Source organism: Pholcus phalangioides, unplaced genomic scaffold (genome assembly GCF_987345545.1).
Source record: "Pholcus phalangioides strain wild (caught in Gottingen) unplaced genomic scaffold, Ppha-v1.0 ptg000004l_1, whole genome shotgun sequence".
NCBI classification, from domain to species: Eukaryota; Metazoa; Arthropoda; class Arachnida; order Araneae; family Pholcidae; genus Pholcus; species Pholcus phalangioides.
Genome location: NW_028301597.1, coordinates 29,827,326 through 30,115,683, shown reverse-complemented (window position 1 = coordinate 30,115,683; position 288,358 = coordinate 29,827,326). Strand labels below are relative to the sequence as shown.

General features: G+C 36.8%; 4 protein-coding genes and 1 non-coding gene across 8 annotated transcripts; 2 read left to right on the top strand and 3 right to left on the bottom strand.

The window, feature by feature from the left end:
* The first annotated feature begins 175,592 nt into the window (after positions 1 to 175,592).
* Positions 175,593 to 210,275, top strand: LOC149087070 (alanine--tRNA ligase, cytoplasmic-like). Of its 3 annotated transcripts, none has more exons than XM_089231297.1 (30): positions 175,593 to 175,740; positions 178,794 to 179,083; positions 185,821 to 186,009; positions 189,233 to 189,378; positions 189,554 to 189,730; positions 191,753 to 191,897; positions 192,612 to 192,757; positions 193,400 to 193,544; positions 193,753 to 193,861; positions 194,028 to 194,149; positions 194,417 to 194,558; positions 195,711 to 195,871; positions 196,498 to 196,614; positions 197,318 to 197,455; positions 197,694 to 197,834; positions 198,383 to 198,468; positions 199,063 to 199,246; positions 200,184 to 200,237; positions 200,469 to 200,591; positions 200,833 to 200,983; positions 201,323 to 201,486; positions 202,269 to 202,385; positions 204,218 to 204,355; positions 204,651 to 204,779; positions 205,184 to 205,269; positions 206,492 to 206,681; positions 207,631 to 207,681; positions 207,922 to 208,041; positions 209,076 to 209,264; positions 210,054 to 210,275. In XM_089231297.1, exons 2-30 carry the CDS (start codon positions 178,820 to 178,822, stop codon positions 210,234 to 210,236), a joined length of 4,107 nt encoding a protein of 1,368 aa, XP_089087423.1. In that variant the 5' UTR covers positions 175,593 to 175,740; positions 178,794 to 178,819; the 3' UTR covers positions 210,237 to 210,275. The 3 variants fall into 3 exon arrangements, with proteins under 3 accessions (XP_089087423.1, XP_089087422.1, XP_089087424.1); XM_089231296.1 differs by having other exon boundaries at positions 175,593 to 176,049; XM_089231298.1 differs by having other exon boundaries at positions 175,599 to 175,669.
* Positions 210,276 to 211,452: 1,177 nt separating this feature from the next.
* Positions 211,453 to 235,238, bottom strand: LOC149087069 (neuronal acetylcholine receptor subunit alpha-10-like). Its single transcript, XM_089231836.1, has 8 exons — positions 235,186 to 235,238; positions 225,371 to 225,431; positions 225,073 to 225,224; positions 221,637 to 221,681; positions 218,306 to 218,415; positions 214,700 to 215,235; positions 214,415 to 214,605; positions 211,453 to 211,815 (listed from the first exon to the last, which is right to left on the bottom strand). The coding sequence occupies exons 1-8, from the start codon at positions 235,192 to 235,194 to the stop codon at positions 211,453 to 211,455; spliced, it is 1,467 nt and encodes a 488-aa protein (XP_089087962.1). The 5' UTR covers positions 235,195 to 235,238.
* Positions 235,239 to 236,960: 1,722 nt separating this feature from the next.
* LOC149087068 (neuronal acetylcholine receptor subunit alpha-3-like) lies at positions 236,961 to 256,799 on the bottom strand. Its single transcript, XM_089231901.1, has 7 exons — positions 255,926 to 256,799; positions 249,996 to 250,147; positions 247,054 to 247,098; positions 242,967 to 243,076; positions 239,849 to 240,384; positions 239,516 to 239,706; positions 236,961 to 237,323 (listed from the first exon to the last, which is right to left on the bottom strand). The coding sequence occupies exons 1-7, from the start codon at positions 256,797 to 256,799 to the stop codon at positions 236,961 to 236,963; spliced, it is 2,271 nt and encodes a 756-aa protein (XP_089088027.1).
* A 6,749-nt stretch (positions 256,800 to 263,548) lies between these two features.
* On the top strand, positions 263,549 to 287,242 carry LOC149087066 (sulfhydryl oxidase 2-like). 2 transcript variants are annotated; one of them, XM_089231295.1, is made up of 11 exons: positions 263,549 to 264,067; positions 266,365 to 266,465; positions 270,027 to 270,178; positions 273,448 to 273,544; positions 273,710 to 273,864; positions 276,157 to 276,273; positions 276,621 to 276,759; positions 279,545 to 279,661; positions 279,843 to 279,990; positions 283,980 to 284,365; positions 286,814 to 287,242. In XM_089231295.1, the coding sequence occupies exons 1-11, from the start codon at positions 263,788 to 263,790 to the stop codon at positions 286,865 to 286,867; spliced, it is 1,746 nt and encodes a 581-aa protein (XP_089087421.1). In that variant the 5' UTR covers positions 263,549 to 263,787; the 3' UTR covers positions 286,868 to 287,242. The 2 variants fall into 2 exon arrangements, with proteins under 2 accessions (XP_089087421.1, XP_089087420.1); XM_089231294.1 differs by having other exon boundaries at positions 263,740 to 264,067; positions 273,451 to 273,544.
* TRNAA-AGC (transfer RNA alanine (anticodon AGC)) lies at positions 275,514 to 275,585 on the bottom strand. Its single transcript has one exon. It is a non-coding gene; the product is annotated as a tRNA-Ala (tRNA).
* Positions 287,243 to 288,358: the final 1,116 nt, after the last annotated feature.

Here is a 288,358-nt window from a genome sequence, read left to right as displayed (position 1 = left end):
ATGAAATAACGTTGTAAGCAGGAAAACGGTTTAAACGGGAAATCCTAATGAGAATTTGTTAGAGTTGGAACAACGAAAATAATGAGCATTTTTCAAATTGGAACCATACCTCTACGACGTACGGTTGATGAGACAAAGGCCAAATAAGGGCTTACAAGATATAACCCTGTAATAAATAGCATACCTTAGATCAGTGTTTCTCAACCGCCGGGCAGCGCCCCGGTACCGGACCCTGACATCATTCATACCGGACCGCGAGTGATGAGCGGTTTCATTTCTCCTCATTCATTTTCCGTTGGTCTTGTGTTTGACCAGGCCTTCCACTCACAAAAATGAATGAAACCGGGCCGCGGGCTTGCCAAGGTTGAGAACCACTGCCTTAAAGATCTTCAACCCGTTGTTCACGAGCACCCAGAGTGCTCGATGCTCGCATCCAATTTCGTGCTCGCGAGCTATATATATATTTTTTTTTTGGATCAACTTTTTACAATTGAATATCCTTTACAAATTGCGTTCAGGGATTGAAAGCATTGTGATTTCATGCATTCGTATGTCAAACTTGTCGTAAGGGTGCTCTTCTTTTGAGGTTGAGAACAGTGCTCGCGACAAGAAAAAAAGTTGAAGAACTCTGTCTTAGATCTATCTGCACGTTGTTTTAGATAGCGTTTCCTAATTATAGAGTGACGAAGACTCCCTTGCACCTGTGGAGCAATACCGCGAAATTTACGGAACGATGCCAGATACAGTATTAATATGCACAGAATAGCCGAATATCGATTATAAATGCTGGATGAACATGACAAAGGCTGAATTTATCCAGGATTTTATAGTAACCAGCTGTTGTGATAAATATTTGATGAACTGCTGTACTATATCGATTAATACCGAGCGTCGCTTGCTTTGAGGGTTTCGATCGGTTCCTCTTTCGGCATAATATTTGTATTAGGGGTTCGATGTGATACCATCGTGTAGTAATTGGATTTGAACGATTGTTTGTTTTCGTGATGCACTTCCTTGGATATCGATTAAACATCGATACAGTAATTGAAGACTCGTTTCAAGGGGTCAAACGACATGCAATTCGAATATTTCAGATCAAATTCAGAGTTGGATGGAGATTGTAAGAGCAACAGAGGGTAAGAGGGCAGAAACTTATAAAAGGGTAAACAGAAAGTAGAAATTCTCTGCATGAGGGCAGGAATTTAAAGATGGATAAGAGGGCAGAAACCCTAGGCAGGCCACTAATAAGAAATTTAAAAACGGATAAGGGGCCGAAACTTAGAAAGTGAGAAGAAATTCTAAAAAAAAAGAAAAAAACAAGGAAATTTAGTAGAAACACTCGGTAAAAGTATAAAGGAGGGAAAAGCAGAAATTCAGGAAAGGCATTTATTGGACATCCAAATTTCCAAATCTTTCAAAAACTTGGACATGGTATATGAAATATATCTGAAGATGGCGTGGATTCATTTGGTAGGTCAGTGTTTCTTGGCCCTATTCTTCGTCCGTGGTGTTCTTTTGACCATATTCCCTTCTGATAGACCTCCTTCCTCCGCGTCTTGACTTTGGACCACTCCAGATCCAGGAGTGGGACCTTTCTAATTATTAAATTGATTTCTGAGTGAATTTATAGTGCGCAAAAAAATTTTCCCACACAAAATTGAGTATGCATACCTCCCCGCCCCACCGTACCTTGTGTGTTCTGAAATCCCCCTCCCTCCTGGTTGGGATTATTCTTGTATTTCTATGCTAAATTCTAAAAAAGTAGTCACTTTTGTCCATTTTACTTCCATTTGAATGCTTCATTCCTTTAGCTTCTCACACGTATTTTTTTTTTTCACAATTCTCTGTGCACGTTCCCCATTATTACCTGTCATGGCCCCCTTTAACTAGATTTTCACCCATGCCCCCCCCCCCCCCACCCTCCTTTGAATATCCCAAAGGAGCAAGGGAGGGAACATACGAGTTAATGAGAACAACTCGGGTGGTTGACAGATCGAAGTTACAAGATCAAATGCCCTCTTTACCCCATTTTAGAAAGAAAAAAAAAACAAGGGGCCAATCACGAACTTTGCTCCCCCGTTAGGATCCCCAGCCCCCGGGGATCCAGCATTCCTAGGGGTGCTGTTCCCTAATGCTAAAGGCCGAAATACACACACTACAATGTGCCAAGACACATCAAATCACATAAGTGTGGATCCTTATGTGATCTTGGAGGGTACCGGTGGCACTTAGCTGATCTGGAACTGTAGTGTACTGGTGGCACTTAACTGATCTGGAACTGTAGTGTGGGTCACTTGAGTGATCTGTAAATGTGCGTTGTGAATTCTGATTCGTGGAAATTCACAACGCACATTTACAGATCACTCAAGTGACCCTACAGTTCCAGATCAGTTAAGTATCACCCGGTACACTCCAAGATCACATAAGGATCCCGCGGCACACTTGAAGATCACAGCGGCGCAGTTCCAGAGTACTTGCAACTTTATTGATCTCTTAAGCAACCCGCGGCACATTTTCAGATCACTTTAAGCAGGGACGTAATTAGGATTTTTGCCACTCCGGCAAACATGATTTTGCCGTCCTCTTTAAAATTCAATCATTTTATAACGGTGTTCTTTGTTCACACCTAAAACTGCTGCCCAGGGCAGTCTCTCGTCCCTTCCCTGCCTCCCTCTCTCTAGTTCCGGTCCTGTCTCAAGTGTCCCGCGACACATTTTCATTTCATTTCATACCGTGCACCGACCAGGTTCTATCGACCATTGTCAATTTTAGCCATTGCCCCGGATGAGAGGGGGGGGGGGGGCTGAGCGATGTCGGGTGCTATCCCGCGACACAGTCCCAGATGACTTGAGCCACTCGCAGCACAGTTCGAGATCACTTAAGTAACCTGCGGCGTGGTTCTAGAGATCACTCAATCAAGTGGCCAGCGACGTGTGTTTTCAAATCAACGAAATATAGTCCACACTCTCTTAAAGGTTGAACACCCTAGGCGTGTGAAAGTACATTCATATATATCAGTGATTCCCAACGTGGGCGTTAACGTCCCCTTGGGGGTGATGGAAAGTTCTAGGGGGGGCGGTAGAAGCTACGGGTATAACATAGGGTCCTATGGGTTAGATTGCGTTGGGGGGCGATGGGAGAGAAAAACATTTCTGAAGAAGGGGGCGATGGGACAAAAAAGGTTGGGAAACTATGATACATATGAATATCGAACTGTGTAATAAGAACACACAATTAATCCATATAATGAAATTTCTTTAATTAATAATCATAGTTTAATATATACCAATGTGTTTTCTGTTATATATTTTTTCAGAATTTCAGGACGATTTGATGGAGGCCATAAGATGAGAATGATATATATATAGCCATTGGCTTGAAATTTCAATGTGCCTCGACGCTTTTGACTTTGGTTGCCCTCCTGGTGGATGTTTTGAATGGTCTCCTCGGTGGTAAATCGTTGTGAGATTCGCCGATCGACAAGAGGGAGGCGTCCATCTCGTTGATTCCCTGATAAGGATCGGTTTCGCCAACCGGACGCGACTTGAAGGAACCCCGATACCAAGAGCGGTCGTATCCGACGAGCGTTCCTTTCTTGGCCGTCGATGTCGGTAGCCAAAGCGTTTCCGTCTCGATACCCCTCTGGTGAGGTGTCGTCATTGTGTGTATACCACCGCAAGAACGCAACTTACCGACCTTCATGAGTTTTTCGAAGTCGTGGTCGATCTCGATCTTCGGTTTCCTGTGAGCCAACCCGACTGGTATCTTCTGGACGACCGCAGTCGCTTCTGGTGTCAGGTCGATTTCGGACACCACGGCCTTTGAACCGGACGAGACGCCGCTCGATGTCTCTTCGCTGTCGTATTTAGCGCGCCTCGATCGGACCTTGTCGTCGTCGGTTGACGAATGCTGATTTTGCGGGTCCGTGTCGTATTGTACGTAATTTCCATCAGTGTCTCCGCATGGTTTATCGGCGAGATCGGCCGATCTTCCGCAAGACAAGCATTTGGTGATGCCCGCTGCATCGGGACAGAGAGTGCTTCGAATTATTTCCTTCATCTTCTTGAACGCGTACATCAGAGCTCGTATCCGGTTCTGTAGAGGAATCTGCAGAGTTTGGTAATCGACGATACTCAGCTTGAGCTTGAGGTCCCTCTCTGTCTTCTCCTCGAATAAGCGTCTCTCTTCGTCCATGAGCTTGATCTTGTCGTTGATGTCGTCTATGGAATCACCCATATCTTCCATGATGTTCTCGAAGTCCTCTTTGCTGACTTTGTGGTCGAGATCTATTTTATCGGCTTTCGTCGCGAGACTCTCTTGGAAAGTCTCGTTGTCGACTTTTTCGAACTGTAAGTCGTTGACATAGTTGCGTAATGATTCCAGTGCATCCGACATCATCAACTTCTCGTTCTCCAACGATTCCAACCTGGAGTCCACTATGTCCGCTCTGGCCGCCACAGAACGGAGGAGCCTCTCCTGTTCCTTCGGCAAATCTGCTCTGGCCGCGGCTGGTGTCTCTTCTTTGATACTTTCTGGATAGGCGGGGGCTTTCGCAAATGCCGGCTCGATGTCATCGATATTCATCGACAACAGATCATTCAGGTCGACGCCCATGAGTTTGGCTAGTCGCTCGATGATATTATTGATGTCCTCCATTTTCTGATTGAGTAGATTTATCTGTTCCTCATGCTTCTCTTGCGATTCGAGCTTGGCTTGCATCATCTCCATTATTTCATCTTTGTCTGCTTTGCTGCTTTCAACTTCGGACAGGCGAGCCCTGATTTCGTCCATCGCGTCCTCCTTGGCAGCGAATTCATCTTTCAGCGCGTTCAGTTCGTCTTCGAAATCCTCCAAGTCGGAATGCAACTGTCCTGCGGACGACATTTGCGCCACTACGTCTTTCATTTCTATATTCAACTTGTCTAAGAAGATGGCGATTTTATCAATGGATTCTTCGGCGGCTTTCACTCGACTGGTGACATTTGAGGCTTGCCATATTTGAGTCATGTTGGGCCCCTCCTTCAAGAACTCTTGCTGGTGGAATGGTTGAGATGTTCCTACGTCTGGTGATCCTGACGGTTTCTCTGTGGGTTCTTCTGGCACTTCCTTTCCGTATTGTCTTGGCAGTTCGTTCACGCGGTCTCTGTGGGGTTCATACCGGTGCTCTCTTCGTGGTTCGTACCTATGCTCTCTCGGTTCGTACCTGCGTTCTTTCGGTGGCTCAACTTGTTGTTGTTTCGGTGGCTCAACTTGGCGTTCTTTCGGTGCCTCAACTTGGCGTTCTTTCGGTGGCTCAATTTGGCGTTCTTTTGGTGGTTCAACTTGGCGTTCTTCTGGTGGCTCAACTTGGTGTTCTTTTGGTGGCTCAACTTGGCGTTCTTTCGGTGGCTCAACTTGGGGTTCCTTCGATGGCTCACCTTTGCGTTCTTCCGGTGGCTCAACTTTGCGTTCTTTCGGTGGCTCAATTTGGGGTTCCTTCGATGGCTCACCTTTGCGTTCTTCCGGTGGCTCAACTTTGCTTTCTTGCGGTGGCTCAACTTTGCTTTCTTTCGGTGGCTCAACTTTGCGTTCTTTCGGTGGCTCAACGATACGTTCTTCCGGTGTTTCTTCAGGGAGTTTTTCCAGCGTCTTTTCAACAGGTTTCTCAGAAGGCCGAACTTCAACCGCTACCTCATGCCTAGCTTCTACTACTGCTTCTTGTTTCGTGTCTTCGGTGAGGTCAACTTCGGTTACCGGTTTCCCATCCACACTAACGGTATCCTCGGATACCTCTTCGCTACTGCTGACGTGGTCATCCTTCACGATAAAGTAATCCTCACCAGGTGTTCTGGTGCTACCGGCTTTGATGAGGGCGTTTCTACAGGCTTCTGGATATTTGATCTCGCACCACGGACGTAAAGACTGCAGACCAGTTGCTTCGATGATCGCCTGCAGGACAGTGTGCAGGATGTTGAAGTTAACCGCTCCGATCTCGGGAACCCGCAACGCCAAGTCTACCAACTCGGGCAAGGTGTAATCGTTAACAAGCATCGTCCCGGAAAATAAAATCTTATATTAACACGACTTTCTCTTAGATATAATATATTACGAGGACGTCTCCACTAAACAAATTTGCATTTAATATTAATCAGTCCCCCTAACATCTATATTATCCGAATTCTGAGACGGGAGGCTCGCAAAAGACGCAAGTCGCGAGTTACTTGCCGTTTAAAAACTTACGAAACAGACTGTATATCGCACGTAAATTTGGCTTGTTATCAGAATATACTTTACCAAGAGTGGTATTCAAAATCTGAATCCTTTGCTGATGCCTAGTATCTTATCACCAGCTGCATCAAAGGCTTTCTTTTCTTTAGCAATGATCTAAGTTATAGTTTCCCAATCTTTTTATCCCATTGGTCCCTTCTTCAGAAATTTTTTTCTCTCATCGCCCCCCAACGTAATCTAATCTATAGGATCCTATGTTATACCCGTAGCTCTACCACCCCCCTGGAACATTCTATCGCCCACAGGGGGCGTTAACACCCACGTTGGGGGATCTAAGCCAAACACAATCCACTCCACATACCGTATTTTATGGGACCTAACCACTTTTTCTTGGTGTACGGAAATTTCGCCCCAATAATTCACCCGGACATTTCGCTCCAGATATTTCATCCTTGACGCCTGCCTTGACTGAGTGAGTGGGTGAGTGAGACCACGTATGTGACTGTATGAGTGAGTGGGTGAGTGAGACTACGTATGTGACTGTATGAGTGAGTGGGTGAGTGAGACTACGTATGTGACTGTATGAATGAGTGGAAGACCGTAAGACTGATCAAGTGGATGACCGTAAGACTGATCAAGTGGATGACCGTAAGACTGATCAAGTGGATGACCGTAAGACTGATCAAGTGGATGACCGTAAGACTGATCAAGTGGATGACCGTAAGACTGATCAAGTGGATGAGTGAGTGGCTGTATGAGTGGACAAGTGACTGGGTGAATGACCGTATGAGTGAGTGAATGACCGTAAGACTGAAACAAGTGGATGAGGGAGTGACCGTATGAGTGGGTGAATGACTGTATCAGTGCGTAACAATATGTGATCGTATGAGAGACCAAGAGAGTGTAGTCAGTCATACGATCACCAACTTAATCTCTCATATCATCACTCCCCTTTGTCATTCATACGGTCACTAACACACTCACTTGGTCACTCACTTGATCACTCACCCTCTTATAGTCACTCATATGGTTACCTACTCACCCACTCATACGGTCACTCCGCCAATCACTTGATCACTCATACGGTCACTCCCCCAATCACTTGATCACTCATATGGTCACTCCCCCAATCACTTGATCACTCACACAGTAAGTCACTATACTTGGCCACTCATACGGCCAGGGCAGGTGAAATGTAATGTCAGAGATGAAATTACCGGGAGCGAAATATACCGGGGGCGAAATTTCCGGATCTTCATTTTCTCTTACTATTTTTGCTCCCAGGCATTCGGAGGGGAGAGTGATTCCTACTGTCGCTTTCTATATGTATATATAGATCACACAAACTGATATAAACACACTCGAAACAGGGGAAATCAAATCCGGGATAGGCCGAGAGCTTTAAAGGGCCTCAAGTTGAGCTAATTAGCAATTATTGGCAGAGGGATTTGTGGTTTTGTCACCTGGGGGGCTCTACACAAACTATGCCACCTTTCTCCCATACTAGTTCAATTTTCTTAATCATACATTCTTCAAATTTGCCGCCCTTGGCTATAGTAAGCTTATCACTCCCTTTCTAACCACTCCCTGTAAAAACACCTTTAAAAAGTCACACTTTTGTTCACTCACAGGCTTGCAAACCTTCTTTGTCAGGCTCCTAACATCATGCAGCCAGGTCCTTAGGCTTGGATCTTCGATGGGCTGCCTCTAAAGGCAATTTACAGTGTGAAAAACTAAAAAAAAAAGAAAAAAGATAAGAATCGTTCCGGGCCCCAGGACAAGAGCTCTGACAAACCTGCCCTTGTAGGGGGGGGGGGCTATGCATTTGGTCACTCACTGACCTGGTTCTTCGCTCTCTTAGTCACACTTTTGATCATTCACATGCTTGCACACCCCTAAATCGTTCTTTTGGTCGCTCACTGACATGGTCCTTCGCTTTCTAAGTTACTCTTTACAACATTCATGCTTGCATACTTTGTTAGTCATTCTTTTGGCCACTAATGGAGCTGGTATGTCATTCTCTAGATCAGCGGTTCTCAACCTTTTTGACACGCGGAGCCCTTTGTAGTAAAAAAATTATATGGCGGAGCTCCGTAGGCCCATTTCTTAATTATTTATCAAAGTTACTGATTTATTTTTACTGCTTAAAAATATTTATAATTATTATTTTTTAATTTTACCGTTTTTTTAATTTTCCTCAAGCGGCCGCGGAGCCCCTGGAGAGTGCACAAGGAGCCCCAAGGGCTCCGCGGAGCACCTGTTGAGAACCGCTGCTCTAAATCATTCTTTTGGTACTCACTGGCCTGGTCCACTACCATGCTCATACACTCTCTAGATTTTTCTTTTGGTCATTGAAATGCCTGCACACTTCCTTGATCCTTGTTTTGGTTGGTAACTGAATCAGTCCTTCAGTCCCTAGGCCACTCCTTTGGTCACTCATCATGTTAGCAAAATCTATAGATCATTCGTTTTGTTACTTGCTGACCTAGTCCCTTTGTAGAGGCATATTTATGGTTTTACCGCCTATGTGGGCTACAGAAATGTTTGCCACCATTCTTCCATTCTACTATTTTTCTTGACTAGCTTACTCATTCCTTGAATTTTCACCCGAGACTTTAACCCGTTAGCTTCAAGTTATCTTGAAATTGGATTAATCAGCCTCGAGGCCTCAGGTGCGGATCCAGGACGATGTGTCGGGAGGGGCGAATTGTGTAAGTTCGTTGGAGACGGACAAATTTTCCCATATCACATATCATTCGGCTTTTGGAAGGGTGATCGTTCCTATTACTCCACCCCGAACCTGAATTTATGCCTAAGAGAAGGAAGACATCTTCACAGTTGCGGATGAACACAAGGCAGATATCTTCAGCTGGGTATAGAGAAGAGACAGACATATTTTGATTCTCCGAATGGAGTGGAGGGCATCTTCAGCTGTGAGTGAAGCGGAGGCAGGTATCTTCGGCGATGAATGAAGCGGAGGCAGGAATTTTCGGTAGCTAATGAAGCCGAGACAGATGCCTTCAGCTTCGAATGAAGCCGAAGCAAACATCTTTAGATCCAAATAGAACAAAGGTAGGCAGATCCAGGACAATGGGTCGGAAAATCGACTTATTGTGTAGGTGCATTGGGTCAGCCCGTATTTTACGGACAGACAAATTTCTTCTATATAATTCGGCTCTTGGGAGGGGTGATCACCACCCCAGCCCCCCCCCCCCTTCAATCCGCGCTTGCAAAGTCTCCCCTCCTCCTGCAGCCGACATTAGGTTTTACGGCAGTGTTTCTTAACCTTTCTGAAAACAAGGACAAGTAAAATGAAACAATTTGACGGACCACTTGCGTCACGAATGAATAATTTTATCAGGTCTGCCTGCGGACCACCAATACCATCGTTGCGGACCATAGGTTGAGAAACGCCTTGCTACGGCATTGACGAATACGCGAAATACATTATGCAGACGATCCCACTTATAACGTTTTCCCGCTTAGTGCGACTTATTTTAGTGTGTGTGATCCCTAAATAATTCTCACTAAGATTTCCGTTTTCCCACATTTTCTCACGACGGTCTTTTGAAAAACGTTATAAGCGGGATCCACTGTATATGGAGGCCAGCGACAACACACACACACACACACACACACACAAGCCTTTTGTAATTTCGTGAATAATAAGTAAATGGCAAAGTGCTACGCGTCGGCCGTAAACACGTGACGTCAATCGATACAGAGAGAATTTCGTGAAAACTATTATTTTTGCTATACCGTGTATAAATTATTGCCTATTCCGAAATCGCAATGTCCTATATCTCGCACGGATGTTCCTCGAGAACCGCAGACCGGTTTATTGGAAAATTGCGTATTAAACGAGTTCTTACCTACGAAAACATACTGCGGAGCTTCAAAAATTATTATTATTTTTGAAGTAATTTTTTTAAGGGAAAATATTACATTATTATCATTATTATGAGGGATGGATGTCCTTGAAATAATTCTCTGAATAGTGCACATGGGTCTTGTGATGAGCGGTTTGGAGAAGTGTCTCATTGTGTGCTCGTCAATTTTTAAGGACATGGATCTTTTTTTATCATGAAACTATAACGTCGAAAAGTCCGAACAGCTTCCGATAGAAATTAACGTTACAATGAATCATGTTTTTTAAAACGTCTGCAAGAAGAAATGAAATCGGATATTACGATAATTTTTTCGCCACTTTTTCTTTGAATTTTGTAGTGTTTTTTAAAGAAATTCTCGGAATTTTTTCAAGCCAGTAATTGATGAAATTTTTATAACCACGTTTTCTATTGATAACATCGACATGATTTTTGCATGATTGTGAATCACTGCTGTTGTGTTTTTTTTGTTTTTGCAATCGAAACGTTATAAAGAAACAAGAATACAGTCAGAGAGCCGTGTTCTCTATCAATTTTCTCTCTTCACCATATACCAGCGTTTCTCAACCTTTCTGAACCTAAGGACTAGTAAAATGTCTGAAACAATTCGACGGACCACTTTTGTCCCGTGTTACGGGACATTCTTGTATTTTTAGTGGTTGCAAATTGTTTTATTCATTTGTCTCGTTTTTTTTCAATGATGCTTTCTTATACAGTCAAACCCCGTTATAGTGAACCATCCGCGAACCCAAAAAAAAGTTCACTATAACCCAAGGTTCACTATATCCAAATTCGTAGAAAGATCGGTATTTCTTAGCATTTGATTACGGTGGTTTTGTTGGGAACATTCACTGCGATAACACACAATTACTAATAAATTATTTATCACTTAAATAGACAATGAATCAAATATTAGAAAGGAAAAAATTTGAAGAGAAAGTAGCACTTCTTACTTTTATTTTTACATCCTATGGAAAAAATTTATTGTTTTTGATTGAATGCATTTCGATTTTAAGTAAAGTTCATCAATTTTCTTATCGACGATTTAAGAAATAAAAAGAGTCCAGTTTTTTGTTTTGTTCACATTTTCCGTAGAAAAAAAAGTATTCAGAATGTGTTTTGCAGAGCCGCTTTCACTTCAGATCGACTGAACTTCTTTGATCCACATCCAGATTTTTTTTTCATGAGCATCGATGATCACGCTAAGATTTTTTAAAAGGTTAGAAACTAGATTTCACTAAAGAGAATTCCTAGCAATTGCCGATTGCTGGCTCCAGGTCCGTAACTAGACTGGGGAAACCGGGGCACTGATCCGATTGGACGGGCGGGGGGGGGGGGGGGGTCACAACAAAAAATGTACTCTTATTTTGCATTACTTTTTCCTTTTTAAAGCCCCCCCCCCCCCGCTAAGAGAATGTGTGCCCCCGAGCCCCGAGAAGCAACGCTACAGCCCTGATTGAGGGCCTCCATCAGGGCAATATAATATCTAATCAACGTATCTTCAATACGTTTGATTAGTTTTATTTTATCATCAACAGAAAATGCTTCCCTCTTCACACCATTTTTTACCGATTTTTTTTAAAGATATTTTTGAGATGGCAAAATGTCTGTTTATTCTGAAGCGGTCATATGGATATTAGACAGCGGCAGGAGATAGAAAGTGGGGGGGGGGGGGGGACACATCATATGCCTCTAGGCCTGTTCCAGTATTGTTCCGATTTTTCAAGGGTTTAAAATAACATTAGTTAAATAGGTATTCAGTTCACACACCACTGAAAAAGTTCATTATAACAGAGAGTTCACTATATCCAGGGTTCACTACAGCGAGGATCGACTGCATTTGTAATGCTTATTTAATCCTTAATTGGTCCGTGGGAGGGAGGTACGTGCAGAAACAAGTAACATGGGGTTTATCAGACATCACTAGACCAGTTAAAGATTAAAAATAGCGAGTAAACGGCATTTTCATAACTTATTATGACAATTACGGCTGTAAATACAAATATTCATTCAAATATACATATTTGTCAGATTTTACGTTTTTTCCCCAATTTTTCAGCGATTTCAACTACAATAGGGGATTTTGTCGAGTTAGGGCAACGGTTTTGATGGCAATTAGCAAAAGTATTTTAACGTGTTTAAAAAAGATCCCAGTTTCCCCTTATTTTTCTTCAACGAAATACGGCCATCTAGTAGTCATTTGGATGGTTTTTTCGTCACATAATTTTTTATTTACTGCGATTTTGGCAGTAATTAGCCAACTTGCCGTAAATTGCATCTTTTGACTACAATTAGTGATATCCTGTATTTAGGATCACAATTTCCAGCATTTTCCTTATGGTTGTATGGTGACCCCTAAGTACGAAGGTACAATTTTTATTTGAACCTTATGGATATCATTAATATCAATTACAACAAATTAATAATTTTTCTTTCAGTTGGAATCGAATTATCAAGTCTGCCTGCGGACCACCTATGCCAGGCATCTTCAACCTGTTACTCGCGAGCACCGCGGTGTTCTCTGAAGCACACATAGTGCTCGATACCCGTATATTCGATTTCCTGCTCGCGAGCACTTAATCACATCCCGAATAAACAACTTGTACAAATTGCATTCAAGGATTAAAACTATCCTAATTTCATACATTTGTACGTCAAACTTGCCGAAAAGGTGCTCTTCTTTTGATGAAGCATACAGGCAGTGCTCGCGACTGGAAAAAGGTTGAAGACCTCTGACCTATGCTATCGTCGCGGACCACCTCTGGATCATAGGTTGAGACACGCTGCATCTCTCCAGTAATCCTCAAGACAGTGTACTGTATAAGAGTCTTTAACCTTTCATACAGTGTGGGTCGTCTAAGTAGGTGCAGGTGATAGTGTGTCAGACTGTGAACCTATAGACCAAGGTTCGAATGAATGGTCGTGGTCAGGGGCGTACCCAGAAATTTCGTTCCGTGGGGGGAACCAAAGTGACAGAACAATGGATTTGGCCATCTTTTTCCCTTTTTTCGGTCATTTTCTCACATTTCGGGGGGGGGGGGGACCAGACCCCCAAGTCGTCGTCCCCCCCCCCGCTACGCCCTTGGTCGTGGTGGTAAGATACTCGTCTACCATTGTGAAGGTTTCCGTCACGGTCCCAGGTACCAGTTTTCGCGCTTGCTATACCCGAATGTTTTCTCCATTGCTTTGCATCAGTGCGGGGCTGTGAGCGGTTCTATCTATCTATCTATCCATTGTCCCAACAACGGGTGGGCTGGCAAGGCTCCATCCCTGGGGCCCGGGATGATTTTCATAATTTTTTTGTTTTTTCACGCTATAAATTTATCATATTAATGTGATCATAAAGGGGCCCATGAAAGTCAGGTGTGGGGGCTCGCAAAAGATTCCAGCCTAGGGCCCTACTCGAGGATGTGGGGGCCATGGTTTTCTGATCTTGGTTTTTAGAAAAAGTATTTTAGAACACTTTGTGTGGTTGTCTATACCTGGGTAATATTTTCCTCCCGTGATCCTGGGGTGTTTATTCTAAATGGGGACCGCGAGTGTGTGAAAATAAGGTGAACGTGATCCACGAAAATGATTAAGGGGCGACAGATAGCTGTAAAAAAAAAATTAGTCTTTGAAGAAGTAGCCTAAAGTTTTCGAATGAAATGTGGTGAGAAAAAACTAATGTGTTCAGAACCCGGCAGATCTACCCATAGAACCTTGTCCATCTTTTAACGAATGAGCTCATCTGGGCATGGCACGTGGGCCTCGCGCCAATACAAGGCGTATATGATGAGATCTGGTTTGATGCTCTTAGATGAAAGAAGCAGTTTACACATATTGGATTATTCACTCACAAAGTATGGGCCTCAGAAAATCACCTTGCACGGGGGACATAGGATTTTGGGTCCCTACATAGACGGCTCTGCATAGGAACCCTACAAAAATGAAGCTCATCGAGCTCTGGCCCAGGGTAGACACGAATCCAGAGTGGTATTGCAGGTGGGACGTAAATTTGTGCAGTTTTCGTTGATGCGCTTCGTATTTCGGGAAAAAGACCAATTTTTCTCCCATATGATTTGACTTTCTAGAGGAATGAGCTCCCCCCGCCCCTATTAGGATCCATTCTTGGGTTATGTATAAAAAAGTTTTGTTCATTAAAAATTCAATTCAATAAATAGGACGGGTTTCGCTTCTGCATGAAGTTAAGGTGAGGGCGGATGAGACAACCGGGGCCAAGGGAAGGAAATAGTACCCAAAGGGGGCCACGGACTAAAACAACGTTAAGAAACACTGCTTTAAAACATACTCGATATTTCAGAAGATTACGCGATAACGATCGAATTACGGCATCGGATGAAAACAAAAATTACAAAAGCAATAAATAAACCACAATAATCAAAATCCTTAAAAAGAAAAAAAAAGGACTTTTCACGAACCCCCCCTAAAACGATTGAATTGATGGCCTTGAAGACAAAAGTCTCGAAAGAAACGAAATCCGCCCAAATAATTTCTCGGCTATCTCGTTACATCCGCTGTACCTAATTATGCGACTGCACGCAATCGCGTTACGGCGCATGCGTCGCTACTTCATTAAGTATTTTTTTTTTGTATATATAATTTTTTTTCTTCCATTATTATTATTCTTATTCTTCTGGGGGGAGGTGAGGGGGTACCTGTTCGCGTGCTTGTGCACTCTTGAACAGTTTTTTTTTTCCATCCATTTCCAGTGCATGTGTGTGCGTACCTTCATCCCCACTAGCTACCACACACACACACAGAACCTTCCAGTCTTCCCCTTTCATGCAAAAGAATGACATTATTTCATACCCCCCCCCCCATGGTACGTACTTTACCCATCCCCCTCGTGTCCCTTTTCACCTTCCAGCACTGACACCAGTACGTGCGTGCGAGAGAGAGAGAGAGAGAGAGAGAGAGAGAGAGAAGAGTGTGTGTGTGTACCTCTCTCCGGCAGCTGTTACCGAATTCATTTATGACTGGGATGGCAGGCAGGGCCCCACGTCTCCACTGAACCTCTGCTTCTCGCGTGTGTCCCCCTCTGTACCCACCTCCGTGATACTCATGTGTACTTGCTTGACCCTCCCAGCTCAAGAATACAAAACATATTTTTTTACTTTTTTTTTTTTGATAGGCCCTGTATGTTTTTTTTTCCGCTGAGTTGTGTGTGTGTGTGTGTGTGAGATGCAGATTTCTCTATTCGTTCATACATTTGCTGACGAGAACATAGTACTGAGTACGTCTTTGAAAATAATACTGAATGGGACATCCATACAAAATATGTACGTACAGGCGGGGTGGCAACTGTCCCGGGCAGAAAAATTTAAAGGGGGCAGTTTTGAGTGGGAACAAAGAACGCCGTTACACGGGACGCAACTGGGGGGGGGGGGATCAGGCAGGTCTCGTGCTCCGGGCGCTAGACCCGAGGGGAAAGGGCGCAAATTTCATTCTGAAACCTCTCCTTCAACATTACAAGGGGCGTCAAAATGCGCGCTTGCTCCGGGTAACCAAGTATCTAGTTGCGGCCCTGCCGTTATAGAGTAATTGAATTTTAAGGTTGGGGGGGGGGGCGGCGGCAAAGTAATGTTTGTCCCGGGTGGTAAAAATCCTAGTTACGGCCCTGCATACAGGGTGGCCTGTAAGTGCTAATGCTGTCTTTATTTCATCAACCGTCCATCGTAGAGGTATGATTTCTAATTTAAAAAAATGCTAAAAATGCATTGAAAAATCACCCTGCACCAGTTTTGAGAGTGGCAACACAGTGTGTAACCAAATAAAAAAAACTAAATTTATGACGGTCCCCTCGTCCTCAAACTTCATCAGAAAGTTGTTGCCCTGTATCTCCTGAGGCCAACAGAAAAAAGTTCCATGTTTTTAAGTGAAATATTCGCTAAGACATCTGAATTCAAAAATCAGAGCAAAGTTATGAAGGAACTGCAAAAACTAACGGACACACAACACTCCTTTCCTAATTTTTATGCGATTTTTGAATTCGAATGCCTCAGCGAATACTGTATTTAGAAACACGTATTTTTTTCTGTTGGCCTCAGGAGATAGAGCAATAACTTTCTGATTAGAAGTTGAAGGACAAGGGGACCGTGTAAAAATATAGATTTGTTTATTTTCTTACACACCGTGTATTATCATTCTGAAAACTGGTACAGGTTAATTTGTGAACGCCTTTTGAGCACCTTTTAAATTGAAATTTTACTTCTACGACGCATAGGTGATGAGATAAAGGCCGTACTAGCACTTACAGGACGCTGTACAGTGGCGGATAAAATTTTTTCGAGGGCCCCGAGCGCAAATGAAAATATTGGACCCCCTTAAATTAGAAAAAAGTGTGAAGTTTCAGTTTTTTGGGGCCCTTAGAAGTCGGGGACGCACAGTGCGACCACCGTTAAATCCGCCTCTCAGGGCTGGTGCCAGGCAGGAGACGACGAGGCCGCATTGATTACTGGGGAGCCATTTTTTATGACAGATTTACTATGACGGTGTTTTCACTTTCGAAAACTTTTGCACATCGAAATAATTTTGAAGGGAAAATGTGAGTGGATAAAAAAGCGCAAGTAAATTGCAATACTTTTCCGTATTGAAACGCTCTATTCAAAGTAGAAGAATCTCTAGTGTGCGGTGGTGCTGTTTGGTCCGGAATGTTCTGACTGCCCACTTCGCCATACCTATATCTGTTCTCAGTAACAGTTTCTCGAGGAACCCTTGGCTGGTCCGTAGAACCTTTGATGATAATGAGTCTGTTCTACAAAACTCAGACAGATTTTTGTATATTTAATCCAAAAAAAGTGTGTTGTCTTCTACTGCCGTCCCAACAACATCATATCCACAGAGCAAAATGAAAGAGAGCCTAGCAGCACCTCTTAATTTACATATTTATCGTCATAAATCAGCGTTTCTCAACCTATGGTCCTCGACGATGGCGTAGATGGTACGCAGGCAGACTTAATAATAAAATTCTAACTGAATGAAAAATGATTCGATTGTAATTTATATTATTAATATCTACATATATGAGTTCAAATCCATATCGTCAAATTGTACCTTCATACTTAGGTTCATCATACCTCATCAAGGAAAATGCGAGAAATTGCGATCCTAAATAGGAGATATCACTGATTATAGCCAAACGATGTATTTTAGCTTTAATATTTTTCGCATATTTCATTAAGGAAAAACAAGGGGAATTTGGAATTCAAATAAGATAAAATACGGGACGTCGCCAATTGTCATCAGAAACGAATTCAGTACATTCGTCAAAATCTCTTATTGTATATTAAAATCACTGAAAAACAGAGGAAAAAACGTTGATCCCGACAAATACGTAAGATGAATATTTGTATTTATAGCCGTAATTATCATGAAAGATGTGAGAGAAAACGCTGTTTATTCACTATTTCAGTAAACATTACAAATTTAAATAAGCATCGTTGAAAGAACTGGACAAATGTATGAAACAATTCGGAACAACTGGAAATACAGGAATATCCCGTAATACAGGACACAAGCGGTCCGTCGAATTGTTTCAGTTATTTTACTGGTCCTTCGGCTAGGTTGAGAAACGCTGTCATAAATCACTGCGTCATGGAAGCTCCTATTCAACTGAGTTCTTTGCATGTCCCCCACAAAGGGAGAGGGTCCCGGGGAGCCCGAGATAATTTTCATCAGATGTGATTCTATTTTTTGTTTTTCTTACTACAAATTCATATTAGAGGGGGGGGGGGCCCTACCAAAGATCTCAGCCTAGAGCCGTACTGTGGAATGTGGGGAATGAATTTCCGTGCCGTGTGCGGTTGAATTCATAGTTGGAATTCATAAGGTTGGAGCCCTGTCAGTCAATTGGGAGGCCTTGAGCTTTGACTATAACCATCACCAGAAAAAAGCACCCGTACGAGAACTCTGACGTATGACTTTAACTGAAATAATCAAGATGCTAATCATTGAATCATCGGGTGAGATATCTCCTGAGTATCAAATCAAGCATCTATCCTCAATGATTTTAGTAAGCACTATGACCCCTACAAGGATACGGCTGGCAGGGCTCTTTCGCGGGGCCTGGGACAAACCTCTTTTTTTTTACTCTATAAATTCACTATAGAGGAGGCCCTACCAAAGATGTGGGGGGAGGGGGGGGATAGCTCCAGGATGATTGGGGGAATGATGAGCACCGAGATGTGTTCGCAGTAAAAAGGAAAAATATTATTCTATTATGTGCCCTTTAATTATTATTAATTTTTTTTTTTCAGCTATGGGGCATGTTGTCTTTTATTTCACCCGCACAGACCTGTTTCTTTGCTCACAGAATTTTGATATCTGTTTGGAATCATGATATAACACGCTGCCTTATAGACTGTAGGGAAAGTTTTTCCTGAGCAGCATTCATATTTTGTAAGCTTGTTCACTAAGAAAAAATTGTGCCTTTCTTTGGCACTTTTGCCCATAACCCATAAACGGGTAAAAATAAAATTTCATCAGCAAAAAATATGCCTTCTAGAAAATATTAAAAACTTGACGCAGAGTGTACGCTATTACATGTGAGAAAAAACATCAATGAAGTAGACCCCCCTATCGCCACCTATAAAAAGAAACTGTTAAAATTTTTTAATTGTAATTAGCAATTCGGATTTTAATTAATGCACACACACATTGCACGAATAAATCAGCACAATATGATATGACTTAATATTTTATAAGTATTAATGTTATTTAAATTAGATTCTTAAAATAACTTTAAAGCAAAAATGTTCTTGGCTTTCGTATTGATTCAGATTCGAATCACAGAAAGCCAACGGTGACTGTATTTTGCGAGTTATGCTAACGTTGATTAACCAAATTTCGAAGGAAAGTTTAATAGTTTAATTTTATTATTGCTTATATAAGTAGAGATACGTAAATAAAAAAATTCGAAGTTCCGCAAAAAAAGTTTTAAAATCAGAAATATCGCATTTATTCGCAAAAAACATTCAGATCAGAAATTTCGCATTTATTCGCAGTAACGAATTCCAAATGACAAATTTCACATTCGTTCAAAAAAAAAAACTCTCGAATACATGAAACATAGCCGAAATAAAAAATTTCGCATTTAAAAACAAAACCCGGCCATATTACTGGAAAGTGTTAATATATCTCTACTTTTCTCCTAATTTAACCTTATTTTTCAAATGCCTTTATAGCATCCTTTCCCGAAATTCCAAAAAGTTACATTTACAGTCGAGTACACTTATAACATAACCCGGATATAACATTAACAGACGGATATGAAATCCTTAAAATTTGGCCCATTCACGTCTATATATTTTTAATTCTGTTATAACATACACTGCTTGAAGATATAAACAAACGAAATATGGATATAACAAATACTTAGATTTGTTATATATATATATATATATTAAATTTTGATTAGCACATTATTATTATACAGTTGGATATAACAAACCAAAAAAAGAATGGTTTTAACTGAGAAAATAATCCGGATATAACATACTGCAAAAAACCCGCGAAAAATAGTCAAAAACAGATTTTTTTGTACAACATTGTATGCGAGTGATTAGCTGACGTTTTCACGCAAAAAAGATTTAAATTTTTTCAATAATTTTTTCATTGCCGGAATGGTTATACTGTATTTATTTCTCATTAACAGATGGCACGGAATATGGAACTTTAGCTTTACCTGTCGATGATAAATGTAACAATTTTGGCGATGAAATTTTTGGCATTTAATAAAATCCTGTCTTTCTGTGAAGACTGTATCGTCTTCGGTTTTCGGAATTATTGAATTTTTACTTTTTTTATTACTTTGTGATTTTTTTATTGGTGGCGGTGGTTAAAAAACAAATTGTAAATCAACTCAGCCACTGTTGAAAAGTTCTGCTAATTCAAGTGTATTATTGATTGGTGATAAAATGTATAAAATTCATAAACATCAGAGGGGTTATTTTTTCTGAATTTTTAAATTGTACAATACTGTAAACTTCAAAGGGAAAAACCGTTAGTATAAGGTAAAAAAAATCATTAACGTTTCCGAAAATGTCTGCATATTATTGCATATCTTGCGTTTTCTACTAAATTTGCAAAATTTTTCAGATATCAGTCAAAAAACTATATTCATTCTATATTATCTATTACAATATTACAATTAATCTATTTTAATGTTATGTTTTAACCAATAACAGTTTTTATAGTGTAGAAATAGTAGGCACTAGCCTCTCTATCTCTATACTAAAAGTTGACTACGGTGAAACTTGATACAGCAAAAATATTGTCGCAAGGAATTAATCGTTATATCGAGTATCGTTGTAGCGAGGATTCACTGTACAATAATCTTATATAATGATCTCCTCTACATCGATATTACTTACTCTCTGGTTCTGATTTATAGTGTTAATATTGTCTATATAGATATATAATGCTAAATCCCTTGTAAAAAACGATATGTTCCACTGGTTCCTTTGATTATCATTATATAGGCTTTTCAGTTGGTATGTTTAAGTTATAAAATGTATAAAATGCAAGTTATTAGAATTTATACATACAAAGAAGGGGCAAAGGAAAAAAATGGTTTTTACATCAACCCAATTCAAAGTGTGCTGCGGACGAAGGCACAAACATTGGTCGTGCTACCACAGTTTCTGTTTCCATGGCTCATGTTTATTTGAATTCTTTTATAATTATTACTTAAACAACTATTAGTCAGTAGTTAACATGTTACTCTGCATATTAATTATCAATACTAAGAGGCTAATTGTATGTACCAGGTTTTTACCATTTTTACCACGGTATTTACCGGTAAATGCTTAGTTTTACTATGTGCTGGTAAAAATGAGGTTCTGGTGAACCAGTTTTTACCGGTGAAAATCAAACCCTGGAGAGAGAGTGCGCACAACAGCACTTCACCGAAAACAAGTATCATAACGCTGCTTTTAAAGCTGGTTTGTTAAATTCTAAAAAAACACCTTGGAATGTTCAAAAAATTGAAAAATAATCTAGGGTAGTTTACTGTATAGCTCAAAAGTCAGTGCTGTCTTAACGCATGGGGGTTGCCCGGGCACTGCCCGGTGGTCTCAAGAGAAGAAAACTCCTCACAAAAATAAGATCTATTTGAAATTTTTGAGAATTGACCAAGTGTGCCTAAGAAAAATTACTTGGCCTGGGGGCCCCCCATGATATTCTTGAGACGGCCTTGTCAAAAGCTAAAATGATGTCTGAAAAGTCCACATTTCGGTCGTATTAAATTAGAAACTATCACGATAATTCAAGCAATGGGGTTACAAGAGCCATTTGCTTATTTAATTTTATTAGATATCTTTTGCTGGAATTTTTAATTAAAAAAGTATTATATATATGGAAAGTTTTTGTGGGGGAAAACTACAGAAATCGTAAAAATAACTCAGAGGATTTTTAATGGCTACCCAGGCAGAATCTTTCAGTAGATCATCAAACTGATTTCCATAGTCAATTAGTTAAAAAAAAAGTTAGCCTAGAGGCTTGACATGTCAGCATGAAAACAATCGATAGGCTTTATATATGTAGGAAAGTAACAAAAATAATACAAATACACACATGTATTTGTATTTCCATCCTACACGTGGAATTTCTCACGTTGCAGCGAAATGGCAACGCAAACCCGGGAAAGAATGAGACACGAGTATTGAATACCATTCTCATCATTACGAAATAGGAAATGTTCAAACATGTCTTCAAACTTGGCACCAAAATCATGCGAACAGTATTGAGAAATACGTGACAGAGAGACACAAACTTTTTATGTACATGAAACAATAAGGAAAATAAAAATAAATGAAAAGAAGAAGAAAAAACGCAAGAAAGGAAATGGCATTTACTGTTTTTTGGACCTGAGCCAAGTAAAAAATGCGGCCGCTATTTATTTTATTTGTTATAGGAAATGATGCGCTGCAATTTCAATTCTATTCCATCGGATTTTCTCTATTTTTTATGTTAGTTTCGGAAGAAATTGTTAAAACATTTAAATATTAATTGTAATTCATTTATACCACGAATGGTATAAATACGACTTGGAGGACTTTTAAAGGACCTTTAAAACTTACATGGATACTAGTCGTGGGGAATCATTCCAATACCTTGCTACTCTCTCTCTCTCCCAGGGAACAAAAATACAGTAAAATCTCGTTAAATCATCGTCACCCTAATAAGTCGTCACTCCGATTAAGTCGTCGTTTTCTGTGGTCCAGTCCAGCTTTCATAGACAGCAATGTCATAAAACACTCGTTTACTCGACGCTAATTTCGGTTTATTCGTCACCACGGAAAAGTTTGAGAGAGAGGAACAGATAATTTCTATGGCTTCCTTTAAAAAAATTGCTTATTAAAAGCATTGTCATATATATGCTTGCTTAAAAGTCACCATAAAAGCCTTATGTACCAAAACGGAACAGTTCAAGTAACGAAAATTATGCTGCGGAAGTTCATTTTTTCCGACTAACGTTTTTGAAACAATAGGGACTGTTCAAGCTAGACCTGATTTCTGCATGGGCTTCCACTAATTTAGGGCTTCCAATTTAAACAAATTATCTTTGTTGAAAACCAGACATTTTTTCCATAGTGGAGGTCTTCTAATGTGTACTTTTCCCTACCCCGTACCATGGCCGACTAGACATTCAATTGTTTACTGAACTATGCCCGGACCCTCCACAAGTCCCTCAAAGTGGACCCTGTGTTCGAGATTACCTTGTAGCTAGTATGTGAAAGAGTACCTTGATAAATTTTACGCAGATTACCTTGTCATTGTTTCATGAACTACTGATAAAGAATTAAAATTCTAAAATTAAATTTCATGTATATATAAAATTAATGTGCAATAGTTTTAATGTGAAGAAAAGCTAACTAGTCTAACAGTCTAACAGTCTCTAAATTAAAAATTACTAGTATAAATCAAAGTGTACCAGTATATATTTTAACACAATAATTTACGTAATAAGAGCTCTAAAAAAGTTTAAAATTTCAAGATTTTTTCTTTTGAAAAAAAATCTATAAATTTTCTTAATATATTGTAATTTTAATAAATGTTATATTATTTCAAATTCATACGATTTTCACAATATTGCACATTGAAACTAACGGCACTTCGCTTAAGCCGTCATAATTTTTCGATAACATGAGGCGACGACTTATCGAGGTTTTACTGTATTCGACTCCTGGTTTGGCTCTGGATCCCGGGATCGGACTCTTTTGATCCGCCTGTTTAGACACCATTGCATTTACTGCAACTTGGTCTACGGAATAAAGCTTTCGCTTTAAATGAAGTAGCCAGTGTGTTAAACTATAATGCAGTATATAGGGTGTCCCGGAGTGCTAATTCGCTTTTATTTCATTAACGTTCCGTCGTAGAGAGGTATAGTTTAAATTTAAAAACTGCTCAAAAGGCTTTCAGAAATCACCCTGTACCAGTTCTGAGAGTGAAAATACAATGTCGCAAAATAAAAAATAATCTAAATTTTTATACGGCCCCCCGTAGTCTAGCTTCCAATTAGATAGTTGTTTGCCCTGTCCCTCCTGACGCCAACAGAAAAAATTTCGAAGTTTCAAGTCTAATATTCGCTGATATATTTGAATTCAAAAATCTGAGAAAAATTGGGAAAGGACAACGCAAATGAGGGAAAGGAGCGTTGAAATTTTTGAAGTGCTTTCATAACTTTTCTGCCTCCGATTTCTGAATTCAGATACTTTAGCGCAGGGGCGTAGCCAGAAATTTCGTTCGTGGGGGGGGGGGGGACCACTTTCATTTCGGGGGGGACGGACCAAAGTGACAGAACAATGGATTTAGCCATCTTTTTCCCTTTTTTCGGTCATTTTCTCACATTTCGGGATGGGGGCAGACCCCCGAGTCCCCCCCCCCCTCCACCTCGCTAAGTCCTTGCTTTAGCGAGTACGCTTAAAAACATGCAATTTTTTCTGTTGGCCTTAGGAGAGACAGGGCGACAACTTTCTAATTGGAAGTTAAAGGACAAGGGGATAGTATAAAAATTTAATTTTTTTTTATTTTGTTACACACTGTATGTATTTTCACTATCAAACCTGGCACAGGGTAATTTTTGAACGTCCTTTGAGAATTTTTTAAATTGGAACCATACCTCTACGACTGACAGTTGATGAGATATAGACCGTATTAGCTCTTACAGGACACCCTGTATATGTGGAAATATGAACTTTTATGCCTTAATTAATGACGTATAAAAATTATTATAATAGGAAAGGGGCCTAGAAAGTCAAATTATAGTAGGCCTATGTTGCTTATTATTCACCGTATTTCAAACTATAGATGTTGAGTATGTAACCGTCTTATTTGGTCACTGCAGCAGTCTGAATTGATTTGAGGGAACCCTTGAAAAAGTAAGAATCAGGGAACCCTCAGCAGCACTATGGTTAGAAACAAACACCCCAAAAAAACTTATGTAAGTATACAGAAAATTTTCTTTAAATTTAGGGTCTCCAAATTATGATGGAGTTGCGGAAGAAATATCTAACTTGTATGTACATGGCAGGAACCAGTTTCAGATCACAGAAAAAATTTTCATCCAGAAAGATGTAAATTATTCAGTTGATTATTAATTAATCTTTTTACAGAAAGTATAGAGTTTTTAACTATATTCGGTTGGTTCCCAACCAGTCATGCTTCTAGTATTCCTTGGAATACGTAGGAGACTTAGGGTAGTGTTCACCGACGGGGTTTTTAAGGGGGTTTGGTGCACGCAAATTTTCCAAAAAACTCATTTTGAATTTTTCAATTTTCAACTATTATGAAATTTTTTGCGTCTAAACGTGTTCACGTTTTTGTTCTACGCTGTACTAGAAATATTTTTAAAATATTTTAATATAAACTGCTGGCAGGCATTATATAAACTGAAGAGCCCAAAAAACTGGTACAGGCATGCGTATGCAAATAAAGAGATATGGAACCAATCAGAGTACGGCGCTGCGGTCTGCAACGCCTATATAACACAACAAGTGTCTGGTATAGTTGTTAGATCGGTTACTGCTGCTACAATATGGCAGGTTATCGAGATTTAAGTGAGTTTGAACGTGGTGTTATAGTCGGCACACGAGAGATGGGACATAGCATCTCCGAGGTAGCGATGAAATTTGGATTTTCACGTACGACCATTTCACGAGTGTACCGTGAATATCGGGAATCCGGTAAAAAATTAAATCTACGACATCACTGCGGCCGGAAAAAGATCATGCAAGAACGGGACTGACGAGAATCATTAAACGTGACAGACGTGCAACCCTTCCGCAAATTGCTGCAGATTTCAATGCTGGGCCATCAACAAGTGTCAGCGTGCGAACCATTCAACGAAAAATCATCGATATGGGCTTTCGGAGCCGTAGGCCCATTCGTGTACCCTTGATGACTGCACGACACAAAGCTTTACGCCTCGCCTGGGCCCAACAACACCGACATTGGACTGTTGAGGACTGGAAACACGTTGCCAGGTCTGACGAGTCTCGGTTCCAATTGCTTCCAGCTGATGGACGTGTACGGGTATGGAGACAACCTCATGAATCCATGGACCCTACATGTCAACAGGGGACTGTTCAAGCTGGTGGAGGCTCTGTGATGGTATGAGGCGTGTGCAGTTGGCGTGATATGGGACCCCTGATACGTCTAGATACGACTCTGACAGGTGACAGGTACGTAAGCATCCTGTCTGATCACCTGCACCCATTCATGTTCATTGTGCATTCCGACGGACTTGGACAATTTCAGCAGGACAATGCGACACCCCACACGTCCAGAATTGCTACAAAGTGGCTCCAGGAACACTCTTCTGACTTTAGACACTTCCGTTGGCCACCTAAATCCCCAGACATGAACATTATTGAACATATCAGAGATGCCTTGCAACGTGCTGTTCAGAAGAGATCTCCACCCCTCTTACTCCTACGGATTTATGGACAGCCCCGCAGGATTCATGGCGTCAATTACCTCCAGCACTACTTCAGACATTAGTCGAGTCCATGCCATGTCGTGTTGCGGCACTTCTGCGTGCTCGCGGGGGCCCTACACGATATTAGGCAGGTGAACCAGTTTTTTTAGCTCTTCAGTGTATAGGCTAATATGTTTTTGTTAGATAAGGAATATATTTTTTTGAAAACCACTCATTCAAGTGTCTTGAAACTTTGTGCGTCTCTCAACACACTATGGTTGTTACATACTTACATACTTTACCACGAGGATTTTTTTATGAAAATTATTTTAAAACTTTTTATGGCACAAAATGTGGGTGAATTTTGGGAATTTTTGAAAAAGTTTTGCATGTTGTTGAAGTTAAAATTCGAGAAAAAAATAACCAACAATTAAAATTATCAATATTAAAAAATATCCAAATATCCAGTGCCTGAAGTGAATAGAAAATTTTTTAAATGTTCCTTAAAGGACAGAAATTTTTCCCATAGGAAAACATGGGAAGCCAAGATCGTGCACCAACCGCCACCCCCCCTAACACTATAGTCAAAATTTTTTTGGATAGAGATCGACACGGATTGGTTGAAAACCTGAATTTAACCAATTGGGTAACTCTGGAAATCGAGCAAGTTTTAAACAATGATAATTTTTGATTATACGTAAGAAAAAAATCTTTTTTTCTTACGTATTATTTAATACGTAGAGTATTTTTCTCGTGAATGTTGGTTCCAATTAATCACTATTTAGTGCATTTTTGTATGCAAAATTGCATGCCGACTTGAGAGGATTCGACTTACGCGCTTATTGTCGGACTCACCCATCACGTAACATCGAGCCATCACTGTGTTTAATGTGATTTTACAAGAATTTAAATTTTCGTAGCTCACAATATCTAAAAAATTTCTGCAAAGAAATTTTTTGAAGCTCTGTCGGCATTGAGAATTCAGTCCCAAGTTGTTGTTTTTTTGTCATATCCTATAACATTGAAAAAAATTAAAAATAATTGATGCCAGTAAAAATTTTCGAAAATTTCCCCGAATCTATCGGCGTCGGACGATTTCATTGCATTTTACGAGCCATTTTTGGGATATTCAATCGTTGCCTAGCGTATTGTTGAGAATGTAATTGTTGCCTAGAGCATTGTTCAGATTTTTAAACGATTATTGTGTTGAAGATTAGACTAGAAAGGGAGGAGGGCGTCAAACTTCGTGAAACCATGACCCGCGAAACCATTTACGACTACTATAGGTCCACTGTATCCACATCTGCTTCGGAACTTAATACAAATCACGAAATGTTAGTAGAAAAAAAAAATGCCGATTTCCGCATGAGCAACATGGGCATTTGCCCAGGGCCCCCATTTTTTTTTGGGTGTGTGGGGGCAAATTTATAATAATAAATATTTTACTCTAATTTTTATAAATTTTATTTGGTATAATTTAAGTAAATCAAAGAATTTTCCCCTAAATCACATCGTACTATTTCCTAAGTACCCATATTAGCAAACCCTATTAAATATCAACTTTAATTATTATACAATCAGTATTTACAATACTTTACAATTACTTCACACAACATGTGCAATACATCTACTACAATATTAACTCCACAACAAAATTACGTTTCAAAGTGTCACAATCTTTCACAATCACATCTTTTTTGACCGTAAAATGATTTATGAAACGATGACAAGAAAGTTTACATGTTGGATCAACATGGAAATCCTCAAATCTCCATGGAGATTCTGTATATTTGCAATGAAAACATTATGCATTTGGTCTTGCAAACACTTGGCATCCTTAGCTCAGGTTAGTGACACAATACCACAAGTGTTAAATAACGATACAGGTTCAGAACAGACGTTTCCAGATATCAAGACAGCATTGAATTTGGTGACATCGTCAATATCAAACTGTTCTAGAGAAAGATTATTCTTCTTATTCAAAAGGATGAAATCATCAGTTCGCGCAACTCTTTTTACAAGAAAAACTATCATCTCTTTAGTTTTATTGTGTATTGAAGCTGCGATAACTCAAAAATTAGATTTTGATGACATTATCAATGATTTTGCTCATATGAGAGTGCGATAAAAAACTTTATTGTAAGATATTTCATGAGGAAAATTTTGCATTACATTTCTCATTTAAAGTAGTGAATATCCTAATATGCACTAGTGTCTAACAAATAAGTGCATATAAGTAGTGCATATGTGTCTAACAAACAACATTTACTGTATTTGCTGACGTACCAAAACTCTTCGATCACAGTCGAGGCTGCCCCCCCCCCCCCCAATACTTCTTTTGCCCAGGACCCCTTGATGGGGTTAAAGTCGGGCCCTGTGTCCAGTTAATGAAACAAAGTTACAGAAAATCAATCATTCCCTATTTTTCAATTCTCTTATAAAGTTCTTTAACGTCAATTTACAGCAGAAAGCAATTTTCAATAAGAAAACGCAAATATCTCATATCATTAAAAAAATAATAATAAAGGTAACTTATACAATTTTTTAATTTTGATTGATATTTTTTCAAAGTTAAGTTAATTCTAAATCAAATGCAAACGCGTTAATTTTCGCGTAAATTAAGGCGATTTTTTACACGGAAAAGTCAAAACAAGATGTTTCATTCGAGTTGATTCTCGCATACAACACTTCACATCTACAATTTCAGAGTTCTCTAATAATCTTTTCCTACGTGATGATGGAAAAACAGAAGTAAAGTTTATAGTAGAAATTTATTTATAACAGAATTTATATATTATAAATCCAATTTCGTACGGACCGGTTCTCGCAAAATGGACGCCGAAGACGAAATTGCATTGCCAAGTCTTTTCTTAGCAATGCAATTTACAGAAACGAAGAAAATAAAAATCTCATATTGAGTTTGAGGTGAGGTAAATGGAAACTTTTATTTAGTTCTTATTTTGTTATAGTGTAAGAATTTTCTGTAGAGCGAAAAGGAAAAAAAAAAACAACAACGCACAACGAAAGCTGTTGTTCCGATGGCGCCTCTCATGAGAGCGAGCCACATGATGAGGGCGTCTTTTTTTGCTATTTTTTTTGGCTTTGGATGGTGAAACTGTCTGTTTCTTGTGAAATAGTCGTAGAAAATAGCACTTTCTCCTTCCAACTTTTAAAAGACAGACTGTGTCTCTCTGTTGAGGAATCTCTCTCTTAAAAGTCTTCTCCTTTCGCATTTCAACAGCTTTGAATACATACGCAACGGCTTCTATCTATGTCACAATATCGATATTATTCCCAGGATCTTTTAAGATGCCTGACTCTTAACGGAATTTCAACATGTGCGCAACTTTTCCCTAAATAGATGCGTCGTAGCCTTAGAATTGAAAAATCTGGCTTTTATTAGCCTGATCATTTTGCAATGCGTCAGGAGAGTCTTTTTTCAAATGCTTTTCGTTGTGGAACAATTCGAAAATCACAAACATAGAGACCAATAAAAAATATACTGATCTGACAAAATACACACAATAAATCTGTATCTCAGAACCGTATTATTGTATGTACATTTGAGTGATTTTATAGTATGAAGAGAAAATAATAATAATAATGTTTTCCCTCTATATATGCTGTAAAATCACTCAAATGGACATACGATAATACGGTTCTGAGGTACAGAAATAGAGACGACATACACTTTGAGACCTGTAGGGATTAGTAATCCGCCCAACCGGTCCAAAATGTTTTTCTATAATATATACAGATAGTCCGGGCTGAATGGTACCTAAAAGTATCGGTTTATAGTGATGGAACCGCACGCAATTACAATACTTATAAATTTTATTTGAATTGAAGAGGGAAACTCCCGAAGTTCATTTGCAGGTTAACAAAGTTCAATACGAGCACCTTTGAGGGTTCTACGGATGTACATCTCACTCTCATATGAGCAAAATCATTGATAATGTCATCAAAATCTAATTTTTGAGTTATCGCAGCTTCAATACACAATAAAACTAAAGAGATGATAGTTTTTCTTGTAAAAATAGTTGCGCGAACTGATGATTTCATCCTTTTGAATAAGAAGAATAATCTTTCTCTAGAACAGTTTGATATTGGCGATGTCACCAAATTCAATGCTGTCTTGATATCTGGAAACGTCTGTTCTGAACCTGTATCGTTATTTAACACTTATGGCATTGTGTCACTAACCTGAGCCAAGGATGCCAAGTGTTTGCAAGACCAAATGCATAATGTTTTCATTGCAAATATACATCTATTCGAAATCTCTTGTCAATTGTTTAAAAGCATTCGAGATGTTATTAAATTACCTGCTGCAGAGATACGCTGTTCGAAATCCTACGGGAGGCTTCATATTCCACTCAGTTCGCACGCGGCGTTTTTGACGCGTCGCTAATTTTAAATTCAGCTAGCCTAAGCATGCACTGAACCTTATGCTGTGGCGTCCACATGCTGCTTTGCTATCACTGCTAAACCACGCATTCAGTCCGTGAGCATTCTAACGAATCGGTACATGTCGGAATGCATCGTGTTATGTGTTGCTACATGCCATCGTCAAGTTTGTTTTGAGGAATGCTTGTTATATGTGCTACAGAAGAACTGCCGCCTGTCTTCCGACTTTGGAAGCAAACAACTCGGCAGTTTATTTTGCCTGTGTCACGTACTATGTGCGGACTTTTAATGCTGTAAGCCTAATTGTTCACTGCAAGGGGACTATTTCAGATCATCTCATATTTGCATCTTGAACTTGGGAAACCACAGAAACCCACCTGATCTCAGAGCAGCTGTCAACAGTGCGCATGCGCGACCTTGGTAAAAAATGTGCATAAAAAACTTGTCCTGTCCGTTTTCGACAGTGCAGAACTTTCATAACTGAGCACGCGTGGTTCTCTCAGTATAAGGCATTATTTTTGTATGCCTCTAGCTCGGACATCCTGTACATATATTTTTTGGCAAACATTAAATAGAGAGGTTTGCATCTAAAATTCCGAAATGTTATAATTTTTAAAAATTGAGATATTTTCGTTTACTGTAATCTGTAAATAAAGAATTTTCCTTCCCGAAATGAATATTTACCTACTGTCTGATGTTGATCCGGTTTGTATTAACCCTCAGAATATTTCAAATATTTAAAAAAAAACACCGAGGGATTTTAAATCGGATCTCTGTCTTCCGGGACAGTTGGTCAATCTCATTACGATTATCTCGTATGCAAACAGCAAACATGGCCCCCGCTCTGTCCCAAAGACAGCATTATCTCGTATAATATATTGTCTCATATAAGAGGGAGTAATCCGTGGCTCCAACAGGAAAGTAATAAAGAACTACTTCGAAGCACAAAACAGTAAAAGCTACCGCCAAACAAATTGTGAATATTTGTCCAATATACGCCTACAGGATGTCCCTTAAAGTTCACACTAGTTCTGTAGTTCAAGAAATCTCACTCCTAGCGCATACTGTGTATGTATTAGAGAGATAATGGAATAAAATCCAAACTTTTTTCAAACTTCAATCATAAATCATGAAAAGTAGAACTTTTTATCTCGGACACTTTAATGGTAGCCAAAAGGAGGGTTAAGAGTACGCAAGCTATATTTTTATGTTGGCAGCGGGTGAATAAAAACGAATATGGACAAACACGTGTGTTTTAAAGTGTTCCAAGACCCCGCCATTATTGATAACATCCTTGATGTCTTTAATTTATTAGATAAAATGTGTTTTTATCATGTTACTGCGTAATTTTTCAGCAAAGGAATCTTAATCGCTCTGCAGATGGCAGATAGATGAAAGCTTTCTCAGGGTTTCAGTTTATAATTATAACTGAAAACTCAATAATGGCGGTGTCTTGGAACACTTTAAATTAAGAACACTTCCTGCCGAACAATATGGTGATGTAGAATCCAAGTCTATCTTAGGGCGGTATTCACCGACATCGTTTAAGCCATAGTCACAATTTTTTGATAAGAGATCGACACGGATTGGTTAAATTCAGGTTTTTAACCAATCTATGTTGATCTCTTATCCAAAAATTGTGATTACGGTTTAAACCATGTCCGTGAATAAGGCCCTTAGGGTGATGAGCAATGTAGAAAAACAGCACACCGGTCGCTAAGATTACGCACATAACTGTGAGTAATGCGAGTTTTCTCTGTTAAAATGAAAAGAAATCTGCAAGTGGGGCGCGCGGTAGCCCAGGTCGATAAGATACTCGCCTAAAGTACCAAAGGATGTTTGGAGGTGTCGCGAGTTCGAAACCCGGTTCGTCCTTGTCAGAAAACTTTCCTGACACAGGGGTACAAAAAAAAACCGGCTACTTGACCGCAGCGAAACAATTGCTGCCGCAGGGAGTCCCCCATCGAGGGGTTAGCGCACCAACCTCTCGACGAGTAAAAAGAAACAAGCCTGCCGTTCGGAATCGGCAATAAATTGTAGGTTCGGGGTCTAATTAGCCCTCGTGTGCAGAAAATGACCGTGGTGCGACTCAAATGATCAAAATCTGCAAGTGAAGAGACGGTCGAGACCATGAAGGAGAGAGAAACGGTCATTGCATTGGAAACGCCTGAAACTACAGAAAATTTTTTTCCGAAACACTACATCGAAAAAGCGATTCTCTCAACATGTTTGAACCATGCAATATGATGTTCATGTGACTAGCCTGTGAATAATCCTAGAATTAAATTGGAATATATAAGGAGTAACGCTCTATTCAAGAAGTTTCGAAGACATTCATTTGTAGTTATTGTTAAATCTTTGTGGGTGCATAGGCCTACTCCTGGCCGCCTGCCCTGCGTACTCTTACCCGACAAGATGGGAAAGAGTAGGTACTCATTAGAATTTTGTTTAGAAAACTCATTTGTTTAAAGTCACAGCTTTTATTTCTCTTACTTTAATTTTTGATTTGATGAACTGCGTTTCGTGAAATTTTAACACTTTATCTCTCCAAGTTCAATTTTTAGAATCAAAAATTTACTAGGCCTACTCTTACCCACCTTTTCTCCAATGACTTTCCATGTTTTTTGTTCTTTTTTCCGCACAAGGAATTTCACTCTTACAAACCGGATATTCTAATAACATTGATTCCCGAAGGGGGTTAATGTTAAAAGGTTGTGAAATCATGGTTTTATAAAGAATTCAAAACGAATTATATATAATTACAGTTTGGAATTTTCGCCGACGGGACGTCATTCCAGTACAACTGAATTCGATCGCAGCACTGGCAGAAGAATGAATGAAGCATGGCCTTTAGCGTTGATATTTACATGCTTGTCCATTTTTGTTTTTAAAAACCCACGATCTACTTATGAATTTCATGGTGAAATTAGTCCCCACCCCCCCCTTTTTTTTAACTAGGCTAAAGGCCTAGGCTAAAAGGATTTAGAAATTATTGATGAATTCCTCCGTTTTCCAAAGAATTTGTTTTGCGTTAGTGATAAAAGCTAATCAAATATTGGGTTTATTATTTTATAAAGGATTTTTTGCGTTTTCTCGAGCAAAGATGTCTCCAACGTTCCAGTCCACACGTAATTCTGTGGTGGTCACGTGACTTTTCTACGGAACTAATACAGCCGATCCCGCTTATATCGTTTCTCAGGTCATTTAGAAGATCTGTAAATGTGCCGATGGCCATTTAAGTGATCTGGGAATATGCTGCTTAGTTCAGTTTTACAAAATTAAGTTTCAGATCAGGGCCACATTAGATGACTCTGAGGGCCATATTTGGCCACGGGCCATGGGCTAGGCATGTATTGTTTAACTCAATGCTCACGGACACATCTTCAAACGCGACATGGCTCCTATTTTGTGTACCTTCGATATTCTTAGGCAACGTAGAAGTGATGTGACTCGACTCTGACCTGAATCGAGATTACACTGTAAAAGTTTGATAAAATCCCTTTTATAAAATTTGAAAAATCCAAGCACTAAAGCTTATAGGTTACATTTGAGCAAATGTAACCGATAAGCATATTGGTTGAATTTTTCATGTTTTATAAAATGACTTTTATAAAACTTTTATAGCGTAATCTCGGCTTAACCTCAGAATGTCTTTCTGTAGACTACGATAGGCGTACTCATCAAACTTGGATCAACGCTATCCATTTAGGCCGGGATTAAACTATGAAAGTTTTAGAAAAGTTCTTTTATAAAACTTGAAAAATGCAACCAATAAGTTTATTCGTTACATTTGGTACTCTCGGGGCGCGGTAGCTCAGGTCGATAAGATACTCACCTCAAGTATCAAAGGATGTTTAGAGGTGTCGCGAGTTCGATACCCGCTTCGTCCTTGCCAGAAAACTTTCCTGACAAGGGGTACAATAGAAACGGCGACAAGACCGCAGGAAAAAATTGCTACCGCAAGGATTCTCCCATCTAGGGGTTAGCGCACCAACCCCCTCGAAGAGTATAAGAAACAAGCCTGCCGTTCGGAATCGACAGTAAATTGTAGGTCCCGGTCTAATTAGCCCTCGTGTGAGGAAATGACCGTGGTGAGACAAAAATGATCAACGATTGGTTACATTCGCTCGAACATAACCGAAGCGCTCATCGATTGCGTTTTTGAAGTTTTATAAAAGAATTTTTAAAAACGTTCTACAGTGTAATACCGGCCTAATATCCGTCGATATTCATAAAACTAGCTGAAAACACTGCCATAAAACGCAAAAACAAAAAACACACACAATCATTTACATATTTATCTTCCAGAAAAGAACCTGTCGGTGGAAATGACCAATCACTAACCGCAACGCTCTATACAAGCATAAAGAGATCGATTCATTTCAGGAGGCATCGGAAATATCAATTCTGCCAACGCAGATTCGTATCACGAAATGATACATAGTCAAAAAACAACAACCGACATTCACACTATTTCTCGAATGACTAGTCAACGATCTACTCAACACACAGTATCACATTTTTGATAACCCCCCCCCCCCCCTTTCGATGTAATGGCCGATAAATCGTCGAAAATCGATTCATCTGCTCGTGAGGACTTCATCGAAAGTTCAAGATGGCGAGTTGTCACGAATCGAGAAACATCAGTTTTCCCCGGAATCAATTGCGTACGAAACTGATTGATATTATCGATGATTTTCTCACGGACATGACTGACTTAACGGAGTCTGTACGTATCTGTGATCGGCAATTCGTGTGGATCGAACAGCATCTATCTGATGGATGGGCAGTCATGTCTTTATTTGCAGTTAAATAGTACAGTGGAGCCTCGTTTATACGTCGCTCAGTTATACGACTTTTATGTTTATACGACGTTGTGTCGCAATTAGTTCCTATAGAGCAGCGGTTCTCAACCTTTTTTTGACTCGCGGATCACTTTTCAGTACCTAATTTTTATATCGGAGCCCTGTTTGACTCGAGGAGCCCTTTTTGTACATAATTTTTATGGCGGAACCGTGTAGGTCTTTTTTTCATTTATCTATCTAATTAATTTATTTTAATTTCCTTAAGTCGCCGCGGAGCCCCTGGGAAGTGCACACGGTGCCCCAAGGCTCCGCTGAGCACCAGTTGAGAACTACTGCTATAGAGTTTAATGTTAAAATAATGCATTTATTCGACGCAAAGCCTCAAATTATTCAAAGTTTTCTGTCTCACACGCACGCGCGCGCACACACACACACCACATTACGACTAGAATCATTTGCGTCCATCGAATGCGCGCAATATTCTATTGACCAAAAGTGCTCACTCACACTTTAAGAGAGTGTGGGACATTTTCATTGGTTTGAAAACGTGTCGCGGACCACTCAAGTGATCTGGAACAGCACACAGCAGGTCACTTAAGTGATCTGTATGATGCCACGGGCCACTTCAGTAATCTGTATGCGAGTGGCTGGAGCGATCTGTAAATGTCCCGCGAGGAACTTTAGGGCGGTATTCACCGACATGGTTAAAACCATAGTTTCCCAGCCTTTTTTTGTCCCATCGTCCCCTATGCAATCCAACCCATAGGATCCTATGTTATACCCGTAGCTTATACCTCCCCTCTGGAACATTCCATCGCCCACGTTGGGAATCACTGGTTTAATCCATAGTCACAATTTTTTCAAAAGAGATCGACACGGATTGGTTAAATTCATGTTTTCAACCAATCTATGCTGATGTCTTATCCAAAAATTGTGACTACAGTTTAAACCATGTCGGTGAATACGGCCCTAAGTGATTTGAAACTACGCGGTGCATCACGTAAGTGATGTGGAACTGAGCCGCAGGGCCCCTTCGGTGATAAGAATCTGCACTGCTGATCACTCAAGTGCTGACTGTGCTCAGGGTCATTCAAGCTATCTGGAAATGTGCTGCGGGCACTTAAGTGACGTGTAACTGCACTGCGGGCCGCTTGAGTGATCTGTAAAAATTTCCCGCTTGGTCCATTTTTACCAAATTAGGTTTCAGGTCACGGGAATCGAGGGCCACATTAGGCCCGGGGGCTATGGGTTAACCATGTATGCTGCAGCCAGTGAAAACGCGTTGCTGAAACGGTTCTTCTTGCATGTTGTCGCAGCAAAAGATATTGATTTGTGCGTCTATTTATGCTCTGAAGTGGTTCTTTTTTTATGAGGAACCATATTTTGGAGAGCCTTTCTCCCTTTCTTTCAAACCGAGCACAACTCCGTTCCATGGCCGTGGGCAATTTACAATCGATTGTGTTGTCTCAGATGAACCACAAATTGACCAAGGGAGCCTGGATGGCGAAAATTTGAGAACAATTGGTTCAAGTCCCACATGCTGAACCCATGGCTCTCGAAGTCATCTGATATACCCCGCGACCTAAAAGCCTAATTTTTGTATATATAAGGGAACTCAGTGAAACATTTCCAGACCACCCAAGTAACCCATAGAATACTTACAGATCACCGCAACACAGTTCCGGATCACTTAAGCGACCCATTTTACATTGAAAGATCATTCGAGTGACCCGCCGCACATGCTTAGATTACTTTAGTGACCCACAGCATATTTACACATAACCGCGGCACAGTTCTAGAGCACTTAAGCTACTCGTGGCACAAATACCGGTTACCTGTGGACAGGGCCACAACTAGAAGCTTGGTCACCCAGGGCAAGCGCGCATTTTGAGGCCCCCTTGTAATGTTGGAGAGGTTTCAGAATGAAATTTGCACCCCCGTTGGGTCCAGTGCCCGGGTCACGAGACCCACCTGCTCCCCCTAGTTGCGGCCCTGCCCGCGGAACAACTCCAAATCCCTTAAATGGTCCACGGTATATTTACAAATCCATTGAGTGACTCACAGCATATTTACAGATCACTTAATGAAGTGGCTCACATTGGCCTCTATATAAAGGTTAAACACCGTTGGTTTAAGCCAATTATTTTTTTCTTTCATCTTCAATGGAGTAGCCTACTGTATGAATGACCGATATACATATAAGCAAAGGTAATGTTGTCAGCCAAATTTATTTCTTTTATTCAAAAAAATTGACAAAATTTGATTGGTCGACCATTCGACCAATTAAATTTTATTCGTCTTAAAAACGTGCCCATTTTTTTGTATAAATTAAAACCACGCACACAGGCTAAAGTTCTAATTTTTGTGATAAAATTTATTTCCTTTAGCGATTTGAAATGCGATTTTAAAACTCAATTTTTCTGGTTTTTTTTCCATTGAATGCGATTGAAATGATTGTTTTAAATAACATAATTTGAGATGAAATTGAGACACGCTGTATTTCCAGTGGGTTATTTACAGGAGAGCCTAGCGGACGAGTGACCGGAACAATGTGCAAGCATGTGAATGACCAAAAGAGTGACTTAAGAGAGTGTATGAGCGTGGTAATGACCAAAAAGAGTGTCTTAAGAGAGTGTGAGGAGCATGGGAATCTCCAAAAGAGTGACTTAAGAGAGTGTATGAGCGTGGTAATGACTAAAAAGAGTGTCTTAAGAGAGTGTGAGGAGCATGGGAATGACCAAAAGAGTGACTTAAGAGAGTGTATGAGCGTGGTAATGACCAAAAAGAGTGTCTTGAGAGAGTGTGAGGAGCATGGGAATGACCAAAAGAGTGAGTTAAGAGAGTGTATGAGCGTGGTAATGACCAAAAAGAGTGTCTTAAGAGAGTGTGAGGAGCATGGGAATGACCAAAAGAGTGACTTAAGAGAGTGTGTGAGTATGGGGATGATCAAGAGTGACTTAAGAGAGTGTATGAGCATGGGAATGACCAAAAGAGTGGACTTAGAGACACAGGTGTACTTGCAGGAGTGGGGGAGGAAAAGCGGGTTAAACGGGCCGCGATCCACGGAAATAGTGATCAATCGAATTAGACTAGAATGGGCGAAGGGCAGCAAAACCGCTTGAAATCGGCCTCTATGTAATTTATGATATAGTGCATGTCTGTCGTGGATGTGTGTGTGTGGGGGGGGGGGGGGCGTTTTCATAACGAGGTTTTCATTTATACGGCATTTTCGTCCAAATCTTGAACGTCGTACAAACGAGGTTCCACGGCATAAAACATTTTTAACCCGACGCCTTATTTTTTTGCTTTCTTTAGAATTTTCTTACAAAAAAAAAAAAAGCATTGGGTTTTCCAAGAAAATTGACTCTTGTCATGGACGTGACATTAAAGAAAAAACTTGCTGACAACATGGTGTGGGTTGGGGGGAAAAAAAAGCATAATGGTATATATAGGGAAAAAATAAAAATGGGTGTCTTCATTTGTTCTGGATGCGATGGAGGGTAAAGATGGGAATCGAACATTTTCTTTTTTGTTGTTGCTGCCCGTGTGGTATATAGGCTTCATTTCCTCCTACCCTTTCCATGCTGGAAGTTGTTGGCTGCCTGCCGTTGCGGAGGGTAACGCGAAGAGAGTTCGGTTGAGGCTGATGGCAAGGCGGAGTGGATCGAAAAACCCAGAGAGTTCCTGACACACACACACACACAAAAAAAAAATCGATAGCTGAGACGTCGGGGCTTTTACTCTCCAACTCTCTCTCACACTGACTACTTATTGGAGAGCTCTTCGACGATACCACAATCCCGAGCGGGGGGGAACAGAAATGTAATACACTGTTATATACGGTACTGTACTGTACATGCACGGTGGGATTCACTTAAACTCCTCCCTGTGAGGAACTTACTTTCCGTGGACTTCTGTTCCTCTGTTGTAATAACGACTTCTATTCCTCGAAAATTCGGAGATTTCAGGATTATTCGAGGTGCTGAATATTTTCCCGATTTTCCTTTTTTTAGAACCCTTTTTTTCCCTCGAGAATTTTAGTTTTGACAAACGTGGTCTTTTTTTTCACGTGTAAACGTCTTTGGGATCGGTTACCATAATCCGGTCCCTTTTTGAAAACGGGCATTCGGAGAGGAGCGGTTTGCAGCCATTGTCAAATTTATGAGGTTAGGGCAGGGATTACAGTATAAAAGTTTGATAAAAGTTATTTTGCAAAACTTGAAAATGCGATTCGTAAGCGAATTGGTTGTTTGTTGATTGTTTTTTTTTCTTCTCCAAGTTTTGTAAAAGATCTCGTATAAAACTGTAATCCCAGTCTTTGGCCGGTATGCTGTAAAAGTACCGGCCTTTGTAAAAGTTATATAAAAATTACTTTATAAAACTTGAAAATGTAACCAATAATCACATTTATTGCATTCGTGCAAACTTAACTGATCCACCCATTGGTTGCATTTTTCAAGTTATATAAATGAACTTTTATCAAACTTTTATAGTGTAATCCCGGTCTTAGAATAACTTTGGTTAAACAAATTTTGCCGTCCTTTACCCTTTTAAGTCTAATTTTCCATGACCACTTATTCCTCAAATTTTCCACCCTGGAAGTCTGTCCTTTGGTTGCTCACAAGCTTTCACACTCTCTAAGTCACTCTTTTCTTCCCCCCCCCCCCCCACTGACACGGTTAATTGCTCCCGAAGTCACTTTAATGCGTATGCAGTCTCTACTTCAGTGACTTGCTCACGCCCTATCTAGGCCACTCTTTTAGTCAGTCATTGTCCTGATCCCCCCCCACTCTTTAGATCACACTTTCAATCCCTTCCTGACTTGGCACCTAGTTCTTTAGATCACTCTTTTGGACACTCTATATGCTTTCACACTCTCCGAGTCACTCTTTTAGTCACGCACTGACCACTCTCTAGGTGAAGGCTCTCTATGTCACTTTAATGTATATACAGTCTCTAGTTCAGCCGCTTGCTCACACCCTCTCCAGGTCACTCTTTTAGTTCCTCACTGTCCTGACCCCCCTTATTCTTTAGATCACACTTTCAATCACTCACTGACTTCACACCTCGTTCTTTGGGTCACTCGATTGGATACTCCACATGTTTTCACACTGTCTGAGTCACTCTTTTAGCCGCTCACTGACCACTCTTTGGGTGGAGGCGGATTTATGGTTTTCTGCTTATTTTATATTTTACTCTGATTTTCTTAATCACTCATTCTTCAAATCGGTTACCCTCGCCCCACCTTCGAATTTTCCGCCCTGAACTATAGTCCGCTTAGCCTCCTATAAATACGCCTTTGGTAATTGTACATATCTCGCGACACCTATGCTATAGCTCGAGTTTTTTAGGCATCAAACTTAAAAGACCGTAACGTGCAGGTTGCGAACCATAAAATTAAAGATACTGCATGTTCAAAATTCGGTCTTTTTTCCCCAAAAGATTACGCGACTCTTTGTTGCCGCGAGACCAATGACCACTCTCATGGCATCACTTGGGTGTCATGGCTCTAGGAAATTATTTCGGACATGAAAAATAGTTTGCATTGATATTTAACACATACATCCAAGGACTTTGTCAAATACCAAAAGAACCACGACTCCCCTGCTCTATGCCGCGGCCATTGGCTGGAGCCCCCATTTATGTCTCAAGGCAGTGGTTCCCAAACTTTTGCCATCTGCAGCTTTTAATCTGTGGCTCCCCACAGAATAGTTTAGCAGATATTTTTACGCACTTATAAAGAAAAGCCACTTGAAATCATAAATAGGCACACACCAATGAATGTTTTTAGTTCACACCGCGACGGTCCTGACAAAGGTTTGCGACGCACACTTTGAGAAATACTTTCTGAAGGGGTTGAGATGCGAACAAAGTGATTTCAAAAAACATGTGTTGTGCTGCGTGTGAGCCGTAATGAAAGATACCCCACCAGTGACCGTTTCTATGTTTTACTGGTGGGACAAATAGAATGTCTGGTGGGCTTTTTGGCCCATCTGTTTGAATATTGAACAAAGACGTGGATATACCGGGTGTCCTGCAAGTCTTAATTCGGGCCTTTATCTCATCAGCCGTTCATCATGGAGAGGTATGATTTCAATTCAAGAAATGCTCAAAATGTGTTCAGAAATCACCTTGTATCAGTTTTGGGAGTGAAAATACAGTGTGTCACAAAATAAAATAAAAAAAATCTGAATTTTTATACGGACAACCTATCTTCAAAACCCCAATTGTTGCCCTGTCTCTTCCGAGGTGAACAAAAAAAATTAATGTTTCTAAGTATAATATTCGCAGAGAAATTTGAATTCAAATATTGGAGAAAAAAGATGGGAAAGAGCAGCATAAACTAACGGACAAGCTCGTTCTTTCCCAACTTTTCCACAGATTTTGGAATTCAGTGAATATTGCACTTGAAAACGTGGATTTTTATCCCTCACAGAAGAGACAGAGCAACAACTTTTTAATTAGAAGTTAGAGGAATGAGGTCGTATAAAGATGTCGATTTTTTTTTCATTTCGTGACACACTGTATTTTTACTCCCGAAACTAATACAGGGTGATTTCTGGTCTGAAAAACCCCTTCAGACAGGGTCCAGATTTCTGGACACATTTTGAGCATTTTTAAAATTGAAACCATACCTTTACGATGAACTGTTGCTGATATAAAAGCAGAGTCGGGATTTGCAGGACATCCTGTATACTTATAGGTCTTGCTCAGGTAACTCCAATGGTAAAATTGTCTATGAGAAATGCGCAAAATAGGTGGAGTATGTAAAGAATGTACGTACAATGTAAAGCAGGCATCTTCTATCCGTTACTCGCGAGAACCATGGTGCTCCCTGAAGCACCCATAGTGCTCGAAGCTCATGCCCGACTTCGTTCTCGCAAGCACTTCATTAACGTCCCAATTAAACACCTCGTACAAATTGCATTAAAATATTAAAATCATTGATTGCAGGCATACGTATGTCTAACTTGCCATAAGAGTGCTCTTCTTTTGATGGTGGATACTGGCAGCGTGTGCTCGCGACTAGAAAAAAGACCTCTGATGTAAAGCATGTACAATATTTTTGTAATGTTGTATAGATAAGCCGCTTTTCTGGTGAGATTTTTTTCCTTCGATAAGAAAAATAGATTGGGAGCCTTTTTTCCTCGAAATTGAAACAAAGCATCGAAAACTAACCCTAGAACTACTGCACGGTTGCGAAAAATCGAAGTCACTACGCCCTCTTAGCTGCTGAATAATGTACTGCATCATAAAATTTGGAAAATATCCGATTCCTTTTACATGCATTTTAATAGGCTTCCCATACAGGGTGATTATTATATTAACCACTCCACTTAATTCCACTCCAGGGACCACTCCAGGGTCCACTTAATTATATTGACCCATAGCTAATGTTATAAGTAGAGCCCGGAACTTCAGGCAAAATGCCTTTTTTTCCCCCTATTTTAGGACTTTTTTTTGTAAAAATGCCCTTTTTTTCCTACCATAAATGCCTATTTCAACATAGTTTCAAGTTTATTAGTGAATTTATGAGACCATAATCTGCAAAACATTGATATTATGAGCATTGAGAACAAAAGAGAGAGAGAATAATTGCTCTTTTTAAAAATTTTCAACTCCGAGTGCTGCCATGCATTAATTTTGCTTTGACCGGATGGTGTATTAGAAGTGAATGATTTTGATTCAGATAATATGCAGCCTATGTTAGAAAAGCAGAAGAAAATTAGAAGTTTGTTTCCCCACATGCTTCACATAACATGTCTCGCTCAGATATTGGACTGCATTGTATATGTGTATAGCTGACCTATGACTGTTCCAAGTGGTCATCAGTTGACGTCACGCCTCACGCAAGGCGGGGTAGGAGCAGACATTGCCCTGAAGGCTCATGTTCTTTTGATTTTATTTTTTACACCATAAATGCATTGCAAACAACCATGGTTGTTTATTTTGCGTACATATTCAGCATTCGATTAAATTGACCAGAAGTGACAGATGTGGCAACACAGGGTCCCGGGCTTGAAGGAATCCCGCATAGGTGGTAATATAGAGAAAAGTCAAATTTGTTTAGCAACAAAGTAGCTGTTTCAACATTTTAAATGATAATGATTATTCCAAATAATAAAACAAGTAAATGAACTATTCGCAACTCGAAGGAGCCCCACAGATTGTTTTCTCTACGGGCTCTGAGTTTAGTAATGGTGGCCCTGGAATTAACTTAATCTTGAGGGTGCACTAACATTTTATTTTGGGCTTCAATATAACTTGGGAAATCAATATAACTTGGATAATAATGCAGTTATTATAAACTGCCGCTGTGCGGTCGTGTGGGCATCGTGCTGGACTCTCGTCCCGAGGATCCAGGTTCGAACCCCGTTGACGGCACAGTGGTTGTCGGCTGAAGTTGGTTTTCTGCGGTTTTCCAGCTTCAAGGCGCGAATGTGAGCCGATATCCCATTTGAAAAAGTCTCTCCGCAGAGAGGGCGCAGTAGGCAGGCCTACAACACGATACTCACAAAACATGAAAATTCAAGCATTTCCATCCTTACTTCAGAAAATGGAAGCCAGATGGCAGCATGAACACGAAACAAGCGCAACTCAACAACATAAATACGTTAGGGCCAAGCGTACACTCAGAACACGCATTCCGGCATGTGCCGATTCGTTAGAAATTCCGAAAAGGAATGTGTACGAGGTACATGTTCGGTTAAGAAGTAGTAGTAGTAGTAGTTATTATAAACTACAATTAAAACAGTAGACGTATTAACCGCAACTAATTTTTCAGCTAGTTTTTTTTACCCTTAATATCTAGCTTTTATTTACATCTTTTTCCTATAGAAAAAAAAAGGTAATAAATAACTACAAAAGACCATTAATATATATATATAGCCGGCATTACATAAATGCTTTTTAGTGCCTATTTTACGCATTTTTAGTGCCTTTTTGCCTGCCTATTTCAACCATTCTTAATGCCTAAACTTCCGGGCTCTAGTTATAAGCTTCTTTTTTTTTTCTTATTGCTAATTATTTTTGGTGTACCCTGGAATGACCCGTGGTATCACAAGGAGTGTACTTAGCAGATTATGGGAAACACTCACAGATAAACCAAATAAATAAATGAAATCTTAATCTTACGTTAATGGAAACTGCTCAATTCAATACCATCTACTCTCTTGAAATTTACTGTTTTTTCGCTGAACGAGATATTCCTTCTTAAACGTGGTTGTTTCAATTCTGAATATGATAATAGATGAATGAATGCTAAGTTCATTAGTGTCAAAACCTTGTGCATGTCCGGTTTAGTAGTAGTATTAGTGTCAAAACCTTAGAGGAGGAATGAAGCTATGTAATTACGAAAACGGTAGCGTAAGAAAATATTATATACCACCTGAACAAACATTAGAGTTGATTTAAGTTTAATAATTATCCGTTTAATAGAGAGAGAGTGTTTTCATACCATGAGAGCATTCGTTTCGGAGGAAATATGCAGGGCGATTCCCCTTGCCTCATTTTACTGGTGAACGGTTGATCTTAGAGACATAATTCTAATTAGAAAAATTGTCCAAATAACGTGAGGACCTCAGATCCTTCATTCGTGTTTTTTTTTAAAAGAAGATATTTTCCTGATATTGTGCTGGTGATAGTGCTCCCTTCGCCTCCTTCCCTTCCTACGCAACTCCGAGAAAAATAAAACTGAGGAAGAGAAATTCTCTCTGTTTTACCTTGTTCTATTATTTTTATATCTTTTTTCTACTTGAAAACCGGTGAAATTGGGTGAAAAAACTTCTCAGACTGGCATAAACAACGAGAGAAATAATTTGCGAGCCGGCGAAAGAAAATAATAATAATACTAAGTAAATTTTCTGATCCGCAAACTTGTTATATTTTATCGTGTAAGAAACATCGTTGAGCTAAAATCCCCCTACCGCCACCTATCAAATAAAAACGCAACTATTTGTTATAATTCATCAAGTAAAATTAATTGTTGGTCATAAAACAGTGTGCAGCATGGAAATGTATTATTACATGATATGATACACCATATACTTTTCATTTCCATGCTACATATTGGTGTTAATTTTATGCGCCATAATACCAGTTATTATGTTTTTATGCTTACCACAAAATAATTTGTGGATAAACTGAACTGTACGTCCACACCAGCTAAATTCTAGAAGAATGGAATTTCGAAAATTCCCGAAAAATGGAACTTGTGATTCAAAATAAATTAATAAGGAAGTATATTGTACAAAAATGCTCAGAAATTTCGGAACAAACCAATGGAATGAATTTCGATGCATATCATGTTTAAATTTTGTTTCAACATTCCCAATATTTAATATCGAATTCCCTCAGTTGCCGTAAAGGGTAAGTGTAAAAAGGAGTTTCTGTGATTTATTACTCGGAAAAGAAGAACCAGAGTGTGCTGCAACTCTTGTGCCCATCGGTTGTAAATTTATCGATAGATTGTGTGTACGTTAGGGCAGCGGTTCTCAACCGCTGCTCAGTGTGCAACTTCCCAGGGGCCTCTGCGGCCGCTTGAGAAAAATAGAATGAATCCGTAAATGTGATTGAAAAAAAGGCCTACGCCATAGAAGTTATATACTAAAAAGGGTTTCGCGAGTCAACAAAGGTGCGGTTACCGCTGCTGTTTTGGTTATTCACACGATTGCCCAGTTTCTTGGTCACTCTTTTAGTCGGTCTTTCGTCCAGCCCTTCTTTTTTTAGGTCACTCCCATGCTCACACATTTCATAGATCACTCTTTTGGTCAGTCACATTTTTTCACACTTTCTTGGTCGCTCTTTTGGCCACTTGCCCACCGAGTCCTTCGTTCTTTAGGTCATCCTCATGCTTACACACTCTCTTTTAGTCAGTCACATGCTTGCTAACTCTCTGGGTCACTATTTTGGTCAGTCACACGTTTGCACACTTTCTTGGTCCCTCACCGAACTAGTCCCCTTACTCTCTGGGTCACTCTTTCAATCACCCACATGCTCGCACATTGTTTTCGTCATTCACACGTTTGCAAACTCTCTATGCCTGGGTCTTCTCAACCCGTTCCAAGAGACTCCGCGGGCAGCTCCAGAGCAATAAAATAAATCAGTAGATATGATAAATAAATTTGAAAATAAAAGTCCTCTACGGCTCTCTACCATAGAAATTATAGAGTAAAAGGGGGCTCCCCCCGCGAGTATAAAAAAAGGTTGAGAACCACTGCGTTTGGGAACTAACTCTGTGGGATCTCATTGGCTATATGTCCAGTGAGGGCAAAATTGCGCAGAGAATGTACAACGGAAGCGGAAGGTGAAGAGCAGAGTCGTCATCCATCAACATTCATCAATGGCATTGATGGAGTAGTGCTGGAAAATAGATTTGCGATGCTGAATTAGTTGAAGTCGTAATTTGTTCTATCACATGGCACGTCGCATGATAGTCGTTTGTGCCACGGTAGGGTGAGATATTTGCTTTATCCAGCTGGAGACCGGGATTAGTGGGTTATCATTTTGTTTTTTCGTTAGGGTAAGAAAATACAAATATTTGAATTCCTTTCGAGATTTTACATTAAAAAAATATAGGAATAGCGCAGCAATAAAACATGGTTTTTATTTGCATTTATCTTCACGGCTACAACTAGATACTTTGTCAGCCGGGACAAGCCCGCATTCTGGCGATCCCTTGTAATGTAGAAGGAGCAGTTGAATGAATTCGATGCCCCCCTCTAGCCCAGTGCCTGGGGCACCAGACTTCCCTAGTTGTTGCCCTGCCTTCACCCGTTCACTCATAAAAAAAATTTGTAAAATTTCTGACTTTCCCTCGTAAATATACAGGGTGCACGAGAAGTCCAAAACACATGCTGAAATTTAATAACAAAACAACCAATTGACATAAGAAGGTGCAGTTTGCTCTAAAATAGTTATCATGGCATATATATATATAATCATGATAACTATTTTAGAGCAAACTGTGCATAATTAATATTTATGACTGCGTTTCATAAAACTATCACATTTCATAGTCTTATGTAACGCATACTGCTGTCATAAGCATTAATTATTCACTCTGTTTGTGTTGCATTCACATTTCAATATCAGTGCTTTTTTTAGCTTCGGTTACATCTAAACTGGTGAAAGAGTGCTTGCTCATGTTGAAATATGGTCGTTTTTTAGGCCGTAAATTGTCGTAAACATTAATTATGCGCTGTTTGCGTTGCATTTTATGCTTTTATCGAGTTTTTCGTTTTACAGCTCCACCTGTGAGTGGAATTTGAACTCTTTTTTTTTAATTTATCGGGGGGGGGGGGGGGGACTCTAGGCCATGATAAGTATTTCAGTGCGAACCGTACTCTTTTATGTCGATCAGTTGATTTGTTATTAATTTTTAAAATGTGTTCAGGACTTCTCACCCACCCTTTTAATATATGTATACAGGGAAAACTAAATTATTCATTGATATTATGCAAAACTGGCGCAAAGTTCATATTCAAAATGCTCTTCATTAATATTTTCTTCATCGGTCAATGAATGTGTGTTATACAAACGTTATAATAGCTCGATATCGGTATCATTATTAATGATTTCATTGTCTTAGAACAAGTGAAATCCTAGTTAAAAAGTAACAATAAATGCGTGGGATGTATAATAATAATAATAATTGTTCGTATAACAGAGAACCTTATACGTGTCTAAGTATAAAAACCGAAAGAAAGAGATACAAGTAGAACGAGATCGTTATCGCGTGGATACAATTTATTGCGAGCGTTTTTTTTTTCTCAATGTTTTTATTTATTTATTTTTTCCTTTACGTGCGTGTTGCCAACCCCGCGGTGACAAAAGTCTTTAAATTTTCCACGAGGTCAGAAAAAATTAAATAAAAAAAATAAACAAAAATGGCATAAAAGAAGAAGCAGCTTGAAATTCTGGAAGAAGAGGATTCCTATAATTTATGGTGTCGGCTGTAATGGTGACATTAGGGTTACATTGTATACATTCGACCTACTTTTTTTTTGCTTTTTTTTTATATTTAAGGCCGAGCAACACCTACGGATAATCAACATGACTTCGAGATGGCAGAAAAGTTTCTGGAATTGATTATAAAACAATTAAAACAGTTAGTTTTTGTTTTCAATGAGATTTACGTTATTGTTGAGCATAGTAAAAATATGATACGTATATATTACATCTGTATGGATCGATTGCTAGCATTTATGGCCTTGTAAATTTTTGCACATTGAATACTCCAAAAATAATCGTTTTTACTATTACTAATTCTCGCAACTCGGTGCTCGATGTTTTTGGTTATTTTTTACGCTTGCGATATCTTTCAAAATTCATTTATAAAATCGCATTTTAGTTAGTTTTGGTTTTAACATAATCCCATATTTGGGTTTACCCTTTTAGTACAGATGGTACTTTACACAAATACAAGTACAAACACAAAGGCCATAACAGGAAAAATGTCCATATAAAGATATGGATGTCAAATATAACTAAAATGCGTTAACCCAATACAAGAGCATATACGTATTACACACGAAGGAAAAAACTAATAATTAATACTATGTAACACACACTGCCGATAAAAAGATTATGGTGGTCTTATCTCTTTATAATACAGACAGCTTCTCGATTTACCCCCTCCATGTTTATCACACTTCTTTTTAAACGTGTGAATTGTGTTAGAATTCACGCCATCCTCCCGGAGGTAAGACATTCTATTTACTAACAGTCCTGTTAGAGAAAAATATCGCTGCGACACCACAACCTGGCAGTGTCTCTTTCTAAACGATACTACTATTACTAAACCACACATGCACCTCGTCCATATTCCTCTGCGGAACCTCTAACGAATCGGTACATGCGGGAATGTGCGTGTACGTAGTGAAACCTAATGTGAAGTTCCTTTCTGTGTATTCTAAACGATAAAATGGTGTCTCCTTGTCGAAACAGTTGATTGACGGCGTATTAAAAACTCATGGTCCATCCCATCCATACCGTTGAAAATTTTGAACGCTTAGATCTTATCTCCCTGACACCTGCGTTTCTCCTATATAAACATATTTAAGACATCGAGTCTTCATAGTTTAATCCTTTCGTGCCAACAAGAGCGCATAGTTAGTGCCGTCTTAACGCGTGGGTCCACCCGGGCACGACCCGGGGGCCTCAATAGAAGAGGGGCATCAGAAAAACGAGAAGTAGTTGGTTTTACGAGAATTTTCCGGGTAGGATCTCAGAAAAATCACTTGGCCCGGGGGACCACGATGCACTTAAGAGTGCCCTGCGCATAGTAATGCCACTCAACTCATAAGTGAAACGTGGGTTGTTGGAACCAAAATGAGCGATCACGCAGTTGTCAACGTTAAACGTCATTCTCCAAATCGTTACCATCCTGCAATTATATTCAAGTTGGTCTGGAGCAACTCCCTATCGCTTTTGATTCCCGAAACCCGCCCTTCCATTAACTTCACGTAATCACTTTGCTTACAATCCCATCGATATCCTGATCAAGTTTATCGATAAAAATAAAACCACCTTTTTTTTTAACCTCAGTAACATCATAAAAAAACTTTATAAGAATCATTGTTGTATTGGATGGCGTACGGTCATCTTAATGCACCACCAGACACTTATCCTGTTCTTGATATACCTGTATTTCCCAAATCCAAGTTGTTAGTACATATCACCGTTTGTATTTCTGTGCTTCCAAAAAATTGCAATTAATAGATTAATTAATGAAATTCAGTTAGAGATGTTTCGCATTTTTTAGAAAAAAAATTACAATAATCGTGCCGACCCCCGGACTTACCCCCCCCCCTCTGGAATGGAGTCCTCTCTCTCTCAGCCTCACCTTTGTGGGGGGGGGGGGGTGGTTTGTCAATAAATGTAGGTGTGGACGCGTGATAGACCGTCTAATAAAGACCAGTCTATAACCACTGTTTAGGGGCCATTCAAGTATTACGTAAGCAGATTTTCAGCCATTTTTGACCCCCCATCCCCCCCAAAATTTTGTCAGCAGCTTAGAATATTTCATATCTTCAAAAAGGGGTGGTTGATGACGTAAGCAACCTTCACCCCCCCCCCTCTGTCATCAAAAGCCAGCAAATCCGAAACCCCTTCCCCCCCCCCCTCGATGCTGACGTAATACTTGAATGACCCCTTATTGGCAAAACTCGTGATTTGTCTATAGAAGTAGCGCGATTTTGTTTATGAGTGGCTTAACATTTGAGCATCAAATTACGAGCACTCGCCCGGACAGTGAGAGGTTGGTGACATCGCCCGAGTGACGCCGTGGTAAGATGCTCGTCTTCCTTTATGAAAGTTACCATCAAGATTTCTAGAAAACCAGGAGACCATTTTAATGCATTTATACTATTCCATATTACATTCGTACAAAATTTTAAAAGCCTTTGACAATAAGTACTAGAATGCACAATTGCTATTCAAAAACACGATAATGCGAGACTCCAAACGGTGCTCGAATCTGTGGCGTTTATCGACCAATGTTGGTACTGCCACACCCAACCTACAGTTACCTTCTAAACTCTTTCACTACCTCCTATATATGTTCTTGCATAGAATATAGGAGGTAGTTACTTGTCTCCCCCACACACAAGTGATTTTCACTTTTTCTTTACTCCTCCGAACAGAGGACAATGGCTTTGCAAGGACAATGAAATGATTTTGGCGGGTCCTCAATGTGGTTCAGGTACCAGACAGACAACAAAAATCTACGTGAGAGGAAAGACCTAAGCTCGCAGCTGGACGGGGGAAAAATGTGCCTTGCTATGTCAGAGAAAACCTAGTACAGAAAAGTATCACGGTTGATCTGGAAACAAATCCTCCCAGACATCTCTAATGGTCATCCCTCGTGTTATTAAGAAAACAGAATACAATAGGATGGGTTCCTTTTTTTTTTTTTTTTTTTGCGTTCGTGGCATCCTTGGGAATTTTAAACATCTCGTGCCACCCTTGTTTGCTCTTGAAGCATTTAAACAGCACCCTAAATCACTGTGACACACTACTCGAAAAAAGTTACAGCCTTAAAATACCTGGCGTCTCCTGAATGATCTAATAGCACACCGTTCGAGGGAATCATCGAATCATCTATAAGCTTATATTATCCACGGCATTATAATTTTCTAATATTAGGCAATATAGCCTACTGTAGACCTACAAATAAAAAAATCTAAACGGGAGATTTTTTTGTAGTGTTAGACCATTGTTTCTCAAAGCTCTCTCCTAGGGGTGTCGCCAACCTTTGTCAAGGCCGTCGTGGCCAGCTGTTGGCACTAATGATTGCTTACTCTGTTCTTTGAAGCGGTTCTTTTTTAGAATATTCTGGGTGTAGAGAGAGAGAGAGAGAGTGACAGGAGTTAGAACCACTCTGTTAGACTATTCTTTCCTAAGATCAGTGATTGAGTGGTATCACCTTTGTTGGACGGTGTAGCACAGTGGCCTGGCTCATTTTTCTTCTGTGAGTGGAAGGCCCGGTCACAGGGCCGCGAATAGGCTGAAGCAGGCGGGTCTAGTGCCCCCGACGCTGGACCAGAGGGGGCGTCGAATTCACCCTTTAACTCAGGGAAATCTTAACCTTTTCAGCCGCAATCCAAAATCAGAAAAAAAATTAGCATCGCAACACATGAAACTGTTTGTTTTTCAAAATTAGTGAAATTAGTCACACAATAAGTGCATTTATAACAGGACAGTAAGTAGATTTGTACGACCCATTTCGGAGTGCGTACCATGCGAATAAAGCTGCGGTCGTGATCATAGCTCAAAAATCCCTGGCTGTAAGAGGTTTTGTACGACCCATCTCTGAAGCCCCTGTGACCCATACATTAAGAATCCCTGCTTTAACTGATCCTACTGCATTACACGGGGTGCCAAAATGAGTGCTTGCCCCAGCTGACGTAGTATCTAGTTGCAACTCTGCTCTGTCATATACTCGACTGATAGGAAATAAATATGAAAAATGAAACGGCGAATCACCCATAGCCCAGTTTGACTGATGTCAGGGCCCGGTACCGGGCGGTGGCCAGGCGATTGAGAAACACCGCTGTAGCAGACCGAAAAGGAGGAAGGATTATGAGATAAGAAAAGGTTTTATTTGATTATATGGGTAGGCCTGTAATATAGAATTATCTCGAGGTGAAGGACGTTTAGTAAAAAATTCTTACCTAGAACCAACCAATTCCTTCCCGTTCAAGCTTTTGGCAACAAATTTGGGCGATCTGTATTTGAAAAATCGGCGATAAATCTGGTAACCTTGTCCTAACCTATCCGCGCGTTAGAAAAAGGAAGAAGGGGAAAGAAAAAAATAGAAGGAAAAAGAAGAAAAAAAATCGAAAAGGGAAAAAAAACTAAATAGAAAAAGAAAATAGATGGCATATATATATATATATACGCACACACAATAGATTTATATTTTCATTTTCATCCTGCGTGTTTCCGCTCTTACATGTTTATAGTAGAAATATACATAAAATGGGGGGAAGGGGGAATCATTAACAGGAATATATAAAAAACGGGGGAAAAAAAACAACTTCGCTTCATAGGGTTACAATGAAGTGATGGTGAGGAGAGAAGAAAGAGACACACTGAACTGGATTAAATTTATTCGACTGGTGTTTGGACGAAATATTTCGTCCGCGATTGGACCGCCAGTTAAGGCGTAAAAATATATAGCAGTAATATATATAATAGGTAGGAATCTCTGCCATAAATAAAGGGGGCCTTTATACAGCACCGAAAACGAGTTTTAACGGCATTCAAGAGCATTTTATACACTTAAAGCACTTCCATGTTCGGATATGTTTAAAAAAAAATAGAGCACCTCAGAATTTAGCGAGTGCAGTTCATGGAATGTTTAAATTAGAATGATAAATTTCATGTGTCGATTACACTGTGCATTTCCGTCTTCACCCGAGGTTTCTCTTAAGCATATTTTGTGGATGGCTTTTATATAAAAGGAACCAAGTGCCATTTTTAATATTTTTAAAATATGCCGAGACATCTGAACTATTAAAAAGATGGGACTTTTTATTTAAATATTTGTATTTTTCCCATATTAATATATTAACATATGACATGTTAATATCCAATTACATATTGTCAAACTTTACTTGGTTCCTTTTAGATAAATATTAATTTGAAATTATTTAAAGAGAACCAATGATGAAGCTGTGAGGGAAGGGGAATATTAATGGTATTGTGTAACAGTAAACAGTTTAATATGCACCTAAAGTCATCGCGTAATGCTTTTTTCACAAAAAGGGTTATTATTTTTAAAATTTAAGAGATAACTTTAAATAGTTTTTCTCAGTTTTGAGTTAATGGCGCTTGGTTCCTTTCATATAAAAGCCGTCCAATTTATGCTCTTCCCGAAAAGTTGAAATGGGTTTCTGCGTTTGATATAAACGATTTTATACATCGGAACAAAAATGCGTTGTTGCATAAAAAAAAAGATATTTATGCAAATAGACAGTAATCAGTGAGAGTTATTTCTTCTCTACTGATTGTATATTTAAAGCTGGAACTCGTCCATGTGTTCAGTAACTAGAGCCTGGAAGTTCAGGGAAAATGTCATAAAAAAAATGTCGGGTTTTTTTTGCCTATTTTCATTTTTTTTTCTTCGTTGTGAAAATGCTGTTTTTGAATTTTTCCTGTTTAAATGCCTATTTCGACATTGTTTTATGTTTTTCTTTGAATTTCAGAAGCGATGTTCCATAAAACTGAGATATGTTAGGCTTCGAGAACTTCGAGAACAACAGAGGAATTGCTCTCTATAAAAATTTCGTTTCATAGCATTAGTTCCTATCACAAGACCCCCCCCCCCCACCCACTCTATTTATACTCAAATAGGAGTTAAATACTTCAGAGATAGACCATCAGACAAAGCTTGATATTGCCAGGCATAGAAGCGACAGACTTTACATCTGTTTTATACATAGTTTTCGGATATCAATCAATTTACTACCAAACTCATATCGAGATTATTAGAGCAGATTCTTTTGAAACATAATGATAATTATTCTAAAAAATTATTGTCCTTTAATTTTAATTAACATTGTTTTTCATGTTGGCTAATTACACATCTATTGTTGAATAAAATCGCCGACATAGGCTTGAAGGATCACAAGAACTTATTTTTGGTCCGATAGTATCAACTCAGCTTGGCTAATACGGTCGGCCCCGCTCAATCGGATAATGATTTTTACGAATAAAAATGATTTTGGCAAATAACCCGCTTAAACGGATAAAATCCTCCGGCACAAAAATTTCTCTCATAGTTTCTTTCTCTCTTTCTTTCATCTTTTTGATAAGATTTCTCTCATCTTTCTGCTTATTATGATGATTTCAACCGATTGATGGAAAATAATATATTACCAAGTTGAGATAAATACATTTGAGAGTGGGTACTATAGCCTCCACGTATTCAAGTTGTCTTCATTCGAACATTAAGTTTTATTTTTATTTAATGCTGTGCCAATAGAGGGCGCGAAATTTTCCTAATGAAAAATAAAAATTTTGGGTATTGTGATCATTGTAATTAAACATAATTTTCATTCCATTTTTTATGTCTAATTTATTCGAGAAGCTTTATTATATTGATCCTTCATCAGTTTTCAATGTAGTACAAACTATACTAATGTTGCAAAACGTTAATTGTTCCCCGCATAATCGAGTACTCCTTTTAATCGGATATTGTGTGCGCTGTTATCGGATATCCGTTTAAGCGAAAGCCGACTGAAGACAACATTTGGGAGTCTGAAAGTTGCTGGTCGTCCCGTGTAAGCCGGACCTAAATGCGTAAGCAGAAGAGGGAATGTGCATTGCGCATGTTTTCATTAAATGAAACATTTGGAACTGAGATAGAAGATATGTTACTAAGTTAAGATTTAAAAAAAAAAACTGACTGAGAATAGGGTACTGGCCTTTAAAAATATTTAAGTTGCCCTCAAAAAGCGTACATTTATATTTTGTTCTCTGTTTAGCTAATAGAGAGGACGCCAACCTTCCTAATGAAAAGTAAAAATCTTAGATATTGTGATCATTGTAATGAATATAATTTTCGTTTCATTTTTGATGTCTGATTTACTCGAAAAGCTTTATTATATTGATCCTTCATCAGTTTTCAATATAGTACAAACTATACTAACGTTGCAAAATGCCAATTGAATTGTTCCCGCATAATCGGTTATCCCTCTTGGCCATATGCTTGAATCGTTGATATACGAATCGACTGCAATGCAATTATTATAAACTAATATAAAAACACAGACGGAGCGAGTTTTTTTTAGCCATTTCAGTCATTTTTTGGACCTCTTTAATATCTTATTTTTCCCTTTTTTTACGCCTTATTCTAGTGCTTATTTTAAGCAGTTTTAGTGCCTTTTTGACTGGGTATTTTCAAAATATTTCGCGCCTAAACTTCCGATCTCTATAAATAACACAGGTCTACTGTATTCAAATTAGTAGATGAATTTTAAAGTGCTAAGAAATCCTAGTAGAAAGAAGTCCATTAAACTTTTGACCCTAACAATGTCTTTTTGCCATGAACACCGATCTTTGGCAGATCCCGATAAACTGAAAACTCTCATTCCGGGGCTCAAATCAGGGCACAACTCGGAAAGATTGCTTGTTCACCAGCCCTAAAAAAATATACGACTCATACATTTAAAAACTTCAGAAATATTGAAGAAAATGTTTGTCGGATCCATGTTTTCATGGGTGTGTAACATGAAAATGTTTTCCAAATACTGTATACAGTTGTCCCTAAGTATTCGTATAGGCTACGTTCCGGGGGTCACTGAGAAAACGGAATATTCGCGAATAATGCAAACTATAAATTTCGGCTTTTTACGCTTCTCGATCTCGTATATATCTGCTTCGTGTGGCAGTACTAGAAAGGGTTAAAAGGCTTCCCCTTTTAACCCTTAGAAAAAGGTGTCCAGTGATTCTCGGGCAATGTTTCCAGAATGAACTTTATGATGTCTGTCAGCAGTTTCTTCTTTATGTCAGTAAATTTGGTAGAGTTTGGTAATAAGGCCTCTCCTCGATAATTTTTCTACGTGTGAACAGCATGCCATAGACGGGTCTATGTCACGGTAAAAAGTCATTGCACATTTAAACTAACGAAGCCCTTTCACTATGTAGTTCGTCGTAATGAACTTGTTTCCCACTTCTTAACCTTTAGAGCGGCAATCCCGAGTTACCTCGTCAAACTCGATCTGCTTTATTTCGGTCACACCGAAATATCTCGGATTCTTAACACGCTTTTATTTCCTATGTGGCAGTTATAATGCGGATCAGGAAAATTTTAAAAACCACTTAAAGGGTTAATCTTGATCCCCATGTGGTATCGCTTCAGTTTTAGGAGCAGTCAGCTCGATAAATTTTTCCTCCGTCAATTTCTGAATCACTGTTAATTAATTCTCTGATTTCTCCTATGTCCACATTAATCCACCTTCCGCTAACGTGGAAATGTCTCTTATAATCTCTTCGGCTGCCTCCGTAGAAATGGATGCGTTCTCGGGCGTACGTTGTGGTCAAACGTTCTTCAACAGAAGTGCCTGTTCCCATCTTTATAGCTCCTATGGCTCCAGAAATGACACTAATGGCATCGGTGAAATTAATCCATGACTTTCAGATGTTTTAAGCCTGTTTCGTTCAGATGTTTCATGCATTGCATTTACATCTTCTTGGATAGTTCGTCATGAACGTTTATATAACTCTTGATCAAGCAGCTGAATGCTAAGTGTTGAGTTAGGAGGCATATAAAGGACTTCAACACCATGGTGTTCAGGGATATTATCCGGTGTCCAAAGAACTTTGAATAGGATATCTTTATTGGTAAGGTGCCTTCTGACTTCCAGAACACAACACCACTTAAACCAATCCAGGAAAAGTGTTTTCTTAGTCCAAGCTTTTCTATTGTTCATACAAAATATTGGGAGATGAGATTTACCCTTTCTCTTCAATTTTTGCAGATTTAATAATGACCGTTATAGTATGCAAGAAGGCAAGTTATGTAGGCTATTGTATAACTTGAAAATTGTATATAATATACAAGTAATGTAAAATGCATAACTTGCATACCCTTTTTATTACACCCACAGAAACACAGCCCTTTTCTCGTGGGAGACGTGTAGATTTAGGTTATATTAAAAACTACTGTCAATACTTAGAATTTTTATTTAAAATTTGCACTTCTAGTAACATTTAAACAGTGGCAAAACAATGTTTTTACAAACATTTCCAGAAGCACTAGAGAAATCTTTAGGAGGGTTTTCTTTAAAACGTTCATTTATCTCGTACATTGTATATTTTGTTCCGATACGAGAATTAGCACTGCAAAAAATGTTTCCCAGAAAACTAGGAAAAAGACCGCAAAAAATCCAGGACCGACTGTAATCTTTAAGATTTTAAGGTCGCTAAAGTTTCATTTGAATCCGAAATTGGCTCTGAATCTAGAGTATTTACAAAGAACAATCAAATAAATAGTTCTGGAATCTATGGGTAATAGAGACATTTCTGATATGGCTATTGTGTAATACATACAGAGAAGAATCGGAAAACGAAGCACTTGACCAACAAACGACACACAAAAAACACGATTTCAAGATAAAACGAGATGGAAAAAAAAAATGTACAGGTTGTGGAATAGGTTCGTGGCTACTACACAGTTTACTGACTCGGGTCAACAGCAAAGTGAAAATATTGAAAAAAGAAACGTTCAAACGGGTGCCCGAAGCAAATATGAACTCATACATATATAAGAAGGTTCCGGTCGGAGAACTAGTGGCCACCACGCCATCATACGCCACCGCTTGCTATTATTACTGGTTGCAGAGTCAATTTTTCGTCTTTTTTTTCATGTTTTTTATTTTTCGTTGTTGTTGTTGTTATTATTATTATTTGTGGCCAAGGAAGGTGGCTCGCTACGACGACGGCCACCGAATAAGTGGTTTGTCTGGTGTCTAAGGAAGTAGGTTAAGCGCGAAACACGGTCAAGTACCTTCACATGTAAGGAATGAGAGAGAGAGATAAAAAAAAAACCTACTTGACCCAAGCTGTCATGCAATGCAAGCTGAATACATATGCAACATGAATAAAAATAAAAATTTATAAATACAACGGTATTTATGAATTTACATACTGTGAATAGACAAATACGTTATACTAGGGTTTCTCGACCTATAGTCTGCGGACCAGAGGCTTTACAAGTGGACATCGATTCTCATAGAATGAGAATTTGTTCAATTGAGGGGCTTATTTTCAAAAGGGAGCATTTCCACTTTTTTCTGGAATGTACTTTTTAAGGGTTTATGGATCCTTTTGGGATAAACTGTGTCAGTTTATGCAACCGGGATTATTCAAACAGGAATGTTGCAATGTAAAGTTAGCCGTTTCTATCAGAACGGAACACACATATATTCACCTTTTTCATGTACTTCGGTAATTTTTCATCTCTCGATAACGGACACCCATGAGACCGAACAATTTGTCCGCTAACGAGTAGTGTCCGTTAATACAAGGTACTTATAGGTAGTAAGATACATTGAGTAGCAAAAGATGTAATTCAGAATCGCGTTCGTCAGTCGAGGTGTCCGTTATGGGAAGGTCCCATTGTAAAATGATCGTATTTCTTATGTTAATGATGATAGGGCAGTAAGCTTAAGCGCGAAACACACCCCTTCAGCCAGTTGAAACCTTTTGAAACCAAGAAGGGACGTAGAAATTTTCAATTCTTTTGGCTTGACCAGCTCGAATTTTAACCGAAAGGTAACATTTCCATCTCCTTTCAAAACGGAATATTTCCAAAAATTAAAATGTGGATAAATCTCTTGAATGTTGATAAAGAAATATCGTATAGTATTTAAATATTCTTATACCACTGCCGTATGCCACCTTGCTGAGCTATTTTCTACTTTTGTAAAGGGAGGAATACGGTTTTTACTTGTACTGTAAATTTAGCAGAAGTGGAAATATGTTCCCTTTTGAAAAAAAGCTTCTTAATTGTGAAACTGATATTGGTAATATCCTCTTGGGTTCGATTAAAAGACTACACCCTCATACTCATAGTTACCACATAGTTACCCTAAAAATTGCCATCTTATACATGGAATATCGCTAATTGCCGCCAAAACACGCAATTCTCAATAAAATTGTCAATTATTGCTGAAATTAAGGGCTATTGCAAATCAAAGTAAGAGAGAGAGAGAGAGAGAGAGAGAGAGAAATGTATCTCACGAAAAAAACTTCAAAAACCTTGTGATCACATTTCATTGAGGAAAACATACGAAAAATCAGGGTCTTAAATACGGAAATAAGGCTTACGGACAAGGCCAATTGTCACCAAAAATATTGCTATAAGTCGGTAAAATCACAAATTACTGTTGAAAAATTACCAATGTGAGGTAAGTGGAGGGGTAATCACTGGAAATCGTAGTAAATTGTTGCGGTTCCCGGAAAAAAAAAGGTTGAACATGACAAATAAAGTATATGAATATACAGGTGCATATAAAACGGGGCATATGGCATTTTACTGGTGAACCGTTGGTCCTATAGGCATATTTCCCATTAGAAAAAATATCCAAATAACGTGCAGTACTCAGATATGTCGCTCGTGGTTTCAAGCGGTTGTATAGTTATTAAAAAAAAATTTTTATACCGTCCCCGTCAGGATCGTAACTAGGATTTTGGCCGCCCGAGGCAAGCATGATTCAGTCGCCCCTACAACTTCAAAATTAGATAACCCTGTAACGGTGTTCTTCGTTCCCACCTAAAATTGCCACCCCCCTAAATTTTGGCACCCGGAGCAGTTGCCCTCCCTTGCTCCCTCCGGCCCTGCTCCCGTGTACCCAAAACCCGAATTAGAAAGTGGTTGCCCTGTCTTCCCTGATGCCAACTAAAAATCAACGGTTCACCAGTGAAATGGCCTACCCCCTGTTTGCTATGCACCCTGTATATGCGCTTAATGAAGAAATATTCTTTCTGTCAATATATCTTAATTGGTAGAGCACTCGACCGGCATTCGAGGAATTCGGGTTCCGGTAGCGGCAGAGAGATGAAATTTTTAAAAAAAAATTAATATCTCCACACATAAAATAGCCTTTTTCAGTATATCTTGTATAAAGATATGAATATATGAGATTAATATTTATAGTCATAATTATCAAAGTTTATATTTTATAGAAATTATCTGCGTTTACAGTATAAGTAAAGGTAACATTAAAAAGAACTTCGTTAAAACTCGAGCCAATTGCATGAAAAAGTCGGTCCACCCCAAAAATACAGGAATGTTCTGTAAAATACGTGTATTATATACAAACTGCTCGTAGGGACCCGTCGACATGTTTCAGACCTTTTACTGGTCCTTGGGTAAAAAAAAAGGTTGAGAAACGCTGCGTTATACGACAAATACGGTGCATCGGTACAATTGCTTTAATGGTGAGGAGACGTACTAATCCTGTTTGTGAATCTATGTACAGTCGATCACGCTTATAGCGTTCCTGCTTAGAATGTTTTCCCGCTTAGTACGACTAATTTTCATGAATTTTACTTTTTTCCTATATTGATAATGTTAACTTCTCCTGGAACGTCTTCCACCGTTTAAATTTTTTGCTATTCCCGCTTACAACGTTCGGAAAATTCACATTGGAATTTTTCTTCCCTGGAGAAATCAGCGTACTTTTTTTCACTTTTTTTTTTTTCATGTAAAGAAGCGAAAAATGGTGATTATGTGTGTGCCTAGCGTTATCTTTTTTTCTTGTTCTCTCGCTTTGTCCAACAATAGGTTGCAGAGCATAATTACCCTTACCACTGTTCAAATACACAAGGTTGATCGAAGTTGTGTCTCTGAATAGGGAGACCAACAGATAAGATCTAGAAAAAGTTCTCAGAAGAGGTTACTTTTTCGTCCTTTGCGTTCTTATTCAAATTTGCCATATTAGATCGATTCCAAAAAAATTAATCTTCTCACAGAGGTGTTATAGACGATTGCATATAACAAAGGAATGAACGGCGGCCTTTCGCATTTACTTCTGAATTTATTGATACAAAATCAAGCATGGACACAAAATATAAACAACTTGACAGATTTTTCAGACGCCAGCATCAAGTAGCATTTAAAAGCGGCTTCTTCAGATAAGAGGAAAAACCGGATTTCCCTACTTTACTTCGAATTTAATTCTTCACAGAACTGCCAATACGATACTTTCATGCCCCTTGGAATTTCGGAAAATGAAGCAAGTGAAAGCGTTAGATGATTTTTTGCGAACTCATAGAAAGTTAATAAAGAAAAGCTCTAAGTTTAGAGAAAAAAATTAAAATTCTTAAATTTGTAGACGATAACCATACAGTCATCTCCAGTTGAAACGTTTGCAGAATCAATTAAAGGACCGGAAACTTTTCGGCATTTTGTGGGAAAGCAAGAAAATGTGCTACATGTGATGATATCCAGATTTTACAGAAACTTGACTGCTATAGTTTGTTGTAACAAATAATTACTTCTTATGAAATCTGTATGTATGTGTACCGTAATGTTTGTTAATAAATTAAATGGGACACAAAAAAGCTACGGTCGGTGTAAAACTATAGCTTATAGACATTTCCCGCTTGAAACGTTTTCCCGCTTACTCACGGTTTCTTGAAAAATGTTATGAGCGGGATCGATTGTATATATATATTCTGTTTGAAATGGACAAGAAAAGTAACTTATGCAGGTTTAGCAATTATTAGCAGAGGTTTAGTTTTTGCAACTTAGCAAGTTTAGCGGGAGGATAGGGACGCTTGAAATCCCATTTGAAAGAATACACAAATAAATATGAACCACTCCATATTATACCAGACCAGACATGAACGTTTCCGTCGCTGATCAGCCTTTGCAGGCTGTCTGGCGACTCACAGATCATCATGTGATGGAAAAAGGCAAGTTTGTGCATAAGTCGTGTAGTGTATGTATGTGTAGAGAGTGAAAGAGCCAGGAGAGTGTATTATTTACAAATCTTCGCGTTAAAACACAACACAGTAAAAAGGGGGGAAAGTTGTCATAAAGGAAGTAGCTGATGAAATGCTCCCCAAACATTATAAAATTTTACATAATCGAGAGACACCAATCCGGGAAGACTAAATTTTTGTGCAAACAAGTCTACTACGGTTCTTGCAGACCCATTTATTACTTTGAAAAATACATATACAATTTACCCCTTTTGATCAGGTAACGGATAAACGCATAACTCGTTTATGCAGATAAAATCTTTTGAAATTAAATTTTTTTTCTATTGGGACAATATTGAAGATTTTATTGACCAGGATAACTTCAATTTATTAAATTATTTTATTTAAATTTTTGTTCTCTGTTAAGTCAATAGAGAGCGCTGACACTTTTTGATTAAAGTAAAAATTTCAAAAAACCTGCACAAAAGCCAAGTTATTGCAATTGGAACAAATCAACGTGTAAAAATAGGATTTGAGTTTGTGCCACAAATTACAAGTATTGGATGCAATAAAAAAAAACTCGAATATTGAAATTGCAAATACAAAGGCCACAACAGGCAAAACACCCACCGAGGTGACTGAAAAAGACGCCCATAAAAAATATGAATGGGAAATACAGGGGGGTCGAATGTGCAGCGGCAAACAAAAAACTTCGAGTTGTCGTTAGTTCGACTTACGAAAATTCTGATTTCAGAGTAGGGAAAAGAAAGATGCATTATATAAAATAACCGTATGCTGAATTCTATTGCTAAATGCTGAATTCTGTTGCTAAATGCCGAATTCTATTGCTAAATGCCGAATTCTGTTGCTAAATGCTAATATTAATTTACCTCTCAAATGCTGAATTCTATTACTATGCTGAATTCTATTACTATGCTGAATTCTATTACTATGCTGAATTCTATTACTATGCTGAATTCTATTACTAAATGCTCAATTCTATTGATAAATGCTATTGCTTAACGCAGAATTCCATTTATAAATTTTAAATTCTCTTGTTAAATGATAAATTATATCTGTAACTGCTATTTAGCTCACTTAAGGAAGTTAATTTAATTTTTTCATTAAAGGAGGAAAACTTCGAGTTAAGGGAAATTTTAACACTGAAATACAGAAAAAAGAGGGCCAGAAGAAAAAATGTATGGTTCAAAGGGGGGCTACGGGCGAAAAGGGTTAAGAAACGCTGTTCTGATGCATTTTTAGTTGAGGTGGAGTCACAATAGGAGAAATGCGATTTTGTTTGTACGCTTTGCACGTGCTATCATTTTTTATATATACGGGTGTTTTCTTTAAATAGACCAACAGACTCTGAGGATTGTTAGTACGCATCAAGAGGAACAAAACTTGCAATGGAACAGGGTGTCGCAAACCCCGTTGAGAAGGTGAAAATCGCGTCCAGAGGAGACGGAAGGTGGACGTCAGTTGATCGCTGAATGCGTTCGTGGGTTCGCTCACCATATTTGATGTAAGCAGCTTCGCGAAACGCATGCGCTGGCGGTAGGACGACGTAAATTAGCGCTATTGCGGTAGTAAGTGCGTGTAGCAGTTAGTTGCCTGTTTCAATGAATATCGTGATGGCTGACTACACGAACGAGGAATACGCTGATATGCGTCTGATTTACGGTCGAGCAGATGGCAATGGGCACTTAACACAGCGGATGTACCAACAGCAATATCCGTTAAGGCGTTGTCCGCACCATACTATATACCTTCGCCACGATCGATCAACTACTACGGGAGATGGCTACCTTCCACTCAGCAAGGGTCGTTGTGGACTGTGCAATGACGCCAGGCCGCCGCTTCCAACAACTCTTGTAATAATTGATCAAATAAATATTTTTTGTAGTTATTATTGCACTTTTTTGTCGTTCCAGCGTGAATCGAAACCTGCGTGCGTTTTCTGCGATTTTCACCCGCTTCGGGATTCGAACCCTGACCTGCACAGATAAGCCTCGTTCACATGTGCAAATATTGTGGTAGCATTGGAATCTATAGAACCTGCTTTACGACTTTTTTCCTTCATAAGGAAAGAAATGGAGAGCAGTCATTGGTGAAAATTCTTGAAGCGGGTTTTTTAAACCTGCTTTTTCTATTTCCCATGTGAACGGGGCTTCAGAGACTAGCTCCCCTAACCACTGGACTGCTGCCGTCTAGCAGTCTATTGATAGTACAATAGACCTCGCTTGAACGGATATCAGCGATTGCGGTACGTAATAGCCGATTAAGTGGAGAAAAATGTGTTCCGACGCTTTGTTAAAGATTAGGAATAATCTTCGGTTTTTATCGTGGATATTATCCATCGAATGGATAGGTTTCGGATTTATATATCGCGTTGTGAACCCTGACCATGGCCCCATATAATTACATTCTTTAGTCATCGACAGATGCTAACTTGCATTCGCCTATCTTCTTTACGTTATCTTCTTGTCATGAATGCAGAACATACGAGATTACCATCGACATTTCATTATTATAATTCACCGAACAGCAAAAACTAACGGACAACGCTTATTTTCTTTATTTATGTTGTTCTTTCCCAATTTTTGAATTCAAATATCTCAGTGAATATTGCACTTGGTAACGTGGATTTTTTTGGCCTCAGGAAAGACAGGGCACCAACTTCCCAATTAGGTTTTTGAGGAAAGGGTGTCCGTATAAAAAGTTAATTTTTTTTAAATTTTAATAATTATTCAACTCTTTGCAACATAAATGGCGTGCTGATGCCTGCACATTATTTGGGTATTTTTTCCGATTGGATGTAGGCCTATGCCTCTAGGATGAACGGTTCGCCAATAAAATGCGGCATGGGATATTGAGTAATCGCCCTGTATATGAGTTACAGATCTGCCCTAAATGACTCTGATATGACGTAGATGAAAATTTTTTTCATGAAACTACACGTTTTCAAATTTTTCAGTAAATAGAACTGAAGAGTTGTAGGCTTATATTTCCGAGCGGTCAACCACAAGCAGTTTTACAAGGTATTAGCATATATTGTGGAGTAATGAATTTACGCACAATAGCTCTTTATACTACTTTTTCCTATTTATGATAATTATCCTGAACGATGATCACGAGATACCAAAAAAGAGGGAGGAGACCATGACGGATGAAACGTGGGGGATGGTTCTGCGGTCAGAGTTGCGGTCGTCACATCCAATGCAAATGCATCGTGTCTTCAATCATCATCAACTGACGATGCGAAAGATGATGACTTCGGTGAAAGGTTATCTGACTCGTCAGTCACGTTCTTGATCTATTTTTTGACGTGAATACGTCATTGAAATCATCTGACGATACTGGGTGCACTCGCAAAAGTTCTAAATAATTCAAACGCTCACATCTCAAGAAGTATTCAGTCCTATGAGTAGTAGTGAAACCATGGTCCCCACATGGGGGTGGGCTGTCAAGGCTCCAGCCCCGGGGCCCGGGATGATTTTCATTATTTTTTTTTCACGCTATAAATCCACCATAAAAGGGCCCGTGAAAGTCTGGTCCGGGGCCCCCCCCCCCCACAAAAGATCCCAGCCTAGGGGCCCTAGTCCAGGATGTGGGGGCCATTAGTGAAACGTGCGTTTCTGGGCGTAGAAGCTTCTATGGGAGACGCCGCATTTCTCTACTACTCCGTATCAGTGCTTTTTTGATGGCTGCGGGGAGATCTCGTTAAGGCAAACCCGATGATACCATTCTGGTTTCAATACCTCTTCCGGACTTTCTTTCTTTCTTTCGAAACGAGAACAACTCAACTCTATCGCCATGGGCAATTTGCTACCTAATGAGTTGTGCCGGAAGTGTACTTAACAATCTGAGTGCGTATCTAGTATTGTGTCTGATTTGTCATTGCTGCCATCTATGTTTCAGAAGTGAGTGAAGTGTAATGGTTGAATATTTGTAGCGCTTGTAGGCCGGTTGCTCTCTGTGGCGACACTTTTTGACGGGGAGATCGGCTCGCATTCGCGCCTCGAAGTTGGGAACCACAGAAAACCAACTTCAGCCGATCACCGCTGTAAGGACGGTGGGGTTCGAACACGGGCTACGCTCTTCCGGTCTAGGCACCAAGTTCGCGTCCCGCTTTCGTAACGAAATTGTTTTACGCTATATCTCCACAGGTTCGCAACGCAAATAAATACTAATGGCGTCTCTTTCGGTGTATGGGTATCAGGCTCGCAGCTCGATTTCTTAAAATATTGCTTTACGTCTTATCTTGAGAGGTTCGCAACGCAAATAGAAACCAAAGACGTCGTCTGATGGGCATTTTTAAGACAAATCTAATGATACCACTCCGGTTTTAATACCTTTTCTGGTCTGGGCACCAGTCCTGCAAACCCACTTCCGTAACCAAATTGTTTTACGCTGTATCTCGAAAGGTTTGCAACGAATATGGACGACATTGGTATCGTCCGGTAGCTATTCCAAAGACAAATCTGATGGTGCCAAAACCATTATGTCAGTACCTACCACGCAAACGTAGGCACAAAGAACGTATTAACGTCAAAACTTGCACCCGTGTCTATGACACAGCCTACCCCAAGTTTTTTTTGCTTAAGGAAAAATCTAACAAAAAGGATTTCAAGTCTTTGAAAGGACATTAGCAATAGTAAATTTTATTTTTAAAAAAAGTTTTATCTTCCCGAAATTTCGAAATGCTTCCAATACTGATAAATTTAAAAGAAATTAATATATCTAATGATTATACATACTTAAGTGAACGTCAAAAGAAAATTACGGCACATATAGAGAGACACTTGCATTTCCATTAATAAACGCCTGTTGTCTGTAGAAATGAACACAATAAACTTGACAGCACTAATGACCGGTACATCATCGGTCATTAGTGACCAACCGATTCTGTGGTCCGTACGTACTACCAGTAGCTAACGAGAATATGGTTTCCTTTTGCAGTTTTAAGCTAGGGATAATCACTGTGGAATCAAGGACTGCATCGTTCGTTGTTAATGACTAGGAGGCGTTTCAGCTTCTTGTTTTCTGGTAAATTGACCAACGTAAAAAGGAGGAAGATAATTTATCTGAGATAAGTAGTATTTAAGGAATACATGTTATCGTTGCGTAAAAGTTATTTCCATTATGGGGATTCGTTAATAGTTCTCTAAAATATGCAAATATGCGAATACGGGTGTGTTTCGTTTCGGCTATAATCGGTGTTTTTGAGCAGCGTGTAATTAATCACTGTCTTTAGCGATTGGTTGGATATTTTTCTATTATATTTTGTACCGAAATAAAAACAGTCATCATTGTTTCATATAGCCTAATAGAAGTTGTCTGAACTGACGGATGCCCTTCGGCCATGAATGCATTATGCACAAAATGGAAAGAAGTTATTCTAATTATGGGCAATCTTTCCGAGAAGATTTTCTACAAGTTAACGATGCAGCGCAGGGGCCTGTATAAAGAGCACGTTTGTTAACATATTTACGGCCAGAGCCGTAAGAACAAAATGCCCCCCCCCCCCCAGGCCAAGTGAATTTTTTGAGGCTCCACAGGCAAACTTACATATTTACTGTGAAAAATTTAGCCAAATCTTAATTTTATGAAACCTCTCTTCTCTTGAGACCCCCGGGCCATTCTCGGGTGGTCCCCATCCATTAAGAAGGCACTGCTTAAGACAACTATAGCTTAGACCAATTCTTTAATCCGAATCAGGGTAATTTAATTAATCCTTGGATGCATGCGTGATTTGCATTATGTTTGCTTTTTGAATAAGCGGACAAGTGACAGTTTAAACCAGACGAAATTTTCAACTAATGTATGAAATTAAAAAGAGCAAAAAAAACTTTAAAACTTGAAAATAATTATCATTATTTTTAGTTTCATGTGAAAAAAAAGATGCAACGTTATTTATTTCTCAAAATTTCAAGTAGAATCAATTACAAAAAGAATTTTAGTTGGAAAATTATAAATGATTCAATCGATAGCTTATGGTCGTTTCAAAACTATTCGATGTGATTAAAAAATTAATTAATAGAATTTCGATTCAGCAAATGGAATCAATCCATGTATATCAAAAAGGATTGTGGTTATTTCAAACGCTAGTGAAAATATCACCTTTCGAGACGTTGGCTTTATCCGATATAGTGTTCATTTCATTTATCAATCAATTTTCAAGTACGTGTTCAGCGGTGAAAACCACTGAATTCCCATCGAGACCTGACCGTGGGTATCATTATGAGAAGTGCTGAGAATGGGTAGTAGCCATTATTATATACGTGAGGCCCAGAGAGAGAGAGTAAATCGATTTGTTTGGCACGCGAATCGACGGTCGCAACAGCCGCTGGTATCACGTTTCCCGTCGGCAAAAGCAGCAGCCACTGCCGCATTTTCGAAGCCGTAGTTTTTTGCTCGCGTCGGGTTTACGCGAGACGGGCGGCGAAACGCAGCACATGCATCGGCAGCCGGCCGGTCCTTCTCAAGTTGCGGCTCATACATTTACGTCGCTCGGCTCATACATTCATTGATTCTGTGTTCGCTTCTCTCACACTGGGGTACTCGAAAAGAGCGCCGACCACTTTAATGGTTTCGTAATAGATCACGATTCACAATAATATGAAAAATGGTTCATAATTTTTTTTTTCATTTTATTTAAATACCATTCGCATGAGCACTTTAAATATTTAAAACCAAAACCAGAATAATCATTTTTCTATGGTTTTCCATGACAAAATTTCATTCATTCCCATAGACTTTGATTGCGGCAGATTGGCATCTCAGTGGAAATTTCAATGGAAAATCCGAATTCAAATTTTTCATTCAACTGAAACACCGGGAATAGCCGTCACACTTTTGACATTTCAATTAATTTAATATAATTGTAATGTCGACTTATACATTTATTCAGTATTTCAATTATCACAATTATAAATTTGAATAACTGGTTTGTACTAGAAATACTACAAATGCAGAAATATTGCTTTTTTTTTCCTGTAAAGTATTAATTTTTGAATATATCTTGTCGAGTGTGACAACCAACTCCCATATACGTGGCAAGTTATCACAGACCATGGGGTATGTTGTCACACAACATTAATTAGGTATTCGCTCATTATAAAACATTGAAAATGGTGGAACTGAATAAACTTTATAAAATTTACAATGAATTCTCTTCTTCAATCTGCCCATCAAAATGGGGGGAAAAAAGCTGAAATAATTGATTACTTAGGTTTATATATATATTTTTTATGTACCCCATTTCTCTTGCTTGTTACATTCAAAAAGTATGAATATTGACAACGTAATTATATTGCAAGTTGTTTTAATTTCACTTATGGCCACTTTTGAACAGTGATTTTGGCTATTGTGCTAAGTGTTGCCACTTGTGCTCAGTGGTATCTTAAAAAAAGGGGGGGGGGCTGTTGTTGCAACGGGTCCCATACCACACAGAGTGAAATAAAAGCCTCCAAATTATTGAGAATTTTTATCCTGACGCCCCGTGGTCCCATGCTCAATCCTAAAATCAACGCTGAGGCCATACATCAGAATATTCTCTGAAATTGTAATTTCTCATCCCATTGAAATAAAGTTGATGAATTCACTATAATATAGTATTATACTTTCATTTTTCATACATAGTGAAATAAATCAACGAAGCGAAGCCAAATTAACACACCGTAATTCCCTTAGGGCAGTGGTTCTCAACCTTTTCGATCCCGCGGCCCGGTTCCATTCGTTTTTGTGAATCGAAGCCCCTGTTAAATACGTGACCAACGGAAAATGAAACACTAATCACTCGCGGTCCGGTATGAACAAGATCAGGACACGGTACCAGGCCGCGGCCCAGAGGTTGAGAAACACTGTCTTAGTGGGTAAGATATCACATGAGACAACTAACCCTGTTTCGTTTCGTCTGGGACAACCAGCCCCAGATCTACATATCTAAAAAATTTAATCCAACAACAATTTTTTTGTTAACAAGGAAGTTTGCAACTATGCATAATAATAGCATATACATTACTTCATAATAGACATACTCGATAAAATCGATTAATAAAGGCATGCCATAATAACAAAACATAAACCAAGACAACGGAAAAGTACTAATAAAATTAAAATTTAGAAAAATCTTTCTAAAAAATTACGAAAGTGTCCGACGTGCAGATGAATACTAGGAAGAAGAATCCCCATTGAAAAGATGCACAAACTATACCATTATGGACAGTGGGCACCATCAGAGAAATTAGGGAAGAATTAAGGGCTGAGAGAAATTGGGGGTGTGACAACCTACCCGTGTAACAAAAAGCCCTAGTCTCCCCTAATTTTCTTCAGCACTCTAAGCAAATAGAAATAACATGTTGCGTAAAAAAAATATTTTCTACAAAAATTGATGCAGTTTTTCCTATTCTTATACTATTATTAATTTCCGTAGTTTGAACGTGTCAGTAAATTATTCGTGTTATGAAATTTTAACCAGGGAAAAATTTTCACAATTTTTGACGTGAATGCGTCTTTTAAATCATCTGACGATACCGGGTACATTGTCAAAAAGTTGAACAACGGAATAATTTAAACGCTCATTTTTCAGGAAGTGTTCAGAAAATATCAGTGTTACGTATGTATGTCTGCTGGTAGATCTCAATAAGAAAAACCAATGATACCACTCTGGTTTTATTATCTTTTTCGGTGTGGGCACCAGACTCGCGGCCCGCTTTAGTAACGAAATTGTTTTACTCCAGAGATTTTCGCAACGCAAATTAAATACGGTGGGATCATCCATTAGATATTTCAAAAGAAGGAATTCGATGATACCCTACCGATTTCAATACTTCTCGCGCTGTGGACACCAGGCACGCAGCCCGCATTCGTCACGAATTTTACGAGTTTTATGCTGTATTTCGAGAAGATCGTAACGCAAATCGACAACATTGGTTGGTTGCGTCTGTTAGCTATTCAAAGGGCAAATCCGATAATACCAATTTCAGTATGTCGTTACCTGCCACGCAAAGCTAAGCCCAAAGAAAGTATTTACGTCAAAACTTGCGGCCTGTCTATGACACACCTATCCAATTTTTAGTCTTTGAAACATTCATTCATCGTTTCAATCACGAACTTAAAAATTGAACACTAACACAGAAATAAAATAACATTTTGTGTGTTTAACTTTATCGTTCAATTTTTATTTTTTTAATTTTATAATCCCTTGAAGTCAAGAATCCTAGAAAAAACGTTATTAGATATGCCGTGGCTTTGAAAACGCATTTAAAAATGAGCTTTTTAAAGGCTCTATAAGAGCCATGTTTTTTCATCACGGAAATTCGAATCTTTGAAAATTGAGTAGTCTACTTATCAGAAACCGGGATTGTATGTGATAAATCCAAAAGCGACTTCATAATTTACAGTGTGAGCAATACACTAAACAGTGAGGTATAGGTCAGGTCAAGATCTGTTTCTCGCATGGGCAAACGGGGCACGTATCGAGAGCCCACGAATTTTCAGATCCCCGGCATTGACAGTCTTTTTTAGTATAATCACGGGCCTCCTCTCTTCCCCCGCCCCATGCTTCTGCCTGAAAGAACACTACATAGAAGGGAGGGGTTCAAAAATTCATATTTTCCCAGGGCTTGAATTTACGAGAAACAGTTTGGTTGATCGCCCTCACGATGAATCGTTTGAGTTAAAAATTGAGTCGATTGCCTTAATTTTATTTATTTATTTATTCAATATTGTTTGGCCGAGGTCTATACAAGACGATGCGGAAGTTATGTATGACGAAAATGATTGATGGTAGAGGAAAATTCGGAAATCTTAGTACAATCTACATAAGCGGTTCTCAACTGGTGCTTGTGCACTTTCCAGGGGCTCCGCGAAAAGGGGGCTCACTTTCCAGGGGCTCGGGAGAAATAAAAAAAACAGTACAATTTAAAAAAAAATAATTACAAACATTTTTAAATAGTAAAAATAAATCAGTAACTTTGATGAATAATTAAAAAATTGGTCTACGGGGCTCGCCATAGAATTTTTTTACTTAAAAGGGCTCCGCGAGTCAAAAAAGATTGAGAACCGCTGATCTACAATATTTGGTGGTAGGTTGTTCCAGTCGATAATAGTTCTTGAAAAAAGAAGCTAAATTTGTAACTCAAAACTAAATTTGAGTCTCACAAAGAATTGTGAGGGTTTTTAATTAGAATGTTGGAAGTGTCGATATTAAAACGCCCATGGGAAGAAGAATTTTTTATCGAGTAAGTTATTGAATTGAATTATTGAGTAAGGAAAGTCGTGGGGAATTCTTTCACGGGTAACTTTAAAAAAGCTGTTTTTGAAGAGTCGAGGGGCAATTCCCAGGTTGAACACCTTCCGGAAATAATGTTAAGGTTGTGTTGGAGAGAGATTCTTGGTCGGATGTATTAGACACTGTTTTGTCAATGACACAATCATCTGCGAAGAGTCTGATACGGCAGTTTATGGAGTCGGGTAGATCATTTATATAAATTAGAAATAGTAATGGATGGTGAGAGGACCGAACCCTGGGGTGTGCCAGACTTGGCATGAAGGAATGGGGAGTTCTGGCCCTTGTATGAGACAAACTGGCTACGGTTAATGAGAAAAGCCTCTACCCATTTAAGCAGTTGAACATTTAGACCAAGGTTTGAAAGGTTTAGTCGAAGTTTATTATGGGGCACCCTGTCAAATGCTTTAGAAAAATCTAGGAAAATGATATCGGGTTGAAGGGTTTTGTCAATGGTGTCTGTTAAGTCATGTATGAAAAGTGTTAACTGCGTAGATACAGATAACGGTGATCTAAATCCGTGTTGGTTAGGAAAGAAAAAGTTATTCGAGTCGAGGTGAATACGGATTTCCTTGGCAACTGTGTGTTCAAAGAGCTTGCAGCAAGAGGAGGTGATTGGTCTAAATAGGTCTAAAATTAAGGGGGTGGACAGTGAATCTGTTTTATGGATGGGAATTATCTTATTAATTTTCCAGTCAGAGGGTAGGTTAGATGTGTTTAGTGAGACGTTGAAAATAATAAGGAGATAGAAATTTCATCTGCGCAGAATTTCAGGATATGATTTGGGATCCCATCGGGGCCAGTAGAGTGGGGTTTTAATGTTTTTAGAAGATTCGGGAGACTAATAGAAGGAGACTTCGAAAACTAGACAGGACTACAGTTGAGAAGTGAATCAGAAAAAATGTATTGGGGGAGGGGGATCGAAGGAGAAAACAGAAGAGAAGGCCCGATTAATTCGGAGGCCGAATTAAATTATTAATTATTATTAATTCGGGCAATAATTATTAAAAATTATTGCCCGATTAAATTCAAGGGGGAGAAGTTAGGTCCGAGTTGGAAGTTTTAAGTGAGGAGGTGCCGACTGATTTGGGGCGGAGGATAGATAGATAGATAGAACTGCTCATAACCCCGGACTGATGTGGGGCGGAGGAAATTCTAGAATTTTGAGGGATTTGCTTTAAGATAGCTAGGCAACGAGTTGGACAGGTAATTAGATTTATGGTGAAAAATGAGTTCTTTCAGGTTACGACTGGAGACCGATTTTGTTTCTAAGAGTAGGAGAGTCATTGAATTTGAGTTTAGAGACATCGCGCCGAATTCTTCTTTTCAGATGGATAATGTCGCGGTTGATCCAAGGGTTTAAAAGACATTTAGATGTCATCATTAGATGCATTTGGTAGGAACAGTGGCTTTGCATTTTTAGATAACAGCTTTGAATTTACTCCAGGTACGTTGAATATCGTTGGAAGAGGAGATGAAGTCAGGAAAGTGAGTACGAAGGATATTTTGCATGACAGGGTAGTTGGTCCATGGCCCCTAGGCTGGGATTTTTTATGGGCCCCCCGACCAGACTTTTACGGGGCCCCTTTATGATGAATTTATAGCGTAAAAAATCAAAAAAGTGATTAAAATCACACCGGGCCCCAGGGCTGGAGCCTTGTCAGCCTACCCCTTGTGGGGGCCATGAGTTGGTCTTATTAAAGTTGAGTTTTTAGGCAAGTTTTTGAAGAATGGTATGATGGAGAAAGAAATCTAAAAAGGGAATTTTGTCGTCGGAACAGCCATCAAAAACAGAAAAATGAGAAACCGGGATTTTATTGGAAACCGCTATTTGGTCTAAAGTAGAGATTGAGTGATTGGATATTCTAGTAGGTTTTTCCAAGAGAGTTTGGACGAGATTAAATTTGAAGAAAATGTCAAGAACTCTAGTGTTAATACCATGGTTTCCAGAGAGGGACTGCATATTATACCTGTCTATGCCGGATAAATTCCAATCGCCAGCTATAATTAAAAGGTGTGAATTATGAAATCGATCCAGAATGGTTTCAAGTTCGATGAAGTAGAGAGGGTCCGAGGCAGGGGGTATGTGAAGGGAAAAAATTGCAATGGGAGTGCAGCTGGGATGATGCCATTCGGCACCGACAATTTCCATATTTGATTCGAGAGGAATTTCAATAAGGGGGGGGGGATAGAACTGTTAAAAACAAGGGCAACGCCCCCCTCTATATATTTCTCTGCCTTTCGGGTATTTCTATATTTACGAAAGGTAGAGAAATTTGGTGGCAGGAATTCGGAGTTGCTGATATTACTATGCAACCATGTTTCTGTAACCGCTAGGAAATTGGGATTATGAGCCAGAAGGATGGATTCGAAGGAAGAAATTTGATTGATTATGCTTCTTGTATTAACAGTTCCAATTCCGAAAGGATTATTTTGAAGTGGTAAACGGAAATTTAAGGAGGGTCGATTCGTGAGGTGAGGACTCAAGGGGAGCGGGTGAAGATAGAAGTCTCGCCCGCTCTAATCCCAATGTAAAAATGGCAGGTCATTTGCCCTTATCCCTGATTTCTCAGCATTGCAGGTAAGCCCTAATCTAAATTATTTTAATAGGCAAATAATCCTTACTTTGACAGCAAGGAAAACTTTCAACCACCTTATTCCTATTATGAAACTCGATATTTTGATGAACGGGAATGCACTATGAAAGTTTGTTAAAAAGGTTTTACAAAACTTGAAAAAACAACCAATAAGCGCATCAGTTACATTCGAGTGAATTTAAAAGAACTTTCTTAAACTTTTATAATGCAATCCCGACCTAAAGCAACATCATCTATAGAACAAGACCTCCGCACGAAGCTTGTGACGTCCGTGAAGAATGCCATTTCTCCTATTGCTATTGGATATATTGCAAAAAAAGGTTAAGATATCGTGCAATGATTGAATAATTTTATCGTGTAGGCTTATTGCTCTCTGTGGCGATACTTTTTAACGGGAAAAGATCAGCTGGTCGTTAAAAAGTCTCGCCACAGAGAGCAAGAAGGCAGGAGAAACATTGTATTAACGCAATTAACCCACGTATAAAATAATCGGATATAGTGAATTATCGGTTAATACGATGTTACGTTGTGTTAAACACAGCGTATAAAAATAATCAATTATTTTGTAAATTACTGAGACGAATTGATTTCTCGGATAAAAGAACTGGTAGAAATTGTAGAAATACGACAGAAATTTGTACTTATAAAATTAGAAACTAATAATTAATGTCAAGGATAGGTAACGCTAAGGAAAAAAAAAAACTAATTTATTTTGGCACGCAAAGTTACCGGAACCGAAACAAAAATGAAAAAAAACTCCTGAAACGGAACAAAATTAGTCCACCAGAACGAAATAAATAGAAAAAATTACAATTATCGATATTTGACAGCATCAAATTTCTCCACATTCGAGCTTAGTTGTTAAATGCGATCAAAATAATAATTTTTTTTCCAAAAGTGGAGATAAACATATTACTAAAATACGCATTGATTCAGAAATTAGTGTTCCAAGTCAACAGCAGATGACACTAGTAAAAACCTTTTTTACGGCACGGGTATCGATATATTTTTGATCGCTCTCAAATTTCTTAACCAAATTGCGCAGAACTACATATTACTTGTGCTTACTGGTTACTTAAATAACATGTTTGAAAAACATATTAATCTCCTCTCCACCATCCCCAGACTGAGGGCAATGGAGCTGGTTACGGGAACACGTTGAAAATTTAAACTTTTATATTTGGAGAAGATTTGAATCGATCGAGCAAACAATGATTGTGAAGGTAAAGTATGTAGCCTATTATATTTGTCTTATAAAACAAAACAATTCAACAAGAAATTTAATTTTCTGGATGTTATGCCGAAACGAATATTTGGAAAGAAAAGTGATTTGTCTCTTCTCCGCGAATCATCACTTTTCTTTCCAAATATTCGTTTCAGCATAACATCCAGAAAATTCGATTCGAGTACATTTCGGGGCGAAAAAATACCAGCTCTTAAAAACTATTCTTATTCTGCACAGGATAGAAATAGTTTCTACGCAAAACACTGTAGGCCACTCTACTGTACCATGCGATTGGTTTCGTACGAATGACTGATATTGCGGGATTTGAATCGAATTAAAGAAAACTCAAACATTTTAAACAAGAAAAAGTTCGAGAATCTTTTTTTTTTGCAAATAACTTTCACAGGAACGTAATAAAGTCGCAATTCAGGGCACGAAATATTCTTCTTAATGAAAATAAGCTGCATAATAACAAAAAATCTAACAAATACGCTTGATTCTAAAAAAGAAGAGGAAAAATTCCGAAATGCTCAATGTTTTTGACACGACCTCCCTAGTGTAAGGCCGGTTATTACACTATAAAAGTTTGATAAAAATTACTTTATAAAACTTGAAAAATGTAACCAATAACTTAATTGATCCACCTATTGGTTGCATTTTTCAAGTTTTATAAACGAACTTTTATCAGCATTTTATAGTGTAATGCCGGCCTAAAAATGAATCGGGCCGAGCAGAGCATATTAACCCATACGATTAATGCCAAAACTTCAAGGATGAAGTCAACCAGGCATTGAATGTGAATGAAACGAGGACATCAACCGGGAACTGCTTCGGTGAACGATACATGGAAGAAAATAAATATACAGATTGTATTTTTTAGGCCGGGATTACACTATAAAAGTTGGATAAAAGTCCTTTTATAAAACTTGAAAAATACTACCAATAAGATCATCGGTTGCATTTTCTAGAATGTAACCAATAATCTTATTAGTGGCATTTTCAAGTTTTATAAAACGACTTTTATCAAAATTTTATAGTGTAATCCTGGTCTAAGGCCGGTATTACACTGTAAAAGTTTTGTAAAAGTGCTTTGATAAAACTTGAAAAATACAACCAATAAACTGATCGCTTGGATAAGCTTGAATGTAACCCATCAGCTTATTCGTTGAATTTTTCAAATTTTATACAAGCACTTTTATAAAACTTGTATAGTGTAATACCGGCCTAAGAAACATTATACGTACTGCCACACGTACACTGCTAAGAAATAACCTTAACAAAACAATTTTTGACCACCCTGTACAAGTATAGATGCGACTCCTATTATCAAAATTGGCTGAACTCAATTATTTTACCATCAGACGTTTCCGAAAAAAAAAAAATTTCGAAAATCATTATCATATATCAAAGATTATTTTTTCTAAAGTTCGATTTTTAGCTTAACTACGAGCGAAAATAATTAGTTTAACGAGGATTATAAATGTTGCGTCGTCGAGGTTGAGTGGTTGAAGTCATTCAGTCAGTCAGTCATCATCAATGGAGTTTTGGAGGCGGATGAACTCAGAGGTCGGTCGTTGGACCGTGAATCGAGGAAGTTCAAAAAACGTTGCCAACATTCCTCTCTCAATCTAGTTTTTTTTTATTTGCTCTCTTTTTCACTCGAATCATCAAAGTTTTATTAATTAATGGAATTATTTGCCCATTAGAAAGCGAAATGAAGTTTTTCTTGATTTTATGAGTGTAGAAGTTCGACATATAGGCTACAGTCAAAGTCGGTAATAACGACATCGGTTGTAAACATACTTTGGTTATAACGTCGATAATTGGTGATCTGGGATGATTCCCCCCACCATAGAGAATGATGCTAATGAACCTTGCTTATACCGTCGATGGAAATCCCATTATCTCGTACATAACGACACATTTTTCATCGTTTTTGACAACTAATGATTGAATAAAGGATCTTTTAAGACATTTTGATCCTGCTGGACGTGCTCTTAGTTATCACGACTCGTGCATCGGACATTACTGTATTTCCCCGTATATAATTTCGTCCTTTCCGACTTTTTCCCCATCACAAAAATTTCCCGTTTTCGAACGAAATTTACTTTAATTATTACTTTAATATTGATCTTTACAAGAATAAGACATGGAGGTATTTTGCACATGATTTACAATTTGTGTAAAAATGAATATGACTACAAATATTCATCTCACTTATTTGGCATGTTATTCCCCCCCCCCCCCGTTAAATACATTTTAAATCACTGTATGTATATTTTCTATATACTGCATTTTTCTCGCCCTGGGGTATTCATTAGCCATATTTGGCGAGTTCTTTGACAGTTGTTAATATTTTTGTTAAGAATTAGTGATATATAGGCCTCTACAGGGTCTTTATAATTAAAGTTCCACTTTGAAATGGCCGTAAAAAGAAAACTACTAGACAAAATGTTATCAAACTTGGTAATAGTTTACGGGATTCCAGTCTATTTATAGTCTCACGGGATTCAATTTTCCGCAAAAAACAGAAGTTAAAAAAAAAACTCACCAACAGTGGGAGGGAATGGCGGTGTATGCAATATTGTTAAACGAAATAAGATATAAAGACTGGCTACGAGGTTACCTCAAAGCCACTGCTTATAATGATAACATAAAGAATTTGGTGGAATCTCGAAAAATGCGATACACCGACATGTCCGTAACATTCCTCCTGATATGCTAAGAGCTACTGTTGAGAACGCAGTAATGCGATTTAACTTGCTTTCACAAAATGCTGCACGCCACATTGAACATGCTTTGTAATACGTTTCAAAAACGATTAAAAACATTTTAAACCGATGTCCTCGTGTCTTACTTTGTTTAACAATATTGCATACAGTGCTATTCCCGCTGGTGGTGCTTTTTTTAACTTTTATTTTTTTGCGGAAAATTGAATCCCTGAATCCCATGACCTCCTGTATACTATTACCACTAGTTTGATAGCATTTTCCCCCAGTAGTTTTCCTTTCCTTTTATGACCATTTCAGAGTATAACTTTAATTATAAAGACCCTGTGCATCTCGTATTTATGTGGCCCACAATTTCCCGTTTTCTCTCAGTCAGATATGGTCACCCTAACCATAATGAAGTAACAGTTTCTTGCACAGCATTTGATTGCATATGATTACACACTTAAAAAAAAAAAGTTGTCGAAAATTGCAACCTCGATTATAATGACACCTCGGTTATAACAAAAAGAAAATTCACAGAATTCTCGATTTTGTTATAATCGAGTTTGACGGTGCATTCGAGAAAAGTTGTGTCTAAACGAAAAGAGAAAAAAACACAAGATAAAAAACGAACATTGAACGAAATTGCGCGAAATTTCGGATTAAAAAAGAAAAATCAAAGATGTGATTCCCAAGAGACAATAAAAAATAATCCTCATTTCATTTACTGAGTGAAACTCTGAATAAAACAAATACATTTCGCAACTGCTTGTGCGAAATCTCTCGAGTACCATTATGTACGTACGTGTGTTTTTCCCCATCATGAGATTTCGTTCCGCAGATTTTTCGCGTCAAAACAATAATATTTAAAGTCAAGGACAACTTTCCCCGATTTCCGAGTCCGACTAGGTGAGAATTTGCGCAAATGCCGTGTTTTTCGCCGTCGAAAAATATTCTTATATACAATGGCACAATCTATTTACGAGCTTAATTCGTTGCCAAATGATGCTCGTATCATAAAAAATTGTACGTCGAAACTACCTGCTATATACAGGCAGGGCTGTAACTAGAGGGGGCGCAGGGGGGACAACTGCCCTGGGTGTCAAAATTTAGGGGGAGGCAACACTTTTAAGTGGGAACGAAAAACACCGTTACAAAATTATCGAATTTTAAAGCTGTGGGGGCGGCAAAATAATGTTTTCCCCGAGCTGCTAAATCATGTTTGCCCCGGGAGGCAAAAATCCTAGTTACGGCCTTGGCTACAGGTGACTGGGTAGGCCTACGTTATTTTCAAAAAGGTCATTATGGATAAAATGAATGCGGTTTTGGTTTGCACATAGTATAAAATTAAGAAAATGAGTGTTATTTTGTGAATATTTTGGCAAAAAAAAATTTATTGCCAATTTTACATATAAAATTGGCATATTTCCGGTACTGCTACAAGAAATTGCACACTAAAAACTACTGCTTGTATCAACTTGTTGTTCACACAGTGCTCTGATATTGTTCTGTGCAATGAACCAAAAGTTTATGGAAAGGCTACTATGAAAAATTTTTGAGACATGATTGCTAACGTTAAAAAATAAACATTTTTCATAAAAAAAATACTTGATGTTCTCAATTCTAAATCATGCAAATCAAAAAATTGCAAACATATCGCTTAGTTGTTAGTCCATGGTACAACCTAAGCTGTTTAAAATACAGTGAGAAAGTTTCATAGGCCCCGAATACACTATAAAATTTTTATAAAAGTTCTTTTTTAAAAATGTAACTAATGAAATATTTTCAAAAATGCTTGAGAAATCAAGTTTTTTTCGTGAGGTGAAAAAGCAAAACACCAATCTTCAGAAAACGCATTCAAAGATTTAATTTTCAGACTAAGGCCGGCATTACACCATAAAAGTTTTATATAAAAGCTCATTTATAAAACTTGAAAATTCAACTAATAAGTTCATCTATTACATTCGAGCAAATGCAGTCTTACTGGTTGCATAAAAAATCCATAAATAGGTGCAAATAGGTTTGCAGACCGGCAAAAAATGCATAATGTTTCGTGTATCCTGCTAGCGGGAAAATCCCACGGACCGACACCAGTTCGAGGACTAGTGAATAAAGTACACTGATTTAAACAATGATTTTTTACAGGTTTGTTTCGCGTGCCACTAAAATGTTTAGGCAAAAATATTAGATGTGAGTGCCCCACAAATTGTTTTAAAATTTTTTTGTCTTATTATAACAATGCCGTGAGAAGTTTGGGAGTTCACATACGCCCCAAAGCAGAATATGCCGAAATCGGTGACATATGTCGCAGAACAATTGTTTGTGCTGCAGAACAATCTTGAAGAATTTCAAGAAAAACACTATTATGGGGATTTTTACCGCATAACATTTCCACTTGAACGAGGGCGGCTCACTGCAGAACAATGGAAAACATTCTGCTTTGGAACACATATGTGAATTTATAACATTCACTGTAATACGCATAAAACATTTTTGAAGACAGACCGAAATGGTTAACGCAGTAATTACAAAAAAAATAAAAAATAAAAAAAGATTTTCAACCTGGGAAGCGATGCGAGTGTCCAACTCACTCTCTGAAGCACCCAGAGTGCTCGATGTTCGTGTCAGAATTCATGCTCACGAGCACTTGACCAACGTTCCAATTAAACACCTTGTACGTATTGCATTCAAGGATTGAAATCATCCTGTGATTTCATGCATTCGTGAATCAAACCTGCTGTGAGGGCGCTCTTCTTTTGATGATGAGTGTAGGCAGTGCTCGCGCAACTAAAAAAAGGTTGAAGACCTCTGGTCTATGGCGACTGAAACATACTTTTCGCACGCCTGTAAAATTTGCGATTTTTCACTTACTGCATTTCTGACCTTCTATTAATATTTGACGTAGCAGCATATAAGTTTAAATTTATTCACAAGTTTAATTATGCTACTACTACTAAACCACACACGCACCTCGTCCATATTCTTCTGCGGAACTTCTAATGAATTGGTACATGTTGGAATGTGCGTGTCCATGTTGTGAACCTAATGCGAAGCTTGTTTCTGTGTAATGCTTGTTGTAGTGCTGCCATCTGTATCCAATTTTTCGAATCATGAGTGACGTGTAATGATCAAAGATTTATTGTAGGCCTGTTGCTCTCTTTGGCGAGACTTTAATGGGGAGATCGGCTTGCATTCGCACCTCGAGGTTGGGAACCACAGAAAATCAACTTCAGCCGATCACCACTGTGGAGACGTTGGGGTTTGAACCCATACCCTCGCATCCGTCATTATGACCACTCGACCACCACAACGGCTGTTTAATTAAGCTAGAAAACAATACAAAAAAATTATACGCATAGAAACATGAAGACGCTATTTTAAAAGAGAAAAAAAAAGAACAAAGCGCTCGAGATGTCAATTTAACCTGAATAAAAATTGATATTAATTTTTTTTTATTGGTATTTTTTCATGGAATGTGTCTACAATATGTTTTGAGTGAAAGTTGAACGCCATGTCTCTTTGATGCTGAACATGTACGTCAATGAATACCGTACTTAATTAAAAGAAATGGAACCGATTGGATTGATCGATGAAAGTGATTGACATTCAAATCGATCTAAAAACTTACCCTCTTATATTGACTCGCAATGACTTTGCATTGACAAGTCTGGGTATATTATGACTATTAATTCAGCCGTGTTGTCTGTCAAGGAATAATTACGGCCTCGGAATATAAGTTGACGTCTAATTTAGTCTGTTCTTTTTTCAGTTTAGTTCCTTGTTTAATGTGCGGGAATATGATTCGAAAATTATATGCTCTTGACGTTTTCCTTCAAGTTACGAATATAGATTTATATGAATATAATTTGAAATATTTTCGTATTTTTTCCAACGTGGAACCATGTCCGAATTTGTCTTGTTCACTTGTCCGTAACAATGATTGATTTACGGGAAAGAAAATGCTGGAGTAGAGGAAAACATGGAAATATGTAATTTATGTAATTAAGGTTATTTTTCCTCTATAATATGCACTACTTTTTACCACTCCCCATCTCTACGTTTTTTTAAAATATGGGAAATATTTTTGAAAAATCGGAAACACTGGAAGAACAAAAATTAATGAAAATTTATAATTGATGATAATATAAAATTGATGAAGGAAATAAATGAAAAAAACTACCTAAATTCGTGAAAAATACCTAAAATTGATGAACGAAATAATTAATGAAAATTCAGAATTAGTAAACATTCGTAACTTATAGAGAAATACTTCGAGAATTGAGGAAAATTCAAAGATGATGAAGAGAGTTGAGGAAGTTTCAGGAGAAATTCCAGAGGAGAAGAAATTTCAGGATTAGTGCAAATTCGGAAAACATGAAATTTTCCTAAAAAAAAATGAAAATTCGGAAATCATGACAAGATTGACTCAGAATGAGTGAAAATTCAGAAATCATGAAAGAAATAATTACAGAATGAGTGAAAATTCAGAAATCGTGCCGAAATAATGTAATCTCAAAATAAGTGAAAATTCGGAAACCGTGAAGAAATTAGTGAAAAGAAGATCCCGGAGAATTAGCGAAAAATCAGGAATCATGGAAAAATGCCGTGGATAATGACTTTATCAAAAAAACCGTCGTGAGAGAAAAAAATATCCTAAGCGGGAAATTGCTTATTTAAACGGGAAATCACGATGAGTATAAATAATAGTTGGAGCCGCACGAAAATGAGTCGTAGTCTACTAAGCGGGAAAACGTTTTAAGTGCAAACGTTATAAGCGGAATCTACTGTAATCCAGAATGAATGAAAATTCAACATGAAGAAATGCAATCGATCCGTTTATAACGTTCCCATTTGAAACGTTTTCCCGCTTAGTACGACTTATTTTCGTGGTCTCAACTAACAAATTCTCGTTTAAATCTCCCATTTAAAATGTTTTCCCGCTTACAACGTTTTTTCATGATGGTTTTTTGGAAAACGTTATAAGAGGGATTGACTGTAAATTCCAAACCAATGAAAAATCGGAAATCACGAAACAATTCCATAGCTGTGGAAATTTCAAAATTAGTAGAAATTCGAAAATCATGAAGAAATAATCCCGGAATGAGTGAAAAAATACGGAAATGATGAAAAAAAAAAATAATTCGATAAAGATTTAAAATCAGTGAAAATTTGGAATCGATGAAAAATCAAAATTTACGGAAGGAATTCTAGAATTGATAAAAATTAATAAAACAAGGAGATAGTTCAGAGATCAATGAAATAATTTCGAAATTTGTGTAAGAAAAATTCCTAATTAAAAAAAAAATTTCAGAATTGGTTCTATTAATTTCGAGGCCTCAGTTTAATTCTGGGCCTCGAGCCGGGTACCAGGTTCTTCGTTTGTTCATCCGTTAAAGACATCACTACCAACATTTCGCTCTCTATATCAGAGGTCTTCACCATGGCTCCCACATCCTGTAGCGGGGCTCCTACGCTGGGATCCTTTGTGGGCCCCTCGGCCAAACTTTCAACGGGCCCCTTCTGTAGTTAATTTATAGCGTGAAAAAGCAAAAAAAGATGACAACTTCCCGGGCCCCAGGGCTAGCCCTGCCAGCCTCCCCCCCTTCCTATGTGGGGGCCATGGTCTTCACTCTTTTTCTAGTCTGAACCACTACCTGAACCTAGTGGCGGATTAAAGTCGGTCTAGGCCCCGGGCGCAAAAGAAAACATTGGGTCTCTTACATTAGAAAAAGTGTGAAGTTTAGGTTTTTGGGGCCCCCTTTAGAAGTCGGGGGCCCGGTGCGCCTGCCAGTTTAATCCGCGACTCTGCCTGCAACCCATCATCAAAATAGCACCTTTTCGGCAAGTTTGACAGGAAATCATAATCATTCCAATCCCCGAATGCAATTTGTACAAAGTGCTTAACCTGTACGTTGATCAAGTGCTCGCGAGCACGAAATCGGAAACGGGTATCGAGCACTGTGAATCAGTTCAGGGAGCACCGCGCTGCTCGCGAGCAACAGGTTGAAAAGATGCCTGCTCAATTATATAAGTTCAGTTCACAATCATTCAATATTCCATTCACCAACTCGACCAAATACCATCCATAGAACAAAGTAGTCTACACATAGCAAGCTGTGGGAAAAAAAAACCCGAAGAAATGCTAGGGAACCACGGCAGAAAAAGTTGTTCGGACGTTTTTGATTGGTTCTGTGGTCGGCAGAAAAACAAGTGAAAAAAAAAACTCCCCCTCTTTTAACCTGCGTATTGGCTGACGCAGGCCTTTCAAGACCTTATACATGGAAAGCAAAAAAAAAAAAAAGGCAATATTCTGGCATGGCATGGCATTCATGTCCTCTGCAGAGGCATGAAGAGGGATATGAACGGAAAGGGCAAATGTAGTAAGTGATATCGATTGTATATCCCACCCTTTCGTGCAGTAAAAAGTGGATATGGTGGGGAGGACACACACACACATGAGCGATGGGAATGTGGTTCGTTCTCTTGTCAGTCAGGGCTGTTGAAGAGGAATGGCACCGTGCCATTTTTTGCCCCCATCCATCACCATACTCCACACACCATCCATGCTATTAAAGTAAAGCCTCTTTCTCTCTCTCTCTCACGCACATCTTTAAAAGCGCGGCGCAGTTTCATCATTATTCTGCGCAACCTGCTCGAGGGCATCCAGTGCGTTCAGACATGCGTTCACTGCCATCATCAGCATCATCATCCTCACGTGACCTCGATGCCATTTTCTTTTTTTTTTTTTATGCGTGCTTCTTCTCCTCCTTTTTTTTGATACATTACAATGGAGGTTTTGCTTTGAAAACTTTTTTGTTATCGTTTTTTTTTTAATATTTTTTCTTGTTATTTTTATTTTTTTCCGAAATCCGGCCAATTTGGCGTGATTTATAGAAATTGCCATCTATCTCTTAAAACCTTTTCTAAAAGGATATTTATTTTATTTTATTACTAGTTTCAAGATGTGGCAATGGTTATTGAAATGGCTCTACTGAATGAATGCGAATGACGTGTATTTGAATTTATTCCTCTGTGGTTCACCATATAAAAACGTATTGAATTTTTTTTAATTTAAAAAAATACATCGATTCGGTTGTTTTGGGGTGAATTTTTTAATTAGCTGAAATGGTTAGTTAAGAATTAAAAAAATGATTTGTGCCTTGATAATATACAGAGATAAAATTTTGCTTACCAAAGTTGGTTATAGTTTTTTTACCTTTACTTCTATTTCCAATCCCCTGAATTTTGTGCGATTTAATAAATCTCGGAACGCGCAAAATTTCAGGGCATATTTTTTGCATTTTAAAGGCATACTTTTGCATTTTAAAGGCATACTTTTGCATTTAAAGGCATACTTTTGCATTTTTAAGTGCACATATTTGCATTTTAAAGGCATACTTTTGCATTTTTAAGTGCACATATTTGCATTTTAAAGGCATACTTTTGCATTTTTAAGTGCACATATTTGCATTTTAAAGGCATACTTTTGCATTTTTAAGTGCACATATTTGCATTTTAAAGGCATACTTTTGCATTTTTAAGTGCACATATTTGCATTTTAAAGGCATACTTTTGCATTTTTAAGTGCACATATTTGCATTTTAAAGGCATACTTTTGCATTTTTAAGTGCACATATTTGCATTTTAAAGGCATACTTTTGCATTTTAAAGGCATACTTTTGCATTTTTAAGTGCACATATTTGCATATTTTTAGAGCATATTTTGCCACCTTTTTAGTGCATATAATCCGGGCTCTAGCAATGACACTAAAATATGTCTTTCTAAAAATCAAAAATTGAGAAAAGAAATTGATACAATGGTGTTTTTAAACCATGTATTTGTCATGTATATTCAAATATATACGGGACCACGTAGAGGGTTAAGAACAAATAGGAAAAAAAAGAACATGGGTAGGCCTTTATATTTGGTCACCTCGAAAGTTATGTGGGTTCCTGCAGGCAAGTGCTGCAGAAGAAACTTTCGTAATAATAATTAACATTAACATTTTGTAACGCGGAGAATTTGAAAACATGCCGAGATGTCCAGTCTCACTTCTGTCGCAATTCGTGCATTTTAAATAATTTTAATATTCCATATGCCTGATCCAAAGTTTAATTTTTAGATGTTTTTGGATGATCTCCCATTCAAAAAAAGTCTCTCTGCGCAGAGCGTAATCAGGTCTAAACATTTAAAATTCACGCATAGTACAACGGGCAAAATAATCTACCGAACTGTTTGCTTTCCATACTGGGAAGACAGTTAGCAGCACTTCTTGAAAACATAACAGGTATTTGCTCTGAAACACTACCTAAACTTCCCGTTAGGTACGAATCATATGCACGACACAGTTCAACATATATTAATCCATTAGAAGTTCTTCAGAGGAATATTTTCTAGGGGTGCGGTTTATTTGTACATGTAGATATGTACTTTTAAATATTTCATGCTACTCTCGTCATTTTTTTATGCATTTAATCTTGCATAAACTTGCTTCACACTTTTTTGGTGTCTGTAGAAATGATGCTTTAGGTTACTCAACAGAAGGAGGGTTCTTCTCTTGTTTGATTCACAAAATTTTAAACGAGGGAAAATTCTTTAATCTTAATTTTTAAACCTGGAAAAATTTCAGTTTAGAAGAATGAAGATCGTTGTAAAGGAATTGCTGAGCGAATCATGATGTCTTAAAGCGGTAGTTCATAACCACAGAGGTATATTGGACCCATTGAGGACACTTGGAGAGGTTCCATGGGATCCGAGAGCTTGGATGAGAGCACAATTAACTCATTGTTTTTACATTATTATGAGCTGAATATTATTCGGTAAAGGGTTCTGTGACCTTCGTCTTATTAGCAAAGGGGATTCCTGGTCTTCATCCGATCGGCACAAAGGGTTCATGGAATACAAAAATTCAAGAACCCCTGTCTTAACGACAGAAATCGAATGAAACTCACTAAATATCATTTGAAACTTATCAGAGATTCTAAAAATTTCATGAAGTACAATTGACAAAAATTTGGTGAAATTAGTTTTACGAAAAATTGTATAATCAATATTCAGTGTGTGTTCTGAAACGCTACAAAACAGAGAGATATTTTCAGGCTCACACAAAACATATTCCTAAAGATAAGCTCTAGAATGCTTTATATCCGTCTTATTGACCAGTCAATGCACCTTCTCTATTTAATTTTGTTCCATTCCATTTGAAGTTCTTCTGGAAAGCAGTTGCTGATGCAGTTGAGCCTACTACTGTATTTAAAATTTAATTTCTGCTTTTAAATAGCTAAATTTTAAAAAGACGGAATTTCAGAAACACCCGCAAAAGAACTTGAAGTTGTAGTCAAAAGATGAAAGGTGATTCAAAGAATATAGACTTGAGACTTCGCCAATACTACGTAGATCCACGTACCGTTGTGTAGGCCTGTTGCTCTCAGCGGCGAAACTTTTTAAAGAGAGATCGGCTCGCATTTATTCCTCGATTTTGGGAACCACAGGAAACCAACTTCAGCCGACCACCACTGTGGCGACGGTAGGGTTTGCCTCCGGGTCCTCATGATGCGAGTCCGTCACTATGACCACTCGACCAATTACATGAACTCAGCCAGTATATTATGAACTACTGTATCTCTGTGTAACTTCCTTCATAAATAAAATAACCTATTTTAAACACATTCAATTTTAAGTTGAGAAAATTTGTAAAATTTTAAAACACACTTCACCCACACAAATATTACTTAAAATTTCTGGATATAAAAATTAACAGGAAAAAAACATACGCTTATCTTTGAAAAAAGTATTTTAATTCTGTATAAATTTAGCGACGCATATCATAAGTGAAAAAGCAAATAAACAACTAAGAAATAATGGCGGCATTGCTTTTTTCCAAAATCCGTAATGGTTTGAGAACCACAAATTCCCCGTTTTTCAGACATTGAAAGAACAACTACTTTCGAAATGATCGAACGTGAAGTTATTAAATGACTTTTAAATGAGCTAATTTTGCTCTAAACTGGTTATGCTGACAAAAGTGAAAGGAAAAGGATAAATATTCACGTCCTTTTCGGAAAAAAAAAAAGCAAAATGATGGGAGAAGAAATGAGGGAATTCTTAGAAAAAATGATACATTGACTTTGTATACAATCAAAACAATAGTTGGCGTTATAACGAGTTGGCGCTAAAACAGGTTCTTTTACATTATAATCCCTATATGGGAGATTTTTTTCACTGAAAATTTGTGGCGCTGTAACGGGGTTTGACTGTATTATAATAACTAATCCATGTAAGAAATTCTTGCACAAATATTATTCAAGATCTTCAAATATTAATAAATTTTAAATCGTATGGATTTTATGAATATAGGCCCCTCTATAAGAATGTGGCAATTTAAATTTACTCACTTGATGAATTGTCGACGGAGAAAAGTTCTGAAACAATCGAGATATTCGAGTTGCATCACTGATATATGTATTAATAAATGTACGTATTACGTGTGTTATGTGTGTAATAATCTTTTCGTATTCAAAATTTACTATAAATAATATGTTTAACGCATTTCCTGTATAATCACAGTCAAAAATTAAATATATATATATATATATATATGTTCAACGTAAGCGGTCCATTACTTCAAGATAAAATTTAGCTTTCCTGAAATTACCGTTTACATGAATTCTACAAACAAATACTTGTTCAAAAATACTTATTACCAATTCTGAATAGTTGAAATGCAATTTAATTAGCTGATATTTGAATATTACACGATAATATAGATGGTGATTAATTTTTTTTAGAGAAACAAAATACTGTCTCTAATCAACGTAAGTCTCCTCGTAAGCCAGGCATCCTCAACCCGTTGCTCGCGAGCACCACGATGCTCCCTGAAGCACCCATATTGCTCACTGCTCGTATCTGAATTCGCTCTCGCGAGCTCTTGACCAACGTTCCAACTAAACACTCTGCACAAATTGCATTCTAGGATTGAAATCACCCTGACTTCATGTAGTGGTATGTTGAACTTGCCAAAAAGTGTGCTCTTCTTTTGATGAGGGATACAGACAGTGCTCGTGACTAGAAAAATTTAGACCGCGGTCGTAAGCGTTGTATCGGATTGACCAGGAATACTGTAATATTTTATTACTCATACGTAAGTCTGAAGTTTCTTTGAAGGAGTTTCTGATGATAATCAGTCAATTCAGAAAGCGTAATAAATAACCAATTATTTTCATTTGGTCCTTCACAAATTATTCCAAAATTTACATAATTCTTGTAAATTTGAAGAATAATTTATAATTATTTTTCCTCTTAAAATAACCTGTGGGAAATTGATAGAATGTATTTCTCTTTCTTGTATTACAGAATTTATTTAAAAAGACCAAAGAAATTCTTTTCTTATATACAGGGCCTGTTTCTCGCAAGTTCAAGCCATGGGCAAACACGAATTTCGAGACTTTTTATACTATATTATGAACAATGTTTCCTAAACCATGAAACATATAAATGTCCGGTAGTAGACTCAAGGCAGTAACTAGAGGGGAGCGGGGCAAGGCAACTGCCCGGGCGGCAAAATTTAGGAGACAGCAGTTTGGAAACGAAGAAAACTGTTATAGAATTATCGAATTTTAAAGTTATGGGGCGACAAAGTAATGTTTGCCCTGGACAGCTCAATCCTGTTTGCCCTGGACAGCTCAATCCTGTTTGCCCCGAGGGGCAAAAGTTCTAGTTACGGCCATGAGTAGATTCGATAATTTTGTGGCATGATACTCGAAATTCGTTCAAGATGTACATGTAGCAAGCTATGGATGTTTAATTTTCACCAGAAACTACCCAATTTAACAGTACGTACGTGATGCAGAATTTCCATACAGGGTGATTAAAAAAAGATGGGAAAAACTTTAAGCGGTACACACCAATACAAACAATAAATTGTCATCAAAGAATGCATGGTCTAACATAAAACGCAAACGCACTAGCGGGTTTCGAAACGGCCGCTCCGCAAACATTACAACGGCATTCCTGTTGAAATTTATTGGGAGAAAAAGAACGCCATGCATGCAAATGGTACCTAGGGAAGAACAAGAAGAAGAGAGCGTATGCAAATCACAGTGAATAAAGGGCGCAGACGCCAGCCTTGTGAAGTTATTCCAGCGTGCAACCATTCTAACAGTTGTAACGTGCAGTAGATGACGTCCACGCCTTTTATTCACTGTGACGCAGATTTGCATGCGGTTTCTTCTTCTTCAACAGGTTACACTTGCATGCGTGGCGTTCTTTTTCTCCCGATAAATTTCAACAGAAATGCTGATTTAACGTTTGCGGAGCGGCCGCTTCGAAGCGTGCTAGCTCGTTTGCGTTTCATGTTAGAGCATGCATTCTTTGATGACAATTTATTGTTTGTATTGGTGTGTACTATCAGTTCTTAAAGTTTTTCCCATCTTTTCTGAATCATCATGTATTGTCATCCCGGTTTATTATAAAAGCTATCATCTTCATATTGCTGAGGGTTTTCTGCACACTTTTCACTGTTTCTCCAAAGATTTTGTGCGCATAAAATGACAAGTGCACCGAAAATGATCGAACAATAAAATATTTTTTCCGACATTTATATTGTTTTCCAGTTTGAATTTACTAGTTTACCATTCAAAAGAAATTAAAAAAAAAATTCATTAAATGACCAGTTATAAAATATGCTGTAATATTCACGTTAAGAGCTTTCAGGAAAAAAAAAATTAATGCGATTGATACATATGAGTACGAAAATATTCCACATAATACATGTTTGATTATTCCCGTCGCAGTGGAGGCTTCGTGTGTTTTCATCTGTGTGTGTATATATTGCATATTCCGTAAAAAGAAAGGGAAGCAAAACTGCTCAGCACTGTGGACGGAGTCTTTATTTCCTCGTTTCCCGTCACAGTGGATTCGCTGTATATATTTTGTATGTATTTGGATCATTCGAATCTTCCACCTCAACATGCCAACTTCATCTTCTTACTCGTCCCACAAGTCTTCTCCTCCTTTCTTTTGAAATCCCAAGCTGTGGTATCCAGCCCTTAGGGGTCATTCAAGTATTACGTCAGCATCGAGGGGGGGGGGGTTCGGATTTGCTGACTTTTGATGACAAGGGGAGAGGGGGGGGGTTTGAAGGTTGCTTACGTAATCAACCACCCTTTTTGAAAATATGAAATATTCTAAGCTGTTGACGAAATTTTGCTGACAAGGGGGAAGGGGGGGGGGGTCACTGTTTTGCTGACGGGGGCGGGGGAAGGGATCAAAATGGCTAAAAATTTGCTTACTTGAATGGCCCCTTATATGCGATCAAGAAAAATGCACTGGGCGCATGTGCAGTTTTTCTCCCTTATCATTGAGTTCAGCTATCCATTTTTAGTCAAATGCCTTGTACGTTACATCGACTTGATAGCTGTCTTCATAGGGAGAACGCCGTGAGTGATTCGATACTCGCGAGCACGCGGTAAGGGCGGCCACTGCTATAAATCTTTGCTAACTTTTTCCGACACAACCCTACCTCTTTTGTGGAAACGGAAGTAAGTTGCTTTGCATCAGTCCGTGGTTGTGAGCTGTTCTATCTATCTATCTATCCTCATAATATATGTTGTTAAGAAATATACTCTGTTTGGGAAACATTGATTTAACAAAGAAAATGAAAAATTATCAAAAATTGAGCTTATTGATGTCACTCGGTATTTAATATTTATTTATTTATTTTGTGTTAATTTACCATTGAAGGAATACCATTTGAATTATATTAATTATATTATATTAATTATGCAAAAGAAAAAACTAATCTTGATTTATGGCTTTCTCCTGCACGGCTTGAAACTATAGTGCGAAGATTTAAAATAATTAAGAATGAGCACTTATCGGGCTGGTCTGCTATTTCTTTCTGATGTTTCGCCCGTAATTGTGGCGGGTATCTTCTGAGGTTACTCTGATACTATTTACTTACTAACCGAAACGGTGGCCCAGTCCATATTCCGGGGAATTTCTAACCGATAGGTCACCGCCGAGGTAAGTATGACACTACTGAGTCCTGGCGAAGTGAGACTAACTTCTGAAGGATGCTCGCCACAGCTGCTGGTTGAACGTCAGAAAGAAATGCATAAATAGATCTGATCTCGCTCACAAGTGTCCATTAGATCAAGAAAGATAGCTAACGTGAACTTACAGCACAGTTAAAAATTCCTGAAACACTCCTTTGCTGCGAAAACATGGAAATTATCAGCTTTAATATATATTCTAGGAGCAGGATTGCAGCTGGGAAGGCGGGGAGGGGGTGGCAGGTGGGTCTGGTGCATCGGGGCTGGACCAGGGGACGACGACGTAAATTTCACCCGTTTACCTTTTCTTAAACAATATAAGGGGGTGCAAAAAAAGGCGTGCTTGCCACGGCTGATTAAGCGAATAGTTGCGGCCTCATATGGGAGCGATCTATTATCGCTTCAGAAAAAGTTATAATGATCAGAACTCCGTTCCATTCATTATTATACACTGTCTGGTTACCGTGCAACTACGCATATATTACAGTATTTCATTTAAATTTTTTGAGCCAATATATATATTTTTTTAAAACAGTTAACGCACAATTGTATAATTACTCACGGAGGTGCTGATCGAACATTTTTTTCAGGGGTGTCACCAGTTCATAAATTGATTTTCAAGGTCACATTGGAATGAATTTATGATTTTTTTTTTCCGTATTTAGAATGATTATTTTCCCCAAAAAGTATCACTGAGAAAAAATATATACTTTTTTTTTTAATAATAATAATAATAATAATAATAATGTGATCCTCACGTATTCCCAAGGGATCAGCATGATCCGTCCAGGGAATTTGTTAGTGTTAGTAAACATCCATGCCCGAACCGGGATTCGAACCAGACCTGCACAGTGAGAAACTAGTTCCCTAACCACTCGACTGCCAGGCGGCAAATTTAGTTTTTAGCGTTCTAAGTGTGCTAACGTTTTTCAAAAAAACCGTTCTGAAAAAACGTTGTAAGCGGGAAAAAACGCTTCAAACTGGAAATCTTAATGAGAGTTGGGAGAGCACGAAAATAACATGAAAATGTCCAAAGTGGGAATGCTATATGCGGGATCGACTACCTGATACTGTCATTGCAAAGTTTTTCAATTATTGTCACACAAAACACCAAATTAAAATTAAAGGCTGAAGACTTATTTCATATAAAGGTTTTTCCTTCTAGCTCGAATAGTAATCACTTTGCCAAAACAATTGCTGTTCCACTTGTAATCAAACTATAGATTTCTAGACTGGGTGTCTATGAGACCGAGAAATGAATTCTCAGAATTCATTCTATGACATGAGAATCATCTTGAAACAGCTACAGATTCCTGAAACTCTTCTTATGCCCTTTCCTTGAGTTCAAGTGGATGAAATCCTGGTAATTCCAGTCGTCAGAAAATAAGGGAAAAATATTGGGGTAGGCTGTGTTGTAGACACGGCCGCAAGTTTTGACGTGAATATGTTCTTTGTGCCTACCTTTGTATAATAGGCAGGCCTACTGTCATAATTAAATTATCATCGGATTTGTCTTTGCAATAGCTAACAGACGATATAAATGTCATCTATTTACGTTGCGAACTTCTTGAGATATGGAGTAAAACAATATCGTTACAAATTCGGGCCGAGTGCCTGATCCAGACCGTAAGACATTTAAATGCGAAAGGTATCATCGTATTCGTGTTTGGAATATTTAACAGACGATACCATTCTCCACATTTGCATTGTGAACATTCCTAGATATATATAGAGTAAAACAATTTCGTCACGAAAGCGGCCCCCGAGCCTGGTAGCCAGACCATAAAAGGTATCAAAACCGGAGTAACTTCATTAGATTTCCCTCAGAAATTCTTATCAGAAGACACTAATGGCTTTCATTTGCATGTTGAACCTCGCGAGATATTGCATAAAATAATTTCTTCAAGCGGACCGTGAGCCTGGTGCTCAGACCAGTAAAGGTATTGAAATAAAAATGGTGGCATTGAATTTGCCCTAACTGCATCTACCCGCAGACATAAAAAACACTGATATATCTTGAATACTTCCCGAGATATGAGCGTTTAAAGAATTTCTTTCCGTAACTTTTTTGCGAATGCTCCCAGTATAGTCAGATAATTTAAAAAACGTATTCATTTGAAAAAAAAATCAATGAATCCATCACGTTTTCAACTAATAAGAGATCTCGTTTAGACATTGTGAAAATACCTCCACACTACCAAGCCATTGTCGAATCTACACCAAGATCTCAAAATCTAAGATTGCGCACACCGCATCATCAACTGTTTCGCTCGATCCATTTCAGAAGAACAACTCGAAAGATCAATACCGTGCTGAGATCAAAGCACTTCTTCCAACAGTCCATAAACAAACTCCTTATTTTTGTATTCTCAAGACGCGTTGAAACTCAAAAATCTTCCATCACTACCCAAAGAGAGAGAGAGAGAGAGGTTTCTTCGCGTCTATATACAAATCCTCAGAGACCCATAAAACCAAACTCCACCGAGTTTTCTCATCCGTACACATATTTGGAAATCTTACTATGTATAACAGAATTTTTAAGAAAGCCCTGGAAAAAGAAATGGGATCCAATTCTCTCAGGTAACGTATTTATTTATATTTCAGAAAGGCTTTCTGTATTTGCTCCAGTGAAATACACTCATGGATCGAAAGATAGAGAGAGAGAGATTCCCTAGAAAGAATTCAGGGAGACATTTCTAGTCTGGAGGCGCATATCTAGTATCTGTTTAGCCTTGCCATATAAAAGGATGAGAGAGAGGGATCCATGGATCCTATACAGAAGCGGGGTTGGAAAACCCAGTTACCATGGTAACGGGAAGATAGCTTTTTGTAGGATGGGGGGAAAGCGGAATGTTCTCTGTTCGGTCCACGAAATTAATCTCGCAACGGGATTTTCCAGAGCCAGGAAAAGGCAGTACAGTGCAGTACAGTACGGAGGGGGGGGGGGTAAATGTATTCTCTCTCTCTCTCTCTCTCTCTCTCTCTCCGCGTACATCATCAGCCCTCCCTTACTCACTCCATTAAATCCATTCTCTCCTTGCTTTTGCTATCTCCGAGAAGCAGGTCTCTGGTGAATTGATTCAGGGATGTTCTGCCAGGCGGCAGCACTTTATAAATGCCGTTTTAATCAGCTTTTAATAAGATGCCCTCCTCCCCCTCTATAAGTCATTTTTAATTTTTTTTTTTTGAGAGGAAATATTTTTCTTGTTAGAAAGAAGAAAATGCATTTTATAAAAGATGTTGCTACTAATTACTGTGTGTGAATTGAGTAAAGGGTTTGGTGAATCGAAACCGATTCCAAATGCTGTTAGAATATTCTGCGATTGCAAAAGTCCAGGTCAGATTTAAAAACAAAACTCAAGAAGTTTTGCAATGATTCGAGCTCGGATTTTTATGACAAGTCATATTTTGGGCATTTTCGAGTGATCGGTCATATATTAGGAATTTTCAAGTGATAGATCTTTTTTTTTTTTTGTCCTTTTATCAGTGGTCGGCTGAAGTTGGTTTTCTGTGGTTCCCAACTTCAAGGCGCGAATGCGAGCCGATCTCCCCGTTAAAAAGTCTCGCCACAGAGAGCAACAGGCCTACAACGTTCAAATATTCAATCATTACACCTCACTCACAATTTGAAGTATAGATGGCAGCACTGAAATATCATACACAACACTAGCTACACACTCAGACTGTTAGGTGCACACACTTTGTTCCAGACTCTGCCACGAAGCTGGGCTGGAAGAGATCTCGGCAACGGGATAAGTCCGGTGGCAGAGACCCTGGCGTTCATTCATTCATGTCCTTTTTCATCACTGAAAAATTTTAATCTGTGAGCGTTTTCTTCAGAGATGTAGAATGAACTTACAATGAATTCTTGATTTTTTTAACTTTTGCATTCCCAGTAGCCGCTTTTTTGTTCTCGGAGGATTCTCTTTTGCTGTGTTTCTCAATGGCAAGCCAAGCACATGCGAAAGATGCTATTTATTCGGACATTCGAAATCTCCGCGTTTAATGCATTTTCATCATGCCTAAGCACAGGGATTTTTGTCAAATGGGGAAGATTTGGTTTCACCACCGCTCCCCCGTCACTGTAAAACTTCAAAGCTCTATAACAATGCTTTATCGCATTATGTTTTGAAAATACAATTTTTTTTAAATTTTTCTCTTCTCAAATTCACGTCCTCAAGTTTGGTACTTGCCTCCCCCACTTCTTTAATTCTGTTAACGATATGAGCGGTTTTCAAAATTTTTTCTGATCCGCATTACAACTGCCACATTGGAAATCCCTAAACCTCTAGAAATTGCCACCTATTTGCAAGAAAAAAAATATTTTTCCCGATTGCGAGCTGATAAATGTTTACCCCACCTCAACACAAAATAATAATAGTAGAAAAAAAAAGGAAGAGGGAAAAACTACACTTTTCTGTTATTTATGAGCTTAAGCAATATTACCACACTACATCGAAGGGAAAAGTAAAACATCGTTTCTCTCACCTTCTGTTATCAGAATTTGAACAAAAGCTGACTCCGCTCACTGGTAGTTGATTGACAGTACCGAGGAGATGTAAAACATGTTATCAAGGTTGCCGTTTGGAGAGAGTTTTAATAACCCGAGATATTTCGGGATTGCTGTTTCGAAACGATTTTAAGAACCCGAGATACCTCGGGATTGCCGCTGTAAGAAGGGTTAATTCTGGAGCTGTTCAAAGTAAAAAGTTAGTGAATTTTTTTACAGGACTATGGGGAGAATATTTTCAGCACTGATGTTAGCCTCTGTGCGGTCACGTGGACATCGTGAGGGATGGGCATCACGAGGTCCTGGGTGATGGCGCGTGGTAGTTGGCTGAAGAGGATTTTCCGTCGTTTTCCAACTTCAGACAAAAATGTGAGCCGATTTCCCTGTTGAAAAGTCTCACTACAGATCCTACAACCGTGGCCGCAATCAATAACAAAAATTGACGCTGTCACCCACGGCAAGTAACCATTTTGGCGGCACTAATTTATTAGTAATTTTGAACAAACGAAAAATGAACTTGGCACCTTTCCTTCTCCAGTACACGGGGCACCAGACCGCTTCGGTTGCGATCCTGCCTACACCTGTGCAAATATTCAAACATTACACTTCACTTACGAATCGAAATACAGATGGGAGCACTAACTCCAGGCGCAACACTAGATACGCACGCAGACGGTTAGGTATATCAGGTATCAGTTAGGTACAAACATGTTGTCATGTCAGAACACACTTTCGGCACAATTCACATCTGAAAGCGAATAAAATGGTAGCCCAATGACGGCTGACCGGAGTTATGCTCTGTTTAAAAGAAGGACTACTATAGCCACTGATGGTACCCACTGCATTTTTTAAATATGCTCAAAGTTCAAGAATGCAAAACTGATTTAATGTGCAGCATCATTGCAATTCAGCTTGAGAAACAATCAACGAGATTGCAGAGACTAGTCTACTTTATGACAAGCCTTCTTCAAATATTGCTCTATCTGGTAATTTTTACCGAATTTAACAAAAAAAAAACTGCACAGTAGTTTCCTCAAATATTTTTTGAAGAAACTAAGCAACGACAGTTTTTCTTAAGCATTTGAATCTTCATCTCATAAAATTATATATGTATATAAGTTAGGCGCAGTGCCGTGTCTTAACGCATGGGCCCACCTGGGCACGGCCCGAGGGCCTCACAAAAATGGCAATTAACTGAGAATTTTCCAGGTAGAGTCCCAGAAAAATCAAACTGGCTCCGGGACCCCAATGGCAGTTGGCTGTGAAGCTGGTTTTCTGTAGTTCCCATCTTCGCGGCGTGAATGCAAGTCAATCTCCCAGTTAAAATGTCCCGTCTCATAGAGTAACACACTAGCAACGGTACATATATCCAATCATTGTACTTCAGTCATAATTTGAAATATAGATAGAAGCAGTGAAAAATCCGACACTATCCTAGATACACACTCAGACTGTTAGGTTTGTCAGACATTGTTCCAGACTCTGCCACGAAGATAGGCTGGAAGAGATCTCGGTAATGGGATAAGACCGATGGTTGAGCAAGCGTTCATTCATTTACTCTCCCACCATAGAAACAACTTCATTAGATGAAAGTCAATTTCTCTGTTATGAATTCTGCTTTTATTCCTGTTTATTTACTTCTTTTGTATATTTTTATGAAAAAATTGTCCAAAAACGTCTGCATTTCATGGCTTTAAACTGGAGAAACACCATTTTTTCCATCAAAAAATTTTGATCTACAGTTTCGAGTTTGGAAGTGAGTGAATGTTCCTTCAAACTAATGCCGGCGGATCTCAACAACCCTTTTCAGACAAAGTAGATTTTCTTTTGGGGTGTCCGTTCGAAGTTAGAGTGCAAGCTGGCTTCTCAATTGAAAAAAGTCTCGTTATAGCCTCCATAATCATCGAGAAATTCTATATACCAGCGTTTCTCAACCTAACTATAGTCCGGAGAAAAGGTATTCCGCGCAAGGCCGTCTTAAGAGTATCATGGATCTCCGGGCAAGTGATTGCTCTGAGGCTCCACGTGGAAAATTCTCGAAAAATTTCAACCAGATCTCATTTTTGTGAGATCCCTTCTTCATTTGAGGCCCTCGGGCAGGGCACGAGTGATTCCATGCGTTAATACAGCACAGGGTCCGCGACGATGACATAGGTGGCCCGCAAGCAGACTTGATAAAATTATTCAACCGTTGCAATATTGACATTAGTTATATCCATATAACTAATCAGTGGGTTCAAATAAAATTATACCTTCATACTAAATACGGGATATCATTAAATTTTGGAAATTTATTGCTTTAAATGCTATTTACTAATTTCTGTTAAACTTGCTGAAGGGTATGAAAACAAATAGCTGCTACAAATCGCAGTAAACCCAAGTTCGGTGAATTGAGATCTTATATAATAATCCGTAAAGTAAATAACAATCCGTAGTTGTCATCAAAAACATTGCTAAAAGTGGGCACAATCATGAATCTTAATTAAAATTTCAAAAAAGAAATGAGGGCTAAACATTAAACCTGAAAAATAAAATGAAACAAGATATGGGATCTAATAAATATGAGATGAATATATTTATAATTTTTTTCATAATTGGCACAACACTATGATTTATATTATGAAAACGCTGTGCGTGTGTGTTTGTGTTCACGACTTTAGGTAAATATTACAAATTCAAATAAATATCGTTGAAAAACGGGACAAATGTTTTTAAAAAGATCGGAACAACAAAAATTACAGGACTGTCCCGTAATACGGGACGCAAGTAGTTTCAGACACTTTACTGGTCCTTGTTTTCAGAAAGTTTGAGAAATACTGCTATATGCCCACCTATATGGCAGCATCCACTAAACACTAATGGCGAACACTTCGGATCGATCACCATGAATGTCCAGGATTGGCTGGATGATGTTTAATTTCTGTGGTTCCTCAACGTCAAGGGAAAAATGCAAGTTGACCTAACCTCCGAAAAATCCTCGCCACTGAAAGCAGCAGATTCTTCAGCAGTTGCTTCCAAATTTATATATGTTTTAAAAATTAAAAACAATAATGTTTTAAATAACATGTGGGGGGGGGGAGTCTAGGTGCCCTTCGCCCATTCTAATGCTACGTCACTAGAACCAGGTCCCTGTCGACATTCACACGTACATCAATGTTTCTTGCAACCGTATCGTAAACATCAAAGGTTCCATATGAATCTAAAACACTGGAAGACTCTACATTGGTACAGAATGCAGGGGTATTGTAGTTTTCTTTGTCCTAGTTAGAGAACCCAATGCCTCAAATATGCAATCTTGATGTGATTTTGATCCTTGTAGGGATGTTATATAAAAGTTATGTGTAGCAGCAGATGTGAAAAATCTTTGCCACTTCTATACCAACGCAAAGTTTATTAATCCTCGAGCACTTACGATTATTTGAGTGTAAATGGGGTCGGGAGAAAGGGGGCTTTCTGATAAGAATTCCTGGTACTAAGATTACTAATAAGATTTTTTTTTAAAAGAAATTACTTCAAGACCTCAATACAAAAAGTATTCAAAGTTATTACGCAACATGGTCGTTGTTTTACACAATTCCTACTAAAACCACTGATACTCATTAAACAATATCGAAACAGGCATTTACTACAGCAAAAAATTAAAAAAAAGTTTGAAAACAGGTGCTTATGGAACTTTTCCGGAACTTTTAGGATCTATTTATAATATATTGTTTTTGGTAAAGGTGAAAAACAAATTGAAGATGCGTGAACACGGTACAGATGCGTGAACACGGATGTTAACACGTATATTCCCGATTCTTTTCCGAACAAAACAAAACTAAAAGAGAAGAAACCAACTAGAATCTTTCCAACTAATTCATAAGATCCACCTTGGTTCAAGTCACGAATTCAGAGCAGTGGAAACTACTTACAAAGTCTTACCTCTTATAAAACCCTTTCAAGTCACTATTATAAATGATCTTTCACACATGCTTTTCGGCTAGAATTTTTCCATGCATGAGATGAGGCTTACTTTAATCAATTTCGGAGCGTTAAAAATCTCACTCCTGAGACAAGAAGTTTGGAATTTTTCCAAGAAAAGGGGAATTCATCTCATGTTTGTGTTTCTATTCAAAGTAACTGGTTCTTTTGTTTAATTGTGATTGCTGCGGATATTTCTCGACAAGTAAGCCAAGGTTTTTCTCAACAGATGGAGTTGACGCTCACGCGTAAATTTCTTTGCAAATAAATATAACAAAACCAAAGTTTATATACTTCTCCCCTATATCTAATATCTACTTTGACTATAATCTGATACTCCATAACAATCCCACGATCAAATACGTAGGTATTCATATCGGTCATAACCTCAGATGGAAAACACATATAAAATATTTGCGAAACAAAACTTAGTCATGTAATTTACATACTGCGTTACCTTAAACAGGGCCGTAAGTAGAGGGGAGGGTGAAAACTGCCCCGAGTGGCAAAATTTAGGGGGCGGCAGTTCTAGGTGAGAACAAAGAACACCATGTGCCTGTGGTGGTCGAGTGGTTATAGTGCGGACTCGTGATGCGAGGATCCGGGTTCGAACCCCACAGTGGTGGTCGGCTGAAGTTGGTTTTCTGTGGTTCCCAACTTCAAGGCGCAAATGCGAGCCGATCTCCCGTTAAAAAGTCTCGCCACAGAGAGCAACAGTCCTACAACGGTAAATCATTCAACCATAACACTTCACTCATAGTTAGAAAAACTGGGGGCAGATGACAGCACTACACATAACAAGCATTACACAGAAACAAAACTTTACGTCAGGTTGCACTACACGTACACGCACATTCCCGCATGTACCGATTCGTTGGGGGGTTCCGGGGGGGGGTGCATTTGGGGTGTAGCAGTAGTAGGTAGGGCCTCCAAAAAATGGCTCGGGGATCCATGATGTTCTTAAGTCAGCCACCTCGTTGGGCAATTTGCCTGTTGTGGCGTCGTATTTTTATTTGTATTACAAAATCATCGAATTTTAAAGTTGTGTGGCAAAATAATGTTTGCACCGGGCTGCAAAAATCCCAGTTACGGCCCTGCCTTAAAACATATATAGATCAGTCTTTTATGTTAACGCTTTGCTACTCTTTCACTATTCCATTCCCTACTTCTACTGTACATGGTTTAGCTGTCTGGAATGGTGTGAGAACTTCATTTCAAATCTTACTCCAATAATAAAACTGCAAAAAAAGCAATAAGACTCACAACAAATGATTTTTCAACCTCTTTCAAATAACTTTTTCAGTTTTGGAATACTTTCTTTACACGTCAGCTAGCTCTACTTCTGCAAATGCGTCCTAATTATTTTTAAACGACAATTTGCTTTACCCTTATTAACACACAGTTCTCATTCCTCAAATAGATTTAAAAATATTTACTTGCTACCACTGATTCACAAAACACTCCTGAAAAAGCATTTTATTTACTCGTCGCAAAATTTCCCACTTAACCACCCGGTATTCTTAATAGTACTAATTTATCACCCTTCAAAAAACATACGAAGCAATACAGGGTGGGCAAAAAGTCCATAGAAACTTTAAAAATTCGTAAAAATCGGAGAAATAACTGAAGTAAAAAACGGTTTGCAGTGTTAGCATCGCTAGGTCACGGGAATTGTATTAAGACTATAAAAAAATAACTAAAAAACAGCCGATAGATGGTGCTGACGTACACAAGTCAAAGAAAAGATACGCAAATAACGAACAAAATATCTCCAAATCGTTTATTACAGCAGTATGTGTTCCACACGACCACTACCACCACAGGGGATAACACACTGCAGGCGAGTCACAAATCCATCAACGGCAGAGTGCAGCAGGTCCACATACACGGTTTACAATTGTGAACTGGTTGTGGATTAGGAGTGCAAGTTCTTATAACCGTCTCATTTGCATATTTCCACCGAAGTCACTCTTACCAGCTGCACCTATCGGCTGCTTTTTTAGTTATTTTTTCCTGCCTAAAAAAGTTCCCGTGACCTAGCGATGCTAACCCTGCAAACCGTTTTTTATTTCGGTTATTATTCTGGTTTTTATTCATTTTTAAAGTTTCTAGACTTTTAGCCCACCCTGTATCTATTTTTAATTAGTGACACCGAGACTTTCTTTTGATTTTTTCTACGTCCTTGTTCAGTTAGCAACCAATTCAGTCTCGCACATTGCATTATTATAATGATTTTTATTATTAGTACCAATCTGTGAATATCACGTAATGAGTATTTTATGAAACTACTCCCTACGAAGGATTTTAACAGCTGGCTGATGCGAAAACGAATTAAGGAACGAAAGAAAATTTAACTACTTTTGCAGGGACTCGAGCCCACGTCCTCTCCCACTTGCCGGGTGAGCGACCGAGACTAGCCAACGAATTTCAATCTTTACTTAGATTCTTGTCGTTTGCAGTCCAGTGGTCTGCCGCTGTGGAGATCGAGTGGTCATAGTGACGGACTCGCATTTCGAGGACCTGGGTTCGGACCCCACAGTGGTGTTAGGCTGATGTGGGTTTTCTGTGGTTTCCAACTTCGAGGCTCAAATCAGGGCCGAGATCTCCCCATTAAAAAGTCTCGCCACAGAGAGCAACAGGAATACAATTATTCAATCATCATACTTCAGTCATAGTTAGAGAAATTGGTGGCAGCACTACACATAACAAGCGTTAGGACGTGCATACCTTTACAATGACATATGCATGCCTTTACAATGGTTTGTCGCTTCTTTAATGCTGCCAGTATTATGCATGATGCCTTTGTAATGGTTTGTCACTTTTTCAATCCTCTCAGTAACTGAAGAAAACCCTGGCAGCGCCGGGAATTGCACCTAGAGTTAGTTCATAATGTCAAAACATAAAGGAACTAAATATTTCATATTCTTAGTTTTTTAGGCTGGCAGAATAGAACTCTAGGAATTATTTCATCAATGGTTAATTCGTGCTTAGGATTTAGGGTGAAGGCAAAAAACTGCTGCCGACTCGTGTTAGGTGTGCACTTTCTATGGTCTCCTCGGCCGCTGCAGGAAAAAATAAAATGAATAAAAATTGAATGAAATCAAAGAATAAAAAATTTGCTGAGTTAAATTCCATTGCACGATTGTTCAGATATATATTGTGCACGCATTTTTATTTCACATTTTTCTTACTATTGTCCAACTTGAAATGTAAAGATCACACTACTTTAATTGTCAATAAATTAAGAGCAATTATGAGTTTGATGTTTAAGCTAAAATCTATTATTTCATACAACAGTTTGAGAGAGAAGTGTTCTATGCATGGGTATTCCCACATATACAGGTATTATATGGATTAACTGTCTGGGGAGGAACATACAAAAATTCTATTCTATCTTTAAGCCGTTTATATGATTTTTTTTGACGAGATATTCTACACATTAACAATAATTTCTCGCAATGCGATGTATCACTAATTCATTTTAACGTACGTCAACTTTATTTATATTAAGTATTGCTGTTCATGTATAAAAATCCTAGCTGGTATCCCAACAGAGCAATTACACAAAGAAGTACTACGCGAACAGAAAATCTATATCATATACCATTACCAAGAAAAACAATTTACAAAAAATCTTTATGCTTTCTTGCTCCAAGGTTATGCAATGAGTTTAATGGAATTAATAGACAACAGCTTTCAATTAATATGTTTAAAAGAGCTATAATGACTTGCGTATTTGAAATAATGAATATTTAACAGTTTAACTAATCACTTTTATTTGAGAGAGAGGGACAATATTTAAACATTTATGTAATATTATTAAAAAAAGAAGTTAATTTTGATATTGAATATTACTGTGTAATATTATTGAATATTGTTGTTTTTGTACACTTTCTCAAGGTTGCCGAGAGGATTGTCCCATTCGTGTTACTGTTTATGACCCATGGAAGGATTACATCCCTTTGGGTTAAATAGTGTTTGTTTTGTAGTTTTCTTCTTGTCTTTCTGTCTTGTATGTTTTTGATTTTTCTTTATTCCCTCTCCGTAACGCTATTCTTGATCACCACTAACTTGTAAGACACATGGTAGGCTTAAAAGTGGCTCCACCATAGAAATTGATTCTAAAAAGAGCTCCTCGAATCAAAAAGGTTTGGAACCACTGGCTTTGACTCTCACACAGTTGGAAAGGTTCCAATAAGCAAGAAATCGCGCTACGTGGAGTGAGTGGAGTCAGCAATATTTCAGACCCCGACTGACTATGGAAGGATTTACCGCAGCCACCACCGGGAAAACGGTCCATCATTTCATGGCCGTTTTTTTTTTCTTTTCTTTTCCCTCCCCGATGACCACCAACATTTGCCGCGAGGGTTATGGGAAATGCAAGAGAAATTCCTTATCGCCTACCATATAAACTGTGGAATCTACTAACGCCAGGCACTCTACAAAAATTATGGAGGGAGGAGAAGGAAATGCCCATAAATCAGCGACGTGAGGCCCCGTGATGGATTTCTACTGTCCAGCCGATATCCCAAGGCACTATTGATTCCAGTTTCGTTCTTCGACCTTGTGTATCATACTTCTACAGTGACTTTGGATGGCTTCTTTAGTATTTTCTTACGAAATAAGAGAAGTTTTCTACTGATTGCTTATGCAATTTCCAACTACAGTAGAGTCTAGAAAGTCTGAGGTTCCGGATAGCCCGAGAGATGTTGGAATTTTTTCCAAATTCTTTTTCAAAGCACTTTACGTTTCTCTTAATTAAATTCCTCCAACGAATGTGAGTAACTTCAGTATTGAAGGGTCTTGATACCTAGGCTGAGATCGTCGGAGGGGGGGGGGGTCAGTGATTTCAGCAGCAATTGGTGATTTTGCCGACTTATGGCAACGTTTCTGGGGATTATTGTCATTGTCCCGTATTTTTCCTTATTTCAGATCAGTTTCCCCTAATGAAAGTGGTCCCCAGTACAAATAACGCGATCAACGATTTTTTTTTTTATGAAATATATTTTAAAATTCGCTGCAGTCCTTTATTTCCCGACTCTTCGGCAATTTTAGCAAATTTGTCATAAATTGCATTTTTTGGTTTCAATTTACTTAATATTTAAATATTGCGATTTTCAGTATTGTTTTTGAATAGATATGGTTAACTTAAGTATGATTTTAGTTAGTCAGATTTAAAATAATCAAGCCTGCCTGTGCACCACCTGTTCCATCGTCGTGGACCAGAGGTTGAGAAACGCTGTATTAAAGCATTCCATGAAGGAGAAATGTGAATTTTTCCGCAAATTCTCTTCTTTGATCTCGTGGAATTTGGGAAAGTTCCGAAACTGTCCGTGATTATATGCCAAAACGAAATGCCATGATTGAAGAAAAACACGTACTTGATAGTTTCGCTCAGTGATGATAATGATGATACATTTCTATTTTATGCCTGTAAGAAATGTTTGAGTGTGAAATTAATTAGGCAATAACAAATGCTTATGATTCAAATCCTTCTAATTACAACAGTTTTGACGCAGAAGAAATGGATTATCATATGGCGCCGTGAACTGCGTGAGACGTTATAATTGGCAATTACCATCGGAAATGAATATCATTTAAAAGAACAGTGGGGGCCTTGATGTCTAACGAGTAACTTATCCCAACTTGAAAATCGATATTATGTCATATATCACGTGTCATTTTAATCGTCTTCTCAAGGAGAACAGGAATATGCAAATTATAAATAGTAGAAGATTCGTCTCTGTTTTTAGACGAGCTGGAAGTTGTGTGTGGTTGGAGAGTGCGTTCAAGCTTGCGTCAGAAGTAGTCTGCGGCTCTGGTTTGATTATAATTATGTCGACTAATTCAAATATAAATATCACTCGAATGCCTTACAACAGCGTTTCTCAATCATTCAAAAGCCGGGTTTCCGTAGGAGCAGGTTTACCGGCGCCGCGTGACCGCGATTATTTATTAATTAAGATTATTTCGCGTAGGAAGAAACGTGCAACTTTATCGCGCTGCATGTTTGTGTTCTCTTGTCGTGGCGCATCATCTGTTCCGTCGTCTGCAATTCCATGTATTTTTTGCACAATAATAGAGGGAGACGGAAAGGAAGGGAAAGAAAACACGGCAAAAGTGAAGAGTAGGTCCGCGAAACTCGCGGCGCAAGACGCATTTGACTCCTTTAGAAGCAGTCGGCTAATCACACCGCCCGACGTAAAGCGCTGGCGTGAGGCGTGTTGCGCTCTGTAGGAAATCAGTCGTGCCGCTTTTCCTACCGGTGAGTGAACAGCGTGTTGCCCTGGGCGATTCACGTTGCACGCGGCACAGTAAACCTACTCCTAGGAAAACCCGGCGTAAACCCAAAAACCAGTAAAATTTATGAAATAATTCGACTGACCACACTAACTTATAGTATGGTGGGCTTAATCGTTTATGTTAAGCTGCGTGAATTCAGTCGACGGTCTTTATACCGACCATTATGACAGATTACATTTTCCCCCTTTTTCTGTCATGTTATTCTTTATCAAACATAACGACCAATGAATATAATTCAATCCATTACAACGACTGAACTCAATTCAACCAATTTGTTGTTGTTTTGTTTTGCAAAGAAATGGACAAAATGCATCGTTGAGTGTGTTTGATATTGACCTTTGATGCTTGGAGGAGAAAAGATAGTGTGTTGTTACTAAGATGGAAAACCCTGTGGTTAAGTAGCGCCCTCACTGCAAACAGGGCGAAACATAGCGAGGCGCACTGCTGTCACGCGAGTCGACTGGATAATGTTGATGTTTCTTCCCCCCCCCCCCCACCACTTACCATTTTCTCACTATAACTTTCCACGTGGTTGTATCTTTAGATCTCAAATTGAAAGTTTTGGCAGAAGTTGACAAGTCATTGATATCAAAAGCCAAGATAGCCGAATCATTGAATATTCCAAAACATTTTGTTTGCCATAATTAAAAACCGTGATTCAATTATGAAAGCACAACAGCTGAGGTTTCTTTCTTCCCTTGGTCGATCGCGGGAAGGGAAATTCCAACCATTGGAAAAGGGCCCGTAGAGAAGCTAAATGTTATTTCCTTTAAAATCGTTCGATGTAACGACCTCCCAATACACCGTCCGTTTTCCGTGGAAGAATTGGGAAGCTCGTTCAGTGGCGTATATAAGAGGGGGGGGGAAGCTTAACTGTCTATAGATCAGGGCATCAAGCTCAGAGAGGTTTCAAAATTGAGGAACGATTGGTCAAGAAAATTAGTAGAATGGGAGAAGGACGGAAAATTTTGTATAATCCTCAATAAATCCGCATCTGCCTAGACAGCTGAATGAACGCCAGAACTTCGCCACTGGACTTATCGTGTGGCCGATATCTTTTCCAGCCCAGCTTCGTAGCAGTCTGGAACACAAACTGGAACTGCCCAGACAGCTAGAAGTTATGTCAGTAAATGACCAAAAAGTGGCCTAGAGAGTTTGCAAGTATGCCAGCAAGCAAAGGAGTTACCTAGAATGCCAGCAAGCAAAGGAGTTGCCTAGAATGCGAGCAAGCATGTGAATAACCAAAAGAGTGGCCTAGAGCAGTGGTTCTCAACCTTTTCAAGCCCTCTGGCCGGTTTCATTCATTTTGGTGAGTCGAAGGCCCGGTCAAACACATGACCAATGGAAAATGAACGAGGAAAAATGAGACACTCACTCAGTCACTCACGGCCCGGTATGAATGATATCAGGGCCCGGCGGTTGGGAAACACTGTCCTAGAGCGTGTGCGAGCACGTGAATGCCCAAAAAGAGTGACCTAAAGAGTGTGAAAGCATGGCAATGACCAAAAGCATGTGCAAACGTGCAAATGATCAAAGTGACCCAGCAAGGAACCATGTCAGTGAGTAATCAAAAGAGTGACCCAGAGTGCGTGCAAGCATGTGAGTGAAAAAATAGTGTGCAAGCATGCCAATGACTCAGGTTTATAAAAGCAATGACTTATTACTGACTATAGGCTAAAATATTTAAGTAGAAAATAATGTCTTGCTCATTACATCGATGGAAACCCAACCCACCTCGGATGTAACGACAAATTTTTCATCATCTATTTCCGTTTCGATAGCATTTCCGAGGATTAGAGCTGATCCCATTCAGAGAACTCTTCATCTGTTAACCCTTTCAGCGGCATTTCAAAGAGATATCCCGCCTTCTTAAAAGCCTCTTATTTTAACATTGGTAAGCCCAGATACTTTGTAAAGTGGATTTCTCAATGTAACACTTTTCCTTATGCCGCTTAGTTTGCACTTAATGAAATCGAAAAAAGCGTCATTGAAAAGATATGGCATTTTGAAGGTGGGAGAGGGTTAAATGATTTCTGTTATATGTGCCGCTTAAACTGTTAATCATCGAAATTCCCCGTACTTTACTCGATCGAATATGGTCACCCCCTCATCATAATCAAAAAACAACTTCACATGCACAGTATTTGCATATATATTTTATTGCATATGACATCCATATGACATCCATATTTTTATGGGCATCTTTTTATCAGCCACCTCGTTGGGCATTTTGCCTGTTGTGGCGTTGTATTTGTATTTGTATTTGTATTTGTATATTAAAGGTGTATATTATATTCTATATTATACTATATTATATTCTATATTATACTATATTATATTATATTCTATATTATACTATATTATATTATATTCTATATTATACTATATTATATTTTATTTTATATTATACTATATTATATTTTATTTTATATTATACTCTCTATATTATATTATAATATTGTATATTATATTTCATATTTTTCGTTGAAAAAAAGTCTTAAAAGTGTCAACTTGTACCGACACCTCTGTTATAGCGGCAAAATTTCACGGAATCTCCGATGCTGTTTTAAACGAGTTTGACTAATTCTATTTGCATGATTTTCATTGAGGTGATGACGTATCATGTCAATTCTCACGTTGGTGTAAGCTAGTTAATTTGCAAGTTATTTTCATACACATTTGAGGCAATTCGATCGCAAATCGATCGTTAAAAATAACCAATAACAGCGATTGTATTCAATAAGTAATGATTAACGATGACTCTCTTTTGTATTCAGAAATTTAAGGAATTACTTCGAGGATCCACGTTAATTAATTTTCCGTAGAAGAGTATGCTAATGCTTTGTTTTGTTGTTGTAGCGGCGAGACGGACACTCGAAGAAGTTGTTGACGCTAAAAAGATAAGTAAAATAAATGCAATGAAACCGGTATGAAAACAAATCTCCATGGTCGAATTTCAGCCGAGCGGAACTGAATGGCACGCCACCACACACACTTAACTTACTTTTACATCTACACGTGCCGCACAACAAACCCTTTCTCAAGTGCTCAAGAAAATAAGGAAATATAATATTTCTTAATATAATTTTTTTCTCTCTTCAACAGAAAAGGAACAACGACGCTCCCGCCATTCTGCAATCTTCGCGCGATTGAATCGCTTCATGGAAATTTATTATCATTATAACATAACGGAAGAGTTTCGAAACGACACAAGTGTTTCGACAACAAATTAAGTGCAATGAAGCAACATGGGCGCGGTAAATGCATATCTCTTGTGAGACAGATTGCCCTAAAGGCCGGAATCACACTATAAAAGTTTTAAACCGGGATTACACTATAAAAGTTCGATAAAAATTATTTTTTAAAACTTGTAAAATGCAACCTGTAATCGTATCACTTATATTCTAGCAAATGTAGGCTCATTGGTTGTTTTTTTTTTAAGGTTTGTAAAGCCGGACTTATTAAGGCCGGAATTACACTATAAATGTTTCATAAAAGTTCATGCATAAAACTCGAAAAATACAACCAATAAGATAATCGATTGCATTTGCTAGAATGTTACCGATGCTCTTATTGGTTGCATTTTTCAACTTTTATACAAGAACTTTTAACAAACTTTTATAGTGTAATATTGGCCTAAGATTTATGTTGATCTTCACAGTTTTCAAGCTTTGCTTCATTGTAAAGTTTTCAAACTATTCGCTTTACCGCCCTACTTTTCGAGAAAAAAAAAATGTTATTACCACTTCTTGAGTCTCAACCCATAGGTTCCTATATTCTATCTTGTTTTCAATCAATTTTAGTTATTTTTCTTCAGTTTAAAGCTCTATAACATAGTTTAACAAGCTTGATAAAATGTTAACAAACTTGGTAATAGTTTACAGAAGGTCATGGGATTCAATTTTCCTCAAAAAAAAGTAAATAAATGAATAATAATTCAAAAACTGACCACCAGCGGGGAATGGCGCTGTATGCAATATTGTTAAACGAAATAAGACATGAAGACATCGGTTTAAAATGTTTTAATCGTTTCTGGTGCCACTGTTTATGGTGATGACATAAACAATTTGGCGATATGAAAAATGCGATACACCGAATTTTTTTTCAATTTTATTGAAAAATGCGATACACCGACATGTCCGTAACATTCCTCCTGATATGCTTAGAGCTAATGTTGAGAAAGCAGAAATGCGATTTAACTTGCTTTCAGAAAATGGTAGACGCCACATTGAACATGCTTTGTAAAATCTTTTAGAAGCGATTAAAAACATTCTAAACCGATATCTTCATATCTTATTTCGTTTAACAATATTGTATACAGCGTCATTTCCCGTTGGTGGTCAGTTTCTGAATTATTATTATTGTTATTATTATTATTTTTTGCTGCTGCTGCGGAAAATTGAATCCCATGATCTCCTTCCTGTAAACTATTACCATGTTTTATAACATTTTGTCCAGTAGTTTTTCTTTTATGGCAAAGGGGAACTTTAATTATAAAGACCCTGTATTATATTACAGACTATTTCATATAACCCTCCTCTAATAACATTGCGAATACTATAATATAGCCTACTGTATTTGTCAATGAAACAACAACATTCCAGATTTTATAAAAATACTGTTTTCACGTTTTCATCATCTTTAAAGTTGGAATGATCGAGAAAATAAAAACTATATTCTATTATAACCCAAACTTATAATTTCAAAGTCGAGTTGATTAAAGAGATGCAAAAACCACGCAATTCCCAAAAACTTAAAAAAATACATACCTATTTCTCTCACTGAATTGATAATAGGTCCCTGCTTAAGATCATAGAAAGAATTTTGTGGCTGAAAGAATAAAGAGAAGCAGCAACGTAGATAATACCCAAAATATATTGTGAAATGACGCTATACGCGTTTCGGAACTGTACGAAGTTCCTTCTTCTGTAACAAAAGACAAAAACCGAAAATAACCTAATATAGCGGGGGTTGATCGCTGACTTGGCGTCTTGACGAGCGATCAACCTCCGCTATGTATAAGGGGCCGTCCAAGTATTACGTCGTCATCGATGGGATGGGGGGGGGGGGGGGTTCCGATTTGCTGACTTTTGATGACAAGGGGGGAGGGGGGGTTTGGATGATGCTTACGTCATCAACCATCCTTTATGAAAATATGAGTTGGATTCAGAGGGGCAGAGCTGATGACGATATTTTGCTGACAAGGGGGGGGGGGTCAAAAATTGCTAAAAATTTGCTTACGTAATACTTGGACGGCCCCTAAGGTTATTTTTTGTTTTTGTCTTTTGCTACTGAATATACTATGCGTATGGTGGTCATTCCACAATATTTTGGGTATATCTACACACACACATGTTGTGTGTCTCTCTCTCTCTCTACATATCTTTATACTCACAATCACTACTTAACACGTTTTCGTGATGCGTCACCAATAATTGTACTTCTAGAATAATAAAGAGGGTGCTAACTTTCGCAATGGAAAAGTAAATCGTGGGTATTGTGATCGTTGTAATTCAATAATTTTCATTTAATTTTAATGTCTGATCTATAAACACCAATTGAATTGTTCCCCGCATAATCGAATATCCCGCTTAATCGGATATTGTGCGCTGTAACCGTTGATACAAGTCGATAGGTATAAGGTGATAAGTGAGGGGCCGATTGTATCTACAATCCTTGGTAGGGGGGGGGGGAAGACGAGTATATAATAATAAAAACAAGGCAGTTGTGTAAATGTGATAAAAAGAAGCAGTTTTTACGAACCAGTAAATGATAAGAATGAAAATAAATTTAAGAAATTTAATGAATAGACTCATATGTGAAAACATTTCAAAATTGCATAGATGCAACTCTATTTGATTTATAACGATACGAACTAAATTGCCATTAGTCTTACATTAGAAAAATGATCTAATAATGACTTAAAAAATAATAATAAAAACGAAACGATTTGCACAGAAAATGTTTGCTTGGTGGTAGTTATATGAATTACAGGAATGTTTCAGTGCGAACAGATCATTGATAAAATGTTTTCAAATTTGGCTAAACACGAAGAAATTAGAGATGGCGTTGAAAAAACGTGCATCACCTGTCAGAAGGTAAATTTTCGTTAGAAATAACTGCACGATTGATGTCTCCAGGGATCGAATGAGCTATATATATAGAAAGGTTCACTCACGTCTTATAAATCTGTTTTCCCATTAATTCCTATGCTTTAATTCCATACACTTATTACACTTGTCATACGTTGTTGTACACTAATTATACTTGTCATAGAGCAATTCTCAATTCTAGGATAATCAACGCAAAAGACGCATACTTGAAGTGACTATTATACATGTCAATTGAACAAGAAACATACGATAAACGCACGAAAATGAAAGAGAACATCCACTTGGCAAAAAACGAACACTAACAAGACAAAATTTAAAACAAGCGTACGTGACCGAATCATAAAACAACGCTTAAAACATGACAAGTTTTTATTTTGAAAGGTTAGATTGAATTAAAGATTAACTATATAAATCTTTTGAGTTAATAACACCAGTACGTGAAAATACGAAAAATTGCTAAAAATCAGTTTCCCAAACTTTTCATTCCATCGTCCGCTTTTTATTTATTTTATTTATAGACAAGACAAAATCAAAAACATACAAAACAGAAAGACAGAAAGAAAACTACAAAACAAACACTATTTGACCCAAAGGGATATAATCCTTCCACCATGGTCAGTAACACGAATGGGGCAATCTTCTCGGCAACTTTGAGAGAGAGAGAGAGAGAAAGTGTACAAAAACAACTATACTCAATAATATTCAATATCAAAATTAATTTTTTTTAGAATATTACTTGAATGTTTAAATGTTATCCCTCTCTCTAAAATTACAGTGATTAGTTAATTATCAAATAAAATGAACTATTCAATATTCGTTATTTCAAAAATACGCTATTTATTATAGCTCTTTTAAACATATTAAGTGAAAGCTGTTGCCTATTAATGCCATTAAACTCATTGTATAACCTTGGAGCAAGAAAGCATAAAGATTTTTTATAAATTGTTTTTCTTGGTAATGGTATATGATATGGATTATCGATCTTAAACTCGTAGCCCGCCAAAACGCAATATCATTCAAAAATAGGGTGAAACGAAGATTTTTCGGCAAAAAAAAAGGGTCACCCAGCTTCATATAGACTTATAACAAGGACAGGCTGATCAGTGTACAGTATTTAGCTTCTTAATAAGGCCTTTAAATGCAAAAGAAACCACACCATAACTTCTCCACCATAAATGATTTCGAGTACATCCCATCCTCCTTGTGTGGGAGAAAGCAGAAATGAACGGAATTTCCATGGTATCATATTTCTCGGGGTGTATGGTTGGGAAAGGAGCAGATGGATGTATGCATGATGATTTGATAGAAAATGGTAGCTAAATCCTCAGAAACCATTTTCCTACAAGTTGAAATGCAATTTGATGAATAGTTGTTGTTTGAATGTTAAACGAAAATGTTCTTAGTCGATGATTCGAAGATTTTGCTTCTTGACACATCAGTATAAGCACTTATTTTGTCCCAAAAGTTTGATAAGTCACCAACTTTGACAGAGTTACTTTGTAACTTCATTTTCTGCCAAGAATAAGCAATAACTGGCAATTTCACCGGAAACTGACATTTTTTTTAATGAGAATTATCGATATTCCGCATTTATGGTCCGAATCTATAGCGTAATTTTCTTGCCAAGATATGGTCACCCCTAATCATAGAATCTGATTGCATCCGATTATATTTCTCACACATAAGAAGTCTTGAAGACGCCAACCTCGGTTTTAACGGTACCTCGGTTACTAACGACAAAATTTCGCGGAATTTTCGAACTCGTAATAACCGAGTTTGACTGCAATGGCATCAAAATCGGCGCACTTTTGAAAAAAGGGCATCCTCTTTAAATTCTTAACTACAATATTCGGAAACAGAGAAGTATTTTATCATCCGAGGAATAGAAAATTTAACCTCAAAGGATTTTCATTTCATCGTAAAAATTTCATTTCGCACATTACGTATTAAAATAGCATAAAAATATACAAAAATATACGTATCAATTACATAGTAGGTAAAATATCTGATTCGAAGAGAGTATTTTTGAAGAGAGTATCGGGATCAGAGTTGTATCGTTCATTGGTTTCAATAATAGCAAAGATTTCCTCGTTCCCGCTGCAAATAAAGTGAAGAATGAATCATTTACATTGGATAAGTATTGATCTATCCATATAAATTTATCAGTCACGTTTGTTCTCGTCTCAACACAACGATATGGGTCCCGTTCTATTCTGAATGATAGGTAGGTATGGAATTCAAACACGTATCAAATGAAAATAAGTCCTTATCATGCAATCAATTTCATCGGGAGAAGTTCAAAGTTCAAAGGTCTAAAACGTCTTTTTTTCTGTCGTTAACAATTGTGATCATAGGCTATTATTTGAGACTGTCTAATTAATCTCTTTTGTTCAATCCGTTGATAAGATAAAATACGATTTCATCAGCTAGGCTTTGTATGTAGAAATGTGACATAATATTTGCTTTACTGAATTTCTCGTATAAATGAAAAATTTGAACAGTGTTCATAGCGTTTTCAGTCCGCGGGCCAGAAACTTGCGCGTTATTGTGACCTGCATTTTACGGGACATCCCCGTAATTTCGGTCTCGTCCCATCATGTTCGTAGAATGTCCTGTTTTTTCCATTATATTCAACGAAGCTTATTTCAATTTTTGTGATCAAGAAATTGAGATTATTTTCATCACAGTTTCTTAGCTGCGATTGACAACTTTGCGCTCACCCGGCAAGTCAGAGAGGACGTGGGCTCGATTCACCGCAAGAATATTTGAATTTTCTTTCGTTCCTTAATTCATCTTCGCATCCGCCAGCTGTTAAAATCCTTCGTAGGGAGTGCAGTTTCATAAAATACTCATTACGTGATATTCAGATTGGTACTAATAATATAAATCATTATAATAATGCAATGTGTGATTATAATTAAGATTGAATTGGTTGATAACTTAACTAAACAAGGACGTAGAAAAAAAATCGAAAGAAAGTCTCGATCTCACTAATTAAAAATAGCACGGCATTATGCAGTTCTTGTACCGTAAGCCAGTCTTCTTTACACGTATTTTCAACTTAGCTGTTATTATTCATGGATCATTTTTACTACAAAAAATTTATCTTTTCAAACTTCAACATTTTAAGACTTAATCGTCTTGATACGTCTCTAATATTTTTACGTTGAGTGGCAGTGAATCCTTAGAAATTCCTTAGAATTGGACTAGAATTTTTTTTTTTTAATTTCTATGTTTAGGCTTCGGGCTTTTTGTGAGCATAGGACGTGGTAGCCAAGGTCAGTAAGAAATGCGCTTTAAGTACCTTAAGTACCGAAAGACGTTTAGAAGTGTCGCGAGTTCGATACCCGGATCGCCCTTGCCAGAAACTTTCCTGTCACAGGGGTACAACAGAAATGGCGACATGACCACAGAAGAAGATTGCATAGAGGGGATAGTGTACCAAAATTTCAGTGAGCATATAAAAAAATGGCTGCCGTTTGGAATCGGCAATGAATTGTAGGTCCCGGTCTAATTATCCCTCGTGAGCAGACAATGACGTAGTGTGACAAAAATGATCAAATTTTGTGAGCATATTGAGAGGTCTTTTGCGAGACGATAAAATTTTTTGACTCTTTCCCTCGACCTTCACTACACCTTGTTTTTGTACTTCAGGCATTGATAGCAATGTTGTCATATTTTTCAGCTACGTTCTTGTGAACTTTCTTGTTCGATTTTGGTTTTCCATTTTTTCCGTATTTGTTCGTTTTCTTGCCATCTTTATATTTTTCTTCTTTACTCTTAAATTCTTTTTCTTCTCCTTTTTTTGGGAGGAGGGTGGTTACCTAGACCTCTCGCCACATCTTTTGATTTAGACATGTTTTTCTACTTATTTTTGGATTTTAGCAATGTTTCTGCATTCTTCATTACATGGTGTGTGCGACTGTGCTCTGATCCAAGGAAGAAACGTGTTCCGTCCGACCAAGATAAATATCGTCGTGCTCTGAGCGACCAAATCCTTTATATCCTTTACTTCGACAATGGAGGATCCGGTTCTTATGAAATGATATTATAAATGCCAGCGATTACAGATCTACCTTTCAGTTCGTGTGTTGAAGTGTAAATTCCTCTATTGCCTAGTATTTCCTTTATACACAGGGATTTCCCAATAGTGTGCCGCTACACATCAGGATGCTACGAGATTAACCGCATAGATGTGCCTCGGGACATCTTAAGAATAAAGTTGTATTGAAAATACCAGTTAGGCCCATAATTTCCAATGGTGTGTCGCGTGGCACTTTAATGTGCCTGGAGATCGTGCTGCCTTGCAGCGGAGTCTTCAATTACATTCTGGTAATTCAAAATTAAACTATTTTTTTAGTTCTTGAATACGGAAATTCTTGTATATTGCATACAAAAATTTCCGTATTCAAGAACTAAAAAAATTTTGAATTTTTAAAATTTTTTTGCTGAAAAAAGTTCTGAATTTCCAGAAATAACTAAAATTTTATAACCATCGTGATTAGGTTGATTGGATAGGCAGTTTTTAATTCATTCTTTCAACTATATTTTTTCGTATTCTAAAAAAATTTGGCAAATTGAATATCCTACCTTCTTTCACTCACGAAAAATAGAGTGTACATTAATTTATTGTAATAAATATTAAATTTGATTCAAAAAGGGGGCACAAAAAATGTTTATTAACATTTTAGCATTGAAAATACAGTATTACTATAAAATTAGAAATATTGTATTTTATGTCTTTATTACAAAGAAAACGAAAACAAATTTTCATTGTCTAGTGAGGAATTTTTAATTCTGCTTATGCCAAAAAAAATTAAGATATCCACGACTATGTTTAAAACGTCATTTCGAGGGAGAAGATATTGATTTTCATTTTTTTATGAAAGCTCCATTTTTGTGATTTCAAAACAGTCCTTGTGTTGTTTATATGACGCTTAGAACAGAATTTACGCCCGCTTTAGTGCTGCGCTTCTACAGCAAGTAATCTGTGAATAAAAACTTAACACAAACTTAATGTAAACGCGTTTTACGAAGGAGTATATTTTTGACATTTCACTTGAGTTTGGAACACGATTTCTGAAAAGCTATTGATTGTATCATTGCCAAATTTTTAATACACTATTTTGCCATATATTTTTTGAGGTCATGAACCAAAATCTAAGGGTTTACTCATGTATTAGTCTAATCATTACACGATATGTGGAACGAAATTTCAAAAAATTCACACTTTGCATCAACAAATTTGGATGCAATATATGAGAACGCCATACAATCCTTTATATTTTGATTCACAACCTGCATCATTACTAGCTGAATCTACTTTGAAAAAATAACCAAAAATTTGATTCATTGAATTTTTTCCCAATCGTGTTTCGAATATTACACGAATTTTACTTGAAAATTCACATCAAAATAACTTTTTTTATATAGAAAATGACATAGGTGTAGATCAATTTCTATTGTTATTTTCACCATTTTGAGAGCACTTTCTATCAGAAAATGTTATTGCAGTTCACTCACTCCAGTACCATTTTATAGAAAGTGACAAGAAAGTTCGTCGGACACCTTAGATTATAATTTATTTATTCACCAAATTGGGAAAAAATATTTGCCTATGATCGTTCGATATTGCCACTATCGACTCAAATTCTTCAAAGAAACTTAATACTTAATTGTTATAAAATTCATGCTAGTTTTTCAGTGAAAGAAATTTTCAATTTTTTTATACAAATATACAAATGCCACAACAGGAAAATTGCCTAGCGAGGTGGGCAATGAGTTGGGTTTTCCCCTAAACCAGCGTTTCTCAAGTTATGGTCCGCGGACCAGAGGACAGGTAGGCAGACATTCAGTTCTAACTGGATGGGAAATTAATCAATTGTTGTAACTGATATTAATAACATATACGTAACTGATGTTAGTAACATATCCATATGGATTCATAAATAAAAATCGTACCTGCATACTTAGGTTCATTATACCTCATCAAGGAAAATGCGGGAAATTGCGATCCTAAATACGGGGTATAACTAATTTATTTAACCAAAAATGCAATTTACAATACACAAATTTGCTAATTACCGCAAAAGAGGGTAAAGGGTGGAGAAATAAAAGGTTGCTAAAGTTAACAAAAATTTTGACGGAAAAAAACATTCAAATGACCCGATAACTGTAAAATACGGGACGTCGCAAATTGTCTTTAAAAACGTTGCCATAAGTCAGCAAAATCACGTAGTTGTAGTTAAAATTGCTGAAAAATTGCGGAAAACCCGTTTAATTTTTGAAATAAATATTTGTATTTACATCCAAAATTATCATAACGTATAAAAACGCTGTTTGTTAAAGATTTTAATGAACATTATAAATTTAAATAAACATCATTGAAAAAACGGGACAAATATATAAAAATAAATTCAGAAACACACTTAAATACAGAAATGTTCCGTAATAAGGGACGCAAGTGGTCCGTCGAATTGTTTCAGACATTTTACTGGTCCTTGGGTTCAGAAAGGTTGAGAAACACTGCCCTCAACCTAAGGGAATCCCTATCCATAATAAAGCATTTTATTTTTAAAAATTATATTTAAATTATTAAATTATATTTATCTTTATATTTTTATTATTAATGATATTTAATCATAATTAAAAGTTTGAGGAAATATGTACATTTTTAGTAGATGGGTTCACAAATAAAAATTGCAACTTCATACCATTCATTATACCTCATCAAGGAAAATGCGGATGAAAATTGTGAATCAATTTTTCCCCAAGAAATCCAATTTTTCTGCGAATAAAAGAAATCCGCACGCTTTACGTCGGTTTTATTCACTTCATACGGGAGGAAAAAATCGATCAAGACGGATAAAAGTTGACTTGGTGGACGAATAAGAAGGAAAAAAATGGCATCTTGTTGTTGTCGGCCGTATATATTCAATGATAGATGAGCTCCGAGACATAATATCTCAAGACCGGCTAGTCATTACCGTCGTCGTCGTCGTCTACCATTATTATTAGCCGACACGGATTCAACAACCTCTGCGGTTATTATTGATCAACGACGTGAGCGCGTCATCTCTGCTGGACGGTCGGACATCGGCGAAGTAATGCATTAGTTTCTACGAGGCGGCTAAAAATATCTCACGCCGCTTCCGTCACCGGAACGTTCTCATAAAAAAGGTGCTCGATAGTTTCCCCCAATAAAATCGAGCGAAAAGAAACAAACTGAATAATTAATAAAATAGTTTCTGAAGAATATGTGCGTGCGCGCGTGCGGCATGGATCACATTTATCACGGATGATTTGTGAAGCCCTATTATTACAGTATATGGATCAATAGATACCTTAGACATCCTGTGAGATGACTTACGCCTCGATCGATTCTAAAAAAATTTCAATTAAGAAGTTTTACTTTTGTTTGCTTCTCTCGTATGTATTTATCAGTTCACGCGATTGTTTTCGAAAAGAATCACGTCGGAACGTTGTGGATATTTCGTTGTTTCTATGCCGATGTCTAGTATGATTGGTTTCCGCAAACCAGTAAACCCCAACTGGTATTAAATTGCATTATGTAGGCCTATTGTATGAATTATAATTACTGTATATACAGGGTGCATAGGTAACAGGGCATATCGCATTTCACTGGTGTCTGTCTATACTCTAGAGGCAAACTTCCAATTAGAAAAAGTATTCAAATAACGTGTAGACTTCAGATGCATCATTCCTGTTGCGCAAGTCATTAAAATAAACTATTATTATAGTATAATACTCATGTATAGTTATTGAAATAAAAATATTAACTTTTTATGCAGTCCCCGTGTGCCCAAAAACCCAATTAAAGAGTTGTTTCCTAGTCTCTCCTGATGCCAACTAAAAAAAGTTCCACGTTCTTAAGTACAATATTCGCTGAGATATTTAAATTCAAAAAAAGAAGGAAAATTGGGGGGGGGGGGGACAGCGTTAAATGTTAGAAAACAGTTTTACGTACCTGTGTCCGGTCCATGCACGATAGGAGGGTATTGACTGTATTTTTATAATAGGCCTGCATGCAGTATATTTTTTATTAGCTATAATACGCAGGGCTGCCCGGTATTTCTTTATTGAGGCTTTTTGGATCACGTGATATCTCCCTCTTTCTTTGAGGGATATGCAAACTGTGCCTAAGTTAACCAATATGGCACCTTCCTGCGCGACTCATGAAAGAAACTAATCTACATTTAAAGAAACATAGAAATGAATATACAGGGTGTTTCAAAAAGAATCATCTGGTTTAAAGAAATCTTAACTATTCAGCCTTTAATTCGTTTTGATCGAATAATGTATAGGTAGAAAAGGGGAAATCTCGAGTTTCACGCCGACAGGTAGCGCTAACGCTCTTCCTTCGGCCGCCACTTCAGTGTTTGTCAAGAATGGCTTTTCCCACAGTTAGAAACCGATTCCGATGAGTTTATATTACAGCAGAACGGGTCACAACCACACTGGAGCTTGGACGTTCGACAATTTTTGAACAATCGCATTCCTAAACGATGGATCGGCCGTACTTATTGGTTAACTTAGACACAGTTTGCATGTTCCTCAAAGAAAGATGGAGATATCACGTGATCCAAAAAGCCTCATTGAAGAAAAACCGGGCAGCGCCGAGTATTATAGCTATTAAAAAAATTTACTGTATGCAGGCCTATTATAAAAATACAGTCAATACCCTCCCATCGTTCCTGACGATTCAGTTTAACATAATTGGCCTCTAAGATAGCCGGACCTGCCGGATAGCCGGAGTGTGCGATTTATTCTTATGGGATTTTATAAAAGAGTACGTTTATTTGCCTCCCCTCCCAGCTTCATCAGTCGAACTGAAGATACTGCATCCCAAGGTGGGCATATTGAGCACCTTTAATTTATTTTGTAAACAAAACTTTATGATTAGCCATGTAATGTAAAATTAATCTTAAGTGTCTTTAATTTAACTTATTTAACTTATTCTTTAACTTATTTAATATACTCATTTCAAATCGGGTGATTCTTTTAGAAACACCCTGTATTTTCTCCCCTTTTTAAGGGGCGGAGTTATTTCGGTTCTTCCCCCCCCCCCCCCTGAACTTCGAGTTATCCATCTTCCTGTTTCAGCTTCAAAAAATGCTTAATTAAAGCTGTGGAATTTCTTCGATGTACTTTATAGGACCATAACTAATTTTAAAAAAACCTAAACTATATGAATTTATGCAGTTGAATATTAAAAGGCAATACGGTGACATTTTTCATTTTCGAGCTTGAGAAGATGTAAATAAAAAGTTGAAATCAATGTTATTGCATGGATATCCAACTCAAAAGTAGGGGGTCCAGCTGATTACTTCATATTTAATTTTCTGTTCTTCGTATATATCTATCTCTAAGTGAACTCAATACTTAAAAAATCATTATAAAGGCATAAACTATTATAAATATATACTGGCAGCGTTAAAGAAGTGACAAACCATTGTAAAGACTTATACACGTCTGAAACGTACTGCTTGGGAACCACGGTAACCAAAGTAAACATTTTGAAAGTGATTGTTGAGGCCGAGAAACCATTGTTGCCTGACAGTTTTTCGCCCATTTTGGGCTTTTGCCCAGCTCTCTAACTTTTAAAGTAGCTTATCGTTCAAGTCGGGCCCCATTTGGTATATACGCAAAATTTAGAGACGATCGATCTAAAATTGTAGATTTGCATAGAGAACACACACACACACACGCACAAAATCAATTTCATATACACTATATAGATTGCGCCACTCATGAAAAGTTTTGGCCCCAGGAAATACGACAGAACATAGAGTTCTGTGATAGTTCGTCTGCAATTCCGGGGCATCTAAAGCTTTAAAAACTTTTACCGATGGTGAAATAAAAATTAACTTCCTTTATGTAAAAATATTCAAAGCTCTTTTTTTAGCTTCTGTGGAACATTCTCGTAATTATCAAACTAACCAGTTAGAAACCCCTGTCCCGCAGTGCACCGAAAGCAATTTACCCATTTGAAAAAGTTCTCTGCAGAAAACCTCCAACACGATATTCACAAAACACGAAAATAATAGCACTGCTATCACAAGAAACACGCATAACTCTGACAACATAAATCCGTTAAGGGACACAAAAACATGTTCCGGCATATACTGATTCGTTAGAAATTCTTCAGAGGGAATGTTTACGAGATGCATGTGTTTACAATAATAACCCCAGAAGGCATGAAATGCACTTATACTGGAAGAAAAAAAATAATAATAATAGTCAGTACGGGAAGCACTTCGCATACGGAGTCAGGTCAAAATCCCCAATAGTGGAAGCGAATCTTACGTAGGAGATACGCACATACAAGTTCTGATGGAAGACTGTTCCATATTCTTGCCACACGGCATCTATATCCGTGGAAAAAGCAATCCCTTCTAGCCGTTGGTATTCTTATTTGGAAGCGATGCCTACGTAGGTTAACTCGCCTGTTAATCTCGCCTGTCGATCTCAAAGAAAGGCTCTCTCGATGGTAGATAAACAATTTGGTGGACTAGTTTGTAGCACATCTTCAGATCTGCAGCGATTCTACGCCATTCCAGCGAGTGTAAACCCAGAAATTGAAGTCTCTGGCAATAAGATAGACCGCTCATGCCAGGTATTCGTTTAGTAAACGACCTCTGTGGCTTTTCGAGGAGCTGTATGTCCTTGATTTTGTAAGGGCTCCATACTTGCGAACAGAACTCCAGAGTCGGACGAACGCACACACAGAAAGCATATGACAACGTATGCGCATCACACTTACGGTATGCCGTACGTAACATATATGAAATTCTATTAGCTTTGCAGACTATGCCATGATAATGATCAGTGAAATCCAGAATGCGGCTCATTGCAATACCTAAATCCACGCATGTATCCAATTGCTGTAACGTTTCATTACCTAGTTGGTAATATTCAGGATCGGTGCGTCTACCTAAATGCATTGATCCACTTTTTGATGATGAAATAGGTAGCTTATACTGACAACTCCACTGGAAAAGTTGTTGGCATGCAATTCTTAGGCCTCTAGTGTTTTCCACTGGAGAGAATAACTTCACGTCATCAGCGAATTGCAATAGAGAGATGGGTGTCACAGCCTGAGTAATATTATCGAATATTACCTTAGAAGTTTCACACTCCTGATGAAATGACCTTTCGAATATCAGCGACCTTTTAGTTATAGTAGTATAGTAATAGTTAGGGCCCGGAGTTTAAGCACTAAAAATGGTCGAAATAGGCGCTAAAAAAAGACATTTATGGAAGGAAGAAAATATAACTAAAAACTAAGGTACTATTAAGGTTCTAAAAAAACTCCACGCTTCCTTCCAAGTGTATGTAATATTCGCTCGCTGAGATATTGGAATTCGAAAAACGGAAGATAATTGGAAGAAAACAGCATTAAAAATGTGATAGTGATAGGAACTGAAAGACACCCAGGGCTCTTTCACACTCTGTGATATAAGCACATTGTCCCTCGGGACTCGGGTGCCTCCGGGAAAATTAACCATTCATTGAGGTTAAGAAAGATATACTACATAAATGGGGCAGGTGCCATTACGCACATCGCCAGTAGACGAGTATAAAATTTATGATCGAAAAATGTTTATGATTCATGTAAATAAATCGCAATTATAAATCACAGGTTAAATGCGATAACAGCATTAAATGTGATAAAACAGTTTTCCCTGTATCCGGTTCATGCACGATAGGAGGGTATTTATTGTATTTTTATAATAGGCACGAATAGGCATCCAAAAACTTGCTGGAAAATCCGTCTACTGCTTTAATTATAGTTTATAATAACTGCATTATATTATCCAAGTGATTTCAAGTTCAAAATAAAATGTCAGTAGGCTCTCAGGATTAGGTCAATTTCATTCAGGGCCACCGTTAATAGACGTGAGACGTGGAGTCAATAGGGTAAATAATTTGTGGGCTAGTTCGAGTTGCGAATAATTATCGTTCATTTGTAGTATTATTTGGGGAAGAATAATTATCATTTCTATAATTGAAACATAGCTACCTTGTGGTAAAAAAAAATTAACCTTTTTCTTATATTACCACATATGCGGGACCGCCGCATCTGTGGGCGACTCTGGTCAATTTAATCGAATACTAAATATGTATGCAAAATAAACATAGCCATGGTTGTTTGCAGTGTATTTATGGTATAGAAAAATGAAATCAAAACGAAATATTGGGTACCATCTGCTTCTACCCCGCCTTGTGTGAGTCATGATGTCAACTGATGACCTCTTGGGGCAGTCATCGGTCAGCTATAAATATATAATGCAGTCCAATGTCTGACTGAGTGAGACATGTTATGTGAAGCATGTGAAAAGAAACAAATTTCTTATTTTCCTCTGATTTTCGAACATGGGGCTGGGTTCATCTCAAGCAAGATCATTCACGTCGAATACCATCCTGCCGAAGCAAAGTAAATGCAAGGCAACACCACGAAAGTTTCCCACATCTCTCAGATCACTTATTTGCATTTAAATGAGGCTTTAAGAGGTGGTGGGGGCGTTCTGATGGTAATACTGAGAGTAGGAAAAATTTTAAGAGCAATTATATTTTTGTTCTCAGTACTCAAAATGTCCAAGTTTTTTATAGATTATAGTCAGTGAAATTTACTAATGAACTTGAAACTATGTTAATACAAGCATTTATGGCAGAAACATTTCAAAAAAAGCATTTTTGCCAAAAAAAATTTGAAAATAGACAAAAAAAAAGCATTTATGACATTTTGCCTGAACTTCCGGGCTATAACAATAGTACACGGGTGCCTATATGATTTAATTTCATCATACCGCGGTTATTTTACTCCCGCAAGGCACTAATTGGACATCAACATGCAGTTCAATGGAAACTTCATAATCTACACTGGATTGGAATACAGGTATGATTAACCCAAAGTCGTTTGCGCTAACCATTTGATTAAAACGGCGGTTGTCATTGCTAACTTGGGGCGAGTTTTGTGTCTACGCCTCAAGCTGCTAGCGTGCGTTAATTTGCACCCTGTTCGCGGATACGCTGAAACTACGGGAATTCGGGCGTGTCGCTGATGTCTTTTTCGACGTTTTTTGTCGGAAAAGTGACATTCCTGAATTGTGACTCGCGAGATGATCTAAAGTTTGCCGTTAAAGGTAAAAACCAGTTTTCCTTAACAGTTTTAAAGTGAGGGCGTTGGTTGAAAATGCAGGCAAGATCCTGGATATACCAGGATATCTTGTCTTTTTCCGTAATCTTTTTTTTCAGTTTCATTCTACGCTGTTTAGGGCAAGAATTACCAAACGGACATAGTTATGCAAATCGTTTAAACACGTTAAAAAAAAGTTCTAGGCAGACATAATACGTAATGGTCGTACCACAGAGTGCATATATGATGTGCTACACACAACATATTTTATAATCTGTATACAGTAAGTCTGTATGTACACACGTAATTATATACACTTTTCTACGTTTAAGAAGATTTCTCATTTTTCTACAAATAATGCCAGCTGTAAAAATTGAGAGGTGAATTCCTAATGCGGTAGGATGGATTGAACTGGCATAATGTAAGCTTACTAAAAAATTGGTACAAAAATAGAAAATAAGTATATCAAAGGTCTATGATAGTACCAGTTCATACAGGTAAACGAGCCGTAACTAGAATTTTTGCCGCCCCTACAAGTTTAAAATTCCATAACTTTGTAACGCTGTTCTTTGTTCCCTTATAAAACATCCCTAAATTTTGCAGCCAGAGACCGTCCCACTCCCTCTAGTTCCAGCTCTGCAGGTAGGTATCGTAAAATCTCCCAACATCGAGCGGTTAGTAGGCTACACTATCCTTTCAGTGACAGACATGGAAGAATAGCTGTTTAAGATATCAGCTGTGAACTAACTGTTGGGGTTCCGGTGTAACTCAATGTGTGCGCATAAATGACCGAGAGTAAAGGCACCGAAACTTATGGGCTGAGATTGTTTGACCCCCTCCGTATAATTAATGAATAGGCCTATATGCATTGCTATGCGCCACTCTCCCTCCCGTATATACGGGACAACTGGTAACTTTCAGCCTTCTCAGTGTTGTCTTTATTCGAGAGCCTCTGACCCTTGGGGAGACTTGAATGATTAAAGGCGAAGGTGCACAGTAATTTGATAACTTAACGGTTCTGATTGTGAGCGTAAAGGCCCTTTTAAGAGGATGGACATTTGATTGGAAAGAAAAAATGATGATAGAGCAAAAAAAAAAAAAATCACTAAGCGAAGGGTGCAGTAGTGAACATTCGCAATTCGAAGATAAAAGGAAAAAGTCAATGATAATGTTAGGCATCGTGAAACAGCTGTGATCGATCTCGCACCCGCTATCAGTGTTGCCAACTCAGTTACTTTTTCCAACTAGATTTTTTTTTCGGCAAATTTGTTGCCCACAAAAAAAAAGCCCTTTTGCTAATTTTTTTTTTCCAGCCTTTTTCAAAAGATTTTTCTGTGTACTACTAGTCCACAATTAAGTTACGCGACAATACAAGAATGTCTAAGAAAATACGGGATGTATGGCCATCTAAATAATGACTAAAATTAATTCTAGTTCTTTAAGCCCGGTTTCTAGTTGTTTTTGATGTAGAATCTAGTTGAAAAATATTTTGACTGTTGCCCTACTATTAGGAGAGGAACTGAAAACACAGCTGCTTTCGTACTAAATATTCGCACCACACGGTGAAAAGGAGGACTAAAAATTATGAAATTATCAGTGTGGTAATTGACGCATTACGTACCTGATATCGAGCGGTTATTTTCGGAAAGAAGATCTTTGCTACAGTCAATCTGGGAAGTCTCTGGTATCATTGTACATCGAAAATTTCAAGATTTTTGAATCATGATTTTGATTTAACAATTGTTTACCTTGAAAAGTTTGTACATGTTGCTAACCATATTAGGCCATGCATTCTTTGATGACAATTGTTTGTAGTGGTGTGTACTATATCACCTCTTAAAGGTTTTCTCGTCTTTTTTGAATCACCCTGTATAAAAAAAGTCATTTGGTGTTTATCAAAAAAAAAATCGTTATTGAGAGATCAGAAATTACGATGATATCTTCTTAGAAATGTACACATTTCGTAAGCATTGTAAAAGATTGTCATAATACTAACACATTCATAAAAACCACCAACGGAAAAGGCACATACAAGGAAATACAAAACTCCTTATGCATTTCGATACGCTATGGGGTCGTCTTCAGAAGATAAAAAAATATCACGCTGACCCAGAATCCCACTTGGATTGGTTATCAAATCTCAACTCTCGGTTGCTCAGTGGAAAGAAAAAAAATTATTATCATACAATGAGGTTTTCATTTTATTTGACGCATTTACAATGAAAATGGTAACTATAATTCTAGTAGTTGCCTAAATACAGTAAATGCCTACTGTGCTATACAGACCACATCTGATTACTTGAAGAAAACTGTAATATTATTTTTCAGAGATTGCTTTTTCAGTGCGGATTTACTATTTGTAGTAATTACGTAATAGTAGTTATGGAACGTATCTAATTAAGAGACCCCCATATTATGTAACCCATACTCGCTCACCATATTTCCATTGCAATTACTGCATCAATCTGAAACACATTTCGGAGGGTCCGTTCGAAATCATTGTGGACCAAGAAAACTCATCTTAGAATAAACTACATAATATATATTTCCGCATTTGAAAAATGAATGAGAAGGATATAATCAGGAACGCACACACACACATCGTATAAACGTTTTCTTTCAGCAGGATTGCAACATTGCATTTCTTTTTGGCTATTTGCATTTCAGTTTCATCACTCTACTGTCCAAAATTATAATCTCGAATTTTATTACAATCATTCCTTTAAGGATTGCTTCGTTCTTTTTTTTTTTTTGATTTCTCCTTCGAAGATACGGCATTTTTGGTAATCATGTGATCAGCTGTTTTGCTGAAATGCCGAAATTGTATTTCTATCACCTCTTTTTTATGAAATTATTTTTAGATAAATTCGGATATTTTCTAGAATTCATTTTTAATGGCAATAACAAAAAAATCAAATGGAAATCTAAAAAAATGGTTTCTGAAATTCGCGAGTACAATAAACGCGGCCTACTTCGGCACATGTTTTAAAAATTTCAAATTCACTTTTCCAATAAACCCAACATTACTAAAGTTCTGATTACTTTTTTTGTATCGATAGGCTATATTGTAGTATACATATCTAAATAATATACAGATTTTTTTTTTTAACTTAAGCTACTTAAATAAAATAATAAACATTTTAAGACAATGTTACCTTCACATTTAGGTAACTTTGCCCCCCCCCCCTTCACTTTTTTCCCTATCTTAACCCTTCAATGATAAAATTTTTTTGCGAGCTGATAGTTTTTTTTCATAGTTAATGCCAAGAAAGCCTGAAAAATCACTAAAAAAATCCATCTCAAATTGTACTGCTTATAGCCTACATTCCTTAAAGTTCCCGTATAGAGCCTGACACAGAAATCGCACATGCTCTGCAACTAACAAAGCGTTGTTGTCGTTAATTGGGACACATGCCAGTCAATGCAAATTATAAAATGGAAAGAAAATTACCCCACCCTTATGTGCAAAGTCGATTCTGAATTTTTATCTTCAAACTGGCTCTAGTAATGATAGTAATGATCGACACTTTACATATATGCAAAGCTACGCATATAAAAATTAAATCATTAAATGAATAGCTAGGGCATTTCTTGAATCTAAACTGTTAATAAATTTTCAATTTTTTTAAACACTTTTATTTCAACTTGTACTGATAATAAAAATAGCAATATTTAAGTTTTTTAATTGTTGTTAGCAATCTTGTCTCTCGCAAATTCTCCAAAAACAGACCTCTTTTGACAAGTTTAGTTATTGGAAACCCATAATCACACATTTTGTCAACGAGACTAGCAAAGCTAGTTTTTCGTCGGCACTAAAAGCCTTGGGATGACCCAGTTTTGCTAGGGAATGCATTTTTAAGTTTGTATTTGATGGTGGTACGGGGTATTTTGAAGCTATCTGTGCAACTTATGTTTGGGTGATTTCACCGGAATTAATTTCATCTAAACTGTTTTGGAGGTGATCATTTCTGTAATCTGCATAACTTCGACTTGTAGGTTAACGCTTGTATTTATACGGCTTCTATTCCAGTCTGGAAACAAAAACATGAAAAAGAAAAGATATTTAAGAAATAATTATATATTGCACACATAATTATGTTTTTAGTTGTACTTCATAACCAAATTATCAAGAGTTGCAAAAGTATGACGTACTTTGACCCCATCAAAATGTTGGGCCAAAGTTGGCCGTATTTTCAGGTTTTACCAGAGCTAAAATTTTCAATTAATGCATTCGGAAGAAAATGAAAGATCAAACGAAATTTTAATCGTACTACAGTTAAAGTATTAAATTGTGTTTGTAATTAGGAACCTACCTGACTTAAGCAAAGCTGGATAAGAACCCTCCACAGCTGAAAGTTCTTGAGAGATGAAAAAACCACGTGCAGTGACAAGTAGTTATATAAAACCAGCATTGTTGCTGTTAACTGGAAGGCTTGCCGTGAACTAGCCGATGTATTCAGTTGCCTAATTTAGTACCGCTGCTTAGCGAAAACTACAAAAACTAGTTTCTAAATGGTTTTCTACGGTATAATTAGAGCAGGTCTATGTTTTATTATTTTATCCTTTTGAGCCAAAGAAGAATCCCAGGACTAAAGTGAAACGCATTTACGGTATGAAAAATATTGTAAGAAACTTGTGGGAATTTTTATGGTTGTAATGAAACGGTGGAGTAGTTAATTACCACATACATATATACTGTACACTACTGTACACACTTTCATGTTTTGTGAAAACTAACGGCAGCAATGACTTTACTAATACTGTATCTACCCATGGCAAGTCCGAAATACTGTAAGACACTAGTCTCTCGGAAGAACTAAGGACTAAAAACTAAATAATGCAACGATTCAAAATAACTTCAAAGTTAACAAAAACGGGATCATATCGTTGTATAGAAGAAGATTTGTTGACAAAAGTATTTCGGTTTATAAAAATTCTGCCATAAATGTTATTTCTATCACTTTTAAAACAAACGTCTTTCTACGAACGTGGTAAAATTTCTGTCATATACGATGCTCATTTTTCAAAACATTTTATGTACGATTTGAACTAAATGGTAGGTCAGTCAACAAGCATCTCACTTTCCCAAGGAATAGGAAACACAGTATGTGTGAAAGTGACACTTCTCAAGTAGGCTCTACGAGGATGATGGATGACCGGGGAGACTAGAAAGTAGTCACAAGCGTGGCTTTTCAGAGGACAAATCTCGCCAACTATCCATAATGTTAAGTATGTTTATATAGTCAAGGGTCGAATTAGGGCCAGAACTAGAGGGGAGTAAATAGGGGAAACTGTCCCGGGTAGCAAATTTTAGGAGGTAACAAAAGGAGCATTATAAAATAATCAAATTTTGCAGTGGTGGAGGCGGTCAAATCATTTTTGCATCCCCCCCCCCCCCAGTCTAAAAATTCTAGTTACGACCTTGAGTCTAATGGGCTTTTCATGATATAGTAGGCTTACTATTTATCAGTTTTTTTGCACTTGTAGTAGACTATTTTTAGTGTCATTATTCAACGATTCGATTTTAGCATCGATATTAGCACAAAATCCCTTATTTCGGAGATTCTCAACGAAAGACGTCTCCGAAACATTTCTCCAGTAAACCGTATCCAGTTTCCAAAATCTTTTCAAATTTCTACTAAGAGGTTGGTTTTCAATTTTGCTCGAGATAGAAACTCTTTATTGCTTCAAGGATTGAAGACATTTTTCCCTTTAATGGTATCTTAAGCATTTCATTAAATTTCTCTAATTTCCTGCGTAGGCCTATAAGCCTTATCCGCAGATGCAAATTTTGCTACCTTGAGACAAAAATCTCATCGTATAATCCATAAGTTAAAATTTCATCCATCAACAATAAATCTTAAGGAGTGAAAGGGCTTCACTTCTTAAGATTTATCATTTGTTTTTCACCCCCCTCCCCGGTTTTTGCAGAAAAAATTTCGATTCTCCCACTAAAACATCCGCATGCCATCCATAAATCTTTAAAAAAATATATATATTTTACGAATTATATATAATTTTGAAAATATTTGTCTATTACAAACTCTGAGGAAAAAGAAGCTGTAGATAAAACGAGCGACATATAATCGGCATTAGGAAATTCTGATGGTTTTTAATCGTATAAATTATATGTGGAAAAATACGATAATGCAGTGTTTCTCAACTTTTCTGAAAACAAGGACTAGTAAAATGTCTGAAACCATTTGACGGACCACTTGTGTCCGGTATAACGGGACGTACCAGTAATGTTTGTTGCTCTGATTTTTTTACGTATTCGTACCGCTTTTTGGACGATACGTATTTGAATTTGTAATAATTACCAAAGTCGTAACACACACACAAATTGCAATAATTAGCAATAAATTGCCATAAACAGCGGTAAATTGCAATTTTTGGCAAAATTTAGTGCTATTTGTATTTAAAATAGCAATTTCCTGGGTTCTTCTCGATGACGTACGGTGTACATAAGTATGAAGATGTAATTTTATTTGAGCCCATTTGGATATTACTAATATCGATTACAACCAGTTTTGAATAATTTTATTAAATCTGCCTACTGACCACCTACGCCATCGTCGTGGACTACCCCTGGTCCGCGGAGCATAAGTTGAGAAACGCTGTGATAATGCATCAACTTTCAAGACCAATTTACAAATAATGTGCCCTTTATGTAGGGTACATTATTTTATCCATTAGCCAGTGTAGGTGACCAAATTATTATGGTCTGTAGTTTCTCCGTTTATATCAGTTCGCCTCTATTAACGAGCTACCTCTTCGAAGATCTGGTTTTCTGAAGAATGTAGATTAGTGTTTTGTATGAGAAGACTTTATTTAAATTACTCGAGCTCTTCGTTTCCCCTTGATATCAAAATTATTAAAAATACGTTTATTTATTATAATTCATGAAATGGTGAAATGGGCGAAGTCAAAGAACATGACTGAGGCTACGAACCAATCCCCGGTTTCAATTTTTTCTGGAATTCCGAGCCCTTTCGGAACTAGTTTTAAACCGGATTTGATCAGCATTCACGTGTTTTGACTGATGCGTCAAAAAATGATCGATTCTGGAAGTCACCATCTACAGTTGATCCCTCTTATAACGTTCCCACTTGAAACGTTTTCCAGTTTAGTAGGCCTACTACTGAACATATTTTCGTGATCCCAACTCTTACTGCTCATCAAGATCTCCCGTTTGTAAGCGTTTCCCCTCACTTACAACTTATTATTATTATTTTGAAAACGTTATAAGCGAGTTCCATGTAAAAAATCACCGAGTCCTTGAAAATCGCAAAATACAGTAAAACGCCTCTTGACGGCCACTCTTCATATGCGGCCACCCCTCCCCCCCACTTTTACGGTCAAATAATAGTTTCCCGGGTATAATAAAAATGTGTTTTTCAAACTTCTGATTAATGGTCATCCCCTCTCCTCTTTTACGGACGAATTTTTTTGTTCCACCACCGGTGTCCGCAAAAGAGAGGTTTACTGTAATTCCGTACAGAAACTGGTGGATACGTAACTTCTTCATGACCCATATAAGGGGAATAATTTTTTTACTGAATAACTTTCTTGAGAGTTGTATTACAGTTTAATTTCTCAATCTTTTATAACAGCTAAATTATTAAAGGGCCGGATAAAATCTAAGCTATACAAAAGTCAATTACAGTGGATCCCACCTATAACGTTTGCCAAAAAACAGTCACAATAAAACGTTGTAAGCGGAAAACCCACTATAAAGGGGCCATTCAAGTATTACGTAAGCAGATTTTCAGCTATTTTTGACCCCCCCCCCCCCGTCAGCAAAATTTCGTCAGCAGCTTAGACTATTTCATATCTTCAAAAAGGGTAGTTAATGACGTAAGCAACCTTCAAACCCCCCCCCTCCCCCCTTGTCACAAGAAGTCAGCAAATCCGAACCCCCCCCCCCCCCGATGCTGACGTAATACTTGAAATGACCCCAAATAAGAAATCTCGATGAAAAGGCTTATTAATGAAAGATGAGAACATGAAAATGAGCTGTAGCCTACTACCCGGGTGAACTTTCTAAGAGGGAACGTTATAAGCAGAATCCGTTATAAGTTATTGCATCGGGGGCGGTATGAGAGCTGAATAACTTCTTCGTGGGCTGGAATGAAAGATTTTTTGAGAGTGCCTTAAAAGCTTAATCAAAAGCCACATGAAAGTTGAACTGAGGGTGGAATAAAAGCCGAATTGTATAAGGCCCCCATAAATTTTTTGCTCCCTCCAGGACATCTGAACTCGTTCAGACGGCTTTGCACTTGGCTCAGGCCGGGATTACACTGTAAAAATCTGATAAAATCCCTTTTATAAAACTTGAAAAATCCAGCCTATAAACTCGAAAATTACATTCGAGCAAATGAAACCCATAATCTTAGTGGTTGAATTTTTCAAATTTTATAAAAGAACTTTTAGAAAACTTGACAAATGCAACCAATAAGCTGATCAGTTGCATTTGCTCGAATGTAACCGATAAGCATATCGGTTGAATTTTTCCAGTTTTATAAAATAATTTTTACAAAACTTTTGTAGTGAAATCCCGGCCTAAGGCCAGCATTACACTATACAATTTTTGTAAAGTTCTTTTCTGAAACTGAAAAAATTAGCCAATAAACGTAACGGTTATATTCGAGCGAATGTGTGTTACCGAGAGCTTGTTACTTGTTACTTACTTATGAACTTGTTGGTTAATTGTTTTCCAATTTTGTAAAAGATTTTTTGTCAGACTTTTAACGTGTAAACCCGGTCTAAAGCCGGTATTAAAGTATAAAAATTAGAACAGTTCTTTAATAAATGTTGAAATATGCAACCAATAAGCTTATCGGTTACATTCGAGCAAATGCAACCGATTACAGTATTAGTTGCATTTGAAAAGTTTCACAAAATTATTTTTCTAAAACTTTTATAGCGGTCCAAGGCCGGCATTACACAATAAAAGTTTGGTAAAAGTTCTTTTATAAAACTTGAAAATTGCAACCAACGATCGTACCGGTCGTAATCACGCAAATGCAAAGCTATAGTCTTATTCGCTGCATTTTCAAAGTTTTAAAAATATCTTTTATCAAACTTTTATAGTGTAATCTCGGCCTAGTTCCGACCTTAAGAAACAAAAATTCTTGATAAAAAAAAATTTTTAAATATCACTCAAAGGTATCATCGATTAAAAAGATATTTTCAAGAGAATTTTCAATATAGGGGAATCTCTCTACGGCTGGTATTACACTATAAAAGTTTGATAAAATTTCGTTTATAGAACTTGAAAAACGCAACCAATAGGCGGATCAGATAAGTTCATTCAAATGTAACAGGTGCGCTTATTGGTTAGATTTTTCCAAGTTTTATAAAATAATTTTTATCGAACTTTTATAGTGTAATACCAGCCTATCTAACTGATGACAGCTTTTCTCAATCGATTCCCAAGATAATGGGTTCAAATCCCGGCTTTTGTGATAATTATGCATATGACTGTGTACGGAACAGTATTTTTTTTTCCACCAACGAATCAGGGCAAGAAGTTCAAAGTGATAATGTACAATCTTCTATGAGATCAATGAATGGTGAGAAGGTTTTGCGTTTTTTTTTCTCCCCATAAAGAAGAGAAAAGAAACAGATAAGAAGGGAAGAATAAAAAAACTGGTATGTGTTGAAGAAATAGGCAAAAAATAAGAATAAGAAAAGAAGGCCAATGCAGTGGCAAGGTCCGGTCAAGTACTGGAAACCCCGTTGAATGCGCAATCATGATTGGTTGGTTGCCTGCCTTTTCAAGACTTCTTGCCCTTCATTGCGGTCATGACTGAATAGAGTTTTCTTTTCCACGTAGTCGTGCTGTTTCGACACATACACGCGCCTGCAAACAAACAAGCCATAGTCATTATTAATAATAATCATTATTATCATTATTTCCCTTGGGGGAGAATTTTTTTTTTTTTTTTTTTTACGTAATGAAAGCTACTATATAGTATCCCGTGTGTCGACCCTACGCCCGGTTATTAATTGCAATGAAAACGGTAAATGTATCTGCCGCTTTTTATTTTCCAGATGGGAAATTAATCGCTGTTAAATGTTATCATTTTTTGTTATTATCATTTTATTAAGGTTATACTTTCAGTCTGTAGATTTTGTTCATGCACATACCGAAGAGAGAATACGCGATTTAAACGAGTTTGTTACTAAAAGTTTTGAGTGTTTTCCTTATTGCTTTGAATTTAAGATTTTATCTCTATTTTTTTTTATGGTTCTGTTTTCCTAAAATTTGAAAATTTTTTTTGGGCATTTTCAAAATCCTATCATTGTGGAAATTAGCTGGTTTAGAGGCAGGAAAGTCTACCATGCATGCATTCTGACAGTAGGCCTATTAATTTAGTGAATTACTTTCCTTCATGGAGAATTTCTAAGGAAGCGAAAATAATGAAAGTGAGATGGTTTTTGGATGACTGATTGGTATGTTGGGTGGAATAAACTATATCAATATCTCAGCCTACCTAGTACATGGACATTGCAAAGCCACCCTTGGGGTTGTGCACATTTGAGGTCAAACCGGGCCCCGCTTTTTTGGCCTGGTTGCATTTACGGTAACAGTAATTTCTTTCATAAATTCTGAATTTTTATTAATTGCGCAAATTTACAATTTCATCAATTGTGTAAAAATCTGAAATTTCATCAATTGTGTAAAAATCTGCAATTTCATCAATTGTGTAAAAATCTGAAATTTCATCAATTGTGTAAAAATCTGAAATTTCATCAATTGTGTAAAAATCTGCAATTTCATCAATTGTGTAAAAATCTGCAATTTCATCAATTGTGTAAAAATCTGCAATTTCATCAATTGTGTAAAAATCTGCAATTTCATCAATTGTGTAAAAATCTGCAATTTCATCAATTGTGTAAAAATCTGCAATTTCATCAATTGTGTAAATCTACAATTTCATCAATTGTGTAAATCTACAATTTCATCAATTGTGTAAAAATCTGCATTTTCATGTAGAAAGGAATAAATAATTCTCTGGAGCTTCTGCATATATTTTCAATAAAATGAAATAGTTCTGGAATTCTTTCTTTCATGAAATTTACAAAAAAAACTATGAATTTCCACCATGTGTGAGGAATTTTTAAAAATAAATTCTGAATTTTCATCAATTCCGAAATTTTGAACTTTTTATCCATTTTGTGTGTGAAAGTACTTTTTTCATTCATTATGAAAATTTTCATCGATTCTGAAATTATTTCTTTCATTTATTATGAATTGCCATGGGTGCTGATATTATTTTTTGCGTTTATTCTGAATTTTCCCGATTTTTTAATTTTCTGAATATTTTCGATTTTTCTCTCTCACAGAAGGGAAAAAAAAGTCAGGACTAAGTGGCCCCGCTATTATTTTCGCATCTGGCCCGGCGTCTGGTAAGGGTAGCCCTGGACATCTATCCATATCGTTTTCTCCGAGAAAATTTCACCATATTTTGGAGTGAAAGTGTTGTTTTTTTTTAATATCCACAGAGTGTCTGCCAAGTTTTGAATAATGTATTTCGTGTTTTCTTTGATTGCGGGGTTGAACCGAAAAATAGGCCAGATCCAGCATGATCCTCATTTCCCAGATTAAAATTCTCTGGATTTAAAACAGAAGAGAACAAAATTTAAATGTCCATGCCTGTCCGTCTATGGCATACGAGCACACAAAGCAGCCTAAAAGCAGAAACTAAGAATGCGTAACTGAATAGAAAGAATTTAACGGAGGGGAGTGTGTTCAGTGTAGTAAGTGAGATGGTGTGCTAGATTGTGGTAAGATTTTGGGGAAATTTTATAAGAAAGTAAAATTTTGACAAGTGTCGGACGAAATGTGATGTTCTGTGAAATCATTTTTGATATTTTCGCTGGCGAAATGCCGGTCAAATCACGGTGGATTAGTCATTTTAGCTACCGTGAGTCGAACCCCGGGACCTATTGCAATGCCGGGTACGCGCACTGACCATTATAATACAGAGAGAGACACGGTACCTCTTCTCTCAAGCATTCTTCAGCATTCTGCCATCTCTACTGAGCAAGTCGTTCTACTGTGAGTGTTTTAAGGAAAAAAGAATCGCCTCTCTCTCTCTCTATGGTATAAGGAACGGTGCGCTTACCCGGTATGCAAGAGGTCCTGGGTTCGATTCCCGGTGGAGAGAATGACATATTTTTCAAAGTTTACTTCAGCATAATATCTAGGCAGCATATTCATTTCGTGTATCTTGGCCAAAGCAACACCATCTGTAACAGAAAGCCTCCGTGCGAAGCTCGTGACGTCGCTGAAGAAGGTCATATCACAAATAGCCATTGAATATAGAAGGCCGACGCATGCGCCATCTTTACCCTTTTTTGTAGTATATCCAATGGTTATAGGCGAGACAGCACCTCCTAGAGATAGAAGGCCTCTGCACTGTTTGCCATAAACGCCATTCAGACTACCTAGCAAGAGTTTGCCACATTTTGAAACACAGCATGCTATTTCGTTTCTTCTTATTTTGGCGTAGAATCTTCCTGATTGGCTCACAAATACCGCATAGTGATTGGATGTGGGGGGCATAGAAATAGCCAATTCTGAGCCCGATCGTTTCTTTTCCTCACAACGATGGCACGAGCAAGAAATTTTTCTCCCCTGAATATTCTGAGGGTAAATGCACTACTTACTGACGTCATAAGCAGACTGCGGAGGCCTTCTATCTTTAGGAGGTGCTGTGTGAGATGACCTTCTTCAGTGACGTCACAAGCTTCGCGTGGAGGCCCTTTGCGATAGATGGTGTTGGCCATGACCCTTACATCCTGAAGCAGAGCCCATATTCTGAAATCTTCGGCGGGTTCCTCCCAGGTCAGACTTTCCGCGGACTTCTCTATAGTGAATTTACTCAGTGTGAAAAACAAAAAAATATTGAACCTATCGTCGTGGAGCTCAAGGCTGGAGCCCTTTCATCCTCACCCTTGTGGGACCCATCATCTTAGCCGAGCAAAAATCATCATTCATCCCTACCGTCAAACTATTGATGAACGTGAAGCATTTCCTCCGTAGGCTTCTTCAATATGAATACAAATTTCAGCATTATTACCTTTCTTTTATAAAAAAAAAATTGCATCAATTACTTAAATTGGGTTTTTTGCTATCAACCACACATACGAAAGAATCTCTAAGCCCATTCTCAACAACATCTGATTCTACGATTTAAAATCCAATCAATACTGCTTGTAACATTCCCTTTTAAACGTTTTACCGTTTAGTGCGATTTTTTTTTCTTTTCGACGTCCCAACTCCAAAAAACTCTCATCAAGATTTCCCGCATAAAGCGATATCCTGCTTACAACGGTTTTTTTTTTTTGGAAAATGTTATAAGCGCGGAATTCACTGTACATCAATTACGATAGACGCGAGACTGGATATCTCAGGAAATTCAGTAGATATATAAATTTTCTGAGTGAAATGGACTGTTCATTTTGATGTAATGGAAGGACCCATCAGAAGCTGAAAAATGACCCCACGAAAAAAATGTCCTGACATTTTTGACTAAAAATTATTATTGATTTTCATCGGGGACAAAATTCATGTCTATCCTGCTAGCCATAAACATGTTCTTTGACAGACAAGAATCTGGAAGCGCCATTTTTTTCTCCTCGCTACAATCATTTTCAACGCAATTTCGAAGAATGATCACAATCATCAAAAATCAATCATTTAATGAAATTTCGATTCTCCCATCATGTGAGTCCCATGGCAAATTTCGAACAAGCCGCATGTGGCAGTGTTAATTCTTTATTTGAAAATTTCAAGCACAACATTTGAAAATAGATTAGGTCATTATCTTTTGAACACGATAGGCTACCGTAGTCACAATATAGCCAACTGGTGATAGTTTATAGAACAATAACTTTTTTTCCTTTCAAACCGTATATAGAATAGGCTCTTATCGGCAGTATAATTGCTAAATTTAGCCATAGTTAGAGGGACAGACGGTGTCGGAGTAACTTTGTTATAAGTCTACATTGTAGGTCCTATAGAATCAATTAAGACAGTGTTTCTCGACTTTTTTGAACCCATTGACTGAAAAAATTGGACAGACCACCAACTTATAGCATGAGAGGTAACCATATAACCCGTATTTTACGTGACATTGTTGTAGTTTTGGCCGTAAGACTTTTATTAAATTGTCCCGTTTTATTAATGGAGAGATTATTTGAATCCGTAATTTTTACTAAAGCCGTGAATGAAAATAATTTTCATAACTTATGATAATTATTGTGATAAATATTTATCATATATTTGCCACGTTCAACTTATTTTCCCCATGAACTATTCACTGAAAGTTCTAGCAGCCCCTCATCTCACACCCTTTGATAAATTTTCAGTAATTCCAAAAACAACTAGTGATTTTGCCGATTTATTGCAACGTTTTTGGTGAAAGTTAACGATGTCCTCTTTTTTTTTTTACTGTTACTTTAAATATGTCATCACATCTGCTCTTGTAGACCATCTGCCTTAAGCTACTGGGACACAGGTTGAGAAACGGTGAATTAAGATGCCCAGTAAATGACAAAACCAAATATATGATGTTGAGTACACGAGTAAGTAAGATGTAGCCTATAGGTCTTGCATGTCTATAAAACTTTTTGTTCCTTGTTTTTGCATTGACAAGTGTATCGTACATAAAAATAATGCCTAAAAAAAGCATTTAAAAAAATAATTTTCGTCGGTTGCGCTGATATGGAAAGGGGAGGGGGGTTCAAAATAAAGAAAACTAATTCGAATTGATCAAAAACAAGGTTTAATGGGTTTATTACAATGAAAAATGAAAATTTCATAATTAGTTTTTGTAGTTGAAGATACGCTGGGGTGTCATAGTCTATTCACAAGAGTCACAAATGCAATCTTCCTATTCTGCCCGAAAACAGTCAATGTGGGCCCCACAGAGGAATAGAACACACGTTATTCCCAGGTCTCTCTTCTTCTATCTTCGCAAACTTTCAGTCTTGAAGAGATATTCTAGCTCAACTCAGATAATGTTTGTAATAATCCATATCACCCGACACAACACACCATCCATAAAAAAAAAATAGTGTTCCATCTAAGCGGAGAGAATCGCAAGCTAAAAATTACCACAGCGTAGTAAAATACAACACTTATGATGTGCATTGTGCTTGGTTTGAAACTATCGGGCACACTTCCCCCAATAATTAACAAACGCTATGAAAACTTGCATAGAAGTGGAAAAACAAATATTCTCCTATAGCACCACCCGCGATGATGGTGACAACCGAGCGACACAGACTATAGAGCGGTAGTTCTCAAACTTCTGTTCCCTGTGACTCCCTCGCCCAATTCATGGTTTATCTGAGGCTCCACGGTTATAGTTTAGTGGATATTTTCCACTTATAAAAGAAACACTTCAGAACTAGAATAAACACACGCAAATCAGTATCTCCAGCTTCCCCACGACACCCCCCGACAAAGGTTGGCGACGCCCTTAACAGCCGGGACGCATGCTTTGAGGAACACTGCTCTAGAACATCACGGGAGGCATTTGGAAGAGTTTTTTATTATTGTTCCACTCGGGGCCATATCTGAAGGCAAAGAAAACCCCGATATCAAATATTACCCGACCATCCCATAATATACCCGCACCTTCCTATATATTATTATGATATAAGCTGGTGGTAGATCTTTATTTCAAACGACGCACACTCTCTCATTAATACTATTAAGAAATCATAGCTCAGAAAATGAAACCTCATGCCATTACAGGATCCGTTATTTTACTCCATTCTGCTGTGAAATTGTAAAATTTTTTTGAGTAAAATATAAAAAGAAAATTTTGAAGAAAAAAAAATCTGCTTTGAGATAAAGTAGATTCTGTAGAGGTAATCACACCGCCTATTATGGAAGGCATGATGAATCAAGTATTTATGTGGAAAAAAATTAGAATTTCTCAAGTAGTAAACGTAATATTTCCCTCTAAAAGGACTGAACTCGTAATTAATCCAGTTTGGCAAACCACCGATAATAATAATATCAGAATCTACTGATACCAGTAGATTCTGATATATTGGTGGGAAAATCAAACTTTTGAAATTCAGTATATTTGTTTTCAAACAAGGTCCGTCAATATCATATTTTGATATACAGTCGATCCCGGTTATGAGGTTCCCACTTATAACGTTTTCCCTCTTAATGTGACTCATTTTTTCGGGTTCTCAACTTTAAGTAATTTTCAAGACTTCTCGTTTAAAGCGTTTTCCCGCTTATAACGTTTCTTCATGGCGGTTTTTTGAAAACATTTTAAGCGAGATCCACTATATATCTTCTGATATTTTCAATGTAATAGTCAACACATTGTTGATAATGAACGTTTTCAGGCTTGATGTAAACCAATAGTTAGAACATATCCCTTAACCTAATATTAATTTATCTGATATTTATAGATAATTTCATGTTTATAGCACATTTTTGCGCGTTCAACATCAAAATTGTAATTTGATATTTCCGATAAAATAGTTTAGCTGTTGTAGATTATAAACTGTTTTCACAAATGTTTTAAACATTAAAAACATTTCCAACTTGACATGAAGATTTACATTTGATAACTATTAATAAGATATTTAAAAATCCTTTTTCACATTTAACCTGGAGAAGCAGGTTTCGTAAATATAATATTTTTGAAAATTATACCTTTTCTTGACTGAAGATATCAAACCATTCTCAATTCATGATAGAAAACCTCATTTAGGCCTACCTAAGATCATTTTCGAATAAAAATATCGAAAATATATCATGATATTTTGAAAATAAATATCGGATATATACCGCAATATACATCGTGATATATATCGATTGATAAATAGCAATGAACCCCTTTTTTGCCGAGACATCGTAGGAGAGTTTTTATTTTGAGGAAAAAAAAACACACAGATATTTTCGATTTCATCGATAATTGCTTCCCATTGTGATAACACGATATTCGAGGGATTCGATATACAGCCGGACTCGCTTAATAAAAAAACTGATATTACGAATTTTTACATATAACGAAGTTCTTAATTTTCTGTAAATTTCCTATTGCTTATCCAGCTGGTACGGATATAAAGCATTTCATGAATAACGAATACTTTCACTATTTGTCCGAATCGTTATGAGAGGATCTGACTGTATTACAAACACAAGAATAATACCTGTTCTCCTTTCTAAACTTCAAACGAATCGGTTTTTCTCAGGAATAAAATGTTCAAAACGAAAACCAATCATAGCTGGTATCCTTGGAAGAAGACTTGTACGTAGGCCTACACATGTCCAAGATTCGATCTCGCAAAGAAGAAAATATTGTACCAAAGTGTTTAGCTCAAATAGGCCTACCGTATACAAGTTTTGTTTAAAGAATTCGAATTACCTTTTAATTACAAATTATAATAAATTATTGTATTTAAAAAGTTGCAATTTAAGTATGCCGCGGAATAAAAAAAGTTTGAAAAACACTGGACTGTTGCAGGCACATGCAAGTAGGCCTACAAGTCGGCTCCACTTAATCGTTGCCGTTGCTAGTTGATGCGAAGTACCGAGCACTGAGCTCTCGTCTTCTTCGTCTTGGTTTCTCTACTTAGGTAGAGATATTGATCAGTCAATGGCAAAATGGTTGCTTAAAAACAACCACCGGTAATTTTTTTAAAAATTATATATATAACCCTTTATATATAAAATATTTTCATTAATACAAAACAATATCAATATACTGTTAACATTTTTCAGGGGTTAAACCATCTTCTACCCCATCAGATTACACTTACTTTCAAAATAAATCTCGTTCATATTCTCACAATATGTACAATATTAAACAAATCAGTTCCAGTGACCCACTTTGCCCCAAATTGCAAAAATTACCAATGTTTTACAACATAAGTTTACAGCATAGTTTGCAATATATTTCCATTTAGACAAAAATGATATGTGTATATTCATGAAAACTCCAACAATGTCACCAAAACCATTCAATGTGATTTCTAAACATTTGACAAATATATATAAAAAAAAATTAATAATAAAATAAAATAGAAAAATAGAGTAGAAGGTTACAAATGGTCATTAGAATTTACAGAACACTAATACACGCCTCATAGACCCATCAGAATCATATTATGTAACTTTTGAACATCTGACAATTATATTAGATTAATTCCACTTAAACTTTGAACATGTCAATTATTAATACACATCAACTGTTAATACATATCAACCACTATTCACATAATGTTTTCATTGAACGAAACATTTGGAATTAATGAAAAATATTTTCTTAACATAAAAAAAAATTGAAAGTAGGTGGGCTTACTGGCCTCAAAGTATTCAAGTTTTCTTCAATACGTACACTTAGTTATTTCATTTTTTTTTATGCTGTGTCAATAGAGGAAAGCTAAATAATTTTACAAATTTCATTTCATTTTTCAAATCTGATTTAATCGAGAAGCTTTATTAATACTGATCCTTCATCAATTTTCAATATACAAACTATACTAACGTTGCAAAATGACAATTGAATTGTTCCCCCGCATAATCCAATACCTCCTCTTAATCGGATATTGTGTGATGGAATCGTTGATATCCGATTGAGCGGGACCGACTGTACTTCCATATAAGTTGTTGTTATGCAAATTTATATATATATACATAGAGTAAAATTATGTATGTTACGCTAGACAAGGATTTCAGAAACGTATTCAACACACAGACTTTAAAAAAAAAAACATGAACTCTTTTATGCAGGAAAAACCGATTTCGGCATGCGGCCAGGCATTTTAAATAAATAAAATTATTTCTAATCGAGACCTGGAATCTATAATTACCAAATTTTATTCAGTTTAATTTCCATTAGATTGACCTAAAGTTTTATAAAATTATAGGTCCTAATAGAACCCAATATTTCTTCACGAATCATACAAAAAAGACATTTTAAACATATCAATATGAACACTTCTGTCTACATTAAAAAAACAACAACAACAACACATCAATACTTAATATGTAATATAATATTGTAATATCAATTTATAGCACACTATCCCGGATACGTATTTATCTCTCCGAAAATTTACGAAAAAGATAAAATACAAAACAGGTAAAATAACGAAGCTGTATTTATTATTTTTCGGGAAATAATTGAAGAGTAAAGAAAGAATGCATTACCATATTACTGTAATCTTATTTGCTGCGGAAAATTACAAAGCGGCTCGTTTTATAGCGGCGAGGTCATTCATTTATTACGTGCCCCCTTTTTTATATACATACAGGCTCTCTCTATCGCGAGGTTTACGGCGATAAAACGGATGGGAACCCGCTTTTTATAGATTTTAATCTCGTTCGAGGGCTCGTACGTGCTCATTGCAACATACATGCAGATAGAAAATGGGGGGTAGGCCACTTTTATTTTTACGTATGATATACAGTACGTATTTCCCTTCAGCAGTAGTTGAGAAGGAACACTAATTGGCTGATCTGAGTTTGATTGACAGTTGAGATGCTTATCGGGTGTAGCAATAATCATCTTCCAACACCCCTTTTGAGTCGATCCCCCGTCTTTTCTTATCCATGTTGAATTGTCAAGTCGTACGTAGGAACTTTATCGCATGTAGTTAGTAGCTTCGTTATCAATTAACACGTGTTGCTTCATTAAAGAACTTTATCTGTGTAGAGGCGATGAAGAGTGTGTGTTGAGCAGTCTCACGGTCGCTGGATTGGAACAATTTACTGACTGCCAGGACCGTACATGGCCGGTTTAACAGGTTTAATGTACGGATTATGATTCAGAATACGAATTGAGAGGTTGCATTCACCAATTCCATAAGGCTCATAACCTGCGAGAATTTTCTTTTTCTTAAGAATTACAGTGGAACCTAATTTATTCGACACGTGTCGGGCATTACAGTGGATCCCGCTTATAACGTTTTTCAAAAAATCGTCATGAAAAAAAAGTTGTAAGCTGGAAAACGCCTTAAACGGGAAATCTTAATGAGAATTTTTTAGAGTTGGAACCACGAAAATAAGTCGTCCTAAGAGGGAAAACGTTGTAAGTGGGAACGTTATAAGAGGACGGACCGACTGTACATGTTTTTTATCTAGTTTGTACGTCTTTTACAAAAAAATATTTTGATCTTCGACAAAAGAATATTTTGGTTTTTTACAAAAGAATATTTTTTTGTTTTTTCAGAAAAGAATATTTTTTTGTTTTTTCAGAAAAGAATATTTTTCTGTACTTTTGCAAAAGAGTACTTTAATATTTTATAAAACAAAATTTTTTATAAAAGAATTTTTTTTTGCCTTTTACGTTCCGTATTTTCCTGCTCATAATCCATGAATTCACACGTGGGAAAAAAACGTGAAAATTTATTTGTGTGGTTTTTCTCTGAAAAGCCTGGACTACGAATAAATATTTGAAAAATTAATTCCTGAAAGTATTATTTCAAGGATTTATAGATGGTGTTTATGCAGATGCGAGTATAGAAAAATCATCATTTTGCCTCCAAAAAAACGTACTAAACAATTCCTTAAGATTTTCTCTTATTGATGAATGAAATTTTCATTTTCAGATTATGCGCCGCCGTGAATAATAAGCAGGGAATAACAGTTGGAATATTTTGGTCTTTTACATACGGGAGTCTTAACGATATGTATATCTAAATTTTTAACTTTCTCAGCAAATACATATTTAAGTTTGGAAGAGAGCTGATACGGCATAGTACTTAACGCATTGTTTCTCAAAGTGTGCGTCGCGGCTCGTAGGGGTGAAACTAATCTTTGTCAGGGGTGTCGCAGTCAGTTGAAGATATTAATTTTCGTGCCTATTTATGCTTTGAAGTGGTTCTCTTATATAGGAAAATAATTGCCAAACTATTTTAGGGAGACGCAGTTCACATAAGTTTGAGAACCTCTGACTTAACGTGAAATATTCGTGCGTAAACACGTGTAGACCTACTCAAACCGACTCATTGGCGTATGTTACTCATTGGTGTTACTACACATTGTAATTCGAGACATCTTCCGGTAAAATTTTTCATCCTTTTAATGTTCAAACACGCTTTGGAAGAGCGAAAAAACAATATAGAAATTTTTGAATTTGCAATTATGGGTCATTAAATTAGGTTTTGCTGCTTTTCTTCAATCAGTAAGATTGGGGGTTTGCCATAAACAAACAATCCCAACAAATCAAGTCCACTCAAGCCGAGTAGATCTAAAAGATATTAACGGGTTGTTTTTTTTTTGTTTTTTTTTTGATTCAGTTGGTCAAGACTAATAATAACACATTGCATCCCTCCCATAGCGTTTTCAAAAAACCGTGTTGAAAGAACGTTGTAAATGGAAAAGCGCTTTAAACGGGAAATCTCAATGAGTGTTAGTAAAAGCTGTGACCACGGAAATAGGTCGTACTAAATGGGAAAATGATATAAGTAGGAACGTTATAAGCGGGACCAACCGTATTACTTTTAATTCAGCCAATTTCAGTCTAATCCTCGTGATGATGTTAATCGTTAGAGTTGGAGAAACGTCAAGTCGATACTCAAACTCATGAGTTCAGAAATGAAAATTATAAATCAATGAAAACTATGAAAACTATTCAAACTATGAAGACCCTTTAATTCAATGAATCTTTGTGTTTATGGTCATTAATATTGCCCGGAACTTTAGGCAGTAAAAATGGTCGAAATAGGTAGACAAAAAGGCACTAAAATGCCTAAAATAGACATTTAAAAGGCATAATATATATATATATACTTATTGTCTACCTATTTCGACCATTTTTAGTGCCTAAAGTTTCGGGCAATATTAATGACCATAATCACAAAGTTTCATTGAATTAAAGGGTCTTCATAGTTTGAATAGTTTTCATTGTTTCATAATTTTCATTTCTGAACTCATGAGTTTGGGTATCGACTTGACGTTTCTCCAACTCCAACGATTAACATCACCACGAGGATTAGACTGAAATTGACTGAATTAAAAGTAATACGGTTGGTCCCGCTTATAACGTTCCTACTTATATCATTTTATATATGCATACATAATTTATGGAAGGAAGAAAAAATAACTAAAAACTAAGGTGTACAGTGTCCAAAAACTAGCTGAAAAATTGGTTGCATTTATTCCGGCTGCTGTTTTAATCATAGTTTATAATAACCATTATCGTCCAAGTTAAATTAATTTCAAGCCCAAAATAAAATGTTACTAGATCCTCAGGATTACGTCTATTCCAGGGTCCCCCATTACCATACACAGAGCCCGTAGAGAAAATCGTCTGCGGGGCTTCGAATTGCGAATAATTGACGTTTCTTTGTTGTGTATTTGGGGAAGAATAATTATCATTTCTATACAGTTTAAACGTACCTACTTTATCCTATATATTGTTGTAAAAAAATTTTTTTTTTCTATTACCACATATGTGGGACTCCTTCAAGTGCAGGCCCAGTGTGGCCTCATCTGTCGCACACCCCTGAGGGTGACTCTGATCAATTTAATGCGTGTAAAATAGAGCCATGATTGTGTTTGCAGTGTATTTTTATGGTTGTAAAAACAAAATCAGAACATCTGCCATAGGGCAGTGCCGTCTTAACGCATGGGCCTACCCGGGCACGGCCCGGGGGCCTCAAGAGAAGAGGGGCCTCACAAAAATGAGATCCGGTTGAAATTTTCTAGAATTCACCAGGTAGGGCCTCAGAAAAACCACTTGGCCCGGGGGCCCACGATGCTCTTAAGACGGCCTTGCCATAGGGCTCTGTCTGCTCTTAGCTCGACTTGTGTGAGCAGTCAGTCCAAAGCCTGAGCGAGACATGCTATGTGAAGCATGTGGCGAAACAAATTTCTAATTTTCCTCTGATTTTCGAACATGGGGCTGAGTTCATCTGAAACAAAATCATTCGCGTCTAACATCATCCTGTCAATGAGTTTATGCAAGGCAACACCACGAAGTTCCCTATCTATCAGATCACTTATTCACGTTTAAATGAGGCTGGGAGTGGGGGAAGACATTCTGTTGATAATACTGAGAGTTGGAAAATTTAAAAAAGAGCAATTATTTTGTTCTCAATGCTGAAAATATCCAAGTTTTACAGATTAGGGCATCCGAAATTCACTAATAAACTGAAAACTGCGTTAAAATAGACATTTATTTGGCAGGAAAATTTCAAAAGAGATATTTTTGCCAAAGATTTTGAAAATAGGCATAAAAAGTAATTTATGGCATTTTGCTTGAACTTCCGGGCTCTAGTCATTAAAGTGAAAAAAAATATTTTTTTTATAAATTTCGAGGAATAAAACGAAAATCTTCGAAACGAATTCAAGGGGAGAGAAATTATAGATCACACACAATCGATCACGCATTTTGTGATTGATACGTAATAAGTTGAAATGCTTATGACTGCTTTACCACTTGTCATTAAAAATGTATCGTTGCTGTAGATTCTTAGATTTCTTTTAAAAAATATCGTTTCAGTGCGATTTATTGTAGTAAATAATATCGTTGTATCTAGAAGAGTTTTACGTTAGACTTTATCCTCTTTGCTCCAGAGGTAGACCTACAATGCGTACTTTCATTCTGGATGGTTTTTAATGGCTTTAAATGGTTTTAATGACTCTTTTTTCAAGTTAAGGCTTGAGGGTAGGCCAACTTAACTCAAATGGTGCGAGAAAATATATCAGCTCAAATTAATTAATCCTTTTCTTTTTTCTCTCTTTAAAGGGCATTTGACACACAATAAACACAAATCAATCAGAAAAATTTTGTTAATGGTTTTTTTTTTCGCTCATGTTTGGAGAGAACAGGCAATTTCAAACATTTGTAAAAATATCGTTGCAGAGGGAGGTTTATCATTATAACAAGTATTGTTTCAGCAGGTTCATTGTATTTGAAAAATAATAATACGGTATAAAAATCATAATTTTATTTCAAGAAATATTTAATAATGCCCCTAGATTGTCTTTCATTTGAAGAGACTACATCGTTTTTTCCTCAAACAAAAAATATGTAAAGCCTTAGAAATTTCCTTGAAAAATCTTCAAAGAATCTTCTCAAGACTCTTTCTTTTCAATATTTACACGGATTACATATCGAAATCCGAATTTTTCATTACCATATTTCGCCTTTAAAAAAAAAAAACAAAGTAAAAAAGAAAACAAGGAATATATTTCTTAATTATGAATATTTTAACTTGGAGAAATGTATAGACAAGAATACTACTGATGAAAAAAAAAAATGGAGGGAAAGAGGAAACCTTAAAAAATAAAAAAAAAGGGATTTTATTATTCATTTTTTTTTTTGAAAATGTCTTCCATTGAAAAGAGACATTTTTAAGGCCTCACTTTTCCTTTTCACTTTCTTTCCAATAATACAGTGACAGATATACAGGATACAACAAAAAAGGAAAATAAGGAGGGAGAAAATTTTTCTCTCTTCCTATAATTTCACTTTTTTTTCTTTTCTATCCCATATTTTCCCTGGATACCATAAAAAAAGGAGATATTTTGAGACTTTTTTTTTTCCTTACATTTATTCCCTATTCGAGAATTTTTTATTTTATTTTATTTTTTCAGCTTCTTTTTATGGAGAGAAGAGAGATTTTCAAGTGCCTTATTGGTGAAAGATGTTTTTTTTCCTACAAATAGAGAGGGGGGAAAAATGGGAACAAAATGAAAAAATAGGAAGAAAATGATATGTTATGAATTTTCTTGCACAAAGAATATTTCTTTATCGCTGTTTCGGCGTAGAATAAAAACTAAAGCATAGAAGTTCGAGGTTAACAGATTCACAAATTAAGAATTTATTGTTGTTCATTTAAATTTATGCAATTGATGAATGATTCTATCCATCAAATTTAATGATATGACTCTGGGAGAAATGATAATTTTTTCGCATATTTATTTCAGACATTGATTTATTTATTCCGGAAAACAATTATTTATTGATTGATTAGGCCTAGGCTGATTAAGTGCCCGTAGCGGACAAATCCTTTCCTATTCTTTACTTCAACAATCGCTCATTCTTCATTTCCCGCTTTATGACGTCCCCGTGAGATTAGTTTATGAGACTCTAGATTTTCTGTTTAATAAAAATGATCTTCCTCCTCACCGTTCAAACGGATATTCAAAAGTGAAATTACTTCAATTTTGAATACAGGATTAAGTTAAATTTATTGTAGGTTATAACTGTGTTATCACAACGTACAATAAAAGTGTAGTCAAACATATAGGCTATAGTAGGCCCTATGAAAAGAAAGAAAGAAAAAAATCTCAAGCTTTTAACCACAGAATACCATAAGAACAAGTAAATGTCATTTTATTGAAAAATTCAACGACTACGATACAATTTCAAAAAATGTCATCAGTTAATCATTCGCAGGCCTTTAGTTCAGACTATTAATCTAGGCTAAAGGACTCTGTGAATACTGTTGCGATATGAATTTTTATTCAGGTCAGTAAATGGATTCAGATTAATTAACATGAACTAACTACAAATACAAAAATTAGCAACAAAAACAAAATGAACGAGCATAAATATGAGAAAAACTCTGTTACACGAACTCAAAATTTTCGAAGTAGTAGTTCGTCAAGAACAGTAATTCCCAACGTATGCCTCGCCATTCTCTGGTGACGTAAGATATTTTGTGGAATTTAAATATATTGACATAGTGATAGGTAGGTAAGGTAGGTAGTAAAGGTAAGGTAGTACGAGGGAATGTTGAATTGGGATTGCCAACCAGTATTTATCGGAAATATAGGAAGCTTCTAAAATGCCAAATTGCGCTCTGAACAGAAAAAGGTTGAGAACAGTGTTTTTCAACCAGCGAAAAAAATCCCTAACATATTTTTTGTTAATATTATACGTTTGACTGGTTTTATTGTACTTTGTGTTTGCACACCCACAGCTATAGCCTTCAATAAATTAAACTAATTCCAGTATTCAAAATTAAAGTAAGAGCTGAACGGCAAAATTTTGCTTTTGAATATACGTGGGAGAGGCAGGGAAAAGGTCATTTATTACATACAAGAAGAAAAGGAAATCCCAAGTTGCATATATTAATCTCACGGAGGCGTCATACAGTGGGAAATGTACTTAGGGCAGTCTTAAGAGCATCATGGGCCCCTAGGATAAGGAATTTTCCAGAGGCCCTATCAAATTTACATGTTTACTCTCGAAAATTTTCAGATCTCATTTTTGTGAGGGTCCCGGGTGTAGCCCATGTTTGGAAGGCCTTTTTTTAAGGGAAATAAAATCAGATGCAAAATCAAATACTGCGGATGAAGTAGTTATTTGGTTATTATTAGATAACCATATTTGATTGAGAAGATTATGAATAGAAAAAGCATCACCAAATCTTGCAGAAAATGTACTGGATTGTAGGCAGAATCACCAAATATCGCTTATAAATAATCCTTGGTGAAAAATGCAGTGCTACAGCAAGTCCGCAGTGATTCGAAATGTATTTCACAGAAAAAAAAATTAAGCATGGCAAATATGTGAGATGAATATTTATGGCATATTAATTGCAACGAGTTTAGGTCGATCACTCTCACTATTTCAGAAAGACAGATCATTTGCCCTCATACCAATTTTTAAGAATTACAATATTAAACCCTTCAATTATACCTGTACTTAGGGCAACCGGCCTGTTAGACTTCAAACGTTGAAAATTTCAAACCCTTATATTTTGAGAGAAATCGACCGAGCTCCATTGCAATACAATTTATAAATTATGCAAATTACTTCTAAGAGGAAACGGGAAAATTTGATTTTTTAAAAGTCGGAAAGGTAAAAAATACTGGAACGTCCCCCGTACACGGGTCGTGTCGATGATCAACTCAGGGCGTCAAACATGTAATAAGTGTTATTTTCAACATCAGGTATCAGCAATACAAAAACTTTGCCACAATATTATAAGCTGTAATTCTAGGGTTTTCTTGAGGAAAAACGGAAGCAGAACCGTGTGGTTATATCCGATGTTGATGCTTTTCATCAACGTTATAAAAAAAGGTTCGTTAACGTTTTTTTTCTATGGGAATCAACCCCGACCGCCAATAATTGATGTTAAGGCCGAGGTCGTTAAAACCGAGAATTTGACTGAATCTAATTTTCATACACATTCCATTTTGCTATAGCCGTACAAAATGACATTTGTAATTTATGAGATAGCTAACAGGACCAAAAATCATTCGCTATACCTGGAATTTCACCATGACGGGCATTCGACTATGTTTCACTTTGAAAATATTTTTCCTCTCTCGAGATATAATGCAAATATACGATCTACAATCATACTGATGGAAAAGCGGAAAAACGATTTCCTTGAGACAAAAACTACATCTTTTACGGAAAAATCATTACTTTCTAAAATTGATTTTCTTCTAATGACGTTAGTTCAGTTCTCGATATTGTTTTATAATAGGTAAAAAGCGTTACTGCATATATTTAATGAATGATCAATCATAATAATTGATTTTACCTATTGTTTCGAAATTACAATAAAAAGTTATTGATCCATTCCCAATTTTATGATGCTGTCTGATCGATCACAGTCGTAATTATCTGAACAAAAGAAGTTCGTACGAGATCATATACCGTTACTGATATGACTCAAGAGTAGGCCTAATTACATACCACAAAAATGTCCTTTTTTAAATTATTATTATTATTATTTGGTTTTACAGAACACCTAATATTTATTGTGTAGCTAAGGAATGCACAACCTCCACGCCGCCGGCCAAATGCGGCCCGTAAAGTGGGTTACACCCTTCCCGCGGAAGTTTTTCCAGTAGAAAAGTATCAATACACACAATACAATGAATATAAATACCTATGCTATTATAGTCATATTTCCTTCACAAAAATACGGGATATCGTGTAACAAAAAATTGTCTAATACAAGTAAAGATGAAAATTACAGACAAGGAAAAAAACTGTCAAAAGCAAGTAAAGTTGTCAATTACTACCAAAAACTTTGTCAAAAGCAAGTTGTCAATTGCAGCAGAAAAATTATCAAAAGGCAAATTAAAGTTACAGCCAAAAAAAAAAATTTCAAAGGCCAGTAGAAATTTCAAAGTTTCCACCTATGGCTAAAATTGTTTAAAAATCACCAATCTCGTAAAATGATGGGTAGGCTTACTGTAAGTCAAAATTTGATTCACCAAAAAAACGTATGAAAACGCATGTTTGAAAATATGTGACATGAATATATTTATGGGACTATAATTAATTATAATATAAAAATCATATTATGATAATAGTGTTTCTAAGTCATGAAAGTAATCTTAATAATCTTAATTCTTTATTTCAAAAGTTCACCTAACCCTTGTTCAAAATTGAGGAAAAAAAGGGAGATTTCACATAAAAAATGTTGAAGTCGAAAATTACGGCAATATTCCGTAGAATAAGGGCTATATGGTGACGGTTTATATACAAGTTTTTGGCCCGCGAATGGCAAAAATATCGCATATCTGGAACGCTGACTGAATAGATTGAGCACCCTTGGTGTGGCTGATTATTATGATGTATGATTATGACAATATATCATATACAATCTATCATGATGTGTGCGGAAAAGGATTATTTTATTTCACTGAATTGACAAGAGGAAAAAAAAAATCCATTTATTTTATTTTGTTCTAGATCCTAGAAATTATACAAAAACTTTGAATTGGAGCTCGGTAAAAAATTATCAAACATTACAATACAGTCGGACCCGCTTATAACGAAATCATTCGTTACACACGAACTTTGTTATATCCGTACCGGTTTGAAAAATGATTCGTTTAAGCAAAATAATGCACGAATGCATTTTTCGGTAATCTGAGCCTTCTTGAAACGAATAGATTAAAATAACATATATTTTAATGAAAATTAAAAATTTTATTAGTTTCACGTAATTGAACAAACATATATCAATCATTGCTTTTTTTTCCTTGGTATTCTGTGCGAACGTTTTGTGTGTAAATCACTCTTGCTAAATAAACGTGCAAAATTTAATGCCTTTTCTTTTAGTGTAACATCGTTTTGGCTTTGATAGTTACAATTCCTGAAGTAAGGTGAGTAGCTTTTTGCACACTTGGACATTTTTAGAATTAATTTGCACACGATGAAACCATCACAACCAACATCCGAATGGAAAATGTGCAGTACTTGAGAATGGAGTACAGAAACTTGAGAATGGCAAATGTGCAATAAAAATGGTTTGGAGGTTAGATTCTTGAAAATAAATCTGTGCTCAGAGAGAGATGGCAAAATGTCATAATTCACTTTTCCCAAAAAATGAAGTTGTTCGCATTCCGTAGTCTCGATCGTCAAAATTTTGGAAGGTGGCAAAATTTTGTCTTTCTCTTTCAGTTTATGAAGAAACAACGAAAGCAAATTGTAATAACTAAAAAAAAACCATAGTATTACATTTGGCAGAATATTGTTTACAAATTTGCCATTGTGAAATTTTGAAAAAGTGACTTACATTTTGCTATCTGAGAACAGAAATAATCTCATTCCTTTCTTCCTCTAATGAGGTTTCCTGCAAATAAAATACGATTTAACAGAGAAAAGTAGGAAAAAAAAGTAACAAAATAGGTATAAATGTACTGAAAACAGCCCTACTAGAATGGTTTCCAAGGAAAGAAAAGGATACATTATATCAGTTGCAGAAAGGTAAGATAAGCAGATTTAGATAAGATTACGAAGAAATTCGTGACAATTTCATGTTTGAAAATTCGTTATAGACGTACTTTGCTGAAATCAATGTTCGTTATAAGCAATCAAAACAGCATACATAAGCAATACGAAATTCACTGGATACGGACAAACTTCGTTACATGTTAAAATTCGTAATATACGTGTCCGTTATAAGCGAGTCCGACTGTATTTCAATTATGAAATGAGAATTTACGAATTGAAAGATTAAGAATGTCTCTATCTTACTATATTTAATAGCAAAAACAAATTATAAATTAACAAATCACTAGCATTACAATGAAAATCCCGATGATACAATATTTCGATCATACTAAGGCCTACTCGAAAAATACCTCCATATTTTTTACTGAAAACAAAGCCCATTTAAATGAGAATTTGAATTCTAACCATGGCCTATATTTCCTTATGCACATTTCTATAAAGAATTTCTAACGAATTGGTGCATGCCGGAACGCGTATTCTGAATGAGTGGCCCTGACGTATTTATGTAGTTAAAGTTATGAGTCTTTCCGTGTTATGGCCCTACGTCTATGCTTTAGTCTTATTAGAAAGATGCGTCTTCTACGTTTTAGTCTTATTAGAGACATGCATCTTCTATGTTTTAGTCTTATTAGAGAGATGCGTCTTCTACGTTTTAGTCGTATTACACAGATGCGTCTTCTATGTTTTAGTCTTATTAGAGAGATGCGTCTTCTATGTTTTGGTCTTATTAGAGATGCGTCTTCTATGTTTTAGTCTTATTAGAGAGATGCGTCTTCTATGTTTTAGTTGTATTACAGAGATGCGTCTTCTATATTTTGGTCTCATTAGAGAGATGCGTCTTCTATGTTTTAGTCGTATTACAGAGATGCGTCTTCTACGTTTTAGTCGTATTACAGAGATGCGTCTTCTATGTTTTGGTCTTGTTAGAGAGATGCGTCTTCTATGATTTAGTCTTATTAGAGAGATGCGTCTTCTACGTTTTAGTCTTATTAGAGAGATGCGTCTTCTACGTTTTAGTTTTATTAGACAGGTATTACACTAAAAGTTTTGTAAAATTTAATTTTGGGGCTGGGAATCGATTAAAATTTTTAGCTAGTCAATCAAAAAATTTTATTCATGTCTCTGGTATAAAAGGGACAGTATGCTGAACATGCTTGTCCTATCCCATGCTTGTCCTATCTTTTTTTAAATCGGTAATTTTAGAAATCATCACTAGTTTTCGTTCAACTCGACTTGTATTTCTTCATGTCGAAAAAAATTCAAATATTTTTAATATCACATATCTCTTATCTGAAATGTTATTTATAGGAACAAAATTTAAGACATTTAATCGGTTTAGTCAAAAAAAATTGAAGTTTTATTGTAAAACTTCCATAAAACTTTTATAGTGTAATACCTGCCTTATAGTCTTATTAGAGAGATGCGTCTTGTATATTTCAGAATGAAGATAAAGGATGACTAAATTTTCATATTATGCAAGTACCGTGTTGAAGGTCTGCCTGGTCTCTACAGAGAGGCTTTTTTAAATGGGAGTACGCTGTCAATAATAGGCCTACTCATTACCGTAATTTCCAGTAAATAAGTCGCATTCAGATAACTGTTCGAATTCCCCCCTCCGTAGAAACGCTGAGGTGTTTGTTTCATACGTTATATCATCCAAACCACATAAAATTTTTGTTTAAAAACTAAACAAAAAATACAAAAATTTAGAAAATTTAATTTTGTACAGCTAATACCGTTTGTTTGTATGCTTTTTTTTTGAAAATTTTATATCATTACTGAACAGAAGCGTGCGCAGAGAGGGACACGGGAGTTCGTGGCCCCTCTCCAAGACTATCAAAAATTTAAAAAACAATTACATATTTATAAATTAATTAAAAATACCGAAAGAAAATACCTTTATATGTTATATTAATCAATTTCTGTTAATTTTAAAATCTTTCTGAAGGGCAGTAATTCCGGGATTACACTATAAAAGTTTGATTAAAGATCTTTCAGGAAATTTGAAAACGGCAACTAATAAATGTATCGGCTACATTCGAGTGAATGTAATCCATAGGATCATTGATTGTTGTATTTTTCTCAAGTTTTGCAAAAGATCTTTTATCAAACTTTATAGTTTAATCTCGGCCTAAGGCATTATCCTTCAAAGAACGCCAGAAGGAAAAAGATTAATGGATACGTGTGTGTGTATGTGAATTTGCCGCAAGAGCTAAAAATTCAGTTCGAAAGCTGTATTAGCCGTGGCTTTACTTCCGGTAAATTATGGTACTACAATGTATCCCGCTCATAACGTTTTAATGTTTAATTAAAGCGCTATGAAAACGTTGTAAACGAGAAAACGCTTTAAACGGCAAATCTCGATGAGTATTAGCAAAAGCTGGGATCACGAAAATAAATCTTACTAAGCAGGAAAACGTTTTAAGCTGGACTCAGTCGTCGCTTATTCGTCGCATTTAACTTTGAGGAATTTTCGGAGAAAAGTTCTAAAAACTATGTATTATTTTTATAGATTATTTTTAGCATGATTTTTATAGAAACTTTTTTACGGATTTGAAGTAAATACAGATGGCGCGGCATCTATAAAAACTGAAATTTCAAGTAGGTTATAATAATCTTTTTTATAATAATCGATTTATTCTTTTTTTTTTTTTAATACAACACAAAAGATCTGTAAAAACATTTTGGCTTGAAAATGAAACATTTTCAAATAACGATTTCCAAACGGCGTCAAGTACTTTTTGGATAAATTATAGTATACTGAAATTATTAGTAGGAACTACTAGCCAAAGAATTAGTAGATTAAAAATAATTAGTAGTTCTACACACAGAGTCATATTAACTCGCATATTTTTGATAAGAATACGTCACGAATGTTATATATTCGACTTAAAAATGAGTGTGCGTCGTGCGAGATGTCGTTTGATTTGTTTGAGTAAGTTCCAGATCTCTAATGTTTTTGGAACTCTCCGTCTCTGAAACAGCTGGCTTGAAGTCAAGAATGTAGCTATACCAACCTGAAACCTCCACAAAGGTTTCGCAGTTGTTATGTTTGCCGTGGATTCGAGAAAAGACATGAAAGGAATCAAACGAGAAAAGACGACATATCAAATTCTCAGCTTAATCAATTTTTCCCAAAGTGTGCGTCGCGGCGCTAACTTTCGTCAGAGGTGTCGCGACTAGCTAGAAATTTCGATGTGTGTGTATGCCTATTTAGGCTTTAAAGTCGCTTTCTTATAAAAGGAAATATCTAATAAACTATTCTGGGCAGCTGCAGATGAACCACGAATAGGGAAAAGGGAGCCATGAGTGGCAAAAGTTTGAGAACCACTGCCTTGAATTATGGTACGGTACGTTCTCATAGTGAGATTTTTTTTAAATAATTTGTCTATTTGCTTCTCGAAGGAAAAGGCAAAAGCTCAAAATTAAAATGTTGAAGTTAAATTCTTAAATCAGCCGCCTGACAGTGGAGTGGTTAGGGAACTAGCTTCTCACTGTGCAGGTCTGGGTTCGGGTATGGATGTCTATTAACCTAACACTAACAAATTCTCTGGATGGCTCGTGCTGATCCCTTGGTAATACGTGAAGATCACGTTATTTATTTAAAAAAACGAAATTCTTCCAATTTTTAATGTTTTGTTATTTCGTTGACTTGTTAAAAGTTAATTTTCAATAACTTTAAAAATCCCCTGTTTCATTCCGTGGTGCTGCGAAATATTTGGAAATAAAGTAAGATATTGATCATATTATTATAGGCTCGTGGTTCCCAATCAATGTGTTGAGACGCTGTAGGGGTGCCACCGAAGTGTTTCCGAAATCGAGTAGACGTGTGGGGAGATATTCAAACTTTTCAAAGACGACTCAAACGTAATAATCCTGATCTATGGTAACTTCCTATATAATGTTTAGCGCCTTTTTAGTTTTTAACGGTGCTGGGCATCATGTCCTTTCTTAGTAATCCAATTCTTAAAATATCGCTAATATCATTTTCATACCGTACCTTACTTACACTTCACACTACCTGGCTATAACCATCAACAGACCGAATTCAGTAGTTCATATCTAGCTTTAACACCGAAGCAGGTTTTTGAACCCTAAATTGGACTGGAAACGTGCATTTAGTGAATAGAAATCAAAACGACTGTTTTTTTCCTGACAGTTTAAAGAAATTCGTTGTGTTAAATTATATAAAATGAATCATCCGAACAAATTTAAAAACCGTGTTTTGCTAAGTGGAAAATTAATTAGATTATTTAGGGTAAAATGTTGGATCCCCGAATGTGCAGTAATACCCCGACTTATGCTACCGCGAATTTTTCGATGTCGGAGTAATGCGATTTTCCGAGAAAAATGCACATTTCTGAAATTCACGCATAATCACGGGATTATTGCCGAGTATAGAAGAGATTATTAAGTGATAATCAAGTATATAAAGTGTTTTTTTTATTCTATCAGATCATGGTATGTAATGAAACCAGACTAATTTTTTAGAGGCTACAGTGTATAAAGATGAAAACTTTGAAGGGATTTCGAAATAAACCCAAATTCTTGTTCGGTATCGGCAATTTTTACAAAGTCACAATTTGATACCTGAAGTCAAATGCCAGTTTAAACAAATAATCTGCTAAATGTGATGCTCTTTAATGAAAATGCATTTGGTTTGCAACTGTCAATTATTTCAGCTTATGGCTGACAGTTGTTTTCTTGTCTCTAAATACAAGCAGCTCATTTCATTCGATGGACCAAGGGGTTATCGAAGCATTCAAAGCGTTCAATACGACTTTCATTTGCAAAGATTATAGGGGGAATACGGTCTTTTTTTGCTGGACCGTATTGCAGTCACAATGCAAGTTAGATTTTACAAAGACATATTATGCGGCGTTAGAATTGAAAACTAAGCGTCACTGGTCCCACGGACCAGTTTACTCCAATTTTTTAGTTGATTTTCTGACGTCCATACTCAATGTCAGAAAATCAACTAAAAAAAGTTTGATTTTTTTCCCTCCTTTATTTAATTTCTCCGCACTGTACAATTAATGTCAGAGTTTTAGAATTTGTCCAGTGCTATGTTATTTTCTGTAATTATCTGAGTGAATTTCCAAACATGCCTAAAAAAAAACACTCTTTATTTTATATTTTTCTTTCATGCAGAAAAACGAAGTGCAGATACATTTGATAGTGCCGTATTGATGTGGCTTTAGTGATGTGGCAGCATTACGCTCTAAGTAAGTAGACGTGAGAAAGTTGAACTTTTGAAAAAACCTACAGAATGCGAGCGGGGATCTTCCCTTTAAAAAGTCTTGTCCTAGAGAGTAACGGACCTACAAACGATACAAAAGTAATTCAATCATTACACTTCACTCACTTTTGAAATATATACAAATACAAATACAACGCCACAACAGGCAAAATGCCCAACGAGGTGGCTGAGAAAAAGATGCCCATAAAAATATGGATGTCATATATTTCAAAAATACAGCAACCCAATTAAAAATCCATCCAACCCAATTAAAGATGGCAGCACTGAAAAATCAGACACAAAACTAGTTACACGCCCAGACTTTATGTATACACACTTCCGCCACAACTCACTAGATAGTAAATTGCAAATAGATGGCGATAGACCAGAGTTGTGCTCGGTTTGAAACAAAGAAAGAAAGTACGAAATTTTGTGCAAAGGGCATAGAAACGGAAGATCTAGCATTAAGAGATGGTATTTTTTCGGCCCGAAGTATACTGAGAAATTGAATGTTCTGGATGTTATGCCGAAACTAATATTTTGAAAGAAAAGTTATTTGTCTCCTTGCATACCGGGCAGGTGCACTAACCAATACACCAGAGACACACTTTTCAGCTCCTTATAACAGTTATTAGTAGCGTGAAGCACTGAGTTGAGACATAGCAGCCTCCCCTCAGCGCTTCACGCTACCAATGCGAGTTATAAGTGTCTCTGGTGTATTGGTTAGCGCACTTGCCCGGTATGCAAGGGGAGCCGGGTTCGATTCCCGGAGGAGACAAATCACTTTCCAAATATTAGTTTTGGCATAACATCCAGAAAATTTAATTTCTCAGGAAGATCTAGTTTTTACGATCTTCATTCAGGAACTCGGCACGAATGCAAAATAATTAGAAGAAATTTTTTTCTATGGATAATTGGTAACGGAATGTAAATTGAAAATTGTGGTTTTAATTAAATTATTATTAAAAATTTTGTCTTTTGCAATGCGCATATATATTGCTTCATTTTATTTTTTTTTCAAAGGAAAATATGAATAAAAGTGCTCAAAGAGGTATTCCAATGCTTTAAATACGAAAACTCGGAAATTAAACAAAAATGAAGATCCATAATTCTGAAGATTTTCCGAATCCGGAATCACCTAGGTCCCGAGGAGTCCGGATTTGGGATTTCCTACTGTATTTTGAATGTTTATTGATTTTTCTGTCAAAAACGAAAACACGTCCATGTTTTGAAAGAGCAGTTTCTTTGATTGGAAGAATTTTTTCATTAACTTTTGAGAGCATAGTTATATTCTCAGTTGCTGGGACACTAAGTAGGCTACTCTCGATAATCCGGCCGTGCGCTAGTCCGGCCCGTTCAGTAATCCGGTGTTTTTAGGCGGTTTCCTTCGTGCATAGAAGAGTAAAACATGTCACTTCATGCACAAGTTTCTATTATTTACATCATACATGTTCAACCTGTTGCACGCCGGCCAAATTCGGTCCTTGGTGTCATATGATGTGGCCAGCGATCTAAACCTAATTGTGTAAAAGTGACCTGAATGGCACATTTACAGATAATTTATGTGACGCCTGATTCATTTCATGCATCACTTATTACTTAAGGGATCCTCGGCACATTCGCAGATCCCTTGAGTCACCAGCGGCACAGTTCCAGATCACTTAAGGCAGGACCGTAACTAGCATCTTTGTCGTCCCCCACAACTTTATGATTTGATAATTTATCACAATTTTCTTCGTTCCCATCTAAAACTGCTGCCCGGGGCAGTTGTCCCCCCTCTAGTTCCAGCCCTGCTTAAGGGATCCGTGGATATTACAGATGACTTAGTGACCCGTGGTACAGCTTCACATTACCCAAGTGACCCGCAATACCTTCCAAGATCACTTAATCGACCTTCGGAACATTCACAAATCACTTGAGTACAGTGCCGTCTTAAGGCATGGGCCTACCCGGGGGCCTCAAGAGAAAAGGGGGGGGCCTCTCAAAAATGGGATCTGGTTGAGATTTTCGAAAAATTGCCTGGTAGGGCTTCAGAAAAATCATTTGGCCTGGGGGCCCATAATGCTCTTAAGACGGCCCTGCTGCACAGTTCCAGATCACTCAAGTGGTCCGCGGCGCATTCACAAATCACCCAAGTGATTCACGGCACGCTCACAATCACTCAAATGGCCCGCGACACGTTTGCAAACCAATGAAGTGACCCGCACTCTTCTAAAGATTGAGCATCCTTGATTAATGAACTTTTTTCCATCAACTTCCATCACAATCAATCTTCCAAACAATCCGGCACATCCTGGGTCTGATATGTGCCGGATTAGCGAGCGTCTACTGTACATATTTATATAGTGTATGTAATGTATTATATGCATAAGAAAAGAAATGAGTTTACTTATTTAGTATGCTTATACTCATTAAGATAATTCTTTAGTCGAAGCTACGCATATTCATGCGTTCAGTTTCATATGAATCTTGCTGGAGACTCTCGATGGATAGCCTTATTTGTAACAAAAATATTCGTCACAATATTCTGGCGTCTCTCCACGGAATCCTTCCGCCATCGCCAAAATGGCTGCTGTCTCCCGGCTGATACGTCATCAAATCCGTTGATTTCGTTCCAAGAATTCTCGCACGATTTTCACGGTAAAGGTCCCAAACAATCAAAAATCATGGGAATGGTTTCAACGTTGGCAATATTCGACTGCTAATCTATAAATTGTCATTTATTTTGGATAAAAATCTAAAAAAACACAATCAATTAATATCTCCAGTTTGTAAAACGAGGGAGAAGACACAAAGCGCCATCTGTTGGGAGTAATAAGTACGAAACTAGAAGATCCCTTGAAACTTATTTTTCAAAAATATTAATGCCGCGCTTTTGTGAATTACAATTTCTTTTAAAAATCTTATAAAAAAGAAGATTTTGAAAACCACTTAAAATTCTTCAAAGTTTATTAAATATGGCAGTTTACATTTTCAAATTTCAATGGTTCAAAAGAGCGTACACACAGTACTTATTAGTGTCTCTCGCGCGTTTACCGTGACGTACTATCAGTGGACATGTCCAGTGTCGTGCTCGCGAGCACTTAATCAACGCTTCATTCAAATAACCTGATTAAAATTGCATTCAATGAATGCAGGGTTCAGGCACACGTATGCCAAAGTTGCTGTAAGGGTGCTGCTCCTCATTTGATTATGGATATAGACAATGCTTGAGAATGACTGAAGACCCCTGTATGGGTTTCCAACTGGTATTCTGTGGAACCCTGAGGTTCTGTGCCAGTTTTTCCGAGGTTCCACATGATCAGGCCGTTGAGATGTCAGTAAGGAAACACTTTGTTTTTTTTTTTAATACTCAAAAATTTGTTTCAGTTCCACATATAACAGCCTCGTTATCATTAAGGGTTCCACAAAACAGCTTAGTAATTTTTAAGAGTTCCGCAAAAAGTTTCACATTGAAAACCGATGCACTAGTGTCATATTTCGTTTATTTATTTATTAATGATTGATCATTCTTAAGTGATCTTCATCAATTTACTACGTATCTTTGTACTGAAATTCTCCTCGACCGTTGAACGTTATACAGAGCACTACATCTTGGAGTAACACTATATTAAATTGGTATAAAATATGGCATAAAATGATAATAATTATAAAATGATAATATTAAAGAGAAAAGAAAATAACATTTGTAGCGGAAAATTGTCTTAACCACCAGCTTGTCAAACATTTGATGTCTTCGCTCGAGAAAATGTCTTAAACATTGTCTTGAAAGAAGAACTGTCGAATGTTTGAATATATACAAAGAAATAAAATAAATATATATATGTATATATACAAGCACGCACACATTTTTTTTTCCTTCAAAATTCGACACATATTTTGTGTGGAGTATGTTTTTAGGCCTTAGATGTTTTAGAAACTCGCGAGCATCATAATTGGAGATATCTAAAGTTGGTGACACGACCTTTCTTGTTTTTCAAGTAGTTTCGAGATGGTTCCTTGATGTGGGAATACATGGACGACACCTTCAAATCTTTGTGCAGATCGGTGAGGCGGAAAATTTTTGGTGCTCCAGAGAGTGAAAAAAGAGCCTGAGGACGCGATTCAGGAATCGTTTTAATTTGTACATGTTGCTCTTAGATGCGAAAGCCCAAGCTGTTGCACCATGTGTCAAAACTTTGTTTTTCAATCTAAATAGGCTCTCTTAACGAATCTGAGACAAAGTCTGAGCCCTTCCCATTTTCTTCTTGAAAAAAAAAATTCATTTCTCGAATAGATTAATAGCAATTTTATTAAAATACTTACTGTAATTGGTTATTAACTTTTAAACAATTTCATACCTAATAAATAAATTTACTAATTATTTTTATTTGCTTATTAATTATGAATATAAATTTATTTTCCACAGAACCAAATTTTCCAACCTCAAATTCTATTATTACGTTCCATTTTCTTGTTTGTTTCACATGATTTTTTTTCCTTTTTTTTACGAATGTAAATATTGGAGTAAGTGCTAACAACTCATATTACGCAACGAACGATTTATCCACCCATATTTATCAGATATATATAATTTCGATTAAAAAATTATTTTTCTTATCATACAGTCGATCCCGCTTATAACGTTCCCACTTAGAACGTTTTCCCGCGTAGAACGACTTGCGGGGTGCCGATAATTAAAAGACCCTATTTTAAAGTAACCTACAGAAAATTGTGAAATTCTGTATAGTACTTCAGAAGTGATGGGAATTTGTTTCAGAGGGAAAAAATTAGTTGCACATGTCGCCACCACAGGGCGTTTCATTTTGAATACCTGTAGTAAACATGTAAATTTATGTGATGTCACGTAGATGCTGTAATAAAACTTAGAAACATTCGCAGCGATCTTGTTTCTCAAAGTGTTTGCTTACGAGATCGCACTTTCTTGTTCAAATTGTTTCATCAAAACAGTGATTCCGCAGTAACTGCTCTACCGAAATATCTGACTTGGAAGAGGATTCGAAAAGATCCAATGAATGTTAAAACCTTCGGAGTATGATAACGAAATTTGAAAAAACAGGATGTTCGTCCTGGAACAGGAAGAAAACCCATTTCTATAGACGCAGTACATGAGGTTTCGTTTCAAGTGGAAAAGGACAGAGCTTCAAATTCTCGTGGTAGCACTAGTGTCAGCTGTGTAGCACAGGCGTTGGATAGGCCACGTGCATCTGTCCATAAGATCAAGCGGAATATCCTCCGATATTATCCGTACGAACTTTCACTTGTGCAGCGGTTGCTTCCACGTGATTATGACGCTCCACTCCGGTTCTCACTGCAATTTCTAGCTCGCGTTGAGGTGGATTCAGAATGGCAGTGGAATATCCTCTGGACAGACGAAGCGCATTTTCACTAGGATGGTGCAGTCAATACTTACAACTGCCGAATTCGGGAACCGGAAAATCCGCCCGCTATCTTAGAAGTTCCGCTGCATTCACCAAAAGTGACGGTATGGTGTGGATTTACTGCATTATTTATTCTCGGTCCCTACTTCTACGAGGAGTTACGTTCTACGGGTCCAGTGACATGTTCGATCATCGGGAAGCGATATGTATTGCTGTTACAGAACGAAATTGTTCCGGCCCTGCAAGAACGTCACTGTCCTGCAGAAACAATCTTTATGCAAGACGGAGCTCCTCCACACATTGCAGTGTCTGTGTTAAGAATGTAATTAAAATCATTTTACAGAAGAACGTGTCATCAGCCTGCACTTTCCTAATCTATGACCTTCCCGATTCCGGGACTTTTATTCATGCGATTTTTGGCTTTGGGGGCATTTGAAATGTCTAGTAAGTCGTGACAATCCAAGAACTTTACCTGACCTTAAAGGCAGCATTTCACGCCACGTGCTGAACATTTCCACGCACACACTTCGATCAGTTGTGAAACATGTCACCTTGCTATTTCACACGGTATCTTGAAATGATAGCCATCACATGGAACATGTTTTGTTGCAGTAACAATTGTAAACGTTTGCCTAAATGTGTCATTTATAGATAAAACGCCATCTAATGGTGACATGTACAACTAATTTTTTCCCCCTGAAACAAATTCCTATCACTTCATGAAGTCCTCCACAAAATTTCACAATTTTCTGATGACTGGTTTTGCCTGTAGGCTACTTTAAAATAGGGTCTTTTAATTATGGACGCCCTGTATTTTCGTGGTCCAAATTCCTAGTAATTCTCATTAATATTTCCCGTTTAAAGCGTTTTCCCGCTTACAAAGTTTTTTATGACAGTTTTTTTGAAAAACATTAAAAGTGAAATCCATTGTACATATTTTTTCAAGATCAGCAATATGTCCGAACGTTCATCTAGCTAAATCTACAAAATATATAAGTGACTTTTGTATAATTAAGAAAGAGAACCAAAATTTATGTATTGTATAGGATTCTGTTGCATATGGAGAAATATAGCTAATTTAAATATAATTACAGGGATACAAAAGTTTTATTTAATCATTCTCATCGAAAAATAGTTCTCAAACAACATTGGATACGTAATCCCTCAGGCACTTGCACCTATTTGTATTTAAATAGGGCCGGGAGAGGGGGGGGGTAAGCTTTCTGATGAGTATTAATAATACGCGTTGAAGAGATTTCAGTAGGAGAAATTTTTTTGAAATACCGAACGCTAAAAATATCCAAGTTCTACAGAAAAATGGTCTCTAAAATTCACGAATAAACATAAAACAATGTCAAAATAGGCATTTTCGGCAGAAAAATTTAAAAAAAAAGACATTTTTACCAAAGAGGTTTGGAAATAGGCAAAAAAAAAAAGCATTTATGGCATTTCGCCTTAACTTCCGGGCTGTAGTAATAGCATTTTTTTTTAATACACGTATTTACTATAGTGTAATACAAAGAATGTAATCCCCCTCATTTATATTGTAAGAATATTTCCACGCTTTTCGTGCATACAGCTATCCTACTATCATATCAAAATATACTAAGAGTGTAAAGTAAAGAGTATCAAAATATACTAAGAGTGTAAAGTAAAGAGTATCAAAATATACTAAGAGTGTAAAGTAAAGAGTATCAAAATATACTAAGAGTGTAAAGTAAAGAGTATCAAAATATACTAAGAGTGTAAAGTAAAGAGTATCAAAATATACTAAGAGTGTAAAGTAAAGAGTATCAAAATATACTAAGAGTGTAAAGTAAAGAGTATCAAAATATACTAAGAGTGTAAAGTAAAGAGTATCAAAATATACTAAGAGTGTAAAGTAAAGAGTATCAAAATATACTAAGAGTGTAAAGTAAAGAGTATCAAAATATACTAAGAGTGTAAAGTAAAGAGTATCAAAATATACTAAGAGTGTAAAGTAAAGAGTATCAAAATATACTAAGAGTGTAAAGTAAAGAGTATCAAAATATACTAAAATGAAATCTCATTACACTAAACCCCATCATTTACTAAACTTATGCAAAATAAATTGCCCATGATAGAATATTGTAACGGGTTCTGCTAGATATTTTATTTCCCCAGCCTAGTTTTTTGATTTTGTGCTGCATCGTTAAATATTTTGTGCTAATTTTTACTCGATTTACTATTACCGAGTGCAAATCGTTTGAAATATACAACGAGGTTATTATTATTGATATGATATAATTGTACAACTTGTTACTCGTATGACTGACATCATAAGGGTCTCAATTTCGATTTGTACTCATATTGTAAAATATTAATTTATTATATTTTGGAACTTTTTTAGAGAAGTTCTTTCAAAAATTTTCTACATGGTTATGATTCTCTAACAACAAACCGGTTGAAAAACGCTATTCGACATACCTGAATAGCGTGAACAAAAAACATGAAATGTCGATTCATACGTGTCTGGTTTCTTGTTTATCGCCTCATAAACTCTGTAGCCGTCTAGCATGTGTTGCGTAATGATGTCACAAAAATGTTTACGCCAATTAATGAGAATATTTTACAACTGATAGCAGACATATCAAGCAAGCACAAATAAAAACATGCATTTTTCACGTTTTCCTGTACATTGATCTGTATGTGCAGTGATGTGAATTTCCCCTTTAATTTAGTGTCGTGCATGTCATACTCATCTATTTCTCGTCATTGTGGTAAGCTGTAAGTGACACGATAAGTGACGTCACTGACAAGAATAGAATGCTATGCTACCGAGAAATTGTCATTTCTCGCTTTTTATACACGCAAAAAAATGTCATTCCTTACAAATGTGCGGCACTTGGAGTGTATATATTATCTGAACATGGATAAAATTTCGCTCTAAGAGTTTGTTATTAGCTAAATATTCCGTTTTGCAACGCACAGTCACTAATATTGTTATAGCCTACATCATATTTATCTCCGTACCTACCTGATCATAGTTTATTATCAAGTGCAACCTACATAAAAGATATGCTGAATTTTGTTCTTTCTTACTTTAAAAATACCTTTTTTAATGATCTAAACCAGATATCTTTATACTTGAAAGAGTTTTACTAATCGGGTATCGTCTTTTTAACATAATTAACAACCATATTTGCCATTCTCTGTCTTAACTTTTGAAGGTGAGAACAAAGCTGGTTTACAGACGGGCTTTTGCAGCTCTAAAAACTTCTTTGTTCTGTTTTCAAAGTAATATTTTTTCCTATCTTATGAAGACAACGGTGTCTTGATGTAAGATGTACAGAGAAAAAAATTCCAGCTGCTTGATCTGCTATTAACTATTTACCCATTCTTTAATTTGATGTTTTGCTCATAGAAAACTGTTTTCTATAGAAACTTTTTTCTTTTGAGAAAACTCCTTGTTTTCTCAAAAGTTTTGCTCATTAAGAAACTTTTTTTTCAATATGTTAAAATACTTTTGTCAATATTTTCATTAATACAACGAATGTGAAAAGTTATTCGCAAATAACTAAACCATGAGTTTTTACCGCTAAAGTACGCAATCTCTTAATTTTTTTTATAAATTTTTCCATTATCTTGCTTTGACTTTTAGGATTACCAGACGTCTTGATTTCGAACGTAATTCCACTATTGACTTAAACCACTAAGCGGCATTGACGAAGTATCTCGCTTCTTTAAAACCACTTATTTTAGCATTGACAATCCCAGATATTTTGTAAAGTTTATTTCTCAATGGGGGAATACTCTTCCCTATACCCCTTAGTTTTCACCTGCTGAAAATTGTAAAAGAAAGCTTACTTCATTAAAAAGATATGACATTATAAAGGGGAGTTTAGTTGTTTCTGCTATGCCGTTCAAATGGTTAATGGCAGTCTTGAACAAAAAATGCGCATATCAACTTTTCCAGCTCGTGGCAAACAAATGTGTCACCAGCAATCACATTTTCATGACGAATGTTTCTTTACGGTGCCGTGATACTGTAGTTTATGTCCTGGATAGCCACTTCGAATGGCTACCGAGTTGACTGATTTTCCGACACCAAATTTTATCTGTTGTAGATATTGGGTAAAGATAGTTTAATCTCTACGATATCTACCGGGTGACTTAGAAAATTAACGCATAGAAAATTTATAATTAGAAAAAAATAATTTATATTAAACGAAAAAAAGTTCGTTACATTATTAAACCTGTATTGAACGATATCGAATCACGTTTAAGACGTTGGATTTATTCAAGTTATAGCGTAAAATCATTACGATAGTGTAATTCATTATTTGATTCTGTTAAATCAGTTTAAAATATTAAAATAATTATTGTGGAGTCCGAGACCATCAAACTATCCAGGGTAATCTTAAATAGTTTAGGGGCCCGAGAAGGAATGTGGGGGGTGCAAAACATTTCGTTTGTAAAATGTTCTTCAAGGGCAAAACACTAAATCGAATTGCCAATAATAAAATAAATTATAATATTGCGATTGAAGTGCCAAAGTAAAAGTTAAGGCACGGTAGCTTCGCTGGTGCACAATTTAAACTAACGACTAGCGACATTAGAAGCTTCTCATAGACGATTCTCATGGTTTTTGAAATTATAATAGGGGCCTACAGCAGGCTACACTACCACCACCAGGACGGTGATTTTCGTCTTGGCCAAGGGAAGTAGTGGTCGAAAAAAGCGTCAAGTTGCGGACTCACTCACTCGGCGTAGTATTGAATCTTCGTATTTATTTGACAGAATAGTATATACACTCGGACACACCTGAGAATGTCTTTTAAACCTTATAAGCCAAGTAGTTCATGAAACTCCAGCAGTCACATCATTAATTGGTGTTCGACGATTGCTTCAGGTGGTACCACCCCGTGACCATACTATTCTATTCGGAATTTCCCCGGTCTTGGGTGTAGCTCACGAAACCGAGTTACATACTCAATAACTTGGTGAAGTCCATGGAAATTGATAGGGATTCATTTGTCACTTGGTAATCACACTCGGACATGTCTAAGCATTATAAGCCGAGGTCGAGTGAAAATCGACAATGCGTAAATCTTCCCAGAGTAGTCCGCGAAACCCAGAGTCATGTCAACAACACAAATGAATGTTACACGGTTCAATCCTAGCTTCACTCTCCGTAATTAAGGTTCAATTCGAGCATTAATCAATAACCAAAAAGGAATGTAACTTACTTAATTTTAAGTATTTAATCAGAGCAAAATATTCAAATACAGTCAAATAATTGATGAAAATACGTGAAAAATCTCTTGGAAAAGGAACTTAATTTTCTTATTTTTTCCTTACATGTATCTGATTGCCCTGGAGAGAGATGCTAGCAAAGTATGGAGCTTTTGATTTCCGACAGAACCGGACTGTCTGGAGATATGATCAAGACCTGCATCGCTGTGGAGACCATAAGTAACTCGAATGATACGGACATGTCAAGTTTTGGACCATGCGGCTTAAGACAATCAGCAGAAGCATTTGCTTGTTAATGACTGAAAATTGAACGAGGATTGACATGTAGGCCTATATCACTAGCAATATAAACGACAATATATTACTCCTTTTTTAGTTGTTTTTTTATATAATTTTTGTTATAGTTTAATAATAATAATAAACACCAACAAATTCCCTAGACAGATCATACGATAATCGGGAATCCTCTTGGGAATACGTAAGTATCACCGTTACCTAAAAAAAATAATAGTTTTGATCATATGAACACATTTTTAAGAAGAGTTTGAAAGAAATGCAACCAGGATTCCTCAGCGGATAAAACTAGGCATGATCAGGGCCGCCCTTACCAGAGTGTCTGCAGTGAAAATAATCATATGGGCCCCGTTTGTGGAACAAATGCCGTTCACGGTATAATGTTTTCCAATTCCTTATACAATCTGACCAGCCTAATAAGAAATCGGAAAAAGAAACAGCGAAAATATTCGTACCGGCCGTACAAGCCGTACATCAGGAATTCTTAATCTATGGATTGCGACTCAAACTTGGGTCACAGGGTCTTCCCGGATAGCTCTCATGAACCTACTAACAATCCGGCTCTAAATCCATTTGTTGTACCATTGGTTTCCGAGTAATGTCAATGATTTCGCTGTCCTGGACTGGGACCCGGTGATTTTTGGAGCCCTCTTGAGTCATGATTTTGCATAGAGTATTTTTGGGAAGAAATCGGCATTCTCTCTCGAAATGGCATAGCATTATCACAGAATGCGCACTTAATTGGTGAAAATTCAAAACTTAGGAAAGAAATAATATATCGCGATCTATCTCTTATTAGATCAACAATCTAGTTAAAATGAACTTGAACTGAACTTGAATTATAAGTTGCGTAAAGGAAAAAACAATTATCTTGACTGAGTATATATACAGTCAAACCTCGTTAGTGCGTCACCCGGTTAACACGCCACTCCGCTTACCGGATCACTTTTTGGAAGTCCCAATTATCCTCATGCAGCAATTGGCACAGCTATGACTCACTCCGTTTAACGAGTCACTCCGCTTATCAAGTCATATTTTTGCTCTTCCCAAGAGTGACTCATTAACGAGGTTTGACTGTATATATATATATATATATATATATATATTGCAAATAAACATATTATCTTAATCTTTCCTAAAAATGATCGACTATATATTGATAAGAAATTTTTTCTAACCGCTTATCCTACACATATATTCCACATCTTCATTTCATTAAATACTTTATCATTGTTTCATGACATACTAACATATGTATATCATCATACACACATTCATGAAACGTCGGCGATTTTCATTGGATCCTACTCAAACCAAATATCATTTGCCGTGTGTCACATATGGATCCACGTTTAGAAATTTACAAAATAACGAAACTTCTCAGAAACAACTAAATATATATAAATTTAGAAATATAATTTTCGACAAATAATAATATAAAATAATTCTGTGCCATATGAATATAAACATCATTTTTTAAATGGTACAGGAATATGTGTAACTCAAGCTGTCTGTAGAAAACCAGCTGCATCACATGGTTTCAGGAATTCAGAAAAAATTCAGAAATGAAAATTCAGAAATTTAGAAAGAAATAATTCCAGAACGAATGAATGAAAAGGGGGAGGGCATGTGAGATGTGCTTAAAATACTGAAGGCATAGGCGTACGCAGAATTTTCTCAAGGGGGGGGTTTCCAATTTTTTTTTCTTCTCAAGGGAGAGGTTTGCGTTTTTCTTGCAAAATACACTATAATCTCGGCTTTGGGGGGGGGGGGGGTTAGAACCCCAAAACCCCCTCTTTGCTTACGTCAATGATGACTGAAGGCAATTAATTTCGGAGCTCTGAACATTTATGGGCACTGGGCAAGTGCCCCATTCACCCATGGGGAAAAACGGGCCCTTAGAGTGGCTATAAAATTTGCCTCCGTGACTACGTGGAAGCTCACCACATACGCAAAGAAATTCATTTTCCCATAATCTACGAGGGCCATACGTAGATCCAGGGCCGCAAAGAAAGAGGAGCAGGAAGGTCTGGTGCCCTGATCAGAGGACGCAAATTTCACGCTTTATTAAACCGCTCCTTCAACATAACAAGAGGGCGCCAAACTGCATGCTTGCCTCCGTCTGACCAAGCATCTAGTAGCGGCCCTGCGTAAATCATTGCCCCGCCCCTGATCTAATAGGTTGTACGACTACAGTCTCTTTAAGCCATGAAAACAGCAATCAATGGTGATATCATTTTAGTCTACTTCGAATTCAACCATACGGATAACGCTTTTTTTTTTTCTATAGGGGTAAAAACATTTACGTGAACTTTTTGCGCAAATATTTATGACATTGATCACAAAAATTGAATTCAACTATGAACATTAAAAAAAAATTTAAAAAAAAACCACGCGAATAAGTAAAAAACGCATTTTAATGAACAGGGACAAGGCGCCATCTATAGTACTTCGTACCAACTCAGAGAAACAATTGATTGGAAACATCCAATGAACAGGCTTACTGCGCCATCTATTCCACTTGATATAAACTGAAAACTTTTCATTGTTAGCGAATTTTCTTTTTGCTGCACTTCTTTTTTTGGACTTGAAAGCTAGATGGCAGTAGTAACTTTTTCTGCAATTCCTCATCATTTGGTCTTATAAGCTATGGTTAAGGCCGTCCGTGTTTATATTTACACTTTTTATTTCCCACCCACACGTTTTTTTTCCGGCCTTGCCGGCTTTAGTTTGTTGTAGCGATGGTATAATTTTTTAACTGACGCTTTGTTTCGATGTTTTAATAGTTTGAACCGGTCAAATTTAACTTTAAAAGGTCAAGTAAAATTAAAACCATGTCCATTCTCGACGAAATCTGTCGAGTTACATCAACCCATTACAGTGAAATCCCCTCTTAACGGTCACCCCTCTTTTACGGCGGAATATCAATTGTGTTTTATCTTGAACTCTTCAATAAGAAGCGTTTCGTTCGTGGGCGTATATTTTATGTTTCCGGCGGTATCCGCAAAAGGGGGGGGGGGTTTAATATATTTACAAGTTATGATATACATTGATAGCTGTATTTATGCCTTAATTGATTAACGATTCGAAATATTCTCATAATTTTCATTGGTTTTCATTCATGGTAAGATGTAGTAATTATAACTTAATTGAATCCTTGACAAAATTCTCATTGATTAATCTAATACAGTCGTCCCCCGCTTAATCGTGTAAATAGATACCCTGCTAAAACAGATGAAATACTCTGTCACTCGAATTTCTCCCGTAGGGAGGATGCTAAAGTTCCCTGCCATTATATATGATAATTTCGGTTAATTTTTCCCATAAGCGTGGTCAGCACCAACGTGGCGACTTTTTTTTTTGCTCAAAAATTGGCAACCATGACAGCAGCATTGGGGCCGGATCTTGAATCCAGCGAACTATGCTATCGCAGAAGCGCACCAACTGGAAGAGGCCAATTTTTTTTTGGAGGGCGATTTTCAAGGCGCCAAGACTGAAGGAGAGGGGTGACTTTTTTTCCTCCAAAATATTATTTGCTTATACTTGAGAAATGTCCGGAACCAGCCCTGGTTATTTGCTAGTTTTGGCAACCACTGGGGCAAGCATGCATTTTGGTACCCCCTTGTAATGTTGAAGGAGAGATAAAAGGATGAAATTTTCACCCCTTGTGGTCATGGGCGGAGATACGGGGGGGGGGGGGCCCAGCGTCAAAGATGGAGTCGACTGATCTAATGTATATATGAGAGCTGACCTCATCATCATCGTGCCCCCCCCCCCCCCAGCAATAATGACCTTGCCCCCCCAGACTTCCAAGTCAATCTCCGCCTATGCTTGTGGTCAGGCGTGCAGGGCACAAGACCTGCCTGCTCCCTTCCTCCCTAGTTGCAGCCCTGTCAACCGAATATTTTGTTGATGGAATTTTTCCTCCACATTTATATCGATTGTTGCATATTTAGTGTGATAAATTACATTTTTTCAACAGTATGTGTCCTTTGTCTGCCATCTTGAATTGGCCTTCGTGTAAACAATGATTGTTTGGAATGAAAAAATTCACAGTTTTAGCACTAACCAGAGGTATCAACATGATAAAAACATTGGGGGCTGAAAGCTGCTGGTCGTCTTGTATATATGGGACTCAAACGCATACGCAGGAAAAGGAGGGTGCATTGCATTGTTCGTCTAGAATATATTGGGGGGGGAGCGGCTTAACCCCCATTACAAAATTCATTTCGAGGGAGGCTCAAATGGCCTTAGCCCTTAGGTTTGTCGTATGAGCACTGCTTTATTCCCACACCAACTCCTGTCATATATCGCCATACAGAAATTTCCATCCAGTAGAGTGGAGTTAAATGGGAAATTAAGGAGTCATCTATCGGTGGTCGCCCCAGGCTTGGTTGGTAAAGAACTTGTTTCTGATGTTCTTTTGGATGGATTTGAACCCATGGACCTTGACAACAACCTTCATAGTGGAAGATGAGCATCTTACCACTATGTCACTCGGGCACTGCCCCTAGGTTCTGGTGCCAATTGCGTTGACCACGATTATGGAAAATTAACCTTAATCTTTCATCAGTTTTCAATATACAAAAACTATAATAATGTTGTAGAATGGCAATTAAATTGTTCCAACATAATCAGATATCGGGTGCTAGAATGGTCGGTATCTGATTCAGCGGAGCCGACTGCATTACATTTGATTAAATATTGAGGATTGTTATAAAGCCGAATCTCACTCAGATGAACTCGCTTAATAAAAAAAATTGAAATACTCACAGGATAGCAGCACCGATTAGTATTTGGTGCTTTTTTCACAACCTACATTAATCTCATTAACCGAAATCCAGCGCAATGTACTCAACACACAACCTAAGGAACTTCTTGCGCCAAAATTCTCACCAATGATTCAGCGATTTGCAACCAAAACAAACACACACAATAGAAACAGTTCTTTCAATCATAAATGATAGTTATAAATAAACAGACACTAATCAGACGTATGTAGCACCCGTTCTTATGGAGGTATTCTGATGAAACTCTTTTTTGGTGTATAGGATATAGGGACATGGGGGGGGGGGAAAGAAAGATTCAATTTGAAAAAAGGCGGATTTTTGACCCCCCAGGTGAAAAAGTGACACTTTTTTGTTACGGCTATATATTTTTTGCAATGGTACAAATAACATTATATATTGTTTGAATCAGGGGCGTCGGAAGTGTTTCGAACCTGTGGGTGCCCGTCTTGAGATTCATGTAGGAAATTTCAATTTTTGAATAAATTCTGTGGGTGCTCCGACCCGTTCTACAAACTTCCGTGGGTGCTCGAGCACCCCCGGCTCCAACGCCACTAGTTTGAATGGAATGTGTCCATCACAACGGGTGCTACATAGGTCAAAGTATAATTCAACTCAGCGGAATTGGTTTTTTTTCATATTCTTTCCCGATCAGAACCGCAGCAATGCCTTTCTGTAATATCATTTGCAGCTTTCAATGGGGGGGGGGGGGGGGAAAGCACACTAGCATGGCCATTATCAGCCACTAGGGGAACTTTTACATTGTGCCCAAATTTGAATTTGCTGACTGGAATGCTTTCGGTTAACCTATGTTTTGGTTGATATTTGGATAATCGATGCTCTACTGTACAGTTATATAATATGCTCTACTGTAGAGTTCATAAATATTCTCTATCTGCATGATTTATACTAATAATGTATTATGTCCTATATATACCCTCTATATATTTTATGAGTATATTTATATGTATGCAGTGTAGGAAAATTCCTTGTTATCGTATCCATTGTATGAGTTACAAATTTTATATGTAAATTTCACTTCTGTCACGCGAGATTCTCACTAATTTTTTTTCCTATTTAGGTGCAGGAAAATATACACTCAGAGAAATGAATTATATTTTGAAAACAAGATGCAAAACCTCGATTGAGTTTTGTAATTTCTGTAGGAAAGTCCAAAATTTGCGAAAGTTGTCATCTTATGAAGGAGTGCAGAAGCGAAATCACAAACATCGAACTCTAACCTCAAAAGAAATTCGTAGGCTTTTTATCGATTACCATGTCAAAGAAAAAGGGCACACATACGTCCATTCTAGTCCAGTGTTTCTCAATAATGACCCAAGTTTGTTATTCGTCAATGCTGGGATGAATCAGGTTAGTATTGGCTCACAATGTTACACTACTATTACTACCACACATTTTGACTCTTAGCCAAATTTGTTATCAGCCAATCAAATGTTTTGTAAGTATTCAGTGTGTATGAGGTACATGCACTGTTGATTAGTAGCAGCAGGGCTGGGCAAATTGCAAAAAAAACTAGGCAGCAGAACAATTTTTTAGGTACCGCTAAAAATATTTTTACTTTGAGAAAAAGGTCCAAAATAATGCTGCTTTTGAGATTTTCTGGACATAGTGACTCTCTTTCACGTTGGCAGACATGCTATAAATTCTAAGCATTTGTGTTGCTCTCAGCCTGCAATTTAGCAGCTACGCAAAGAAAATTTTAGCCACCAATATCAAATTTTTAGTTGCCATGGCGATGTGGTGCCTGGGATTTGTCCAACTCTGGTAGTAGTGTCCTAAATCAAGGCCATAGCGAGAGTGATAGGACTTGGGGAGTCTTGTCTCCCTCCCCCCAGAAATGCGAGAAAATGACCAAATAAAGGGGAAAAGATGACCAAATCTATTGTTCTATCACTTTCTTAGTAGCCACGGAGATCTTGTGGAACACCACTTTTTATTCAGAACTTTGGATTTCTTGCTAGTGTTTCACCAGCTCTTTTAAAACTCTGCATGTATCTCGGTACTTAGTACATCGAAGGCAGTGAAATTTTTTACTGCCTGATCATTTTTTCAAATAATCGCAGTAAAATTTTTGTTGCATAGAGTAGACATTTTATTACAGCAAGGCTGTAGCACAGGTGGACTTGGGGGGGGGGGGGTCAGTTCCCCCACCGAAATGTGAAAAAATTATTGAGATAAGGGAAAAAGATGGCCAAAAATCTATTGTTATATCATTTTGCCCTTCCCCGAAATGAAAGTCTCCCTCCGAATGAAATTCCTGGCTATGGCCTACCTGTATTATAATATGACTTTTTATTTTACTATTTTGAAATTAAAATTAAAAAAAAAAGACCTTGACATTTTTGCTTTCTTGTTTACCTCTTGCGTCGTAGATGGCTTGAGTTCATTCACGGACGTGAAAGCAGTATTCTTTGAATGAAGAATATCTTGAGTACTTGACTGTGCTTGCTCTATTGCCAAAGCGAGTTTGAGAACCTTATCCAGATCGGGATCATCTTCTTCGAACATTCGGTCGAGCATGATTTTATCTAATAATCCTACCGTTGTGGTGATGAAAATCACAAGGCTCCTTCTTGCAGGAAAAAAAATCTTCATTGTAAACTGTGTGGAAAAAAAGGTCATGTTCAACAAGTGTGCCGAAGTAAATCCAAGCTACACAAATTAGAGGATGTCGGTGAGACTTTTTCATTGAATCACATAAAAAGTGATCATCCGCTGCTCACTACAGTATTGATCGAAGGTCATCCAGTTGCAATGGAAATCGACACAGGTAGTGCAAAGGCTCTGTTGAGCTATTCTACATTTCGACAAATTTCGGACAAGCCTCTCAGCAAGACCAACGTTAAATTTCACACCTACAGTCAGAATATTATTGTTCCCATGGGAGTTGTCAAAGTCGCTGTTGCATACGAAAATCAGCGAATGGAACTGCCTGTTTATATTGTGGAACAAGACTTTTCTTCAATACTTGGACGCGAATGGATAGGGTCTCTGTCGCTGAAGTGGGACCGCATCCACCAAGTAAAAACACAAAGTGTCAAAGCTACAAAAGAAGCTGTTTTGGATCTAGTTAATGAGTACAGAGATATTTTTGCTGAAACTTCGGGGAAAGCATCTAATTACACTGCTAAATTAGTTCTCAAAGAACATTCACAGCCAGTCTTCCAGAAGGCTCGACCTGTTCCTTATGCATTACAGCCCATGGTGGAAAAAGAATTACAGCGCCTTGAAGTGGAAGGTATTTTGCAAAAAGTAGAAACTTCTGACTTTGCTACACCAGTTGTTCCAGTCAAAAAACCAGATGGTTCACTTAGACTGTGTGCTGACTATTCTCATACAGTCAATCCTCAATTACAAGTGCCACAGTATCCTGTACCAAGAACAGAAGATCTGTTTGCCAAGTTGTCCAAAGGAAAAATTTTTGCAAAGATGGACATTCGCACTGCATATCATAGCATACCTGTTGATGAAGCTACATCAAAGCTGCTCACATTAAATACACATAAAGGTCTGTATCAACCGAAAAGATTGATGTTTGGAATAAATGCTGCCCCTGCTATCTGGCAAAAGTACATTGATTCAGTTTTACTCAGTGTCCACATTGAAGGACTATGTATTTTCTTTGATGACATTCTGTTAGCTGCTGAAAATGAGCATGAGTTACTCTGCAAGTTGAGAACTGTTTTCCAACGTTTACGGGAAAATGGGTTACATCTCAATATTAAGAAGTGTGAATTTTTTGCCAAAGAAGTCAACTATCTAGGATTTACTATTTCGTCAGGTGGTGTGAAGAAATCCAGTGCCAAAGTAGAAGCTATTTTAAAAATTCAAAGACCTTCTAACGTGAAAGAATTGAAATCTTTTCTCGGAATGGCTACATTTTATGCAAAGTTTTTTCCTCAACTATCTGCAATTGCTGCACCCTTACATGATCTCACAAAGAAGGATACAAAATTTAAATGGTCTCAAGCATGTGAGGGAAGCTTCAGGAAAATCAAAGAAGAAATTGCGTCGGACAAAATTCTGGTACACTATGATCCACAAAAGCCAATTGTGTTAGCTGTGGATGCAGGGCCTCGAGGACTGGGTGCCTTCATCTCGCATATGCTTCCTGATGGATCAGAATGCCCAATTTCTTTTGCATCCCGTACTTTGACTAATAGCGAAAGGACTTATAGCCAAATTGATAAGGAAGCACTAGCCATAAAATGGGGGATCGAAAAATTTCATTATTATTTGATGGGACGTAGATTCACATTGATCACAGATCACCAACCATTGATACACATATTTGGAAAAAAATCAAAGTTACCAGGATTATGTGCTACACGCTTACTTCACTATGCTCTATTCCTGCAAAATTTTCAATTTGACATTTGTTACAGGAAATCTGAAAATAATGGAAATGCAGATTGTCTGTCACGATTTCCACTTGCTTGTGAAGAACTGTTTTCAATGGACAGTGTTTCATTGCATCACCTGGAACACATATCAAAACTTCCTATGAGCTACAAAGAAATAGCTATCGCTTCTTCTCAAGACCCTGAATTGAGGCCGACATTGGAAAAATTACGCCAAGGTATCACTTTAGGTGCAAGAGATAGAAACTTTTCCTTACAAAGTGGGTGCATCATGAATGGACTTAGAGTCTACATACCCAAGAAATTTCAAAATTCAATCTTGGAAGAGCTACATGTGGGTCACATGGGAATTGTGAAAATGAAAGCATTAGCAAGATCATATGTGTACTGGCCAAAAATTGACACAGATATTGAAAGACTTTGCAGAAATTGTCCTAGCTGTGCTCAGTTCAAAGGTTATCCACCTAAAAATGACATTCATTACTGGGAATATCCTTCAAAACCATGGGAAAGAATTCATATAGATTATGCCATGTATGGGAACAAGACGTACTTACTTATTGTGGATGCTCATTCCAAATGGCCAGAAATTTACATCGTTCCTAACATGAACTCTAAGACATTGATCAGTATTCTGGACTCTTTGTTTGCACGTTATGGAATGCCAGGTACCATAGTCTCTGACAATCAAAGTACGTTTGTGGGGGAAGAGATGCAACAGTTTCTGAAGTCATGTGGAATACAACACCTCACTTCACCACCTTATCATGCAGCTTCAAATGGACAGGCGGAACGACATGTTTTCAACTTGAAGCAAGCATTACGATGTCTCAAAAGTAAAAACCTACCCGAACAGAAAGCTCTCAATATCTTTCTTCTAGCCTATAGAAGAGCACCTCAGGTTTCTACTGGATATAGTCCAGCGTCATTATTTTTAAAAAGGGAATTGCACACGAGATTGGACTTATCATGGCCTGACATAGTCAGAGAAGTAGAAGCAAAGACCAGAAAGAGAGTCACATTTCTTGATCATGTTTACGAGGTGGGACAAAAAGTGGCTGTAAGAGACTACAGATCTCCATATAAAAAGTGGGTTTTTGGTGCTGTTGTTTCCAGAGACGGGGAACTACAGTATACTATATTGGTACAAAATCAGCTATGGAGGAGACACAGTGACCAGATTCGTCCAGTTGGACCAAGCATAGCGTTAACTCCAGCGATAATACCAACACCATCACAGGAAGTAACTCCTGAACCAGTGCAAGCACCATCACTTCAAGACAGTGATGTTCCATTGCCAGAGGTGGAAAGTTCAACCATGACACAACCAACTGCTGTTAAAGGACATGATCCTGTGTTGAAGTCCCCAGACACACCATTAGCTGTGCGACGGACCCGAAGAAATATAAAACCTCCAGAAAGACTCAATTTGTAAAGGGGGAGGAATATGATATATCGATTGTATATCGATTATGTAGTTCATCCTTATTATTTAGTTGCAAGTGTGTGGCAACACTGTTTTTTGTTTATGTTTGGTAGAGTAAAGATGTCAGTAGAAAAACGGACGCAGCAGGTCTTGAGTCTGTCTCATTGTCCACATATTTAGTCGTTATTTCTTGTTTACAAATCTAAATACACTACAATCTCTGAACAAGCTTGAAGGGTTAATTATGAATTACATAGGCCTACTGTGTATAACATTCTCTATAGTTGAATATAATAAAAATAACATCACTTAATGAGCGTTCATTATAGCCATGTTAAATTATCTTTTCAAGATTGCTCCTGTGTTTGATACACCAATAAGTTAGTGCTTTGGACTTTAAACATTCCCACAGCCAAAAGTCACACAGGGCAATGAGTGGTCACATCAAGAGTGTTGGGGGCAAAGTGTTGTTCAGGGCAGTTTCCGACCTTTCTATCGTGGCTGGAAGAACAACAGTCCACAACACAATGTATTAACCACTATACGATCACAGCCAAAAGAACAATAGTACAATTTGCATACTTGCTCTCATAAAGCATTGCACCAGATTATTTACTTTTTCAATATTGCTTGGCTGAGACCTATACCTATTTAATATTGCTTGGTTAAGATTTTATATTATTATGGAGGTCCCTCTGCTCCCTTTTCTAGCAGCCGTATACATTTAGACTGCCCTGGGAGTTTGATTTCAGGGAGAAAGGCAGCTCTTCTATTAAAAAGAAACAAATGGCAGCTTTTTCGTCTGTGAAAGGATGCTTTAAAAACTGGTATACTGTTACAGCTGTATGTGAAGATATTCCATCTTGTATAGAAGTTATATTGTACAGACATTTACTTTGTTGAAGTTGCGGAATCATGAAACTAAACTTTCAAGTCCTGCATAAAAGAGGAAGTTTCGGTTCAGTTTCTTCGCAGTGATTCATTCTCCCTGTTTATATTACAAGCCTCGATAAACATTCTACACCATCCTATATGTGAAATTCAGACATTTTTTTTGTACAGAATCCTTCATCTCATGTCTTTGGTCACTCCCAATACAACATTTTGTGTCATTCTAGCTATTAGAACCAGGCTTATATAATAATGGGTGTTTCATGATGCGCCAGAGTCATTACAAGCCAATGTCATGTGCAAGGTCATTGCACAAACAGAACCGAATGTGTCTGCTTTGCTAACCTGTTAGTTACGATAGTTTGCAATAGCTATACTGCCCATTATACTGAGTTGTTTACAAAATTATTGTTTCAATTTTTATCTTTAGTATTAGCATATCTATTGGCTTGTTTTGTTCAGTCATTCAAACATTTAAAATAAGAAATTTTATATTTGCTTATGAGGTAACTCTGGTCCATTTCAGTTGAATCACGTATGTTAATTAACTTTTATTGGATGTATCAAAAGTTGATTAAAACTATCAAGACCGATAATTTATATTATCCTTTGAACTTTTTAATAGTTTTTATTATCTTTCTGTTTTTCCATTTGAAACAGGTGTAGCTTTTAGAAGAATTGGACGTTGTTATTGCCAATACAACTGCAACATAAAAACAGGCCTGTCATTTTGGGGGGATTGGGGGGCAAGCAAAAATACACTAGAAATGGTATATATATATATATATATATATACACATACAAAATTGAGTGCATGTTCTTTGCCTCCCCCCCGCCCTGGAAAAAATGACGGCCCTGCATAAAAACATGGGAAGCAAATGTGAAAAAAATTCCTAATATAAAATATTCTGAAGTAAAATATCAATTATTATCACTTTAAAATAATTTGAGTTAATTATTATTATCATTTTCAATGTTAATATCAAAAGACATTATTACTTACCAACAATTTCTTGGATTTAATCGATTTCTTAGCTCATAAAAACATTATAGAAATACCACAACCAAGGCAGCAAGCGCAATTTCAAAGGGATGAAACAGCCCTTACTATATAGCTCTGGTTAGAACAAGATACAGTTTGTATGGTGTTGATTTAATCATGGGCTGTTCTGTATGCGTGATAATTGTTGATAATTCATCCATATGGGCAATAACAATTCTGCAGAGTTTTGTATTAAATAAAATTAATTGCACAATTAATTTTATCAATTTTTTGTCAAAAATATTCAAGCAATGAATGAAATGTCATTCCCTAATCATTCCATTTGTCTAAATTTGTGTTATCTTTGTTTCTATGTAAAATGCAAAAGCATAATCGTAAGCACTTAATACAATCTTCCGTTTTGTAGTTCAAATCGAAACTTTTGAATAAAGTTTCTCCGTCGCACAAATTTTATCATCTCAATAAAGCGGTCAATAGCCAGAAATGCATCAGAGTCAGTGGGAAGCATAATGACTTGGATAACGTTGGACATGATTTGCATCACCACACATTCTTTGAGATGCTCGGAAACTGGTCATTCGGTGATTATTTCAAGGTGAATTTTTTTTTTCTTCTACATAGTTATTATTATTTTTTGTTCAACTTATTTTAAAAAATAAGTTTTTACTGTGAGAACTACAGTAACCACTTGTAAGAATCATTAGTTATAGGAATTAAAATGTGTCAACAAAACAAATATGATTCTTATAAGTGGCAGGGTAGTTGGCCTACTGTACTTGAAACAAGGTACTGTCAGTTGCTATACAATAAAATTGCTTTGTTCTATCTGAAAATTTTTTTATATCTAAATCAGGGCCTTAACTTGGGGGGGGGGGCAGCTATCCCGGGCAGCAGTTTTTGGTGAGAACAAAAAACATTGTGTTATAAAATAGTCAAATTACAAAGTTGTGGGGAGTGGCAAAATCATGTTTGCCCCTTGGCGGCAAAAATCTTAGTTACAGCCCTGACTAAATCAACTTTAATGTAAATTATCAAAAATGTGTGTTCCTGAAAAAATCATTAGTTCATTGTACAGTAAAACTACTGATTATAAGTAGGGCTCGGATTTTGCATATTTTTTATTTTTTTTGTACTTTTCACTATTTTTACATGGTAGAGCATATTTTCAGAATTTTAAGGCATATTTCACATATTTCATGATTTTTGATAAAAAGTAAATTTTTTCCTCGCTTTTCCAATCCCGCTCGCTTCAGACTGGTTTTTGCAGTTCTCTGACGAGAGCTTTAAGTGCTAGGATTTTTGTGCACTAAAAATGAAACATCGTTGCTGATTGGTAAAAAATCCTGAAATTCAAGTTTTTCAACGAATCAGCAATGACATTTAATTGTTAGAGCATAAAAATACTAGCCCTTCAACGACACTGGTGTGTGGCTGTAAGTAGATTAATCATCTGTATTGGTATTAGTGATGGTAACTCATCGGAAAAATTTGCTAAAATTGGTAAATGGGAGAATTTTTTTAGCATTTGTGGGAAATTTCGAAAGTTTTATCAAATAAAAATAATTATTTATTTTTTTAATTTTGTACTTTTCTAAAGCTAAATACACTACTTGACTAGGTATCTTTACCTATAAATGGGGGTACATTAATTCTGAATTTGGAGGGAAAAACTTGCTTGAAAGGGACATTTTGACTCGATGAGGTTAGTTAGTAAAACGAAGAATTTCTGTTCACACAGTAAGTAATGGTTCAAAATAGTTTAGACAGCACCAACACTTCTCATTTTCATATTATTTTGCTAAAACTAATGTTATTTGAGATAGGAATGAAAAACTTTTAGGACATATTTTATAGAGCATTTTTTAGAAGTTTTTAGAGCATAAAAATTCTAGCTCTAATTAAGAGTAACTTAGTTTATGAGTGTTCCCTGAGGCGAACAATATATAATAAATAAATAAATATATGTATATATATATTGAGCAATATATATAAATAAATTTTTACTTGATAAACGAGGGATGCGTCATGATACGACCAAACATTTTTAAAGTTTTATCAGATTTTGGCTCAATGAACTCAAGATTTCTTGCGATATGAGTATTTACTGTATTTTAATGTGTATAAGGAACCCCTCTTTTGCAAAAATTAGGTCATAAAAATAGGGGGGTTTTCTATACATGTATAGTAAGTAACAACATGTATGGTAGTGTAGATGATGCTATTTACAATGGGAATGATTCTAATGGTGATAATGAACCAGCTGATGTAGCTGGTTAGGATGTATCAGGTGAGAATGATGAGGAATTTAATGGTCGCTATGACGTGAATGAAGGATGTCTTTTTTTTTTTTTTCAAATCTCAAGATAAAAAATATCTTTGATGAACACTTTTCCAAATTTTTAGCCCTAAAAATTGGGGGGTGGAGGGGAGGAGGTTCTTATACTGGATAAAATAAAGTATTTATTTAATGGAAATCAATATATATGAGTGAAAGGTCTCAAAACACCTTCTAAATGAAACTAGTCTATATATCAGAGGTGTTGGTATAATAGTGTTGTCTTTTGAGCATCGTGAAATCATAACAAAGCAGATGGCTCTCTTTCTCTAACTGCTTTTAAAGCTTTCTCAATAAGTTCAAGGGCCTGGCTCAAACATTTTTTTTTTTTGTCTCCTTCCAATTAAAAGAAAGAAAAAAAAAAAAAAAAATATATATATATATTGTATTCATATGTGTATTAATAAAAAAACCATCAGTTTAGGGCAGGGTTTGACAAATCCCAGGCGCCAGGTCACCATGGCGACTAGAAAATCATGGTGATATAGACACTTTTAGGCATCTATATTGATGCCTAAAAGTGTCTATGATTACTAAATTATGATGTAAGATTGATACAAATTTTTTTGATTTCATAATATGTTTCTTCCAACATGGGAAGAGGCCATTCAGTCCCAAGAAAGTCGAAAATTTACTTCAGATTACATTTAGGGTGGTTTTTCTTGGAGGAAAAACATGGCTCCTAAGAAATTTGGCTATCACCAAAAATTTTGATTTGTCAAGCCCTGGTTTAGGGCCTTTGTCTGACTTGCAGCTTATTCGTTAAGACCTTTTTTGGATGTGGAGTGGTATTCTTAACACAAACCTATGAACACTTTTTCTCACCCTCTTGTTGTGTGTCAATGAAAGAGAAAATTTCTCTCTCTCTCTGAAAACATTAACCCTCCTCCTCATAACCAGGTCATGGCCTCTGTCTCAATGAAAAGATATAAGTAGGTAGTGAAAGAAGACTTGGGCCATGCTGCAAAATGTGTGTATGTGTTGTGAACCTAACATTAAATTTGTTTCTGTGTAATGCTTGTTATAGTGCTGCCATAAATTTTTCAAACTATAAGTGAAGTACAATGATTGAGTAATCATATCGTTATTGACCTGTTGCTCTCCACGATAAGACATTGTAACAAGGAGATATCAGCTCGCATTCGTACCTTGAAGTTGAGAACTATAGAAAACCATCTTCAGCTGACCAACACCGGGGCAAAGACTGTTGTGGAACGGTCATCATTTGAGTTTTCATCATTCCTATGAGAAAGCTTTTTTATGTACATCGAAGAAAAACGAGTGTTTTTGATTTCAAGCACATTTACAGAATTAATTACGATCTCAAATCATAGTTCTACTGTACATAAGTAGTGTTATGTTTGATTGATGCTTTCTTTCAGGGAGAAAAAATGTGGATGATTAGAATTTTGTAACCAACTTCGAGACTGAAGTGAATGATCCATTTCTGATTTATTTATTTATTTTAATATTCCCTTATTAGGTAGAAGCCTGCCATCAAAGTTGGCATTTGTTGACAGAAGTGTATAATTTGCCAAAAGATAGACTATATGTTACATACTTTGGTGGTTGCAAGGAGTTAAACCTGCCTGCTGACAATGAGACCAGAGATATCTGGCTCAGCATTGGGTAAATAATTTCTGTGAATCCTTGACTTAATGCTTAATTGATGAACTTGATAATGTAAGTGAAAATTTTTATATGTTTGACTCTATTGCAAAATAAATATATATATATATATACACACACACATTTCATTTGGTAATCATCACAAAAATATCTTACCTGGTATTTGTTGTTGTAGTGTACCTGAAAGTCATGTCATTCCTTGTGGCCTGAAAGAAAATTTTTGGGAGATGGGGTCAACTGGACCGTGTGGACCCTGCACTGAAATTCATTATGATTTCTCTGAAAATCAGCAAAACACAGTTTCAAAGGATCTAAGGGAAATCTGGAATCTTGTTTTCATTCAATGTAAAAGGTATACAAATTTTTATCTGCTCATGTTATTATACTTTTTACATTACTCTGTGCATAATTTTTGAGATATAAGGTTTCGCTCTCCTTTAAAGACAATTGTTTTGTAGGCCTCAATAATGACTTTTGGAATGTTTACACTTGTTACTATGGTTCCTAAACAATGTGTTTCAGACATGTTTACCTTTTTACAATGATTTGTCACTTCTCTTATGCTCCCAGTATATGGAGAAAACCTGGCCAATACCAGATATTTTTGCTAGTCCCTTACTATAAGAAAACTGAGATGACGAAGACTTGAGCTCAAATGCCCAGTGCTTTGCATTCAACTAGCAACAGCATTATTTCATAATTTAGATGGCATCCATAATGAAAATTCATTAACTGAAATTCAGTTGTGATGACAAAATATTAATGGTATCTTGGCAAGAATTTCTGCTGCAGCAATGACAATCTGCGCTATGAGATCCTCTCTCTGCTTGGTGGAAGGTTCCCGTCTCCTGTAGTAGTCGATCGATCGTGGCAAAGATAGTGTAGCATGGACAACGCCTCATTGGATATTGCTGTTGGTACATCCGCTGTCCTAAGTGCCCATTTCCATCTGCTCAACCATAAATCAGATGCATATCAGCGTATTCCTCGTTCGTGTAGTCAGCCATTACGATACTCATTGAAACAGACAACTAACTGCCACACATGGTTACTACAGCAATAGCACTAATTTACATCGTCTGCAGCACGTGATCCTATCCCAGCGCATACATTTCACGATGGTATAATCTCAAGTTCCACTGGACTCAGAGCCTGCATGCATTTCTCACGATTTTCACCCTGTCAGCTAAAACCCTCTCAGAGTCTAAAAACTTCTATGTCCTGGATTATCAGGGGTGGTAGAAATTTTCAAAATCTCTGTTTTTTTGCGAAGAACAAGTTTTGTTTTATTTTGTCTCATTTTTCTCAAAAATTCCTGTAATGTTAGTTTGAAGGGGTCTTGATTCCCTAGACTGAGGTACCCTCAGGCCAGAACTCTTCATAGGCTCTTGTATAGTAAATTTATAGTGCGAGGGAAAAAAATCATTCATATCAAGTTCCCAGGGCTCTATCTACGTGACAGCCTCCCTTATAAAGAGGCCATGGATCTTGGCAGCTGTGCAATGAATTAAGCAGTTAAATTAAGGGCAAAGTACTCCCCCACCTACACTCTTAAAATGTAATTTTTTATTGTTTTTCAGACAGTTTCAGTCAAGGTGGTCTTAGTCTAGTTTACCTTGGCTTATTGAGATTTTGCTATACTAATTGTTTTTTTATGATAAACTCTTTGTCTAATGTAATTAGATAATGTAATAATCTAATTTTCTCTTGTTTCAGAAAAAATTTGTTCGATTATATTATTTAAATTGAAAATTTATAAGTAATGTTGAAAGTTTAAAGTTAAAGTTTAACTAACTGAAAAAAAAAATTTATAACTGAAGTTGAGCAATTTTTTTTGTAGTCTTTATCCACAAAAGTCTAGAAAACTAGAATACTGAATCAATCGCTCATAAAAAGTTGTCACACTGGATATCTTGAGGTTGATAGACCCGTAAATCATAAAGTAGTGTATTTTAACTTACAAAGAGGTATTATTCTTAATAACAAGATTAAGTGAGATGCTACTCTAAGTGCAGCCAAATAATGAACATATCACCCTATTTTTTGACAGTTCGGGATCCACATCTTAACCATGGTATTGATTTTTTTTCTTCTATTCATTCCATCGATTGCTGCAGGGCTGTCTTAAGAGTATCATTTGCTCCCGGACCTAGTGATTTTCCTGAGGCCCTACCTGACAAATTCTCATTTCTGTGAGGCCCCTTTTTCCTTGAGGCCCCCTGTGTTGTGCCCGGGTGGGGCCATGCGTTAAGATGGCACTGGATTGCTGTAATTATTGAAATACTGTTCAATAATACAATGTGCAGTATCAATAGATTTTAAATTTGTCCTTATTTTTTAACTTTTTTTTTTCAAACTTGTTTTATATTCACAGGGAGAATGATGGCTCTCTTCGACCTCTGCCTAATTATAGTGTTGACACTGGAATGGGTCTTGAGAGACTTACTGCTATCCTACAGGGAAAAAGTTCAAATTATGACACTGATCTGTTTCAGTCCTTATTTGGTGGTATAGAGAAGGTGAGACTCATCAGGAAATCATTAAAAACATGTATGTGCTTTGAGAACTGTGGGTGCTCAAGCACTTACTGTGTTTTATAACACTGGATCAAGAATCCCCCACCCTTTTCTTGAACTATTCAGAAGTCACAATCTCTTACACAAAGCTTAAGCTGAGAACACACACACACAGGTATAAAACACATCTCTGAGTATATGTTAATTTCATGTTTGACTGTGCTGTTAGAGCTCTATTCTCGAGGAAATATGGGGCATGTGCCCATGGCCAAAAAATTGTTCAATGTAGACTATTTATTTCCTCATCTTGTTGAGTTCTTGAACAGTGTTTGTAACATTTAACACAGTGCCAAATTTAAAATAACCATGTTTCATAACATATTTCAGAATCTAGGTTGAAAATATTTTATGACCAAAGTCTGGTTGCTCCACACAGTTGCAAGACTTCAGACATTGGCTGACACCAGTTACTGCCCTTTTCATAAAGAGCCTGAACTTTGGACAGTTCCCATATCATTTATACATATTCTCACATAAAAATACTCCTAGAAAATTTCTTAAGAGCTCTAAATTGGGCTCAAAAGTTCACGTTTGCCCAAGCTTATGAGGAGGCCTTGTGTGCTATAAAATAAAGAATGACATAAAATACTCAATAAAAATTTGAATTGTAAATTGAATGTTCATGTAAATATTTTGCGGGTTTTTTTCCTGATTCAGGAATTTGGTGTCAGACCATATGCTGGTCATGTGGGAGTGAATGATACTGATTATGTTGACACTACATATCGTATACTTGCTGACCATATGCGCATGATTACTGTTGCAGTAGCTGATGGTGTGTTTCCAGATAATTATGATGAAGGGTGAGTTATTTAGATGCTTGTTTATTTAAAGTAAATTTAAACTTAAGAAATTGATCATTATAATCACATAAATGACTGTTTTGCATGTCTAGTTAATTTTTCGTTAGATGTGTTTAAATTGTGATTCATGACCCTGATATAGGCTTGAAAAACACAACTTTTGTGTTGGAATAGAAACTTTGGTTATATGAAAAAAAATCATTCGAATTGAAAATACACCTACCTATTTCACGCCATATGTTATATTCTTGCCAGAGAGATGCAGTAAAACCCCCCTTAATGGTCACCTCTCTTTTATGGCCAAAATAATTTCCCTTGCATAATAAAATAATGCATTTCAAACTCCTGATTAACGGTCACCCCTCCTTTATGGACGAATTTTTTTGCCCCACTAGTGTCCGCTAAAGAGGGATTCTACTGTATCTTGATCAGGAAAAACTTTAAAAAAATCTTGATCCAATAAATAACAAGCCATGGTATAAATTTTCATCATTATATGAGCATTATATACTCAGCGTAATTTGTGAATTTCTGTTTTATATTGAAATACATTTGAAAACATAATTTTGTGTCTTGATCACATTTAATGTTTTTTTTGGGATCCAGGTATTGAGAAAAAAATTTTTATTTCCACTTTTACAGACATGTCTTAAGGAAGATCATTAGAAGAGCAACTTTCCTTGCTAATAAGCATTTAAAGACACATCCTGGTGCATTGTCTAAGCTGGTGTCATATGTGGCAGAGTCTTTGGATTTTTTCCCAGAAATAAGTGAGAGGATTCCAGATGTAAGCTTTTTGTGTGTTAAATTAATAATTTACTTCTATTTCATATGTGTTTTCTGCTAATATTTTTTTCGTAACTTCCGAAACTGGCTGATCAGTGCAATAATAATATTGATGTGTCTACAACTTGTTGTGTTTTATGAGCTTTCAAATGGAAACTACCAATTTTCTTATATTTGTTGTTTGTAATTAGTCAACTTTTATCACTCAGGTTATTCAAGTTTTAAATGAAGAAGAAAAGATACTGCACAAAATTATCAATAAGGGAAGAAAAATTCGTAACAGGATGGCAAAACAAGTTAGCAATCGGAAGTTAGACGGTAAACCTTTTTCAGTTTAAGTATATGGAAACTTTTTCATTGTTTGTCTTATTTGTACAAGCTTTCTAGTTCTATTGATGATTTTTCTTATATAGATCCATTCAAATGTGCACTGTTGAATGCTTCCTTTTTGTGTGTGTGTGGAGAATAATTTAAATTTTTGCAGGAAACATGGTGTATGAACTTCATGCAGTTCATGGATTAGATGAGAATATCATACAAGACTTAGCATCCGAGATAAATTTGTCTGTCGACTGGGAAGATTACAAAAAAGTTCAAGATAAACAGGTGAAGTATAAAAATTTGAAACAAAAGATCAATGGTGTACAATTTTATTCACAGAGGTTCCCACTTATAATGTTCCCATTGTAAATTTTTTCCCACTTAGTATGGCTTATGTTTGTGGTCTCCTAACTCTTACTGATACTCATTGATATTTCCTATTTAAAACATTTTCCCAAAATATTATAAGTGAGATCCACTATATTTAACTTTTATGATAATTATTTAATGACAAAACTATTCTATATCTTTTAAAATTTATTCTAATCACAGAAGAGTACAAGCCATCCTACAGACAGTGGATCAGTGAACATAGTACCTTTAGCTGTACTTCAAGCCCTTCAAAACGATCAAGTTCCTCCTACAAATGATGAATATAAATACAATTGGAGCAGTGCAACTTCAATAAAGCATGGTAAGATTGTGTGCCAAACCACAATATTATTCAATTTTTAACAAAATTTTACTTTTGCCATTGCATGCTGTTAATGAAATCTTCATTCCCAATGTTACTTAATCATTCAAGCGTTAAAAAGTGTTGTTTGCTATGATAATTAAATTTTTCTTGATGTTATTTCTATCTTGTTTTAGGTGCTATAGCTAGTCTTAATTGAAGGAAGTTTTTTAATTTTACTTACTTTACACAACAGTAAATAATCAAAACAACTGTTTTTCTTTTATCAATCATCGTGTTTTAATAATAATACAACTGTCCAACACCATGGGTGGAGATACGGGGGGGGGGGCAGCATCAAAGGTGGAGTCAACTGATCTAATGTATATATGTATAAACATCATCATCATCGTGCCCCCCCCCCCCAAGACTTCCAAATCAATCTCCACCTATGTCCAACACTAAAACAAAAGGGCAAAAAGCAGCCAGGGCCGCCTTAAAACATCATGGGGCCCCGGGCCAAGTGATTTTTCTGAGGCCCTACGAGGCAAATTCTTGAAAGCTTCAACCAGATCTCATTTTTGTGAGGCCCCCGGGTGGGCCCATGCCTTAGGACGGCACTGAAAGCAGCAAAATAAACTAACTATACAAGGGGAATAGGAAGCAGTCTGGCTGTGTGAGTATCAGTGAAGAGGCACACGGCTGCAAAGGACTTATAGCTAACAGCAGGAGCATGACATTTACCCTTTGTTGGGATGATAATCTGGACTTTATGACAAGTAAAAAAAGTCAAGGAAAAAATTATTATTTTACTGATGGCGAACTTGTTTGCTCTGAATTCTATGTATAATATCTCATCTTCAACTGTTATTTTCAAGTACAACACATATTGAAGCATTTAAAATATAAAAAAAATGAAGAAAATCTATAGAACCTTGTGCATAATTGGGAATCTGCTGCATATTTCTTTGTTCCAGACTCTGCCACAAAGCTGGGCTATAAGAGATCTTGAAAATGGAATAAGTCCAGCTGCAGAGTTCTGGTGCTCATTCATTCATATATATATATATTTTTGATAAACTTAAGTGTCAATATGTGTGAGAGAAAGAAAAGATGATTTAGATTGTTATGATTTTGATTTAATTTGTCTTTTTTTTTCCATTTCTTATTTAGGTGTTCAATCTATAGATGCCAGAGTTTTATCCATAATAAAAGATCAATCAATTGTGGACTTAGTTGAGAGTAGAGATCATTGTCTTGTAATTACAGACAAAACAAATTTCTATTCTACTGCTGGGGGGCAAATTGCTGATATTGGTGAAATATTTTCTAAGGTTAATTTTTATTTCCATTTTTCAAATTAACTGCACTTTTTTTATGAGGAATCTGATGTGCACAAGAATATATGAACAAACACACTTAGAAAAATTGTTATCTTATGTGAATTTTCGTAAAATTTTTTTCAATTTCTTGAAACAAAGGTTCTTTATCAGATGTTCATGTGCACCATCAAGGGTGCGAGAAAGCAGTTTTTTAATTGCAAGATGGAAAGTATTCTGTGATACAAGTTGTTAATCCTAAAAATATGGGTTATTTGAAGGCGGGAAAACTAAAATTGAAATCATGGGGTGGAGGGATTGCTGTTCACTGGGTAATCGGGGGGGGGGGGCAGGGAGCTAGTGAAATATAAACCATGATTACTCGAAATTAGTAGGATTGGAACAAACTCATAAAACCATCACTAGAAAATATTTTGAGACAGAATTAAATTTATAGGACGTGATAACAATTCATCCATAAATCTGAAAACATAAGTTTTGAAAAGATATTTATCAAATTATTTGATTCATGTATTTTAAATGAGAAATTTTCAAAAAAAAATCACAAAAAATTTTAAGAGAAAAGCTTACTGAATGTCCTTAGAGTGTCAAACATTTTTATCTTTCCTTTAATATTTTAGGATATTGTTTTCCAAGTGAAAAATGTTCACTTTCTCAATGGATATGTATTTCATGAAGGGAAAATGCTAAATGGCAAGATGTCTTCAAAAGACCAGGTTACAATGTCAGTGGACAAGGTCTGAGCACATTTTAGGAGTTTCTATATTTGTTATTATTCTTTTTTCAAATTGATATGCTTATATGCTTTATACACAATGTAAAAGCTGTATACAGGGTGTTCACGCTTATCATTGTCTAATAGCTGATTTAGAACTGGTAGTTTTAAAGGCAATTTCCAATTTAAAAAATGCTTTAAATGTGATCACATGTCATCTTGGAAGCTGTTTATTGGGAATACCTCTTGCTGTTATTGTATTATTTTTCCAGTCAGCCAGCAGCTCAAGGGATAGAATCTCCTGCCTGTCATTAGTATTAATCATGTTCAACTTAATCAATTTTTTTTAAAAATAAGAATTTAAAATATTCTTATCCAGTTTTCTGATGATAGAATGCTTTCAAAATAAAATTTATTTTATCACAAAAATGAGAAACTTTGCCTGGTTTCAATTATTCACACGAATGATTCGTGTGAATTCTGACCACGAGGTCCTGATGACGGCTCTCCATTGAAGAGCTGAAAGGCGTCGACCATTCGACCAATTGGATTTATTTGTCTTGAAAACGTGGCAATTTTTGTATGAAAAAAAAAAATTATTTTTATTTTATTACAAAGGTGTATTAAATATACCTTTGTAATGAGAGTTGATGGCCATTTAATAAATTCAAATAAGTCATGAACAATTTTTGTATTGTGAATGAATCTTTTCTTCTTTTTTTCAGAACCACAGGTTGGGCTGCACTCTCAATCATACTGCTAGTCATTTATTGAATGCTGCCCTGAGGAAGATAATTCCGTATACCTCACAGCGATCATCATTTGTTGATACAAACCATCTGAGATTTGGCTTCACTTCAAGAGTAACTATGCACTTTTTCTCTTTTGAAACCTATATATGTTAACATGCATATAATGAAAGCTTGAATTTCAAATTATCTGAAAAGTTAAAAAAATATATTTGCAAAAAATTCTAAATTTTATTCATTTAAAAATATTAATATTCTTTTCTCTTAGAAAGATTATATTGAGCATCTTCAAATAATGTTTTTAATTTGAATTTGATCAGTCAAATGACTTGAATTTTTCATTTGCATGCAGTCACCATTGACAGCCGACCAGATTGAAATAATAGAAAATTTTATAAGCAGTGCAATTGCTCAAAAACTACCAGTTCAGAAGTTACAGATGTCCCTGGATGATGTTCAAAGTATGCCGAATGCTGTTTTTATTCATGGAGAGGTAGATATTTGTGCGTGTTTAATTATTATATTTTTTGCACAAAAGATTTCAAATGTTTTTTCATATCAGTTTTTAAATTTTGTTGTTGCACAAAAAAGAGCAGTAATATTCCCATTTCTGAAATTATTCCCAAAAAATATATAGTTGAGTAACCACACAATCAAAATGTTTCACAGCATGGGAAATTTTTTTTATCAGGAAATAATTTTCATTGTAGAGCAAATTAGCAAAACTAACATAGTATAAAATGAAATAGATAGCATTCTTGTAAAAATTAGGTTACATAGAAAAGATTTGTTCCATAAAATATGGTTATTTAGGGAATCCACTGAGTGACTTATTTTTCTAGTGTTTGTATGTTTCCATCTATAGCTTGTAAAAAATAGGTTTTTTTTCCTTTCAAGTTATATCATTAATTAGATTATGAGAGAGATACTAACCATGTATGATAAATAAAATGAACTATGTTAGGCATTCTTCTTTTCCTACATAAGTCATGTTGTGTATCAAATTTGTGATACTAACTTGGAAATTAATTTTTTTTTCAGGAATATCCAGATACTGTTTCCGTGATTCTAATTGGTGGCAGTGACTCAAATGCAGATCACATTTCTGTTGAACCCTGTTGCGGAACGTTAGTATATTTACCAGCATGTATAAAATATTCAAGATGATAGACTATACATATTTAACCAAGAAAAAATACTGTCAAGTAAATATTAGTGCCATTCGAGAAAATTAAAACAGACAACCATATAAAGCAGAAAATACTGAATCTCCTGATATGTGTTTCTGACACTTCATAGGGTTTGATTATTGTTAATCATTTAAAACTGCTCCAGCTTTTTTTTCAGAACTCAATTGAAGACAATTACTTACTCAGCTTAGCTAAGTCGAGAGTCAATTTATGAAATCAGCATTATGATTTGAATTTATCAGATGTTCATTCTTCATTTTTTTAAACACATCGTATGGCATCTATATCTTATTCAAGAATTGAAAATATAGCAAGTATGATAGTACCGCTTTTGCTTGTCTTTTTTCTAAGTAAAATCAACATTTGAAGCATTTTTTATTGTTTTTTTGGATAATTCACGTTTTTTGATAATCTGAGCTGGCTGCAGTTCCATCCACATCGTATTGTCGAGACTACTGTATGATTATAAAAAAATTGATCCTCTTGAAACTATCTCAGTTAGGTTCTTCTTACATCTTTTTTTTTTTCCAGACATGTTTTGAATACATCAGATTTGGAAAATTTTGTAATTACAAAGTTCAAATCACTTGGAGGAACAGTGAAAACTTTGAATGCTGTCACAGGAAGACATGCCAAAGAACTTCTTCATAAAGGGAAGGCTTTCGAGCAACAAATTATTGATGTGAAAAATAGATTTGATTGCCTGAAAGACACAGTATGTCCTTTTCTTTTTTTCAATTCAAATTTGCTCATTTATTTAGCTTTTAAAATATTTTCCCTTCAAAGTTAAAAATTTCAGGTATTCAAAAAGCAGAATATAATCAAATAGGTGTCTGGGTATCAAAATTAATATATAGTATGTATATGAACATCACAAATTGTTATTTTGTAATACATATTTTAATAATTGAATATGATGCATTTTCAGGTATCTTTTATAAAAGGAAATGCATATTGTAGTCTCTTATTTTACTAAAAATAGAGAAAAATCCAAATAATTCCATAGATTTTCAAACTTTTTGTTGCTACGTTTTTCCTGAGCTCTCAAAATCTGCATGGACTGCTCCCAGGACTTATTTATATCAAAATAGAACGTTGAAGGGAAAAAACTCATTGAATACCAAACAAACAGATTTTCTAAATATTAGTGCCGAGATGAACTTGGGAAAGAAAAGTCACAAAACATGTCTCCAACTGCAATCGAACCAGGTCATCTTGCATACCGGACAAGTGAGCTAACCCATATACCAGAGACACAACTAATCTTATCGAGTAAACACTCATTGTAGCTTGATGCGTTAAGTGGATGCATTGCAGCCTGCTTAAATTTCAGCAACTATGCCTCATATGGTGATAGTAGACGAAGATGTTGCTTTTCAGTCTGAAAAATATGAAAGAAAGAGATTTTCTGAATAGTAGTGTAGATACCCGGTTCAGTTCTCGGTGGAGACAACTTTTCTTCCCAAATTTCATCTCGTAGTTTTGAAAATTCAAAAGTCTTTATTCTTTTCCCATTAAACTTTCAGTCCTCTCCAGGGAGGCAGACTTCATGGTTTTATAACTTCTACCCTAGAGGATTTTTTCAATCCTTGTCATTCTATTTGAATGTATTGAAATATTCCACATTTGATCTTTTCATGGTTTCTTTGTAGGTGAATATTGATGAATGCAAGGGACTATTGAAAGATGTGAAAGACTTTTTGAAGGTTAGCGATCAATGCATTTATTTTTTGCAACATTCCTTGTAACATTTTTAATACACAGTTTTTTAGCGGTGGCAAGATTTTTACTATAGGCTTAGTAAGTTTTGCTATAGGCTTGTAGGCTTTTTACTAGATGTTTTATTCAGTATAATTTAAATTTACAAATTCATTTCAATTTTATAGGAAACTAAAAAGATTATGGATCACATATTTATTTATTTATTTTTACCTAAGGTGTGCAATACAGCTACTGATATCCCTTTGAGGTTCCTGAAGAGAGCCGAAGATACTTTGATAGAAATGAAGCTATGGCTAAACAATTACCTTGAATCCTTTGATGTTTCAGAGACTCCTAAGGTAATATATATTTAAATTGAAACCTTATCAAAGTATTGATCATATTTTTTGCTGATTTTAAATTTTATGAAGAAAATAGAAAAATATTTCTTGTACAAGCTTTAATGTTATTTAAATTATTTAGTATTATTGAAAATTTCACACATTTTACAGCTAAAATTGAGTTTGTAACTTTTTTTTTGCTATAACTATTTTTATTTTATTTATATTCATGGCTTTACCTTAATCTCATGTTTTGCAGAGTACGAGTAAAAGTGATAATATTTGGACAGATGCTCCTATTTCTGAGAGTAGACTACGTTGTAAATTAGAAGAATATGCCAAAAACAAGTCTCCAAATCCTACTGTTGATTCATACAAGTATAATTACGTTATTGAAAAATATAAAGCAGGTTTGTCAAAAGCTTTTCCTTTTTGTATATTTTTTTAGAGTGTTAAGAATGACAGTCCCATACTTTTTTGATCATTTTCAACTTTTTTGATGAAAATGTCCTGTCCATCACAATGTTGACAAAGATACAGACGTTTTGCTCATTTTATAGAAGAATAGTGCAGACATGTTCAGGACCTTTAAAATATAGATTCTAAACAGGGAATGTTGTAGATAACCGTATTAAATATCAATTTGAATTTCAAGCGTAGCCTGTGATAATGATACAACAATATGAACAATTAAATATATTCGATTTTTTTTCTCTTATTAAAGTTTTGTTCTCTTCTCCTACATATAGTTGTAGCACCAATTTCAGCTCATTTATGTGCCATATTGAATGATGATGGATTGCCAGTCAATGAGGTTGAACGGGGCCATCAAGCTGTCTTGGTCACAGACAAAACAAACTTTTATCACAGATATGATGGCCAAGATGCAGACAAGGGTACCATCATTGGCGATGTAAGGTTTTTAAATCTTTGGTACTTTTCTGTTATTTGTTTTAAGAATTCAGTTCTATCTCAGTTGTATATTTCAGTAATGCAAATGACTGGAACTTCACAAAAATTGATGCATAATGAAAACAGTTAAAAATCAATACAATTTTTAATGGCCAATGAGAAACATTAAGAATAACAATTTATGTATTTCTCTATATCTTGTTGTAGGCACTTATATTTGAAAAATATAATTTTTTATGCTCATTTTTGGCTACATGAATTTTTGTTTCAATACAGCCAATATTCAAGAAATTTATTATTATCATATTTATAGTATAAAATTCATATGCCAATTAATTAAACAGAATTTTGAGTGTGCAAAATGATTCTTGACATTACCAAGCATTTTCCTAATATTTGTTTAAAAAATATGGGGAAAGCAGTGATCACATGAAAGGTCAATTTCATCCTAGAAAAAGAGTGGCAGATATGCAGATACAATGCTTACATTGAACAATTTTTTTTCTAACAGCTTTTTTTTTCTGGCCAAAGATAGGCCACAAGATATGGTGTATTGTTGCTCATTGAAATAAGCTCTTAAGAATTCAATAAAAGGCTTAGAGCATCGAGAAAAATTTATAAAAATCAAAATCCTAGAACTTAGTAAAGTTTCTCAAGAATTTCCTGCCAAGTTACTTTTTCTTAATATGTGCATTCTTGATTGATTAGTGCATGAATTTTTAAACAAAAGTTTTGTCTTTTATAGGCTCAGATATTTCAAAATTTACTTTTTATTTCCCACAGAATTTTCATTTTGATGTTCGAGATGTTTACAGTATCGAAGGATGTATATTTCATGATGGTTGGGTCATGGAAGGAACGATGAAAAATAATGTCAAAGTTGAAATGACAGTAAATAGTGTGAGTTACTTAGGAAAAAGATCTCTTTTATGTAAAGATTCCTTTCTAATTTATATATTGTTTGTTATTTATAATAAACCACATATATGAGTATAAGATTAATGTTGTTAGTTATATAGTCAAAACTCACATTAATGTGAAACATGTGCAGTCGGCCCCACTTAATCGGTAACAGATTCCCCCCCCCCCCTAAATGGATAAAATCTTCTGTAACCAAAATTTCTCCCACAGAGACAATGTTAAAGCTTCCCACTTGACAGAGTAATTTAACCAAGTTTTCCCGCACTTAATTGAATATTGTGATCCACACGATAACTTTAAATATGTATTAACTACTATATGTGCGTAATGTCTTTATTAGATAAAGCATTTCAAAATTACGACAAATGTGTTGTCAGTTAAAACTTATTAAAAACCTAGACTTGGGGACTCAATTGTCTAAGCGGTCTTTAGTGCATTTAATTGTTTTATTTTATATTTTGTTCTCTTTTAAGCCAATAATTCTTTGATGAAAGTAAAATCTAAAAAAATCTGTGCACAAGCCATGCCTTCATGCAATGAATCAATTAAATAATCTTGAAATTATGAAAAATGAATACAAAAAGAAAGAATTTTTGAGTTTGTGCAACAAATTAAAAGTTTTGGATGCAAAAAAAAAAATCAACCTGAAATTTCCCAAAAAGTATGAAATCTCTGAAGCTCAGGTGTCACCCATCAAGAAAAATTTGAATAAAATTGAATAAGATTGGCAAAAGAAGGGGAAGCTTGATCATAAAACTTGAAGTTGGATCAGAAGAGAAAATCTAACTTTGATGGTGTTGACTAAGGCTGGGCACACACTGGTTAGACATGAATAGATAAGACAGCTTTAGACAAGCTTAGTAATCATTGTTCACATTGATTTGTATGATGCAATGTTTCAATTTGTCTGACTAACTGGTATGTGTTGTGCCATACAAATCAACACGAATAACGACTTAGCTTGTCAAAAGTTGTCTCGTCTATTAGTGTCTAACTGGTGTGCATTCAGCCTAATTTGTATTGCAATGGCTTCATGCTGAAAGAGCTACAAATGTGTTAATCAACAGCACTGTCATGGAAGGAACAGTGATTAGACAAAAAACAGAGGAAATCGCTAAACATTATGAAAACTGTTAACATTTTTCTGCTTCAAAAGGATGGTTGCACAGATGACATCAAAGGAACAATTTGATGTTTAAGACATTGCAAACTATATAAGACACTTTATAAACTATACTAATGGCAGTTAAATTGTTCTTGAATAATCAAATACCCTGCTTGGAATCATTAATGTCTGTTTAAGTGGGACAGACTGTATTTGGTCCTTCCAAAGCAAAAGCATTTTAAAATTATAGATTGGATGATATGGAATTCAAGTTAATGGCAAATTATTCCCTGGTCTCTCTTCTGTTTCATATTAATGATGTTCATTCAAGAAACAAATGTATTTGGAATTCTAGGAAACTTGCAGGGCAGTTTAAATTTATAGAACTATTTCTGTGTCATATCTATTAATTTAAAAAAAACATGTCTGCTGTAATCATTAAAAATATATATTTTTTTACATTATTATTTTCAGTTGAACAATATATTATTTTGATTGAATGAGAAGTTTTAATCAATTCTTGCCAGCATTATAAATGTTTTTCTGTAACACACAGTCAGTCACAAAATTTTGTAATGCTTTTGATGTCTTTTTTTTTTTTGTATAAAACTTGCAATGAGATAAAATATGCATGATGATTACAAATCAGGATTTTTCACCCAAGTATTCCTTATTTCCCCCCCCCCCCCCTTTTATTCCTAACCAGGACCATCGTCATTCATGTTCATCGAATCATAGTGCCTCTCATTTATTAAATTCAGCCTTAAAAAAACTGATGTCTCATATGTTTCTGCAGTCGTCATTTGCTGGTGGTTCAACTCTGGATGTTCATTTCAAGTCCAATGTAAAAATTTATTTTATTTCTATTATTCAAATTAGATTTACGTATGTTATCTTCACAAGGCTGAAAAAAACTTGATTTCATTGTTTGAAATTGAAGTATTTTATCTATTTAATGAAAAACTTTGTCCTTCATTTCATTTAATGTAATAGTTTTTTTACTACATAAAACAACTTCATAAGTTTTTTTTATTTTTAATTTCTAAAAACTTACCAATGATACTATTGAACCTTTCCATTTTTTAGATATTTAATCGAAATTGATCAGAATTTTCATGTTTTTCCTTTCTGAATTATAGAGTCCCCTAACAGAAGAGGTTCTCCAGTCCCTTGAAAATCTTGTGAATTTGGTGATACAGAAAGATGTGGATGTGAAAAGAGAAATTTTGTCTCTTTCACGGGAACAGCTCCAAGTCTCATCAGGAAAAGTAATTTTGCTATTATCATTATTAGTACACCTTTTTTGTGTGTGTGTCAAACTCTATTTTTTAGAAAAAGAACAGTACACATAAACATTTCAACAAAATTTTGTAAAAGCTGCATAAAATTTCTTTGAATGAAGAAAAGAATTAAAAAAACAAGTTAAGAAAAGTTTTTATTTCTGTAATATAGAAAACAAAGCTGCACTTATCGTCTTATGTGATTGGAATTGGTCCATTTCAATCATAGTTATGCATGCATCATACTTGCTAATTGTCTGTATCTATTCATGTGCTCTTGCACAAGTAATTTAATCAGAAAACTAGCATTTATTTATTGTACATGCATTACACAACAATTAGTCTTCAAAGATTCTTGTAATCTTTGCCTCTCATTTTTTGTTATTTTTAAGAATTGCTCAGATGTGGTTCCTGTGATTTCTATTGGAGCTAGTGAACCTGATTTTCCTTTAGTTTCTGTGGAACCATGTTTTGGCACGTAAGTTTGTTTTCAAAATGCCATATACCGTGAAATCTGTGTATAAAGGTACTATCTATAATGATAAACCTGTCCACAACAATATTTTCTTTGGTCCTGGCAAAGTTCTTACTCAATAGAAAATAGCGCAAATGCTCAAACTGTCTACAGCGATACCCTGTCTATAACAACTTTTTCCAGGTCCCTACAGTATAGACAGGTTTTACTATGTAAGGAGTGAACTATTACTATTATATAAATAATAGTAATTATTATTATTGCTATTGTATAATAATAGTAAGTTAATTTTAAACAGAATTGAAATACATGTTGTTGATAGATTTTTCTAAATAAATAAAGAAAAAGTTATCATTCAAGTTTATTTGAAAGTTTTTGTTCTATTTTTAATGAATAGAAAAACAAAAGTTTAAGATAAAAGAATAGAACAGAAAAATAGAAAGAAAAAGCATCAAGCTGATTGCAAAAGTTCAAAGCGTCATGTATAAAATTTAGAGCTTAAAAAAAAGCTTAGAATTGATAAATTAACATATAATTAAATGTAGTCTTTAAAAAAAATGTGATCCTCATGTATTCTGAAGGGATCAGCATGATCCGTCCAGGGAATTAATTAGTCTTAGTAGAGATCCATGCCTGAACCAGGCCAATTTGAATCCAGACCTGCACAGTCAGAGGCTAGCTACCTAACCACTCAACTGCCAGGTGGCAAGTATTTTGCTATTTAACATTATAGTAATTTTACTTTCATCAGCTACTGTGAAATGGTTCTGTATACGAACGATGAACATGCCAATATGTACGGAGAACACAAGGTTTAAATTATAATGAAACGTTTATTTAGACATGAGCAAAGGTACGACTGACTCGAGCTGATAAAAAAAACACCTGCCTCAAAAGGCGGGAAAAATAACATAGATAATAATTAAGTTAACGGCGCCATCTAGTGGCTGTATAGAGAAAAAGAATATAATATGGAATACTAAAGTTATATACATACTCAAACAGGTTCCAAGGATTTTATCTTATTTTCTATTATTGTTATCCTACCCCCAATTTCTTATCTTCTGTGCTATTTCAGTTGATTTGTATAAGAATCCATTCCATTAAAAAAATAAAGTAAAATGTATATACTCACTTGTGTTGGGTAAATTTAATTTCATTCAAATTTTTATGTCTCATCAATTTGTAAAAAAAAGATATTTTGAATTTTTTTTTTTCTGTGAAGGCATGTTTTCAAAACTTCAGAGATTGGAAAATTTGTTATCATAACCGGGAAAAGTGCTAAAGATATGGAAAAAGTTATCAGAGCAGTAACTGGGAGACCAGCAGAAATCGTAATTGAAAATGGACGAGAGTATTCTGAGCAGATGTCAATCATTGAGGCTGAAGCTAAAGAATGTCTGGAATCCGAAGAGGTTTTTTGTATTTACTTCCCTGATTTTTTTAAATTAGTCTTTCAAAGAATTTTTTTTTTCAATGTTAAATTTATATTAGACATGATGTTTTAAACCTTTCAGACCAGAGGTCTGCAACCTTTCAGACACAGCGGGCCAAATTGAAACTTCCCATGAAGCCTGCAGCCTCAAACTCATGTAATTTAGTGACATCTATTTGAGGGGGGCTAATGGTCCCCCCCCCCCCCGCCCGAGTTAAACAGGGACAGAAATAATTGAAGACTTTAATTTATTGTCAATTTTGATTAGTTCTGAAATAATTTTTTTTCAATAATTCTGAAAAAGTTTTTGATCAATTACTGATTAAATTAATTAATTCTGACATTAATTTTAATCTGAAATCCCTTTAAATGATTCTTTAATTATTTATTTTGGAAATTCTGAAATTATTTTCCTTCTCAATATATATATATATTTTGAAATAATTTGAGTAATTATGCAATTATTCTTTTTATTGATTGTGCAATAATATATCTCATTGATTTATGTGTTATTTTTTTAAATAATTCTGAAAATATTTGTTTCAAAAATTTTTAAATAATTTCTTTAAGTATTCTGAATTTTCATTAATTCTGAAATTATTTCTTTCATTAATTCAAATTTACATAAATTTGGTACAGAATTATTTCTTTCATTAATTCAAATTTACATAAATTTGGTAGGGAATTATTTCTTTCATCAATTTCAAAATTATTTCTTTCATGAATTCTGAAGACCCCTGTTTTAGATATTCAAATAAAAAGTAATAAGAAGTATTTACAACTGATTTGCATAATTAATTTTTGAAGAATATTTTATATACAAAATTTTCATACACTGTTAAGCTTTGGTAAAATGTATGTCCTTTGTTTTCATGAAATGATGTATGTACCTTTCTTTTTAAACTGATTTTGGAAAATTTAATTTGCAGCAAAACATGCTGAAAATGTGGGACATGTTGAAAGAAATAAAAGTTGCCAAGGTTTGTATTGCCTGAATTTTGTAAATTGTAGACAATTAAAACTTATCAAAGCTGATTAATTCTCTATAAAATAGATAACTTTAGGAACAGAAATTTTTTTTAAACTTTATTACCGAAACATGATTGCATTATTCATATTAAGATTCTGACTCCCAAGAGACTGAGCACTCATTGTAACCACTGTAAAATCTTCACATTGATTCATTACTGTCTCACTTAGTAGACATATAATTATTCCAGAACTGTCATGAAGTAGATCTGCCTCTCCTTCTTTTTCGCAATCATCAGGAGAATTTATCTGCTCTTGCATCCAGATTAAAAAGCAAAACAAAATCATTTGTTCATAGAGGCTTCTCTCAGGTACTTTGTTTTCTACCCTAATTTTATTTTATACATTCATATTTTATAATATAATTTCTTACATATTTACACATCATTGTCATATGACTTTTTTTTACTATTGAAAGGTATTTTATGATTATATGATATGAATGAATACATTTTGACATGAGAATGTTTGAGCATTTGCATTTACCTGAGATACAAATTTTGGGAAAGTTATACTATGAAGTATTCTGAGGTATTATATATACACACACAGTAAAACTTTGATAAGTTGTCACTTACATTATCAAAAATTAGGACTGCTTAAGCAGAGTGATGACTTAAATGAAGTTCTGTCAGTTTTGATGGGCAATACTGTGAAAATCATAAATTTGAAGTAATATAACAATATAATGTATTTATTAAAATAAAGATTAAGAGTACGATATATTAACAAAATTACAAAATAGAAAAAAAAAACCAATTTTTATCTTTTTTGAGCTTTTAGTATCTAACTTATTATAATAAAATACATTTGTACTCATAATTTATAATAGTAACTTGTAATTTAGACTAATCAGAGCAACTATTAGAATTATTAGCTTTTTTCACTACAGAACTATTCAACATTCATTTCACAATGTACATGACATTTAGTTTTAGTGTTTTGAATTAGTAGTTCATTATTCAACTATAAGGTTTTCTCGGACACAGGACCCACTATTAACTTGGGGGGGGGGGGGGGGAAACATAGTCACCAAAACCTAAGGGCTGAGATCCTTTGAGCTACATCTCCTGATAAATGTTGCACAGGGCTGAACCTCTCCCCCCAATAATATCTGAAAAAGCAATGCAAATGCTCTTTCTCTCTTCTGCATACATGCCAACAACTTTCAGCCCTCCAATATTTTCTTCATGTTTTTGCATGTCTGCTTGCTCTCTGTGGGCAGACAATTATATTATCTAAAGGACATTTAATTTCAGGAAAGTAATATATATTTCTTTGCCATTCAAAATTGTTTATTGCTTTGGTATTGGAAGAAAAAGAAGAAAATGTTGTTCTTTACTAGGTGAAATCAGAAATGGAATTAATAGTGAAGAACAACATAGACTCAAGGTACGTCGTCCATAAAATTGAAGCTCAGGGAGATGGGAAAAAGATAGCGAATTATGCACTATCCTGTTTCTCAGACAAGCCAGCCTTGTTCATTGCCCGAGATGGTTTAAAAAGCATAGTGTGCTCTTGCAGTGTCCCTGAAGTAAGTTGCCATCATCAATACTTTGTCTCTGTACATTATTTTATGTATTCTGTATTTTATTCAGAAATATCTGGTTTTATTCAAAATTTACTCGTGTATGGCCCCATTGTTCATGTTACTTTTTTGTTGCATGCAAAAACAAATGTTCTTCTTGCACATATTTTGCATGCTATACATGTGTGTACATGATTCAAAGTTCATTGGACAAACTTGGAGGTGTGATAGACCACACCCCTAAACCAGCATTTATATCATAAAACGTGCAGTCAAATGTGAAGAGGATAGGTGAAACACTATAAGTGAGACTCATCAGAGACACATTAATAATATTAAGTTTGGCTACAAGGTCCTCTTGATCTGCAATGAAAGTCACTTACACAATAGTCAGAAGATAACTCTACAAAAAACAAAAGTCGAATAAGGCAAGATCATCAGGAAAAGAACCCTCCATTTCCAATCCTTTGAAGAAGAAATGTAGCATTTATGTGATTCCACATTCCACTGCGAAAACACTTGCTTCATCATGCTGGAACCATGTGCACCCTCGGATAGTTGATTGCAGTAAATCTAGTTGAGAAAATTGGTATTTGCTTCTGATGAAGTGCTGTTTACATTTTCCAAATGTTCTCTCTACTTTTTTTGCTACCTTTTTTTTATCATGCATTCCACGACAAAAATGCAGTAGTGTGCACAATGTTTGCTGTATTGTGGCAATTCATCATCCTATGAGTGATGAATCACTCTGTATAATGTTCAATGTGTAGTTTTCATTATTTCTATCATTTCCAGGATTTTGCCACATCCTCGTTCTCTGCCCTTTTGTGGATACAGCCAGTTGGAACTTTTCTGAAAGGAAGAGCAAGAGCTCAAACCAAAGACCCTGTTTGTTATTATTCCATTGAATCCAATGATGTTGAAAAAATTGAGGAAGCTCTAGAGATAGCAAGGAAGTTTGCTGAATCTAATTTATAGTTGTAAATATTTTTCATGTATTAAATGTTTTGTTTATAAGTGTATACGTGTGTATTTTAATGGTTCTATTTCCTTCTTTATGTAAGTAGGTCTTCAGATAAAAAAAAAAAGTACAATAAGCTGAATTTAAAACTTTCTAAGAGTACTAATTCTCCACATATGTACACACAAAATGCAAATGTGTAAACGTGAAAATTTATAAAATTATAAATTAGTCGTTAAAAAATCATCATTGGTCATCAAAAAATTTCCCCATTGATTTTGAGAACATGATAGAGTACACTTCTAGTATAGGCCGACTGTATTTCAAAAATTAATTGATGCTCCTAATCTCAATGTATTTTTATATCTTTCTTCAGATTTACACATAAATACAGTGAAATCTCTACGTATAATGACTTTTAAGTGGCGATTCATCTTTTCCCATCGCTTTGATATTATGATATTTCATTCTCAGGTATTGACATCTTAATAGGGTTCAGAGTTGCCTTTTGCAGTTTTTTTCGTCAAGAGCACCGGTACATACCCATCATTAGAGTATGTAGGCCAATGTTTGCATATTTAAATTACAACTGGCATTAGTGAATTCTTGAATGTTTGATTCAGGTATCAATCAAGACCTTGAGAATATGGAATCAGTCACACTTTGAAGGTCACCATAATGCTCATGAGTGGCCATCAGTGGACTAGACTCCACCGCAGAAATATCTAAACATGAGGTTCTGAAGTCTTAATTCTTTATCTTAAGGGGATTAAAATGAGACACTTTTCATCAGTTGAGGATGAAACTGAACTATTTTGAATAGAGGATGAATCGGGAAAGAATAAAACAGTACCTAGTCGAGAAAATCATCATTAGAGGGAATATTCTGGATCAAAGACTAATATCATTATATACAAGATAATCGTCATATGGAAGTTTCATTGTATTGTCAACTAAATACAACAGTTAAATGGGCTGTTATAAGTTTCAGCTTATATATGATATTTACAGCTTATCATGTTAGTTATTATAGTTTTATAGCTTGCATGTGCAAAAGTATGATAATGGAGATTGATCAAACAAAACTAAATTGTTAACCATAGGAATTGAATTTTTGATGTCTAGAACATCATTGATATGAAAAACATTCAACAATGAAATGAATAAAATGGTATAAAATTGAAATGTATTCAAGATGATGACTTCAAATGTCATGATTGAGCACATGCTCTATCAGTATATTCTGGAATGAGGTGACATGAGCAGTATACTGCAGGTTGTGCTGACAGTCACCAAAACAAACACGCACAGCAAAAACCTGTCCACAATCACTGATACCAGATGCCATTCTCTCTGCATGGCATCTCTGACTTCTTTTTCACTCTCTCTGATGTCATGCTTTTCAACTGATCTTTCTATTCTCTCTAAGATTCTCAACAACTGACATTCAAATGTATCTGTTGATGCTATAGTTGCTGTATGAAATGCAATCATCTGTTTTTTTGGAGAGTGATTCCTTGGAGAAATACTTGCTTTCTTGATGCTTCCTCTGCCTTTGCGAGAAGTTACTTTTGTGCTAAAATTCTTCTTAAAAACCTATGTGAAAGGGGGGAAAAAATTAAAATTTTAAAATTATTTCATCCAACATATGTATATTGAATCTATTTAACTATATTATGTCTCATCAATCATTTAGCATATTTTAAAAAATATATCTCATTTCAATTATAGTTATTATTATTTTTTTTTTTGAAATATAATAGGATTTGAACCCTGGTATAACAAACTTCAAAATGATGTTATAGGGGTGAACTTCATTCTGTCCTATCCCTTTCAGACCTAGTATGTACGAACGAACGTGCAAGTTGATTTTTCTCTCTGAAGCTTTTTTTTTTTTACTTTAGGAAGCTCAGCCCTGACCTCAACAATAAAATACTAACAATACCCACAAATCAAGGCTGAAATCCCTAAGGTTAAAAAAGAATGTCCTATTGTGTGAAAAAACAATCCCTATGTTCTTACACTATCTTGGTCTGAAAGGGTTATAGGACACTGGACCAAAAATTTTCTTTTTTTTAGTTTTTTATATCTAGAGGTTTGCTATAGTGGAATTTGACTGTACTTAAGTAGTAGAGACATATGGAATATACAGAACAAGGAAAGGTAAAAAAATTATTTACACTTTTGCAAATTCTGCATTTTTCTCAAGGGGGAATCTGTGTCAAAACTGAACCAACTAATTACAATTAATAGAGTAATTCACATATTTTGTAATGAATAGTTTGCTAAACATTTTCATGAAATCATTGATGCATCAACTGCTTTTGTTACCCATAAGTTTTATATGAGGTTTCCCTACTAATCAGGAATCAGAGGAACCTAGCTTATTTATAGTCAAAACTTTACAGTGAGGCATAGCAAAGAATATTCACTAGTAGCCTATAGAGTCCAATGGATTAAATTAATTTTATTTTTAGTTACTATTGATTTGAATTAAAAAAAAGAAAATATAGAAAAATGAAGATTGAAACCATTATACAGTTTGAACAAAAATAATCATCAGATTTCAAAGTAATATATTTCAAAAAGTATTACATATAGCAAGATGGATAATACCTAATAAGAAGCAGAGACATTTCAAGTTTTTTTATGTGTTCTATGTGTCCTCCTTTCGTTACACGGCACACATATACATGGTAGTCCCAATTCCTGCCTGATTCAGCATGTCAGTAGCTTATTGATTTTCATAAAAGTGTTGGTAATTTGGTTCCTGAGCTCATTCAAAGTGGTTGTGGAGGCACGTGCACAGCGTCTTTAATGAAACCCCAAAGTAAAAAGTTACAAACAGTTAAAGATCAGGAGACCTTAAAGGCTCGTCTGATGAGATGGCGACTGTGCTCCATATTTTCTTTGGTACGCTCGTTACACTGAAACAAGCGATGAAGATGACATATCCAGACATATTCCAAATTACAAAACACTTTTGGAATATTGAGCGTGTGGGAATAAAAACTCAACATTTGCTTCTTCATGCACTTTTATGTTTTAATTTTAATTCAAAAATTTCAGAAAAGTTGGAAAAGAACAGCAAAAACTAACAGACAACGCTTCATTCCCCATTTATGTTCTTTCCCAATTTTTCTCCGGTACATGAATTCGAATATCTCTTCGAATATTGCACTTAAAAACATAGGATTTCTTTTGTTGTATTCAGAAAAGACAGGACAACAACTTTATAATTGGAAGTTAGAGAACAGGAACACCGTGTAAAAATTCAGATTTTTTTTACTTTGTGTGACACACTTTATTTTCGTTCTCAAGATAGGTACAGGGTAATTGTTGAATATATTTCGAGCATTTTTTAAATTGAAACCATACCTCTACGACGAACGGTTGATGAGATGAAGGCGCATTAGCACTTAAAGGATGCCATGTATAGTAGTGGTCCCCAACCGGGGGGTGCGGAAGAGCATTTTTGGGGAATGCGAGATGAAAAAAATTACATGTTGACTGATTATTCAGGAAAATTAAAATGATGATAAAAATTGAATTTTTCAATTCCTAAAAAAATATGAATCATACCATTATTTTGACACCTAATTCTTCTGGCTTCTGCTCGCAGAAATGAATACGAATTTTGCGATGCAAAAGTTCTTTTTCGATTAGCGATCGTACTTTTTTTCATTTCGGTTGAGAAAAAATACCTGAACTATTTCATAGTTTGTTTACATTGTTAGCTCGTGTTATTAGCATGTTGTGCTTAGATTTTATACAGTCGTGAACATACATGACTCGGGGGAAAAACGTCAAAAAATTCAGTCAAGTTTCAAAGAAACATTAATTTACAGTTGTCGCGACTGGAATCAATGTGAAGAACCTTTTTTCGATGAATGTTCTTCTCCAGATCTCAAAAAATGTTTTTTTAGTTTCGTTTTCGTTTTTGCATTAATTTTCAAAAAAATGAAGTCAGAATTAAACATTAGCCATAGCCAAAAAGACATTACAGACTTGAATTTTTTTATTTATTTTTTGGTTTTATTGGCGCAAGGACCAATTAGGTCAACCTGCGACACCGAAAAGACATTAAACAAAAAGTAAAACAATTCATAAATATTAATTATTTTATAATTAATGTAATCAATTACAGAAAAAAAAACCCCCAATTTTCTACCAGATATAAAACTATAATATGTACTTCATTTTTGCTGTCCTCCAGGTTATCAGAAGTGTTCACCAACACCAGCTTCGCTAAGAAACCAAATACCATTCTCTTCAGGAACGCTGGTACTTCATCGCCTCGTCCACCTCTGTGATGTATGTTCAAAGTGAAGACTGATATCGCTGTAGTCATTGAAACCAGTGTCATAGTCACTGCATAGTAAATACCTGGAAGAAGAAAAAATTATCCTAATCATCTTGGATTTATATTTTCAGACTAAGGTTTCTTGTAAATAATTCATCACAAGTAAACGTAACTCACCGATCAAAGGCAATGTATCGGACGTCGGCGGCATGCTTTCGCCGACTACCATCAGGAAAACTGTCATGGAGAGCAGCGTCGTGATTCCAAGAGTGACTTTCTCTCCGGAATCCGCTGGCATGAAGAAGCTGAGCATTGCTACGCCAGTGATTAGCATGCAAGGCAGAATCAAGTTAAAAACGTAGAAGAGGGGTCTCCGACGTAGCACCACGTTAAACGTGATGTCTGGATACGGATTTTCGCAGCAGGGATAGACCATCTCATTCCTCTTGGCAGTCACTGCTATTAGGTCCCACTCTCCGTTCTCGACGTAACTGGATATGTCGCCTTCATCTGCAACCTTAATCATGTTCAGCCCTTGCTTATCGTAGGACCACGAAGAGAACATCATCGAACAGTTTTGTTCGTCGAAAGGAAACCAGGTGACATCGATCTTGCAAGAGCTTTGAAATATTATGCCTGAACTCCAACGAACGTAGCCGTCGGATTTTACGACCACGTTCGTACTTAAAATGAAGATTTCATCGGCATCTGCACTGAAATTGGTAAAAAAAATTCAAGAGAGATCACATCGTCACTGATCTTACATAAGCACATATTTTAGAAGTTATTGATTACACGGGACAACAATGAAATTGCGTTAGACCTGAAAATATACAATTCCGAATGGTTTTCACCTACTGAACACGAATATCTCCATGAAAAAGTTTTTCTTATATCAACAATGTTAACTGTTAAAAAGTGCTGTGCGAGCGTTATTGTACGGTGAAAGAGTTGCAAGGACCATAGGCCAACGTTACCAGGGAAAATGATAAGCCTCGATGCTGGCTGACTACTGTTGGACAATCGTAAGAGAAGCTCCTTACGTCCAGCATAAGCATAATGGAAAACGAAGTACATGTTGGACGCCGATGAATGAACTATTATGTTGTAATAGATTTGCGGTTTTTCTATGTGCTGTTGTTGTCAGGGTCGCAACTGGGTGGGGGGGAGCAGGCGGGTCTCGTGCCCCGGGCGCTGGACGCGAGGGGTGCGCAAATTTCATTTTGAAACCTCTCCTTCAACTTACAGGGGGGGGGGGGCGTCAAAATTCGCTCTCCCCGGGTGACCAAGCATCTAGTTGCGGTCCTGGTTGTTGTGTTTCTAGGTATTTGTCGTGTTTTCATGTATATTAATGTTGTGCCTCTATACAGTGTGGATACTATCGACCGCAAAATAATTACACACGTGATTCCTTGTGAAAAACTTGTATGGAAAAATGTTTTACGTTTTAGGATCGGACGAATATTGAGGGAGTTTTATGTTTTGAATTTTTGCGACGTGTCAGTTTTGTAACGGTCAGTTTCGCGCCAAACGCCCGACGAAAATAAATTTGTTCCCAAGCAGTGGGTTGCCGCTTCTTGAAAAAATTAACTGAAGTATTCAATCCCGTTAGAAGCCAAGTTCAGCCTTCTTTCACGATTGGCGCGTTTTTCCTCTGCTTCTAGTCTGATGCTATAACCTTGTTATTACGTGTTGCCTTCGTCCGATATATTGGGAAATTTATCATCGCATTTGTAAAGTGTTAGTCAAATAAGATCTGTTTGAAAAATTGTTCAACCAAATCAACACTTTTCAAAATTGTGATAATTTTCTCTCCTTCACTGTTTTACCCTGTCGTTTGAATTAGACCACATGCTTAACAATAAAACTGAAATTTTTCAGTTATTTTAAAATTTAATCGAATCTGTTACCCGTAAAAAGCTTTAATGATGGATGTAAAAAATGGTAGCTTTTCGAAATTGGCCCTAGTAGCAGAAAAATAACAATGGTTCAATCAGAAACTTTTAAATTAACCAACTTTTTTATATAATGACATATTCAAAATAATTAGTTGTTCCGGACTTTCCTATTGATTATTCATCGAGTCACGTTATCATACTGAGACAAAATTAGACATCCAGGCTCTATATCACACAAGGTTATTTAAGCACATTTTCCCACATTAAGAACTGGAGTGCTTCCGGAGATTTATTGAATATTAAAATTACATCGCTGGCCCTCACTGGCAGCAAAGACAAATTTTTATACATGAGAGAAGACATTTTCATGCCGAATTCTTATCTACAATGTTGCATCGAAGATTTCTCATTTCCTTGTGACTGCAATTAATTTTTATCGAGTTAAAATGTCTTTTATGAAGGAGAACTCATGCTATCTTGATAAATTTACTTCACCTTCTTTTATACAAGAAAGATTTTGACCACTTGAAAATTTTTTCCAGCCTTCACGATTCGTGAACATGACTAATAATCATGCTTGACTTTCTTCGTGCAATTCAGCCAGGCAGAGATCCATGGTGATAATGTTGGACGGGGAGCCTTATTGTGAAATTAATGGTGCTTGCACTTGGTGTTAGAGGTGGTTGTCCATCTTCAAGATTTAGATTTTACGTCGAGATCTAATTATCCCCCCATAAGTTGTGACAACACTGACCGAATTATTAAATAATCGACCGTTCAAGTATTACGTCAGCAAATTTTTAGCCATTTTTCATCCCTCCCTCCCTCGTCAGCAAAATTTCGTTAGCACTGCCTCCTAACGCATATTGGTTGAATCAGAGCCGTACGCGGGAGGGACATGGGAGTCGTGCATCCCATCCCCAAAAGATCAAAAATTTATTTTTTTAATGCGAAAATATATATTTCCTTAATTAAAATTTCGGAAGAAAATACCTTTAGAGGTACATGTGTTAACCAATTTCTGTTAATTTCAATGCTATTTGAAGGCCAAGAACGAAATATTTCTTTTTAAGAAATTCATTACCACACACACTCTAAGCCATATATGCTAAACCCCATGGCCCGCAGACCAAATTTGGCCCTGGGGGTGATCTGATGTGGCTTGGCCCCTTAAACCTAATTTTGTGAAAATGCACTACGCGGCACATTTTTAGATCACTCAAGTAGGCCCGTGGCACGTTCACAGATCACTCAAGTAGGCCCGTGGCACGTTCACAGATCACTTAAGTGACCCGCGACATAGTTCCAGAACACATAAGCGATCCGTGACACATTTAGAGATCCCTTGAGTGACATGTTCCACAGTTTTAGAGCACTTAAGCGGCTCCCAGTGCAATTTTACATCACTCAAGTTACCCGCGACACATTCCCAGATTACTTAAGTGATCCGCAGCATAATAACGATCACTTGAGTGATGCGTGATACCGATCCGGAGCGGCCCGGACACATTTCCAGATCACTTGGACCCGCGAAACATTTACAGATCACTAAAGTGGCTCTGTAAGAGACTTATCAATAGGAAGAATGTTAGTTCAAGTGCCCACAAACTAGCGAAAGGTTTTTCCCGTTTTTTTGCACGCCGAGTAAGATAAATAATAATAAATAACCGAATAAGATGGCATTAAGAATATTTCATATTGTTTAAAGGGTGGTTGATGACGTAAGCATCAACCGAACCTCCCTGCTCCCCTTGTCATAAGAAGTCAGCAAATCGGGAACCCCCACATCGATGCTGACGTAATACTTGACCCCATAAGGTAGAATTGCAAAATTCTGCATAGCATACACAAGCAGAATTATTATTTTTAATTAAAAATTTCTTACTTGTTATAAAGTGTGATGTCAGGTTTCCATACTTTTTCACTGGGTATCCGAATCTTACGGATATTCTCGAATTCTGAGCTGTTCCACTTTAGTCCATGATCTACCCACTCCTTTGGAAAAGAAAATGCATTAAAATATTTTAGTTTTACACACACACACACAATGAGTATTTTTAATAATACTTATTGTATTTTGCGAGATGCCCAAAAACACCGAATATTTCTTACACAACTTAACTGACAGCCATAGGCGCCGGAACCTAAGAGCTAAGGCTATTTGAGCCCCCACACCCCAATAATTTCTGAAAAAAAAAACAATGCAATGCATCTTCCCTCGTACTTGAAGTACGCACTTGAGTCTCGTATATACGGGACGACCAGCAACTGTCAGTCCCTCCAATGTTTTCTTCACGTCGTTGATTATTAACAGTAACTGTCCATGAATCCAACAAAAAAAAGATTGATTTAAAGGAAATCATTAACGTGGCGGTTCTTTGAATAGTGAGGTAACTGAATTGTAATAGCAAATCCACGTATTTTTGCTTGATTGGCATCGGTATACTTTAATGCGCAAGTGTAAACGTAAAAGTGAGAGATTATTTGTGATGCTGTCAACACATGAACACTAAAATAGATCTTTGAAGTCTAGAAAATTGACACCGATCACATACAATATCGAGCCATATCATACATTAAGGAAAAAGGAACGTTGAATTACGTTGCTTGGATTAAATTGTCGAAGACATTTGTCTTTTGACGTCTCTGGTATATAATTCATAATCTGTCAATTTTATGAAAAGGATTTCCCCATTTTATCATCCGGATTCATCCGATTCAACGTGAATGCCTTTCGAGAAGTTGTTTTCATGTGATGAAGTGAGTTTTGTTGATCTCTCATAAATCATTATTTTTAAAATAAGTAATAATAATTTCCAGCCAGGTGAAAGCAACACCGAAATATTACTTTACCAAGGGGTGGTCACAATGTTGTTGCGACTGTCCTGGGTAACCCTCACCTAATAGAACGGAATTACCTAATTTTTCAATGTTATTCTGAAAGTTAGTGTCGCGGTTTCTGCTTCGAGAGCTGTTTTAGAACTGTTTTCTTCATACCACTGTAAAATAATAGGGCACACGGGACATTGTGATTAGAATAACATCTGTCCTGCTCGTAGGAGACATGGGTTCCCTTTTTCTGCAGATTCCGATGGGAATTGGTAAAGGGTGTTACTATGTATGTGTGTGTGTGTGGGGGGGGGGGGAAAGAAAGGCATATAAAAACACACACTGATGAAAAAATGCACATTTCTAGATAAAGAAAATACAATTTCTCCCCTATGGGCAAACAAAAATATTTCATTAAATCCGAAAATTTGGACAAAAGGGATAAATTTCTAAATTGTACCAAGATACTTAAAATGTTGCAAGAGCGCGGTAGCCCAGGTCGATAAAATACTTGCCTAAAGTACCAAAGGATGTTTAAACGTGTCGCGAGTTCGATACGCGGTTTGCTCTTGTCAGAAAACTTCTGACTCAGGGGTACAACAGAAACGGCGACATAACCACAGAAAAAGATTGCTACCGCAGGGAGTCCTACACCGAGGCAGGGCCGTCTTAAAAGCATCATGAGCCCCCGGGCCCAAGTGGTTTTTTTTGAGTCCCTACCAGATAAATTCTAGAAAAATTTAACTAGATCTCATTTTAAATGCTGGGTGGGTCCATGAGTTAAGACGGCACTGCACCGCGGGATTAACGCACCAATCTCTCGGTGAATATAAAAAAAAGGGGCTGCCGTTCGGAATCGGCAATAAATCGTAGGACCCCCACCTAATTAGCCCTCTTGTGCAAGAAAATGACAAAGTTGATCAAAATGATTAGAACGACACAAAAAATCAGGATGTCTGGTAACCTTATTGTAGAGGCGTTATTGTGTCAGAAGTTCGGAAAGTTGTGAGGAAGACAACATCCTCCTCTTTTGTTTCTGTATTGACATTGATGGCGGCTTCTTTGAAGAGCTTGGGGGAAAAACTCGTGCCGAGGCATAAGTGCCTAAATCAAAATAGCAGTTGAATAGAAAAGTAGCGAAGTGTTATACCCACATTTTTGTACACAATAAAGTTTTAACTTATATTAATTTTCATTCTTTATCCACTTTATCCGTTCATTATTCGATGTTTTAATTCTTCGGCGCGTAACTTGACGTTTCATCAGTATTTCCGGTTCGTTGTATCTAACGTTTCCACTTGCTTCTATTTTTTACCCGTTATTTTATGAAATCAATGAAAAGATTGTTGCACGAATGTATATCATTCCACATGACAAAATCGACATTGCGAAAATCGATTTCGAATCAACAGAGGGTGAAATTATACGCCAATTCCAGACCAAACGGTGATGTCCATAACCGAAGAGGGGGAAAAAAAGCACGAGGTCGTCCCATGGGTTTTCTATCACGGCCTTCTCTCTACACTCGTATTTACGAGTACATACGTATTACATTTGGCACGTTTAGTCAAATAAATATGCTATTTACACGTATCTGAGAAAACTCAAACAAAATGAATACAGTTATTAAAATATTGCCCTCACCATAAAAACGAGCTTTTATCGATTATGCCTTGATCAATAGGGAGATTTTACTTAGGGCTCTTTCACGCACGCACCGGTTTTTGTCCGGATGGAAAAATGCCGGATAGGTTTTTTATTCGGGGGTGGAGGAGCAGTAAACTGAAGAAAGAATAGGGTTTCTCAAACTTTTTCCACTCGCGCTGCCCCCCTTTCCTTAATCAACGCTTATCCGCGGCTCCCCAGAGCTGTTTAACAAAGAATCGCTTCGTAAACCCTTTGTTGGGCCGCCTCTCCGCGGCGTACCGTTTGAGGAACCCCTGTAATAGGATCTTTTCACACTGGACGGAGGACGGATTTTTCCCCTAACGACTGACAAAAAAGACAACGACCGGAGGACAAGCCGGACGGCGTTTTTCTGTTGAGACGATACCGGTGTGAGTGAAAGGGCACTTGGTTATATCTAACGGACTAATTGGCTCCCGCTCGTGAAATATGATCATAGTCAGGGCCGTTTTAAGAGCATCATAGGCCCCTGGGCAAAGTGATTGTTGTGAGGTTCCCTATCTGGCTAGAATACCTGCGTTTACTAGTTCATATATGCGTACTTTGGAAAATTGTAATCCGTTCTCATTATCATGAGGCAATTGAAGGGGGCCCGCTCACCGTACTCTGGTGGGTTCATGCGTTAAAACAGCACTGAGCGTAGTAATGTATATTAATCTAATATTATGCAATAAGGTTTTGAAACTATCGTAAAAGTTTACCTGCACCAACCAGCAGTTGGAAGTCAGTATTTGATTTCGTTCGTCCTAAAAAAAAATTAATGGTGATGAACGACAAAAATTTCAAATTTTGTTATAAATAGCATTACATATGAGAAGCGTAAATCTTTAGAATATTACATTAAGGGGTCTCATACCTTTTAACTAGGTACAAATAGCCTCAAAAATTATGCTCTAGTAGAAATATCATCAAAATAATTTTTAACTATTAATTTCTATCACATTCGTATTATATATGTACAGATATTTTTGAAAATTTTCAAACATTAAGGGGAAAAAACCCACATTTTTAACACCTCGCATGATAAAATATGACATCTATGTAAATTGCAGCGAAACCTTGAAAAAACGATACTCTGCGGAACAAGTAAAAATACCGTCGTACAGGGAATCATTGTTCTATCGAATATCGTTGTATTGAGGTTTCACTGTAAATAAAAATTAACTCAAAAATATAAAGAAAACTGTTCAGTTCATAAAATGAGTCAAAATATTTGAGATCCATTCCAGGGCTGGACTATTGCCCGAAATACCCGGGGCATGTAAAAGTTTTGATCGGACATATTTATTTTTCCACATGCCCAATGAAGGCCTATAAAATAACTGATGAAGAAACTTTAAAAATTTCCACCAGCAATGATGCAAGTGTTCCTACCTATATGACTGAAATTCCACAGGAAGGCTTTGTTAGGCAGTCGTGATACAATTTCAACATATTGTCAACATATTTTAAATCTATTTACGCGGCCCTAATAATCTGGGGCCGGTTGCAGTCGTGGCCACACGAACTGGTGCCTTGTCAGTTTCCCTTACGGGTGCGATTATGCCTTTTGCATCTACCCAAGTCCTATGAGCAAAGACGTACAAGTTAATTAAAAGAATTGCGACTAGGAAGAAAAAAATGCATGCGTGTGTGTGTGTGTGTGGGGGTAGAGGAAGAGATGTGTCCACACATAGTAAAAGAGGAGGAGGATAGAGGAAAATAGCCGGATGGGTACTGAAATGCCAGGATGTGATGATGATCATCGGCTCCGGAGAAGAGGGGAAGAAAAAAAAACGGACCAATCAGCAGATCGAGGTGAAAACAAACAGGTTTGTTCAAATCGCGCACGTCATTGAGTGGCCTCTTTCTCTCTTTCACCCCGCTTCTCGAGTATTTTTTTTTTGAGGTGTAGAACATAACAATACAATTTTTTTCGTCGCTAGTTTCTATTAAGCATTCCCGTACCTCTTGGTCGCCGCACTATGCACACGGAAAAAAAATCGGCGGTTTCCAAGTGAATGTTAGCTTGTGGACTTCTTTCCAACTCATAAAAAAGTGGTAAATTATAAGCCAGGGGCATTCCCCCCCCCCCCACAAGGGCAGGGCTGACAGGGCTCTAGCTCTGGAGCCCCCGCAGCGATTCTTACCAGTTTTGATTTTCCACACTATAAATTAATGATAGAGTGGCCCGTGAAAAAGCTGGTTTGGAGGCCCCACCAACGATCCCAGTCTAGGGGGGCGCTGCTGCAGGATGTGAAGGCCATGGTCAGGGGCCTTCAACCTTTCAGACACCGCGGGCCAGATTGATATTATCCAAAAGGCTACAAGCCACCAACTCATACCGAGGCATTTATAATTGAAAAAAGAATCCACATTTTTATAAGGGCTTACTCATGTAATTTACAGTGACATCTTGATAGAAGAGGCCAATGAGGCCCTGAGCGCACCAGGGGCTAAAATAATTGAAGATTTTAATTTATTCTGAATTTATTTTTCATAAATTATCAATTCTAATTGGTTATGAAATCACCTTTACTCACCAGTTCTGGAAAAGTTCCCGATTAATTACTAATTAAATTGATTATGATCAATTTTAATCTGAAATCACACAATTTTATTCGTTCTTTAATTATTCATTTCAATAAATCTGAAATTATTTCTCTCATTGATTTATGCTATAAGTTATTTTTTTCATTAATTTTTGAAATTATTTCTTTCATTAATTTTTGAAATTATTTCTTTCATTAATTTTTGAAATTATTTCTTTCATTAATTTTTGAAATTATTTCTTTCATTAATTCCGAAATTATTTCCTTTAGTTCTAGAATTAATCGTCTTTCATTGTGTTTACCCATTCTCTAAAAATGGTCGGCGGGCCACGACAAACAGCTCTGAGGGTTAAATGTAGCCCACGGGTCATGAGTCGAACACCCCTGTTACTTAACTAGTAGTATGACTGATTTTAGATTTTTAAATGGTAACTATTGCTTTTTCCAGTTCTTGCAATACTTTTTAATATGAATCAATTTTTTTTTTTTAATTTTTGAATTAAGTACAATAACACTTATTCAGATATTACAGTATTTATATTACCTTTTTAAGCGTGTAAAATATTGATTCGGACATCTATTGTTTCAAACTACATGCCCGACTGGGAAGTGTAAATTTCTGGAGATTTTGTCTAGCCCAAATCCATTCATAAATACCTGATTTTTAAAAATTTTTAAACATATTTTCCTAAATCAGTGAAATCTCAATCTTTTGCTTCAATTGATGAACCGAATAGTGTTCATTATTTTGCAACAATATTTTTGCTCAATTAAATTGATGTTATCGCGCACAATAATTCAGTGTTTATAATGCATTTTTTTTATTGCTGTTTGAAAAATTTCCAAAAAAAAATAAGCATTGAAAAGATATGTGTAAAGCCGGTATTACACTATAAAAGTTTGATAAAAGTCCTTTTATAAAACTTGAAAAATGCAGCCAATAAGGTCACAGGTTGCATTTTCTAGAATGTAGCCAATAACCTTATTGGTTAGATTTTTCAAGTTTTATAGAAGGGATTTTATCAAACTTTTACAGTGTAATACCGGCCTAAAACATTCTATTAACTAGGGGCAGCATTCACAATGGAAAACAGGTGTATCGAATTTGAAACAAATCAATGGGTATATAGATAATATTTTTCATGATATTTCTATTAGAATATAGTTTTCTTGAGGCTTTTTGACCATGTTATGAGAGAGAAAAAGAGGGACTCTAAGGCCGGCATTACACTATAAAAGTTTGATAAAAGTTCGTTTATAAAACTTGAAAAATTCAACCAATAAGGTTATTGGTTAAATTCTAGAAAATGCAACCGGTGGCCTTATTGGTTGCAGTTTTCTAGTTTTATAAAATAACTTTTATCCAAATTTTATAGTGTAATACCGGCCTAAAATTTTGATAAAATCCTTTGTATAAAACTCAAAAAATTCAGCCAATAAAGTTCATAGGTTACATTCGAGCAAATGAAACTGATAATCTTATTGGTGGCATTTTACAATTTACAAGTTTTATAAAATTACTTTTATAGTGTAATCCTAGCCTTATATATATATATATACATACATAATAATTTTTCAAATGAAATGAATCATCAGGTATACCCACAACGTCTATTATCTGGGCGAGTGCCAAGCTGAAGTTAACGTTGACGGTTTCAGATATGTTTCGACCAGGCCTGACGCTTTTATCATAATCCTTCAAGAGATACTTCATCAGTCGGGCTTCGGGACTTCCATAAGCCAGAATTCCTCCTTCATCTCAGTCAAATAACATGAAACACACGAAATTATTATCATTCAAGTCTTTCAAATACTGCATTTAAGTTTTTGAATCAAAATCTTTCATGTCAGCGATCAATTTCGTTAATGTTTTGTTCAAACTAATAAATAACTATTTTACTTACAATTAAATATCTCGATGAACAATAGGAAAACAATCTTCATGGAAAACACACGATAAACTCCCTAGAAATGATACCGTTAAAAGAATAATTAAATTTGAGTTTTTATATCATTTTTACCTCTATTTCGCGTAATGAAGCCACGGCCAAATTATTGCTTTAAAAGTCAATTTTTACCTCTTGCGGCTAGATTAAAGCCACGGCCTATAAAATAACTTTTTTTCTCCAGTTGTTTAACATCAGGGATTTTAATATATAATTTTTTTTTGGTACGGTTTTCCATAATTATAATTTTTTCATTCATTTATTAATATATTTACCTGAAATTATGGCAATAAGTTTTTTCGCATTCGTATTCAAAGTCCTTTCATGTATCATTAATAGTTGGTAAAATTTTCAACAATATGTGACTTTCATTCTGAAACATATTATTCATTTATATGGAGTATCAATATTTTTGTATCCAACACAGTAAAGCGGTGAATTTTCATTTCCAGCTGATTAAAATAATATCAAGGTTTTCACTGGAATAAATTAGTACCACATTTTCATTTCCCCTGCAATTAATGTGATCATACGTACCATGTTGTGGATATGTTTCAATTGACCTTTGGCTAGGTCAGGATTACACTACAAAAGTTTTATAACAGTTCATTTATAAAACTTAAAAAATCCAACCAATGAAACTCATACGATACATTCCAGCATATGCAACCGATATGCTTATTGGTTGAGTTTTTCAAGTTTTATAAAAGGAGTGTTATCAAACTTTTATAGCATAATACCGGCCCTGGTGTGATTTTCATTTATGATGATAATTTTTTTTTTAAATTTTATTTAGGCGTTTATTGTACCCTGAAGTGCAGGATCGGTTGATGCAGCTAAAATGGCAAGTTGCTACGATTTAAGTGACTTCGGACGTGGTTTATTAGTCGGCGCTCGGACACGAGTCACAGCATTCCGGATGTAGAGATGGAATTCAAATATTTGCGCACAATCATCCGAGAGCGTATGTACCTTGAATATAAAGAATCTGCGAAGAGAGAGAAGAGAGAGAAAGAAAATATCAAATCTCTGACAAACGTGTTGGCGGAAAAAGACCCTGAAGGAACGGGACCAGGGCCGCAACTAGGTGTTCGAGAAACGCCTGGAACGTTGTCGCAGGTTATTCATACGCCACGGGTCACTCAAGTGATCTGTAAATGTGCCGCGAGACGATTGAGTGATCTAGAATTTCGCCTCAGGTCAGTTAAGTGATACGTAGATGTGCCGCGGGTCTCAGTGACCGGGAAATGTGCTTCGGGCCACGTAAGTGATGTGGATCTGCACCGCAGGTCACTCAAGTGGCCTGGAAATGTGCCGCGGGTCACTTAAGTGATGAGAAACTGTGCCGCATTTTACTCAAGTGATATATAAAAATGTGCCGCGATCACACATAAGTGATCTAGAAATATTCCACTGGCCACTTATGTTGTGGGACTGCACAGCGGGATTACTTAAGTGATCTTATGTGCCACGTGGTTATTAGGTTTGAGGCTTCGCAAAATTAGGTTTGAGGTCGCGGGCCACATCAGATGACGTCAAGGGCCACATTTGGCCCCATGGATCTTGTTTTGAGCGTGTATGCCTTATCACATTAGTGAAGGCCGTGCTACATCGTGCTGAAGCAGTTCTGAATGCTTGAACGTGACCTATACACGATATTAGGTGGGTGCACTAGTTTTTCTGGCACTCAGTTTAGATTATTCGTGATAATCACCTCCATGTCCCGTTTTTTTCGTCTCACCATTTATTCCCAATTTATTTTAACTTTAATGCTGTATGAGATTAGGCTGCCCATATTTCATGGAGAAAAATACAAAAAAAATGAGATCTTAAATACGGGAAAATACAAGAAATCAGTCCTCGTCCCAAAAAAAAAAAACCACAACAACGACTGCATACACATGGAGAAAATTGGCAATTTTCTCCATGTTTGAAATGTTGAAATTTCTAAAAAATGCTGAAGGATGGAATTAAAATGCATTTCACGAAAAAAAAGTTGAACATATGACAAATATACGTGAGAAGAATACGTATTTTATAGTCATAATTATCGCAATATAATTTATGAATTATAAAAACAATCTTTATCCCTAATTTCAGTAAATAAAAATTCAAGAAACTTCTTTAAAAATCCGGAAAAATGGTTCACTTTTGAATAGGAAAAATCGGGGCGGTCCAAAATACGCAAAATACTGGAATGCACCTTGAAATACGAGTCACGTGGTCACCCCCTGGTACGCGTTCGCTTAATTTTATGGAAATTGTTTTTTAAAGTGAAACTTCTTTTTAGGGACGGTGCGAGGTAATAAACTGTCTTCGTCCGACACAAACCGCAAAATGGTTCAGGCAACTTTCTTGAAGGTTCAACAGTTCATTTATTAGAGATGGTAGGATGGGCGATGCACTGTCATGCACACAGTTTGAAAGAGAAGAAAATTAGGATAGGGTGCAGAGTGGGAAGCATAGTGTGTGTTCCCACGCTTCCATAACTTGCTACCAGTAAAAGATTTAAGCCGAGGTGAATGTAGTCATGCGAAATCTCAGACTTAAACCAACCTAAAGCCGGGTTTTCCTAGGAATAGGTGTTTTGCGCCGCGGGAATCGAACTGGATCATTTCGTGTAGGCAGAAACGTGTTACATAACCACGCTACGTGTTTGTGTTTTTTTTTTCGCGTGGTGCATCAGCTCACAGCGACTATATAGTATATGGCCCTGTCATCAGCTACTCTGTCGTCTACATGCTCTGGTTTGAATGGAAGCGAAAGAAAACACAACAACAGTGAAAAGAAGATCGGCAAAACGCTCGGCGCACGACGCATTTGACACTTCCAGAAGCAGTCCACCGATCACGCCCGACGTAAAGCGCCGTCGTGAGCCGTATTGCGCTCTGTACTGTGTAGGAAAACAGCCGTGCTACTTCTCTTATAGGTGAGTGGATTCCTTAACAGGCTGGGCGGATCACGTTGCGCGCGGCGCAGAAACCCTGCTCCTAGGAAAACCGGGCTTAAAGAGCTTCAACTTCTATTGCGCGAGATTCTCACGCAGATTTTTTTAAACACAAAAAAGAGCATAACTTTTTATATGCTTGTATGAAATACGCTTTTTGTAACTTTGTATTTAATTCCTTGTTATTTTTAATGAGGTTATTTTTGAATCCGGGACTTATTCGGTTCGTAAATATTTCCCAATGTGTAATCAAATAATCAAACAAGAGAATTTGGCTCAAAAAAAAAGTAAAATGCAGTATTTACGGTGGATTCTACTTACTTCATTCAGCATGTCCTCCATCCAAAATCAATAACAGTAATGATAATTGATGGGTAATTTTCTTTGGCATAATTCATTGTAGCCATTGCTATGGTACACATATTGTGACAACTCTTTATTGTCACAAAATATTAGATACCAAAACGACCGAAAGCTTTTAGAGTAAATGCCCTTTACCGAGGCTATTCAGACAAGATTTCTTCATTAGCTAATGCATTGTCTCATGGAAAGAAAACAAATCTGATGTTTTTAGGCATTTTAATGAAGAGTAAATGCGACAATCATGTTGGAAACATTCACGATGATGGATCGGTGACGATTGCGTGATACGGCTGATAAATACTCTACTGTAAATAGATATTCGCGTGAATACCAGAAAAATACACAATTCACCACTTTCTATTGAATGAAAGTAAATTTACATTTTTTTTTTTCACAGGGGACTTGCATATTCGATTTTTTTTCGATCAATGCATATTCGATTAACGTAGAAAACAATTTATGTAATTTTATTACACTGCCGGTTTAGATTTTTCGAAATTCATATCTAGAAATTATCGTTGTTTACTGAAGTAAAATTTTCAGGATTATTTGGAAATCAGGATTTTCAGCACTTCTCATAGCGGGAGTTTTGTTTAGCTATCAAGGGAATTTTCTGTAGAATCCTTATACACATCCTGCATATCAAAATATCTGACCATCGGACAATATCTGACCATATCGTTCTCCTCATGCATGGAGGAGGAGGAAATGACGTTTGAATGCTTATTCTACCCGTGTCCATGGAAATTGTTTTCCTAAAATGTTTTCTAGCATGTGTTTCAGTAGGGATACATACATTCACGTTTCAAGCAAAACTTAGCAAAATAAGATATCCAACCAGCTAATAAAAAAAAGAGGAAAATTTGCGCATTCGGTGCTTCTGGCATGCGGGGGACGATATATCATGAGGGAAAAAAATGCCGGAAATCATCTATTGTCGCCAAAACAATTGCCAGTTATCGTTAAATTCGCTGAAATACTGCTAGTGGCAAGAAATAAAGGTCTACTGGAAAGCGTAGAGAGTTAAAATGTATTTCACTGAAAAGGCATTTAACGTTATAATATATATAGCGAAATAATTCTTAATCGTAATTATAATAATAAAATTTGTATCGTATAAGTTATGAGAAATATCTTTTCATTCATGATTTCAGTAAAGCAAAGGTTTTGATGTGCCTCCTTAGTAGAGAGAATGTAGTTCTTCTATATTTACCCCCCCCCCCACTTCACCAGAATATTCCATAGGCTCCTAATTAGCCTGTATTTTTGATTATTTCGATGACTCATAGCCAGGATTTTGGTGTAAGAATTAATTACTCGAATGTTGGCTTATTTTATACCAATATAAACTTCATTTCACAGATTATTTTAGTAAGTGCTCAACATGAAGTGATGTAGTGAAGATGAGTTTTTCCCTGATAGGGTTGTTAATAAATGGAATAGCTGGCCCTCGGGGGTAGTAAATTCTAACACAATTGGCTCGTTTAAAAAGAAATACGATACATGCTGGGGTAAATCGAGAAGCTATCCGCACTTAGAATAAGATAACCATAAATAAATTTTATGGGCATTGTATAATACTCTTCGGATATTTCACACGTTTAATAGAAACACTAAAAATGTAATTAATATGCATGATAGAACGAGGTGGTAGGCTACTCGATCACGCTGTTCTATGTTACGTGGCGGCATGTTAGAATTTAATACGGTACATGCTCTCTGCTAGGTTCTTTGGAATCATCTTCCCTTATGTCTAAAAGTCGTGACGCACATCAAGAAGTAACACGTAAGAAGAAAGCATTAATGGAAGAGAAGCTACTTATACCGCAATCAAAAATAAATATCAATTAAAGTGAATTCGTCGAACTCCGATAACTTATAATATTTCTCCCTATAGAATACAATATAATATCTGTTATCAAACAATGAATATCTGTTCAAGTCGAAGTTTCCACTCTCAGCCACAGAACTTTTTCCGTATTTTAGTGCTGAAATTTTCCCACACACAACTCGAATTTTTTTTCTTCAAGTCAAAGTTTATTCGGGAATGAGGGAAAATTTTAAAAATGGCATTTAGCAATAGACTTTAGCGGATTCATTCGTCAGCTTGCAAAAAAAGTGAATCACTCTGTCACGAAAAAAGGACAAATCACCGCATTTTTTTTGGCAGAAAAGGGGTCATTCAAGTATTATGCCAGCATCGATGTGGGGGTTTCCGATTTGCTGACTTTTGATGACAAGGGGTGGGGGGAGTTTGGATAATACTTATACGTCATAACCACCCTTTATGAAAGCATGAAATATATCTTGATGGCATCTTACTCGGTGTGCCAAAAATGAGAAAACCTTTCGATAGTTTGCGGACACCTGAACTAACATTAAGTCCCCCTACAGAGCCACTTTAGCGATCTATGAATGTTTCGCGGATCCAAGTGACCTGCAAATGTGTCCGGGCCGGTTAAGTGCTCTGGAACTGTGTCACGCATCACTCAAGTGAACGTTGTCATGCCGCGGATCACTTCAGTAATCTGAGAATGTTCCGCGGGTAACTTGAGTGATGTAGAACCTCAATGGGGCCGCTTAAATGCTCTAAAACTGTGACACATGTCACTCAAGGGATCTCTAAATGTGCCACGGGTCGCTTAAGTGTTCTGGAACTGTGCCACGGGTCACTTAAGCGATCTGTAAATGTGCCACTTAGGTCATTTTTACAAAATTAGGTTTGATGGACAGGCCACATCAGATAACCCCCCGGGCTACATTTGGTCCACGGACCAAGGGTTTATCGTATGGGGCTTAGAGGGTGCGTCGCAATGAGTTTCTTAGAGAGAAATTTTGAGTTCTTCAAATGGCATTAAAATTGACAGAAATTGGTTATAATGACATATAAAGGTATTTTCCTTCGTAATTTTAATTTTTTTAAAAAATGTTTTTGGCATTAAAAAAGAAATTTTTGATCGTTGGGGAGAGGGTACTCCCCTGCCCCATCCACGTCTCTGATTCCACCAATATGCCCTAGGAAATACATTCACTCATTCAAACCGCGCACAACTCCGGCCTATCGTCATAGGCAATTTACTATCGATTGAGTTGTGCCGGAAATATGAGTGTGTGTTCCGCCATAGGAAATGGGGGGGGGGCAGAGCCTATAGCGAAATTTTGATGACGGGGGTTCAGAGTTTTGCTGACAAGGGGGAGGGGGTCAAAAATGGCTAATAATTTCCTGATGTAATACTTGAACGGCCCCAAATAATCTTCTATACAATTTATTTATAATTCTGCATTTATACGAGTATCATGTATGCGTCCGATTTCCGTAATATAGTACGTATGTCTAGTTTATTTCTAAATATTCTTATTTAATAATTAAATATGATTAAATTAGAATAATTTATCTTTCCGAATTTCTTCCTCTTTTCAGTAGTTCGACACGTTTTACTAAATTCGTAAATGTCGCTGTTATTTAATAAATTATTTTTCCCACTCCGAAATCAAAATTTCTCTCGAACTAGCGATTTAATTAAGTTTTGAGTCAGCCACTGCACATTCGACTTGCTACTTTATTTATTTATTTGTTCATCATTCCAACAACATAAAAATCCAGTTGCAGTTGGAGGGGGTAAAAAAGCAAAATGAACAAAGTGCACAAAAAATAAATAAAGCTTAACAAAAACGCATAAAGTATAAACGAATAAAAATACAGTGGAACCTCCCGTTAGCTGACACTCTCGATAGCGGACAGTAAAAGCAAACAAACTATTTTTTTTCGCAACTCTAATTTATTAATTTTTGTTCATAAATCGAGAATTTATCATATTCAACGGTGATTATATGTATAATCCAAAGCTCGTATTGGTGAATATGATTATCCGGCAATCAATTACTCGATTAACTGGACCAGGAACTATGGTTCAGGATGGTGATTCCGAATGGTACTGTTAGTTTTGTTTGCACATGTTGATATGTGTGAAGAAAGCCAACATTACAAGACTTTTAATGTTATGAATGTTTTTTACCTTCTTCCATAGTATTTTAATTTCATGTACGAGAAACGTACGGGTAAAAATAATTAATTGGTGTAATGAAGAGAAGAAAGGTGATAAATTTTTCTATATTCATCAAACTTTCCATTTTTATTTAAGAATTATGCACAATCGCAGGTGAAAGTGATAAATGTAGTGAAATTTCAAACCAAACTTTTTCTTTATTGAGATACTTGGTGATTATGTATAGTCACCGTACCGGTGTTCACTTTTACACAGACACAGTAACATATAAATTTTAACATTAATATTTATAGGAACTAATTGCGACTAAAACGAAATGTCATACAAAAAAAATGAAAATCGTATAAACTAGGTTTCAATGTACATCGTACCTCCCCGTTAGCGAACAAAATTTTTGGTCCCAAGGGTATCCGTTATCGAGAGGTTCTACTGCATGTAGTACGCCCCGATGAACTAAAAATTGGAAAAGTTTTAAACTACTCATATATAAAGTTGCTAATAAAATCCGAAAAAATAAAATAAAAATAAATATAAAATTGAATATGAGACATAAAATTGAGAATAAAAACATAAAAGTTTTACAGTTTAAAAAGGTGATGTCTGAAATTCTCCAAAGGGGAATAAAAAATATCTATGTGCCCTGTTCGACAATGGCTATATGTCATTTTATCATGTGAGCACGAGCTGTTTTTATTATATATATATATATATTTTGAAAATGTTTAAAAGATTAAATATTAGAGATATGTGAAATTTTATACCATCATAGGATAGCATATTTAATCAAAAATATGTGAAAAAATATTCTAACAAATCAATGGTTAAATAGTATTTTTAATGATATTTTAACTTTCACCATGTTAAGAGGTATGTGACTCCTTAAGGGGGTTGGTGCACGCAAATTTTACAAAAAACACATTTTCCAAATTTCCAATTATTAAATACTATGAAATTTTCTGCGTGTGACTGTTCAAGTTTTTGCTCTACCTGCACTTAAAAATACTTTTTTAAACATTTCAATATAAACTGCTGGCAGGAAACACACGCTAATGTTTTTCTCTCACTAAAATGTTTTTTTCCCAAAACTAAGTTTTTTGTTACATAAGGAAAATTTTTTCAAACACTACTCATTTAAATGTCTTGAAACTTTGTGTCTCTCAACACTATGGTGTTACATACTTTACCACGAGCTTTTATGATATAAATTTTTTTTCTTGAATTTTAACTTTAACAACATGCAACTTTTTCAAAAATCACCAAAATTTAACAATATTTTGTGCCATAAAAATTTTCTAAATAATTTCAACAAAAAAATCCTCGTGTTAAAGTATATAACACCGTAGCGTTGAGAGACACACACAAAGTTTCAAGACATTTGGATTAGTGGTGCTCCTTATCTAACAAAAAACTTAGTTTTGAGGAAAACGCATTTTAGTGAAAAACATTAGCATGTGTAATGCCTGAAAGCTGTTTATATTAAAACATTTTTAGTACACACAGGTAGAACAAAAACTTGAACACACTTAGACGTAGAAAATGTTATAGTATTTAAAAATTGGAAAATGTGTTTTTTTGGAAAATTTACGTGCACCAATTCCCTTAAAGAAAAACATCAACAAAAAAAATCTCTACTATCATTTGGAATTTTAACAACATGAAATAACGAGCGTAAAAACGTACCAGTAAGAATATCACATCTTTCGTGTCATAACTGTGCGTAAAATATCATAATAAAGTACTGTTATGATACAGTCGAATCCCGTTATAACGAACTCCAAGAGACCGGAGAAATCACTTCGTTATAAAAGAATTTCAGGTTGTTTGCATTGTTCCTATGTAAACTTATTTGAGGGGATTAGAAAAGTGTTCGTTAAAACGAGATTTTCGCAATAACGGTATTCGTTAAAACGGGATTCGACTGTAATCCTTTTATTTTGAGACTGTAGTACCTTTTATAATGAGACTTAATCAGTCTGTTCGATATAACGATACGACGAATTTGAATTATCCTTTCATTGTTTCACGAAGAATTTGATACTCCGTCATTTTCTACTTCTATATCCATCTCTTCTTCGTACTACTCTAGTCTTCGACAACTTCTTAGTACATTGCAGACATCAGTTAATGTATCTGTACATTCAAGATGCCATTAAATCCATTATCCCACTTAATTGAACAACGTTTGCTCGTTTCGCAAACGTTCAAGTGAAAAATCCAGACTATAATTTATTTAAACACGATGATTAAACATTTACTTACAGGTTTCTTGATTTGTATGCACCGAAACTATATTCTATCATCTTTATAATAGTGAATAATATTTCACATTCATTAATCTGGAAAGTAATCTAGGTATTTCGGCCAGTCAAAATATTCTTAATATGAAATTAAATGGCATTGGGATTCCACGTATAACTTTTGTCGAGCTTAAAAATTAAAAATTCAACAGTACTTACCACATCCATATCCTTCAAGTCCCGTTCAATGTGTAGTTCGCGTATCGCGAATGAGTTCAGTGATCTACATTTCTGAATGAATGTTTGATCGGAATTACGATTCCTTCTGTGATTTTAGCGCCCTCTTCTCGATCCATTTTTAATCAATGGGGAAATATAATTAAATAATATATCACACACACGAGCGGCTTGAATCTCGCGGCAAAATTTTCACCCATGCCAGACGTTAGCATCGATGGGGGGGGGGGGGGCGTTTCGGGTTTGCTGACTTTTAATGACAAGGGCGGGGTTTTGAATAATGCTGTCATCAACCACACTTCATAAAAATATGAGATATTCTTAATGACATCTTACTGGGTGTACCAACGAGAAGAACCTTTTGCTTATTTGTGAGGGCACCTAACTAGCGTTCTTCCTATTGATAAGTCCTTTATCGAACCACTTTAGTGATCTTTGAATGTCCCGCTGATCCTTAAAGTGAGCTGGAAATGGGCCGCTCAAGTGCTCTAGAAATGTGTAGCGGGCCGCTTAAAGTGCTCTGGAACTGTGTCGCATGTCACTCAAATGATATGTAACTATGCCGTTGATCACTTAAATCATTTGGGAATGTTCCGCGGGTAACATCAGTAGAACCACACGGGGGGGGGGCGCTTAAGTGCTCTAAAATTTTTACACATTCCACATAAGGGATCTCTAAATGTGACCGCTAAGTGTCCACTAAAGAACCGCTTAAGTGTTCTGGAACTGTGCCGTGGATCATTCAAGTGATCTGTACCACGGGCCTACTTCAGTGATCTGAAAATGGTGCCACTGGCCACTTAAATGCTCTGGAATTGTGCCGCGGGTCATTTAAGCGATCTGTAAGTGTGCCGCTTAGTTCATTTCACAAAATTGGGTTGGGGGGGGGCAATCCAAATCAGATAACCTTCACGACCACATTTGGTCCGCGGGCCATAAGTTTAGCATTCGTGGCTTAAAGGATGGGTCGCCATGAATTTCTTAAAAATAAATTTTGAGTTCTTAGCCCATTCAAATAGCATTGAAGGTAACAGAAATCGATTATAATAACATATAAAGGTATTTTCTTTCCAAATTTTAATTTTTTTTTAATGTTTTTTTACATTAATTTTTTTTTTGTCTGGAGAGGCAGCTCACGAGCCCCCCCCCCCCCTTACGTACGTTTCTGATCCCAGTCAATATGCGTTAGGAGATAGGGGCAGTGCTGACGAAATTTTGCTGACAAGGGGGGGAGAAGGTCAGAGTTTGCTGCCTTTTCTGACAAGGGAGGGAGTGGGGGTCAAAAATAGCTAAAAATTTGCTGACGTAACACTTGACCTCTTAGAGGGAATCTAATTTAATCATCATCGCTATAGGAAATCTTCTGGATCAAGGACTAATATCATTGTATATAGGATTATCATTTATATGGAAATTTCACACACACTGCGTTATCACCTCTAATACAACAGTTAAAAGTTCTGTTACAGGCTTCAGTTTATAAATGATATTTACAGCTTATCCCGTTGGAGCTATTAGAGTTTTATAGTTTTTATGCAAAAAGGATCATATACTGTATTGGAGATTGATCAAACAAAACTAAATATTGATAACTGTAGGAATTGAATTTCTGATGTCAATCATACCATTGATATGTGTTGATATATCATTATTATCAAAAGCATTTATACAATGAAACAATATAATGGGTCAAAACTGGAATATATTCAAGATGATGACTGCAAATGTCACACACAGATGATTGAACACATGCCTTATTAATATATTCTGGAATGAGGAGACATAAGCAGTATACTACATGTTGTGCTGACAGTCACCAAACCAAACACAAATAGCAAAAGCCTGTCCAAAATCACAGATACCAGATGCCATTCTCTCTGCATGGCATCTCTGACATCCTTTTCGGTCTCTCTGATGTCATGTTTTTCAACCAATCTGTCGATTCGCTCCAAGATTCTCAACAATTGGTTTTCGAAAGTATTTGTTGGTGCTACAGTTGCTGTATGAAATACAATCATTTGTTTTTTCGGGGAATGGTTCCTTGGGAAGATGCTTGCTTTCTTGATGCTTCCCCTGTCTCTGCGAGAAGCTACTTTTATGTTAAGATTCTTCTTAAAAACCTATGCGAAAGGGATGAGAAAAGAGATTCAAATTTTAAAATTATTTTTTCCAACTCATAATAAATGTTTTTAGCAAAATTATATCTTATCATCACTAAGAATGTAGAGCATAGTTTCCCAACCTTTTTTGTCCCATCGCCCCCTTCTTCAGAAATGTTTTTCTCCCATTGCACCCCCCCCCCCCACAACGCAATCTGACCCATAGGATCCTATGCTATACCCGTAGCTTCTACCGCCCCCCTAAAACATTTCATCTTCCCCAAGGGGGCGTTAACGCCCACGTTGGGAATCACTGATGTAGAGAGAAACGATGTCACTCTCCGCTGTTCATACGAAGGCCTGGATAACCAAGCGGAGATCGAGGTGTGGTTCGGAAAGAAAATTCACATTCTTCTGTGAGGAATCGAACCACCAATTTCTCACTGTCGGGTTGAATGTTCTAACTATTGAACTATTAGTGGTTCGATTCCCCACAGAGGAATGTGAATTTTCTTTCCAAACTACATCTCGATTTCCGCTTGGTTATCCAGGCTTTTGTACTTCGCATTAAGCATGTGTTTAAAAATATTTTTCGCATCCTAATAAAAGTAACTTCACTGTTTTGTGTGCAGTAAAAATAATTCAGTTAAACACTGGTACAGTGGAATCTCTAATCTGGGCATCCATAATCCGTATTCTTCCAAGGAGAATAATTTCTTTTCTTAGCCGGGGGTGGACTTGTCACCCAAATTATATTTCAGCCTTTTATATTACTGTACATCGGATATCTTCTTTCTTTTTCGTATCACTTTCTTTTCGATGTAGTTTTGGGGCGTCTGGGAAAGTAGAAACAGTGATGGCAACTTCGTGTCTTAATAAATGTGATTAGTGAGAAAGTCAGCATTGATCAAAACAACCTTTCTTTCTTCATTTCATTTCTCTATCCTGTACAGTTAACTTTAGCGTTTTAGAACTTGTTCTGCGCTCTATTATTTTCGATAATTATCTCGGTGACACTTCCAAACATGCCGAAAACGCAAGTGATGTGGCAGGCTCAAGCTACAAATGGGAACATAATGCTTCAAGTATATGTGAGAAAGTTGTGTTTTTTTTGAAAAAGCTGGTGAACGCAGAACACACACTCACACACACCAGTATAAATGTTGTCTGAAGAATTCGGAAACGAAAAATGTATTGGTTACGATTTTCAAAAAACAAAATAAAACATTTTTCAATTTTTTCTGGATCCCAGCAATGCCTAAAAAAAGTATAAGGAATTAAAAAAAATTATGGAAAATTAGTAACAGTATGCAAATTAGAAGTTATGGTTTAAAATCAAATTATCTCATATTATATGCATATACAGTCGTCCTCGCTTTAATATCAATGATCCAAGCATCATAATTCACTAATTATTATGGCACATATCCGATTAAGCGGGGAACAATAATTGCAGTTTCATTTCGTTGGCAAATTTATAAAATGCCTCTTATATAAGTTGCAATGTCATAAGCATCAAATTTTTTCTTAGCTGCAATCTGTGTAACCACCCTTTTGAAGCAGAAAAATTTTCACAGTGTTAAAAATCTTAAGTGATTTAATCTGCCTTTTCTGCTTTTTTGCTCAATCATGGCGCCGTTGGTTTTTCTAAATGTATTTTCCTTTACTCTTTCAGCATGAAACCATTGTAACATAGTTTGGTCAACACTGTGGAAAAATTTTCTCTTCCGTTTTCGGATCAAGCTTGTGTTCTTTTGTCAATCTGCTCGAATTCCATCCAAATTTTTCTTAATGCTCGACAAATGAGCTTGAGGAATTCCATACTCTTTGGGAATTTCAGTTTGAGTTGTTTTTTTTTTTATTGAATCCAAAACTTTTAATCCGTTGCACAAACAGAAATCCTGACAAAAATTGAGCAAGATATTTCATTTCAAAGTTTGTGAGTTTTCGATCTTCTTTTTTTTTCTTCTGTTGCTTGGGAGTCATCTTTTTTAGCTGCCATTGAGAAATCGGTACAAAAATATAAATTGGAAGAATTAGATAGAGAGAGATAGATTGATTTTTATCCCTTAATTTTACTCAGTCTCGCTACTACGTAGTTTGTGATATTCTTGTACACTACTCTTTGTCTACGACCAACGGTTCAGAAGAAAAAAAAAATCTTAGGTAAGAACTTACTGAATACGCCGCAAACAGTATAATATAATATTTACGTCGTTCTTGTTTTCCTCCAGTTTATAAGAAGTGTTCACCAACACCAGCTTCGCTAAGAAGCCAAATATCATTCTCTTCAGGAACGCTGGTACCTCATCACCTCGTCCACCTCTGTGATATAAGTTCAAAGTGAAGACTGATATCGCTGTATTCACTGAAACTAGTGTCATAGTCACTGCGTAGTAAAGTCCTAGAAGAAAAGAAAATAGCCGGAATTAAATAAATAAATTAAATTTATTTAATTAACCATTTAATTAAATTAATAATTTTAAATTCGTTTTAAAATTCAGACTATTTTTTTTTTATGTTCATCTTTAGCAAATGTAACTCACCAATTAAGGGCAATGTATCAGACGTCGGCGGCATGATTTCACCGATGACCATCAGGAAAACTGTCATGGAGAGCAGCGTCGTGATTCCAAGAGTGACTTTTTCTCCGGAATTCGCTGGCATGAAGAAACTGAGCATGGTCACGCCAGTGATTAGCATGCAAGGTAGTATCAAGTTAAAAACGTAGAAGAGGGGTCTCCGGAGTAGCACCACGTGGAACGTGATGTATGGGTACGGATGTTCGCAGCAGCGATAGAAGATCTCGTTCCTCTCGGCAGTCACTGCTATAAGGTCCCACTCTCCGTTCTCGACGTAATTAGACAAGTCACCCTCATCCGAAACTTTAATCATGTCCATCAATTGCTTATCGTAGGACCACGAAGAGAACATCATCGAACAATTTTGTTCGTCGAACGGAAACCAGGTGACATCGATCTTGCAGGAGCTTTGGAAAATTACGCTTGAAGCCCAGCTAACAAATCCATCGGAATTTACAACCACGTTTGTACTTAAAATAAAGATTTCATCGGCATCTGCACTGAAATTAGTTGGAAAAAAATTACAAAAGTGATTATCTCATCGCTATTCATACATTGGCCTAATGTTATATCGAACCACTGGAAGAATATATATATATAATTATCTAGATTAACCCAGGCTCCTAGTGGTCCAATATACATTTAGAATAAAACGGTGACTCATGAAAGAAAAAATCAGTTAAATTTCAATAGCATTTAATATTTAATCAAATGATCATATGAAAAGAACGAGTTATATTTACACAAAATAAAAGTCAATTAGAAAAATCCATTTCCATGATATCAAATTCTGCATAATACATGAACAAAATACTGTAGGTTCAATTATAATAATTTTAACTTGATGTTGGAATATCTCTCTTTTAATCACTCTTTATGCCTAATTTCGCCATCTGCCCCCTGTTAATTCCTCCTAATTTAGGTTTTAACTAAACGTCTATAATTTACTAAAATTGTGGTAAGAATTTCTTTCCTACCTTTTCCTCCATCCCTTTCATCACGGATGATCGCCGCTCCTGATGCTAATCGTTGAAATGTGTATAAACAAAAATCTAACTACATTTTTTTCCAACTTGATTTCTAGCTTGCACTAATCAATCTCCTTTAATTTTTCAAAGATTCCAAAAAAGTAAAGTTTTGAGGGGTACCAACCCCCTATTTCTAATTGGTAGTCCGGCTTCAAAGAAAGATCCTTCCATTGGGTGATGAGGATTACGTAGGTACAAATAGTATTAAAATTGACATCATTGGTCAAGGTTCACCCCCTACGATCTTTCGAAGCATATGGGAGGAAGATATTTTCTGTGGGGGGGGGGGGGTGAAGTTGTACAAAAAAGAAGGAAAAGAAAAGTAGAGAGGAAGCAAGAAAGTCAGAAATAAAGTCAATTGCCTGCAGGTGGCAATACAATGGTCAATAGGCTTCAGTATATAGGGGAGAGAGAGAGAAAAGAAGAATACGAAGCGGCTATTAAACTTTGAAGGGGCCCTTTAAGTAAGTGGCCATAAAATTAAGGAGTGTTGATGGAGGCGAAAGAGCATGTTTTGTACAATTTAAATGGCTCAAGTCCCCTTTTCCCTTTTCTCTTATTATTATATTATATTGGGCTGGAAATTGGAACTCTCCCGCTTCATCTGATAGCGATGGCTATTGACGCCATAGCACTAAGCACATAGGCGCCTACTTGATAACTAATTGATTATTGACACCTTAAATTGCTCCCGTAACTTTTAGATGATGGCCTTGGTGACCTCAATCGCTTTCTGATTATTAGTGATTAACTATAATATCCTAGCTGCCCAGGTTTTCTTCAAACTTTACTGGTAGGATCGAAAAAGTGACAAACCATTATAAAGGAATGAACTATTATGCATTATACTGGCAGCATTAAAGAAGTGACAAACCATCGTAAAGGCATATATGTAGGCATTTATAGGCAAACCATGTCTGAAAGGCAATGTTAGGCAACTACGGTAACCAAAGTAAGCATTCCGAAAATCATTGTTGAGGCCGAGAAACCATTGTTGAGGCCGAGAAACCATTGTTGAGGCCGAGAAACCATTGTTGCCCGACAGTTTTTTACCCATTTTTACCATCTGCCCTGCTCTGACGCAATTTTAAAGTACCCTATCGTTCAAGTCGTTTCCATTTGATATATATGCAAAATTTGGTGACGATAGATCTAAAATTGTAATTTCGGTCTGCAAGTAGGAAAAGCTGTAAATTCACATTGTTTTACAGTACGCATGACTTCAGCCCCGCTTACATGTACAGCATTGCGGTAGCATTGGCAGGCACCCGAGATTGATGACTTTTTTCCCTCCTAGGGAAAGAGGAGTAAAGAGAGAAGAGGAAGTATTTACACACTCTTATACATACTTTGTATGAGGATTTTAGCAATACATACCCCTTTCTATATAATCCTCTGCCAGGGTCATCTTAAAAGCATCATGGGTCCCCCGGGCCAAGTGACTTTTCTGACGCTCTACCTGGCAAGCCCCCAGGCCGTGCCCGGGTGCAGGGCCGTCTCAAGAGCATCATGGGTCTCCGGGGGCCAAGTGATTTTCCTGAGGCCCAACCTGACAAATTTTCAAAACTTTTAACCGTTTCTCATTTCTGTGAGGTCCCGGGCCGTGCCCGGATCGGCCCCATGCGTTAAGACGGCACTGTCTTTTGCGGTTTTTCCCCTATTACGGAATGAAGGAAACCGGATTTTTCATTTCCCATTTGAACGGGGTTTTACATTAGCCAGATTACGGAAGAATGAGAGTGAATATCAACCTACTTGACAAAAGAAATGGAGGGGGGGGGGGATTTTTACACTACCCTCTTTGCATAGGGATTTTGGGTTTCACACCCCGTTTCCCATAATCCTTTGCGTTTTTTCCCTGTTACCGAGCGAAGAATACTGGGATTTCTATTTCCTATGATACAGGGCTTGTCCAGATCTAATCATCCTCCGGGTGTTTTACATGAGGTGGGACACAAATTACAAAATTGTTATATATGAGGTAGAAAAAAAAAATACAAAAGGCTTCATTGTACACAAGACAAAATTATTGTTTTTTAATTACATTTTATTACCTGTTATAAAGTGTGATGTCAGGTTTCCATACTTTTTCGCTGGGTATTCTTATCTCACGGATATTCTCGAATTCTGAGCTGTTCCACTTTAGTGTATAATCTACCCAGACCTTTGGGAAAGAGAGGGAAAAAGGGAATGCACGTTAAAGTATTTTATTAGTTGGACACAAGAAGCATTTACGATGATATTCTATCTCGATGCTCAGAAACACCAGATATTTCTTAAGAAACTTTGCTGACAGCTGTTGATTATTGAAAAAAAAACTGCCAGCGAATACAAAAAAAGATTGATTTAAAGGAAATCATTTAATTGGCAGTTGCGTGAGTAGTGAGGTAAATGAAAAACCCAACTCTTCACGTATTTTATTGGCGTCAATCTATTTTAATGTGCAAATGTGATAGATATCTGTATTAGTGATGCTATCAGCACGAACATCAAAATAGATCTTGGCAGCCTGGAAAATTGACAGCGATCAATATCATACATTGAGAAAAAAAGGAAAGTTGAATTAGGTTGCTTAGATTAAATTGTCAAAAACATTCATGTCTTTTGACACCTCTCGCAATTAATATTCCGTCAACTTAATGAAAAGGATTCCCACAGTTCATCATCCAGATCCATCTAATATGACATGAATGTCTTTCGAGAACGTTCATGCTCGTTTTATTCTCATTCACATAATAAATAAGTTTTGTTCACATCTCTCATACATGGTATCTCACGATCGACTGACGGTTTTGAAAATGGGATAGCAAGGAAACGGTGACAGATATAAAAGTCCTTCTTACGGAATATAAATTTCAGCTACGTCATTCATGTTGCAAGCAGTTTAGAATAGTTAATAAAACAGAATACAGAATGCACCGAGCACGTCCGGGCTCTATCGCTATTGCAATTTAAGCACAGTGGTCATAAGACCGCGGACGCACCGGGAAAACCTACTGGTGTTTCAGCCAAGTGAAGCCACCCCAAGAAAATCCAACCCCCCCAGGGTGCCCCTCACCAACTCTCTCGCCACCCTGCCTCCCTCACATTCCCAACCCAACAATAGCCCTGCATCTTCTCCCGGCACCACCAGGACGTTTGCGCCCCCAACTCCAACTAAACATCCTCAGCCCCAACAGCCGCCACTTGACCACCCAAAAACCCACATCACTCCCCACGACGGAATTCTCCCGCCCCTTCCGGAGCTTCATTGTAAGTCAAAACAATAAATAGTTACACACAAAACATATTTGCAGACATCTGGATGCTTCACAACACTGGTCTTTACGGCGCATACGTTTCGTTATAATGTCAGTTCTCAACAGCTCCTCAGAAATTCATTGCATTGCGTGTAGGGCCCTTAAGGCGTGGCTACACAGTTATCCGTCTTCTTCACGTACATTAAAACAAACAACAACAACAAAAATTTTATAACCCTGTGCCTAAAAACCGAATTAGAAAATTGTTGCAATGCCTCTCCAGATGCCAACGAAAAAAAAATTTCGCGTTTCTACGGGGAGATATTCGCAGATATCTGTATTCCAAAATTGGAGAAAAGTTAGGAAAGAAGCGTTTTCCTTTCATTTTTGTTGTTCTTTCCTCCGATTTTAAATTCAAATATCTCATCGAATATTGCGCATAGAAACATGGATTGTTTTTGTTGGCATCAAGAGGAACACGGCAACAACTTTCTTATTGGGTTTTTGGGCACAGGGTGTCCGGATGAAAAGTGTTTTTTTATTTTAATAACTATACAACCCCCTTGAATTATGAATGACGTATCTGAAATTCCTGACTATCCAATATCAGTCACTGTTCTCTTGCTGCCCCTTTTTTAAAACCATCAGTCGATTGTGGGACATTCTGTATATAAACTACGAGGGTTATTATTTTTTTCAATATCCACTAAAGTAGGGGTGAGAAATAGAAAATAAAAATGAATGTTGAACTTTTATCATAGATACAACTCCCGGTTACTTTTCAAATACAGTCAGTCCTTGGTTTACGAACGTCTCGGTTTGCTAACAATTCGGTTTACAAACAACAAAAAATGATTCGGTGCACCAACTAATCTAGATTTTAGAATACGCAAAACGGTCTAGACAATGCCGACTTAAGGCATGGGCCCACCCGGACACGTCCCGGGGGCCTCAAACGAAGAGGGCCTCACAAAAATGAGATCTGGTTGAAATTTTCGAGAATTTGTTTGGTAGGACCTCAGCAAAATCAAATGGCCCGGGGCCCATGGTGCTCTTAAGACGGTCCTGCCAATTTTAGATTGATCGTCGCAAAATTTTGCATATATACAGTCGAGTCCCGTTCTAACGAACACCGCTATAACGAAAATCTCATTTTAACAAACACTTTTCTGATCCCCCAGATAAGTTTACATAGGAACAAACCCTGGAATTCCTTTATAACGAGATTTCGTTGTAACGAAATGATTTCTCCGATCTCTTGGAGTTCATTAAAACGGGATTCGAGTGTACCAAACAGGGGCCCGGATTAAACGATAGGCTACTTTGAATAGATCGTCTGAGCAAGGCAAATGCCCGAAATGGGCGAAAAACAGTCGGGCAACAATGGTTTCTTGTCCTCAATGATCACTCTCGGAACGTTTACTTTGGTTACCGTGGATCGCTAGCAATGCGTTTCAGACATGCGTATGCCTTTACAATGGTTTGTCACTTCTTTAATACTGTCAGTATATGTATAATACTTTACAGTATGTCTTTATAATGGTTTGTTACTTTTCAATCCCTCCTTCCAGTAATGCCGGGTATTATAAGTAGTACATAAATATTATTCTTCCCCCACCCCGTGAATAGTAGTTGTTTGGGCAATATGGAACACGTTTAAGCTGATTTCATTTGAACAGGAGGAACGAAGTTGTGGAGAAAGACAACGTCCCTCTTCTTTTGTTTTGCATTGATATAGCGGCGGAATTGAAAAGAGCTCAAGAAAACTCGTGCCGAGGCATGACGTGTTTTAATCGAGATAGCAGTTGAATAGAAAAGTAGCATAGAGTTGTATCCACGTTTTTTGTATACAATAATTCTTGTATATTAATTTTCATTCTTCATCCCCTCCCTCTTCTTTATCAAAGGAGGTTCACCTCATCCGTTCGTTATTCAATGTTTTAATTTTTTTTTTTTCATATAACTTGACGTTGTATGTGCATTTTATGTTCGTTACTCTATATTATACTGTATCTAACGTTCCACTTGTTTCCACTTTTTTATCCGTTTTCTTTATGAAATCAATGACAAGATTGTTGCGCGAATGGCTATCATTCCACATGACAAAATCGACAGCGTGAAAATCGATTTCGAATCAACAGAAGGTGAAATTGTAGCTCAAGTCCAAATCAAACTGTGATGAGAAAGAAAAGGCACGAAGTCGTCCTATAGGTTTTCCCCTCACGGCTTCTTCTCCATTTACGTACATACATAATGTATTAGACACGTTTAGTCCAATAAATATGCTATCTACACGTATCTGAGAACACTGTACGGTTGTTAGAATATTGCCCTCACCATAAAAAAAAAAAAAAAAAAAAAAAAAGTCTATTTTCGATTTCTGAAAGAGTAATATCCTGGTCGACGTTGAAAATGATAGCCCTTGGTCAGTATGGAAATGATTACTTGGGATATAGCCAGAGGCGTACTCAGGGAGTGGCTCGGGGGGCCCCGTGCTCTTCCTAAAACGATCAACAATTAAAAATATTTTTAAATACTTCTGTAAAAAAATCAAAATATTGAAAGAAAACCTTTTCATATATGCTATCTTCATGAATTTCTATTGATTTAAAATGCTTTTTGAAGGTTATCAACTCAAAAATCCTGGAAGAAACTCCTTGTCCCCCTCCCCAACTCGATTTGCCCCCCCCCCTCCCAAAGGCCAATCTTGCGTACTCCCCTGGTTACAGCTAACGGACTAATTGATCATTTTAGTCGCACCACAGTCATTTTCTGCATGCGAGGGCTAAAAAGTGATGCCAACAGCACGCGTACCAGACTAATCGGCTCTCTCTCGTGAAATACGAACATAGTACGCATCTAATATGATGCAATAAGATTTTTAGATGTGCGTAAAAGTTACCTGCTTCAACCAGCAGTTAGACATCAATATTTGATTGCGCTCGTCCTGAAAAAAAAATTTAATGTTGATAAGAGATAGAAATATTTTTCAGGCTTGATTTGTCAATGGGACACATCAGGCACTGGTCACCGCTAATTAAAATCACTTTCATCCTGATGATTTGATTCCATTAAGCGGCTAATTTTTATAATGGGAAAATCGAGAACTAAAATTCTAAAAATACATATTTTCGAAGGAAAATTCTGTTAACCCTTTTAGCGGCATAGCAGAAATCCCTGAACTCTCGTCAAAATGTTGTAGTTTTTTCTTTGTGAAGTAGGCTTTCTTCCGATTCTCGGCAGGTACAAACTATTAGGAGTATATGGAAAAATGTCCCATTGCCAAATCAACTTCACAAAATATCTAAGCTTATCAATGCTAAAGTAGGAGACTTTTAAGAAGGCAAGATATCTCGTCAATGCCACTTAAACGGTTGAATAAAAATATAATGTATTCTATCCTGACGAATTTATACCCCCTGTGTTAATACCTTTCTTTTGCTTAATTTCGTAATTTTTTACCATTATTACCTGGCACATCACACTACAGTGCACAATAGTTCTCGGGAAACGTATAGTTACATTTACTTGAAGGTTATGTCTGATTGACAGAGTCTGTTATTTTGCTCAATATCGTTCGGAAATTTACAGAAAGTTGTATATTGTTCCACTTTCATAAGTGGTAGGGGAGGCAAAAGAGCCTAATACTCCCCCTCCCCCGTTCAAGGAGTCCCTATTCTCTCTTATGTCCCCGTTACTCTTTCTTTGCTCCAGCTTTCGTCTAAAAGTGACGTGGGATCAGAGTAGTGCGTAGCCACCTTAAAGCCGGGTCCACACCCGTGTTACGTGATTCTGAACTGCACATTAATATATTCCGTGCTGTACTAGTCACTCCTCATAACCGGTTTTTGCGTGAGTTGAAGCTGTATAGTGCTGCGGGTCTGAATCCAGCTTAAGAACAAGCAAAGCTTTCTGGCATAGGCTGCATGTGACATAGGTTAAATTACCTGATATTCTTCCGATCTTCATAATTCTGGTCGTTTATCTCCTGACTTTGTGATTTCTGACACGATTTTATTTGAATCGGATTTTTCCACCGATGATGTTTACACACGGTTCCCTTCACGATGGTAAATCGCACAAAACGGCGATAGACTGGAATTGTGCTCGACTTATAAGTGGGAGACCCCGCCCCCTTTTCGATATCCCAGCCTCTCTTTTGTCACTTCTTTTATTTCTTATACGTTGATGGTCGATTTCTTAGAGATTACATTTACAAAAACACAAAAAAGTAACTTAGTGTCGCATCAATACAAGCGTCACAAGCCTCCAAAATTACGTACGTTGATAAAATTGTGAAAGCCGCAGTGGATAGCACAAGAAATACTGTAACTGAACTCCGAAATCGGTAATTTTTACATAACAATTTTATGGAAGAGTAGATCAACTTTGTCCAAGAATATTAAGAAGTCACCAACGAATAAGGCAAGTACATGAAAAGATACAAAAAGCTCCTAATGCATTTCGACACACAATGGGTGTCGTCTTCGGAGGGAAAAATATTTGACCACTATAACCACGCTGACCGAGGATCCCACTTGGATTGGATACTAAATCTTAATTCGCGGTTGCTCAGCGGAAAAAAGTACGTCTGTTCACTTCAAACTGACCACGACGTTTGAACAGACGTATTTTTTTCGTTGATGTGACTTCTTAATATAACAATTTTATTTATAAATTTTTTTTAAAATTTCAATTTGAAAAAAACTCAAGTAATAATACGACAAAAAGAAAATGAAAAAAAATTCACAAAATTAAATTTCCTTTCGAGTTTCACATTTTCTTTGTACGTGAAAATTCATTTCAGAAATGTTTTTGATTTTTAAAAGTGGCAATGTGATGATTTCATAAAACGGAAATTTTATCAGGTGATGGCATTAATTTGGTTTGATAAAGCAGTTGATTTTATTAGCAGTGGGTACTATAAATAGCATTAAGAGGAGTTGGTGCACGATCTTGGCTTAGAATGTTTTTCTATGAGAGAAATCCTCCTCTTTTAAGGAAGATTTAGAAATTTTCTATTCACTTTATAGGCACTCAATTTTTTTCTCATATACTATGGATATTTTTAAATAATTTAGCTCGAGTATTTATGATTTGAATTGTTGTTATTTTTCTCTCGAATTGTAAATTGAACAACATGCAACTTTTTCAGACATTTCCAAAATTTTCCCCACATTTTGTGTCATAAAAATGTTTTAAATAATTTAAATAAAAAATCCTCATGTTAAAGTATGTAACACCATAGTGTTGAGACACACACAAAGTTTCAAGTCATTTTGAATGAGTGGTGTTTGAAAAAAATGTTCCTTATCCAACAAGAAACGAATTCTTAGTTCCTTATCTAACGAAAAAGCATTTAAGTGGAAAACATTTGCATATACAATGCCTGAAAGCAGTTTATATTAAATCAATCTAAAAATATTTTTAGTACACGTAGAACAAAACCTTGAACATATTTAGACTCAGAAAATTTCATAGTATTTGAAAACTGAAAAATTCGAAAACGTGTTTTTTTTGGAAAATTTTCGTGCACCAGCCCCCTTCAAGTAACTATTTTTATTAAATAACTGTCAGTTAACTATAAATAACTGTTTTGAATATTATATATAAAAAATTTACATTTCATATACGAAAAGATACTTTTGTCTGGTTTTTAAGTGTTAAGGGGCTTCTTAACGATTTTTAAAGACAAATATCAATTTTTAATTAAATATAATGTAAGTACCAAAAGTAAAGTGCAAACCCCAGTAAAAGGAAATTTATATTTGTCTATAAGATGTGTTTGAAAATTTCTATGAATAATTAATTTTTCAAATGAAGTGAATCATCAGGTATACTCACAACGTCTATTATCTGGGTGAGTGCCAAGCTGAAGTTAACGTTGATGGTTTCAGATATGTTTCGACCAGGCCTGACGCTTTTATCATAATCCTTCAAGAGATACTTCATCAATCGGGCTTCGGGACTTTCATAAGCCAGAATTCCTCCTTCATCTCGAAAAAAAAAAATGTCATGTAACATGTAAATTATTATATCATACAGTCCCAACAAAAGTTTTTGATTTTTTTTTTAATTAGTTATTCGTGTGGAAAATTTTTTAACTAATATTTCTTTTTGAAACTAATAAATAGGGCTGGTCCGGTCAATTGTTAATCGCAGTTAGAAATTTTAGTTTTGCTTTATACGACTCGATCAACCCAATCAGAATTCGATTAAAACTTAAATTATAAACTCGATTTAACCAATTAAAAGTCTTAAATTATGTTCCTATACAAAACATTTCAGATAAGTGACCGCATTTACAAATATGTGAATCAATATTTTGATCAAATTTTTCGGCATGAGGAAACATAAGGTCAATTCATTGAAAACTAATGATGATTTATAAAAGTACTGATTAAAAAAACCCGACAAGATCCAAATAATACATTTCAGGATATGACAAGCATGTTCAGCATATCATCCCTTTTATACCAGTGACATGAATGTGATAATTTTCATTTTTTGGGTTATCAGCTGGTTGGATGACTTATTTTGCTGACTGAGTTTTTCCAGAAAGTGTATCCCATGTTGAAGCACATTTTATAAAATACTATAGAACAATTTCTATAGAGTAACGTCAGTAGAATTAAACATTCAAAAGTCGTTTTCCAAGTTCTAGAAATGTGCACATTCGTGTTTCTAGCAAAAAGGGACGATACTAAATAGCTACAAAAAAAAAAGAAAAGCGAGCTGGCTTTTATTTCTTAATCTATTTCTCTATTTGTTTACGTGCATTCAGTGGATAGATGCGTGAAATGAATAGAATATATTTTAAGAGCACCAATTGATATTGTATAGTTACCAACGCTACGTTTGCTATGAATAAATAGCATTTGAAAATATTCGATTAATCGATTAAAATGTTTTGATTACCCAGTTAAAAACTTTATTCGATTCCCAGCCCTTTTAATAAACAACTAGTTCATATACTTACACTTGAACATCGAGATGGACATGAGGAGAAAAATCTTTTTGGAAAACATACGATAAACTCCCTAAAAATATGCAACCGTTAAAAAAATAAAGGTTTTTATATCATTATATATATTAATATATATAAAATTGATTTTCTGTGCAATTTTCTGTGATTCTCTATACAAATCTGCAATTTTAGATCGATCGTCACCAAATGTTGCATATATACAAAATGGGACCCGACTTGAACGATAGGCTACTTTGAAATTTCGTCAGAGCAGGGCAAATGTCCCAAACGGGAAAAAAACTGTCGGGCAACAATGGTTTTTGGGCCTCAACAATCACTTTCCGAACGTTTACTTTGGTTACCGTGGCTCCCCAGCAATGCGTTTCAGACGCGTATATGCCTTTAAAACGGTTTGTCACTTCTCTAATCCTGTTACCATATGTATAATAGTTTATGCCTTTATAATGGTTTGCCACATTTTCAATACTCTCAGTAATGAGGCTTTTTGAATAGACGTCAGAATCATTATCAGCATCGCTTTGAGGGTCAGGAAAAGGGTAATCCTCTTAGAAATCAGTGTTAAAATTGCCGATTTTACTGTAGAAATGCGGAAATTTGGTGGGGTTTTCTGTCACATCAATAATTTTAAAAATTGTATTGAATTCTCGATTTTTGAAACATTGAGTTCGCTTAGAGATATACGAAGCCCAGAAAATTAAATATCAAGTAATTAGCCGGACCTACTTTTGAGTTGGATATCCAAGCAATATAACATTGATTTCTACTTTTTATTTATATCTTATCAAGCATGAAAATTAATGTCTCCGTATTGTCTTTTGATATTAAACTGCTTAAATTCATGTGGGTTAGGATATTTTAAAATTAATTATGGGCCCGTAAAAAGTACATCGAAAACATTCCGCAGCTTTAATTAAGCATTTTTGGGAGCTGAAACAGGCAGATGGATAATTTGAAGTTCAAGGAGGGGATCGAAATACCTAGCGCCCCTAGGAAAAAAAATATTTCCATTTCTACGTTTCTTTAAATCTAGATTTGTTTCTTTCATGAGTCCCGCAGGAAGTCGCCATATTGGTTAACTTAGACACGGTTTGCATGTCCCTCAAAGAAAGAGGGAGATATCGCGTGATCCAAAAAGCCTCATTGAAGAAAACCTGGACAGCGCCGGGTATTATAGCTAGTAGTTAATGAAATTCGCCCTGCGGGTAATCGAACTCACGCCCTCTCACTCTTACCGGATAAGCGAGCTATACCACTACGCTACAAGGGCAAAGGACCTCAATCTCTCCTTAGAGCTCGCTTATCCGGTAAGCGAGAGGACGTGGGCTCGATTACCCGCAAGGGCAGTTGAATTTTCTTTCTTTCCTGATTTGTTTTTCGTATGTCACTCTTCAGCTGTTGAAACCCTTCAACAGCTGAAGTGATAATGATCATTGAGTGGATGAGACTAATTAGTCTTTTGAATATAACTGTTACGGTAATGCGATTAATCAGGTTGTTATACATAATAATTGGTTATTATGCATAATAGCTGAGCATTCTGGTAAGTTTGGTAACCAAAAATTAGTCATTTTTACCTGTGATTATGCATAGTACCCAAGAGTCATTGGTAAATTGAGTGCTTGAAAAATTAGCCCTTTTACTGGCGATTATGCATAATACCCAAGTGTCGCGTAGTTGGCAAAAATGATAAACCGTACTATATGATATACTACATGATAATTCATACATAGTAGCCTATTGTATCATTATATCGGGGTACGATCGTAAAATTCGATTACATTATATCTTGGTCCGACTATAATCACACATATTAGATTCATTTGGAATTCACTTCATGTTTATCAGATTCACCACTAGGGTATTATGCATAATCAGGGGCCGTCGTAAGAGCATAATAGGCTCCCCTGGCCAAGTGATTTTTCTGATGCCCTACATGGAAAAATTCTTGAAAAATCCAATTACTTCTCGTTTTTCTGAAGCCCCCCCCCCCCCACCTCGGCCATGTCCCCGGGTGGGCTCATGCGTTCGGAAGGCACTGTGCATAATCACAGATAAAGGTAATAAATTGTAAGTATTTATAAAGCTTACCAACGACGCTTGTGTATTATGTATATTCGCCAGTAAAAGTGATGAATTTATCAAACTTACCAAGGCGATTGGTTAGTATGCACACAATAACTGGTTATTATGTATAACAATCGATTCATCATATTTACCGTAACATAACGGTAAGATGAATTTGTATTATTTTCGCAATTAAATTTTTATATAGTGGGAATACTACTTCGTAATTTTCTACTTCTCTCTTCTTCGTACTTCTCTACTTCTACAACTCTATAGTACGTTGCAGGCGCTACATAATTTATTTGTTCATCCAAGCAGCCAGATAGTCAATCATTTCACTTAATCGAACGGTATTTGCTCGATTCCTAAACATTCGTTCAAGTGTAATCTATATATTAATATTAACCCACAGGGCCTCAACTGGGGGGAGGGGGTGTCAGGTGGGTCTGGTGCTCCGGGCGCTGGATCAAAGTGGGTTGCGAACTTCACCCTTTAACCCATCTTTCAAAATTACAAGGGGGGGGGGAGACAAAATGCGTGCTTGCCCCGGCTTACTAAGAATCTACTTGCTGCCCTGTTAACATGAAATGTCAAATTATAGTTGTTAATGTTAAATGCTAATTATAGTTAAAAAATTAATTTCAAGTCATTTGATTAATAGAGACAACGGACAATCTACATAAAGCATAATTAAAAATAATTGTCAATTGTTTTAAGGATGAATCATGATTTTTCACCTGTGGCTGGAAATCGAATTAGAAAAATGTTCATTTCATATCATAATGAAGTACTGTAATTGTAATGTTTATTGAATTGACGAGACTAATCAGTCTAATTTACTGAAAATATTACACCATTTTAAACAATAGCGAAAAATACTCTGCGTCCATTAACCTGTCGAGATATATTTTCATTATCACAATATTCATTGTAAGAAATTTCTATGGCCTCTTGACCTCAAAAATAACCTCATAATTGCACAATTTCTTGCCCAGGATAAAAGTTAATTTTTGTAGTGCTTACCACATCCATATCCACCAAGTTCCGCTTTCGTTGGATATGATTTTTTCACAAGAGCATTAAATGTAATGTCATTTCTTCCTAGAAAGGACACTATAAAAATGTCATCCGAGCGATCACAAATAATGCATCAAATAGCACTTATTTTTCTGTTTGTGTGAATGAGTTCTGAATACAGCATATTTCTGAATGAAATGTTTGATCGGGATTACGATTCGTTCGGTGATTTTATAGCGCCCTCTTCCCGATCCCGTTTTAGCCAATGGGGAAAATACAATTGAATACGAGAAAAAAAAGAACGATCGCAATACACGTTTCGCTTATTATGTATTAAATATCGTGACCCCCCGCCCCAACTTCCCATATGGGCCAGTAAATATTCTTGGCCTAAGGTCCCTTAAATTATACTGGTATTGAGGTTTCCTCTTCCAGGATGCCGAGACTCTGCGCATGATTATTCAGTTGCTTTTAGCCAAAAGTACTTCCTTAACCCTTAGGTCCAATGGACCTCGGCCCACCTCAAGTATTCAATCTCAGTTTGTGAGTAAACTGTGCGTTTAAGAGAGCCAAGTTTCGCTGACTTCTTTCTTAATGAGCATTCATCCTTTTTTTCAATTTTTTCGATTAAGCCTCAACTCATTCAAACTAGTAGCTTTCAATACGAATGGAGTCCATTGGACCCCCCCATGAGGATTTTATGAAAAAAAAACAATGAATGGTCAGATTTTATCACAGACAGCACAGTTTTTTCCCGTCTCCCTGTCCTTCAAAACTTTATTCCCGAATCTTGCATAGCAAAAATGTAGGTGGCGCCACCGAGGCAAGTCGGATAATTAACTATATTTGGTGTTTGTTTCAAAGCAAATTATGCTAATTTATTTATTGGGGGGGGGGGCGCTCTCCTGAGTATGATATTATATATTTTTTTGGGAGGTGAACCGACAATCAAAAAAAGCATAAATTATTACAGAATGCACAGAAATGCTGAAAAATATTTATACAAACATATTAACTACTAAATAAAGATTAATGACGATTCACATAAGTGACGGGAATTTGAAACTGATAAAAGACTACATAATATGGATTGTACATAATTCCAAAAGGAATGAAAACATTTTCAGAATTAATGTTAACACAATGCGGGAATTGATGAAAATTATTTTCAGAATTGATGATAGAAATAATTGTAACTCATGAGAGAACAATAGCAATTGGCAATTAATACTGTAGTTGCAAATAATTGAGAGAAATAATACCGGAATCAGGGCCGCTAAAACAACAATTTGAAGCCCATGTTTGATTCGGGGCATGGCTCCGTTGGTCCACCCACTAAGTCGCCCCTGACTGGTTTCAAAAGTTTTGCTACTTGGGAATGTTTGATTTGCATTTTTAACTTACATTTTTTTGCATTTTTAAATTCATACATGGTTTACGAAGTTGACCGTGTTGTTGATTTTGGGTCGCGGCGAAAAGAGGAAAGGTTAAGGACCCCCCTGGCATATAAACGATGGATCCAACTCGAAAGGTTGAACTCCCGCTTTTTAAATCATAAATTACGAATAAAACGGAAACGTGGCAATGAAACAACTGAGAACATCGGTGCAATGCGTCGTTTATAGTGGAGCTAACGGAGTTTAGGAATAGCATTAGTTATATCTAGGATGTCTCGAGTAAGTCTGCATGCCAGTAGACGTCTTACGCTTGTCTTTCTTCCTCTCGATGCAGCACCTTTCGTGGTACATCACCCTATGCGGGAAGAAAGTCCTGTTGCAAAACGAGCAAGGTACCAACGACGCCAAGTGATTGTGCCAGGCCTCCAAGTCGGCGGCGTCCATGCAACCATCCGCACTGGTACCAGCTGGCGCAGAAGGGTACCTGTCCCGACCCGGGAAAGGCGACTGCGTCGACATCGACGTGCCGCGTTCTCGAGTCGGCAGGGTTGGTTCGGGTCTCCTCATACGCGGCGGTAGCATGCTGTTCGCGAGTCGCCACTTCTTCAGGCACTGCGGCTCGTGTATGAGAATGGACTCGCTGCCGTACGGTTTCCCGCACAGACTGCAGAAGATGAATCTCGGACCACCGAAAGCCACGGTTCTGCGAGTTTGAGTCCGAGCCGCTGACGGGGCGTTCTTCGGGGGACCTTTTCTCCAGTTGCTTTGGGTCCGAGGCGCCGTCGACGGTATCTTGATTTCCGGTGGTGGGGCGTCGGAGGACTTTACTTTCTTGGGCTTGTCTTCTACGAGTTTTGCGATTTCGACACCGGGCTCGTCGATTTCCGCCTTCGCCGAAGAGGACTGGTCCTTCTTGTCAGCGTCCAGCAACGACGGACCAGCTAGAAGCGACGACGAGATGTCCTTCATAACGATAGAAGATCTACCACAGTGCTCGCATTCCATTTCGCCCTCTATGGACGGCGAACGGTTCAACCTACCATCCTTCAGTTGTTCTGGCGCGTTCTTTTCAGCCCAAGTCTTCCAGCATGATTTCTCATGGGTGAGCAGCGACTGGCTATCGAATTTAGATCCGCATATCCTGCAGAACATGTTATCTGGTTTTGCCGATTTACTTGCCATCGTAACGGACTGAAGACTACTAATTTTGGATTTCGGACTTTTAAAGCAACAGGTAAAGAGATTCTTGAAACACGAGCATCTCATCTGCGAGGGCTATTGAAGAGCGGGGGATATGGTAGCTAAATTTTGTTAAATCGGACTGCTTATTACATGAGAAAAATTTAAAAACCTACACTATTGAAATTTGATATGAAGGAAGGTATGGCGAAATTGAACCTGAATATATGGAGCAACTAATCGAGACAATCTCAACAGACGCCTTAAAACAATAGTTTATGCACAACAAGCTGAAATGAAATTCATTAGAAACTCGGAATGGGATGGCAATTCAGTGACTGAGTTGAAAAATATCACCGGGGTCTCAGGAGTTATCAAAATACTTTGCAGGCAAAGAAGACTATATCAATGTAATTTTATAATAAATTTTTCAAAATCATGGGACACTGATTTTTTTTCACCAAGGGCAGGGGTTCTTTTTTGTTTTTCAGACCCTTTGCACCAATAAGATGATGCCACGAACCCCTTTACAGAATATTACTCACAATGTAGAAACAAAAGGTTAATTCTTTTCTCATCACATCTTGTGAACTCCCTGGAACTTATCCACGGACACCCGGGTGAGAACTACTGACCTAGGGTGACTAAACTTGTTCTGGTGTCTAGACAAGATTTTTGAGCTGTTCTGGGAGAAAGTGATGATATAATATGCAGAGATTCGGTTCGCGTCCTGGAAAATTCGCCGACAGGAAAATTCATGGACAGAAATTTCTTCGAAAGAGAAATTCATGGACTTAGCGGCGAACTGTTGTCGCTGAATTTTTATGTGTAGTCTTAAGAAAATGAGTGACTGAGGCATTGATTCAGTTACTCAATGAGTGACTTCATTTGCATTGTCACTTATTTGGCCGTTCACTCACACACTCGCTGTCTCGATAACTTATTTAAGATTACACGTGGTAATGAATTGTTGTCAATCAGTTTTTTTTATCGAAGAATATGTTTGTCGGTGAATTTTCCATCCGTTGAATTGTCCAGTCTTTGAATTACGTAGAGCTAAATTTTCCATGAATCATTCGGCTGCACTGAGCTCATAAAGGAATTTTTTTCCTGTTGCTCCTGGCTTCTATTTATGCGAGCTAATCTCCCTATTGAAAAGTCTCGCCACAGAGAGCAACAGACCAACAACGGTACAAATATTCCATCATTACTCTTCATTCATAATTTGAAAAATAAAGAACACTCAAAATTCACGCACAACACTAGATATGCACTCAGATGCATATGTTAGGTACACATGCACAGTTCCGGTACAATTCATTCGGTAGTAAATTGTCCATGGCGACAGACCGGAGTTGTGCCGACACCAGCTTTATGGAACTGGTGTTGGTTGTGTTCGGTTTGAAAGAGAGAAAGAAAAGAAAGGCTCTCTCTCTCTCTCTCTCTCCTCTCCATATGTGGAGGAGCCTGGGTACAAATTCAACCTGTGGTACCGGCTGATTCAGTACATATTTTTGCGTACTTTACAATATGAATTTACTATAGAGGGCAACCATTGGAAATACACTTCAAAGATTTCAGAGAAGTGACGTAGACTATAGGTTGCACACTATAGGATGGGAGTGATCGTAACAATGGTCGTATATAGACAATATCAAGCGAAAATTGGTGATATGAGGCAAAAGTTGTTCGAACTTGGCTAGAATTTGTGATAAAGTCGGGGGGCTTGGATAGCTTTCAGGGGGCCCGGTCCGTGAGCTTGGATGCGAAAAAAATTATGGTAGCTTATTGTTTTACATTGTTACACACTGAATGTTATTCTACAAATGGGTTCGTGGCCTTAATTTTAGTGGCACGGCCTAGTCAGTCTATCTGTAATTTAAAAAACAACATTTACTGCCATCTGTTACCATAACGAAGCATTTTTAGTTTCGAGTTCACTTCTTTGATAAAAAATGATGGTCAAAGTTACGTGGTCGCATTTTTCATAAGAATTTAATTAGAAATTAGATCTTGCTTTTTTTTTTCTATCAGACCTCACAGTTAGATTGCCCAAACAATTTGGCTAAATATTTGGCTAAGTTAAAAATTTACTTAAAATATATCAGAAATAGTAATTTCCGGCTTTGTCTTCAAAAATTTTTATATAGCACACTTCAACATCCCAAATATTAAGGGTTGTTGATGCCTTCTATCTGCCACAATTTCGAGGAAACTGCTGACTTCGATATCGCAAAATTTGGCGTGTGGTCTAATATATAATTTCATTTGCCAAAACTTAACATCCTGCATTATTTTTGTCAAAACAATATCTTGACTCGTGTATTTTTCGAGTCCAGATAAACGATACCACATCTAATCCTAGAACTTGATTGCTCAAGGCAGTGTCCTTGACTCTCTACTTCATAATTTGCACATGTATGATTTCCCAGTGGCACCGAAATTAATTATCGCTACTTATGCTGATGATAGTGCCATGGTATTGTACAGATAAAAAGGCGATGAAAGCCTTATAAAGTCTTTTTAAGAGGTGGTCCATAAAGTTGAATAGGGGTGCCTTCGAAGCACAGAGTAATAATACTATATCTTAACCATGACTTCTGTCACTTCAGCGCTGAAGTCGTGGGATACCTTTTAATATCGTGTGGGACCTCCTTTTACCCGGCGAAGTGGAGCAATATTAAGAAATATCCCATGACTTCAGTGTATTTTCAGTGTATATGCGTATTTAAAGATAGTCTATAATTTGATGCCAGTGTTTGACTGAGACCCGTTGGCCCATCCGTTAGGACACCCTCCCCCCCACCCGCCCACCCGAGCCAAACTGATCACTTTTTTGGGTATCTAATAATGTATACAGTAGTACAGCATTGAATGACCATTAAAATATGCACAGCCGCGCTGTACAAATCCCCCAAAACTTACATGCCTATTCGGACATGTAACTTGAAATAATACATGGCGGAATCGGTGTTTCAATTCCCAACGTTGGATAAGTGGTTAAAAAATACATGTCCGGTCAAAAGTTTTACATACCCCGACATTGTGCATGTCGAGCAATATATTTGTTCAAACCCTGCTGTACAGTATAATTGTATTTCCAGTAATAATCTCTGAGAGTAGACTCAGGGGTGATTCCGTTAAGTTTTTTCTCGAAAAGAAAGAGGTTTATCTTTTTTCGAAGACATGTAAATTACCTAATAAGGAATAATTCATTAACTCATTAGTTGCCGCGATCCCCATTTGGGGTTTTTGGAATTTTACGTGCTTTACATTTACAACTTTTTGTGCATATATATAATTTTTCCGGAAAAAAATTAAAAAAAAAAAAAATTGGCAGTTAATGGGCTAAAGGCTGTAAAAGTAGTTTTAGAACAAAAACAAAAATATAAAATATCATAAACATCTATAAAAAATAAAATAATAATTCATGAATGTAAGATTTTTTTCCTTCCCAGAGCCAGATGTTACATTTTCACATTTGTGATGCAATGCATGTTGTCTTATCAAACCAGTGACCTTGTCTCATTATTACATCGTAATACATATCGTTGCAACGATATGAGATAAGATTCCAAGAATACGTTTTCGGAAAAAGTCCAGATTTTTCCATATACGTAAATGCGTAAAGGCTGGACAAATATGGTCACATGATCCACGCGAATAAGAGCCCCCGCCTCCGATTTCCATATTTTAATGCGTATAGCATCAAGCTACGTACAGGACGGCAACTATACAGGGTGATTCCATAATTCCCCTTGCAGCATTTTACTGGTGATCTTTAAGGCATACTTCCGATCATTTATTTGCTCAACATGTCCGAGGCATGTAAAAATTCCGCTCGGGCACGTAAAAAAAATTAAAAAAATATGGGAAAATTTTTTTAGGGTTTATGGCATATTTTGAGAGTTCATTAAATGAGAAATACGGAATTCTCCTCATTTAAATTCTTCTATAAGGCCGGGATTGTGCTGTAAAAGTTTTAGAAAAGTTCTTTTATCAAACTTGAAAAATGCAACGAATAAGCGCAACGATTATAATCGAGAGAATGTAAACAATAGGCTTATTGGGGTGTTTTTTTTTCTTTAAGTTTTGTACAAACGATCTTTTTTAAAACTTTTATAGATAGTGTAATCTCGACCTAAGTTTTTATTTTCATCAATGGATGGGAACACATTTGTTTTGAACGCGTGGTGTAAAATATTATGAAAAGGGAAATTTTGTTTTATAGACATCCAAAACCAGCAGTATTATTATATTTACTAAAATATAAATGTGCGATGGTACCTCGAATCATTAGTGTCTCGACTTGCGAGAGGCCCAAGTACAGTAAAACTCGATTATAACGTCAATAGTTTATGATATGGGCTGATAGAGAATAATGTTAATGAACCTCGCTTATAATGTCGATGAAAACACAACGACTTCGGATATATTGAGACATTTTTCATTAGTGTTTATTGCGTTTTCTCGAGAAATTCCTGTTGGAGATCATCACATAGAGGCAGTATTAGTCCGTTATTCTAGTGATGCTTAACGTTGAAGAGAAGAAATTTATTACATATGTTTGATGCTCCGACTTCCTCACTGACGTGGCCTATTTTTGGAATAATATTATGCCCTTCCCGACTCTTTTTTAATAAAATGTCCCGTTTTCCACAGTTTTTTCAATGTCTATTTCAATTCTCAATCTTCACTAGAATGCAGGATACAGATAATATGTCTCCGAGTCGGGAAGCGGAGTGTGTCCGGTCTTCAATGGTCAAAGGTCGCTGACTGGCCTGGTCTCTTGCTCGATAGGCAGAGGCGGATTTATGGTTTTACCACCTGTAGTCACTTTATTTTCCTCCTTTCTTCATTTCTACTAATTTTCTTTGACCCCCCCCCCCCCTTCATTTTATAAATTCGCCCCCTCCACCCGGAACTATAGTCTGCTAAGCTCCCCTTTAAATACGCGTCTAGCTCCAAGGATCACATATGATCCTCAGTCCATGCGATGAAGACCCCCCCCCCCCGCCCTCGACATTGTAATGCGTATAGCATCAAGCCACGTACAGGACGATTCCGTAATTCCCCTTGCATCATTTTACTGGTGATCCTAAAGGCATACTTCCGATCATGGGCGGAGATACGTGGGGGGGGGGGGGGGAAGGGCATGGGAGCATTGCGTCAAAGGGGGAGCCTACTAATCTAATGTATATATGAATTGACATCATCATCGTGTCCCCCCAGACTTTCAAGTCTATCTCCGCCTATGTGCTTCCGATTAGAAAAAGTTTCCACAAATAACGTTCATAAGTAAGTTCCATCATTCATGTTGCAAGGGATTGTAGAGTTGTTAAAATAAAAAATAATTAACCTTTTGTACGAACACCCTGTCCTAAAAAACACAATTAGAAAGTTTCCCCGTGTCTCTCCTGAGGGCACCATAAAAAAATTCTACGTTTCTAAGTGGGAAATTCACTGAGATTTTTCAATTCAAAAATCCCCTGGGGAAAAGTTGGAAAAGAACAGCACATAGACTACGGACAACGTTTCTTCCCCTCGTTTGTGCTGTGCTGTCCCAAGTTTTCTCCGGTTTCTGAATTCAAATATCCCTGCGAATATTGTACTTAAAATCCAATAAGAAAGTTTTTAACCTGTCTCTCCTGAGGCCAACAGGAAAAACTCCCACATTTCTATATCAGTTTAAAATTTTTTAAAACAATTTCTTGTTGACTGCTTCCTTTTATTTTTCTCTTTCAGTGTTTTCTTTGGAAGGGGTTTGACCAGGGGTTCTTAACGTTTTATACTTCACGGGTAATTTGTGCCACTAAGATCAAGTCCACGACCAATAAAATGGAGAAAAATAAAGGCCCCAGACCCCTTTACAAAATAATATCCTGTGTATAGCGATGCAAAAGCAATGAGTTACGAGCATTCATACTTTTTGGGATGTTATACTGTATTCGAGGATTTTTATGAGCAGACGTTTCGTCCACTACTGCGGTGGACATCATCGGTCCAGGTGAGGGCAATCAAGGTTATTGTGACGTGTCGAGGACATCGGTAGCCAACGGTCTTCCGAGGAAAGTTTGCTGAGTTGCTATTACGTAGTGGAACCCCGACTAGCACCAATCGAGGTCTAAGTTCTAAGGTCTTTCGAGGAGGTCGTTTCGTCTTTTTCCCTTACCTTCACCCGCAGTATTTGACGAAACGCGTGCTGATAAAAATCCCCGAGCATGGCATAATGGCCCGAAAAGTATGGATACTAACTCTCTGGTCCGGCGCAAGGGACACCAGTCCCGCTTTCCCCCTTTTATTTGCGGCCCTGGCAACAGGGTAAAGAGAAAGAACTAGGGTGGGAAGGGGGTGCCCTTACCGGGTTGCAAAATTTAAAATGTCAATAAGCAAACTAAAATTTTCTCTTGTTATCAAAAAACAAATTTTATTATACAACCATAATTTTTCACGGGGTTGGGAATGAAAAAGTTTTAGTTATGAGTGGGGGAGAGCATGAGGATTTTGGGGATGCTTTGGTGGGGCACATGGCCTAAAAAAGTTGGGAACCACTGCTCTAGTGGCCATTTATGACCAATATCAAAGCCCAGCTCAGGCGACGGCCTAGCTGCTGAGAAACACTGAATGAAAAACTAAACGATAAGTGCACAGATATGGACCCGTGAGAAAAATAACACCTTCTCTTTCATTTCTCACGATAATTGATTTTTACGATTTTTTCATCATTATCTGCCTCAATAGCCGCGACTAATTTATTTTCTGGATTGATTATACGATGCGTGTCGTATAGATCCGATATTCCTCGAACATATAAGATTATCTTCTATTTAACACGATACGATATAATTATACCGGACATAGCTTTTTTTTTTATCTGCACATTGTATTTCTTTTATCTAGAGATTTAACAAAAAACGATTAGTAAACGACAGGTGTTTCCTCACGATGCAAAAACACCACCACTGTTTCTGATTGAGCGTAGTTGTCATTGATGCGCCGGTGCTGCGGGATGTCTCGAGGAAATATCTCACCTTCAGCTGCTCTCCAGCTGATGTTGCTGGTAGCTGCGGCGGTTCTCCATCTAGCAACCCGGACTGAATCTGCGTCTCTGTACGAAATCGACGACCCTCTGTGGGAGCTGGACCCGAGTAACTTCGAGAGGATCGTCTACGGCAAGAACACCGCTTGGATAATCGAGTTCTACAGCTCTTGGTGCGGACACTGCATTCGTTTCGCTCCCGAATGGAAACGTTTCGCCAGAGACGTCGAGAGTAAGAAATTCGAAATTTTTATATTGATTTTTGAAATTTGTTAATTCTTTCCTCATTGTTCTTTGTGTTGAGAGACGGTGAAACAAAATCTATTAGTCGCTCACTGACATGTGCCTTCGTTTTCCAGTTCACTCACTAACCTGGTTCTCCGCTCTGTTTGTCATTCCCATACTTAACACTTCTTACATCACTCTCTTGGTCACTCCCATGAGAGAGGGAGAGAGAGAGAGAGATATATTTAAAATCGACTATGGAGAGAAAGAGTACTACTGCAAATCACAATGTGTTGAAATGTAATTATGAAAAGTCGTAATTATCATGATACACGACAATTTATAAGTCCGAAAAACAATCTTAATTCTTAATTTCAAAAATTCCTCTAATCCTCGTCGAAAATGAGAGGAAAAACGAGACATTTTACAAACAAATTGGAACGGCCAAAATTACGGGAATGTCCCGTAAAATAAGTCACACACAGGCACCCTATATAAACAAGTTTCTGGCCCGCGTGTAGCAAAAATAGTACATAGCTGTCCCAGGACTTAAAGGCTGTGTATCCGCGCTCTAAATCACTCTTTTGGTCACTCCCATGCTTCCACAGTGTTCTAACTGTGGCTCTGGACGCCACTGATTCTAGCTATGGTCCAGCTTGCTCCATCATACTAAATACAGTCGGCCACCCGTATTCGCGGGTTTTTTTCCCTTCATGGAAATTTTTTTTGCAACACTCAGAAATCATCATTGATGTGTTTTGTTTGCAAAACTTGAGTTGTGCATGTTTAGAATGGCTCGCTAATGGCATTATTGTCATCACTAGAGCCGTGGCAACTCCCAAGGGAGAAACGGTCACCTCGGGTTGGATTAACCCCTTTGGCCACAATGTGCGCTGAAGGACACAGCCAATTCTACAGAGACAACTGAAGAGACATTGTCACGTTAGCCAAACAAGTGGGTGGAGAATGGTTCAATGATATAGATATAGAAGTCGAACAGCTAATTAATAGCAGTTTAGAGGCATTGATCGAAAAGCAATTAATGCAGTTGACTGCTCCTGAAACTGAAGCGGTACCAGATGAAGAAGATCAAGTTGAAAAAGTAGAAGACAAGTTCACCATGAGTAACATTGCGGAAGGGCTTCGCACGCTCAAATCAGCAATAGATTGTTTTCATGGGATAGATCCCTCTATGGTACGCTCTTCACATGTAGAAAAATTGGTAGAGGAAGCCTTGTCATCATATCCCAACATACTTGATGATATGAAGAAGAAACGGCCTATAGAAATCACAATGTTCTTTCAGGAAACATCGCCAACAATTTCTGCACCCTCTTTTACATTCCCTTATACCTCTGCGTTACCCTGCTCTTCTCATGCTGTTCAATAAACGAGATATACAAGAAAAAACTATGGTTTCGGTTATTCGCGGATTTCCCGTATTCGCGGTCACCCCTGGAACGTAACCCCCGCGAATACGGGGGGGGGGGGCGACTGTATAAAGGAAAGTCCGAAAACCACAACGTCCATCTTGAGAATACCATTATTCCAGGGCTGGACGAATCGCAAAAGAAATCTAGGAACCAGAAAAAAATTTTGGTGCAAAAAAAAATTTTACCCGGAGAAAAAGGTCCAAAATGATGCTTCTTTTGACTCTTTGAGAACACAATGACCCTCTTTCATATGTTCACAGGTATGCTGCTATAAATTACGAACATTTTGTACTGCTCGCAGTCTGCAATTCAGTAACTACACAAAGAAAAATTCTAGGTATCAATACCAATTTTTTAATCACTATGGCAACCTGGTGCCTGGGATTAATTATTCGCTTAGAAACATTAATATGCCGCCGCTCACTGGAAGTGGGTCACCCAGGGCCTGCTAAAGGACATAGTGAGCACCAATCAGTTTGTCATGGGGGAGTCACTTCTACCTAGCTGGAAATACCAAAATATTTAATCCATTACTACTTACCAACTTACCATCACAACCCACGAGCGACGATTGTCCAATTTTGAGCTTTCATGCTCACGCGGACAACTGCACGCGACTGGTTTATCGCTTAGAGAAAAACTTCCAATCGCGGGAAACGAAGCAATTTTGCAAATTGTATTGGATTCTTGTCATATGGAAACCGTGATACAGCCCTCTCCCCCCACCCCGTCCCTTTACAGACAACCCTCACATACGGTCACTAATCGTTTACGGCCAAATAATAATTTCCCGTTTGTATAATAGAAGTATGCTTTTCAAACCATTGTTTTAAATCAGTTTATTTATTTGTTGCCTTCTTTTTATATACAGACTGGAAGAATGTGATCGAAGTAGGCGTGGTAAATTGTGCTGATTCAGTGAATACACGACTGTGCAGAAAATACGGTGTAAGCGGCTATCCAACAATAAAGGTAAAACAATTTTTTTGTAACTTTTGGCTCGTCAAAATCGTAATCTAGGTTCCAGACCAATTCCTCAGGATCTGAGCAATGTTGCAACTAGGGAGGGGGAGGAGGTAGGTTGGTTAGTGATAGCAACTCTCAAAAACTGAGTTTCGAAAGTGACGGTCTTATGCGCGAGGAACTGAATCATCCTTTTAACTGTTTCTTCCACATTACACGGGGGCAGTGCCACCTTAACGCGTAGGCCTAACGGGGCACGGCCTGGAGAACATCAAGAGAAGAAGGGCCCTCACAGAAATGAGAACCGGTTGAATTTTTCGAGAATTTGCCTAGTAGGGACTTGACCTGGAAGCTCATAATACTCTTAACCCTTTAAGCGGTTTTTAAAATTTTCCTGATCCGCATTATAACTACCACATTTGAAATTACTACACCTGCACAAATTGCCGCTTATTTTCAAGATATTATATTTTTCCCCGATTGTGCGAGCTTATAACTGTTTCCCCCCCCCCTCCTCCTCCAACAATAAAATTTTCCACGCATCACTTTTATTTCCCTCACTATTATACAAAAACACCTGCCATGACGTGTGTGACTTTCTAGGAAGAGAAATACTTTTTTTTTTTTGGAAAGAAAATCTTTTTTTTTTGTGTTATTTATACTGAGAGCCTGTATTTCTTTACAGTGCTGGAATAAAAAGGGGGAAATATTCCCACTATATATATTTTTTTTTTCCCCCTTTTTTTTTTTTTTTTTCTCTCGCTCCTTCTCTTATTCAACCATGAACAAGTGCTGACTCCATCCACTAGCAGTTGATTGATTAGCGTGGTATGGAAAATATGATTTACTGTAGAAAAACGTCAACGCGTTTTTAAAAGCCAACGTATTTCGGGGGGTGACTAAAATAAAGCAGATTAGGTTTGACGAGATATCTCGGGATTGCCGCTGAAAGGGCTAAGACAGCCCTGCAGGGAGCCAAAACGTGTGCTTTTCCAGGCAGATCAGGTTTCCGATTACGTCCCCGGAGACAAGCATATTCTCTTGTAAAAACTCATTATTCTTGTAAATTGTCATTCTCTATGAAAAACTCTTTTTTCGTGTTGTGCCGCCATAGTCTCCCAAAATGTGTTCAGACTCTAATTTAGTAATAAAAATTATAAAATTTTAAGCGCCAATCTCCCGTTTAAAAACATCGCTTTTACGATAGTAAAAATATAATTTTTAACTGTGTGTGTGAAACACGCAATTAAATACAACACATGCACGTCGCATTCTGGCACATGTCAATTCGTTCCTCAGAGGTATATTTATAAGGTGCATGTGCGGTTTAGTTGGAGAGATGTCACAGTGACTGTTGGTGTCTTTCGCGCTGTTTTGCAATTAACGGACAGATATAATTCCAGAACTAATGGGAATTCAAAAATAATGAAAGAATTGCACCTATGTAAGTTCAGAATTACTGAAAGAAATAATTGCAGATGTGAGGAAAATTTAGGATTAATGAAACAAATAAATTTAGGAAGGGCAATTTAGGTTTAAAGAAATAATTCCAGGAAGGCAAATTTAGGATTAGTGAAGAAAATAATTCCAGTATGGAAAATTTTGGATTAATGAAAGAAGTAATTCCAGAATTGATATAAATACAGAATAAATGAAAGAAATAATTCAAGTACTTTAGTAAATTCAAAATTAACGAAAGAAATAATTCCAGAAACTGTGTAAATTCAGAATTAATGAGAGAAATAATTTCAGCACCTATGTAAATTCACGGCTCTGTGTGAGAGGAAATAGAAGCAATTTTGAATTGATTTATATATGTATGTATATATCTATATCTATTTTAAATTACATTCTGATTTTGTTTCTGCACAAAGCTATTTGCTTTCAAAATCCATTTTGGTTGTTTTTTATAAAGCACACTATACACTCTAGTTGCCTTAGGCGCTATTTGTGCACACACACACACACACACACACACACACACACACACACACACACACACACACACACACACACACACACACACACACACACACACACACACACACACACACAGGGCGTCCACAATTGAAAGACCCTATTTCAAAGTAGCCTACAGGCGAAACCAGTCATCAGAAAATTGTGAAATTAGTTGCACATGTTGCCACCAGAGGGCGTTTAACTTTGAATACCTGTAGTAAACATGTAAATTTATGCCGCACAGCATCTGTTATAAAACGTAGAGACATTCACAGAGATCTTGTTTCTTAATGTGTTTGTTGCTCACAATGACGATTTTACGAGATCGCGCTTTCTTGGTTAAATTCTTTTACCAAAACAGCAATTCCGCACTAACTGATTTACGGAAATATCGGACTTGGAAGAGGATTCGAAAAAGTCCAATGAATGTTAAAAACCTTCGGACTATGATAACGAAATTTCAAACCACAGAATCGTTAGCTGTTCGTCCTGGAAGAGGAAGAAACCCTGTTTCTATAGACGCAGTACAGGAGGTTTCGCTTCAGGTGGAAGAGGACTGTTCGATCACCGGGAAGTGATATGCATTGCTGTTACAGAACGAAATTGTTGCCGCTCTGCAAGCATGCCTTGCAGACAAAATCTTTATGCAAGACGGAGCTCCTCCACACATTGCAGTGTGTTAAGAATGTTCTTAAAACATATTTTACAGAAAAACGTATCATCAGCCGGCATTTCCCTAATCTATGGCCTCCCTCGATCCCCGGACCTTAATCCATGCGATTTTTGGCTTTGGAGGTATTTGAAACGTCTGGTAAGTCGCGACAATCCAAGAACTTTACCTGACCTTAAAGGCAGCATTTCACGCCCCGTGCTGAACATTTCCCCCGCGCACACTTCGATCAGTTGTGAAACATGTCATCTTGCGATTTCACACGGTATCTTGAAATGATGGCCGTCACGTGGAACATTTTTTGTTGCAGTAACAATTGTAAAAGTGTTTAACAATTGTTTAAATTGTAAACGTTTGCCTAAATGTGTCATTTCTTAATAAACCGCCCTCTGGTAGCGAAATGTGCAAATAATCCCCCCCCCCCAAAACAAATTCACATTACTTCATGAAGTCCTCCACAGAATTTCACAATATCTTGATGACTGGTTTCACCTGTAGGGTACTTTAAAATAGGGTCTTTTAATTATGGACGTCCTGTATATATAGAAAAATGTAGATTATGTTGCAGAATTAATTAATTTCTGCCGAAACTCACTTTTTTTATAATTATTGATTTCATTGGTACAATGAAACGTTGTGATCGGGCATTCATTTAGGCTTTCGGGTTCAAACGCTCTCAGAAACGTTCTGTTTTAAGCCAATGTCAAGGTGTTCCCCCGATGAGAGCCCTAGACATTGGCTTCGATTAATTTTCCTTTTGAATTGTTCGATTAATTTCAATTTCCATATAATCATTCCATCAATTCCATCTTCTCATGATCAATTTTATTTTCAATTTTTCATTTATAAACAATGAATTTTTTACTATATTTATATACATTTGATATTTATATTTAGTCTATGTTATATTTCTAAGACTTTTTTTTTTTTTCTGCTAACAGTTATTTCCTAGTCAAGTCAATTACAGAGACGTAGGTGAAGAAATTCAAGGGGGCCGTCAGTTGCCACACATTAGGCACACTATCACCGAATTCCTCCAAACAAATAAAAACAGAACTGTACCTTCTCACTGGCCTAATTTGAAAGAAATTAAGTAAGTACCCCATTCAGTTTCAGTTACACTTCGGCTGATTTCTTCGATTCAGTTATTATTATTCTTAATTTCTTTTTTTGCCTGTGTGCAGGGCCGCAACTAGAGGGAAGCAGGCGGGTCTCGTGCTTCGGGCGCTGGACCAGAGTGGGGGAGGGTGCAAATTTCATTCCGAAACCTGTCCTTGAACATTTTTTTTTTTTTTTTTTTCCCAACCGAGCACAACTCAGGTCTATCGCTATAGGCAATTTACTACCTAGCGAGTTGTGCCGGAATTGTAAGGGTGTGTACCTAACAGTCCGAGTGCGTATCTGGTGTTGTGTATGATTTTTCAGTGCTGCCATCTATATATATCTCAGAAGTGAAGTGAGTGATGTGTAGTGACTGATATTTGTACTGTTTGTAGAACTGCTGCTGTCTGTGGCGAGACTTTTTAACGGGGAGATCGGCTCGCATTTGCGCCTCGAAGTTGGGAACCACAGACAAGGGGGCGTAAAAATGCCCGCTTGCTTGCCCCGGGTGACCAAGCATTTAGTTGCGGCCCTGCCTGTGTGTTTGCCATTTGTGGCCATTTCAACCTTGGCCCCCACATCCTGTAGCGGGGCCCCTAGGCTGGGATCTTTTGCGGGCCCCTCGGTCAGACTTTTAACGGGCCCCTTCTGCAGTTAATTTATAGCGTGAAAAAGCAGAAAAATGATGATAATCGTCCCAGGCCCCAGGGCTACAGCCCTGTCAGCTCCCCCCCCCCCCTATGTGAGGGCAATGATTTCAACCCATATCAAACTAATGAAACTCTGTGTCATTTAGTAGCGTTCTTCAGTATAGACGTGAATGTGAGACGGTCTCTCATTCAAAAAGTCTCTCCGTAAAAGTTTAAAGATGATAAATTCAAGTATTTATCATTTTTACTTCAGAATGTGAAACAGAGATGGCAGCACCAGCAGGATCAAAAAACGAGCACAACTTTAACAACATAATGCGTTAAGGCCATGCAACATATATACATTTATATAGGCATACGCAGAATTTTCTCGAGGGGGAATTTTCAGATTTTTTCTGAGGGGGGGGGGATTTAACGTTTTTTCCTGCAAAATAACACTATAATCTTGGCTCGGGGGGGGGCAGCGCCGTCTTAACGCATGGGCCCACCCGGGCACGGCCCGGGGGCCTCGAGAGAAAAGGGGCCTCACAAAAGTTAGATCTGGTTGACATTTTCTAGAATTTACCAGTAGGGCCTCGAAAAAACCACTTGGCCCGGGGGCCCCTGATGCTCTTAAGACGGCCCTGGGGGGGGTTTAGAATCAGGGCCGTCTTAAGAGTATCATGGGCCCCGGCGGGCCAAGTGGTTTTTCGGAGGACCCTACCTGATAAATCCTGGAAAATTTCAACCGCATCTCATTTTTGAGGCCATTCTTCTCGAAGATCCCCGGGCCCATGCGTTAAGACGTTTATCTTTCTCCCTACGCCTGTATATTATACATATATATATACATATATATATATATTGCATATTATAATACTATTAACCTTTAGATGCGCGGCTTTTTTCCCCCGTTATGTTAAAAGGTATCGGACAAAAATGACCCGGCTTATGCATATTAGGCGCATATGCGGAACCTGTGGCCCTTGGAATTAACTGAAGCGGCCCGCGACCTAATTATGCAAAAATGAACTAAGCGACACATTTACAGATCACTTGAGTGACTAGCAACATATTAAGTGACCTCTGTAGCACAGTTCCGGAGCACTCGCGCAATAAATTTCCAGGTCACTTGTGACTTGCGACAAATTGAATGACCTCGTGTGGCATAGTTCCAGAGCACTTAAGCGGCCCACGGTGCAGTTCCACATCGCTCAAGTGACCCGCAACACAGTCCCAGATCACTCACGTGACCCACCGCACAGTTCCAGAGCACCTAAGTGACTGTTACACATCAATCACGTCACCCGCGGCACGTTTTCAAGCCAATAAAGTAGCCCGCACGCTCCTAAAGAGTGAGCATCCTTGATTTAAGGCCGAGATTACACTATAAAAGTTTGATAAAAGTCCTTTTATAAAACTTGAAAAATCTAACCAATACATTGGTTACATTCTAGAAGATGCAACCGACGTCCTTATTGGCTGCATTTTTCAAGTTTTATAAAAGGACTTTTACCACACTTTTATAGTGTATAATCCCGGCCTTAGGCATATATGCTCAACCCTTGCCCGCAGACCAAATGTGGTCCAAGATCTCAAACCTAATTTTGCAAAAATTAACCGAGATATACTCAATTGAAAATGAGTTGCGGGTCACTCAAGTGATCAGTAAATGTGCCGCGCGTCCCGTAAGTGACTTGCCATGCAGTTCCACATCACGTAAAGTGACCCGTGGATATGATCTGAAAAATGTGCCGTGGGTCAGGGCCATCTTAAGAGCATCATGGGCGCTCGGGCCGAGTGGTTTTTCCGAGGCCCTACCTGGTAAATCCTAGAAAAGTTTTACCAGATCTCATTTTGTGAGGCCCTTTTTCTCTTCAGGCCCCCGGGCCGTGCCCAGGTGGGTTCATGCGTTAAGACGGCACTGGTTGGAACTCCAAACCCCTCCCCCCCCTTTGCGTACGCTAATGCCATGCACAACATACACCACGTTCCGATATGTACAGATTCGTTAAAAATTTCGCAGAGGAAGTCGTACGAGGTCATGGAGGAAAAAATAATGTATTCTTTCCTCCATGGTACGAGGTACATTTTATGGTTGGATAGTAGTATTGTTCTTCAACTGCCGGCCGACCTGCGAAACATTTCGTCCAACGAATGTAGCCGCTACACAATTTTAGACACGATAAATAAATGAAATACCGTCTGTGTACTGCTTATGCATTCGGGGTTTGTTGACCGGGTCTGAGCATCCCCCGACACAAGCATCCACAGTTTCGAAACACCTCTGATGCCCCCTCCCCCCCCGATAATTTTCTCTACAGGTTCCGTGTCTGGTGACGGTGGCCCTGGAATCAACCTAATCCTGAGGGACCACAAACATATTGTTTTTAACATAAACGAAATATTACTTGGATAATAATGCAGTTATTATTAACTCTATATAACTGAAGCAGTAAGCGGAATAAGTGCAACTATTTTTTCAGAAAATCTTCGGATCTTCATTCCTAACCCCCCTTTAGGTATTTTGCTATTTTTTTTTTTTTTCCATTTATTTTTAGTGCCTTTTGCCTGCCTATTTTGACCATTTTAGTGCCTAAACTTCCAGGCTGTAGTAATAACTCTCTTACAGTAGTACCAGTTTGACAGATTTTTGGAAAGAAGTTCAACCCGAAGCCAAATCGGCATACATTATCATCGAAAATAGAAGATCGTATCTAGGAAGAGAAGTATGTTTGTTTTTCTATACCTGGCGTTTTTTTCGATGTTTCTGGAGACACTTTTTTTATTTACTTAAATTTAAATGAATAGCAATAACTTCACGATATCTTTATCACCTTACCTAGCGAAACAAAACAAAAAATGTTTGAAGCATTCTTTTACTACAATGATAGGTCATCTTGGATCTGTCGATAAAAAGAAATATCATTGTCCGTAGAACGCTGAACACGAACCGTCAATTATTAGCTGAGCTCGTTCCCAACTATTCTAATACATCTCTCGTTTTCATCAGAGTGGACAAAAATAACCAGAAGGAGGTTCTGTATACGTAAGTATAGTTGAATCTTCCGGGCTGTAATAATAACTTTCCTTTAAATTTATAGTTTTCCTTTACTATTACTTTATTTTAGTTTTAGTACATTAAACTTCGTTTTCAGTTTTTCTTTAGAAATCTTGATAATGCAAATAAATTTTATCCAATTGCTTGATATGCCTGCCCCCTTCGCCGCGGGATACTCAAATCGATCTTGAATAGTCAGGAGACTAAGAGACTCTTCGACTGAACGACTCGAGTTGCCCGTTCTTCTTCACATAGTGCCATTAGAAAAATCTCTATTGATCATTGATCATTTTTGTCGCACCACGGTCATTTTCTGCACACGAGGGCTAATTAGACCGGGACCTACAATTTATTGCCGATTCCGAACGGCAGGCTTGTTTTTTATACTCGTCGAGGGGTTGGTGCGCTAACCCCTCGATGGGGGACTCCCTGCGGTAGCAATTTTTGCTGCGGTCAAGTCGCCGTTTTTTGTTGTACCCCTGTGTCAGGAAAATTTTCTGACAAGGACGAACTGGGTATCGAACTCGCGACACCTCTAAACATCCGTTGGTACTTTAGGCGAGCATCTTATCGACCGGGCTACCGCGCCCCAGAAAAATCTCTAAACCCAGGAGACAGGAAAAATGACGTTTTTTTGTCCACAATCATCTTATGATCACAAGATACGTGAAAGTATTGCGTAGTGAGAAGATAGATGGAGATTTATTACAGTTAAAACCCTGACCCAGGGCCGCAACTAGAGGGGGCTCCGGGCGGCAAAATTTAGGGGGAGGGCAGTTTTAGGTTGGGACAAAGACACCATTATAAAATTATCGAATTTTAAAGATGTGGGAGCGGCACAATATTGTTTGCCCTGGCGGCAAAACTCCTAGTTACGGCCCTGACCTGACCCTTTTTTATTGTATATGTGCGATAAATAGGTTATTATACATAATCACCGGTTAGTTGACCGGTAATATGGATATTTATCAATCGTCTTGGCAAATTTTATAAATTTATCCCATTTAACGGCGATACTGAAACGTCGTTGATAAATTTGACAAATATTGTACTTGAAATTTATGGCCTCATCTGTGATTATGCATAATACCATAGTGTAATTGGTGAATTTGATATTTCTGAAAAAAATTCCAAATGAGTGTAGTATGTGTGATGAATATATGGTTGGATCCCGATATAATGATAACAAATTTTACTATCGTACTACGATACAATGATACATGTATGAATTATCATGTTTAACAGAGACGCGACGATTGGGTATTATACATAATCGGCGGTAAAAGTGATAATTTTTTTAGTATTTATCAAATTTACCAACGACGTGGATACTATGCATAATACAAATACAATACAAATACGCAATTACAATCGCCGGTGAAAGTGAAAAATTTAGGGAAATTTGTTAAACTAACCAAAATGCGCTCCCATTATGTACAACTGGTCAGTATATATATTAACCGGATTTATCACATGTTCCGTAACATATATAAAAGGCATGAGAAGACATCGCAACAGAAGAATGATGAACGTTCAGCCAATTAAAAATTAACACAAGATATACAGAAGACTGGATGTTGTGAAGATATTTATTATTTGAGATGTTAATTTTTTAAGGAAGGAAAAAAACTCATCTCTGCCTCTACCGGGAGTCGAACCCGGGTCCCTCGATTGCTGGACGAGTGCTCTGACCACTAAGCTACAGAGGAGATAGAGATTTTCCTTCGCTAGAGCGAAGGAGCACTCGTCCGGCAATCGAGGGACCCGGGTTCGACTCCCGGTAGAGGCAGAGATGAGTTTTTTCCTTCCTTAAAAAAAAAAAAAAAAAAAAAAAATTAACATCTCAAATAATAAATATCTTCACAACATCCAGTCTTCTGTATATCTTGTATTAACAAGTGGAGAGCGACATTCATGTCATAAAAATTAACAGTTGCGCACATGAAGAAACGTGAGAGCGGGTGACCATTTTATAAGTGAAAGAACGCCTTAAAAACATAAAGAAATGTTTTGGAATCACGATGCTGGAGTAGCAAGGGCACTAGTACTCACAAGTCTCCAATACTCACATCCTCGTCTGAGTGGTGCTATAAAATTGTATGTGACTGGGCCCCTGGATACAGAGTCTTTTAGTATCAAGGCACCATCAGTATCTCGGTGTGAGAGAGGAGGGCTTAATATAGTGCACTCACATCGCGTTTTCCAATAACGTGATCAGCATAAGTTAGAAGCAAATATGTTCATCCATTGAAGTGAATAATTTTCAATTTTTGGTCTTAGATCACCCAACAACGCAAATAGTACGAAGGTACGGGACAGCATATTTGAAATAGTTACCGGAAAGGAACGAGTTAAGAAACCGACTGGAGTAACAACACCAGATCCAACCACTGACACGTAAGCATTGATTTGCATTCATTACGTTATTCATTAATTAATGAATCTCAATTTTATGCATATAATTGTGTGAATGAATGACAAGAGAAGAAAAGAATACTTATACATACCTAGAACATTTAGAACACTTAACCTAGAATACATTTCTAGACCTTGAATTTTCGTATTATTAATTATTTTCTTTTCTCAAAACAGTCCAGCATAATTGCAGTTTGATTTTTGCTTTTCAAAAATAATTTGTTGAGTATTATGGCAGTGTTAAATTAAAAATTTCATAAACGATGTGATTAATAAGCTTGTTCACATATTTATATTTGTGAAATCACGAAACTTATTTTAATGTTTAGGGTCTCTCACAACCATATATTCATGGTGGACATAGAGAATGCTATACGATACGCATTGTTCCAAGAAGTGTCTGCTCATGAACTGATCAGTGGTGAAAAATTATCTGCTTTAAAGTCATTCATCGCAGCAATTAAAAAGGTATAGTTTCTAAATATTATTCATAATTATGATATAGAAAGCATTATTTATACAGGGTGGGAAAAAAGTCCGTAGAAACTTTAAAAATGAATACAACCGGAAAAAAAACCTGAATATAAAAGCGGTTTGCAGGGTTAGCATCGCTAGGTTACAGGAATTTTTTTAAGACAGGAAAAAAACTCAAAAAACAGCCGAGTGGTGGCGCTGGTACGAGCGACTTTGGTGGAAATATGCAAATGAGACGGTTATAAGAATTTGCGCGCTCCTAATTCGCAATCAGTTCACCGTTATAAACCGTGTATGTGGACCTGCTGCACTCTGCCGTTGCTGGATTTGTGACTCGCCTGCAATATGCTATCCCCTGTGGTGGTGGTGATCACGTGGAACACATACTGCTGTAATAAACGATTTGGAAGCATTCTGTTCGTTATTTGCGTATCTTTCCTTTGACTTCTGTACGTCAGCACCACCTATCGATTGTTTTTTGAGGTTTTTTCCTGTCTTAAAAAAATTCCCGTTACTTAACCCTGCAAACTGTTTTTTATTTCGGTTATTTTTCCAGTTTTTCTAAATTTTTAAAGTTTATATGGATTTTTTGCCCACCTTGTACATTTTTTTTTACTAGGTATTTTTCAAAAAGAAAAAAAGATATAAAATTTATGATAGAAATAAAAATTGTGATAAATTCTTGACAGTGCGGAAGTTTAAAATCTGGTGACGTAACGCTAGAACGTTGCCAATTATTGCAAACATTGAGCGCTTGTCTTCGTTCCTAAGGTGTTCTTCTGTAAGGTGGAGCTACTGTTGAATCCCGTTATAACGAACTCCAAGAGACAGGAGAAATCACTTCATTATAAAGGAATTCCAGATTTTTGCATTGTTCATACGTAAACTTATAGTTTAGTACTCAGATGTGTCACTCATGTTGCAAGGGGTTGTATAGTTATTAAAATATAAAAATTAACTTTGTAAACGTGTCACCCTGTCCTTAAAAACCTAATTAGAAAGTTGTTGCCCTGTCTCTTTTGATGCGAACAAAAAAAAAATCCACATTTTCTAATGCAATACTCACTGAGATATTCCAATTCAAGAAACGGAGGAAATTTGGGGGGAAAAACAGCGTTAAATGTGGATAAAACGGTATTTTCGCATTTTGAGCTGTTCCCCCCCCCCCCACTCCCTTTTCGAATGTTTCGGTGAGTATTGCAATTGGAAAGGTGAATTTTTTTTCGTTGGCGACAGGGGAGTCAGGGCAACAACTTTCTAATTGGGATTTGGAGCACACGGAGATTGCATAAAAGTTTATTTTTTATTTTAATGCCTATGCAGCCCCTTGCAATAGGAATGACTTATTTGAGTACTACACGCTATTTGGAAAGTAACTGGAAGTATCCCTGTAGGATCAACGGTTCGCCAGCAAAATGCCATATCTCCTGCTTGCAAATACCCTGTATGAGAAACAGTCCTCTCATTTCAAAACAGTTTAATAGCGTGTGGGTCGAAAAATAACAGACAGACAGACAGAATTTAATTTTTCTCGTCGCTGCCTGGCAACTTACAGACTGCACATGCTAGCTATGAAGGGGGTTATAGACAAGTTTGTGCTTGTAAGTTAATAGAAAAAAACAAAAAGCATACGGGTCGAAAAATAAATATGGTAATATTTATATTTCAAATAATTTACTGTTCTTAAAAAAACAAATGTCCTGTAAATTCGTAAATAGTCTAAATATTTATTAGAGTTCAAAAAATTAGTATATTTAAATGTGGCATGTGAAAAAGTTATTATTTTAAGAGGAAAATTCTTTTCAAAGTAGAGAAAAAAAATTAGTTTAAAATTTTGTCGATAGAGGACGCGGCACAAAATACAATCCCAGGAAATATGCAAATTACAGTCATAAAAACGCATGGGGTGCGATTAACAGCTCATTTTTATTTTCCTGCTATTGGTAGTTACATAGGGTTTTCATAGTAATGTTGACATTGGTGAATGCGTGTTATAAAGAATTGGAAATACAAATACAACGTCACAACAGGCAAAATGCCCAACGAGGTTCCTGAGAAAACGACTCTGCGACTCAGGTATATTGGTTAGCTCACTTGCCTAGTATGCAAGAGAACCCTGGTTCGATTCCCGGAGGAGACAAATATCTTTTCTTTCCAGATATTAGTTTCGGCGTAACTTCCCAGAGAAAATTCACTTTCTCAGTACTATTGGCGAAGTTGTTTTTGAATTTGCGAAGCCGTGAATTGCCGTCTCAAGGTTCACGAAAGTTTCAGACAGAAGAGATTGAAGAAAGTTTCGGATCCGTTCATTCCTGCCGGACTTTCGTGCAGTGCTTTCTATCGACAAGAATTTGAACGAATTTCTTTTTCTCTATCAAAAAAAAATACCCCTTCTTGAGGATAACTTTTCCACGTAGCAATTCCTTCAATTTTCATTAATTTTTAAACTATTTACGAATTTATGGGCCACCCTGCAGTTGCTGAAAATTTTTGGGTCCAACTGATGCGACTACGCGAAATTCAAGTATTAGAAGTCCAAAAAAGTTAAAAGCTACACATAAAGTAGGAAAAAAAAGTTGAAAAAAAAAATTGGTGACTCCAAACTTGCTACCAGATTGATCTCGGGAATGCAAAGTGATCATCAAAAATTTTAGTTATCCATTTTTTTATGCTAAAGAAATATTCGATCTCTGTGTGCTATGATTGATCCTCACTCCATTCCAGCTCAGTATAGTTAAACTGGATACTTGTTTTTACTATTAATTACTTTTATTTGCAGTTTTTTCCTGGAACACCAAATGTGAAATCATATTTGACAAAACTCAATGAATGGATCAGTAATCATAGAGGCAATATCACTGGAGCTAGATTTGCACAGAAATTGGATCAACTAACGGTAAATGAGTAATATTTGCCACTTTTTGTGTGTGTGTGTAACGAAGCACAGAAAATAAGATAGTTGTTAAAGATTTACCGAAACAAACTATATTCTATCTTTATGCAATGATGCTTTCAATGTCAGATACGATTAATTTATCATTTTACTTAAAATATAAATATTTTCTCGTGGTTTTCAGACTGAAAGTGATTACTTACCACCAATGCGTCCATTTGTCGGATGTAAAGGGAGTACATCAAAGTATCGAGGGTATCCATGTTCATTATGGACTTTATTCCATACATTGACTGTCGAAGCATACGAAGACTACGAAAAAAATGGAATGCGTAAATACTTTGTGAATTTTTCAATGCTTAAAGTGATGCTAATGTTTTCTTGCGTTTATTTAATTACCCGACCAGCAATTTTCCCTCATGTATCAACCTACATAAAAATTAGTAAAACAAATAGGGATTTTCTTCTGCTAGGGCAGTCTGGAATACCAATCCAGTAATTATTTTTGACTTTGATATTCCCTGAACATAAATTTCATTAGTACAGGTCACCATTGATTCACAAATCAGATGGGGACAAACTTTTTTGTTTGTTAAGTCAAGATAAATCATTGAATCAGGGTAGAAATCAACACACACATACATGGATTGTATGAGTCGACTGTGAGGAAGCCAGACACTCTGAGAATTTTATTAGCTTGATGTTCTTTTTGCGCAGGGTGATTATTTAATTGCCCTTGCCGCATTTTACTGGAGCATCGTTGACTACAGTCATATTTCCAATTAGAAAAAAGTATCGAAATAACGTGTTGAACTCATACGTCATTCATGTTGTTATCAAAATATAAAAATTAATTATTTAATACGGACACCCTATCCTCAAAAACCCAAGCAGAAAGTTATTGCCCTGAGGCCAACAAAAAAATTCCATGTTTCCAAGTGCAATATCCGCAGAGATATTTAAAAATTCAAAAATTTGAGAAAATGATGGAAATGAACGGCATAAATGAAGAAAAGAAGCGTTTTCCGTTAGTTTATACTGTGTTCTTTCTCTACTTTTCTTCGATTTTTGAATTCAAATATCTCTGCGAATATTGCATTTTGAAACGGAATTTTTTTTTTTTTTTTGGCCTTGGGAGAGGCAGGGCAACAACTTTCAATTGGATTTTTGAGAACAGGGTGTCCGTATAAAAAGTTAATTTCTATATTTTGATAACCATACAACCTCTTGCAACATGAATGATGTATCTACACTTTATCTGGATACTTTTCTAATTGGTAGTAAGCAGGGCCGTAACTAGGAGTTTCGCCGCCTGGGGTAAAACATAATTCAGCCGCCTGGGGCAAACATTATTTTGCCGTCCCACAATTTTAAAATTTAATATTTTCATAACGGTGTTCTTTGTTCCCACCTAAAATTGCCGCCCCTAAATTTTGCCGTTCGGGGCAGTTTATCCCCCCCCCCCACCGCCTCTCTAGTTCCGGTCCTGGTAGTATGCCTCTAGGGTGAACGCTTCGCCAGTAAAATGCGGCAAGGGGAATTTTGGAATCACCCTGTATATTATAAAAGACATTTCTTTCTCTCATTTTCTCGAGTTCCGGAAATATTGAGAAGTACTATAAGGTAACATTGTATTAAATACAAATACAACACCACAACAGGCAAAATGCCCAACGAGGTAGCTGAGAAAAAGTTGTTCATAACAAATATGGATGTCATATACTTCCCAAAATCACAGCAACCTTAATAAAAGGGGAATTACAAAAACTAGAAACAACAACAGATAAACAGATTATCATGTATAAAAATATACATGATAAAATATTATACAATGCCCATAAAGAATAATTATGGTTGTCTTATTCTAAGTATGGATAGTTTCTCGATTTTACCCAACATGCTTATCGTATTTCTCTTCAAACGAGTAAATTGTAAACCGTAACCTTCGGGGGTAAGCTATTCCATTTATTAACAACCCTATTAGAAAAAAATTCCCTTCGACACCATAACCTAGAGTTGTCCCTCACAATCGATACTGGTGTCCCCCCTGTAAAAGCAGCCGATTGACGGTGAAACAATAATTCATGGTCCATCATATCCATCCCGTTAAAAATTTTGAACACTTCGATCATGTCTTCCCGACACCTGCGAGGAAAAGACTCTGGTCAAAACGTATCGAATAAATCAGATTATTTGCCCATTTTAAACGCTCGAATTGAACTGGTATTACCAAGGGAAAATATTTAAAAGAATCGGTTTAAAGATCACAGAATAGAGACTAAAAATTTAAGTCTCGCTACAAAACTGAAAAGCCGCCACTCAGTCTTCTAGAACAGCATTCTTTAATGTTTTTACAGCTGCGGACCGGTGGAAGCTGCTAAATAATTTCGTGGATTGGAGAAAATGGGAGCAATGCGGACCGGCAGAAAAAAAATTAGAGAAATAATATGTGGACTGACAAAAAGTAAATTAATAGGAAAAATAGTATGTTGGTCCGTAAAAAAATAAATAAATAGGAAGAATAATTTGAGAACTGTGTGTTGAATCAGGAATGAATAGGAGAAATTATTTGCAGGCCGCAAAAAATAAATATATAGAAGAAATAATTATCGAACCGGCAAAATATACGTGATTAGGGCAAAAATTTTGCGGACAATTAAAAAAATAAATGGGAGAAATAATGTATACATAGAAGAAATAATTTGAGGACCGACGAAAAATGGATAAATAGGGGATAGATAGATAGAACCGCTCACAACCCTGGACTGATGCAAAGCACCTTACTTCCGTTACCTCAAAAGAGGCAGAGTTGTGTCGGAAAAGTTAGCAAAGATTTATAGTGGTGGCTCCCCTTGCCCCGTGCTCGCAAGTTTCGAATCACTCGCGCCGTTCTCTCCATGAAGACAGCCATCAACTCGATGCAACGTACAAGCCATTTGACAAAAATGGGTGACTGAATCCAATGACTAGGGAGAAAAATTACACGTGAGCCCAGTGGCACATAAGGGCCGGAGACCACAGCTGGGATTTCGAAAGAAATGTGGAAAAGACTTGTGGGCAAGAAAGAAGAAAAAGAAGCCGGCATGTTGAAGTGGGAGAGATTTGAGAATGGTCTAAATACACAATGTATACAAATTACATATATACAGCGCCTCGACTGTGACGGGAAACGAAGAAACAAAGCCTCCGTCTACAGTGCTGAGCAGTTTTGTTTGCTTTTCCTTTTACAGAATATGCAATATATACACACACAGCCTGCACTGCGACGGGAATAACCAAACAGAGCCTCCGTTGACAGTGCTGGGCATTCACATTTGAATTACATGCATACATTATTTACTTAACAAAAATTTCCCTTTTTTATACTATTGGGAATGAACATAAACATTACTATGAAAGTAGTATTGGGTAAAAATATCACCATGAGCTCATACAAATATTCAAAGTTACAAAATTACTATCATACTATAAAAGTGCGGCGGGAACAATCAAACACAGTCCCCGTTCACAGTGCTGGGTGGCAGCGATTTCATTTGAATTACCCACATATATTTACATAATATATTTATATAATATATACGCTATTTACATAATATAAATTTCCCTTTTTATATAATTGTTGATACACATAAACATTACTATGTGCGTCACATATATTCTAAACAAATGTCATAATGAGCTCATACAAATATTCAAGGTCACAAACCACCCCATCATACTATTAAAGTGTATATACAAAAACATTCATAAATTATACAAGGTGTATTACTTAAATATTATGGTTTAGGAGCCCAAGTGCACCCCTCTAAATTGAATCTGCATCGATAAATAGGAGAAATGGTTTGCGGACTGGCAAAATGAAAAACAAAATAAGAGAAATAATTTGCGGTCCCGCAAAAAATAAATTAATAGAAGTAATAGTGCGGACGTCAAAAAAGGACTAAACAATTTGTTTACTTGCAAAAAATAAACGAATGGGAGAAATAATTTGTGGACCGATAAAAAATAAATACTGTTAATAGGAAAAGCATTTTGTGAACCAGAAAAAGAATATCATACAGAAATAATTCGCAGATTCGCTGACCTCTATAAGACAAAAATAAACTCTAATATACAGACAGTATAGAGTAAACTAAATCTAAAATTAGAGCGGGGCTATATATGAATTGACAGAAATGTTTTGCGGACCGGCAGGAAATTTTCGCGGACTAGCAGTTGAAAACACTGTTCTGGAATGTTCCCTAAATAAATGTAAATAAATTTATATAGCATTACTTCGAGTTTTTGAACAAATGCATGTGTTTTATCTCCGCTTTTGCAGTGATAAAAGATTCTCCTCAAAGGATCTTGCATGACATCAGAGGCTACGTCAAGCACTTTTTCTCTTGTCGGTACTGCTCGGAGCATTTCCAGAAAATGTCGGCAAACCTCACTGCGGAAACACCCTATGCAAGTGATACCGTGATATGGCTGTGGCAAGCTCACAACAAAGTGAACAAGAGGCTTTCGGGCGATGTGACAGAAGATCCCAAGAACAAGAAAATCCAATTCCCTTCGGAAGACGCTTGCAAGAGGTGCAGAATGGGTGCAAATGTTGCATCGACTGATATTCTTTGGGAAAAGAGCACAGTGCTCAGATATTTGCGTTATTTCTACAAAAGAAATCGCATTGAAATCACCAACAAAGCATATTACACAGAGGATGAGGTAAGTAGTTGGTAACCAACCTATATGTGGTTTCTCAGCATGGGGAACTTAGTAATGCCATTTAATAACTCTCATAGAGTGCACGCCGCTTAATGTGATCAGATTGGGACGTGAGGGGGGGGGGGGGGTTCTGCAGCAATAACAGATTGATCCTATTGATATTATATAATATACATCGGAAAAAAAAAAACACCTCAATTGTAAGTATGATGACCATATGTCCCGTTTAGTCAAACGGGACAACTAAGTTTTTCTTTTCACATAGGTTTCAAAATATTAAGTCGTGAAATTTTCCCCAATTGTTTTGAAATAGGATTCTTGTCCATCTTTATGATAATTTTTTTTTTTTAAATTCAGAAATTATAATAAGTCAGAACATAACTTTCTAATGCATAAATTTTTCAATCTGCGAGGGGCCAAACATGCCGTATATCTGTCCCGTATTGTTTTCTTTCAATTTTGAACAACGCTTAGTTGAATTTTTGAAATCAAGATTTTTTTAAAGTATTTTCATAAACAAAAATTATGATAATTATGACTTTAATTATCATTGTCAAATATATATATATATACGGTATTTGTCTCACATATTTTCAAACATATACTTTTTTTTTGTTTGGTGCATTGCATTTTGACTTACAGTACCAATCATTTTCGATGATTGGCTATTTTTCAGCAATTTTAGCGATAGTAGGCAACTTTACTTGCCTTTGAATTTTTTGTTCTGGTTGTAAATAGCAACTGTACTTGACTTTCACAATTTTTTGGCTGCAAAATAGCAACTTTACTGACCTCTGACAATTTTTTCGACTGTAACTGGCAACTTTATTTGCCTCGATAACCGTTTTGGTGATATCCCGTATTTTTATGAAACAAATATGGTCAATCTAGGTATTCATCGTGTTGTGTGTATTGATACTTTGAAACAGATGGAACCCCTTGTCGGAGCGTATTTGACCTGCGCGCAGAAGGTTCTACACCACTGGTTGAATGTGTATTTCGAATTGCGATACATAATAAAAAGCATGTTCCAAAGATTATGAATATCTTCTGTCCAAGGACTGTAAAAGGGGTCAATTGAAGGAAACTGTCCATGAAATGAAGAAAAACATATACATGGATCATAGTGACTGTTAAGCCCGAATTAGGACATAGTGAACTGAGTACGTAAATTTTTGTTGAAATAGGAGGAGGGGGTAAACGCCTTTATACATAGTTTTGCAGATTGATAACGGTAACTTATGGAGAAAAAAAACGAGCCTGGTTCAACCTTATCTTCAGAATATGCAAAAGGAAAAAACATTTTCGACGAAAAAAAAAATGATAACATAAAACGAAGTCCCGATAACTACAAACGAATTTTTTCCCATGTTATGATATTGTTCCATTCCGTACTTTGCGAAAGTGATAACAATAACATAATTCGTGATTTTAACAAGTGGCATCTACTGTAGTAATAAGCCACAATGGAAATTTCGCATTTGTCACTGAAATTGTGACAACAGAAGTTTTTTTGCTTTTGCTCACACTTCGTATCCGCTTTACTGCTAATTGCGATACACTCGATGTTTTAACGTTTAATCCAGTGTTCTTAAACTTTTTTTCACATGCGAACCAGTAAAATTAAGTGAAAAATTTCGCCGACCAGCAGAAATTACAATGATTAGGCGGAAAAAATAACAGGGGAATAATTTACTTTAACCTCCTATTTATTGTATTTCAAACTGCTATTATTGTATGCCCGTACTGAGTTGGCCTCTGACCTTGAAGCGCTAAGGAAGGGTTCATTTTCCAAGGAGGGGAAACGGGGGGGGGGGAAAGGGAATAAAAAAACTCGCTATAATAGCGCAAAAGACGCGAACGGAAAATATAATATTATTATCATATAAATTATCATATCATTCGACCTTTTTACCGAAAGAAGATGAATGGAATCGCCCATCGGGACGTTTCATCACGTAGCCAGAGGCCAACTCAGCGTGGATGTACAATATACATGCGGGAAAAATCATTAAGCGGAATTTCCTGCTGCCACCTGTCGAATAGAAAGTAAACCATCCATTATAATTTTTCAAGTAAAATTGGCAGTTAATTTCAAACCGGTTTGCAGCCTAAAAATTAACAACAAATAGTATGACACGTATGATACTATATTGTTCACTTTGCGTCGCACATCGATGTAAAAGTTTATGCCCCGAAGTACCGGTTACCATATTTTTATGTTTGCCCCCGTAGCAATACTTTCTGTATTACTATTTCACCTCACATCGATTCCACCTCAGCATAACACCTCAAAGGGTTGGGGGGGGGGGGGTTTGTCTAGATTGGGGATTTTTGCTTAATGATAAATCATTAAGGTGACTTTCTCGTGAGTAGAATTATGTTTTACGTGTGTTTTAACAGAAAAGATCCTCATTGTCTCCTAACAAATGATTATTTTCATTTCAGATTCAAGAACTTCGCCAGTCTCTATTCCATTCGCTCAGCGGCTACTTATTTTAAGATATGCAAATAGATTATAGGTGCGTGAACATGTATATAAATTATACCTCGTATAAATTGTATGGTCTTAATTAACTAACTTGTTTTTATCTCCTTATAAAAAACATTATGAGCATTTTTTTAAGCATGTAAAAAAAAAAAACACCTTTGCAATGAATTTTTTTATGCTCAAGCATATATAGGCCAATTATATAAAAATTGATTCCTACGTGTAAATTAAAATACTAGTATATGCAAATACTCACTGACTGTTGCTTGAACAAGAAGTTGTTTTAATTTTTAATACTGTTGATTACTTTACTTTTAATGCACACTGTATTATGGGTATAGACTTATACACACAATGTTCGTATAAATAAAATGAAAACAAGATTATTTTCTATGAAAAATGTATTCATTTTTGATTGCTTGTCGTTTCATTCACTTATACATATGTATATCGTACAGATCGTATGCATACAATATTTGACAAAAATTTGTGATGTGAAGAAAAAATTCTAAAACAGAATTTGTGATATTTTCAGCGAGAATGGGATAGGTCACACATGATCAACCCATGGACAGCGGGCCAAGTACGACCCTCAAAGTCACCTGATGTGGCCCGCGACCTCAAACTTAATTTTGTAAAAATGAACGGAGTGGCACATAAACAAATCATTTGAGCGACGACCCGCTGTACAGTTCCACTCCACTTGAGTAGCCGGTGCACACACAGTTCTAGAGTTTTTGAGTGGCACGCGGTGCATTCACTGATCCCATAAGTGATCTGTGGATCACAAGTGGAACGTTGCACATTCCAGATCACACAAGTGACCCGCAGCACATTTACATATCACTTGAGTAACGTGCGGCACATAATTGGCCCGCGGTGCATTTATAGATCACTCAAGTTATATGCGACACATTTACAAATCACCCGAATGGACCGCGGCACATTTAAAAATCACCCGTATGGACTGCGGCACATTTATAGATCATATCAATGACCTGCTGCACATTTACAGATCATATCAATGACCTGCTGCACATTTACAGATCATATTACATTTATAGATAATTTAAATGACCCGCGTCACACACATGTAAAGATCACTCTAGTGGACCACGGCAAATTTATAGATGACAAATAAATGACCTTCGGCGCTGTTGCAGATCACTAATTGAGTGGCGCGAAACGTGTTTTCAAATCAGCGAAGTGGCCCGCACTCTTCTAAAAATTGAGCAACCCTTGGGGGCCATTGGGGGCCGCTTTTGTGTATTTCCATTCTAGGGAGGAACTGCTGCCATCTGTTGTCGTAACTAAACATATCCAGTTTCGAGTTCGCTTCTCTAACAATAGATGGTAGCCAAAGCTTCGTGGTCGGATTTGTGATGGCAAAAATATCCATCTCATTAGATTTTTTTTTTTTTTTTTTCCAATCAGACCTCACAGTTTGATTGCCCAATCACAGCTATTTGACTCGGTCACGGATCCTAAATCCACTTTTAGTA

Excerpts from the sequence above, each read along its gene's own strand:
- LOC149087070 (XM_089231297.1), top strand. The coding sequence starts at position 178,820 with ATGAATTATATTTTGAAAACAAGATGCAAAACCTCGATTGAGTTTTGT. Across the intron at positions 193,545-193,752 it reads TAAGTGAGAGGATTCCAGAT|GTTATTCAAGTTTTAAATGA; the intron begins GTAAGCTTTTTG and ends TTTATCACTCAG. Across the intron at positions 209,265-210,053 it reads GCTCTTGCAGTGTCCCTGAA|GATTTTGCCACATCCTCGTT; the intron begins GTAAGTTGCCAT and ends TATCATTTCCAG.
- LOC149087069 (XM_089231836.1), bottom strand. Across the intron at positions 218,416-221,636 it reads CCAACTGCTGGTTGGTGCAG|GAGTGGGTAGATCATGGACT; the intron begins GTAAACTTTTAC and ends TCTTTTCCAAAG. Across the intron at positions 215,236-218,305 it reads GACATCACACTTTATAACAA|TGCAGATGCCGATGAAATCT; the intron begins GTAAGAAATTTT and ends TACCAATTTCAG.
- LOC149087068 (XM_089231901.1), bottom strand. The coding sequence starts at position 256,799 with ATGGCAAGTAAATCGGCAAAACCAGATAACATGTTCTGCAGGATATGC. Across the intron at positions 243,077-247,053 it reads CTAACTGCTGGTTGAAGCAG|GTCTGGGTAGATTATACACT; the intron begins GTAACTTTTACG and ends TCTTTCCCAAAG. Across the intron at positions 240,385-242,966 it reads GACATCACACTTTATAACAG|TGCAGATGCCGATGAAATCT; the intron begins GTAATAAAATGT and ends AACTAATTTCAG.
- LOC149087066 (XM_089231295.1), top strand. The coding sequence starts at position 263,788 with ATGCGCCGGTGCTGCGGGATGTCTCGAGGAAATATCTCACCTTCAGCT. Across the intron at positions 276,274-276,620 it reads CCAGATCCAACCACTGACAC|GGTCTCTCACAACCATATAT; the intron begins GTAAGCATTGAT and ends TTTAATGTTTAG. Across the intron at positions 276,760-279,544 it reads TCATCGCAGCAATTAAAAAG|TTTTTTCCTGGAACACCAAA; the intron begins GTATAGTTTCTA and ends TTTTATTTGCAG.